This window comes from Mauremys reevesii, linkage group 2 (assembly GCF_016161935.1).
Source record: "Mauremys reevesii isolate NIE-2019 linkage group 2, ASM1616193v1, whole genome shotgun sequence".
NCBI lineage: Eukaryota > Metazoa > Chordata > Testudines > Geoemydidae > Mauremys > Mauremys reevesii.
The window spans coordinates 183419382-183629867 of record NC_052624.1 but is presented as its reverse complement, the minus strand read 5'-3'; the positions used below and the strand labels follow the sequence as shown (position 1 = coordinate 183629867).

The following is a 210486-nucleotide window of genomic DNA, read 5'->3' as shown; positions in this document are numbered from 1 at the left end:
AAGTGATCATGAAATGGTAGAGTTCATGATTCTAAGGACTAGTAGGAGGGAGAACAGCAAAATAAAGATAATGGATTTCAAGAAGACGGACTGTAGCAAACTCAGGGAACTGGTAGGTAAGATTCCATTGCTCAAGCTTTAGCGTCATAACTGAGCCTGCAGTTGGTAAAATGCTCATGATCTCTATAAAACATGATATAGGATGATTATAACTGTTGCTACTGAGGATCTCAAACTCAGACAAACCTTAGTAGGGAGTTCTATTGAAAAACTGATGTGGTGTTTTTGGTGAGGTGAATAGCTCTTTAGAGGTTCAGGCTTCTCCCATGAACAAATGAGCCAGCGAAGTAGCCTAGCAAAATAAACAAACCTACCTTGCTATTTACATTAGGAGGATAATTGATGCTGAATACTGCATTTAACAGAATGTGATATAAACAAGTATTGCACAGAAAAAATATTTCACTGCAGTGTTTTCTGCAGAAATTCAGACTAGGGAGTGTGTTCAAAAATACAAGGGGAGGGGCAAGGACAGATGAGGTGTGAGACTGTTAGGGCAAAGGTGGGCTGTATGGTACCATAGTACAAACTGAAAAATGTTTCATGATCATTTTATTAGATTTAACTCGTGTTTTTAAATCATCACACAAATTAGAGTTGGCTATCCAAGCCTACTATGAAGCGCTATATCTACATCTTTCATGTTGTAATTTTGCACAACTCTGTTAATTAACTTCTCAAATGCAGTGCATTCATTTTTGGTGGCTTCTCATGTGTTAGATACTTCCAGTCCTTCATGATATGCTCATGATCAGGCAGAAGGCGACTTCTTTCAGAACACAACATTCTATTCAATGAGGAAAAAGAACGCTCAACTGTAGCTGTTGTGACTGGAAGTAGAAAGAGATGAATTCCTACTTCCTTCATCCCAAGAAACATAGCACAAAAATTGGGTCGAACCATTAGTGATGATAAAGGAGAAGTTGAAATCAAATCTACATTCATTCATCATATGATATTCCACTCTGTGTTCAAATTCTCTATTCTGTCCTGATCACATGGCAGCCCCATTGCTGGTAGTGCCTCACTCTACTCAACTGTCGGTGTTTTATAAGACAGGCATCTGTAAAAGCTACGTAGAGGTTGATGGAATCCAAAAGTAATAGAGATGTAAGAACTGAGTCAGTGTACTTTACTTTTTGAGCTGGCTTAACAAACACTTCTTGGCCTGGGCTACACTAGCGGGGTGGAGGGTGTCGAACTAAGATATGCAACATCAGTTACGCTATTTGCATAGCTGAAGTCGAAGTATCTTAGTTTGACTTACCTAGCCATCCTCATGGCGGCGAGTTGACCGCCGCGGCTCCCCCGTCAACTCCGCTTACTCCTCCTGCCGAGGTGGAGTACGGGTGTCGATTTGGGGATCAATTTATTGCATCTAGGTGAGATGCGATAAATCGATCCCTGATACATTGAACACTATCCACCAATCCGGCGGGTAGTATAGAAGTACCCTTAGTCTTCTTCATTTAAGTGTCCTAATTAGTCAACTTCTGAACTGAAGTCTTTGCTTCTTCCAGTATGTTTTCAATGGATATCTCTCGGATTGATCAAAGTGTAGCTTCCATTGCTGGACAGAGCTCTATTACTGTTGTAGCAGATGCCTGGATGGCATTGTATAATGACCCAAGTGGTTTCAACAGTAGATTTACAAGAGAGAATGGTGATTGTGTTCTCTGAACTTTGTAGCAAAAGTAGTCCACCAGCCTCACTAATTAGATCCATCCAGTCTCAGTAGATACTTTCCAAAGCCAATAATAATGGTTGCAGTAATTTTAAGACAACAGCCAAGGATCACTCATGAGAAAGCCAGTGGATTTTCCCAGGATGGACTAATTTGAACTTCTGTTCCAATGTATCTTCTATATTTTCCAAGACATTCGGTCCTTTTGGACTCTTGCTGAAAAAGAATATAATGAAGACATTAAATTTATAGCTTTTTAAATGCCTTTTGAAGATTCTGTAGCTTGTACTAGTGCTAGTAGTAGATGACCTCTGCAGTGTGTATTAGAGAGATTAGAGTTACACTTTTCTCTGAGCAAAGCTTATACTCCACTATGTCTTCCAGAGAAGTTTGCAAGCTCCATCAAATACACATGCAGCCATCTGTTTGGGGTTCAATTGACAAGCATTTAACTCTTCTAAGATGTGGGTTGTCAGAGATGCAGACGATGTGTCTCTATAAACTGAATATCTAGAAATTCATCTACTGATCTACCACTGATATCAAGATAACGTAGGCAGTGACTTAATACTTCACACCCATTTCCGTTGGTGCATTCTTCAGTTATGTATGCACATTTTCTGAATGCAGTGAGAGAGTTCTTCACTTTTTCAATTGCTGTCTTTCACTGTTGTACTGCATACTTCTAACCAGTCAGTTGAGTTTCTTGCAGAAAGATAGTGAGCATTTACTGGTCTTGGTTGGAACCAGTGTCCAACTTCCGGATTAACAAATGACAATGCACTTAACATTGGCCTCCAGTCTGTAGTGTGTGGTATCTCTTGCTTAAAGAGAAAGTATAATGTGACAGCCATGTTTGTTCACATAAACTGTGTTGTGTCTCCAGCATTCTTAACAGCCTCATTAAGTACTGTGAAAATTGGCTTTGACAGTGACTGGCTTATAAGGCTTTCTGCATAGTTTGTCAGCATTGGCTTTGCTGATCAGTCTGGCAAACCAAGCTCCTCCACTTTTACTATATAAATCATGGTATGCTCACATCTTGAATACTGTGTGCAGTCCTGGTCGCCCCATCTCAAAAAAGATATATTGGAGTTGGAAAAGGTACAGAGACGGGCAACTAAAATTATTAGGCATATGGAACAGTTTCCATATGAGGAGAGATTAAAAATACTGGGGAACTTTCCGGCTTGGAAAAGAGACTGTTAAGGGGCAGCGCGGGGGAGGGGGGGGGTCTATAAAATCTTGACTGGTGTGGAGAAAGTGAAAAGCTCCCTCACGTAACACAAGAACTAGGGGTCACTCAATGACATTAATCGGCAGCAGATTTAAAACAAACAAAAGGAAATACTTCTTCACACAACATACAGTCAACCTGTGGAACTTTTTGTTGTGAAGGCCAAAACTAGAACAGGATTCAAAAAAGAACTAGGTAAGGTCATGAAGTATATGGCTATCAATGGTTATTAGTCAGGATGGGCAGGGATGCAACACCATGCTGTGGGAGCCTCTGTTTGCCCGAAGTTGGAAGTGGACGACAGGGAATAGATCACTGAATAATTGCCTTGTTCTGTTAATTCCCTTTGAAGCACCTGGCATTGGCCACTGTTGGAAGACAGAGTACTGGGCTAGATGGACCATTTGACCCAATATGGCTGTTCTTATGTAAAAATTAATTATAATAAAAATGATTAGTACAGAAACTCCCAAAACACTAGCCAAAATTGATCACTTGGGCAACACAGCTCTCTCTGCTGGATACCTAGGCAGAGTAGGTGAGTTCATGTAAATACAGTCTGGTTCTGAAGCCTTCCCCCCAACCCTGGCTCATCATTATCTGTCAGGGAAGAGCTCATTCAGACCTTGCTTACAAATCATAATTTTTAAATTATAAGGTTGGTCAACATTGCTGAAACGAATGTGCCAACATTGTCAGAAAAAACAACAGCTGTGTGAGGAAGCTAGTCTTTGTTCATACTTTTCAAACCTATTATACTTTTTCAGGTACAAGTATTTTATCATACATTGTATATGCTTTTAAAGTGTGTATTAATGTTTCAATTTCAATTCAAATTTACAACCAAAGACAAAATTGGTAACACTGTTGTAACTAGCTGACCACTGTGGGGGTGTTGGGGTAATTCAGGGGGGATTTACAGCCCCCTGGGGGGATGGAGGGAAGGTCCGGTTTCACTGAATTAAGTCTCCTGCTGCAGCACCTCAGTAGGTTACATCAAAGAGGAACTGCAGTGACTAGGCATTTGGATGCCTGTGCCTTTAAGAACTCAGCCCTGGGAAGCCCATGCTGAGAGGTAATCTATGGGAGGGGAAATTAAAAAAAAAAAAACCTCTGCTCCTCCCCACCCTATTTTTTTGGCCAAACACTGGTGTCTCAGTCCACTGGGGTAACTGTTACCCCCTCTGCCCCTCTCTGTGCTGGGGGTTTTGCTCTCTGTCACCCTTTGGCAGTGCCTCACCCCTAGGCTTAATTCTGTCTCTTTCCCCTCCCCCCATCCCTGATTTTGCTTTCAGCCCCTATCCTAACCCTGCTTCCAGCTGCTTGACCCCCCCAGCCAGTCAATTTTCACCCCCTGCTCAGACCCTGGCCACCTCCCTCTTCTGATTTCCCCCCTTTGCCCCTTTTGAACACCCATAAAAAGCAGTCAGCAGAATCTTATGGCTAATAAGGGCAGGGTGAAGGGCAATGGCTTCAGCAGATGTTACTGATCATGCTCAGTTTGTATGAACATGCAAAAAAGCCCCTCTGATCAAATAAAAAGGCCCCTCTGCCCACCCACCCTATTTTTTTTTGCCAGACACTGGTGTCTCAGTCCACCAGGGTAACTGTTACCCCCTCTGCCCCTCCCTGTGCCGGGGTTTTACCCTCTGCCACCCTCTGGCAGTGCCTCACCCCTCAGCTTAACTCCATCTCCTCCCGCCCCCCATTCCTGATTTTGCCTTCAGCCTCTATCCTAATCCTGCTTCCAGCTGCTTGACTCTCCTGACCAGTCAATTTTTGACTCCTGGTCACCCCCCCTCCTTCAATTTACCCCCTTTTAGCCTCTGTAAAAAGCAGTCAGCAGAATCTTATGGCTAATAAGGGCAGGGTGAAAGGCAGTGGCTTCAGCAGATGATACTGAGCATGCTCAGTTCATGTGAGCATGCTCACTACACCCTAAATAGCACATTCCTACAGAGAGCAGTTTCCTACACTACACCTGTGCTGTTCCCGGAAGTACTGGAATGTCCTGCGGTCTGGGATCATGTGAGCAGCCACTCTAGTAGCTATTCTGCACTAGCTGTTTAGGTTAATCCACTTCCAATAGCAATTGCTATTCTAGGCTTTTGCTCTGTGTAGACAAGCCTTAACTCTTCAAAAAAAACAAAGTTTCACCTATATCACCTGACTCCAGGAGCTCGGGCTTTACAAAAAAACCAAATCAAATATTGTGATGCTGGCAATGGTGGCAACACTCCTCTACCCTCAGAGTCCACATGAGTTTGATGCTGCTGGAGCAGAGATCTTGGCTTAAGGCTTTGCAAAACGTTACACCAAAACCTCCAATTAGTGCCCCAATGCCACAAAATGGCATGGATTTAACTTGAGATGTTCTGCATTGTCCTGTTAAACGCTTGTGAGTAAAGTTAAGCATTCATATAAGTCTCTGCAAGATCTGGCCAAAGTGACTTTTTCTTTGTGACAGATTTTAAAATGGGACCAACTTTGCTCAAAGTCTTGTGAAACTTTTGACAAACCTGAGCCCCAGTCCTACTGGACTCCATGCAGGTACCAGAAACTGAAAAAAACCCAGCAAACACTTTTACAAGCTGTATTACAAGAGCCCACTCAACTCTTAGTGGAAAACAACCTAACCACCAGTTTTACAAACTTCCTGGGTTATGGGACCTAAACCACAGGAACATACATGCCAGTTGTTGGTGGGAGAAGTGGTAATAAGTTCTATGGTTTCTCACCTCAAGCCTTGTGAAACTTGTAAAAGTGGTATTTATGTTGATTTCAGCTAAAAAGTACCACTTTGTAATATTGTGTTAGTCTTCTATAAAATTTGATGTATGTGCACAAAACAGCTGTATGCCATACTACAAATATTTTTGAATGACCCTTTTTATCATACAGTGATATCTCTATTTAAAATACAGACGTGCAGAAGATCAAGTAATAGAAGTTACCCTCCCATAGTCTAGAAATGCTACAGATTTCAGGAGGGAAAGATCCTGTAGTATAGATTTCTTTTGCTGTGGGTCATAAAAGACATCCACTCTGATGTAAAAGATAAGTGCTGATAATGATTAACATCAAACTGGAAAACGGGGGCATTTCAAATAACCTGACAGTTTAGCCTCTGTGTCAACGACATGCTTGGAAGGAGAGAAATATACTGTAAACTAGATTTCAAAGGTCACAGTAATAGTGCCCCAAGCATTTTCAAAGCCATGATTTATGTGCCGGTATATTAGCAATATGAATGGTTTCAAGGTTTGGTCTGTTCTGCTGATTATAGTTTACAGCCTGTGCCAAAGATGTATGCCGTGTGGTATTTCAACACATATTGAAATAGGTAAGATACATACAAAATATGCATTTTAGCATAATATTTTAAATTGCTTGCAAAGGAAAGTGAATACAGGATTGGATAGAAAATTGGATCAGTGGAAAGTGAAGGACAGTGATCATGCAAATTCCATCTTTCTTAGACTAAATAGCAGATATGAATGTCTGAGTATATATCCTGTCTGGAGCTTGTGCTGTAGCACTAGTTTTCCTGTTTATTTTTATGTTGGGTGTTTAAATCAGTGTGAATTCTTTTAGCTTCTAAAATGTGTGCATCATGTAATTGGAATGTTTATATTTTTGTCTATGGATCTTATACAAAAATGGCCTGGTTTGCAGAAAGAAGAGAAGAATTAGCCTAATGCTTAACTTCAGCAATACTATCATCTTTCTGATCACAGAATATGTGATATTTAAATTACAACTGATTTTCTAGGAAATAATTTATGGCTTATTTATATTTCTAAATGTTCTTTGTTGCTACATGGGTGTCTTAATTATATCAGCTTTCTCCGTTCAAATTGTTTTTAATAATATTGTACATTTTCAAAGCACTGTATATTAACTTCTTTGTAAAATAGGTAGTGAAGTATGATGCTGAATTTGTCATATAAAAATAAAAGTGCCAAAATCTCTGTTGTGCTTTTATTTGAGGTAGGTAAATATCCAGTTAAGCTAATGCCAAATAACATTATGCAACACAGAATCAAGGAGAGACGGGGCAAACTGGGGTGGAGGGCAGGGAAGAGGAATCATAAATATTTTTGTTTGAATTTTTAAATAAATTCATTTTATTGCATCTGCTTTCTGTAAATATTCTACCAAATGGGTTTACTGGCAAGAATATTAATGGAAACGGTGAATTTTAAGTGAATATTGCAGAATGTTCACTCACAACAAATTTTTAATTCATAATTTGTGAGTACTTGCACCAGAAATCCTGACTCTTCGTATTCATCTTAACCAAATAGGGAATAAAAACATAGCATGTGGCCTTTGGCCAATCAAACTTTCAAATTTCGAATATTTGCAATTGTGAACAAGTTACAGACTAATATTATGCACAGAATTTATTCAGGGCCAGGTTGTGCCCTCTTACAGTGTGTAGTACTGTAGGCTGGATCCTGCAAAGACATATGCAGATGCTTAACTTTGTACACCATGAGTAGTCCCATTGAAATTAATAGGACAACTCATAGTGCGTAAAGTTAAGTAGGTGCATACGTCTTTGCAGGATTTAGGGTTAAGGTGCTTACTGTGAATAAGGATGGCAGAATCTGGTCCTCTCTCAGTAATTTGAAATAACAAAACTGAGATAATTCCAATCTGCTTGCAGAAAATTCAGAGACAAAATTTGACAGATTTATTCCAAATTAATCCACTCATTCTAATCAAGGACAAAACTGATATATTTTCCAAATTAAAAAAAGGCTACATTTATTTAACCTATTCATCATGATTACCTGCGTAATGTTCCTTATAATTCGCTATTGGGTCACAATTTTGTCTGAAAATACCACTCATTGGACCCAATCTTTCTCCCACTGAAGTCAAGCCTGTTATCACTGAAGCAAATTGGAGTTCTGCCATTCACTTAAGTGGTGGCAGGACTGGACCCATACCATAGTTAATAAAGATATCCAGTGCTAATGCAGGTAAAGACATTTCATTTCCTAAGCCATTTCTAGTTTACAGATCCATGAGTTACACATTCTAGAAAACAAACCTGGCAGAAATGGAATAGAATTTGATTTCATATAACACCTTTCATGTTCACATTTCTCAAAGGACTTTAAAATTAATTATATAGTCAAAATGTTGACTAAATTTGGTGCAGGTAGCAATGCTTCCTTGCACTCTACTTGCTTGGCCATACAAAAAGATGTGCATGGACAAACATATACATCTGAGTGGAGCTCCATTGAAGTCCATTCCTGAGGCTCTACCATTGTAAAGATCTATTTGCATAGATCAATTTGAAGAATCAATCTATTTGATTAATCGTGTGTATGGAGGAATAGAGGAAATAAATTGCCAATCCAAGAATTCCAGGCACTGGAAATTATATCTCTTCTTTGTTTAAAATATAGAACTAAGAAGTTGGAAAGGCCTATTAAGTCATCTTGTCTACTCCCTTGCTGATGAGAGATTGTTCCCTAAAGTATCTGTGGGTGCTTTGTATACTATAGTTTTAAATGATCCAAATTATATTAATAGTCAAAATGAAACCAGTATTCATAGCAAGAATTGAATAGCTGGTGGGTTTGCAGTTTGAACCAAATCATTTTACAGAGAGAATATATGTAAATAAATTGTCTCCAGGGATTGTCACATTAACACAAGTCAAATGTAATCAAAGTTTGAACAATATTTCACTTTAAAATAGTGATGTCCATTTATTTTATTCTATAGTGTGATGCTTGCCTAGTAAGCACTGCTTGGCAATGTGCATACCTAACTGATCAATGAGTAAACACTGTCTTTACTTTGCTGACTGCAGATTTTTGTTTTTCATGTATGGTAAAAATTAATCAAGTAGTTAAACATTAACAATGGGTCACAGGTTATATCTGATTCAATACCGTAGGGGAACAAAGAAACTTAAATGATATGTCTATAATAAGAATTAATTAAAATTACATTAATTACTTTCAAACTCAAATTCCAAGTAGCCTATCTAGTGGTACCTAGAATTTTGTGGAACATACCATATCAAAGCTGTGTGAATGAGCATTCCATTCCTTAATTGTGATAGTCTGGACTAGGATGTAAGGAGACCCTTTGTTGTGTTACGGTACTAGGCTGGCCAATGCAGCTTGTGGTTTCTGGGAACTGGAGAGCCAAGGAGAACAAGGTCTCAGTCTGTGTCCAAAAGCATCAAAGAAATATCTTTCCATTTATTAAAACCGAGTACCATCTATGAGGAGAGAACATGTCATTTACCACATGGGAAATGTCAAGAGGAGTGATGTGCTGTATGCCAATGCCAGTTGTGTTATAAGTACACTTCAATTCATTCTAGCACCTACATTTTGACAAAAAGAACAGGAGTACTTGTGGCTCCTTAGAGACTAACACATTTATTTGAGCATAAGCTTTTGTGGGCTACAGCCCACTTCTTTCCATTCTATGCGTCCGATGAAGTGGGCTGTAGTCCACAAAATCTTATGCTCAAATAATTTGTTAGTCTCTAAGGTGCCACAAGTACTCCTGTTCTTTTTGTGGATACAGACTAACACAGCTGCTATTCTGAAACCTACATTTTGACAGTACTTCTAACTAAAGCTGGGCGTAGCCACAATACTTTTAAGTTAGTTTTTAATATTATATGTTGTTTTTCAGCACACCGAGCTCTGGAATTTTTCAGTAAACATGAGGGGAATGTTAACTATAGAAAGGTAAGGAAGTATATTATTCCTTAATTGCATATATGTTGTGACAATTTCCTCTGCCCACCTTTTGTTTATTTGTCAATCTTCAGACAGTGAGCTCATCAGATTCACGCCTTTTCTGTGTGGAAAGTGCTTTGCCTATGCTGCACACAACCAGAAATAAAAACATAATAACTACCATTAGGTATACACTGTGTAGTTGTACAGAATTTTTTCTGCTTGTATTCTTGCCAACTGTCTTAAATTAATTAGCATTGCTCTTGAGGTAGATGTCTGGAGGAATTAATCAATGACTCCTGGAATGGAGATTTAACAACAAAAACAAATAACAAACAAGAGTCAAGTTTGTGTTTTCATCAGCCACATGTAATATTACTTCAGATGAGAGAAAAGGTTCATGTAATTATAGCACACTCCTATAGCCTTACCGCAGCCAGAAAAACACTTTAACCATGTGCTTCTCTTTAAGTATGTCTGAGTAATTGCATTGAATGTGTGCATACATACTTGTATGTACAGTAAAAGCTTTGTTATCAGGCATGTTGGGGAAATTGGAATTTTTGATTAACTGGCACCCCCTGTTAACTAAGAGTTATACTTACTGATGGAATACCAATTTTCAAATAATTAGAATACAATAATATGAATAAAGTAGAAAATAGTAAACAGGTACTCACCAATCCAGTAGTAGTACTGCACTACAGAGTGGTTGGTTTCTTGAAGCACTTAGGTGCATTCAAGTAAAGTTTTCTATACAGGTTTCAGAGTAGCAGCTGTGTTAGTCTGTATCCGCAAAAAGAACAGGAGAACTTGTGGCACCTTAGAGACTAACAAATTTATTTCAGCATGAGCTTTCGTGAGCTACAGCTCACTTATTCGGATACAACCAAAGAAGTATCTGAAGAAGTGAGCTGTAGCTCACGAAAACTCATGCTGAAATAAATTTGTTAGTCTCTAAGGTGTCACAAGTTCTCCTGTTCTGTTTTCTATACAGTAGGTTATCTTATGACACTACATATCACTATGGCCAGCACATGACATACACCCAGATCACTAAAAATACACTTAGCACTAAAACTATACTGAACATAATTTAATCTTTCTTTGATGATTCAGAAGGCACTTCAGGATCTTGCAGTGCATCAGGGGCACCATTATCAACATCAGTTATCATTGTAGATGTAGAAGGTTGGGCTGAATCTGTAATGACCCTATGACACACTCTGGAAGCTGCTTTTTTTAATAAATCCCTGATATCAGCTTGTTTACTTGTCTTCTGCCTCTTTTGCATAAGAGTAGAGTGCAGAATGTGCAATTGCATAACCTCCTGGGCAGTATACTAGTTCCGCTTACTAGATTGAAGATTTGTATTGGTAGATATCAGTAATGCTGGTTAATAGAGCTTTCTGGTTGATAACAGTGCCGGATAACACAGCTTTTACTGTAGTGCGTTTAAAGTGCTTTTGGTATCCTTCAGTGCAATATAAATTTTATTATTAAATTTATGGCTGTCAAGCGATTAAAAAAATTAATTGCATGATTAATTGCACGGTTAAACAATAATAGAATACCATTTGTTTAAATATTTTTTGACGTTTTCTACATTTTCAAATATATTGATTTCAGTTACAACACAATACAAAATATATAGTGCTTACTTTTATTTGTTTTTATTACAAATATTTGCACTGTAAAAAAACCAGAACCACCCAAAAAGAAAATCAGCCTGCTGGTGGCATCTGACTCAGATGATGACAATGAACATGCGTCAGTCTGTACTGATTTGGATTGTTATCAAGTAGAACCCATCATCAGCATGGACACATGTCCCCTGGAGTGGTGATTGAAGCATGAAGTGACATGAATTTTTAGCGCATCTGACACATAAATATATTGTGATGCTGGCTACAAAAGTGCCATGCTTTCAGGTGACATTGTAAACAAGAAGCGGGCATCATTATCACCTGCAAATTGTAAACAAACTTGTTTGTCTGAGCGATTGGCTGAACAAGAAGTGGGACTGAATGAACTTGCAGGCTCTAAAGTTTTACATTATTTTTGTTTTTGAGTGCAGTTATGTAACAGAAAAAAAATCTTCATTTGTAAGTTTCACGATAAAGAGATTGCACTACAGAACTTGTATGAGGTGAATTGAAAAATACTATTTCTTTTATCATTTTTACAGTGCAAATTTTTGTAACAAAAAATAATATAAAGTGAACACTTTATATTCTGTGTTGTAATAGAAATCAATATATTTGAAAATGTAGAAAAACATCCCAAAATAGTTAATAAATTTCCATTGGTATTATATTGTTTAACAGTGCGATTAATCACAATTTTTTAATCACAATTTAATTTTTTTGAGTTAATCATGTGAGTTAACTGCGATTAATCAACAGCCCTATTTATATTATTTGGTCTTTTCTCAGAGTATTGGTTTTACTTAAGTGTCTGTCCAATATTTTATTTTTTGTTGTATAATGTGAAGATTTTTGTTTTGTGTGTTTGTTTTTGAAATCGCTACAATATAAACCAGTTAGTTTAGACTCTTTTATTTTCCTGCCCCACCCCTAATCTTGTAAACTGAAGTAATGTATTTGACTATTAGTTTTACTTTGGCAATATCTTGCTGAAGTGTAAATGTTCTCTTTGACTCATTGCACCTTAAGTATTCTGTTGTCGTTAATTGTATTCGGATTTCTTGTTCCCTCATCCTTTCCTCTCCCAGTTGTTACTAAACCACCAGGATGCATTTCAGGCTGGGAGCCTTTATCCTGATGCCTTTTATCCTGTTATCTGCCGGAATGGTAAGAAGAGGGTTTATTATAGTGGAGCTGTAGTTAAAGTTAAGAACAATTTCTGTTTAAAGATAGACTTCTAAATGCTCTAAAATCTGCATGGTTACTCGGATTGCTTTGAAATTTTGGGGCTTCCCAGAGGTCTGGGTAGGGATAGTAATCCACATTTGGGGTTGTTTGAGCAAGGGGTTCCTGAGACACAATCCTCTGAAAGAATCAGCTCTTAAAATTCACAGATTCTAATGACTTTTTGGGCATGCCTGGCTGCTAAAGTTCTCCTGGTGTAATGGGGCACGAAAGGGAGGGTGAGCTGGAAATGGTGGCAGAGGTGTGAGGAGAGACACTGTAATAAGGTGTATTCTGGGCCTGTCTAGTTTTGGCCCGTTGCCCTCTCCAATCAGTCAGGAATGCCTCAGCTTGATGCAACACCAGTGTTCTTTATTTACAGGTGTTTTCCCGCCACCACTTTCCACCTATGTACGAGTTTCGCAGCCAACTTTGCCAAGTGCAGGCCTGGCCAGCAACAGACCAGAAGGCTCCCAGCTCCCTCTGTGCCCAGTCTTTCTCTTCCCCCCAACTCCTCTGGTGTCCTCCCAGCCTTTATAGCCCTGGCTAATGAGGCTGGCAGATGCTGCCCGTTACCAGGCAGATGCAGGGCTATCCAGCCAGCCCCAATCCATTCCCCTAGAGTGGGGCTGGAGTGGCAGGGGCTGATTAAGTGCTTCTCACTCAGCACTCTGTCACAGAAACATACCAGTCTTCTCTTAAGTTAGGTCTACACATCAGTATAACTTACATTGCTCAGGGGAGGGTGAATAATCCACACCCCTGAGAGATGTAAATTACACCAACTAAGCACCAGACTGGACAGTGCTATGCCAGCTGGAGAGCTTCTTCCGCCAACATAGCTGCCACCTCTCACAGAGGTGAAGTTAAGCCGACAGAAGAGCTCTGTCTCATTGACTTCCAGAGTCTTGACCAGAAGCCCTACAGTGGTGCAGCTGCAGTGTAGACATAGCTTATCTCATGACTGTTTGGGGGCCTATTGGAAATAAATTTGAATCTTAATCCCTTTTTTTAGAGAACAAAAGTCCATATAAAAAAATTACTACTACAACTGGCATTACTGGTACCAATAGCTAAGTCTTCCCATGTTTCCAGTTCATCTCCCCTTAAAAACAAAAGGAAAATAGTAGGCAGTGAAATCATCCAGGAGACCCTGTCAGTTTTTTTTACCATTTATACATAAAATCAGGTTCTTTTCATCCATCTTCTTTCTGGATTCTAGAAAATCTATTTGCTCCCTTTCTCCCCCAGTAAAAGAGCTGCACTTGGTTAGAATTCAAAGTTACACTACTAGGCACTGTAAAATTAACTCCCAGAGCATTACATCGGCACACAGAATTTGCTTACCTGGCTCACTATTAGATGAGACCAGATCTGAATTGTCCAAGTCAAAGCGAGGCCAGAGATTGATACTTAGGGTGACCAGATATCCTGATTTTATAGGGACAGTCCCGATATTTGGGGCTTTTTCTTATATAGGCTCCTATTACCCCCCACCCTTTGTCTCTATTTTTCACAATTGCTATCTGGTCACCCTATTGATACTTCAGATGAAGACTTTATCTCCCCACACAAACTGATAATACAGGTCTGTCGCATCTTACGCGCATTTAACATGCACGATTTCAGCTTTACACGGTCGGGGGGGAAAAAAAAGTGTGGGCAATTCCACCAGCGTGAGATGCGAATCTGCTGTTCCCAATAAAATATGTTTTGGGGGACTTGACAGCAACAGCATGTCTTTAGGCGTGTGCTAAGGTTCTCCCCTATAATAACCCTGGAGGGTTGGCAAAAAAAAAACCCCAAAAAACCCCAACAGTTTAAATAGTGTGTATGCCCCAGAGTGAGTGTGAGATGGGAGAAGCAAATCTGCTGTTTCCACTACAGTACTGCTGTTCCCACTACAGTACTCAGTCCCCCTGTGCCTCTCATACTGTGCGCATCTCGCCGCGCTGAGTGAGATTCTACTGTACCTGTACTGTTTAAAGATACTGTACAGTACGTATTTTTCATATAAAATGGCCCCTAAACGCAAGCCACCTACTTCATCTGGTGTTCAGCTGAAGAAACAGCGATGTGTTCCAATGCTGGATGAAAAACTGGCTGTGTTGGACTTATTGAGAGATGGTATGTCCATTGCCAATGTGGTGCGTAAATACGGCCACCACGAATCTAGCATCCGGGCCATCAAGATTCAAGAGAGAGAAATTCGTCAAGCCGTGGCATCAAGTGCTCCAGTAACTGCTAAGGTGATGAGCCAAGTGCATGATAAGACTTTAGTGAAGACTGAAAAGGCATTAAACTTATGGCTGGAAGACATGAACTGTAAACGTGTGCCTATCAATGGCAACATGTTGCGAGAACAGGCTCTTAGCATCTATGCGCTGTTCAAACCTCCTGCCGAAGAGGGACAGCCTTCTGATAAGAAGGAATTCAAAGCCAGCCAAGGTTGGCTTAACAGTTTTAGGAACCGCTTCAACCTCAAAAACATGCAGACTACTGGTGAGGCTGCATCTGCCAATGAGGACGCAGCAAAAGCCTACCCCGAACAATTAAAGAAAATCATAGAGGAAAGGGGCTGTCTTCCAGAACAAGTTTTTAATGCTGACAAGACTGGGCTCTTCTGGAAAAAAATGCCCACCCGCACTTACATTTCGAAATCAGAAAGACAAGCCCCTGGCTTCAAAGCAGCTAAAGACCGTGTGACTGTGTTGCTTTGTGGCGATGCGGCTGGGCATTTAATAAATTCGGGCTTGCTCTACAGGGCTGCAAATCCCTGTGCCCTAAAAGGCAAGAACAAAAATCTCCTGCCTGTGTTCTGGCAATCAAATAAAAAGGCTTAGGTGACGGCTGGAGTATTTCCGGTTTGGTTCCACAAGTGTTTCATTCTGGAGGTCAAGCAGTACCTTGAAGAGAAATGACTTGACTTTAAAGTGTTGCTGATCGTAGACAATGCTCCTGGCCATCCTGCGGCACTCCGGTTTGTGCATAACAACATTGAAGTCATCTTTCTCCCCCGCAATACCACCTCCATCCTCCAACCTCTCGACCAAGCCTTTTTGATTAGCTGTTTCAAGGCCACGTACACGAGGCTTACATTCTCACGGATCCTTACCGCTATGGATGCTGATCCCAATGTTAATGTGATGGAGAGTTGGAAGTCCTTCAACATTGCTGATTGCATCACTTATATTTAACAGGCAGTGGATGCAATCAAGCCTGAAACAGTCAATGCGCGTTGGTGAAACCTATAGGAAGACTGTGTGAAGGGTTTTAAGGGTTTCCTGACCATTGACAAAGAAGTGAAACTCATTGTTCAGGTGGCCAGGCAAGTGGGTGGTGATGGCTTCGTCGACATCCTCGAGGAAGAAATTGAGGAATTAATTGAGGGCCATAGAGAAACATTGACTAACGAAGAGTTAGAGGAACTGATAAAATCATCTACAGAAGACGAAGATGATGATGAACAGGAAGAGCCAGCAACTTGGAATCTTCATAAATTTTCTGAAGTGTTCCAAGCAGCGAAACTCTTGAATGATTTAATTTCTGAATATGATCCTTCTATGCAATGAAGCCTCAAAATCACATGTAGTATTACGGATGATTTGAGACTGTGCTAAGAAATGTTTGAGGAGCTCAAGAGACAACAGCAACAGTTGCCAATCACCATGTTTTTAAAGAAAAAACAACCAGCAGAAGCAGAGCCCACACAATCAACTTCTCAAGCTGAACCAGAGCCAACCACTTCATCTACGACTAGCTCTCCATCACCCAAGCCTGGTCCATCGTCTCCTGGATCGACATCAAGCCCTGTCGACTCAATTATAGTGTTGTCAGGGGAAAAGGAAGACTAATCATTGGAGTGGGTACAGTACAAGACTAGCAAGAATATCCAGGATGACTGGTGACTGTTCAGGTTTACAGTACTGCACTGTACTCTACTGTTTTCATTTTTTATTCTTTCATTCTTCTGCCTCTCTGTTGTTATTAAAATACTATAAAATTATATTTTGCATATGTAGTCTTTATTGTATACTGTATTGTACATTGCTGTATATAATACATAGTACTGTACAGGGTTGTATATACAAAACTGTACTCTATGGGTGATTTAAGGGATTTTCAAGGGTCATTTTGACTATACGTGATTTTATGCACTGACTGTGGAACGTAACTCCAGTGTAAGATGCAACAGACCTGCATACCTAATCTTGTACACAGAGATGATGGCCGTTTCCTTCCAGACCCCTGTGGCAGTCAGCTCATGCATGGGATTTTGATTTGCCTGGATATCCTACTAGCTTGTCTTACCATAAAATCCAGTGCATTCATTTGGCCACCAGCCTCTCTCTTCACTCTGCTAGACTTCTTCCCTTAAGGTGTAATATACTTTTCTGTATCTCACTTACTCATAAACCATGAGGGCAGTGGGGGGCGGGCGGGGTGGAATAAGGCTTTCACATGTTCCCATCAAAAATACGGCAGGTAAATGTAGTATCTGTTTTGACAATATAAAATATGCACAAATGCTTTTCAGTGACTCTTGATACAATAAAATGTTTCAAAAGTAACATTCATTGAATGTGCAATTGAGCAGAAATCTAACGTATGGAGCAGTTCAAATCAAGGTATAATTTTGTTTTTTGATGTTGCAGGAATATTTCATTATGTTTCTGAAGACACTCACTGGGCACCATTTCTCAACACTAGTATCCATTACATCAGGAAGAAGTATCCTCAGCCTTGGGAGGAGGTAGGAAAACCCCTTGAATTTGCATGGACTTCTTAAAGCCTCCACCAACCATCTTTTTCACCTAAACAGTATTGCCAACTTCAAGAGATCAAAAATCATGAGACAGACCCCCCAAAATCACAAGATTAAAAAATAAATTATGTTTTTTAGGTCGGTCTCTTGATATTTGAACTCCCCTGCCCATCCCCAGGGTATGTGCATGTTGTCCACTCTCCGACATGTACTAGATAAGGTGATTTTGGCCCCACTACAAATACTCTCACCCCCACATCTGCTCGTCTCCTGCCCAGCAATTAATCCTGTTCCGTAAACCCCCGTCAGTTCTGTCATCACCACCCCATCAGTTCAGTGCCCCATCCCCATCAACCCCCACTTCCCTCAGTTCACCCTCCCAGCACTCACTCCCATCTGCTCAGAACCCACCATCAATACAGCCCCATCAAGCCCCACCTTCCTCACCTCACCCCTCCAGCTTCCTCCAGGTGATATTTCAGCTCTCCCAGCCTCACCTCTGCTCCTTTTAGGATTCTTTGCCCTCCCCAGGCCTGGTGAGGCTGCAGTGGGGTCCCCTTTCCCACTTCCCAGGCTGTCAGTTGGAGCCTGGTTGTCTGGGGCGGACAGCGATTTCAAAGTAAAATTAAGTCTCACTCATGATCTTGGGATAGAACTCTCAGATGTCAGTGTGACTGGGGTCCCAATGGGGGCCAGCTGAGGTCACTCAGTTAGGGTGAACTGCAAAGAATGGGGCAGATAATCCCCAAAGCTGGTGGGTATTTTTAATACTTAGATTTACCAAGCCAGCACAAAACAGTTTCTTTATTACCTCACTGGCTGCCCAGATACCAACAACACAGTTCCCTTAAAGTACCCCAGCCTCAGGCCTCCATCCAGGTACCCATGTCAAATATGATGAAGATTTCTGAAAATCTTATTTCATCATATAAAAGAAAAGGTATTACTAATCCCAAAGGATCAGAAACATTACCTCCCAGGTTAATGAATATTCTAGATCTTGCCCAAATACATGCTACAGTCAATTCTTATTAACTAAACTCAAATTTATTTAAAAAGAAAAGGGTGAGAGTATGGTTAAAAGATCAATATACATACAGACATGAGTTCAATTCTGGAGGTTCAGATACATAGCAAAGATGGTGAGCTTTGTAGCTGCAAAGAGTTCCTTTAAAATTTAGTTCATAGGTTATAGTCCAATGTCCAATATCATATCCAGGGAGTACCAGCTTAACTGGGATCTCATCCTGCGACTCAAACTTCCCCAGATGAAGCTTAAACAGATCTGAGATAAAAAGGATCAGGACCCAAGGAACTTTTATACAATTTCAGGTCTTCTTTGACAAGTTGGAGTCCTTTGGGGAACAATAGGTAATCAGGGCGTCTTTGAAGTGGGTCCATCATCAGTACTTAGCTATATGAATTAACATAAGACAATCGCCTGTTCCTCCACCATTCACTGATGATTTGCTATACATTTCAAAGAGAGATGAATACAGAGCTATCCCGTGTTTACACTTCATTTAAATGCTAGGATGTTCTTTTTATCTTTGAATTATCAGACTACAGCATAGACACGGGCTGTTGATTACATTGTTGACCACTGTCCATACATATGTAAATACACAAAAACACATGTCTCTCCACATGTCTTTAAGGGTTGAATTTGAATAATTTATTTTGCAGGATGTTTAACCCTTTCTGGCCACGCGTCACAATCAGGGTTGTTGTTTTTTTCCAGCCACGTCTGGATCATATCCTTGGGGGTCATATCCTAGTCCTTGTCCCCTGGAGAGTTTGCCAGTAGAATTTTGCCAGCCTTTGCTCAGGAGAATCCACTAATTGCAACAGCAATTTAAGGCATTTTATAGGTCAGCTCTGAAGTGCATTCCTAAACCTCGGAGGTTTGGGAAGACTTGTGCAGAGGCAGCATTTTCCCTGGCTCTGAACAGTACTGTTCATGTGGACTGTTTAACTTTTATGAGCTGTAAAGTTGTTGAGGGGGAAAATCTCTAAAAGTGATCATGGTTTAGGGAAGACCACTGATTCTTGAAGAAACTCAACCAACACTGCTGAGGAATGTGTTCACAAATAACGTCACAACTTTTTGCCTATGAAAGTTTGAAATAAACTTCTAATTAGACATAAGGTGAGACTTCAAATCATATTGTATTACAAGTTGATATATCTATTCCTAAGTGACAAAGGAATCCCTCTGAAATTATTCAGTGCTCTATTCTTCCACCTTTATGTTGAGTAGTGCTCGCACAGGTACTCCATTGTTTTGTCTATGAGACTACTAGCATAAGTATGGCTAAGTGGGCTCAGTCTTGAAGGATGCCGTCATGCTGAATATTATGTCCCTGATCCAGCATAGCACTGATATGTGTAACTCAAAGCAGATGAGTAGGCCGACTGATGTCAATAAAGTCAAGCATGTAACTCCATAGTCTTGGAACTAATACAGTACTTAATGTTAGGCATGTAATTAAATGCTTTGCAGGATCAGGAACAAAGATCCTAGATCCTTGAAGGTATTTAGGCTCCTAACTGCCAATGAAATCAATGGGAGTTAGGCACCTAAATACCTTTGAGGATCTGGGCCAAAGTTCTCAGCACCTTGCAATATAGAGCCGTTAGTGAGAAGGGTTGCTGAACTGTATCCTTATTAAATGCACTAAGCAGATGAAATGCTAATAACTTTTTTTAAAGATAGTGGGGCTGTAGTAAAGTGATTGGGCATTACTACGTGCATATTCTTGTTGTTTAGACTACAGAGAAACTGGTGGCATTCCTGTTTGGAATTGCCTCACATATGGTGGCAGATGTGAGCTGGCATAACTTGGGCATTGATCAAGGATTTCTCAGGACCATGGGAGAAGTAAGTGTACATCATTTTGTTGGTTAATCATACCTGTAGATATTGGTATTGATAACTTGTATTTACAAATAGGCTTTTAACCCAGGGGAAAAATCTAGGTCTCTGACCTTGGAAAGACTTACACGCACATGCTTAACTTCACACACTGATGTGACAAACATTTTGCAAAACAAAGTTGGCCAAATTTTGGGCCTATCAACTTTAGTGTCACTTTACTTGTCCTTTTCTGTTTGTACCGAAGGATGATCAAAACTGGCTTATTGTAATTGGTTTTATACACGAAATATTCTTTTTTTCCCCAGATTGATTTTCATGGCTCATACTCAGATGCTCATCATACTGGTGATTTTGGTAATTTTTATTTTTACTGATATGAACCAACGAGGTCCCAGTCCCTTTGTGAATACCAGTGTAGTGCATAGTCAAATTATGGGGATGATTCTGCCCCTCCCCTCCCCCGGTATGCTGATCTGACGCTGTACAGGAGTCAGAAATGAGCCGCAAGGACCCTGTCCTGTCTCCCTTCCACCACCCCGCAAACCCTGGTGTAGGACCCATGTGGATGGTGGCTGGGAATGGGAAGGGTGATTGCTAAACTGTTCACCACTGTGTAGAGTCTGGGCTGCAGTGCAGGTGTTGTAAATTAAAGTTGTGCCACTTCTCCCTCCCCACCCCTCCCTATGTCATTTTGGCTCCCCTTGGCAACAGATTCTGGATGGTCAGATTCTGCATAAAATCACCTTTGCCCTCTCACCCTGGTGCTGCAGCTGCTGTGCATCTCTCAGAAGATACGCTGCAGAACCTGCCATTCCTACTTAAAGCCAAAATGTAAGCAGGAGGACTTCAAAGTTAAACCGAGTCACTGCTCTGACTTTAAATATGATAATGCTTTTATCATGTTCTGGAAATGCAGAATGCTTATCCCCTCTCTCTCTTTCAAGTGTACCATCAACATATTCCAAGTCAGAAATATTTACATACCTGAAATGGAACTCTACAGTATTAACACACACAGGAGCCATATGGAGTACTGCCAAGGCCCAGTGATAGATACCTTTTTAAAAAAGAAATTGATGTTTTGTGCTAATATAGTAAAGCTGATTTTTAACCCCTCTCTCTAAATGTAGGAGGTGACGTATTGAGCCAGTTTGAACTTGATTTTAGTTACCTGAAAGCAGACTGGTAAGAGCATTGTGCTTAAGCTGTCAATGTTTTGAAGAAATACTCTCATTAATTTTTGCTGCACACATAACACATAGTGTAGATGCTAATTTCAGGATGTTCTACTACAATAATATTTATTTGTATTATTGTAGCACCAAGTGGCCCCACCTGAGATCGGAAAGTCATTGTGCTAGGCACAGTACACACGCAGAGCAAGAGACAGTCCCTGCCCTGAAGAGCAGCCATAGGGGACGGAGAAAGGAAGTAGTAGTATCTCCATTTTACACATGAGAAAACTGACACACACAGATAAGATATTCACACTGGTCACACAGGAAATCAACAACGACAAAAATAGTTTGCTGGAAAGTCCTAGCTGTTCTTTATATAACTCAATGGCAATATCTTTATAAGGGGATACATCTGTTTAATTTAGCTATTTTTTGGTGTTTTTATGCAAATTCTTACTAGTTTTTGTAGAAATAAAAAATTGTGGTTGTCAGTATTTAAATATTTTTTCATTGCATAATGAATCATAAAGTGGTCCTATTGGTTGTTTTATGTCCCATAAATTGAACATCACTAAGAGAAGATTTGAAATTCATATAAAATGGACACTTGCTTCAGTTAAACATTGTAAATCAAGAGTAATACATCATCATCAAGTACATTTAAAAAACAGTTTTAGACATTTTCTCGTAACTTACAACTTTCAGGTACAATATACTTATTTAACAATTACACTGAAACATTGGTTATGTCATATTTTGTGTGACTAGGGTGAAGTTCATCCCAGTGCAGAAGATCCTTGTCCCTGTATAAGCTCTGTCATAGATCTGCGCTGAAGGTGGGGTAGGAACAATTATGCTAGCTCTGAATAGACTGATCCCAGAAGGGCAAGGGGTAGGCCAGAGGAGAGGACACAACCCAAGACTAGGCATATCTACTAGACAAGAATCTCATGGAGGGACTTATATAAAATGTATTGTGTTTTATTGGATTAAATGGGAAATATTAGTTCTAACACCTCAGTATTTTTTTTAGGTATGTACCAGTCAAAGACCTGCTAGCTATCTATAAGGAATATTATGGCCAAGAAGTAATAACTGAAGGCACAATTATTGACTGCACTTACCTGCTGTTTCTCGAATTGTAAGTCACTGAGTTGTGAACTTCTTATTTCACAAAACATATGGGGAAAAATTATAATAACTTTCATAGTAAATCACTGAACCTGCATCTCTACGTTAGAGATGACCCAAACTCAAACTTCTCTCCCAAACACCCTTGAGCTTTGGGGAAATTTGGAATGAAGGTTTGGATCTGTATCCAAGTTTCACAGTTGTTACATTTTATAAATAGATGAATACAATAGTTGGACTGTATGTCTTAACAACATAAACAGGCCTGTGTTGTGAGGTAACACCAATGTTTTGAAGCATGGCCAAGTTGTGACACTCTAGCAGTAAAACTCTGATCTTCTTCAATGAAGAGCGCAATATAGATGCGTAGCTATAGCTAGCTCACTTGCCCACAGACATTGACACCAATGCAGACACTTCCAGAATACTACAGGTCTGAAGGATAGGTAGGGAAGTTGTCTCTCTTAGCTCAGAGAACCTGAACTGTGGTAATGACTACTTTAGAATATTTTGAGTCTCACAGCTATGTTCATTAATTCAATTATTTACCAACTGGCTATGTCTATACTATCCAACAGTGGCGGCTGCATACAGGGTATATGTAGCCACAATGAAAAGCAAGCTGCATCCATGTGTCAGTGAAAGGCTTTGGCAGTGGAGAAAGGCTTCAGCAGCTCCCCCACTGCCAGAGACTTTCACTGCAGTGAGTAAAGGCTCTGCCAGGAAAAGGCAGGGGGGAAAGAATGAGCCTGCTGCTGCCGAGCCTTTCCCCACTGAGAGTCTCTTCCTGACCTGGGGAAAGGCGTTAGCTGTGGAGAGGCAGTGGGACAGTATACTGCTAAAAATAGCAGTGTAGTTGGGGAGGCATTGCTTTGGCAAGTAGAGAGCCATGTACCTACCCACAGGCTTCAGGTAAATCTTTACTTTATTGGCCTAAGGAGTGCCTCACCATCTACACTGCTATTTATACCTGTGCTGCTGCAGGCAGTGTAGGTGTACCCATAGTTGTGCTGAGTTGCAGAGCAGTGTAGAAGGCACAAATATTAAGAAACGCAATAAAGATCACAATCTCTGATTTTACAGATCTTATTATGATATAGTAACAAACAAGGAAATATCTCAACATTACCATCCTTAAAGTCGGATAAATACTAGGTTATTATATAGGGGTCCACAAAGGCTTTGAAATGGGTTATTTTCATATTATTTGTTAATGAAGTACATTTATCTGAAGATTATTTATTTTTGCAGGCATGGAGAAATGCTTGCTGTTGCCAAGGTAACTTATTTTTTTTCTTGTTAGCAACTAGGTACATATTAACATTAAGATACACTGAACCATTCCACTAATTATACTGTGTTTTGTTTATAGCTTTTCCCATCATATGCTATCAAATCTCCATTTTTGGTGGAGAGGTTCCAGGAGTATTTCCTTGGAGGACTGGATGACATGGCATTTTGGTCAAATAATATTTTTCAGCTAGCAAGCCACATGTTAGAAAATGGGACCAGGTGATATGTTGTTTTATGTGTTAGGCTGCACCTCATATGAGACTACAGTAAAGTCCGATAAATTACCTTTGCTGTATTGAAATTATGAAGTCTGTTTAATTGCTCTCAAGGAAGCAGGCCCAGTCCCAGAATTGGAGCCTGAAACTGAAGACTTTGCTTACTTAGTCAGAATTCAGTGAGAGTAAGGGCCCAATCCAACTCCCAGTGAAGTAAGAAGATTCTCATTGAGTTCAGAGAGTTAGAATGAACCTTAATTGTCTAAGAGTTGCAAGTTCAGACTCGTATTTGGCTGGTATTATTTTCATAGAAAACTTTATCACTATAATATCACTTACACAAATATTTCACCTTTGCCCTGATAGGTTTACAATCTTTGCTGTGGAGAGCAGACCTCAGACAATTGTACTGTTTGTCTATATGAATAATATTGCTGCACGTATATCGGAAAATGGTGTTGGAAACATCAAATCATATAATCTGTTGTGTTGCATGCTTGAAAAATGTCACTTTAATTAAAAACACTTTACCTACCCCAAATCACTTATCTTTACTAGGAGTAGCAGGTTATTAGTGCCAAAGTAAGTTGTTACATAATCACACAGGATATTCTTATGGATTCTAAATAATCCATCAACAACTTAAAAAAATACAAAAGGAATTTCTCAGGAATATAACAATGCCCTAATTTTGTATAAGAAGGGGCTATTGAGGGAGACGACCTCACTTCCCAGAGGAGGAATCTGTATGGATGAAAGTTCTATTTAGTTTAACTTCCATTAGAATAAATAAAAAACTGTGTGTTTTCAATATTTCTTCAGTGGCTGCTTCATACCTGAGAACCCCCTGTTTATAGAGTGCAATGGGGAGCACAAGAACAGCGACATGTAAGTATAATCCTGAAAGCTGCAAAGATTTTACTCTGAAAGAAGAAATGTCCATTTGTGTGGAAATCCAATTACATGGGTAACCTATCGAGGTCCCTCACTTCTCCTTTTTGGAAAAACTCTACTCCAGGGGAGAAATTTCTTCATGTATGAAGAGAGATATTTGTTTGATCTTTCCTTTGGGTGAAACTTAGGCCCTCCCCAATCCAAATAATCTTGTTGCCAGTGGATAGGGTATGAAGTAAGCACTCTGCCCCTCGGGACTGTTGTTCCAGCACCTGGATTGGAGTAGGAGTGCAACATCTGCACACCCATGCATGAGGTCTGGTGGCTCATTGGCCATATGCCTGTCTCTCACACAGCTAACATAAAAAAGTCCTACTGTGCTGGTCTACGTACGTATGGAGTCCAGCTCTGTAGGACACAGGGTGTGTAGTCACCTGCGCACCCATTCCACAGCTAACTTCCTGCTTGTGTTGAGTATGGCCTCTACACTACTGGTGAATTCTCATTGAACTGAAACTGCAATGAGTCAGACCTAAGTACATTAGAGACACAGGAGTTAGTCAAACTTTGATCTTAAGAATTCAGATCATTCCACTAAAATCCACACTCTAAGGGGTATATTTTTTTCCCAAGAATTCATAATTAATCCTGGGAATTACATTCAGGATACATCTAAAATCCATGATCAGATATTCAGTTTAGATAACAAAAAGATTCAGAGTTTTCTCAGCCTGTATATCTGAAGCTTTCATATGTAATTCATTTCAGTTTGCATCTAACTGGTACCGAGGCAATGGAGTGGTATGGGGCAGCACAGCATAGAGAAAGGGTCACAGAGAGATAACAAGTAGCGGGGAGAGAAAAAGAAAATTGATAGAGATAGGGAAGAGAATCAGCAAATAGAAGTAGTGAGAGAAAGCAAGATGGCGGAGGAGTAGGAGTTTCCTTTGGGGGCTGTGCTTCCCATTCATGCATAAACCTCTTCACCCTCACTAGTAAACAAACAACGAATGCCCCATGCACAAACTGAAAAAGACTGGGGATTTTCGCTTGGCAGGTAGATATGGTTATAAATCTCACATTTTGGGGAAGCCTGGAGGTCTGAGAGCTGCCCTACCTTTATCTTATCACTTTGTTGTTTTGGATTTCAAGTGAGAAGAGATTAGCTTTTTATTTTATTTTTTTTCCCTTGGTTGCTTCCAGTCTTAGTCAAGGGAGACAATTAAATGTTCTGTAACCCTAACTTACATTCCTTGCAACTCCATTGACTTCAATAGGGTATAAATTGGAGCAGGATTTGGTCTAATATGTGTATGGCAATGGATTTACTAGTCTGAGGAAAGGCAAGGAGAGTATTTTAGAAATATACTCTAGTAATAACATTAACAAATCATTTATTTGCTTGTATTACTGCTCTAGAGATCATTAATAACTCATAAAAGAATTTGTATGCTTATGGCTTTAAAAGAAAAGAATGTCAATACCCAAGTTCAAGTGACTAGTGTACAATATCACAATTCAAATCCATCTGTAGACAACATAGTTTGAATGTTGTTCTTACACATTTATAGTGTGCCAGTAAAAATAATACTGGTGATGAGGGGAAAACACCTAATGATACTGATGTAATAGGTAACACTAGATTCTCAGCTGCTGTTAACTGGCATAGTTCCACTAATTTCAATGAAGTTAAACTGATGTAACTCAGTAGTGAACCTGGTTCTAAGATCTTTTTATTATAAATTTGGGTAAATGGCCATCTGAATGGCATATGGCATGATCTTCAGCTTTTCTCATGGCATAAAATCTTCAGTCCAGTCATTAAATTGCATTTAATGGGTTTATCTTATTAACGGTCCCCTCAGCAACATTTCTAATTATTACTGCCTCTTTATCTCAACAGAATTAAACAGTCCAAAGAGGAACAGCACAAGAATGTGACTTCTTCACTCACAAAAACAATTGAAAAGAATATAAATTATACGGAGAAAGGAGTTTATTTCAATATGCAATCCTGGGCAACCGTACGTCTTTTTAGATCAATAGTGCAAGGGGAGATAGATGGGCCATGCAAAATTTGGAACTGCCATAAATTGTTTTAGTTCCTCAGTCTGGTACATTGCAGGATGGAAGAGAGTCTCCAGATGGGATGGTAGCATTTTACACGTGTGAACAGACGTTATATTGTTGTATATAATGATATTACAGTATGTCTTTAATATTCATGCTTCATAGCAGCAGCTGGTCACCCTCACGGGTCAAGAAGGAATCCTACTCTTAGTGCAGTAGTACATTCTTGACCAGTTGTGCTTTGGATTTGTTAGGGTTCTGCCTCTATCTGAAGCAGCACTAGGGACCTGATCCAAAGTCCACTGAGTCATATTCGTGGGGGAATGTTGGGTCAGTGCATGTGCATAGAATTCATGTCCCCTGCAGATTTCTTTGCTTCCTCACAGAAAAATGACTTCTGACAGGGAAGCAAAGGGAAGCTGCAAGAGTGGTCCCACGCCCCTCTCCAGCAGCGCAGGCAGGTTGGTTCGGGCACCTGGAGCAGCTGGTTGTAATATAAATCACTGCCAGGGGGAGGCACTTGGCAGTCATGCATGTGAGAGAGAGAGTGAGAGACACACTTTATCCCTCTCACTCACTATTGCAGCATGCTCAATGTGGAAGGGCAGGGCTTCGGGTGTTTCTGAGGAGGTAGGTGGGGGGTGGGCTCCGTCCCCTCAGGCAGAGCAGAATGTAACAGCCTGCCTGCTTAGTGAATTGTTCCCATTGTCTTTGTGAATTCCCCCAGGAATATAAAACAGGAATAAATGTCTTAAGGCTCCTTTACTTTGTGTAAAGGACAGTATGGCCTTATAAATGCTTATGGTGCATTAGTGATTAAAACTGGTCTAAATATTTGGATTGAAAACATTTCCTATCAAAATGTGCTCCATGAACTGTTTGCTACTGACCTTTCTGGAGATGGTCAGTAGCCAATTTAAATTTTGAGTTTGATTCCCCAGCCCTCACTTGCTCTTTAGTTGCCTATAATGTAACCCTGAGCATATGGCTACATATATTTGTTGACTAATAACTAGAAATAAAGGGTCAAACCTAGCTACATTACTATTAGGCAAGGGGTTTGGGGGATTTCCTCCAGTGCTCCCCACTCCTATTCTTCATCCATTATATTGTAGTTTAAATAAATTACCAAAATAATAGAAACCAGTGTGATTATTTTGTGTTATTTTAAAAATAAAATATGCAGAATTTTAAAATAGTGTGAGCAGAATTTTTAATTTTTTGGCACAGAATTCCCCCAGGAGTAACTGAGATCAATGTAAAGACTCCCACTGACCTGCATGGGGTTTGGATCAGGTCCTTATTTGTTCAGAGTTCCTATTGGTAAGGAAAATACACTGTGGGTGATTGTGTATGTTGTATTATTATTCCCATAGTTCTTGAATTACTACTTTCTTTCAGAAATCCCTCCACTTTATTAATAGTGCGTTTGCACAGAATGTCAGGAGAGCGTTTGCAGTCATGCATCAGCAATCCTCTAACCACGTCTCCAAGCCCACAGCCTCATACTTTCTGAAATCACCCTATGCCAGGCTTGGATGGTTGGTGCATATTTCTTTCTCCTTTCCCTCTCTCCTCATTTGTGAATCTTTTAAGCAGCAGTTAAAGTATTAAATCTTTATTCCTTGAAGAGATTTTAAAGATACAGTTGTGGGCCATGTTAACCAGGATGTAAATGCAGTCAGCTGCAGAACAACTTACTTTAGCGTGGCATTCCTGTAAGGTATTGAGATATGGAGCCTTTTTTACTTTGGGGCACTGGTTTACTGCTGACCACATCCATACTGGTTGAAAGTCATGATCAAAGTTTGATCCAAAGCAAAACCCTGGTTCCAGATAACCCCAGTTCTTGGAAATGTTCAGATCTAGATCCAAACTTTGTGGCTAGCCCCTGTCTAATGAACAAGACCAAAACTAAATCTGATTATGTACAAACTTTGGGAAAGCTTGGATCCAGATTTGGGTCTGGATCTGAACAACATAACTTGGGACCATCATTACCATTTAATAGCCTGTGTGACATGAATGGGTTGTCCCAGTTGATACTAATTGGTATTCTTGGTAGCATTTTTAGAAGAGAAATGAAGGACTGAATCAGCATGGAGAATGATACCTACCCTCTCTCCTCTCCTCCATCCTGATTATGGCAGACATGCAATGGAGAAGAGAGATGGAGGAAGTTTGCACTGGTGCTAGTCTTGCTGTATCTGCTCTGGGACAAAAACTGGAGACTTTAGTCTCCAGGGCTGTTAATCTGGCACCCTTCACCAGTATTTAAAAAAAAACAACTAAATAAATGCCAGTTTGTTCTTTCTCTGTCAACCTCTGTGAGTGCCATCAAGTAACTGAGTCTCACCAAACCAAGTCAAATGAACAGATCAGAAATTGAGGCAGAAATCAGGGCAGATGTCATGCTTCTTTGTTTGATGCTGCTTGGTGGTTGCTAAGTGGTACAGTTCAGTAAATAAGAACACTATCTGATGGCAATCCATGCAGATCACAGCAGTGTTAATAGAAGCTGCACCTCAGAGGCTCTAATCTGTTTAGTTCAACAGAATAGGTCTGAGAGTCAATAAGTTTAAATCACTTGGAAAATGGCTTTACAGACTCTTAGTATTAAGAAATTGTGAAAGTGACCAGTTAGCTTTGAAATGTGAATGTTTACATTTGCTGAACCAATGTGGTAATTGATGCTATGCTTTTGTTTTCTCCTTTGGTATACAGGGCAATGGCCTCAGGTGACTTAAACCAAGATGGTTATGAGGATCTAGTGGTTGGAGCACCAGGATACAGCAGATTGGGCCACGTTCAGATAGGACGGGTGTACATAATCTACAGTAATCGGTCAGGTTTGCCTCCAGTAAACATGGATCTGGACACGGAAGCAGATCAAGTGCTGGAGGGTTTTCAGGTGGGGAATCAAGTCACATATTTGTCATTTAAAACAATTTGCCTTTATTTTTTTTTAAAAGGTCAGTGCTCTGTATCCTTCCCTTGACTGATCAGTGGTGCTGTTAATTTTTTTCTCACAAAGAGTTGTTATGGTTTCTGAAATGTCTCCCCTGTAAACCAGGATGTTATGTGCATTTAAAGAAAAACAATCCCTGTTATTATGAAAGATCCTTGTGGCTGAATTAAAGACGATCTGTTTACTCTTCTCTCCACCAGGCAAAGTAACACTAAAACAAACTGGGACCCTTAACTGACACTGAGGTGGAGTCCATCCATGCCCAGGAATCGATACATGGCTACCAGGCCACTGCATAGTTGGGCCGAAAACTGCCTTTTGCTTCTTTTTGCATATGCAGGGCTATTTATCTTAGTTTTTCTATAGTGCCTCTGACTGTAGTAGCTATAATACTGCTTAGGTGTAATAGCTATAATACTGCTATTGCTTAGTAGCTATAATACTGCTTAGGCCATTGGAGGAGCTGGGAACCCCACAACTTATGAATTTGAGTCTTGAGAGCTCAGTACCTATTTCCGCTGGGCTTGGGGAGGGTGAGACACACATTGTTTAAGTGCTATACATGTTTAGGAATCTCCCACGTACCTATTGGAGGTGTTCTTTGTGGATTCACATCTCCTCAGGATACAAAACAGAGCAGGAAGTCATAAATTACTCAGTTTCTATTAGCTGAATGAGGAGTCCTTGTGGCACCTTAGAGACTAACAAATTTATTTGGGCATAAACTTTCGTGGGCTAAAACCCACTTCATCAGATGCATGGAGTGGAAGTCAATAACAGACTTAAAAGTGGCAGTTCTTCAACAAAAAACTTCAAAAACAGACTCCAGCGTGAAACTGCAGAACTGGAATTAATTTGCAAACTGGACACCATCAAATTGGGCCTGAATAAAGACTGGGAGTGGATGAGTCCTTACAAAACCTAATTTTACCATACTATTTTCCCCTACTGTTACTCACATCTTCTTGTCAACTGTTTGAAATGGGCCACCCTCATTACCACTACAAAAGTGATTTTTCCTCCCTTGGTATTCTGCTGTTAATTGAATTGTCTCATTAGACTGACCCCCCACCTGGTAAGGCAACTCCCATCTTTTCATGTACTATGTATAACTATACCTGTACTGTATTTTCCGCTCCATGCATCTGATGAAGTGGGTTCTAGCCCACGAAAGCTTATGTCCAAATAAATTTGTTAGTCTCTAAGGTGCCATGAGGACGCCTTGTGGTTTTTGCTGATACAGACTAACATGGCTACCATTCTGAAATCAGTTTCTATTAGGCTCACTAATAGGGCAGTTTACTAACAATGCAAATGGTTTCTGTGAAATGCTTTGCTGAGATGTGACAGAGGGTGGTGAGTGACTTTGGCTTGAGATTGAACAGTAGGACTAGATGATGATATATTGAGTAATATAAAGATCATGCTTTGTTGTAAGCATCTTACTAAGAAACAGAAAGACACACACACACCCTTTAAGTACAATAGTGTCTAAAGCAAATATGTTTAAGTCCTGAGGTGTCTTCTGCTCTTTTTCTTAACATAAATGTTATTGGTTCACAGACACGATGATAGTAACAGTGGGTGTTCTAAGCATCACCTAAATGATAAACAAAACCTGAGAAGAGGATGTAGCACAAATGTCATAATGAGATTAACAAGCTGAGACCAAACATGTTATGTTTTTTTAAACTCCCCCTCTCTGTCAAAACAGAACAAACCACTCCCACATGTACTCACTTCAGCTATTGGTACTGTACATCTGTACAGGACATTCTGTTTATTCAGCTGCTCTTTTAAGAGTAAATAATACTGACAATCTAAGAACTGTGAGATTTTTTTGGGTCAGTTCTGGATTTCCAGCAGTTTCGTAGGATGTTTGTTCTACAAAAAATTCTTGAGGAGGCAAACACCAAGATTTTGTTTTATTGTTTTTAAATGTTACTTAGCTGCATGAGTGTGACATGTGTCTTCTCAGCCTTCAGGCAGGTTCGGTTCTGCCATAGCAGTACTGGACTTCAATGAGGATGGAGTACCAGACGTAGCGGTGGGAGCACCTTCTGTAGGATCACAGAATCTCACTTATACAGTAAGAGCCCTTTATTTAAAACAACATCTGGTTTGTTTGTTTATGTTCCAAATATCAGCATTAAAGAGAGAATCTCTCACATTACTCAGGGTGAATAAGCTGGCTGCTTGTTGGTGGTTCCCAAACTGGATCTTGTTCTGTAAACGCGGAGGCCTTGTCTACACTACGAGAGATCCATCTAAGTTACGCAACTTCAGCTACATACTTAGATCTTACTGCGGGGTCCACACTATGCTATGTCGATGGGAGACAGAAAAATGCGGACCATATGAATTCTGTGCCCCCACATGGGTGCAGAATCCCCCCCAGGAGAAATATTCATATGGGGTTCAGCCCCTTTTCCTTATCTGAACTTCCATGCCCTACTTACGTTGGAGTTCCCAGTTTCTATAGGTTAATTAACTGGGTATATCATATTCATGAGCATTTACATCAATCAGTTGCCATAATATTACTGCTGTCAAACCTTGTGCGTTTCAGTTAAACATATTATACATATTGCTTAAACATATCTTCTTAAAATATCAGTAACTTACGTGGTTTCTCACTTCACACGTCAACCGACTGACTTTTATTTATTGCTATGTTTCATCTTGTGACTTAAAGTCACTTGCCTGTCAGTTATTTATGTCAAGGCCTTGATTAGTTATGCTAAGCTGTTTTACATTACAGGCCCTAAGCCTGTTGATTCTCTACTTGTGTTACAGCCTCAGTCAATACTTATACTTTACCTATACATACAGCTGGCTACATAGGCCATCTTCACCCACCATTCATAGAGTTGACATACTGCATCAGATCTTTCCTAAAAAGGCGCCTAAGGTGTGGGGCCCTCTTTGGAGTGGGGCCTGATTCCGGGGAATTGAGGGAATCGGCCTAAAGCCGGCCCTGCCTATATTCTTCCAGTCAGTGTCATCTTGCAGTGGGATAATGGCTGCTATGTTTACATGTGGTTTGGTTGCCAGTATTGCTTTCTCAAATTGCCTAATACAAACTACAGCCCAAATTTTCAAACTTGACCGTCTCAATGGAGGCACCTAGATCTATATTTGGGTGCTTAATTAATGGTCTGATTTGTCAGAAATGCCCCGAGCAGCCCCCATTTAAGTCAATGGGTGTTCCAGCTGCTCAGCACTTCTGGAAAATCAGGTGGTGCTTATTTAACTGCCTAAATATGGATTTAAGTGCTTACATTAGGCCTCCAAGTTTGGAAAATTTGATACTACACATCTCTTGTTGCCTACATACAGTCTGTACCATTGCCTTAAGTTACTGTGAACTACACTGCAAGCTGCATGAATGTTTTATTTATATTAACGATATTGCCTATTGTCCTTATCAAGTAACATAATGAAAACTCCCTTATTTGTTGAAAGGAGCATGTTGATTCTTCCCTTCCCCCTCCTCCTTCCTCCCCCCCCCAAATCTAGATGGCTGATCACATTTCGTTCTTAGGTTTGGGGTGGAAGACACAATATCCTGTGTGGGCTCTGATGGTAAGAAAAATGCAGCCTAACTAATGGTCTTCACAGAATTAGTAGTTTCTCTAACTTGTACTGTTAAGTCCATGCTTGGCATTGGTGTATACATTCTCAAAGGTTTCTCCCCCACTGTTTAGGGTGCTGTGTATGTATATCTGGGCACTACAGGAAGAGGCTTGTCACCTTGGCCAAACATTACCATAATTTGCCAGGTACAGTACATTTAGCGGTAAGAAGGACAATCCAAAACTGCAGAATTGGGGACTGAAGGAGGGGGGCAGATCACCGTACCATTTTATTCAGTATTGTCCTATCCTTTCAGGCTGTTGTCTGGGGGATGCATATGAGACAGGCAACCTAATTTTTAGTTACACAGGGACCACAAGGTTATCAGCGACAGTAGAAAGGAAACATGACACAGTTCATATGACATGGAAAGTCAAGTGCAATAACTGCTATTTAGAGCCTTTTTCATAAGGCTTCTGTTAAGATAAGTGGTCTATATTCTGCAGACCTTCAATTGTCCAGGACCAGAGGTTAAATTTTACTACCACATGCTTCAGAACAGTATCCCTGAAGTCAAATGGCAGGAGGAGGCAAAGCGGGGAAACAGTTTGTCCACACTACTATTTTCAAGCCTCCATTACTGGGGATACTGTAGAGATGTTGGCCCAGATCCTCAAAGGTATTTCAACACCTAACTTCTATTGAAATCAGTGGGAGTTAGGTGCCTAAATACCTTTAAGGATCTGGGGCATTGCTATCCCCTTACTACTCACCGTGAGAAAGGATGTCAAAATCAAGCCCGGTAATTGCATTTGTCAGAGGCCACACATTAAAAACAAATGCCTCATTGTACTTCTGCCTTGAGACTTTGTTGAATGGTCATGTCTCTTTGAGTGCATGCACTCCAGGAAATGGACTCCCTATTCTCCAATTATTTTTTTAAAAAAAACCAAACAACTTGGTTACAAGATGGGTGGGTGATTGATCAAAATTCAAAATTAACTCTTTAGAAGAGATCTAAAGTAACATAACAAAGCAAGTAGACAATTACAATGCTGCTTTGCACTTTAAAGTTTTGATTGAGATATTGTCTCTTGCAGCACACATTCTGTAACCTTGGCTGGTCACTGCTGGCTGCTGATATTGATGGGGATGGAAAGTCTGATCTGGTTGTTGGTTCTCCTTATGCACCTGGCGGTGGGAAGCAGAGAGGATTTGTAGTTGCATTTTATTCTCACTTCAACAGGAGTGAAAAAGGTAATATTTACTGAGTCAAACTGACATTTCCATATTTTACGTGGCTATATTTGTGGTTTTAATTTGACACTTTTGTTTTAATTGAATCCTTTGTTACATGAAACCTGAGCAACCTATTAGTTGTCGCAGATTCTTGAAAGGTTTATATGCACTCTGTAATTAAAGAAATAAATACATAAAAATAGGTTTCTAGTATTTATATTGCCTTACCTGGATTTCTACTGTCCCAGCTGAAGAAAATTTAAAATTAATTTATTCCTGTATTTCTGAGTATTTGATGATGGATTAACAAATGTCAGCCTAATAATGCAATAATAGTGTAAGTGCCTTGTATGTTAAGTAAGTAATTTTGCACAGACCTCAGCCTAATTGTATAAATATTAATTCCAAGGTTAGTACACATAATTCCCAACTCAAGGCAAACAGAAGTGTACATCATAAAAATGGGGGTAGGGGAAAACAGTCTCCTAAGAATTTAGGCCCTGGACTTGCAAACACTTGAGCATGTGTATAACTTTACTCAGATGAGTAGTAGTGCCATTAAAGTCAACAGCAAGAGCTGTTTAATGCTTGTTGAAAACTACAGAACTTGGCTGTGAAACAGAAATGAATGTCCGACAGTGTGGAAGGAATGCTTATCAACCAGTGCTGCCAGGTAGTGATGGTAGCCCCTTGCATCAGGAGGGGTCTAACTGGATTTTCTCTCAAATTGGCAAGGGCCTGAGAGTATCACAAGATTATTCATTAGTGACATGCTAAGAGCTCCTTCATGTGGCAAAAGGGGAATGCTGCAAGTGAGCACTGTAACTAAAGGGTATGGGTCAAACTGGATTATTGTAGGATGGGAAGAGACATGAGCTAGAAAAAGAGGTTGAAGCCTAGAGCTGGAGAAAGTCAGTGTGAATATGTAGGGGTGCAAAACTTCATCAGCTGAGGTTTGGTTTTTGCATAATTAAATTTAGATCAGAGTCCCATTGTTTTCAAAACCGGTGTTTGTAGATGGGGAAAGCTTTTAGCTAAATTGGACTAATTTTGACCCATATCTATTTCAAATAAGAATGGAAGCAACTCGGCAATGGTTTTGAATTCACAAAACTTTGTCAGCTGAAGTCTGCGTAAAACCAAAACCCAGGAGTGACTTGAATTAAGATCTCATTTATTTGAACTTTGGATTCAGATAAATGGCTTCAGTTTTATCTCCGTTCTAGTGAAGACGTTTCAGTTCCATTCAAACTGGTTCAATATCTCCTGTATACCTGCCTTTAGAAGTTGAAAGCATCCCATAGGTTGTGTTTGGGTGACTTAGAGCCAAGATTTCACCACAAACACAGCTACTGAGTACTGCTTTGCCACCAAATACAGTGTATTATGAAATTAGTAATCACTGGTATCATACCATGGGAAGAGTAACCCGATCAAAACAAAAGTGTCTATTGCTAGATTGAAATGTGGTATATTCCAGAAACTGATAATCAATGTTCTATCCTTGGTGAACATCCCGACTTAACCTTTGTCTGGTTTGATCCTATCTGTCAGGGCTGCTGTCAGTAGAGGACGCCAACTGGATGGTGAAGGGGGAAAAGAACTATGCCTGGTTTGGATATTCACTTGTTAGTCACCAGCTGAAGAACAAAACCTTACTGCTGATTGGAAGCCCTACCTGGAAGAGCTGTATTGGGTGTGTTTCTCTTTTATTTGGGAGTGGTACATGATCGTAACACAGTTCCTTTCACAACCTGTGTTTTTTTCCTATAGTCTTTAAGATCTGCAGTAGAATAATATTGTTTCAGTAAGTTTACCTGTGGAACTCCACTTTTTGGGGACAATAATAGTCGTATTTAGAGGAAACTTCAGATTAGTACATTCAAAATTTTACCTACCTTCTCTTAACTCTTTTTTCAAAGCAGTTGGTCTTTATTGTAAGTCTTCATCAAAAACAAATTCCTTGGAGTCTTTTTATAATTTTTAAAAATGCCAGCAGAGTGGCAGTCCTAATCCTACAATGGTAATTATAGTAATATGAGGCAAGTAATACCTACAAGCCTCATGACCGGGGCCCCATTGTGCTAAGTGATGTACAAATATAAAGGTGGAAAAGGTCTCTTTTCTGAAAGATCTTACAGTAGAACCTCTGAGTTACGAACACCAGAATTATGAACGGACTAGTCAACCACACACCTCATTTGGAACTGGAAGTACATAATCAGGCAGCAGCATAAACAGCAAATATAGTACAGTGCTGTGTTAAACATAAACTACTAAAAAAAAAGGGAAAGCAGCATTTTTCTTCTGCATAGTAAAGTTTCAAAGCTGAATTAAGTCAATGTTCAGTTGTAAACTTTTGAAAGAACCACCATAATGTTTTGTTTAGAGTTGAGAACTGTGACGGGTTGGATCACGGAAACCCCCTTGGGGCTGCAAACTGATGTGCCAAGATTATTTCTGCTTCTGCTTTCCCTCCCAGCTTGGGACTCCAGCACCCTGTCTTGTTGAGCCAGACATACCACTCTGCTCCAACACAGACCTAGGGTCTGAACCACATGCCCCAAAGCTGCAGACTTAACTGAAAGCAGGTTAAGAAGTGTTCCTGTCTTTAACATGCAGATGCCCAACTCCCCATGGGGCCCAAACCCCCAAATAAATCTGTTTTACCCTGTATTAAGCTATAAAGTAAATTCATAAATTGTCTGCTCTCTATAACACTGATAGAGATATGCACAGCTGTTCCCCCGCCCCCCCCCCCGGTATTAATACATACTCTGGATTAATTAATAAGTAAAAAGTGATTTTATTAAATACAGAAAGTAGAATTTAAGTGGTTCCAAGTAGTAACAGACAAAACAAAGTGAATTACCAAGCAAAATAAAATAAAACACACAAGTCTAAGCCTTGTACAGTAATACAACTGAATACAGATAAAATCTCATCCTCAGAGATGGTTCAATAAGTTTCTTTCACAGACTGGACACCTTCCTAGTCTGGGCACAATCCTTTCCCCTGGTACAGCCCCTTGTTCCAACTCAGGTGGTAGCTAGGGGATTTCTCATGATGGCCGCCCTCTTTGTTCTGTTCCACCCACTTATATATCTTTTGCATAAGGCGGGAATCCTTTGTCCCTCTCTGGGTTCCCACCCCTCCTTCTCAATGGAAAAGCACCGGGTTAAAGATGGATTCCAGTTCAGGTGACATGTCACTGTAAGACTTCATTACTCACTTGCCAGCACACATGGATACAGGAAGACTTACAAGTAAAACAGAGACATCTACAGTCAATGGTCCTGGTTAATGGGAGCCATCAAGATTCCAAACCACCATTAATGGCCTACACTTTGCATAATTACAATAGGACCTCAGAGTTATATTTCATATTACTAGTTTCAGAAAGAAGAGTGATACATTCATACAAATAGAATGATAGCACTCAGTAGATTATAAGCTTTGTAATGATACCTTACAAGAGACCTTTTGCATAAAGCATAGTTTAGTTACATTATATTCACATTCATCAGCATATTTTCATAAAGTCATATAGATTGCAATGTCACAAGAACAACCTCCATTCCTGAGGTGTTCATAACTCTGAGGTTCTACTGTAAGTCTAATTAGAAACAAGAATGCGAATAATTACCAGAACAGCATCTTGCACATAATAAAAGAAAACAATATTCTGCATACAAGCAATGCTGTATGTATCTACAAAATACATTTCAAGTTATTACTTTGACTGAAAATAATATTGTGTGTTCTAGTCTAGGTTGCTACAGCTCACTGGATACCAAACAGAGTGTTGGAAAGGTGTATGGATATAACCCACCAAGCACACTAAGCCGGTTTTCCGTAACTGGAGACATGGTAGGACCTTTTCTTTAGTATGCTGGGAATTTACAGGTATGAACTATGTGAAGCAAAATGGTATTCTGTGCAACTGACATGTTTAACAACCAACAGGACAGGGGCAAACTGGGTTCATCGCTGGCCAGTGGCTTCATGTCTGTGGCTGGAATTCTAAGAGAAGTGTTGGTGGTGGGTGCACCTACCTCTGGTATGTTGCTCTGGAAACTGAAACACTTTAGCTATGCAATATATATGTCTCAAGTGAATGGTAAACTAAGCTAATTACAGCAAGCTATAAAATGGACTTAATAGCCACACTGAATTTATGAGTGCTATCTATGATGCTCTCCCTATGGATACCCTAAAGTGCAGGGTATACTTTGCACAGCCCCATCTGCTAGAACGTCAGATTTGTTTAGGGCAAGATTTTTGTATGGAACAGACTTTTGATAAGTGTACTCTCAACACATTATTTATGTAACTGATTCATTATTAGGCCATAAATTCCCTGGCACCAGTGACAGCATAATTAAATGGTCAAGAGTCACTATATTTAGGAGCACACACTTGATACGTGTTCTTGAACACTGATTTATTTTCAAAGTAGCACTAACATTGTAACTGGAGTAGAAATAATGAAGTATTTGATAGTTTTTTTGTAAAGTCAGTATGTTTCATTTTGTTCATATATTTGTTAATGCCAGTATTGCCTGCTGTTAGTACACTACACGTACTAAGCCTATTCCTGTGAGTGTACACATCTGAGGGTCTAATTCTGTCACCCTGGCTTCTTTCAGACAGCACGTCTAGGATTGTATTTATATCCTCAGTACTGCACCAAGCTGGAACCATTCTGATGTATGACTTGACGGATGGTGCCAAACCTTCTTTGCTCAGCACTTTCAGTGGGGACAGGAGATTCTCTCGCTTTGGAGGAGATGTACACTTAAGTGACCTGGACAATGATGGACTAGGTAAAACAAGGGGATTTAGAGGGTGTGGGTGAAGAGATTTTTACTTTGAGCAAGAGTAGACTTGCCTCCTACATTGTCATATAAACTCAGAACACATCCCACTTTATAGATGGATTTAAACATCTCAAGATGCTTTACAGCAGAAAATCAAACAATTCAGTCAAAAGTCAAGAAAACTTAACTTTATCTTTATACTATGGACAGTTAGTCATTAATGTTCATAGGAATTACTGTATACAGACCAGTGTAAATGCCAGCTCTTGTGTTTTGGTCTAGTACTATTTCATCTTGACATCATATATCCTCTTTTTGTGATTACTTACAGATGAAATTATTGTGACATCTCCTCTGAGAACTGAAGACTTCACATCTGTACTGTTTGGAGGGGAGGCTGGACGTGTGTACATCTACAATGGAAACCAGACCACCTCCGGTCATGTGACAGACAACTGCAAATCATGGACTTCTCCTTGTCCAGAGGATTCGGTAAGAAAACTTACCAGTAAAACCAGGAGACAACAAAATGACAACTAAATAATTATATCTACTGAAAAGAAAACAGTTGACTGGTATCCGGAGTCAAGTTTCAGTAAAAACTCCATCTTGTTGCTTTCATCACACAGCAACTTGCTCAGGTTCTTAAATCTAGGTAATTTGGCCCCTTTTTTGGGTTCATGAACAACCTTGCACAGAGTTCTGCAATGTGGGAGTAAGGCAGTTTTAATGCATGAGGCCTTTAGTCTGCAAGTGAAATACACTCTAAGAAGGTGGTTCTACTAACAGCTTCTCCCCTTCTTTCTTTTGTTTCAGGCACAATATGTACTAATTTCTCCTGAAGTGAGTAACTGGAAAATCAATGGCTGAGAGGGAAAAAAAATACATTCTTTAATTAACGTTCTCAGAGCATAATGAGCAATCTCATTTTACAGGAAAGATCAAGGTTTGGGAGCTCCATCATCACTGTGAAATCTCCAGGAAAGGTGAGAGAAACGAACATCACTCTTGTCTGCCAGCTTATTTCTTGCCAACACTTGTCTGTGTCATTTGCATATATTACTTAGCATGGCACCATTCCTCTGAAGATCCCAAAGTGCTTTACAGAAGCTAATCAAGCTTCCCCATTAAGTCACCCTCTGGGCCAATATTAACCCCATTTTTAGAGTGGTAAAATGAGGCAAAGAGGCCACAGCTGTCTAAATTTTGGCACCTGAAAAGGAATCCACTTAAAAAAACCCCAAACTTGCTCTTAGCAACTTGCCCAAGTCAGTCTGGAAAACGTGTCCACAAGTCAGCTGCAGACTTGACTCAATCACGTATTTTAACCACAAGACTACACTCCAACAGCCCGTTATAAGCAATGTTGAATGCTCATGACATTCTGTAAAATTGGCTACTGGGCAAATGACTATGGTCAGTATATACGCAGTCTTCTATTTTAGTGCTTGTTTCCAGTAGCACTACCCAAAGGCAAGGCCCAGTCCTTGGCCTGATAATCTTGGAGGGCCTTCATTTGCCCCACTCCTCTCTGGATGATGGAAACCACTTCAAGCCAGGGAGTGCTGCAGCACCCTTCTACCCCTAGTTACAGTACTATGCCTGCATCTGTGTGACATGAATGTTTGTTTTTTTCATTTGCCATTACTCTGTACTTTGAGGTTGGTCCAGTGGCTGCTCATATAAATGGACTCCAGGACTTTGGGGTCCTGCCCATTTTCCTCATTGTCAGTAATCATTTGAGGAGATGATTGCTCATCTCTGCAGTGATCCCTGCCCAAATGTTGGTTGACCTCACCCACCAAACAGCCTTTAGGAAAAAGCAGCTGGAATCTTAACTGCTTCCAGCCTAAGAGAAAGGGCCATTTTTCATATAACAAACACCTTATGAAACAAGCACCATTCCTGGCTTTCATTAGAGAAGGCTGGTCTACAAGCAAATGCTTCCCTTTTCTTTTTCAGGCCTGGTCTACACTAGAAAGGGTTTGCTGCCATAGGCATACTGGCTAACCCTTGTAGCAGAGATGCAGCTTATAGTAAGAGTGCTTTTGCCAATATAGCTTATATTAGTTCCCTGAATAAATATGCTATACCAGCAAAAGGACTTTGTTGGTGCAACTATGTCTGTGCTAGGGCTTTTGCAGGGTATAGCTATATTGGTTGGGGGGAGGGGTCCCCTTCCCCTGCCGCTCCTGACATAGCTATGCTGGCAAAGTCTCTTCAGTGATGCAGTTGAATTTTAACTTCTGTTTTGTATCTTTGCAGAGAGAAGTTGTAGTAGCTGCTGAGAGAAGTTCGGTGAAAGCTAGACTTAGTGGAAGGCTTTTTATGTATACCCTTTAAATGTTCTTTTGTTGAGTTTGGGTACATGCCTGTTTTCAGTGGTGGCTTCTCCCAGGATCTATGGCGTTCTCTTTCACGCCTCCCCGTGCCATGCTAACAAACTAGATGCTCAAACAGGATGTAGCTAAAAAGAGGACGGAAGCAGCAGAGAGGGAATTGGGGTTGATTGGAAAAATAAATAGATGGGGAATACTACCTGTCATGGTCCATCCATACAGCTTTAGAGTTGAAAACCAATTAAAAACCTCTATCCATGTAAGTCAGAAGGCTAGATAACCCAGCCACAGACAAAGTAGCATGACGGGAGCCAAAACAACATTATAACCTAGCATCAATTCAACTTATGAGGGAGGCTGGTTCCAGCAGATGTATTTGGCTGTGTAAGGAAAAGCACAGCATGCCTAGTTGATGCAATCACTTAAATACATGCAATATGATGGGGGCTAATTTAGCTAAAACTAATCAGGAAAGAGATCTTGGATAGTTCTCTGAAGACATCCACGCAGTGTGCAGCAGCAGTCAAAAAAGTGAACAGGATATTACTAATCATTAAAAAAGGGATAGAGAATAAGATGGAAAATATCTTATTGCCCTTATATAAATCCATTGTATGCCCACATCTTGAATACTGCATACAAATGTGGTCTCCTCATCTCAAAAAAGTTATACTGGCACAAGAAAGGGTTCAGAGAAGGGCAACTAAAATGATTAGGTGTTTAACGGGTCCCATATGAGGAGAGATTAAAGAGACTAGGACTTTTCAACTTGGAAGAGGAGACTAAAGGGGAATATGACAGAGGTATGTAAAATCATGAGTGGTATGGAGAAAATTAATAAGGAAACGTTATTTACTTGTTCCCATAATATAAAAACTAGGGGCCACCAAATAAAATTAATGGGCAGCAGGTTTAAAACAAATAAAAGGACGTTCTTCACACAGCACACAGTCAACCTGTGGAACTCCTTGCCTGAGGAGGTTGTGAAGGCTAGGACTATAACAGGGTTTAAAAGAGAACTAGATAAATTCATGGAGGTTGAATTAATTAATGGCTATTAGCCAGGATAGGGTAAGGAATGGTGTCTCTAGCCTCTGTTTATCAGAGGGTAGAGATGGATGGCAGGAGAGAGATCACTTAATCATTACCTGTTAGGTTCACTCCCTCTGGGGCACTTGGCATTGGCCACTGCCGGAAGACAGGATACTGGGCTAGATGGACCTTTGGTCTGACCCAGTATGGCCATTCTTATGTTCTTATGTGTACAAACACCTTTAACTCTGCCATTGTATGCCTGCCCAAACTCCTCCTATACACCAGCACCCCCCCGCATGCCCTCTACCTTACATCATGGACATTTCTAATACAGCCAACAAGCTCTCCAATCAGCACCCACTGCTCTCCAGCTCACCCACTTATCATCCAGACACATGAGCAGCTTGAGTCAGATGTGGTGGTCCAGGCACGCTGCAGACAGAGCAGGTACAAAGGGGGTGCATAGGTAACTAAGCTCATCTTTGCCCCACATTTTGCTCCTTGCCTTCCAGCAGCCTTATACTGGTGGCTTACTGCCCCAAAGGGCTAAACCACATCCAAGGACCAACATAGCAGCACCTTGGCTACAAGCTCTATGCCAGCAGCAGGGATAAGGACTTGGCGTAGGACTCTCAACACCACACGTGCAACCCTCTTGTATTAGGGTAATGCTCTCTGGGCTGGATAGATTGGCACTGCAGTGATTGTCTGCCAACGGCATTGCACTAAGTGGTGCTGCTGGACCAGATCATCTGCTGTCTTGTTGCTTTATCCTCCATGGAAAGACAGTTCCTCAGCTTTGCTCCTTATTCCACAACGGTGCATCTTATTTTCCAACTGCAGTCCAGAAACCACCAATCCTGAGGCCGAAATATAATCTACTCCCATCCACCCTCCCCTTCTGCCAGGGACCAGAAATCCCATTGTACTTCCTGTATTCTACTGCCTGAGACAAGCAGGAGACTCCAACTTCGGACAACAGTCCACACATCCATTTTCGTCCCATCTACTCTACACAGTTCAGATAGGAGTACCCCATTCACAGAGCCAGAACAGTATGCTACCTGCCTAGAATGTTACATTGATACTTGGCATTGACTTCACTACAGCTGAAGTTGTGCTGTAAAGGTATGCCTGATAGATGGACGGTGGCAGTTGCAAAGGGTTAGCAGCAGCTGGGTGGTAGAGAGCAGGCCTAGGGCATCCTTAAGGATAGCACTTGCCTGTTGAGAGTCTCAGGGGAGGTATGTGTTAAGGAAGCAGGAGGTCTGCTTCAAGGGGAAGAGAAGGGCAAGGAGCTCAAGGTTGGACTCCACCGTTCCTTATGTTTTTATGTAGAACTCGGTGACTCGGGTAAGCTAAAATCCTGCTCTTATTGTTAATTATATTATGTGTTTGACTCATGAGTAGTGTGGTTTTGAAGGGGTACATTAATGCCGAGCGTGTATCCATATACAATTAAACAACATACTTAAGCAACAGCATATGATCTTGTTGTTTGTGGGTTAGGTCTGCAACCATTGGTGGGTGTATATGTGGGGGAGGGGTCAGAAGTTATGACACAATGATAAACTTTTGTGTGTTACAAGCAAGTAGCAAAGTACTGGAGCATTTTAAACAGTAATCATCCTCTTTGGAAAATATACATAAGGCAAAAATCTTTCCTACTTTCTCAGTGTTTTCAGGAGGCAGTTTTAAAGACTCTTCCAGCTCTTGATAATTCTAGCTTTAAAACAGAAGATTAAAAGCTGAATTTTAGATTTATGCTTTTCTGTTTTTACTACATCATCATTTGCCATGGCATCCATACTGGGCATAATTGTTTTAACCTGCCTAAATAAAGCAATAAACATCAGAGCTAGCAAGAACCAGCTAGCTGGACAGCATAAATGAAGAGATGGGGTGGGAGGGAGAAGAGGAGAAAGTACTTAAACAAGGACTCTGTGGAGATAAATAGGAAGAGAGCATGTTGTGCTGCACGTTTCAACCAGCAACTGTTTGGAATTTGTTCTGATAAAATAGGAAAAGAAAATGACACCCACCCTTTAAAATGCTCTCTGGATAAGTGATGGAAATCGAGGAGTAGCTGGAGAACTAGAAGGCATCAGGGTGGGTGAGCTGAACGCAGTGCACTTTCCCTCCCATAGGTCATTATTTTACCTTTTTCCTTATTGACTCTTGCTCTTAACACCTTCCCTGTTAGGATCCCAAGCCATCCTGCACTTGCCACTTTTGAAAGGACATCCCAGTCATCAACAAGCCTGATAGAAGTAGTCAGGTGGAGGAGAGCCCAAGTGATTGTAGGAGGCAGACTGACAAGCTGGGGATTGCCTTATTTACGTTCTTCACCCTCAGCCCTAGAAAACACTAGGCTTTTTTCGGTCAATTGTGTTGTAAAGAAAATGAGTGAAGTTTATCCAAGCTGAACAGACTCCTCTTACTGTTAAGTCAGCAAAACCAAAGAGGTCAATTTGCCAAACACAAGGATAAAACCGGTTGGCATTTTATTTGTGAGTCCTGGGTATTATAAACAAAGTGCAGCTTTGTCAACTACACTTAATGCAAACTCTTAATCAGTTGATAGTGGGGTTCATGGGTCTGGTTCAGTGGCAATTTCACTCAAAACCTTATCAACCACCACAGGCTTCAGTTTCTCACTTCTGAGCTCAGAATTCTGTTACCACACCTACATTTTGCAGTGTGAATGAGCCTGGTGTTAAACGTCCAATGGTTTTCTGGACTTAGGTAACTCCCATGACATAGATGCAGCCCTGTAAAAGAACTAGTGGTCTTATTTTAAATGCTTTTAATATACATAAAAGTCAATTAAGTACAGATGAAAGGAGTCAAAATAATGCCCTGTAGCTGCAAGGAAAATACAGCTGGGGAAGCAACAATGCAAGTTTTTCCAATAGCCCTGTCAATGTATTTCAAAACCCTGGCCTGAAGGGATCATTTCCTGAGTCAGAACCTCAGTATCCATACCCATTCACTCCTTGCCCTCTCTGGGTATGCCAACATTAGTTCTCAACTGTTACATATTGTGAACAGTTTCCCCACTAGGAGCTGGATCAAGACCAAAACACTTCCTAAAGGTCATTTGACAACCAATAGATGGTAATGACTTGGCCACTGGGGATTTCAACTGCCATCCAATCCCCTACTATCTAGTAGAATACAGAGAAAGAACAGTGCATTATCCTGTAAGATGCTATGCTTTGGAAGTGTAAGGATACACAAAGTTAAATCAGTTAGTTGATAATCATTAGATGCCACACAGGATTTTACTTTGGAAAGACCACAGGCTTGCAGAAGTATAACAATTTCTGAACTCTCTCGTTTCCATTTTCTGTTCACCTGAGCACTTAATTACGCTTTTGCTGCTACAATAAATTTTTCAGCCTGTCAGGTGGGCAGTGGTTTACACAATGTTTAAGTTGCTGGCTAAAGAGCTACCTTACTGTACTTGGCACAGGTGTAAGTGTGCCCATTCTGATCTAGAAGGGTTTTACAGTCACTCTGCACAGTGGGGTAAGGCCCTCAGGAGATGCAAATAGCAGGTGGGTGGAAGTAGCAGGTATTTAACTCTTCCACCATCGCAGGAATCAAATCAGCACTTCTTTGATAGTTATGTAACTTTGCTACTACCTCCCATTCCCCTGACCTGCAGACAGATTTCACCCCACATTTGCCCCTAATCTCATCCACCATGTGTAGTAATGAAACCAGCTGCAAGACAACTGCAGTATGCTTCATGATCCCGGCCATCTATGTCTTCAGAAAGAGATAAAAGAAAACAAGTCAGGTGAGGAAAAAAGTCTGACTTTTCTTTTTCAAATGGGAATTGGATCAGGCCCTAAGGTAAGTTCTTACTAATCGAATAAGGAAGTGTTATACTACACGTGTAAATACATCTAGTCAGTTACAACTGAAAGGGCAGTGGTTGCATGCTTGAAACGTGCATCTGCTACCAGTCTGAAAGGGCCTGCTGTTCTGATTTTAAAAACCCATTTGGGCCTGATTAGTCTTTGAACAGGTGAGCACTGGACATTCAAAACTTGTTTATTTTTCATGTAACAGAAACAAAGCAGTTTTCTGTATTTGTTGGTCTGGCTGTGCCGGTCTAGTGCTCTGCAAGAAATGTGAGTTTGATTCCAGCTTCTGGTATCCTATTCTCTAGAGAGTGAATGCAACCTTGAAAAACTAAAAAGGAAAAAAAACAACAACCCTACATTAAAAAAAAAAGCCTAAAGTTTGGCTCTTAACTCCAGCTATCAGCTCCTGAATGAGTAGCCTGATTTTCAAAAAATCAAACCAGTTCCTATTGAGGTATAGCAGTTTTTGTTTTTAATGTTAGTCTCTATCTTTAGCTCTACTGCCCTAGGCTGAAATCTTGTCAACGGCTAACTAATGAAGGCTGGGCCTGAGCAGTCCTTGGATGGAAGACCTCAAACTGTGCGAGCCTCAAATTGCAAACTGTGCATCATGCTGTAGTCTAGCGAAATCCTCTAGTGTAACACATGAGGAAAAAAATTAAGGATCCTATGGGAATCTTCTCTCTGCATTTACTGACTTTTGTGCCATTAAAAAATCAACTTTAAAAACATTTTTGTGCATAAGATATAGATTGACATTCTATGAGTTTAAAAATTCTTAATTTTTACTATAGGGAAAACAGTTGTGCAAGTGTGTGTACAGTTCTCCATGTAACAAAAAAAGCCAGTTGCTTTCTCCGGTTCTATCGATTTGTCAGCGTGCTTCTGCTTGACATAAAGGCTTCTGTTTTAAGGTCATTTTTTACTTCAGTCCTTCCAGCTGTTGGATGAGTTTTTTTCAGCAACGTGGGCACCTAGGCAAGTCACATAATAGCGAATGATTTTTTTTTTTTTTTTTTTATAAATAAAGGGTGGGGTGGGGTGGAGCATACAAGTGCCGGCCAGTTCTCAGGAAGCCTCCTTTGAAGTGTCATCAAGCTTTGAAAAAAGCTATGAAAGTCAGCACAAAGGATTCTGGAGTGCATCTGAGGAGGAACAGCTGGGTCAGGCTGCCCCCCTGGCACCAGGCCCCAGCACAAGTGCCACCCTCTCTTTTTCTTTGCTCGAGTCTAGTCTTTTGTTCTTGTTCCCCACCCAGCTCCCCCAGTGATCTTTGCTATCCAGGACTTGTTTGTTTATAGCTCCCCCTCTCCAGCACCAAGCTACCTCTGGGTGAGGGGAAGGGACGAGTGGGTGGGATGGGGAGAGTGGAACAGCAGCATGGCTGAGTTGAGTGCCATAGAAGCAGAGGAAGGATGGTTGCAGCCATGTACATGTGAGCCACTCCTGTTACCAGTTACACTAAGGGTAGTTTTCAAGGGATTGCCTGCCTCGTCACTTCTGGCAGCAGCAAATACTTGCAGCGTGAAGCAGGGCATCTTAGGTGTCACAACTTTCCTTTGCCCTGTCCTGTGCTCTCCCTAAGCCTGCTTACGGAAGCCTACCCTACCACCCTCCCAAGTTGGGGGACATGGATTTCACCAATTACTTCCATAAAAGTGGAAGTTGTGTCCCGTCCACCCCTCCTTGATCACATCCATTACAAATTCGATAGTACACACTGAACACAGGAAGTAGCAGTGGTACTGTGCACACAGAACGCAGTGGACCTCTTTAGCCAGCCATACGTACTTGGGGAGGTAGTGAAGGTTCTAGATGCCGTCCAAGGAATGAAAGCAAACGCCGCCAGATAAGGCCGCTTCCCAAAAACATAATCCCGGTCACCAGCCAAAATGCTCTGTGGTCCTAGCAATGGAAAAAAATAGCCATTAATCATGCCGCTCTTTCTGTGGAAGAAGGGTCCTCAGCGGATTCCCTCCCACATCTCTAATTTAAAACCCCTCTCCATCCCCTCCAAAGGCTCCACAGTATGGTGGACTTCCTTGGCTGGGGAAGGTTGGCTAAGATTCTGGGTTATTGCAAGGCAAAGTGATCCACTTGATACACCATCATTTCCAGAGCACTGGTGTGCTGGTCTCTGGACTTTAGTGTTCCTCACTACCACACTAGCCCATGCACGGTTCCTTTCGAAGATAGCTCTTGTTTTTACCAAGAATTTAGAGATCTCCCCCCAACCTCATTTTTTTTTGTGCGAAGGTGGCGATGAGGGAAGGAAGGGGAAAGAAGAAATCTCTTCCTTTTTAAGGTAATGCATGTAAGTGTGATAGCTACCTGCAATCTAAGTGTAATTATTTAATTTACAGTGGAGTCATGGCTCCACCATGAAGTCTAGAAAATTATTTAACTGAGTTACACCTTTGCATATAAAAGTGACTCTAATACAAACTCCAAGACCTTTCAGAAGTATGAATGGCTGAACATTACCATGCCTATTGTCAGCCACCATGCCCAAGTACAGTATTTTCCTCCTGGAATATTACTCTTCCTGATCATCCGGAAGAATGTCCTACAGCAGAGTCATAACTGAACAAGCCATGAACTAATTCACGACAAAAGAAAGTCATTGCACTAAAGCTGGAATCAGTGGGCCCAATTCTCTCACTTTACACCAGTATAAAACTGGAGTCTTATCAGTGAAGAGTGTTATACTTAACAGAAAACCTGGGTTGTCTGTCAGTAGTTATAAAATCAATTCTAAAGCAGCAGTGGTTCTCACCTCTTCAAAGGAGGATTCCAAGTTCATACCAAAGGCTACTCCAATCAGTCCAAAAAGAGAGAGAGAAAAAGTCCCCATGGTCAGCTGTAAGTTCAGTCTCATCATCACATTACGGTGGCTGAAGAAGGGAGAAAGATTTAGGAGATGAACACAGATGATGTTTACTTGCATCCTGCATAAAACTTTATTACTAGACAGCACTACATCAGAACAAATTGACAGAGCAACTCACACCGGTATTAGGCAACACAGAAACAAGAGCTAGTATGTCAAGTGATTTTTCTCCAAAGAGATGTTTTGAAACTGCAGCAGCAATGCACCTCTCAGGAAGCAGACTCTGCTTTGCAATCAGCAGGATCTATGACATCTGGTCACACCTGTTGTAAGTATGTGTGTAAAGTAACAGTAAAAGTTTATGGAAACTTACATTTTGTTTTCTTACCATTAACTATAGGAATTTATAAATGATGATTTAAAAGAAACATTTACTGTTACCTTGCAAGTATACTTACAAAGAAGCAGAGGGTCAGAAAATGCTGTGGACAGTAAAGCAGAGTCTACTTTGGGGCATTCCACATCCACCTCTTCTCAACTCTTGCTGGCCTCCAGATGGAGTGTCCACTCCGAATGCTTCTTGAGGTAACTCCCCACTTAAGGAGGAGGAGAGAATATCATACACTGCTTTTCAACAGTAGCTTATATGATACCCTTCAAGATGTTAAGACTATAAATTATTTTTAAATACAGAAAACTGAAGAAGTTGATTAGTGCGTAATAACAAATTTCAGCCTTTTTATTTACAATAGTTTAGTCTTAATAAAGCTAAATATTTGATGCAAACTAAGCTGATTACTGTACCATCATGCTTAGTGCAGATGCAACATTTATTGGATAGCAGAAGATGTGACCCAGGAAAACCAGGGGCATGTTCTGGAAGGCAGACACCAACACTTAAGCGCAACCTACATTTAAGAGTCAATTCAAGTTTCAGTTTTGCTGCATTACATAGCAATTCTTCACAAAGCAGCTATATTTTCCCCATGAACATCTGGGTATTTCTTTTAACTATTACCTCCCCAGAACCACAAGGAATGAGCGCCTCCAAGTCTTGGTTCCCAATGTCTGCTCTCAGACTCGAATTCAAAAAAGGGTAAACCAGCACCAATTTCTGCAAAGCTTCTGGCAGTATAACAAGTAGTATGTGTCATAAGGATAGTTAACCTGTCCAGGTTGATGAAGATGATACTTTCGGAATCATCAATCAATACTCTGAGTTCACGTGCTTCATTAGCGAGATCTTCGGCTTGTCTGTAATAATTCTCCAGCAGCAGCTCCATTTCCTCTGCATGGTCAATTCCAGACATGCTCTCCTCACTGTGAGCAACAATTTATATTTTCTAGTTACGGATCAGCAATGTACTTAACAACATGTTTACATGTTCTGAAGCATGGGCCCAGAATGAAGTGATAAGGGAAAAACTCTGCATGAGTCCTGTTTGACAACAATGCAGCAAAATCCAGTTAGGCACATGGGGAACTTCTGCTGTTACAAAGAGTGTAATCAAAAAAAAGGTACGTGCTTTTCCAATGTCTATTAGCTGAAGAGCAAAAAAAGTCAGTTACTTTGGTCAGTAAAATGGGTAACATTTGCCATGCTATAAACATGCAGAGGCAATGTATAAATATTAGTGTCCCAGCATCACATTGTGACATTTTTAAGAGAGATTGTTAATTTTCTGGTGCCCTCAAACGTGGAAGTTGACAGTGATGCTGTTAACACTCCCTTCTGTTCCCCCATACAGTGAGGGCTAAGTTGTATACATAATATTGAAATCTACTTGGCACTTACATGTGTTTTTTAGGTGCACATCGACAATAACTGAAGCATTTTAGTTGAAGCATTTTGTGGACAGAGGAACTGATGACAGCAGCGTAACAGTCAGTATGTGAAACTGCTGGCACTATCCCCCTTCCTGAAGTTTGAGAGATCTCAGTCCTACTGGATGAATCATAGGTGCCTGGTAGCATCCACAAGGCCCAGAGCACCTAGCCAGTCACCTGCTCTACAACAGGCATACAAGTTTCCGGAGTTAACTTTTTGGATCTTTCTTTTGACTAGGCAAACAGTGAGGTCTCCGAGAGCCACGACAGCCCTCTTGTATTTTTAAGACATCAGTAATGCTGCTAACACTATGCTCACACTGCAATGGGATACAACACCTTTTAAAAAGAGGTAAAGCATTATGGTTTAAAAACATTGTATAGATCTTTTTTTTGAGGGGAGGGGAGAGAAACAATCTAATCTGGTATTCAGGTTGTCTTTGGACAAGACACATTTTAAAAAGTGTTCTGGATTACCCAACTTTACTTACAATACTTGTGGATCTGTCCATTTAGTTAGACAGAGCTCTTCTATTAATTCCTCTTCATCTAAGATTTTCAGGATTGTTTCTTTGAAAACTTTAAGATCTGTTTCTAATTCTGACAAACTAAAGGAAAAACAAACAGGCATAAACAATCAGGCAATCCCATTTGCATTACTGTAGAGAGGTAATATTTTCATTTCCCCTGGATCTTGCTGGAATGAGTCACTGGGGAAGAGTTTCTTAGAAAATTTAAATCCCCATTTTGCATTTAGCCATGGTACTGGTCCATTCTGGGACCAACTGCCCCAAAATCACCAAAACCTTAACGGAAAAGGATTTAGCGGTGTATTCTGGGCATATTTCAAGGGTTCGTGAGCACTTGGAGAAACAAGTAATTTGATTCAGACAATTGTATCATCTGTTGTATTGACACACAGCATAGCCCAATAAGTTCACGTGTACTCAAATGGTTTGAAGAGTGGTTTCAGCTCCTGATTTTACATTACAATGAACATATTAAATTGCCTAGTACTAATTTTTTGGCATTATACACAGTTTTAGAAGGTAGACTAAAAATCCCAAAGTGGGATTTCATTTTTTTCCAACTAGATAGTTCATACATTTGAATTTACAATGACAAATTGCATAACTCAAAAGTAGTTTTCTAGGAAATGTATATTGTACACAATTTTCTGAAGTTCAGCTATGCTCCCCATTGCTTACTCTTATTTACCTCTTGCCATTTTGTAGCAAAATGTGTAGTTTACTTCTATCCACAGACAGTAGCTTGGGATCCACTAGAGCTTCCAGCGTCTCAACGATCTGAGGTTGCAAAACGTTAAGTCTCCCTTGCAGATTGCTGATCTAGATAATAACATGATCCTTCATAAGAATTAAAATAATCCTTTTAGAAGGGTTTGGGCAACTGACTCCTCACACCGAACACAGAATTCACTGTTACACTCAGGTATGCAATCTACTTTTTCAATACATAGGAGCTATCTGGAATACAGCTAACATTAACAAGATAAAGTTTACCCACTGCAATAGTTTTTTAACAAAATTTTACATAAAACTGAAACATCATGCCAACTACTGAATAAACGTGGTATGAGGTTCATGTGTCTGAAATCTGGTCAACCTTAAGTGGTGTCACATTTCCATTAACATTCATAATCTTTAAGGCCAGAAGGGACTATCATAATCATCTAGTCCAGGGAGTCTCTCAACAATTTTTTTGGTGGCCTCAAAGTGCGGCTGCCAGTAATTCTTGCTGGTGGTCGCTCTGACAATTTTTCCTAAAATATTTAATTAACTTTATGAAAAACAAATAAATATGCACCTATACATATCCAAATCATTGTAATTTATAGGGTATTTTTTCAGACTCAATAATAAAAATACTGTACAGTTGTCTCTATTCTTTACTGGACCTAAGCAGAACAGAAACACAAAAAAAGTGGTTTTGCACATTCTTGTCTTTTTTTTGTTGTCATTTCTTTTGCTTTTTTAAAAAGATTTGCTACCTAGTAAGTCTGCTGCTGTGAACAGTGGTATTTGGATGTTTGTTAATATCACTTTTCACACCAGACTTACTAACTAGCTGGGAGAGCATGAAAAGTGATATTAACAAACACAAATATCAATTTTCACAGCAGACTTACTGTCTCCTGGCTTGCCAGGACTGAAAGTCCTGGATGGGGAGGTGGGTAGGCAGGGAATGGGGGCCAGAGGCGATGCAGGCGGGTGGTGAGCCCAGGGCTAGCACCTGCTGCAGTGTTCAGGGCTAGAGCCAAATGTTCCCTCTAATTGTTTACATCTCTGTGGAATGAATTTTGTTATTTGCCCCAATATGGAGTTGGGGTGGGGCCGAGGGCTGGAGTGCACGGGGGAGGGCTCTGACTGAGGGTCTGGGCTCTGGGGTGGGGCCGAGGATGAGAGGTTTGGGGTGCAGGAAAGGGCTCAGAGCTAGGGCAGTGGGTTGGGGTCTGTGTGGGGGGGTGCAGGCTCTGGGGTGAGGCGGCATCAGAGGTTTGGGGTGCAGGCTGCCCGGGGCTGTGGCAGGGAGGCGCCTCTCCCGGACCAGGCAGCTCTCTCGGCACAGCAGCCCGGGGGTGGGGGACAGTGCCTCTCCCCACCGGGGCAGCTCCGGGGCTGGGGCCTGGGGAAGAGATGCCTTTCCCTGGCTGGGGCGGGGCCGCAGGAGAGGTGCCTCTCTCCACCTGTGCAGCCCTTGATAGCCTGCTGCACAGCTTAGAGGGAGCTTAGGCGAAAGCCCAAAGTCCCACAATTGGAGCCTGCCGCCCGCCATCCCAAGGCTGAAGTCCGAGCCCCACAGCCCCTGGGAAATCACTGGCTGTCTGCTCTTCATGGATCCGGGGGGGGACAGGATCCAACCTCTGCTGATGGCCCCGGGGGACAGGCCACTGCTTTGCCCCCCCACCCAGTCACTGCCCAGGAGGCTGTGGCCACAAGAAAAGCCATTGGTGATCGCATTCGAGAAATGCTGATCTAGTCTGACCTACTGCATAATACAGGCCAGAGAACCTCCCCCAGTAATTTCGACATCAAAACGTAATTTTATGTTTCAGCATATATCTGTCAATCTTGATTTAAAAACTCCAAGCGATGAAGAATCCATTGTGCCCCTTGGTAAGTTCTTTCAATAGTTAATTCTCCTCACTGCTAAATGTTTGCCTAGATCCCGCATAACCAAAACAAACAACAACAAAAACCACCAAGCCCAAAGCAAACCCAAAATATTTCTAGAATAGAAAATTATACTGTCATTCCCATGAAACAACGTTTTCAAAAGTAGCTAAAGTAACCAGAAGCTCACCCAATATTGCAGTATTGCTTCTATGGCTCTAAATTCAAAGGGCAAGGAATATGTAACTAGCTGCCCGTCTCCAGACAGCTGAGACGCAAGTTCTTGGAACAGCCAGTGCTCCATATTTAAACTGCGATAATCTAGTATCAGAAGAAACTCTGGTGTTACCACAGCCTTCAAAAACTGAAAAAGAGAATGCAGTTAGGCAGCCAGCTAATACTTTATGAAGGTTTCTAATTTTCTCATTGACACTTAATGCATTTCAGAATTCGGTTTTCTATAAAACCACTTCCCATAAGGGGACTGTTATGATAATCTTTGTTTTTTATTTACCTAGATTTTTATGCCACACTCGTGTCCAGGGTACCCAAGTGTCTATCTTCCACTGTCATTCCCCCCGCAACCCCTGAAGTATATGGACTGGACTGACATTGGAAGCACTTCCTTTAGTGTACTCGAAGAGGCCTCTGGTGTTACTGGAGGACAGGAAGAAAGAAAGATTCTCCAAATTTTTTTAGCTGTGCTCATCCTGTGCCTCTAAAAATTCTCATCATGCCCACAAAGGGAAAATTTTTGGCCCTCCTGAATAGGGACGGCCATTCTACAAAAGACAAGGAGCTCATTATTATGAAGTGCAACATGAAGTGCTTCTGCTTGCTAGATATTCAGTGCCAGAGTTATCTGTAAGGACAGATGGATAATAATATATGCAAGGCCACAGATAGCCAGTATTAAAAGGGCCCTGGATCTCACTAGAACATGACTGAATTGGCAACTGAGACATAGTTCAAGTGTATTTTAACATCTATTGACACCTATAAAGAGATTTAAGACCCACTGAAGTTAATGAAAATAAAAATATCACTTTACCTCCATTCTAATGATAATCCTGTTGTTTCTAGTTGCAATGCTCATTAGATGCTGAAATCTTAGATCTCGAGCTTGAAGACCCAGTTCCTGGTACAATTCTGTTTTCTTTCTTTCTACCAAGAAGACATTTAAAAAGAAAAATGTTATCTGGGAAAAATAACATGTTTTATAAATTATGGATTAGTTTGTTTTGCAGTTTTAGAAAGAAACTAACTCGATAGTACTTCCCGCCTTGATCATCCAATATAATTCTGTCTAACACAGCAAAATAGTCATAACTTGGGTGGAAGAGAACTCCCTTTGTGGGATAGCTCAGTGGTTTGGGCATTGGCCTGCTAAACCCAGGGTTGTGAGTTCAATCCTTGAGGGGGCCACTTAGGGATCTGGGGCAAAAATTGGTCCTGCCTAGTGAAGGCAGGGGGCTGGACTCGATGACCTTTCAAGGTCCCTTCCAGTTCTAGGAGATTGGTATATCTCCAATTATTTATTTATTTTATTTTTATTTAATAAAGAAAAGTCTAAAAGTAACCAAAATAACAGGCAAAGACAGTAAGTTTCATGTTAGAACACTTTAGCAAAGCTCATGTCAAGCACGTGTCATGTCACAAAGGTATCCCAAGAAGGAAAAATATACTGGTGGTGGACTGGGACAAAGAGGAAAAGGATGAAAGCAAAACAGAACCACACGAGATGTTAGTCATATTGCTTAATGCACTATCGGAAGGTGCTCAGATTCTACTCTGATGAATGTGGTGTAAGAGTTTGTGTAGAATAGACGAATAAAACCAAGGGAAATGCTGCAACACCGACAGTTATCTAAACCCAGAAAAGCTTCTTGAATTGAACCAGTATAAATTTCCACTTAGAAAATTCTATATTGCACAAAAGAGCAAATAGGAAAAGAAAATGAAAACTCTACCTACCAAAAGAGGTAATATTTCCTTCCTTGTCAAATTTCATCTAAAGGGGGGAAAAAGAGAAAAAAGAAAACACGGAAGTAGGTATTTTGTTCTAAAAAAGCTGCTATAACATACAGGAAAGGAGTTGTGTGAAATTGCTTATATTTGCTTTGAATTCTAGTGGGGGTGAATCAGTCCACTTATTAAGGAGGGGCAAGTTATGCTATTCTGTCGTCTCTGCTAATACTTCTCAGGTAATTATGAACGCCTTAGACAACGTATTTCAGGTCATTTGAACATGTTGATGCTACACATGGTACCTGGAAAGCAGCACCTATTAAAATATTTTTCAGACATACACCAATTAAGTTCATAACTATATCTTTGGCTCGCACTGATATCTACTTCCCAGGAAGAATTTTTTTTTAAACAGAGAATGAAATTTTTGTGTTGGCACAAGAGGAGCTCTTTACATTTTGTGTTTCAAATTTTGTTGTTTCATCTTGTGTTGTTTTAACTGAACAATTTACAAGGCAAAGCGCAACAAAAGTGGGGGGCTATTCACTCCCTGATTTTTGAATGGTATTTACTGTGTAATTCCACTATGTGTAAGTGAAGGAATAGATAGCATGCTAATGTAACAAAGCAAGGAATAATTTGTTTCTAACACCTTATTTACTTTTCATTTATATTCCAAGGCATTAACATAACGAGTATTTTCTGTAAACTTAAAGTCATTTTATTGGAAAAACTGCAAGAATTGATTTGATCAAAGCTTTTGCACTCTTGCTTTGAGATATGTAGCTTATTCAAGAGCTATTCATAATTTTTTTTTTTTTTTTTAAAGCTAGTAGCAGTATATAAGAGGAAACAACTATGTGGTTCTCATTGTAGCATCAGGCCTGTACGTGTACCAATGCTCTCAACTGTCTGCTTTCATGTGGGATCACATCATCTTCTCTCAGCTGCAAACCTACAAAAAGATATTCTTCCTTCAACCACTGGCTGTCCTGCATTGCAGCTACCACATTCCATGACATTAATACAGTGGTCCCCAACGCAGTGCTTGCGGGGCATTTATGTGCGCCTGCCTACTGACAAGGGAGCACTTTCGCCGGACAACCAGCAAAATGCAGCAATGCCAAGAAGCAGGGGCGGCTCTAGGATTTCCGCCGCCCCAAGCAGGGCGGCACGCCACGGGGGGCGCTCTAGCGGTCGCCGGTCCCGCGGCTCCGGTGGACCTCCCGCAGACGTGGCTGTGGAGGGTCCGCTGGTCCTGCGGCTCTGGTGAACCTCCCGCAGGCATGCCTGCGGATGCTCCACCGGAGCCGTGGGACCAGCGGCCCCTCCGCAGGCATGTCTGCGGGAGGTCTACCGGAGCCGCCTGCCGCCCTCCCGCTGGGACGCCGCCCCAAGCGCGCGCTTGGCGCGCTGGGGTCTAGAGCCGGCCCTGCCAAGAAGTGTCGCCGCCAAAATGCCGCTGCTTCTCGGCGGCATTTCGGCAGCAACGCTTCTCAATGATGCCGGTTCTTGGCGGTATTTTGGCAGCTGGGCGCCCGCCACACTCTTCTGGGAACATGAATATACTATTGCAACAGAAAGGTTGGGGACCACTGCGTTAATGAGAAAAAAAGGCAAAAATAGTGTATTTTTAATAGCGAAAGCATGTATTTTACAAAAATTCTTCAACAGTTAAACTGTGTCTTCATGATTAAATTGTGAGTTAACAAGAATTATCTTCTCATAAAAAAAAGCATCCTGGTATTTTGCTAGCACATTATAATACTCCTGTTGCAAATATATCGTCATAAACATAACTTTCCTTCAAATCAGGGTTTTTAAAACAGTTATTTAGTAATAGCCACACATTATGAACACATCATGGACAACGACCAGTTCTGTCAAATAATAGTTTGAGAAAAACACAGGCTGATTAGCTTGGAAAAATTGTCCTTTGTTGAAACCTTTCAATACACTTACCACTGCAAACACAGGGACTACGCTGGCTAAGGTGGCTTGAGAGGCCTCTGTCGCTGAGTGTCGACCCAGTTCATCTGCAGAAAGACACACGGCAGTTATAATTTTCTATTACCAGCACACGGTCTTTTGATAAATACATACTTTTTTCTTCTCTTGCACACTAGGTGGAAAACTGTCATAAGGAACCCAGTTAAATACAATTTCGCTTAAAAAAAACCCCAAACAACCCAGCTGATTTAAGAGGCATCGTCAACTTAAATTCTAATATAAATAAAATTCCTTGAGCCAACGTTTGTGGCTTTACGACCGTTTTCTTATTCAGAATGTTTCTCCTCATTGTTGTGTGAAAGACCCATACAAACAGGAGAAACTAACTATACCTAAAGTACCATCAAGTCTGCAAAGTAAACACATTTCCTTTCCACCTGTTTGTGGTAATCTTGTTTTACTTGCAACAATAATAGGTAAAAAAATAGAAATTAGATTAAATTGGAGTATCCTTTAAGAACACAAAGCAGCTGCAATAAAGAATAACACTCCAGTCCTACAAGGAGCTCTGTGTAGCTCTACAAGTCTACCTGCATGAAGTTGACTGTAGGGACTGGGGCCTACATTTGTTGAGCAAATGAGTTATTAGTGCACTATGGTAATGAATAATACCTAGTTCTTAGATAGTGCTTTTCAACAGTAGATCACAGTGCTTTACAAAGCAGGTCAGTATCATTATGCCATTTTACAGATAAGAAAATGGAGGCACGGAGAAGCAAAGTGACTTGTCCAAGGTCACCCAGTAGGCCTGTGGCAGAGTAGGGTATAAAATGGAGGTCTCCTGTGCCAGGCCAATGGTCTATCTGCTAGGCCACTTCCCCTCCTTACCTAACAGAAAGGCCTTGCAAACATTCACATGCTTTGTGCATAGTAGTCCCACTGACTTCAGCGAGACTACCCTGTGTTTAAATGTAAAAAGTGAAAAGAACAGGAGTACTTGTGGCACCTTAGAGACTTACAAATTTGTTAGTCTCTAAGGTGCCACAAGTACTCTTGTTCTTTCTGCGGATACAGACTAACATGGCTGCTACTCTGAAACCTGTAAAAAGTGAGTAAGTGTTTGCAGGATGGAAGGCCTTAATCCGTGTTTCATACTGCATGGGCTGCTGGTAAATGACTGACAGGCTCAGCCAGAACTTCAAAGGAGCAGTGTGTCCATTTTCTTAGTTAGCTGTTAATTATGTAGACATAAACCTATTTGTGGTTTAGTTGGATGTTACTGGAAAAGGAGTTTGGAAATTACAGCAATGGCCGTAATCCTGCCATTGACTGTGTGGGGGACACCCCTATGCCTTAATTGTCCCCACTACACAGCTCCCAAGCAGTCAATTGCAGGATCAGGTCCACTATTTACAATTAGGCACCTAAATAAAAGCAGCCTACTTTTCAAAGAAGCCGAGCACCCACAACTCCAAAATTCAGGCCATTTATTTAAGGTTTAGGCACAGAGAGATGAAATTGTGGCCTAATACTTCAGGAAGATATAAAAAAAGGTTGTAAGTGCCAAATGAATTCAGAAACTAACTAGTGTCCTGATTTTATAGGGGCAGTCCTGATATTTGGGGCTTTGTCTTATATAGGTACCTATTCCCCCCACCCCCATCTTGATTTTTCCACACTTGCTATCTGGTCCCCCTAAAACACACACTGATAGACTTATAACTACCTACCTACTCCCTGGCCCCATTTCCAGGCCTGAACAGGGTGGAACAATAACTGTGCACCCCACAGGGTAACCAGATAGCAAGTGTGAAAAATCGGGATGGGGGGTGGACGGTAATAGCGGCCTATATAAGACAAAGCCCCAACTATCAGGACACCTGGTCACCCTAGGAAGTGGAGACCCGTGCCCGTGGGTTTAAGGCTTGCTCAGTGGGGTGGGCGCTTGGCTGCAGGATTAGCGCCGCTGTGGGTTTAGAAAAGCCTCTCCCCGCGGCGGGGCCAGTCCCTGCCCTGCAGCCAGCTCTCCCTACGCCGGAGCAGCCGAGTCCCGGGGCGAGGAGTAGGAAAAACGCCCAGGGGAGGCACCGGGGGTGACGTGAGGGTAACTCAAAAGGTGGGGCTTTCGCTCCGGAGCCGATCCGCCTCCCCCCGGCCGGGCAGCCACCAGGGCCGGCCGGGCCGTGTGCGGTGCCCCCCGCCCGGGGCACGACTTACTTGCCCAGCGCCACGGCTGCCCGCGGGGAGCTGCGGCCCCCCGCCGCGGCCCGCGCTGCCCAGGCCCGGGCGCGGCGCAGCAGGGCCCCCCGCCGCCGCCGCTCAGCCGCCGCGCCCCCCACGCTGCTGCTGCGGCGAGCAGGCGGCGGCAGCTCCCCCGCCCGTAGCGGCCCGGCGAGGCGGGGAGGAGCCAGCGGCGGAACATGGGCCGGCTCTGTGGGGGGCTCCCGGCCGCTTGCAGGCCCCAGCGGCGCCCGCCCGGTTGCACACACGCGGGAGCCGGGCAGAGGCGGAGCAGGGGGCGGGGTCTGGTGCTGCAGAGCCCCGGCCGCGGGCGGAGGCAGCCCGCTGGCTCGCAATGCCGAGCCCGAGGTGCCCGGGCGGGCGCCCCACTGCCTGCCCTTCTCCGCGCCGATCATTCACTGCTCCATAGCCCCGGGCAGCACCCTCGGGCCTGGCCGCCCCGCAAGGTAAGGGGCTGACTGGAGCCCTTGGGCCAGGCGCGGAGAAGCTGAATGACCCGCACAAGGTCACACGGTGAGAGTTAATGGCCCCGCTGGGCGGGAGAGAACCCACCTGTTCGCATCTCGCTCTTGTGCCCTCTCCAGTAGGACTGGGATGGGGGAAGCACCTGACAATGACATGGGATGTTCTTAATTTTTTCCCCGTTTGAGTTCAGCACAGCTCTTTTGCTCTAACCAAACATCTCGTAAGCATATCAACCGAATACATTTTGAACATACATCTAAGCACCAAGATGAACCGGTCAATTGAGGCTTAAGTTAAATTAGGATTTAGCTGCAGTTGAAAGTTAGGAAGGATTAGATTAAGGTGTGAATTTAAAGCTGTTCCTGAGTGAGTCCACCTGTGGGCACACTAACAGCTGAACAGGAACAACTCTGTGTGGAGAGGCCCTCAGCATCCTACCCCTCCACTCCCATCACCAAATACTGCTTTTTAAATATTCTGTTGTGTACAAAGGTCTAATGAAAATACTGCAAAGGAATTACCTTTATTTCATCTGTACTCAAACCACATACACCTCTACCCCAATATAACGCTGTCCTCGGGAGCCAAAAAATCTTACTGCGTTATATCAAACTTGCTTTGATCTGCTGGAGTGCGCAGCCCCCCCCACCCCCGAGCACTGCTTTACCGCATTCTATCCGAATTTGTGTTATATTGAGTCCTGTTATATCAGGGTAGAGGTGTAGTTTTGAATTAATGAAATGCTCCTGCCCAAACCAGACCCTTTGGCAATGTTGCACTTAGAAATTCCTGTACTATAGTATTCAATGGAGAAAGTGGAGCCAAGCTGGAAACTTAGATTACTAATTAAATATGAGCCTCAGTTGACCGGCTGCTGCTTATGGTTATTATACTATATTTCTTAGAAGCAAAAACTGCAAAAAATATCCTGAGCTGTGATCCCCTTAGGAACTGTGGCCTTTGTTCAGCAAGGGTGCCTACGCATGTGCTTAATTTTAAGCATATGCTTAGTTGCTTAAGTGTTATCCTGAATAGAGATGGACATAAGGACATGCATTAAGTGCTTTACTGAATCAGGACCAAATTTTCATCTCAATTGAGTTACGTTAAACTTACACAGGTGTAACGGAGAGCAGAATTTGGCGCCAGCCAGCTCCCAGTTCTCCTGCTACCGCCCCTTTTTGAAGACATTTATGGTGGTATGTAGGGGTAAGAAACATAACAAATCAAAATGATAATGTTTTACAGTCACTATGCACAAGTGTAAATGACTTCACAAGGTGCATGGCCATGATGAAGCAGGTTCACAGTCTTCAGTTCCTATATAGTGATTCTTCAGTTCCTATATACTGAAGTCAAGGGAGTTATTCCAGCTTGAACTCAAATGCATTTGAAAGCAGAATTTGGCTGCTGGTTTAAGGCTTGATCCAAAGCCCACTGAAACAAATGCCAGTCTTTTAGTCTTAATTTTGTTGGGTCACAGTAGGTGGCAGTATGTACAACAGTACTGAATTTAATAATCTTGGATGCCAAGGATACTTTAACAAAACAAAACATGGCAATACCAGGCACTGTAGAAGATAACGCAAGAGAGTGGGAAAGTAAGTTAACATGCACCATTTCTTGGAAGTGACTGCTACTCATGTAGGATCTATAGAGAAGCACCTGAATAAGTAGAATGAAAACACTGGGGGAGTATTTAAAGAGTTTATATTGGAAATTATATTTAGCAAATTTGAAAGAAATCCTTAGCAATTATAAAAGGAAAGCTTATTTTCTTTAATTTGCATGAGGACAAAAGGGAAAAATGTCGGGTTTGTTTTTCTTTTATCCATCCATTCCCCTGGATGTTTTCATAATAAATAACAATAGACTGTCAGAACTAAAATCAACAGCAAAAATATCATTAGTCCACATGATTTCATATAAAATATTTGCTTATCACAGTTATATTAATTGTAAGATCCATATGTCTCACCAATGACTCCAGCATCTCCTTCTCCTAATACCTATGGAAAAAGACAAGCTTTACAGAGTGTCTACAACAGGGGTGGCCAACCTGAGCCTGAGAAGGAGCCAGAATTTACCAGTGAACATTGCCAAAGAGCAACAGCCCCCCATCTCAAGCCCACCGGCAGCCCTGCCAATCAGTGCCTCCCATTCCCTTCCCACGCCTCCTGCCTGCCGCAATCAGCTGTTTTGCAGTGCACAGGAGGCTCTGGTGGGGAGGGAGGAGGAGCGAGGGCATGGCATGCTTGGGGGAAGGAGCAGGGGCCTTGGGGTAAGGGCTGGAGTGGTGGCAGGACCTGAGGCAGAGCAGGGGGTTGAGCAGTGAGCACCCCACAGCACACTGGAAAGTTGGAATCTGTAGCTCCAGCCTCTGAGTCAGCGCCTGTGCAAGGAGACTCATATTAACCTCTGAAGAGCCGCATGTGGCTCTGGAGCCACAGGTTGGCCACCCCTTGTCTACAAGGTTAACAAATCTTGGTTCTGGTAGACCAAGTAAATCTAGAGTCATGGAGAATGCTTAGCATCTCTCTCTCCTTTGAGGCCCAGATCTTGCAACTTGTTCCATGCTGGTGGACTCTGGCACTCATGAGGTACCCCATTATCTTGAATGGGTTCTCCATGGGCACAGAGGTCATCCCACAAAGAATGAATTGAAGAATCAGGCCTAAAGAGGGGTAGACATAGCTCAAGCACCTACACTGATTACAACTATGGCAGTCTTGCCTGGAGAGGTGTCTTTTCAGATAAACAGGACACATTTATAGCTTTAGGGTGAAGCCAACACCTTAAACTCAACAATAGCCAGTTGAGCATTGTTGTAATGTGTAATATAATGATGTAATGAAATGTTGCTGTGTAATAGAGATATATGGAGCCTTGATACTTTCAAGATAGGCATGAACTGTCAGCTTAGCTTACTGATGTGCTGATTACAGCTTCTTTTTTAGTATTCAGAACTGAATGCAGACCTGTGAGGTGGTGTGCATCTAGGGCAGTGGTTCTCAAAGCCGGTCTGCTGCTCGTTCAGGGAAAGCTCCTGGCGGGTCAGGCCGGTTTGTTTACCTGCCGTGTCCGCAGGTTCGGCCGATTGTGGCTCCCACTGGCCGCGGTTTGCTGCTCCAGGCCAATGGGGGCTGCAGAAAGCGGCGCGGGCCGAGAGATGTGCTGGCTGCTCTTCCCGCAGCCCCCATTGGCCTGGAGCGACGAACCACAGCCAGTGGGAGCTGCGATCAGCCAAACCTGCAGATGCAGCAGGTTAAGAGCCCGGCCCGCCAGGGGCTTTCCCTGAACAAGTGATGGACTGGCTTTGAGAACCACTGATCTAGGTCAATGGTTATGCATTTGGGCAGGTCTATTGTATTGGTTTTTTAAAAAAATTGAATGCACCATATTCTATCAAATAAGGAAAGGGTCCAGCTCAAAGCTGCCCCCCAAATATAATAAATATGGTTGCCTTTAGCTTGCAAGATGAGGGCCTAATGGACGAGCACAGAATTCATGCCCTGCAAGGAAATAGCCATAGAGAGAGAGAGAGAGAATCTGTAGAAAATTAAAAACACATAAAATTCACATTTAATTGAGACTTGCTTCTGTTATGTGAAAAAATCAGAAACTACTGACTGCCTCAGAAGCCTTGATCAAATTGGCTCCCTTTCCGTTGGTGCTACTCCTCAGAACTGGATGAAAGAGGGTTTTTTTCATCTTCTTTCCCACCTAAGCTGTCCATCTGGGGTTTTTGCCTAAAAGTTTATGAAGTTTCTCCTGCTTATTCCCTCGGGTATCTCTCAGAAGTCTTGAGTGCACTAAAAAAACCCCATGTTGCTGACAAGTGGAATCAGCAACAGGTATGGCTTAAACTACAACATTTCAATGAGGATTTTTGGGAAAAAATCATAGAATATCAGGGTTGGAAGGGACCTCAGGAAGTCATCTAGTCCAACCCCCTGCTCAAAGCAGGATCAATCCTCAGACAGATTTTTGCCCCAGATCCCTAAATGGTCCCCTCAGGGGTTGTGCTCATAACCCTGGGTTTAGCATGCTAATGCTCAAACCACTGAGATTCCCTCCCCCCCAAATAGTTGATATGTGTTTACAAAATTAATTATATTTTAAATGGCGTTTTTGGTTTGGGAATTGTATAAGTGAGTGAAATCACTGTGGCGTAGATTTTAAAATTTACAACTGCATCAGTGTTTTATTTCTTCCAATTAGTGTGAGTGAGTCAAAGTGCCTCATAATATATACTTCAAACTGTCAATGAAGGCAGTCCAATTACTGCAGAATTGCAGCTGTACATAACCGGCTGATATTCCTCAGACTGATTTTTAGATACATTGCGCAGAGCAGTGTGAGTCTAAGATTGTGGGTGTTCCATTTAGCAAAATCAAGTGCACTGAAATTAAATTCTCTTCTGTTGGAAACTTTACACTAACCCTCTCAGTACATTTTGTTGTTGTTCATTTTCATTATTAGGACCAAGCTCAGAGTTGATGTAAGAGCATACTGTGCACTGACTTGACTTGTTTGTCTTGTATTAATTGATTTACACCCTTTGAATCAAGACTGAATGGCTTTTACAACCTGATTTATCCTATACAACTTGCTACTGTCTGACAAACATGTCATAGTTAAATGACAGTAATGTAAAATTTAGATTCCCATCATTCATAAGAACATAAGAACAGCTATACTGGGTCAGACCAAAGGTCCATATAGTCCAGTGGCCAATAGTCCATCCGACAGTGGCCAATTCCAGGTGCCCCAGAGGGAATGAACAGAACAGGTTATCATCAAGTGATCCATCCCCTGTCACCCATTCCCAGCTTCTGGCAAACGGAGGCTAGGGACACCATCCCTGCCCATCCTGGTGAATAGCCATTGATGGACCTATCCTCCATGAATTTATCTAGTTCTTTTCTGAACCCTGTTATAGTCTTGGCCTTCACAACATCCTCTGGCAAAGAGTTCAACCAGTTGATTGTGCATTGTGTGAAGAAATACTTTGTTTTATTTGTTTTAAACCTGCTGCCCGTTAATTTCATTTGGTGACCCCTAGTTTTTGTGTTACAAGACGGAGTAAATAACACTTCCTTCTTTACTTTCTTCACATCAGTCATAATTTTATAGACCTCTGTTATCTCTTTTTCAAGCTGAAAAGTCCCAATTTTATTAAACTCCTTGTATGGAAGCTGGTCCATACCCCTAATCATTTTGTTGCTCTTTTCTGAACCTTTTCCAATTCCAATACAGTAACTCCTTACTTAAAGTCATCCTGGTTAACATTGTTTTGTTAGTAGGTTGCTGATCTATTAGAGAACATACTTGTTTAAAGTCACGCAATGTTCTGTTGTAAGGTTGTTTGGCTCGCCCCTCTGCTCCCACCCACCTGGCGCTTCTGCTGGGGAGCAGGATTGGAGCACGGGGACTTTCCCCACTCCGCCCACACGGCGTTCCAGTTGAGGAGCCGGCAAGTCCTCACTTCCCAGCAGGAGTGCCGGGTGGGCGAAATGGGGCAAGCCCCCGACCCTGCTACGTCCCTGCCTCAACCAAGCTTCACAATCATCATTGGTGAGTATAGTATAGTATTAAATTGTTTGTTTAAAATATTTAAAACTTATACTGTATAATGTCCTTTGGTGAAAAAAATTTGCCTGGAACCTAACCCCCCCCATTTACATTAATTCTTATGGGGAAATTGAATTAGTTTAATATCATTTCGCTTAAAGTAGCATTTTTTCAGGAACATAACTACAGTGTTAAGCTAGGAGTTACTGTATATATTTTTTTGAGATGTGGTGACCACATCTGCATGCAGTATTCAAGATGTGGGCGTACCATGGATTTATATTGAAGCAATATGATATTTTCTGTCTTATTATCTATTCCTTTCTTAATGATTCCCAACATTCAATAATTGTTTCACAGTGCACACAAGTATGCCATGGTGCATCCAATTATTTTTTCAAATACACCGCTACCTTGATATAACGCCACCCGATATAACACGAATTTGGATATTACACAGTAAAGTAGTGCTCCGGGGGTGCGGGGCTGCGCATGCTGGTGGATCAAAGCAAGTTCAGTATAACACGGTTTCACCTATAACGCGGTAAGATTTTTTTGGCCCCCAAGGACAGCGTTATATTGAGGTAGAGGTGTATTATTTATCCAAAAAGGATGATCTGTTCTGTGTTTATCTTCATTATGCACATGGGGACAGATTCTATCCTCCGTTAGAAAACTGGGTGTACATCAGTATTTAGCTGATGAAGAAAAACTATTTATATATAAATATAAAAATGTTTTTGGATGTTTTTCTGCATTTATATATTGATTTCAATTACAATGCAGAATATTATTTTTTATTACAAATATTGGCACTGTAAAAAGTTGAGGCATGAATGTTTAGCATATCTGGCATGTAAATACCTTGCAACGCTGGCTACAACAGTGCCATGCAAACTCCTGTTTTCACTTTCAGGTAAGATTGCAAATAAGTAGCAAGAAGCATTATCTCCTGTAAATGTAAACAAGCTTGTTTGTCTTAGCAATTGGCTGAGCAAGAAGTGGGACTGCGTGGACTTGTAGGATCTAAAGTTTTACGCTATTTTGTTTTTGAGTGCAGTTATGTAAAAAAATAAAATTCTACATTTGTAAGTTGCACTTTCATGATAAAGAGATTGCACTATAGTGCTTGTATGAGGTGAATTAAAAATGCTATTTCTTATGTTTATCTTTTTTACAGTGCAAATATTTGTAATAAAAATAATATAAAGTGAGCACTGTGCACTTTGTATTCTGTGTTATAATTGAAATCAATATATTTGAAAATGTAGAAAAACATCCAAAATATATATAATACATTTAAATTGGTATTCTGTTATTGTATAACAGTGCAATTAGAACTGTGAGCAGGGCTGCGGCCTGGAGTGGGGCCGCAGCTGGAAATGGGGGCCCCGCTGGGCTTGGGACGAGGCCACAGCTGGGAGTGGGACTGCGGTCGGAACCAGAGCTGCAGCTGGGGCCGCAGTTAGGGGCTAGGGGCCACGGCCAGACCTGGAGGCTGCAGCCAAGAACGGGCCTGTGGTTGGAAGAGGGGCCAGCCGGGAGTGGAGCCGCTGTCGGGGCTGCAGCCGGGAGTGGGCCTGCAGTTGGGGCGAGGGCCGCGGCTGGGAGTCAGTTTGGGGCTGGGGGCTGCAGTTGGAAGCGGGATTGGTGCTGCAGCTGAGGCCGCGCTTGGGGCTAGGGGCTGCAGCCTGGAGAAGGCATGTGATCGGAGCTGGGTCCTGGAGCAGGGTCATTGTCAGGCCAGAACTGCAGCTGGGGCCATGGCCGGGAGTGGGGCCGGGAGCTGGTGGCTGAGGCTGGGGCCAGAGTGGAGCTGGAGGCAGAGCAGGGCTGGGTGGTGCTCCCTCCCTGGGTCCTGCTGTGCCCCCCCTCCCTGGTGCACACCTCACAGTTTAGGAACCACTGGCCTATGGACTGCAGCAGTGCCCAGGATCTCTGCAACACATCCATAACATGTCTCACCTCCCCCAGCTACCACGGTCATGCTTGGTATGCCAGGATTTGTGATGGAAGGCAGGCTTATACAGGTCTCTCGCAACTTACGTGCATTTAACATGCGCAATTTCAACTTTACGTGTACGGCCGGAGTCGGGGGGGCATGGCCTCAAGCGTCGGGGGCGTGGCTTCAAGATTTAAAGGTCCTGGGGCACCAGCTATGGCTGGGAGTCCCAGGGCCTTTAAGTCACCCAGGGGGCTCCCAGCTGCAGAGGTGGCTGGTAGCCCCTGTGGCGAACTAAAGGGCCCAAGGCTCCAGCCACCATGGAGCTCCGGGCTCTTTAAATGCCAGCCCCAGCCCGGCTGCCAAAGCTGCAGGCGGGATTTAAAGGGCTCCTCCGGGCTCCCCACCGCGGCGGGAAGCCCGGCGGAGCCCTTTAAATCCCGCCCACAGCTCCGGCGGCGGGGCCGGGGGCGGCAGTTAAAGGGTGGCAGGGAGCCCGGTGGAGTCCTTTAAATGCCCCCCCGGCCCCGCCGCCGGAGCTGCGGGCAGGGTTTAAAGGGCTTGGGGATATAATTTTGACTATACGCGGTTTTCACTTTATGCGATAACCACGGAACGGAACCCCCACGTAAGATAAGACTTGCCTGTAGTTGGCTTCCGCAGAGCCTGCACTGGGAAATCTCCTCCATACTGGGCCCCTTTATGCAGCTCTGGTTCCTTTATCTGATGTAAGGAGGCTGGAGTAGATGAGCATCTTGTCCCTTATGTCAACTGTGCCAGCTGGGATATTCCCTGCAGAAAGGGTATTCTTGGGACTGTTTCTGCTCCTCCATTTTGCCAGTGCATTGTAAAACGATATTGTGTGACTGTGAGAATTGGGCCTAAGGTCAACACAGATGGCTGAATCTGGCACTGAATAGCTGACAAACTGGTTGACAGATTATACCTCATTGCCTGACTCTGAGACAGTATCAAGGTCATCACCCTTTTGCCTTTTACACACAAAATACTAATGCTTTATACATGTTTTTTCATATCTGGGTGAACTATCTGATTACCAGAGAGCACTGGATAGGAGGACAGTAATATTACTATGCAGTTTTCCCCTTTATAAATTAGATCAGAAGTTGCAAATGAGTGGAGGATATAACTGTTAACCAATAACAATAGTATGTCTGACATCACTCAGCCTGAAATTACTCTCTTATAATGGTTAACTGCCTTCCTGGCAATTCACAGCAGGGGGTGATTTTTCCTTCATAAAAAGTTGAGATAAAAAGCAAGAGAAAAATTCCTGTATGTTTTGATCATCATGTGTGTTGAAATCAGTTTAGAAAATGATGATTATATTGAACAATCTCGGGGTGTGAAGGAACGGAGCCATTTTGATCTTGCAACAATCAATGGGAAAAACAAGCCAAAAAAGAAATTAGATGAAATATAATATATTTTCTGTTAATCTCTGTCAGACTTTACAGTTCCTACTAGCCAGGGTTTGTGGAAGGTCCAGTAGGGTCAAAGTCTTAACTGGCTTATACAGTGTTTCATTGTGCAGTGGTCTGGATAGAGCAACACATAGTGTTAAAAAATGTAGTAGAAAATCATGCATTGCTAGCACACGCTATTTTCAAGATACAAATTTTGCTATTTGTCATCAAAATGTGTCCAAATATATCAAAGCATTTGCTTTCATTGAGTAAGTCCATGAGACATTTAAATTTGTTTTTCTTTTTATACATTTGAGTAATCAGAGCATAAAACATTCTTATTATAAAACATCTTATATTCTGATTGGATAACGCAAAGATGTCCATGAAGAATTTTAGCAAATTTTGTACACACCAGAAATCATCTTTGATTAAAAACAAGAAAGGGAAATTTCATTCCAAAGGGTCATTTATTTATGAAAAGTTATAAGTAATTTAAGATGAATGTGCCACATTGCTGCTGTATTAAAGTCTGATATTAGACCCACTGAAGTCTGTGGGAGTCTTTCTGTTATCTTTAGTGGAAGTTGAATTGGATTCTTAATATGTATGTTATATACGTCACTGTTTTGTGTTGAATTATATTATTTGTCAAAAGTACTCAAAATTAACTGGCCTGATTTTAAATTTGTCTGTAAACCATGAATAGTTTGTGTTAGGTTGGTTTTTCTCAATACCTTCTATAGATTGTTTCTGCAAACTTTATTGGCCCTAGGATATCCACAGACTTTATTAGGCTATTATTCATGGAGTGTTTTGAATTCAATCCTGGTTCAGATGGACAGGCTACGTTGGGCAAGTCACACGGTTTCTTCTGTGTTTCTGATTGGCTGATGTTATCCCACAGGAGGTCAGTCTCCAGCTCAACAGAAGCCATTTCGATTCTTAGAGGATCCAAGTTACTTCTCGCAGTGGAATGGGTTATTTCTGGTGTTTAGGGCAACTGTGTCCTAGTGCAGGAGTGGTTAGAAAGCTCCACACTTTTAGGGAACATGATCTACCCAAAGTGAATTCACTTTGCAGGAATGAGCTTACTCCTGCCTTACTTGATCATTGTAGGAGTGGACTTACACTTTGTGTTATCAACAGACCTTGCCCATTCAGGCAGTAGAAGGACCATAGAAGGCAAAAAAAGCAACAACACTATTTGTATAATTTAATTGGAAAGACTTACATAGCCATATGGAGAGCATCCCTCTACGAAATACGTGATTACATGTATTGCTGATCTAGGCAACAACCCAACACACACTCTGATTTTTTAATCTCTATATTCAGAGAACTTGGTCCCAGCCATACTGATATCTTGATTATGGCCCAGTCATGCTTTTGAATTCAAATGAGGAATAAGCAGCAAAAAGATACAAAGATCCAATCCAGTTGTCGTGAATGTTCTTAATAATTGAAGACCAGGAAAGGAAAAAAATCAGAAAATATATATTATATAAATACAGAATGGGTTTCAGTGTATCAGTTGCTTTATACATAGACTGTCCGTGTCATATAAAGAGAAACCATCAGATGCCAGTAACAAACAAAAAGACAAACGTTGGCACCAAATAAATATAGCCCTAATTAAGAACTCACAGATCAGAGTCGGTAAAAAACAAACAAACCAAAACCCCCACTTTTGTTAATCGTTCATACCCCAGGAGCACCTCACCCCATTCTTCATTTGTTGTGGCTTGTCCTTGCTTCTGTGCTGCATCAGTGGAGTTTTTAGTGAATCTGGTCTTAAAGGAGTCCAATAAAAGTCTATTTTATTCTTGAGAGTGAGTAAACTAATCCCTATAAAAAAGGAGTCCAGGAAGAGATGCCAAGTGCAAAATGAAGGGGCTGTTTTTCAGATGTTTCTTATTCCAGCAAAGTCTTTCCCCACTATATAGATTTTTTTTAAAAGAGAGAGCCAAGTCTCCATGGTGAAGGGAATTTCCTTTGCCCCTTTTAAAGTCTAACAATAGTGCTTAGCAATTATATGGCACTTTGTATCTTTGAATCACTGTACAAACTCTAAGGCCCAATCCTTACCTAGGAAAGTAGTTCCAATAACGTCAGGAGAATTGCTTGTGCAAGTAAAGGCTGCAGAACTGATTACTAACTAGTGAATCCTCCCATCATTATTACTATTTTATTTATTTATTTGTATTACCATGGCACCTAGTCCTGGACCAGGAACCCAAAGCATTGAAGATATGCTGAGGACCAAGCACTTCTTCTTTTGAAATGTGTCCTCCCAGCAATATTTTATGTAACTGAGTGTCTCTTATTTTGAAGATTCTGTGCAAACAATTAAGGGATGTATCTCAAAACAGAATAGGCATTTTAACATGATCTCCTTGTAGAACAAACAAGAGGAATCAGTAAAGGCCTTTCTTATCAGAACTGTAACAGTAAGTAAAGAATAATAGCACCAATGAGAAGATAGTGCTTCATGAGTTGCTGCATCCATCCACAGTTCTAAGGCACTCAACGCCGTTGCTTCTAGACACTGGAGGTCAGATCCTGGCCCCACTGAGATCAGTGGGAGTTTTGTCTTTGATTTCAATGGAGGCAGGATTTCACCCCAGATACAGGAGTAAGCATTACATCACACCAGAATATTTGAAGGTAGATTGTCTGAATAAGTTTGAAGCACATTAACAAGTAAAATGCAGTCTGAGGTTTCCCTTGTGCAATGTATCTTGGGTATTTGAACTATTATTCACAATGGCAGAAATACTTTAATTCAAAAGAATTTCCCTAGTATGGATAACATTCAAAAAGAGGGATGGATGAATGGATAGATAGATCGGCTCTTGTGTGCGGATATGTGGGGAGGGAAGAAGGAGCCTTCACCCTCTCTTGTACACCTTGTATGATGAGAGGGGACACTCACAGTCTCTGCTCCTGGGGGGTCCGTTACAGAGGAGAAAATATTGTTTATTTAAATAACAAGAAGATAATAATGAAGACCATAAACTCAGTACTGATCTGCTGTAATGCAGCATGGCTGTATTCTCTGTCTCAGTCTCTACAATTGCTTCCTGTTGCTGTGTAGACATAGTCCATGAGAGTTGATGGGAATTGTGGCATTGCATAGTGTCCTGCCAGAGGTGTGGTGACTTTAAACTTCTCCCTGAAGTTTAGCCCTTAGAGTTCATCTCCTTCCTCCCCAGCTGCCTCAAATGCACACAAGCTCTCTTCCCCCTCTCCCCTCTTTTGGGTTCTCACAAGCTTTCCTCCACCCCTTCAGTCTCACACGGGTTCCCTCCCCCCTGGGGGCTGCAGCAGTGCTCTTTTCTTTCTCTGCAGTGGATCGATGCTCCCCCTGCTCTGGAGCTACCTGGGTCACTATGGAAACTGTGGCAAATAACAACATTCTCCCCCTGCCCCCAGGAGAAGCTCCTTGAGCAACAGCAAGAACCAACTGCCTCGGCTGGTGCCTCCTTCTCTCCCCACCCTCGGGAGCATGAGACACACACTCAGCAACAGTGTCCAGCGTGCAGCAGTGTGATGTGCCAGGTGGCTCAGAGCTGAGTGCTAGGTGGAGAGAGAGAGAGAGAGAGAGAGAGAGAGAGAGAGAGAGTGTGTGTGTGTGTGTGTGTGTCTGTGTGTGTCTGTGTCTGTGTCTGTGTGTAGGGCCTCCCCCAGGCCAGGTGCCGCTCCCATTCCTCACCTCCCCTGTTTCTCTTCCCTCTGCCAGGCTTTTGGTGTTTGAATGATGCACCTACCGCTGATCACAGGGGGGCCTAAGGGGTCCATTCTTCCTGCGCTCCTAAGAGGTGCTAACTGCTTCCATGTAATGAAGTTGATACAGAGATAGGCAAATGAAACACACCAGATAACTTATTCAGCAAGTTTTCTGCGATTTATCTAAAACATTTCCGCCCTCCCCATTACAGAGGGTCTGGTGAATAATTCTGAAATAGTCACAAATTTCATGCAATTTTTTCCAAATAAAATATTTGTGACTCAGCCCCCTCCCTTCCCCTCCTTTTCTCATTACTCGCCCAGCTCTGAGTTGGTTGGTGTGTGTAGGCTTAATCTGTCTGGTTTGTTGCAGTCTGGCAGCCGTCCTCACTTGGCTGGGTTTGTTTCTTTCCTCTTTTTTTTTCTTTTGAGGTGGGAAGGGGAGGGAAGAAGAAGCAGGATAAAGTTTCCTGAGCAACAGAGTAAAACCACTTGTGAAACAAGAGAGCTGCAAGTGCAAAGTGAAGCTGTGAAGATCCAGCAGGACTATGGGTTCCTTACTATGCTCAGTCACTTTTTCTCCTCCTTTAGATCTGTATATATGTTTTTTTGGGTATGGCTTAGTGTAATCTGTGTTAGCCACACCAGGCTCCAGGGAGCAGCAAGAATCGGTTGCCTAGCAGAGGTTGCTCTTGAAGGGCTGAACAGAATTGTACTGGAAACCTTAGGGAGGCTCCCATCCCTCCCTGGTTGCTTTCGAGAGGGATTTGCCTATTGGAGGTGGTCCTTGGTGCAGGTACTGTGTGCATGTGTGTACACAGTTCATGCATCACAGGTATTTGACAGTGTGTGAGAGAGAGGAATATTCTTGTTGAATAAACAGGTGCAGACGGTGCCTGGAGGGCAGCACTGACTGTCTGGCTGCAGCAACAGCAGTGAGAGAAGGTGAACATGAGTAGCCCCACCACGAAGCCGACCTGCCTGTCACAGCCGATGGTGAAGAGTGTGCTGGTGTATCGCAACGGGGACCCGTTCTTCCCGGGGCACCGGGTAGTCATCCATGAGAAGAAGGTGTCCAACTTCGAGGTCTTCCTGAAAGAGGTGACAGGTGGGGTGAAGGCGCCTTTTGGGGCTGTGCGTAGCATCTACACCCCCCATGGCGGGCATCGCGTCCGTCAGCTGGAGCAGCTCCAGAGTGGAGAGCACTACGTGGCTGGTGGCAGGGAGGCCTTCAAGAAACTCAAGTGAGTGATGAATGAAAAAAAATAATTAGAAAATGTAATGAAACATTCACATCTAAACCTTTATTATTTGTATCACGGCAGCGCCGTGGAGCCCCGGTCATGGACTAGGTTCCCACTGTGCCAGGCGCTGTACAAATACAGAACAGAAAGACAGTCTCTGCCCCAAAGAGTTTAAAATCTAAGTAAATATGACAGGAAATTTAATACAGCTTTGTGGGGTTGGGGGGAGAGTGCCCTCTTTAAGGCTTAACATAGAATTAGCATTCTAGTATCTCTGCTCGGTACTTTACAAAAATAAAAGGAACAGTCCCTAACACCAAGAGATACACTATCTTTGCAGCATAATGTATTATTTTCACTGCATGGTAACTGCCTGCATTTGGGAGAAATATGTGGTGCTCAGTAATATTTGGGGAAGCAGCTCTGGAAGAGCAGAGTGCAGAAGTGTGTATGGTAGAGTTGAATGAGCCTTGCAGATTAGACCTTCCAAACAATTTTGTTTCTTGCTTGTTTTTTTAAATGTTTAAAATATTCTGCTCATTCCAGGTAGGTACATGGCTCTCTGTATAACCTAGTAGCTGAATACCTCCTGTTATTTAAAGGACGACAGTATTTTTGCTCTCTCCATGCTCTGCCCTGCCACCAAAAAGCAGGCTTAGCGTTGTTGGTTTTTTTGTTAACGAATGGTTATGAGAATATTGTGGGAAAGCCTTGGCAAAGTGGTGGGCTTATTGTTCTTATTTCTTCTGACAGTGAGTTCCATACTTTTGGGCTTTTTAACAGAGGTGACACATAACTGTAGATATTGGTGGACCCCCCCCCCAATTTAAAGGTTCTGGTGTGAACCCTGTCTGCAGTGATGATGCGGGGTGGGGGGGGGAGCAAGCCGCATGGCCTCACAGTCACGAGCTGTGCCTTCTTCAGTGCAATCCCTCCCCCGCCTTCGGCAGGTAGCTCGGCTGTCCAGAGTGGGATGAGCCCCTGTGCCCTGTTTCTGCCCCTCCTCTCAGCTCCTGCAGCCATGGGCACGTTCAGGAGGCCGCTCTACCAGGCTGCTGCTGCTGTCTGTGCGGAAGGGCAGGCGGTGTCAGGAGTCACCTCCAGCCCAGGATGGCATCACTGTGCACTGGCAGGGGAGGGAAGGAGCCAGGCTGCACTGGACACCCCTCACCACTCTCTCCCTTGGCTGGGGTTTGGTGTCATTGCCTCCTCCTCCCCTCTGCCAGATCCCAACCACCCCTGCAGGTTCCTGAGGGCCCCACAGTGCACAAGGCCTCCTTAACCCCTTCCTGCCTGCACTGCAGCCAGGGGAGAGGAAGTGGCTGGGTTGTATTGGTGGCCAGCAGCAGCCTGGAGGTGTTAGCCGCCTTTGGTGCTGTGCGAGCGGGAAGGGACAGGAACTGCGGTCAGCTGCAATGGGGGGAGTGAGGAAGAGATGAGCTCTGCAAAGATATGGGCCGGGGCAGCTCCTGGGCAAGTAGGGTGACCAGATAGCAAGTGTGAAAAATTTGAATGGCGGTAATAGGAGCCTATATAAGACAAAGCCCTGAGTATCAGAACTGTCCCTGTAATCGGGACATCTGATCATCTTACGGGCATGACAAAGGGAACGAGGGCAGCAGCCCTCACTAGATGGTTCTGACATTCTGGTGTGAATCCTAGCAGAAATCTGGGGGAGGGGGAGCATGTGAACAACTGGGACTGGGAAAGGAATTGTGCTTTCAATAATTGCAGAATTATATATTTAAGGTCAAGTGTTTAGACCCCAGAACTTACTCCTGAGGGAATTCTGCACCAAAACAAAAATTCTGCACACAATATTTTAAAATTATGCACATTTTATTTGTCAATAAATAAATGTGGAGGCTCCAGCATGGCAGTGGGGAGCACAGGCACTAGCTGGATGGAGGTGGGGCATTGCCCTGCAGCCCCCCACCCCCCGGACACTGACTCAGTGGTGAGGCTGCACCTGACCCTGACACAGTGCAAGAGCCAGGCCTGCCCCAGAAATACCCCAGGTCCCTGCCCCTCTATGCCAGGCACACCAGGTATGGGCAGGCAGGCTCAGCCCGGCAGAATCCAAGTGTGGAGGAGCTTAGTGTGGGGGGATCCAGGTGTGGGGTGAGAGGGTTCTGGGTGGACAATCTGAGTGCAGGCGGCTCAGTGGGGAGGATCTGGATGTACAGGGGCTTGTTGGGGGGTTAGGGTGCAGGTCCAGGTGGTTTGCTGGGGTGGTCCAGGTGCAGGGAGGTGTGGGGCTCATCAGGTTGTGGGTTTGAGTGCAAGGGGCTTAGTGGGGGTAGCCTGGGTGTAGGGGTAGAGGTCTGGATGCGGGGTGGGAGCTTGGTGGGGGGTTGTCTGAGTGCAGGGAGGGCTCCAGATTCAGGGGGTGAGGCTTGGCAGGTGGAGGTTCAGGTGTGGGGGGCTCTGTGGGGTGGTTCTGGGTGTGGAGGGGGGTGAGGCTCAGCAGCGGGGTCTGGGTATGGGCGGGTCTGGATGAACGGGGGTTGGGCGGACGGAGGAGCAGCTCCCTGTACAGAAACCCCTCCTCGCGCAACTGAGGAGCGATGGGGGCAGGAAGCTGGGGGTATTTGCGGTGCTTCCTGCAGCTGGGAGAGGTTTCTGGGGATGTGTCTGATCTGGCCCAGGCTGCTTCTTGCAGGAGAAGAGGCAGTCCTGTCCTCCTCCACCCCCAGCCCAGCTGGGACTAGCAGCTGAGCCTGACATAGGGTAGGAGCCACAGGTCTGAGCATCCCCAGTGATGATGTACCTCTCTGCCGGCTGCTCTGAGTGCCCGAAAAACACGCCCATGCTGCTGGGGAGTGGTGCGTGACCACTTTTGCGGCTTCCCTTTGCTTCGCCGTTGAAAATCATTTTTCTGTGGGGAAGCAAAGAAATCTGTGGGAGACATGAATTCTGCACATACGCAGTGGTGCAGAGTTCCTCCAGTAATATGCCATCTTCATGTCTGTTTCTTCTGATAGTATCCATTCTTTTTTAAAATGGTGCAATAGATATAGATTGGGATTTTCAAAAGCACTCAGCATTGGCCTAATTTTTTTTCCTATTGAAGTCAATGAGAATTTTGCCACTGTCTTCACTGAAAGCAGGATTAGGCCATTGCTGAGCACTTTTGAAAAATCCCACTCTACTGTAAAGCCACTATCCAAGAAGAGGAAAAGTTCCTAATTATATAAAATTACTTTTCTAAACATACCAGACCTGATCCTCTACTGCCTTCCAGCTTGTGTAGTCATTTACAACTGTGCTAAGTGAATGTATGTTGTGCGTGTACGTAAGTATAGAGCAGGGGTAGGCAATCTACGGCACATGTGCCAAAGGTGGCACGCGAGCTGATTTTCAGTGGCACTCACACTGCCCAGGTCCTGGCCACTGGTCTGGGGGCTCTGCATTTTAATTTAATTTTAAATAAAGCTTCTTAAACATTTTAAAAACCTTATTTACTTTACATACAACAATAGTTTAGTTATATATTATAGACTTATAGAAAGAGACCTTCTAACAATGTTAAAATATATTACTGGCACGCGAAACCTTAAGTTAGAGTGAATAAATGAAGACTCAGCACACCACTTCTGAAAGGTTGCCGACCCCAGGTATAGAGCTTGATTTTAAGGCTTGTCCACACAGAGATTAATAGTGAGTGGCAAGCTGGGATGCAAAGCTATAGCACTGTAGCCTATCGCACACTAAATAGCTGTATGCACCCACCAGGGGCGGCTCTAGGAATCCCGCCGCCCCAAGCAGGGCGGTGCGCCGTGGGGCGCGCTCTGGCGGTCGCCGGTCCCGCGGCTCTGGGGGACCTCTTGCAGACGTGGCTGCGGAGGTTCCGCTGGTCCCGCGGCTCCGGTGGAGCATCCGCTGGCATGCCTGCGGGAGGTCCACCCGAGCTGCGGGACCAGCGAACCCTCCTCAGTCATGCCTGTGGGAGGTCCACTGGTCCTGCGGCTCCGGTGGACCTCCCGCAGGCATGACTGCGGAAGGTCCGCCGGAGCTGCCTGCCGCCCTGCCGGCAAAATGCCGCCCCAAGCGCGCGCTTGGCGCGCTGGGGTCTGGAGCCGGCCCTGGCACCCACTAAAAGTTCTGTAGTGCAGTAGCAGGAGGCACACTGCAACTTAGTGCATGGTCGATTAGTGCACTGTGGATTCTGTGCACTAACTTGCCATGTGGACAAGCCTGTAGTGCTTTGGCGATTTGTTCTTGGCCTTTGACACTTTTTCTTGTGAGGTATCTATTCCTTACGACACCTTTGTCTTTTTTAGCCTTATAAATTTTAGGTGTCCCCATCCCCCCCATATTAAGCCTTGGCATCTTTATACCTGGAGAAGCCTCAGCAGTTGGGCACTTTACTTTGGAACCTTGACCCTTATCCTGAAGAGTCTCTGCATTTTCATCTCTGATGTTTCAGTGTTTTGCCTTGGTGTTGGATGTGTTGCCTTGAAGCCTTGTTGTATCTTGATACTCTAGCACTCTGAAGACTTCAGTTCAATACTCTAGAGCCTTGGTGCTTTGGCACCATTATTTCCAGGTTAATGGTGTTTTTTCATTGCAACGTTATTTTTATTCAGGACTCCTTAATTTGAAATTTTGCCACAAGAAGTTTTTTGACTCACAGACACATCAGATCCCAGCTGCTGACCACAAGAGCAATAGTGCTTCTGGGAGACTGCTTGCATCCTGGATTCCCAGCAGAAATGCATGGGAGATGCGTATCAAACTCTGCTCATCTACCAATACTTTTGTGACTGCTTTCAAGAAAATCTGTTGAGGAGACCCTCTACTGAACTCAGCTCACCTGCAGATGCATGTGGAACTCCCAGCAGAAAATGTCACTGGGCAGACCCCTCCCTGCACTGAGTGATGATTGCCTGCAGATGCATGTTTGTCTTCCAACTGGAAACCCCTGTATTGAACACTGATCAGCTGCCAATGAATCTGATGCTCCTGGCAAAGACAGCTTAAAGGAGACACTTTAACTCCAGCCATCTGCCAGTTCATCTTTAACTTCTGCAGGAAGTGCCAAAATGAAGCACTGTGTTGAGATACAACTACCCACTGCAGCATCCTGGGCTCCAGCACATGCACCATTGCACGTTCCTGCACAGAGTTACAGCCAAAATCGCTGTGCATTCTCAGCTCCTGGTGCCTGGCACACATGGGAGACCTATATTTTTCTTAGTTTTTCAGTGTATAACTATATAGGCAGAGTTAAGTTAGTTAGGATGCTTTGTTCAAGGAGTCCAACCCCAAGTTCCTAAGCATGAGGTGGTTTTTTTTTTTTAACTCTAATTTTCTTGAAAGGCAATATACAGTCAAACAACCAATGCGTACTGCAGTTCAAACGTCACCTTATCTAAGTTTTTTTGCATGGGAATATAGGTTTTAATTTGGGCTGTCAATTAATTGCAGTTAACTCACACGATTAACTCAAAATGAATTGCTATTAATTGCACTTATAACAATAGAATACCAATTGAAAAATATTAAATATTTTTGGATGTTTTTCTACATTTTCAATATTGATTTCAATTACAACACAGAATACAAAGTGCACAGTGCTCACTTTATATTTTTTTTATTACAAATATATGCACTGTAAAAATGATAAACAAAAGAAATAGTATTTTTCAATTCACCTCATACAAGTACTGAAGTTCAGGGGGGAGGGGTAGGTCAGTGGTTTGAGCATTGGCCTGCTAAACCAGGGATTGTGAGTTCAATTCTTGAGGGGGCCATTTAGGGATCTAGGGCAAAAATCTGTCTGGGGCTTGGTCCTGCTTTGAGTAGGGGGTTGGACTAGCTGATCTCCTGAGGTCCCTTCCAACCCTGATATTCTATCTCTTTATCATGAAAGTGTAGCTTGCAAGTGCAGGGTTTTTTTGGTTACATAACTGCATTCAAAAAACAAAACAGTGTAAAACTTAGAGCCTACAAGTCCACTCAGTCCCACTTCTTATTCTGCCAGTTGCTAAAACAAACAAGTTTGTTTACATTGATGGGAGATACTGCTGCCTGCTTCTTATTTACAATGTCACCTGAAAGTGAGAACAAGCGTTCGTATGGCAATTTTGTAGCTGGTGTTGCAAGGTATTTACATGCCAGATATGCTAAACATTCATATGTCCCTTCCATGTTTCGGCCGCCATTCCAGAAGACATGCTTCCATGCTGATGATGCTCGTTAAAAAAAAAAGCATCAATTAAATTTGGGACTGTACTCCTTGGGGGGAAAATTGTATGTCTCCTGCTCTGTTTTATCTGCATTCTGCCATAGATTTCAAGTTATAGCAGTCTCGGATGATGACCCAGCACATGTTGTTCATTTTAAGAACACTTTCACTGCAGATTTGACAAAATGCAAAGAAGTGACTGATGTGAGATTTCTAAAAATAGCTACAGCACCTGACGCAAGGTTTCAGAATCTGAAGTGCCATCCGAAATCTGAGAGGGACAAGATGTGGAGGATGCTTTTAGAAGTCTTAGAAGAGCAGCACATGCAGAAACTATAGAACCCGAACCACCAAAAAAAATAAAAACAAAACAAAACAAAAATTAACCTTCTGCTAGGGGCATCTGACTCAGATGATGAAAATGAACATGCGTCAGTCCACACTGCTTCGTTAACAAGCAGAACCCATCATCAGCATGGAAGCATGTCCTCTGGAATGGTGGTTGAAGCATGAAGGGACATATGAATCTTTAGTGCATCTGGCATGTAAATACCTTGCAATGTCAGCTACAACAGTGCCATGCGAATGCCTGTTCTCACTTTCAGGTGACATTGTAAACAAGAAGCGGGCAGCATTATCTCCTGCAAATTGCAACCAATCTTGTTTGTCTGAGTGATTTGCTGACCAAGAAGTAGGACTGAGTGGACTTGTAGGCTCTAAAGTTTTACATTGTTTTATTTTTGAATGCAGTTTTTTGTGTACATAATTATACATTTGTAAGTTCAACTTTCATGATAAAGAGACTGCACTACATACTTGTATGAGGTGAATTGAAAAATAATTTATTTTTGTTTTTTACATTGCAAATATTTGTAATAAAAAATAAAGTGAGCACTGTACACTTTGTATTCTGTGTTTAATCAAAATTAATATAATAGAATCATAGAATATCAGGGTTGCCAGGGACCTCAGGAGGTCATCTAGTCCAACCCCTTGCTAGAATCCCCGGCCGGGAGCTCAAAGGCCTGGCAGGACGGTCCCGTGGGCCGGATGTTGCCCACGGACGATAGTTTGCTCACCTCTGTACTAGAGGCTGATCAGAAAGATGGAATCCTTGAGCAGGGGCCAGAATTAGCACCCTGACAGGAATCCTAGCACAACACCTATACCTCTAATCTATTTACTGCCCCTAATCACAGTAGTAACTCAGCCTCTTCCTAAGAACTGAATTAGTGAGGGGCTGTGCTTTTTACCAGGACTGGGTTCCTGACTTTAGCTGGTACAAAAGACGGAGGAGGAGTTATTGGTCTCTGACTTGTAGGCATCTGGTAAACTTTTTAATTAGAAACCTGAATTAAGAGCACTTTATGCTATTGTGGCATGGTTTCTTTTCAGTGCTGCAAGTGGTCAGTTTGTTTCAGTATAAAACTTTGGTTATAATTATATAAGTGAAAACTCTCTACATCTTATTTTACTCATGCTAATTTAATTAAATATAAGAATAAATATTTGTTGTTGAGATTAAATGCAGCTATAAGTAACCTATACCATTCTTTTCTCTTCCCCAAGCTATTTGGACATAGGAGAGGCAAAGAAAAAGCCTGCAGAAGTCAATAATGAGGTAATGAGACTCAACTATTTTAAAAAAAATCTAACATTAATACTAGTGTCATCTCTACATTTCTTATTGAAAATTTTGGTTTGTGTTTTGGTATCTCATGTTCAGAAATGGTCAAAACCAAGTTCTTCAACATTATGAAGATGTTATTGATGTGACCGTTAGCCCCATCCACACTTCCCACATTTTAATTCTGACTGTGATGAACTGATTGTCTTCCTTTCAGCTCTGACAGCTGGCAGGTCTAGCAATAAAATAAAGCATCAGTAAAAACATTTTATTGCTGTCATCATTAGATCTGATTAGAAACCAAAACTTTTTGTCTGGAAGATTTCTCAGGTCTATAATGGAATTTCTGGTCAAAACCAAAGAGAGACCAAGAGAATGAAACCAAATTCCAAAACCTTTGGTGTTTTTTGTTTGTTTTGTTGTTGTTTGCAAAGCAGAATTCTCATTTTCTGGAGAGCCCTACAGTCCTACACTGACCTCTACGGCTTATGTCAGAGACATGTGACTGCTGGGAATAGGCATTTGAACCTAACAAGGAAATGAAACAAACTCCAAGAGGAATCAGTAAAGGTCTTTTGACAGGTTGGATCACAGAACCCCCCTTGGGAGCTGCCAACTGATGTGCCAGGACTACCTCTGCTCCTGTTTTCCCTGTAAGCCCAGGACTCCAGCGCCCTGTCTTGCTGAGCCAGACACTTCCGTCTGCTCCAACAAAGACCCAGGGTCTGAATTACTTGCCCCAAAGCTGCAGGTTTACCTGAAAACAGCTCATAGAACTGTGCTTGTCTTTAACACCCAGATGCCCAACTCTTAACGGGGTCTAAACCCACATAAATCCGTTTTACCCTTTATAAAGCTTATGCAGGGTAAACTCATAAATTGTTCGCCTGTCTAACACTGATAGAGAGATATACACAGCTGTTTGTCCCCCTCCAGGTATTAATACATACTCTGAGTTAATTAATAAGTAAAAAGTGATTTTATTAAATACAGAAAGTAGGATTTAAGTGGTTCCAAGTAGTAACAAGCAGAACAAAGTAAGTCACCAAGCAAAATAAAATAAAATGCGCAAATCTATGTCTAATCAAACTAAATACAGATAGGATCCTCACCAGTTCCAGAATACTCCCTTTTACAGACTAATCTCCTTTTAGCCTGGGTCCAGCAATCACTCATCCCCTCCCTGTAGTTACTGTCCTTTGTTCTAGTTTCCCTCAAGTATCCTGGGGGGTGGAGAGGCTCCTTCTTTAGCCAGCTGAAGACAAAATGGAGGAGTCTCCCAGGGGTTTGAATAGACTTTCTCCTGTGGGTAGAGACCCCCTGCTCACCCTGTGTAGAATCCAGTCACAAAATGAAGATACGGAATCACATGGGCAAGTCACATGCCCATGCATGACTCAGGACTTGCAGGTAGCAGCCATTACCCATATGCTACCTTGGACATCCTCAGGTAGACCTCTTATGTGGATTGGAGTCTTCTAAGTTCTTTTGTCTGTTAAGTGCTTCCTGATTGAGAACTTAACTTGCACATTTCTTTCCAAGAAGTGACCAAATGTTCTAACTAAGGCTACTTAGAAATCAAGCAATTATACAGCCAGTGTTCATAACTTTGAACACACAAATGGTGCCTGCATACAACTAGGATGAACGTAACCAGTAGATCATAACCTTTACACAGATATGTTACATGGCATATGTAGCAAAACCCTATTCTAGTTATATCATACATACATTTATTAGCACCCCCCCATAAAGCCTTATGGGGTACACTGTCGCAGGTCTTTCTTATCAAACCTGTAGCAGAAAGTAAAGAATAATTGCATCAGTGAGAAAATAGTGTTGCTTCACCAGTTTTTATATCTATCTGCATTTCTAATGCACACAGCACCTTTGCTTCTAGGCACTAGATGTCAACTCCTGGCCCCACTGAAGTCAGTGGGAGTTTTGCCATTGACTTCAATGGAGCCAGGATTTCACCCTAGATACAGGAGTAAGCATTACATCACACCAGAATATGCCCTAAAATGAACCTAATGCTTCTCCCTTTTTTGAGCTTCCTACTCACCTGGTTCCAGTCTGCAAAGGCTGTTACACTACTCCACTACTGGGAAAAGCCCTGCTTAAAGGGGGTGTATCTTGCACCGGCCTTAAGAGTAGAGAAACTTGTAATCATTCCAATATCCAGTGGTAGTGTATTTCATGGCCAAGGGCCATCCCCAGACTAGCTATGGCTACACTACAGCACTTGCAGCTGCGCCACTGTAGTTCTGCTACTGCAGACGCTCTAAGCTGACAGGAGAGAACTTTCCCATCAATTTAATTACTCCAGCCCCCATGAGCGGCTGGTAGCTGAGTCAGCAGGAGAAGCTCTTCCACCGACATAGCGCTGTCCACACCAGTGCTTAGGATGGTGTAACTAATGTCACTCGGAGGGGTGGCTTATTCATACCTGTGAGTGAGTGAGTGAGTTATACTGACTTAAACTGTAGTATATACATAGCCTAAGAAGGGCATCTTTAGGCACCTTTTCAGTGATGTACAATGGGAATTAGGCATGCAATGCTTTCAGTAATTAACAGGAGTCGTACATCACAGTGAAAATGTATTTACAGAGAAAATTTCAAATTACTTTCTCTGATCCAGCAATGCATAGCTCACCTTTGAGATGTGGGAGGAATTCTTCTTTATTCCTTGCAGTGCCCTAATGTAAATATGGCATCAGATAGACGCTTAACTGTTTTGAAAAACAATTTCAGTTCACATTACTCTGCATCATTGTGTTATGTGTGCGAGTTGGAGATTAAGACAAGTGCACCAGTGGATAAGTGCATAAGCCTTTTACCCTTTAAGAAGAATTTTACATTCTGACTTGGATCACAACTGAGAATCAGTGGGATGGCTTCATCATAGTTTCCATTTGTCCACCTTACCAAACCACAAACAAGTCAACTAATTTCAGCCAGATTTACAGACTTTGCCCAGAAGAGACCCTTCACTGGAATAATAAAGATATTGCAGGTTAGGAACGGGCTTCATTGACAAATGGTGTGGGAAAGCTTGCACAGTCCATGTTTGCACTGTGGCAACGTCTTTCTTGTGCAAAGTTACTAAGAGTTATGTATGCACCTGAGGGACACAGTATAGGCCCTCGGCATACGTCAAGTCAGTATTTAATTTCATTTTTTTATTTTAAAATTGCTTCACTCTCCGTTTTGCTGTGTAAAGGTGCGATGGGGTAGACTAAGCCCAGAAACCCCTTGCTGGATGCCTCAGGGTCCTGCCACACCCATCCCAGGAAAGGAGCAGTAGACCTAAGTCCTCTGAGTGGCCTAGAGAGACTGTGAAAGCCTAACCAATCAGAGGGTTGCAGGCTAGTATAAAAGGAGCTGCAGTGCAGCCCAGAGTCAGTTCCTTGCTAGAGCCAGAGGAGTACAACTGGTGCTCCTGGCTGACCATGGACAGCTCAGTACTGGCAGTGACCAGGGGAGCAAGAAGGAACTTCTGGAGGGCTGCTGGGACTGAATACAAGACTTCAGCCCTACAGAAAGGGTGACACATCGGTGAAGGCTGGGGCTGCAGGGAAGTGGTCCATTAAAGGGACGTGGCAGCATGTGGCTGCTATTCTTAGGGTCCCTGGGCCAGGACCTGGAGTAGTGGGGGGGCAGGTCTCCCCCACATAGGTCACTGGAAAGTGGCCTACAATTGTACAGCAATAAATCCCCAGAAGGGGAACTGAACAGTTAAGAGGCCCAGCTGGAGAGCTGGGGCCTGAAGAGACCAAGAGGGTGAAACCATTGCCTCCGGGGAGGAAACCCTGGGGATATGGGCCAAGACTGTTTAAAGACTGCAGACATACCCAACCAGAAAGGATGCTCATGAGTGCCACTCCATTACATTAAGACTAACAAATAACAGAGAAAAAGAACTAACTGACTGTACAGGGAGATCGTGAAAATACTTTCCTATAAAGGGCTGCTCAATGTGCAGTGTAAGTAAACTGAAAAAATATTGCATATATAGTACTACTAGATGTTACTTGTAGTAATAATAGGTAAAAGACTCACAGATTTTTACATACAACATTTATAATAGTTTTTTAGCAGACAGAATGTGTCACATTTTACATCCTTTGGATAATGAAGAATATCACAGCATCACTCCAAATGTCCGTCGGGTGCTAATACTGCTCAACTTTGAGGATCTCTCATTATTAAGTGTCTGTTACCCCAGGTTACATACATTAAACCCCTATTTGCACTGCTAAGAGTGCTTTATACTTGTGAAAGGATAGTTCTTGGGATTGATGCTCTTCATCAGTCAGGAGTTGTAAAAAGAAATGTCACTGAGATATAAAGAAAATAGTTATTTCTATATCCGAGTGACATGGACTCTCATCCCACAGGATCATACCATTGCAAAACACACTAGGTTCTGCACAATATTGAAAGTGGTAAAGACTGATTAAACCAAATAATCTGTAAATGTTCAGCCAGGGATATGAAGAGCAGCTACATGGCACCAACTGTTTTTAATGCATTAACATTTCATTTCAGAAAATCTCCTTTAAAGAGTTACTGCCAAAAACTTTAATCTCCAGATTTATTTGTGTAAAATAGCTTTTTGATGAAGCAAGTCCTGTTTTACTTTTTGCTAATATACCACTTCATTGTTATGGAATTAAAAATAAACCATACATTTTGGGAGGAGGTAGGGGACCAAAACCAATATTTTATTTTTATTCTCCCTGTTTGCTATGCATTTTTATTCCTAGCACTGTGTGGGAATTTTTGATGCTGTTCCACAAAGATGCTTTGGTATGATAAGGCATTAATTTAAATAGAATTTCATAAATAAAACCGTCCTAGTTTGTTTCATTTAAAAAAATCAGTACTTGCCTAGGGGAAAGGGACAAAATTGGTAAGGAAAGATATTTATGGCTCAGCTCCTGCAAATGCACTCATCAGAGCCTACCTTTTCAGTTTTCTGAGAGCTTAAGAGAGGAAGCTATTTTATATTTTGTTTAATTAATTAATTGTATTCCACTAGAGCACCCATCCAGATCAGGGCTGCCTAGTGCTAAATGTTGACCAAGGAGCTTACAGGTGCTTCACAAGCAGCTCTTGGCTAACATCAAGGTAAGGGAAGCTCTTTTTCTAAAGGCAACTGCCACTGCCTTGCCTCTTCTTGTTGTGCTGAGGAGGGTGAGAAAACATCTGCCCTCCCCATCAGTTCTGCCTCTTCCTAAGCCGCCTTAGAAAGAAGATGGAACTGGTCAGGCACCCTTATCCCTCAGCACAAAAGAAACACAAGAACGGCCATACTGGGTCTGACCAGTGGTCCATGTAGTCCAGTATCTTGCCTGCTCCAAGTGGGCAATACCAAAGCTTCAGGGGAAGTGTACAGAACAGGGAGGGCAGTTGGAGTGCCCCAAGCCTGTCTTCTCTTCTTGGCTTTTGGTAGTCAAGGGTTTAGGGTAGCCCCTAAGCATGGGGTTAAATTCCTGACCATCTTGGCTAATAGCCAAGGAGGTATCCTCCATGAATTTATTTAGTTCTTTTTTGAACCCAGTTATACTTTTGGCCATCCCAACATCCCATGGCAATGAGTTCCGCAGATTAACATACTTCCTCTTGTTTACTTTGTATTAAATCTGCTGCCTATTAATTTCATTGAGTGATCCATGGTTTTTGTATTGTGGGAAGGGGAAAATAACACTTCTCTATTGATTTTTTTTCCCACACTAGTCATGATTTTATAGACCTCTATCATATCCTCCCCTTAGTTGTCCCTTTTCTAAACAGAACAGCCCTAATCTTTTTAGTCTCTCCTCATATGGAAGCTGCTCTATATTTTGGATCTTCTTTGTTGCCCTCCTCCTAACCTTTTCCAGTTCCACTATATCCTTTTTGAGATGGGGTGACTAAAAGTGGACACAGTATTCGAAGTGTGAGTGCACTCTGGATTTATATAGTGGCATTATGATATTTTCTGTCTTATTTTCTATTCCTTTCGTAATAGTTCCTAACATTCTCCTAGCCTTTTTGATCTCTGCTGTGTAATGAGTGGAAGTTTTCAGAGAACTATCCAAAGTGACACCAAGATCTCTTTCTTGAGTGGTAACAGCTAATTTAGAATACATCATTATATATGTGTAATTGGGATTATTTTTTCTAACGTTCATTACTTTGCACTAATCAGTATTGAATTTCATCTGCCATTTTGTTGCCCAGTCACCCACTTTTGTGAGACCCCTCTGTAACTCTTTGCAGTCAGCCTTGAGCCATGTCTACACTACCACTTATGTCAGCAAAACTTGTCGCTCAGGGGTGTGAAAAAACACCCCGCTGAGCGACATAAATTACGCCAGCATAAGTAGTAGTGTGCACTGCGCTGTGTCAGCAGGAGAGTGCTCATTGGGGATGATTGACACGGCTTTCTCTTTAGAACTAAATTCAGTTTTTTAAAATAGACCAGAAACATGACAGTATTTCCTGTTGTATCCTTGCTGTGACAAGGAATTTTCCAAATTTCCAGTTGATGAATTTTGTTGGTAAAAATTTGGTGAAAATGACAGGGCAAGAAGTTTTTTATGTGGATCAGGATTCCTATTCATGCACCAACTGCTGTCTCCCTCCTTCTCCTTCCCCACCATTTTCTCATTTATCCCGATAGATAAATAACAAGACATCTGCCATATCCCAGCATTGTGGTAGCTCCTCTGTGCTTAAGGGTGAAGCTAGCTTCCTATCAAAAATCAAATCACATAACATTATGTAACAATGTTACATAACATCCCTTAATTTCCCCAGTAACAAGGCAGACCCCCAGAATTGTCACATGGAGGTTTTTCTGAGAAGTTTTGCAAAAAAAAGTCTGAAGAACAGTTTTATGGCATCAGATTCTCAACAGTATTAGCTAGACTCAGTAGTGGAGGTGAAGGAGAATGCAAAGGAGCCAGCTGTGGCTCCGTGATTCTGGGGCAAATTGTATGCCAGGCTCAGAGCTGCTGTAAATTACACTGGCAGGCCCCTTATGGGCTTTTATTCCAACACAGACAAAATATATCTTCATTCCTGTTACTGCTGTACTGATGGGAAAAACACTGTAGTGTAAAAACATTTTACCTTGACTCAAGCTACAACCCTGATGCAACATATTTCCCAGGTCTCTTTCTGTCCTCCAGTTCTTTTGGCAGTAGAATTCATTTTGAAGGAATACATTCCTTTTGTAGTTAAAATGATCTACAGTACAGGTGTATCTCAAATGAGGTGTTAAACTGTCTAATCTCTGGAGGGAAAGTGAGTCAACATAGTTACCGTTTGATTATTATGAATAAAGCCTAATTGTTTGTAATGAACAAACAGGGCAATCATCAAGTGATCCATTCCCATACCTGTCATCCCATCTCAGGCCTGGTCTACACTGGGGGAGGGAGGGATCGACCTAAGATACGCAACTTCAGTTATGAGAATAGCATAGACTTCAGCGTATTCTCGTAGCTGAAGTTGATGTATTTTAGTTCGACATACCTCGCGTCCTCACGGCGCGGGGTCAATTGCCGCGGCTCCCTTGTTGACTTTGCTACTGCCTCTCACCGAGCTGGAGTTCAGCAGTCAACGGGAGAGGGATCGGGGATCGATTTATCGTGTCTACACTACCTGCGATAAATTGATCTCCGATAGATTGATCGCTACCTGCCGATCCGGCGGGTAGTGTAGACGTACCCTCAGCTTCTGGCAGGGATACCCAGAGCATGGGGTTGCATCCCTGACCACCTTGATGGACCTATCCTCCATGAACATATCTAATTCTTTTTTGAACCCAGTTATACTTTTGGCCTTCATAACATCCTCAGGCAACGAATTCCACAGGCTGACTGTGTGTTTTGTGAAGAAGTGCTTCCTTATTTTTTTTTTTAAGCCTGCTGCCTATTAATTTCATTGGGTGACCCCTGGTTCTTTTGTTATGTGAAGGGGTAAATAACACTCCCTATTCACTTTTTCCACACCATTCATGCTTTTATAGACTTCTATCATATTCCTCCTCAGTCATCTCTTTTCTAGCATGAATAGTCCCCGTTGTTTTAATCTCTCCTCATATGGAAGTTGTTCCATACCCCTAATCATTTTTGTTGCCTTTGTACCTTTTTAAATTATGATATATCGTTTTTGAGATGGGGTGACCAGAGCTGCATGCAGTATTTGCAACTCCTATAGGTGACAGTTTCTTTTAAGCTTTATTTGATTCTGAAAAATACACTCAATTGAAAAAGAAAAGATATTTTATGGAGGACAGAGATTTGAACATACTGAAGTAAATATCATGTTACTGTGAAAACAGAGAGTCACAAGCCCTTATTTGAATGAGAGTATGTACTATAATATTAAAGAACCAGTTTGCTGTTACTGAGAAGTGCAAATGAAGATTATAAGTGTTCTTATGGAATGACATCTATTATCGAGAGTTTTTAGGTGGTCTTAAAAGTGTTAAGGCCCATTACTGATCATATTGTTATATTTGTCCTTAAAAGCTAATAGACAGATTTTTTTCTAAACAGCAACAACCTTCAGTTGTCTGATCAGTTTTTGACATGGATTTCTGGAACAAGGTGACCACATGGCAAGCTGTGAGACTGTTTATTATTATCATTATTATTTGTATTATAATAGCATTTTTTTGTTGTGTGTATTTTAAAAAGACTTTTACAGGCACATAAGAAAATGGCATGTCAATATATACTGGAGCATAGAGAGAGAGGTACACAAACTCGTATTTTAGGGTTTGTGTATGGCGTAGGCAGATGTGTAGTAGGTTGGGGAAGAATCTTTCTGCCCAGGTATTATTATGTGGGTGGATGGATGGGCATGTCCTATCTGGGTGAGGTAATGTGGTTTTAATTCCGGGCTGTTACCATTTGTCCTTGTCTCTTATATGTTAAAAGTAGAGTACTGGCTAGAGCCCAGTGATCTTCAAACAATCCCTAGGATTTTCAGATTCTGTCAGGGATTTATTTCATCCCTTTAATTTCTTGTATTTCATAGACTCATAGTTTTAAAGACTGGAAAGGACCATCTAGTCTGATCTCCGGCACATCACACACCATAGAACCTCACCCACTCACACATCTGATAGGCCCATAACCTCTGGCTGAGTTAGTGAAGTCCTCAGATCTTGATTTAAAGACTTCAAGTTACAGAGAATCCACCATTTACTCCAGTTCAAACTGACAAGTGACCCGTGCCCCATGCTGCACAGCTCAGTTGTAGGTTCTCGTTTTGTCAGCCATAGTATAATGATGCATTTACTTTCAGTAGCTGTTAATATTTTGAGCAAGTATCGTTCTTTGTCATTATGGATATTTGGAGGTGTGTCCATTAGGACATAATAGTTTGAGTTTTTGATTGAAATATATGTCAAAAGATTTCTTTGAGCTTTCACGTGTGTGACCAGAATGTGTGGGTCTGTGAGCAGGTCCAGAAGGTGTGTGTGTGGTGGCCAATATGCCCACATCTTCTCCAGCAGAGGTTAGTAATTGCTAGAGTGTAAAAGAAGCATTTTATATCTTTCCACTGGAATTTTCTCCAAAGCACAGTGAGGAGGTATGTGTATAGGTATTCTGGAGGATGTCTGCCATTCCCTGTCATATCCTGGATTTCTGCTTCCCGTTTTTCATTGATATGTTGTGACTTAATTATTTCTGAATCACTAAGGGTTACATAACGTTTGACAATTAATTCTCTGGATCTACCTGTCTGAGCCTTTTTGGTGCCTCTTTCAGAATAGACAGAAGTGATAGTACAATATGTCTTCCTGGTCTGCACTGGTCTGTAAGTAGTGTTTGTAACTGGATGAATTTGTAATCATTTGATTTTGGGAGCTGATGTTGGGAGCTCAATTTCTCATATGATTAATTCCTTAATGCTGGGTAGACTTTTTGTTATGACATATCGTGTAAATCAGAGGCAGGCAACCTACAGCACATGTGCCAAAGGCGGCACGCGAGCTGATTTTCAGTGGCCCTCACACTGCTCGGTCCTGGCCACCGGTCCGGGGGGCTCTGCATTTTAATTTAATTTTAAATGAAGCTTCTTAAACATCTTAAAAACCTTATTTACTCTACATACAACAATAGTTTAGTTATATATTATAGACTTATAGAAAGAGACCTTCTAACAACGTTAAAATGTATTACTGGCACACGAAACCTTAAATTAGAGTGAATAAACTCCACTTCTGAAAGGTTGCCGACTCCTGGTGTAAATCAGTATGAAAAATACTTGTAATAAATTCCAGTATTCATGCTTTTTGTACTTATTGGAAGTTTTGTATTTTGGGTTACCTGACAAATAGTTCCTACACCTAACCACTGAGAAAAAGTTGCTGTTACGTAGACACTGTGAGTGGACTGTTGATTTAGTTCTTAGATTTTTAGCCATTGATCACTGAAAATTAATTCCCATTTCTTCAGTAAAGGAAAAATATTGTGAGGGACTTCTGAAAACAGCTGAGAAATGGTTGAATTATCCCATTTTTCAGTGCTCTCAAAATGCAGCTGAAGATGGGATTGGCTTTGCCAGGCCAAACTAATCCTCACGGAAGTAAAATTTTCCTGATTTTTTAGCAATAAGCAATCACAGCTCCTGTTATAAAAATAGCATACACAAAATATTGCTGTATGCTTGGAAGCAGTTTAATTGTTTGCATGATGTCCATTCATACTGCCATACAAATATGCCAGATAAGACCCTGTAAGTGTTCTTTATTGCTCCACATCTTAAAAACTTGATTTCTTTCGCAATTTGCTTCAGGGGCTGAGTATGGAATTCCTCATATTCTGAAGCGGGATATAATTAACTGTATTAAAAACGTTGCTGCTGATATAACATACAGTATGAAATTGTCAAAATATAGGGTACAGATGCCAAAGTTTTGATTTAGCTTTCTATCCATGATCGTGTAGAGCTTGCAAACGAAACATTTGATATGTTTCTTAAACCTCTGGAGCAACATCTTTACAAGTTAAATTTTGCATGACATTGTTTGGTAGTTAGTATCCTGGTAACGTAATTAGCACAACAAGACATACAAACATAGTTACTATTCCGAGTGTTCATAATCAAACTAATACCAGTAGGAATCAGTATGGAATTGACCAGACGGTATCTTTTGGTTTGTACGTACTGCTAATTGGGATTATGTATTTTGGAACGCTAATCATTCAGTTGCCATGTGCATTAGCAGTGTATATGGAAGAGATTATCTTAATTTTTATAATTCCATGTACCTTTGTAATGAGCTTATTTACGGACTGGTCCAGAGCCCTCTGAAGTCAACGGAAAGACTCCCACTGACTTAAATGGGCTTTGGATCAAGCCCATGGAGATTTTAGGTTTTGTATTGGGTTTAACATAAGGGTAGCTAAGTAGTCTCTCCTAGGTAACTAATGTGGCTGATGTTTTCAAGGAAGCGAACTATACTTTCATTTTTTTGGGTCCAGTTCTGCAGTCTTTAATGAGGTACAATTCCAGTTGCTGCATGTAAGTATAAATACTGGCATTTTCTGTAAGCAGCATTGCCTTCACCAAGTGTTCAAAAATCACAAATCAGGTCAAAAAAAAAAAAAGGATTAAAAATCAAGAAATTTTCAAAATAATACTTTAAAAAAAATTTGCTTTCTTGTTTTTGAACCATTATGGTCCACATCTTCAAGCTTTTCTCTGCAGCCTTGGGGGGCAAAGACCTTTTATTTTATCTTAAATGAAGCTCAAACCTGAGAGCGTCAGAGGTGAAAAGGGTGATACAGCAAATACGCTGTGTAGAAAGCACCCCCAGTCTGTCTGTTCATTTTGAATGAGGAGAAAAATCTGAGTGAAGTTGCTGAGCCCCTTCTGTCCCTTCCTCATAACAGACGCTCCCCATGTATTTAGTTTCTGATGAGGTTTCTCCAAGTGATTATCTAGATTATTATTTAAGCACTGACAGTGAACTTGATGCTGGACAAGACAGAGACATGAAATCAGATCTTCAGCTGATGTAAATCAGTATAACTATGTTGAAGCCAGTGAAGCTACCCTGGTTTATGCCAGCTGAAGATCTGGCCCGTAATCTCTGCCTTGAGGCGTTTACAGTGATACATGTTGAATATAATAGAATTTTCCCTCCAGAACTTGCATACATGGGGCCAGATACGCACACATAGGCAGAAAGGGTACAAACGACAATGCTCTTCTATTGATATAGGCAGCTGCTGTGGAGTAAGATTTACTCTGGAGGTGAGCGGGAGCCTTCTTATGGTTTTCAATGGAAGAGGGCAGCTTTAAATGCTTGTGGGGGCTCTCTAGGAGCTTGTAAGAGGCTGCCTGGAAGATTTGCTGAATCAGCAAATACATATTGGCCTGGCACTGCCTCTTTCCTGCTCAGTTATGCTCAATAGGGATTGTGCTGGTTGACGGGAGAGAAGATTGTGTGTAAGCTGCCAAATGCCAGACTGTCCGTGGAAGCTGAGAGAACCCAGTTAATATGGCCCGTGGATGTTAAGTGTGTCTTTGTAGAGCTAGCAGCTCCAGACATCTCTAGGAGTACTTTATTTCCACACCAATAGAGGTAGGCCTCTAGCTAAAGAGAAAGAAATTGGCCAGGTCCACTGGTACACTGTGGTTGCTTTGCACCATCCAGTGATGTAATACAGCCATAAACCTAGTTTATTTGGTCGGTCACTGCTTTGGGTCAGTGGAATGGTACAGAACATTTAGAACATGCTGGTGAATCTGGTCCTATATTTTTAAGAAGCATATATAAAGAACACCAGTAATAAAAATCTTATTTATGTGGTGGATAAAATTGTTTCATATGCTGTGATAGCTTTTAAAATAAAATAAAGGTGACATTTATCTTTTTTTCTTTGCTTTTGACCATTGAACCGTGAACCTACTTTCATTTGCATCACAAGCTTTGAACATCCAGGATGATGTATGTTAATTGGGTTTCGGTTCTTTTGACCCCAGCTCTGCCCTTAGGGAAAGCAAACATTTGTTCTCAATTTTCCTGGGGTTAACAAACTGGCCTTTGTAACAAACTGGCCAAGCTATGGCTCATTATATGAGCTGATAAGTTTGGTATGCAACACTGTGTTGAAATCTTTCAAATTTCAAAAGGTTTAGCTATATAGTAACATGAGTAATGTGACAGATGCTAGTTTTGCCATAGACGTATTGTAATACTTACTGCAGTAGCAGTGGGCCAGATCCTTTGCTGGTGTAAATTGGAATAGCGCTATTAACTTTAATGAAGCTACACTGATTTACACCAGCTGAGAATGTGGCCCAAAGAATGGCTTTATACATACATGCGGGTATGTGAGGGAAGGCTTGAAGCTGTTCAGGTGAGCCCCTTTGCTAGGGTGTTTGTTTTGAACAGGACAAGGCAGCAGACCAGTTTAGTCATGTCATATTTTAGCGAGAGATTAAATGAATTCCATCAGCGTTGCAATCAGTGCAGGTGCCTCCAGACTTTCATCCTTTGGCATGGATTTCAGATCGCAGATGTGCAGTCAAGTTTGTTGCTTTCTGGAAGGAGAAGACAAGCTAAGAAGAATGCTTTCATTCTATTTTTAACTCTCCTCAAGGTGACGAAAGTTGCCTAGATTTTAGTCTCAATCAGTCTTCCTAATGTACCAGACTCAGTTCCCCTCTTCCCCTCACAGTAATCCATTGCTTCTCATGTCTGTTTAAATATTGGCGTGTGCCACCACAGAATACGATGGTAATAGTATGTAATTTTCAAGTATTAAGAGCTTAATTCTGCAAAGTGTTGAGCACCTTCTGCAAAGTCCTGTATACGCTCAGCCCAGTAGAAGTTTAAGTACTTTGCTAGACTGGGGCCTAAGTTTCTTATTTGTAACTAGACTGACCTCTCTTTGTGTGGGAAAGGGGAGAAGAGAAGGAGGAAAGTGAAGTCATATAATGTACCATTCATAGATTCTAAAACTATAAGTATGGTAATCAACAAAAAAGCTTACATGTTAATTAGCACAAAGAGAAATATACCATTTGCTACATCTTTGGTTTTATGGCTCTGGCTGTGAGAGGCGCAGTTTGTAGCAAGCATAGTTCTAATCCCAGAGTAAACAGGGTCTTCTGTTGATTCAAATGTCACTCTTAGGTACTTTTTTCTTTACCTGTTAATGGTTAATACACTCATGAAAGTCTTGGAATGTGTCTGAGAGTCCCAAGCCAATATAGCCTGTGCCCCTGCAGTGTTGCTGAAAGTCTTCATAGCAGAAACTGTACTCAATTGTGATTTCAGCTTGCGCCATTGAATTGCATACTGCTCGGGTTGCCTGAACAATGTGGTGCTATTGCAGACTTCACTTTCACAAGTGGTGCTCAACCCAGTGTTGTCAATTTCTCATTTTCATGAGCAATAAATTGATGGTTTACATAGTTCTAATGCTAATGTTAAACTAATGCTTCAATCTCTCACCTTCAAGAGCACAAGATCACTCTCTGTTAAAACTTAAAAACCAAAATAGACTTAGAAAGTGTTTTATGCTTAATTTTTGTTTGACAGATAGAAACTTATGTTTATTATAGATAATTTGATTGTATATATGAGTTAATTATTTAATTGCTAAACATATTGTGTGTTTTTTTTTCTGCCAACAGTTAACAGTGGAAGATGTAAGTACAAGTATTAGCGAGCAGTGTGTGTATGTGTATATTGTTGCCAAATTTTATGAATATTTAACTAATACCTGTAAGGACTATAGTATAAGGATAAATAATGTATAGAATGTTTGTTATAGAATGACAATAATTTTTATTTATCATGCTTTTATTAGAAGTTTAATGCACATGCTGGTTGGGATTTTCAAAGGGGCTTAAGGGAGTTAGGAACCCTACTCCATTGAAATTAATGGGATTTAGGTGCTTCCTCACATAGAAATCCCAGCCTTAGTACCCTAGGTTTTGCTATGAGCTTCAGTCATGCTGCAAAAAGTGAGGATGAAAGTTTGGCTTAAATATACACACTTTAGAGGCCTCAGAATCATTGTTCTGTGAATGCTTCAATTTCAGAAGCCATGACCACCTGGGGCTGTGATCTCATCAGATTTCAGAAGCTAAGCTGAGTTGGGTTTAGTTAGTAGTTGTATGGGAGACCTCCAAGAAAATCTCAGTGTGCTATAGAAAGTCATTCTGCTGATTTAGTAGTAGTACTCTTCTGACTGAGTCAGTAATGAACAAATATGGCATTAGAGGGAACAGAACAGCAGTGTTGGAGATGCCATCTTTTTAGATGAAATAACATAGACATCCATGATGGTTGTAAGCGTTAGAGATACCATGCTGTATTTCACAAGACTACTGGGGTCGGTTCCTATAGACTGACAAATTCTAATTTAAGTAATAACATAAAATTGCCCCTGAAGTTTAAGTTGGATAGAGTGCTCTTCGCTTTCTTTCTTAAAATTGTACAGTCCTGCTGCGTGCTATCATGTAACACGATAAACTGGGACCTCACACAAATAAGAACATATTACCTAGTCAGTTTTCACCAGGTGGTAGGTGGAAACTGCCTTGAAATGGCCCATTTGAAAGAAATTGAAGGAGCTTGGATATGAAAGCATAAGAGGGCCAGATTCTCATGGAAGTCAATAATACTGTGCTGATTAAAGTGAAATTAAACTACCGTACATTAGAGGATTTAGGTTCTAGTGTTGCTGGCTTCTTAACATAAGTGCAAATATTTACCCAAGGCTTCACTTGGGTTAATATGTAACTTGGTAGCCCCAGAGGGGTCAGACTATTCCAGACACCATGCCATTGTGGTCTCTCCTACAAAGGAAATACGAGCACATCAATGTATGCTTTAAACAAACACTGAGCCAGATATTCAGCTGGTGTAAATTGGCATAGCTCCATTGACTTCAATGGAATTGCATTGTTTTAAACCAGCTGAGCACCCAGCCTCTTATTTAGGGCGACCAGACAGCAAGTGTGAAAAATCAGGACGGGGTGGTGGTGGGGGGAATAGGAGCTATATAAGAAAAAGACCCAAAAATCGGGACTGTCCCTATAAAATCGGGACATCTGGTCACCCTACTCTTATTTAGGTGTTTTGTGTATTTAAAATATATTGCTCTCTTAGAAAATACAGCTCTTTTCATACCTAGAGATGGCTTAGCAATAGCTAGGCCGAAGTCGGTCTAATGTGTGAACTGATAGCTGTTAGGGAAATGTGAAACAGAAAACCACATTTCTCTCATTTACACATTGCTTATGAGGCTTTATATGTCTGTAATGCTATAAACACTGTGCTTTGTTTAAAATGGTAGCACTGTAGTGAGCATGCTTATGTGACTACATATTTACTGACTTGAAAACTTCTGGTGTGCAAAACTCAGGTGCAGAACTCCACAGTGTTTCAACTAGTGTTTCTTTTTGCGGTTTATTCTTTTCTCCTATCTTTCTCCTGTACCTATTCCACATATCCAGAGAAAGATTGTGCTTGGTCTTTGGGCATGTGCACAGTGTGGAGATGGGTGCAAAGAGTGTTTCTTGCCTTTTGCCACCTGAACCAGGGTCAGGCATAATTGTAGTGGTGACCTTGAAGGGGTAGCCACCCCAAAGAGGGTAGGGGAAGACCTGCCCCTGCCAGACCTGCCAATGCAGCATAACTGTCTACATAAGGGTGAGAGAGAATCCTAGGAGCAATGCAGCCGGTCTGTTCCCATTGTACAGTGGGGAATGCCAAAGGGACGTCCTATAGAGCAGTGCAGTTCTGTTGTGCCCCCAAAAAGGTCCAGTGCTTGTTAGACACAATCTGGGACATCGTGTTCAGTATTGTCAATTACTAAAGCTTCTACTACGGCAAATATTTATGTGCCATTAGAGTGAGTTAATGTTGCTCTGGAAACCTTAACATTTTCCACTTTCTGATTTTTGTGTGTGGACTTAAACTGGCAACCTTTAATGTTGTGCTAATGTAGCTTTTTTGCCTTTAATATAAGGCACGTTTGGTTTTAACAAACGTGCAGAACCGTGTAGGGTTTTATTTTGTTCTTACTTGTGCCACTTTTGGAGTAAAAAGGAAAAATATAATGGCTTTACCCAAACTGTTCCCATCTTGCATTCCCTAATGATTTGCTCATTTAAAAATGGGGCGATCTTGTTTTCTAGATAGACGAGGGAAGGCTGCTGGGAATAAAATGACTTTGTTTAGAGGGTAACCCAAAAGACAGACTTGCAGGCTGAAGCCAGAGTGTCTATTATTGGCAGAAATACAAACCTTTCAATAATAAATGAGCCGTTAGCAGCTGTAATACTGTATCTGTCCTCAGGGGCCAAGTGCAACAACATAGTGGCCTACTGAGGAACTTGGCTAGAAATTTATGGTTTCATCAGCTTGCAGAAACAACTACAGTAATTAATTGGACACACCAGGGAATAACCTAAATGGCTTTTCTTTGTGATTAGAGAGCACTTCTTTAACTAGCTCTCCCATGAAGTGTGGGTCACTGAAGTCTGGGTGGAACAAAGTATATTGAAGAATGTAGTTTTGGTAGGTTATTTAATGTTTGCAGTATATATATGATGTTAATGGGCCCAATCATATAGTTCTTGCCTGCAGAAACTTTCATTAAGGTAGACGGGAGGCTGTGAGTGCATGTCAGATGCAGGAGTCAGCCCTGAAAATGTTGAACAGCCATTAGAAAAGGTGTGTAGGTGTTACATGATGGGAAGGGTTTGGTGTGATGAGGGAAAACAAGCTGATGGAAGTGGATACACCCAGTTTTTTGTTTCTTAAAATCTAAATAATAAATATATGTTCTTAAATAGTTTCCGCTTTTTTAGCAAGTGAATAGGCTACACCTGTGCTTAGCTTGCGTCTCATCATAAGTAGTAGTAACTGTTCAAAGCATTCACTAATAAGTTTTTGAAGCTTTTAAAGTTAAATCTTTAAACTTGACACATGAAATGTTAGCCACTCAGCTCTCATTAATGGTCAAGGAATTGTGCTGCTAGAGCCTTGAAAGTCCAGTTGGGATTGTAACCTTGGGGAAATGTTTTTGAAGTTGGTTACAAATTTGCACCTGCAAAATGGGTGTGCACGCACACAGTTCTCATTTATGTTCAGAAATAGGGTAAATGTATAATTACCCCACTGTTAGAAAGTCAAAAGGCTCATAGGTGCAATGCCTAGGGCCTTTGAAAAAATGACCTCTAAAGTCCATTGAAAGGAAGCAGTCTATAAAGATTTTTTTTTAAATATACTCTCTTCAGAAAGCTTAATTACTTTCTGTGCTGTTTTTTGTACCTTTGTAGTTTTGAACGTCTAGCTGAAGGTCAAATGGGATCACTGGGTTAATTTAATTAAAAAGAAAGAAGAAACTTTCATATGCATCCATGTTTTGGGATGTAGAGGCAGTGGACAGCCAATACCAAAAGTGAATGATTTCATAATATAAGGCCAGAGAACTACACATCGGAAAGTCTGTTCATGCTGATGTGCCTGGGGGAGGTAGCCTCTTCTGGGAAGTAGTATGGATTAGTGGATAGAGCACTGGACTGGCACTCAGGAGACTTGGATTCTGTTCCTGGCTCTGTCAGAGGTTACTGGATGGTGTTGGGCAAATCACTTCACCTATCTGTGCCTCAGTTTGTAAAATGGGGATAATGACACAGCCCTCCTTTATAAAGCGCTTTGAGGAATATTGATGAGAAGTTCTATATAAAAGTATTATTATTATTTTATTATGTTTGAAAAGTGGTTGCGTCTGCATCTGCTTCTTCTGGTGCTTTTGAAGATTCTTGAAATGCATTTCTTGCTGGCCTTGTGTTCAATGCGGGAAATCTGTTCCAGAATCTAAAAGGAAATATAACGAGTAGGGTGTTGAAGGGCCACATTACTGGGGAAGAAGGAGGGAAATCCTACAAAAAAGCCCCTTCGTGTGGAACATCTTTCTCTATTCCCCAGCACCCAGGGATGTTGCTGGTTAGGATAGTTAGTAGTGACCTAAGGATCAGGTTTGGAGAATCTGGAACCAAAGGATCAAATCAGTCTTTAGGTAGACAAGTACTGTTAAGTACTGAAGCCAGTCTGTAATATGCTGTAGATTGGACTGACAGCCCCAGCATTGGTTGGGAGTGGAATATGCTCTGCATCAGTTGTTCTTTGAACACAGCCCAAGATCTGGGTCTAAATATTCAGACTAGTGAATATTAAAGTATGATTATTGTCAGCCTAGCCCTCAGCAGCATGCTTTTCAAAATGTTTCCTTGCTTCTTGGCTTTGAAGCTCTTTGCTACACTGGTTACATTGGTAAATGATCCTTTGACACTGACAGCAGCTACAGGAACATCTTCAAAATATTCCCAATTTGGCTCCCTTTTGCAATCTGGAGACATGGCAAATTTCCCTCCTCCGCCAAAAGCCTAGTATGGTAAAAGACTGATATAGTAACACTGTAAAAATGAACCTTAAAATGTTTTTCTTTAAAACTGACACCAAAAATTACCAAGATCCTTCATAATTTGGCAGCCTCTACAAAATCTCTGTGCTCCAACTATGCCAATTACAAACAATGTCACAACAATCGTTGTCTCTCCCTGCCCAGGCTAGTAATGTAGAATCTTCTGAGTGCCAGGATTTCCCAAAGTCCCAGGGTCTAATTTAAAGCCCATTGAAGTTCATGGGAAGGTTTCTATTAGGGTTTCTACCTCTAAGGTACAAAAAACCATGACATCTGGGAGCATCCTGAGCCCATAAAACTGGACAGCTAGCAGTGTACCCTGAACACCGTTACAGATTTCCCAGGACAGCTATCTCAAAAAAGGGACAACCCTGGGAAAACTGGGACATGTGGCAACCCTTGTTCTCACTGACTTCAGTGGGATTTAGAGCAGACATTAAGGCACACACTGGTTTACAGACAGATAGTACAGACGAACAAAACAGACTTCAAAGAGATATCCTCGACCACCTCAGTAAATGGCTTTAGTGAAGAGGAGATCCACAGGAGTTCCAGGAATCCAACTCCCAGCCCGCTCCAGGCACTTCTGGAGTCTAGGGCTGCACTAACCTCCTCAGCCATTCCATCTGTTCCCCTGCTGAGAGTATAGCCAAAAGCTTCCTGCACACTGGGGCTCAGCTAGTTCCCACAGATTGCAGCTACCCTGTGCCAAAGGAATGCCGGCCCATCTCGTGGAATCCCAAAATCCTGCCAGACCTGAGCAGAGGGCCTGCTTTGCTTGAGTGGACAGGGAGTATGTTTGATCCTGAAAATGCACAGTTAGTAGTGAGTTTAGTACTCACTACTGTGAACTACTTCAGTGGGCCTGCTCACGGTAGTAAGCGCTAATCTCAGTAGTGTTGGCAGGATCTGCCCCTTGACCAATAGTCATCTGACAGTCCCAGGCTACAACATCTCTTTAATTCGGTTCCATTAATAGTATTAAATAAAGTAGATTGTAGGCTGAACGGGACCTGTCATGAATCTACTGTGCTTAATATTTGCATGGCTATTTAATGTATAGCATTTTAGTATAGTCTATTATATGGTATTAAACTTTTTTTTGCCATGTAAGTGACTACAATAGGGGGCTGTAGAGTCTAATTTGTTTTTAAGTCTCATCTCTGTTTTTAATCGATTTTAATTTTTAAAATTGCTTTCATTTTTTAAACCTATTTTTATACCCCCTGCTTTTGGTGCTTAGTTACTACAATGCCAGCTCTAAGTCCATTTTTACCATACATATTTGCCTTTTATATTATAGCTCACTTGAAATGTTACCAATGGTAAATGTTGCCACTCTTCTTTGATGGTAGTTACTGTGTAAACCAGGGGAGTTTCTTTAGGGGGTTGCCACACGCCCCCACCAACTGAATTCTTTGACATGCATCACTGCCAAAGGGGGGAAAAATCATCATGTTGGAAAAAAAGATAGAAGATTGGAATCCAGAAAGACGTCATAAATAGGTTTTATGCAAAAATATATTCAGTGACTGTAAATAAATTTGGAACTTTAGGCACAACAACAGAATAATACTGTTTAAGAACACCACAGTGAAAAGGAAAAACTAAAACGTTCAACCCTGACTTATGCTCTGTTAAGGGCAGGCATTCCTGCCCACATTCCATTCTTCTGTTGTGTACAGATAAGTCATTTCATGCACATATGAAGTGGGGGGAACGCTATTCTAACTGGGCAGCATTTTGCAGTCTGTTAAATTCTACCTCAGCCTCTCCCATTCTCCCACGCCAAAGTAGCATCAATTACTGCAGACAGTTTGAGGTCATTTACACTGCTTACTCCTCCAAGGCGTGGACATGCCCCTCTAGGGTAGTGGTTCTGAAACTTTTTTGATTGGGCTCCCCTTCTTCGTGTCTGTAGTCATTTACACATCCGTCCCTGGCCCAGTACACATACACCACCCACCATTTGTCACAGCAGCCTGAGCGCCCCATTGAACCCTTATTTCTGGTGAAGGATTGGGGTGGGGGAGCAAGGGAGCCCACATGGCAGAGCTCTGGCTGTCCCCTTTATCCCTGCCTCTCAGGTGTGCATAGCCCTTCTGCATGAGCCCCAGCAACCGGGGGCTGACAACCAGAGCTCATATCAACAACAATAAATAAAGCACACAGCTTGCGCCTCCCTTGGGAGGCCTGCTGCCCCATAGTTTGAAAACCACTGCTTTAGGAAATTTCTGGGGCAGTCGTGGTTGTGATGAGCAGTTAGTGTCAAATGGGCTGAAGGGGGCAGGAAGTTTTTGAAGGAGAGTGGTCTTTGCACAGATTTCCCCATCTGAGGTGCATCCCAAGAGTTCTGCAGGTTTGGGAAATGGAATCTTTGAGCCCTCAGACCCCTGCTATGGAGAGGCAAATCCTGCCTCCCTTTCCCCACCCCCAGTGCAAAAAATCAAAGGATTACACATGCTTAGAATCTCTCAAGAAATGACCCTTGGTAACTAGCATCCCAAGTCTCGTTCCTTTCACAGCAAAACATGCAATTCTAAGCAATGGGCTACCTGAAAATTTGCAGAGATTGAGTGACAGTACTGAACTGGTAGATTAAACATAGAGTCAATAATTTCTGAGTTCTAATTGTAGCTCTACTATTGACTAATTTGGCTGACAAAGGTACCTGTATACATAGAACATACAAATATACAATGTCAATGAAGCACACATTATATGGATTAAAAACTGGCTAACTGATAGATCTCAAAAAGTGATTGTAAATGGGGAATCATCATCCATAGGGGGTGCTTCTGGTGAGGTTCCTTCCTCAAGGGTCTGTACGTGGCCTCATGCTATTTAAAATCTTTATCAATAACCTGGAGGAAAATATAAAATCATAGCTGGTAAAGTTTGCAGATGACACAGTAATTGGTGCAGTGGTAATGGTATGGCCAAGTCAGTTCTACAGAATTATCTGTGTTGCTTGGTAAAGTGGGCTTACTTGAACAATTTGTGTTTTAGTACAGCCAAATGCAAGGTCATACATCTGGGAACAAAGGGTGTAGGTCACATATATAGGATAATGGGACTGTATTTTGGAAAGTAGTGACTGTGAAAGCAATTTGCGGATCAGAATCAGTAATTATCTGCCATAAGCTCTGTTGTGATAATTGGGCCTACACATTTATCTTAATCATGAGAGCAACTGTAAAAGCTGTGAGATAGTTTATAAAGTGCCACAATAACCTACAACAACAAATGTTGATGTGGAAAAGGTGCAAAAGCGAGGCAGACTGAATTAGCCTAAACCAAAAGGCCACTGTTATAACTAAAGGACTGTGTTAAGATTATGCCTGGAAAAGAAGAAAAGTGGAACCAGAAATCAATCAACCAAAATTGGTGTGTCAAAAATTAGGTCTAATTGGTGGACAAAATAATGAGGGGATGGGACTTTCCACCCATCACTCCCTTTTGGGATCCTTAAAAAGAGACTTTGGGGGGAAATATGGATGGATGGGTGGAGGTGAAGCAGAGGGCCTACCGTGACACTGGGTGACTGAGAGGGAAGAGGAGGAGAAGAGTGAATTTTACCATCATGACTGCCACTCCCACTTTCTCCTGGGACCATGTACTTCTTCGTCCTAATCCTGAGAGATGTTCTGACCAGAGTAGGCCAGAGAGAGGTACCAGATGACATTGCCACCTCCACCAGCTCCGACTAAATCCCGAACACAACCTGGGATATGAGATTTTTGTCACCTCCCTGCTCCCCCATCCCACGTATTCTTTTTCTTCCCTGCCTTATTTCTTCTCTTTTACTATCTCTCTCCTTTTGCCTTCTGTCTAATAAGTCTGGCTTAGCCAGCCAAGACTGCATATTTCACAACTTGCTTTAAGTCTGTGAATAGACAGATTTCAGAGTGGTAGCCATGTTAGTTTGTATCAGCAAAAAGAACAAGGAGTACTTGTGGCACTTCATCGGATGCATGCAGTGGAAAATACAGTAGGAAGATATATATTTACAGAGAACATGAAAAAATGGGTGTTGCCATACCAACTCTGAGTTCTCCTGCTGATAATAGCCCACCTTAATTGATTAGTCTCATGCATGCATCTGATGAAGTGGGTTTTAGCCCACGAAAACTTATGCCCAAATAAATTTGTTAGTCTCTAAGGTGCCACAAGTACTCTTCGTTCTTTTTTGCAAATAGAAAGAGGCAGCTAAAAGCAATGCTGTAAATGACTTGATGCTGGTACAATTTGCCAGGTCTGAGAAGTGGCTGATAAGACCGTGTGCCATGCCCGGGTTTCTCCAGCAGTGAGATTGCAAGTGAGAGTCAACATCAGAGACAGATGCTGGATTTTTTATCTTTACTCTTCTTTTCTTTACCGTCTTGTAGGTGTCTTGTTTTGCCTTTTAGGAAATGGGATCGGACTTGAAATGGGCTGGAGCTGTTGTTAAACTAACTGCTTTTCTTCTCCCCAAAAGGACAGTTATTACCATCTTTAATATTATCTAATAGACTGTCAAACAAGGTTCCCCCCTCCCTCCCCCAAAGGCTCTCTACAGTTAAAGTGATAGGGAATGAGGGATGCTTAAATGAAAACCTTACTTAACATTTCAAACGCTATAACTGTTCTTCCTTCTTTTTTGTATTTTTAATAAAGGTTTTATAAAATATAATAAACAAGATTTTTAACGGTATGTTTGCCATAGTACGAAAGCAGACTGAAGTCTCTGTATACCAAACCCAGAACCTTGTTTAAAACTGCTTCGTGTTGGACAGTTACAGCATCATGATAAAACCTTTGACTTGGGCCCATTTATTCACCCTGAATACATTCATCAGTGTGATGTGGTGATTGAGAGCAAATATGATCTTTGGATGTCTAAGGGGAATATCAAGTAGAAGCAGGGAGATGTATAATATATACTGCCTTAATGAGACCATTTCTGGAATACTGTCTCCAATATTCCACTTTGGAAAACCTGCCTTACTGGGAGAGACAAAATAGCTTATTCTAGTTTATCCAAGAGAAGGTTAAGAGGTGACTTGATCACATTTTTTTAAATACTTGTGCGGGAAGAACATTTCTGATAGAGAAGGATCTTTAATTTGGCAGACAAATACATAACAAGAGCCAATGACTGGAAGGTGAAGCTAGAGAAACTCAGAGTAAAAACAAGATGCACATTTTAAAGTCAGGGTAACTAGCAATTGGAACAATTTACCTAGCTGTGTGGTGGATTCTCCATCTCTGGAAGTCTTTAAATCAATACTGGATGTCTTTCTAAAAGATATGTGGTAGATAAACCAGAAAATTAGGGGGGAGGCAGTTCTAGATTTGATTTTGAGAAATAGGAAGGAACTGGTTGAGAATTTGAAAGTGGAAGGCAACTTGGGTAAAAGTGATTATGAATGGTAGAGTTCATGATTCTAAGGAATGGTAGGAGGGAGAACAGCATAATAAATACAATGGATTTCAAGAAGTCAGACTTTAGCAATCTCAGGGAGTTGGTAGGTAAAATCCCATGGAAGCAAGTCTAAGGGGAAAAACAATTGAAGACAGTTGGCAGTTTTTCAAAGAGACATTATTAAGGGCACAAGAGCAAACTATTCCACTGTGTAGGAAAGATAGGCAGTATGGAAAGAGACCACCGTGGCTTAACAAGGAGATTTTCAATGATCTAAAACCCAAAAAAGAGTCCTACAAAAAGTGGAAACTCGGTCAAATGACAAAGGATGAATATAAACAAATAACACAAGTACGTAGGGATAAAATTAGAAAGGCCAAGGCACAAAACGAGATCAAACTAGCTAGAGACATAAAGGATAACAAGAAAACAGTCTATAAATACATTAGAAGCAAGAGGAAGACCAAGGACAGACTAGGCCCGGTACTCAATGTGGGGGGAAAGACAATAACAGAAAATGTGGAAATGGCAGAGGTGCTTAATGACGTCTTTGTTTTGGTTTTCACCAAGAAGGTTGGTGGCGATTGGACGTCTAACATACTGAATGCCAGTGAAAATGAGGTAGGATCAGAGTCTAAAATAGGGAAAGAATAAGTAAAAAATTACTTAAACAAGTTAGATGTCTTCAAGTCACCAGGGCCTGATGAAATGCATGCTAGAATAGTCAAGGAGCTGACTGAGGAGATATCTGAGCCATTAGCAATTATCTTTGAAAAGTCATGGAAGACATGGACGATGGGAGACATTCCAGAAGACTGGAAGATGGCAAATATAATGCCCATATATAAAAAGGGAAATAAGGACAACCTGGGGAATTACAGACCAGTCAGCTTAACTTCTGTACCCAGAAAGATAATGGAGCAAATAATTAAGAAATCAGTTTGCAAACACCTAGAAAATAATGAGGTGATAAGTAACAGTCAGCATGGATTTGTCAAGAATAAATCATGTCAAACCAACCTGATAGCTTTCTTTGATAGGGTAACAAGCCTTGTGGATAGGGGAGAAGCAGTAGATGTGGTATATCTTGATTTTAGTAAGGCTTTTGATACTGTCTCACATGACCTTCTCATAAACAAACTAGGGAAATGCAACCTAGATGGAGCTACAATAAGGTGGGTGCATAACTGGTTGGGAAATCATTCCCAGAGAGTAGTTATCAGTGGTTCACAGTCATGGTGGAAGGGCGTAACAAGTGGGGTCCCACAGGGATCGGTTCTGGGTCCGGTTCTGTTCAATATCGTCATCAATGATTTAGATAATGGCATAGAGAGTACACTTATAAAGGTTGCGGACGACAGCATGCTGGGAGGGGTTGCAAGTGCTTTGGACAATAGGATTAAAATTCAAAATGACCTGGACAAACTGGAGAAATAGTCTGAAGTAAATAAGATGAAATTCAATAAGGACAAATGCAAAGTACTCCTCTTAGGAAGGAACAATCAGTTGCACACCTACAAAACGGGAAATGTGCCTAGGAAAGAGTACTGTGGAAAGGGATCTGGGGGTCATAGTGGATCACAAGCTAAATATGATGTGTAACACTGTTGCAAAAAAAGGAAACATCATTCTGGGATGTAAGCAAGACACGAGAAGTAATTCTTCTGCTCTACTCCATGCTGATTAGGCCTCACCTGGAGTATTGTGTCCAGTTCTGGGTGCCACATTTCAGGAAAGATGTGGACAAATTGGAGAAAGTGCAGAGAAGAGCAACAAAAATGATTAAAGGTCTAGAAAACATGACCTATGAGGGAAGATTGAAAAAAAATTGGTTTGTTTAGTCTGGAGAAGAGAAGACTGAGAGGGGACATGATAACAGTTTTCAAGTACATAAAAGGCTGTTACAAGGAGGACAGAGGAAAAATTGTTCTTAACCTCGGAGGATAGGACAAGAAGCAATGGGCTTAAATTGCAGCAAGGGTAGTTTAGGTTGGACATTAGGAAAAACTTCCTGTCAGAGTGGTTAAGCACTGGGATAAATTGCCTAGGGAGGTTGTGGAATCTCCATCATTGGGGATTTTTAAGAGCAGGTTGGACAAACACCTGTCAGGGATGATCTAGATAATACTTAGTCCTGCCTTGAGTGCAGGGGACTGGACTATTTGACCTCTTGAGGTCCCTTCCTGTTCTATGATTCTAAATATTGTCTTGATGCAGGGATAACTGGATGAGGTTATCTGGCCTATGTTATGCAGGACATCAGACTAGATGGTCATAATAATCTCTCCTGACCCTAAAATTTGTGACTATCTGGCAGGTCCCTTAACCTCTTTGTCAGTTTTCCAAACTACAAGACAGATGATAATACTTACAGGGTGTTTTCAGGTTGAATAAATTTGTTTGTTTGTAAAGCCATTTGAAGATATAAATGTTGAAATGAGGCTTATTAATTAAGTTGATGCAACTTTTTATGTGGACGGGGACTGATAAAGCTTATAAGGGACTAAAGCATGGGCTATTTTTCATCCTACGATTGGGCATGTAACTTGCGCTAACTATATAAGTGTTGCAAAGCATGTTTCTATTTGTGAGTATGGTGTGTTGAATCCTTCAAACCTGTGACCCTTTCTTGGGGTATTGTGAGATTGTAAATACATTTTCCTTTATTTTTGGATGTTTGTTTGGGATTTTGTCAGCCCACCTGGCTCAATGATTTGTGAATTATAGTAGATTAAATGTCTTCCCTTTAGTTGGTTTTTTTGGGGGGTGGGGGAAGAAGATGTGTTTACCTTTTATGTGTTTATTTTTTTACTTGAAAATTTGAAAGAATGTGATGAATGCCATCTGGAAGCCTAGCTTGATAGAATTGGATAACTTTCTATTAAATATTAATGTCATGACTACTGAGCACTCTGAACACTGTGTTTATTAAAAAGAGAGGCAGTATGGTCTAGTAATTAATGCCAGTGTCCGGGGATCAGTTAGCCTGTGTTCTATTCTGAATGCCACAAACTTCTACCTGAGTAAGTCATTTAACCTTCGTGTGCCTTTTCCCATCTGTAAAATGAGGCTCGTACTTACCCTCTTTTGTAAAGTGCTTTGATAATAAAAGAGCTGGATGAAAAGGGCTGTATAAGAACAAAATATTTATTAAACTCTAAGGCCTAGAGGCACTTAGCTATTGTACTGAATTGAAGCTGCAGGTTTGACTTTCCGAACCAGTAGGCATGAACTATGAGAACTAAGACAGAAACACTGTCAGAAGTCAGGGGTGAAGTTTGGGAGGTTGACCCTTGTGTGACTCAACAGCGCTTACTGGCAAGTCAGTAATGGCATCTGCCGAGCTCTGAATGTCAGTGCAGGTTTTGTGGCGACATAACTCCTGCATATTGGGAGGGATAGAGGAAAGCTTTATAAGGGGGCGGGAAGGAAGGTCTTCATGAAGGCAAAAGGTTAAGGTCCAAATTTTATAACCTAATATAATTCCCCCAAGAAGGGCCCCAGCCATTATAGTATGCTGTTGTACCCCAGAGAGTACTTAGTGCCAGATGGCAGTAGTGTGAAGTTAAACTTACTGCTGGAAAAAGAGGAGTGAGGTAAAAATAAAATGAAATACATTTTTTAAAAAGTCCTGTCCTAAGATAAAGACAGAATAAATGACTTTATACTTTTGTCCTTCCAGGTGAAACCAGTTACCCACAGTAGAATCAATGTGTCAGCACGGTTTCGAAAACCACTTCAAGAGCCATGCACTATTTTGTAAGTAGGATTTTCAGTTAAGGGAGGTAATCCACCATCCTCTTTTTCTTGTTTATATTGAGTTTTATTTAAACACAACTACACATTATTTAACTTTCCTTTATTCTTTCAGTCTGATTGCTAATGGAGACCTTATAAATCCAGCAGTGCGCCTCTTCATCCCTAGAAAAACACTAAATCAATGGGATCATGTTCTTGAAATGGTAACAGAAAAAGTAACCCTCCGAAGTGGAGCTGTGCACAGGTATGGGGAAGTTGTATATTTATAACATATACTTTACATATTAACATATCTTTAAATCTCTATAAATAGAGCTGGTTGGGGACTGAATTTCTGTTCCATAGGAAATTCTGACATCTTGAAAAAAATTGTTCCTAATCAGAATGAAAATCTGAAATTTTGCATTTCCACTTAAATGAAAGTTCCAAAAAAGTGAGTCAGTACAGTTGAAATGTTTTGTTTTGGCTTTATAGTTTTGACAAATATAATTTTAAATATAATATATAAGGACAATACAACGTTAACATTAATATTTAATGTAACTATAAAAACAAAACAAAAACAATAAAGTCAAAATATAATGTTTTAACATTATTGAAATGAAATGTTTTGACTTCTGTCATGAAGCATTTTATCAAAATTTACATGTTCCCACAAAATATTTCAATTATAAAAACCCTACATTTTTCAATGGGAAACTGGCCCATCTAATTTCTTTCAACCAGCTCTATCCACAGCCCACCATTTTCTGATGACTTGGGCCCAGCAGTATGCTCAGAAAGTCAACCAGCTCAATTTCTGTCCGACCAAGGTGGGAAGTTGGTTCCAAAGTTATACAAGCATCTCAGCTCATCTCGGTTGACACAGTATTGATTAGAGGAGAGATGATCTCTCAGGTAGGTAGGTCCCAAATCATTTAGGGCTTTAAAATCAGCCCCTTTAATTGTACTTGGAAATTATTTGGGAGCCAGTTCAAGTCCTTGAGCACAGATTAAATGTGCTCTCTTTGGGAAACACTGAAGTAAGCGGGCTGCCAAATCCTGCACTAACAAAATTTGTGGCCTTCCAGTACATCCCCATGTAGGGCATGTTACAGTAATCCACTTTGCAGATGGGAAAGGCATGGTTAACTTAGGTAAGGTCTGCATCCGAGAGAAAAGATCACAGCCCTGTACCAGTGAAGCACTCTTTGCAACTGATGCTTACTAAGCTATTCTGGAGCAGGTGGGAGTCAGTAAGACCCTCGGGTTGTAAAACTGTGGGTACGTCTACACTACGGGATTATTCCGATTTTACATAAACCGGTTTAGTAAAACAGATTGTATAAAATCGAGTGCACGCGGCCACACTAAGCACATTAATTCAGTGGTGTGCGTCCACGGTCCGAGGCTAGCATCGATTTCTGGAGCGTTGCACTGTGGGTAGCTATTCCGTAGCTATCCCATAGTTCCCGCAGTCTCCCCCGCCCCTTGGAATTCTGGGTTGAGATCCCAGTGCCTGATGGGGCAAAAATCATTGTCGCGGGTGGTTCTGGGTAAATGTCGTCAGTCACTCCTTCCTCTGGGAAAGCAACGACAGACAATCATTTCGCGCCCTTTTTCCCTGGATTGCCCTGGCAGACGCCATTAGCATGGCAACCACGGAGCCTGTTTTGCCTTTTGTCACTGTCACCGTATGGGTACTAGATGCCGCTGACAGAGGCGATTCAGCAGTGCTATGCAGCAGCATTCATTTGCTTTTGCATTATAGCAGAGATGGTTATCAGCCGTTCTGTACCATCTACCATGCCATTGTAAATTGGCAATGAGATGACGGTTACCAGTCCTTCTGTGCTGTACCATCTGCTGCTGTCATAGGTGCCCCTGGCTGAGATCGGCCGGGGGCGCAAAAGACAAAAATGGGAATGACTCCCCGAGGCAATCCCTCCTTTATGGTACCTAAAAATAGAATCAGTCCTGCCTAGAATATGGGGCAAGTGTACTAGAGAACCAGTGTATCAGAGAACCAGAGAGCACAGCTGCTCCATGTCAGATCCCGCAGAAATGATGAGCTGCATGCCATTCACAGGGGGTGCCCCTGCAACAACCCCACCTGTTGATTCCCTCCTCCCCTAGCCTTCCTGGGCTACCGTTGCAGTGTCCCCCCATTTGTGTGATGAAGTAATAAAGAATGCAGGAATAAGAAACAGTGACTTGTTACTGAGATAAAATGAGGGGAAGGCAGCCTCCAGCTGCTATGATAGTCCAGACAGGACATTAAGCAGTGTGGGGGAGAGGAGCCCAGCATCCCGCTGCTATGATAGTCCAGGCAGTACAGAATCTTTTCTTTACACATGAAGGGCAGGGGCTGATGGAGCTCAGCCCCCTGTTGCTATGATGAAGATGGTTACCAGCCGTTCTGTACCATCTACTGGGAATGATCAGGAGTTTTTTACCCAGGCGCCCCCAGCCGACCTCACCGGAGGCCAGCCAGGAGCACTCACGGGCTGATGAGGACGGATACCAGTCCTATTGTACTGCACCATCTGCCACAAGCTGATGATGACGATGGATATCAGCCATATTGTACCATCAGCCACCAAGGGGGGGGGGGCGAGGATGCTGCCGTTGCCTGCCCATACAGCGATCACATCCGTATGGTCCATGCTGGAGCTCTTTTTGGATTTTGATTTCGGACTGCATCGCCACCCGTGCTGATCGGAGCTCCACGCTGGGCAAACAGGAAATGATATTCAAAAGTTCGCGGGGCTTTTCCTGTCTACCTGGCCACTGCATCCGAGTTCAGATTGCTGTCCAGAGCGGTCAGTGGTGCACTGTGGGATACTGCCTGGAGGCCAATACCGTCGATTTGCGGCCACACTAACCCTAATCCAATATGGTAATACCGATATTAGCGCTACTCCTCTCGTTAGGGAGGAAACCGGTTTAAAGAGCCCTTTATATCGATATAAAGGGCCTCTTAGTGTGGACGGGTGTGGTGTTAAATCGGTTTAACGCTCCTAAAACCGGTTTAAACGCATAGTGTAGACCAGGCCTGTATAACCCTCCCTCTTCCCACCCCCGCTCCACTCCTGCCCCACCTCTTCCCGCCCAGTTCCACTCCCTCCCTTGAGCATGCTGTGTCCTCACTCCTCTCCCCTCCTCCCCAAATCCTCCTGCACGCTGCGAAACAGTTGATCACGGCGGGTGGGAGGCATGGGGAGGGAGGGGGAGGCGCTGATCTGTAGGGCCCATCGGTGGGCAGGAGGTGCTGGGGGTGGGGTGGGGGAGAGCTGATGGGGGGGCTGCCGGTGGCTGCTCAGCATCCACGGAGTTGGTGTCTATGCATGGCATTTGAACCATTCAGTGTTTTCCTTTTCTGGTTTCCTATTAACTTAGTTTTCATATTCTGTTCCTTAAAATGCTAGGAATACATATTAAATAAGTTAGTAAAGTGATCATTGTTCCTTAATAAGTTACAAATTAATTGCTGTGGTTTATAGTCACTATGTTGTCATCCTGTGAGACCACTGATGCCAGAAAGATATAACTTCTTATTAAACAAGAAAAAACAGAATTACAAGAATGACACTACATGTGTGGTGTTTGTTTTTCTTTTCCGCATCATTAACAACATAGCTGCCAAGTTTTGTGGTTTCATGCATGACATTTATCAAGTCACTGATTCTCCTGCCAAGCTCCCCAAGAGTGGGGGCAGGCGCAGGAAGGATGGGGAATTACAAACAAATACATGTAGAGCAGTAGAAGGAGGGGAGTCTATGAGCGAGGTAGATGGGAGCCTATCGGCAGTACCTTGAATCAGGTATTGCCAGGTCCCTGATGTAAACGACTTCGTGCCTCCTAATGCTGGGGGGAGGAGCCCAATCTAAGGGGGAGGACACAGGACTTCCCCATGTGTCGCCCTTGCCCAGCAGCCCCTCCTGCCCTGAGCCCAACCTGGGGCCACCACGCTCTCCCCAACCCACCAGAGTTACCTGCACGAGGGGAGACGACTGTGTCCCTCTCCTGCTGCGCCTGCCCCTTGGCACATTCTGCCTGTTAGGGTGACCAGATATCCTGAATTTATAGGGACAGTCCCGATTTTTGGGTCTTTGTCCTATATAGGCTCCTATTATCCCCCCCCAATCCTGATTTTTCACATTTGCTGTCTGGTCAGCCTAGCCCCTGTCCCCAGCAGCCGGGCCTGGGCAGGGGGTGCGGCCCACTGCCGCTGTCTCCCCAGCCGGGCTCTTGCAGGCTGCCACCGTGCTGTGCAGACCAGTGACCTGGAGTGGGGTGTGTGGGAAGTGGCTGTGGGCCTGCCTTGTCTGCTCCCCACCTGGGCCCGGCTGCCAGGGACAGGGGCCGAGTGTGCTGGGGGACAGGTGCAGTGGGAAAAGGACACAGCCCCTCTCTCTCCATCCAGCAGGCCAAGCAAAAATCTGGGAGGGGGCCACTTGACCCCCCAAGTCGCCCCATACATCGCCTATGCCTGAGGGGTATGTGGTACCTATGGGAGGTACAGGGTGCCTGGAGGTGATGGGCAAGGTGTGGCATCGGGGGTGTATGCCAGGACGGGTGAGTTGGTTGGGGGAGTTGGTGATGATGTGGGGTGTGTCTAGGCAAGGTGAGAGAAGAGGGAGGTGGTAATTGGGAGCCTGAAGCAGCTTGATGGGTGGGCAAGGTTGTGGAAGGCAAGGAGCCTAGGCACCAGCCTTTCACATTGTGTCCCTGCCATCACCTCTGCTCCTGGCTCCCCATTTCTGGCTCAGATGCAGGAAGGGTAGCAGAGAGCGAGGCTCCTTGCAGAGTAGCCACCACAGCATCCCCCAGAAGGAATCACTGCAGGGGATCTCTGATGCCTAACAGGGATAACATGAGAAACCAGCTTTGTGCAGGTATGACTGGGTGGATGGGGAAAAAGCTGTAGGCATGAATGTCACACAACATATGTGATACTTGGCAGGTCTGTAATAATTTTTTTTAATGAAGTTCCATTGTTAAAGCAGCAAAGAGTCCTGTGGCACCTTATAGACTAACAGACGTATTGGAGCATGAGCTTTTGTGGGTGAATACCCACTTCGTCGGATGCATGTGGGTATTCACCTAAGAAAGCTCAAGCTCCAATACGTCTGTTAGTCTATAAGGTGCCACAGGACTCTTTGCTGCTTTTACAGATCCAGACTAACACGGCTACCCCTCTGATACTTCCTTTGTTAAATGCATTGTTATTGTTTTCACTTTAAACAGCTGATTATGTTTAATTCAATTATTAGGCTTTATTATTATTAGTGAGAAACTTAGCTAGAGGCTGCCAGATATTTGTTATTAAGGTTTTCAGGTGGTTCATTAGGCTGACAACATTGAAAAAGAACAACAAAAATGGCATTTAAAGCAGAAAAGTATACATTAGACAAAGTTAAAGATCTATTTAATACACCCATATCCACACCCATTGACATTTAGATGGCAGAATTCTATTTCCTAAGCTACATTAATTTTCCTGTTTTCCAGGGTTCTCCAAACAATGTGTGGTCTAACAAACACAATGAGGTGAATTCAGAAATGAGTTTCCTTATTGATTTTAGGTTTCCTTGTCTTTGTGGGCTTGTTTGCTCATTAATGTTGTTTCATCATTACTGGTTGCTTTTATGTGGCAATGAAGCATAAGTGTTTTTTTCAAGTGCTGCCATTACCTTGAAATGTTTGTATTTAAAAATAACCACTAAGTATACTTCGTAGTAGTGGAAGTGCATTTGGGATGACGTACTAGATATGCAAGAAAACAGCAAAGTTTAAAAGCTGAGATTGATGTTAATATAAAATAAGAACAAAAACGTTGCCTCTGTTAGTATACAATTTATAGCACCTAGAAAACTGAGGAACTTCCACATCTGGGGGATTAATGATGCATTATGGGTTACAAAAATATGTCAGAGTGTTTTTGCAAATTGTGCTTTTTTAATTTTATTTCATGCAAGATTAAACCAAGTGTATGTCTGGCCTCAAAGGGCAATGGATTCATCTGCCTAATACTGACATCAGAAGTTAGTGTAAAAAGTAGCTTTTTCTCTTTTATAAAATACAGAATTTTCTGACTTAGATCAGCTCTGTCATCTTGCACATATCTGTATATATCAGTTGGGAAAAAAGCTTGTTGAGGTGGACTTGTTGAAAAATTAATATTTGTGTCTGTGTAGTGTGCATCCATTTGCTGTACGTGCACTTTGTGGATAACATGCACACACCCTCTAGAAGGCTTCTTAAATAAAGATGTTTGAATGTTAAAGTTAATTATGTAAACATTCTCCTGTTGTTGAATTGTGGAACATGCTGCACAGGGTAGAACCTGTTTAGTATAGAGGGATTCCCTCCACCCCCTTGTGATCTTTCTTGTATAAAATCAGAGATTTGGAAATGAGGTGATTCTGACAGAAGAGAAATAGAAATCCCCAAGCAACAAGTTTCTTCCTTCACCCTCAGTAAATGCATGTGTACACACAATAGTCTGTTACTCCATATACCGAGATTATTATGGTAAAGATCCCTCTGGTACAACACAGACATTAGCTCTTGGTATTTGAATTGTTTTATACATACTGTTCCTTGCTATAATGTAGCGGTTCTAAAACTTTAGCAACCCAAGGACCCCCACTTTGATTTAAAAATTTTTGGGGACCCACCCAAGGCCCCCCGTGCAGCCCTTGCCCTGCCCCCTTCTCCGAGGCCATGCCCCTTCCCTGCCCCTTCTCTGAGGCCCCGGCCCCACTCACTCTATCCCCCCCTCCCTCTGTCACGCGCTCTCCCCCACCTTCACTCACTTTCACCAAGCTAGTGTAGGGGGTTGGGGTGCAGGCTGTGGACCCTGGGAGGGACTCTGGGACTTCAGGCGGCTCCAGAAAGTGACTGACACATCTCTCTGGCAGCAGTTCCTAGGCGTGGGGCTCGGGGTTTCCATGCACTGCCCATGTCCGCAGGCACCGCCCCCACAGCTCCCATTGGCCGCAGTTCCCAGCCAATGAGAGCTGCGGAGTCGGCGCCTGGGTACTGGGCAGTGCAGGGCAGGAAGGAAGCCTGCCTTAGCCCTGCTGTGCCTCCAGACTTTAGCATTCAGGAGGCACTGGGAGAGAGGGGGAGGAGTTGATCAATGGGGCCTGCAGAGCCCCAGGGCATGCTTGGGGACCTCGAAGTGTCCCCAGTTTGAGAAATGCTATTATAATGTAATAGTTACCTATTAATATATTAACAATACCCCCACAACAAAAAAAGCCCAATCCAGCATAGATACCCTGTGTGAATAAAAGTACTATGCATAATTATGTTCACACTTGAAATGAATAGAAGATGGATTCTGAATCTTGGGGTGATGACCTACTTGCCTTTTCCATATAGCTGGATGGGAAGTGAATCTTGATATGGAAAAGAGGGTCCTGGAATGAAAAAGGTTGAGAGCCAGTGGAACAGATCACATGTAGCTCTAGAGAATAAAGTTTCTGTGAGTACAAAAATCCAGTAGTTCTTATACTTATTCCAGTTACTGGATAGAGGGTCTCTATCTGTCTCCCAATAATTCTCGTTTCATTAGCTGACACAGTTCACCCATGACAATGAGAGATCAATCCCAAATTAGATTTCTCTGCTCACCTGCTTGGATCCCAAGTACCATGCGGCTTGATCCAAGTTGTGATGTGGATGGTTAGTTTGATATTTCTTTCCTTGTATTTGATTCTTTGGGGGTATAGTGGTATTTGTATGACAACTGTTATAGCTCTGCTTTTGAAGTCCAGTAAATTAAGGGTGAAAAGAATCAGTCATGATTTTTAAGTGGATAGGTTACACTAGCTTTTCAATTCACTTAGGAAATCTAATTGAAACTGCAATTAATGTTTTGCCAGGCTTTATACTTTAGATGGAAAACTTGTTCAGAGTGGGTCAGATCTGGAGAATGGGCAGTTCTATGTTGCAGTGGGCAGAGACAAGTTTAAGAAGTTGCCTTATGGTGATCTACTGTTTAGCAAATCTACAATAAGAAGACCTCAGGGGTAAGCTCTCTTTATACACGTGTGTGTGTGTGTGTGTGTGTGTGTGTGTGTGTGTGTGTGTGTGTGTGTGTGTGTGTGTGTGTGTGTGTGTGTGTGTGTGTGTATTTTCATACTACTAGTGTCCTTGTGTGTTAATCATTGTGTTTACAAACCAAACACAAAATCATTATTTGAGACACACAAAATGTAACACAGAAGCAGACCTGTATTTATATTTTTGAAAAACCTGTGTTCATGCCCATAAGAAAGAAAAGGGGACAAAGAATATTACTAGAGAGAGGAAGGAAACTGAGAGGAAGGGAGGATGTGTTTCTCTCATAAAAGTACCATTAAAGTGAGAGATTATGTTCCACAACATGAACACCGTGAGAGAGATTCTCTGGCTCAGCCCTCCCCATCCAGATTTTTCCTCTACTGCTGTTTATCCACATAGCTCTATGGTCTTCAATGGAACTATGCTGATTTATAGTGGCTGAGGCCCACTATATTTTGTATGGTGTGTGGAGCTGCATTCTTTCAAAAGGTGCTGTAAGCCAGTTCTATGACCAGGTGTGGAGCGTGACCTTCCTTAAAGGTATTCTTCCCCCACCCCCCCCCACACACACTGTTTCCCAGTTACACACTCTTCCAGCCCTTCCCCTGACTACCTGTGCAAGGAGAAAAGGGAGCTGAGCTGGAGTTAACCATTTGTTCACCAGGGACCAGACAATGCCCCTGTCACATGAGTATTCTTTTAGGGACTAATCCTATGAACACTGTGGGGCTTGGTGCAAAACTACCATTAGTAGTCCCATGGAGTAGTCCCATAGTAATAAGCACTACACTGGTAATGTTCGCAAGATTGAGCTCATAATGGGTATCTGATGGATCACTGTAATTTAAAAATTGGACCAATCTTTTAAATTCTTTAGAAAAATTTGGGCCCAATTCTCTCACTTTCTCTGGTGTAGATCAGGAATAATTCCACTGATGTGCCAGTGAGAAACTGATGTGAGATAAAAATTTCTCTCCTATTTTGCAAATTAACTCCAGTGCAATACATACTGACTTTTGTGAACTGTATACAGAGCGAATTAGTAACACAAAGTAGTCTGGGAAAAACATTTTTGAGGCACGAATGGAAAGGTAGTGCAAAGCATAGCCTAAGGTTATGTCTATGCTACGAGCTAGGAGTGTGATTTCCCCTGTTTGTGTACATATACTTGCGCTAGTTCTCATCGAGCTAGCGTGAGTATAAATAGCAGCGTAGTTGTGGTAGCATGGGTAGTGGTAGTGGAGGCACTGCTGAGCTGTGCCAAGTACATACCCACTAAGAAGAGCTAGCAGAAATATGTGTACACGAGCAAGGGAATAGCATCCCTAGCTCATTGTGCAGATAGAATTGCACCCCTAGCTCACTGTGTAGATATAGCCTAAGGGATATTGAGGTAGATCCTCAGCTGGTATAAATCGGCATTGCTCCACTGAAGTCAGTGGAGATACTTTGAATTATAGGCGCTGGGGGGATCTTGCACAGATTAACAGAATACCTCCTCACATTTTTCAGCATATAAAATATACCAGTGATTCTCAACCTTTCAAGACTACTGTACCCCTTTCAGGAGTCTGATTTGTCTTGTGTACCCCCAAGTTTCACCTCACTTAAAAACTACTTGCTTACAAAATCAGACATAAAAATACAAAAGTGTCACAGTACACTATTACTGAAAAATTGCTCACTTTCTCATTTTACTGTATAATTATAAAATAAATCAATTGGAATATTAATATTGTACTTATATTTCCGTGTATAGTAAATAGAGCAGTATAAACAAGCCATTGTCTGTATGAAATTTTAGTCTGTACTGACTTTGCTAGTGCTTTTTATGTAGCCCGTTGTAAAACTAGGCAAATATCTAGATAAGTTGATGTACTCCCTAGAAGATCTCTGCATACCCCCAGGACAGCTCGTACCCCTGGTTGAGAACCACTGAAGTATACATTATGGGAATTACAATACATTTATTTGCATAAGATAAGGATTAGGCATTTAAATGCAACCTGGCAAATAGGAATTTGACATCAGTATCAGTGGGATTTCTTAGTAAAATAGTAGATTGGATAAAATAATTAACTACATTGCCATAGTTAGGAAAACAAACCATTGTTTATTATAATAAAGGCACATATAGCATTTACATTATAGACCATGTTCAGACTCCTAAGGTATTATTTGTTTCTGCAGTTCCAAAGCCTCTTCACTGCCTCCTGTTGTGGGATCCCGAAAATCTAAAGGGAGTGTAAGTAGCAAATGTAACAATAAAAGATTTTTGCTGCTAACTCTGCTTAATTCCAACAGATGGGAAGTCACTGTCCTTTGGGTTTCAATTAAATGTGTGATAATAAAACCCAGAGCCACCTGGAGGTATGTTTATCACTGCTTGAAGAATATGGAACTATTCACGTGTCAATTAGACAAAAGAAATATCAGAAAATATTGTTGCTGTAATGGTCTCTTTATTTTATACAACATCTCTGAAACACAGCCAAAGACCAACTGTTGCTTTGAGATATTTCTCATAATTCTGGAACTTTAGGGTACAGATGTGGGGACCTGCATGGACACTTCTAAGCTTAATTACTAGCTTAGATCTGGTAACACTGCCACCATCCAGAAATTTCAGTGTCTGGATCACTTTCTGTCCCCTCAAAACCTTCCCCTCCCTGGGCAGCCTTGAGAGGCTTTTTCTCCAAGTTCCTGGTGAACACAGATCCAACCCCTTGGATCTTAACACAAGGAGAATTTAACCATCCCCCCTCGCTTCCCCCACCAATTCCTGGTGAGTCCAGATCCAATCCTCTTGGATCTTAACACAAGGAAAAAATCAATCAGGTACTTAAAAAGAAAGCTTTTAATTAAAGAAAGAAAGGTAAAAATTATCTCTGTAAAATCAGGATGGAAAATACTTTACAGGGTAATCAGATTCATATAGCCCAGAGGAACCCCCTCTAGCCTTAGGTTCAAAGTTACAGCAAACAGAGGTAAAATCCTCTCAGCAAAAAGGAACATTTACAAGTTGAGAAAACAAAAATAAGACTAACATGCCTTGCCTGGCTATTACTTACAAGTTTGAAACATGAGAGACTGATTCAGAAAGATTTGGAGAGCCTGGATTGATGTCTGGTCCCTCTTAGTCCCAAGAGCGAACAACCCCCAAAACAAAGAGCACAAACAAAAGACTTCCCTCCACCAAGATTTGAAAGTATCTTGTCCCCTTATTGGTCCTCTGGTCAGGTGTCAGCCAGGTTTACTGAGCTTCTTAACCCTTTACAGGTAAAAGAGACATTAACCCTTAACTATCTGTTTATGACAACTATCCTTGTAAGTTTTGACTCTTTTTTTAATTCAGTTTATGCATCTAAGGAAAATACACAATCAAGACTTCATACGAAGGCCAGTGAGAGTCTTTTCATGGTCTTCAATGGGCTTTGAATCAGGCTGTAAAAGAGTTGCCTATCCTATGCTCTAGGAATCCTTCACAACCTGATTCTCTACTGCCTTACACCCTGTAAGCCATTTACACATCAAACTCATAGACTTTAAGCCTCGAAGGGACCATCATGATCACCTAGTCTGACCTACACACCTGTGCAGAGTGGGTATAAAATGCTGCCAGATCAGAATGGTAGTATTTTATTCTCTGCTTGCATTCACTGTGCACAGAGGTAAATGACCACAGAAGTTGAAGGGAGTGGAAAAATCAGGCCCACAGTCTATAAGTATATACTCTGTAGTCTGTCCCACCCACCCCACTGCCCCTAGAACTCCCCTTCCCCTGCAAAAAAAAAAAAAAACAACAACTAACGGAACACAAAGAAAATATGAAACTATTGAGGAAAAAAAAAGCCTCCACTCAATTTGGTTTAAAGTCAATAGAAGATACAAACATCAGTATCAAGTGCAGTTTCCTTGTTTTGGTCACTGTATGTGAATTTCAGCATTCTAGCATTTTTTTTTATTAGTCTCATTTAACCATGACAAGTCTGGAAAAAAGCGAGAAGCTAACGAGAATAATGGCTAACATTCAGAATTATCTGCTTTATGGTTGTATCCCATGTAGAGAAGTAACGCAGACAAGATGAAAAAACGCACAATTGACACACTGATGCATAGTAGACATTTTAATATCTGTAGACTTTTTAGGAATGTGCAGTATTGATATTAACTATCTGGGGCAAGATTCTCAGCTAGTGTAAATCACTGGAATTCCATTGGCCTTAATGGGCACGTACGGTTTTACTGCTGTTGCTGATTTGGACCAGCACTCTGCTATGTTATGAATTTTGGAATTTGTAGGCACTGAAAGGAAAGATGAAATGTGGCTATATCCTTATTCTTCAATAAACAAAAAAACCATCTTTAAATGAAACGAGGTGACGTTTCTATTGGCTAAATAAAAATCAGAAGAACCACAATGAACATGTTTTATTAAAAAATGCCAGTGTGCATAATACGTACAGGATTTTGTTTAAAGCAAAGGTTATTGTAGTGAAGTCAGTCCCGAGACCTTAGTTTAAAGATAGGTATTTCCTCTCAACTTCAGCAGAGGGGGAAAAACGGGCTGTCCTTGTCTATTCTGCTCACGTTGGCACTTTGTAGAATTACAGGGCCCTCTAGTGTTCAAGAATTAAATAGTTTGAATTGTTCAAACAGCTGCACCCAGTGAAAGTACCAAGTGGAATTTACTTGTCATTTGTGATTTAACTAAATAGCATAATAGGTGTCTGAAATATGTAATCTACGCTGCATACATATTTATGATACAACTTTTATAAAAATTATTGTGAACTGGTTTAAACTAAGGAAAAAACATGTGGAAGTCACATTTTTTTCAAGCTAAAGATTGTGTTAAATTTAAATGTGGTCAATTAAAGAGAAAAAGTGCATGCTGCTTAATTAGAGAAAATTCTTAGGTTGACACAACTCCAAATGAAGTCAATGGGAGCTGTGAAGGACTGGGTTCCTATGAAAATCAGCTTCTAGATATCCTTTTAATATGCATTATTGTGTCATTTTGCCTTCCTTCAAGGATGACTTTCAAATATGTCTTCTGAATTTGCCATAGTAAGTCTCCATAAAGAGACATGGGTCCAGATCCACTGCTCAGTTTTTAGATGCAAAATGGGGAAGTGATTCAGAAGCAGCAGGTGGCTGGCCTCTTTCAGGGTGTCTACAATGAAGAACATCAGTGCAAATGCCAGATATCTGCCAGTGCCTCTGCCATCTGCTGTTGATACTTAGGAGAACAACATACAAATGTAGTTTTGGTCATGTGATCAATTATTTACCAGTCACATTGGTTATGAACATCCAATGACTTTGTATATGCATATGCATGTATTAATTCACATTAATGAATCTTGTATCAAAGAAGGCATGCCTGATTTTCCTCAGGGAATTCACAGCATTAATTGAGTTAAATGAACTGACTTTTTTTTCTTTGAGTTGACAACAGGTTGATGAAAGGTTATGGTTTCTTGGATTATTTTAGATAGCATCTAAAAGCACTGGTAGCTAATGAATATAGCTGTTTGTATATTTGTTGTCTGTATAAACTATGACTTAGGTAGCTTACAGTGAAACTTAAAAAAAATCTATCTTATATTCACCAATGAAAATTCTGAATTATTTTTCTTAGGGAAATGATCGCCAATCTAAATCGACTGTTGGCTCCCATGACACAGGAGACATGGTGTCATCTCCTCAGCCTCCAAAGAGAAAGGAAAAGAGAGAACAGACTCAAGAGAAGATTAGTTTTTCTAACAAACCCACAAAAGTGAAGCAAAATATAAGAGCAACAACTTATATCCTTCAAGATAATGGTGAGTACTTAGGTGGAGTATAACATCATGTAGGTTCCTGAACACTCAGGGCCAGATTCCGGTGAAAATTTGGAATTACACATTGGTGTAAATCATAATGAGGTCATCAGATTTTCAGTGTACTTTGTCTGCCATATTAATTTCCAGATCAAATCATCACATATCAAATGTATCTGTATGCAGCATTCACAGCCTCCGCCCAATTTATAAAAGACAGACTAACTTGGTATATGCCATATATAATGTAAGCAAAATAACTTACGGTTGCCCAACCTTTTATGCTTTTGGTACAGGCATAACCAATGGAAAAACACCATCAGAATCCCTTTGTCATTGTTCTGCACTGAATAAAAAAAAAATTTAAAAAAAAGCTGGCCTGCTCCAAGGACATTACAATGTCCCAGAGGATCCCATGCTGGCTGCTTGGTTCTGATAAAACAAAATGATTTAGACCTAGAGGGAATAGAACAAATGTAGAACTCCAATTAGCCAATAGCTGCAGAGACTAATCACACTTCAGACTTGCTGGAGGCAACTTCTGATTTGCTTCCCCACTGTGTCATGGCAGCAATTTAGAAATTTAATAATAAATGTTCTCTTTGGGAAATTGCTTTCTTCCCGTTACGGTGTAAGAATTTATTTTATAGCTAGAAGAATATCCACTCTGGACAGATGTTGCTGAGACATTAGTGTGCTATTTTTTTCTTATTAATAATGGTTCAAAAATTGTTAACATGGAGCAATTAATATCTGTCAGCAAAAATAAATTACACTTTTCATAACTTCTGATGTTTCCCCAAACTGTTGTTTTAAATGTGCTATAATTATGCATCATGCTTTATAACTTTCACATATTGGATCCAATAATGCATCTGCAAAGGTTTGTGATTTACAGGATTGTGATTTACAAATTGTACTTCCTGCTTCTGAGGTGTAGATTTGAAAATTGGCATTGAAAGATCAATGAAACCCTTTATTCTGAATCACTTTGTAGTATAATGGTATCTTTCTTAGAAGAAGGTTGTAGAATTGCTGCTTTATTTTTGTTGTGAATCTAATGTCCTTGAATTGTAGTACCGATGTTACTATAGGTTGACATCATTATCCAGCTATTTATGGGTCATGTTCAAACTATGTTTGTGTCTTGACAAAGAGAGAATTTTCTTATTATACTAAAAGTGACCAAGAGCAATTTTACTGTCTGCCTCCTAGAACTGGCCGTCTTCACAGGTTCCCTTTCTTGAAATTGCCTCTGCAAATTCCTCTCTTAAAAGCTATATGCCATGACTTGCAATCTGGCAGCTTGGTTTAACTGATAGAGGGTAGTCACCCTTGAATGCACCATTCTGAAATTCCAGCTGAAGTTATCAAAGGCTCTGCTTCCTACCTGTTCTCAGGTCCTGGCTTTTCACTGCTAAAGGAGTTTCTTAAACAATTCTCTTATCCCTGATTATGTCATTTAGTTTAATACTACTAGTTATTCAGTAGATAGTAGTTAAAGTGGTTAAATTAGATGATGATAAAGATTTAATTATGGTTGAGGCTACGATTATGTCACGGAGGTCGCAGAAGTCACGGAATCCGTGACTTCCAGCGACCGCCGTGACATTGGGGGCCCTGCAGCTGACCAGCTTATGTGTGATGTGAAAAACTGCTATCTGACTGAATGTGCTACTTAGGGTGTACTGAGCATGCTCACACAAACAGCAGGGGACCCTCCTCCCTCCCCAATTTCTCATGGACATTTTTAGTAAAAGTCAGAGACAGGTCATGGCTTCTGTGAATTTTTGTTTATTGCCCGTGACCTGTCCCTGACTTTTACTAAAAATATCCATGACAAAATCGTAGCCTTAATTGTGGTAGATCTGGAGAAGACTTGAAGCACGGCACTTAATGAAATAGTGTCTGCCACAGACTAAGATGTTAAGAACCTGGAACGCCCTGCGGAAGGGTATATCTTGCAAGGAGTCTCTTACTTTTGTAGTTTTTGCCCTTGGTGTTAAAAGCAAGAAGAGAAGCCATGCTCTTGGAGAAGGCTTTGTCTGTTTGGCTTACAGTTTTTAAGGGCTCAGAGACCTCTAATTCAAAATCCTCAGATCAGTCTCCAAGAATACAGGAATTATCTTCTGTTCAGACAGTTCCATCCTGGTTAACTTGAGGCCTTGGTACCTTTTTCTTCTCCTTAGAAAAGAAGCACTCAGTGGTGTTGAGAGACTCTGATGCAGTTGTCTTAAAGCAGCTCTCAAAATCCACGTGTTCTGATCCACTCTCCTGTTCAGGGGCGGCTCTAGCTTTTTTGCTGCCCCAAGCACGGCAGTCAGGCTGCCTTCAGCAGCTTGCCTGTGAGAGGTCCCCGGTCCCACGGATTTGGCGGCTTGCCTGCGGGAGGTCCCCAGTCCCGCGGCTTTGGCGGCTTGCCTACGGGAGGTCCACCGGTCCCGCAGCTTTGGCGTACCCGCCACCAAATTGCCGCTGAATCTGCGAGACCGGCGGATCTCCCGCAGGCGTGCCACCAAAGGCAGCCTGACTGCCTCTCTTGCAGGGACTGGCAGGGCGCCCCTCGCGGCTTGCCGCCCCATGCACGTGCTTGGAACGCTGGTGCCTGGAGCCGCTGCTGCTCCTGTTTGGTGTATTGAACCTGAACCTCTGGGACGAAATGTTCCTGGTTCCAAGTTAAGGAGTCAGTGTACACAGTCTTCTCTGATCCATGTAACTCTGACCCCGTGATTTGATAGTGTCAGTTTGTTTGGAGTGAGGATTTTCATAAGTAAAGGTTCTGGTTCTGAAGACACTTCTTTAGGTGGGTTCCTGAATTCACGTAGACACCATTGTAAGAAAGATAAGGTATAAAACAAAACCTTAGTTAAGCAACTGCTTAACTGATTATCTGTACAACCTTTCTTAGGGTTCTTTTAATTTCGATTGCTTAACTAAAGAAAAAGGAGTTGAGAGTTGAATGTAGTTTTATACAGTTTATTAAATATCCTTAATAATAGCAACTAACAGCATAGGATACAACAGGAATCGGCAACCTTTGGCCGATCGCGTCTCCCACTGGCCGCAGTTCTCTTCCCGCAGCCCCTATTGGCCTGGAGCGGCGAACTGCGGCCAGTGGGAGCCACGATCGGCCAAACCTGCGGACATGGCAGGTAAACAAACTGGCCTGGCCCACCAGTGTGCCAGAGGTTGCCAATCCCTGGGATACAAGAATGAAAAAATAGTATTGGACTCTGGTTTGGCTAACAGACTAGAAAACTGGCCAAGATAACCATTCAGATTTTCAGAATCAAATCACATGACCACAAAAGAAAATAACAATGATACTCAATTACTATCTTGGGAAGGTGACTTTGTTTGGATTTTTGAATAAGAGTCCCTCAAAATAGGGCCTCACTTCTGCTAATTGGTTATCAGCTCCAGTTTGCTAACAAAAGAGTAAGAACAATCCAAAGCTAGATCACAAGACAATTTAATCAATTATTTACATGCCAATTACCAAGGTCTCCTTCCCAATGGATCTATAGTAGTCAACCTTTTTAACCTATTTTCCAATTAATTATACTAGCCCCAGGATCTGATTAACTATCTAGAATAAATTACTACATTTATGACAGACTATATAGACTGAGTGCAGTTCAAGAAGTTTGCACACTTGGTTTCATTTATGTATGTATACATCTAGAACTAGAAAGGCAGTATGAAATCATTAACTGTGGTAGACACACATCCATATACAGTGTTCTACAATCTTAGTTAACAACACTAACTTGTTCAGTTTGAAGGCTACTTTACAATACTCTTGATTGGCACCTGTTACAAAACAAAGACACACACAGTAACTCTATGATAGTCTTTAAATCCATGGTACACTCACATTTGGAATACTGCGTACAGATGTGGCCGCCCCATCTCAAAAAAGATATATTGGCATTGGAAAAGGTTCAGGAAAGGGCAACAAAAATGATTAGGGCTATGGAATCGCTTCCTTATGAGGCGCGACTAATAAGACTGGGACTTTTCAGCTTGGAAAAGAGACGATTAAGGGGGGTGTGGTGGTGCGACGACTCAACGCTGCTTTCATGTAAGATTTCCCTGCCTGGTGACTTGCATCAGCCAAAGAGAAGGGCGAGCTCTGAAGGAGCTGAGCTTCCTATATTGAGGAGAGGGCAGGTCTTTCTCTAATTTTAGATGAAGGAGGGAGGACTGTGCTTCCCTCTCTGTTCCCCTTACTTTAACCCTAGTGTGAAGGCACACAAGGCCAAGTGTGAAGACAGATAAGTCCAAGGCTTTGCTGGTGGTAGGGGACTGGGAGGACGGAGATGTGCCTGTCTGTAGGTTGGGCTTAGCTGGGCCCTGAAGGCAGCTGCTGTGGGAAATGACTGCAACTGAGCTCCTGCAGCTAGGTCTGCCCTGCAGGTAGCTGCTGATGGAGGCACACATGAAGCCACTGATGCCCAGCCTCCAGATCGTTCTCCCCCTGCCTGCTGGCTGTCTTGACTCTGTCCTTATAGGTCATGCAGACTGCAGGACAATTTGAGATGGCAAGCCACACCTCAAAAACTGGCCCATGTGCAAAATGATCCATAAAATGCAGGCTTCAGAAAAGACCTGTGCAGGGTAAAAATGACTCACCAACACTTTTTCAAAAATATCCTGTTATTTCTTTTTCATGCTGAAATTAAAATCTAATATTTAATTAAATAATAACAAACGTTATGATCAGACACACAGCTTGCAGACAGTAGTGCCATTCAGAGTTCAAACTGAATCCTTTCTAATAGCCATTACAGTAAAGATGGGACTTTGCCTGTGGTTAAATGACACTAGATAGCCCACACTGAAAGTACAGTAGTGCTGTGCTAACAGAAAAAGCAGTGTCTAAGGTCCCCTTCCTAGAAACCTCTGCACTTGCATGGGTCCCCATTGACTTGCTGGAATGGATCCTAAGACTGTAAAAACATTTCTCTTTCTGGTGAGTCTTTGGTTAAGGACTGTTCAGAAGCAGTTGTAGACTTCCCTCTTGCCACCAGCCATGGAATTATGTTTTATTTACTGAATGCTCTGATAGTTGTTCAACCGGATCAAATGAAAGAATAGCCAGGAAGCAGCTGCATGATTCTCATCATGTGACTGCTATTTCAAAATAATTTCTAGTCATGTCATGTATTTTAACAAGGACTGTGTTATTATTCCATTATATATTTTTACACTTATTTTTCAATTAAGCTTAACTCTACTTTTTAATTAGAAGATTCAGATTTCATTTTGGCCACTTCATGATGCTATGGCTTCTTTTCTTCAGCTTTTCTTGGTACTTGTCCCACATCTCGACGTATGATCTTTTCTGCTGTCAAGAGCAGTCAGATAGAATGCCAGCATTACTAGATTTTGATTTAAGATCAGCTGCTAGTTATGGTCCCAGACATATAATTTTATTTGAGGAGCTGATGGCAGGTATTCTTTCAATTAGAAGGTTTGCATTGTTAACTCTTGGAAGGTAGTAGTCCCACCATGGCATTTTTCTAAATAAAAGGTTGTTCTTGTCACATAGAAGTTGCTTTGACATTACACAGGATTCTGAGCAGATGTTTTGTAGTAAGATTTTCTTCTGTGTGTCCTTTTTATTTTCTTGTAATGATTGTAATGATCATAAAAGTGCCTGAGAGCCCTGTAAACTTAGAGGCCTCTATGCAATCCACAGAAAAGGTACAGCAGCGACTGCAGCACCGCATGTGCTTAAACCAAGTTCTGGGGCACCTGTCTCTGTCAGAGAGAGGTTAATTCAGTTTCCCTGCCCACTCATTTCCTAGATCCTCTGACAATGTAATAGTCTGGCAGTGTTTCTTTGAAAAGCCCCGTCCTGTTACCAGGAGTTGATCCTGTTGGGAAAAAGTTCAGTGGACTTCAGTGGACTACTGACTTACTGAGGCAGGTGCCTCGTTTTCCAATTTAAATATAAGGGAAGTAGAAGAACCACTCTAGAGAGACCAAATCTTAGAAGTCTTGAGGCAGGAAGCTTGGGTGACAGCAGCAACGGTCACCACCAAACTTGGGGAGAAGGCTGAAGCCAAACGTTGTTATTGGCAACTACTTTATTAATAAAACTAAACTCCAGGAAAGGGGTGACTTTTTGACCATACACTGTATGTAGCTTTTGTTTTAAAGCAGGTTAGGAAAGGTATCTGCTCACATGCTGATTTCAGAGAAATGCTCCCATATTATCTGAAAAATAAAGAAAATCCTCTTTTCCCACAGAGGCATAAAATACACAATCAAACTTAGAGGACACTGTGGCAGTACTTAGAGAAGATAGCATTACCTATACTACAGCTGCATAGTAAACATTGCAATGTATATTTAATTTAGACTCGGTGCATTCATTTTGTTGCATGTCCTCTAAATAAATCCTTCACAGTACTGCTTGAGATGCTGATGGTATGAACATGGCACATCAAAACATATTTTTGACATCTTATAATGAATTAATTTGCTATACACAATTTAATCTATTGTGTCATCAAAATGAAAATGTAAATGTATAAGATGGCCTGCGGCATATAACAAATATTAGCTTGCAGTCATATTTGAAATTAAGTGTGATGATGTATTCAGTGAATATTTTCCCTGGATAAAATAGTGGCTTTCAGAGAGATAGAAATTACTTGGAGTTACAGATACAATTATTTAGCTAAGTTTGAAAAATTCTGTTTCTCGTCATGGGAGGGGGAGTCATTTAAAAAAAATAAGTGTGATGAAAATATTTCTGCTGGAGTGTATACTTGAGCAGCATACTAATTTGTTTCCATTGTATAACACATTATTCCAATGTAACACAATATGCCAAGTCATGGCCAAAGCCCAGATGATAATGTAGCTCTTTTCATAGAAATGAAAGGCAGGCTTCTTCTTGGAAATTCAAATGTACCAGGAAACAAAAATCCTTTAAAATAAAGTGTAATAAATTGTACTCATAACATTTTTAGCATGCAACCATTTGTACATGCGATTCAGGTTGCTGGTACAATTGCTGGTACAATTTGGGAGAGCTTCTGACAATCAGAATTCTCTAAAAGATGAAATATAGAACATTATGATATGATTATCATAGTGTTTTATACAAATTCTTATAGACTAATAGTGATAATCTGGTAAAACCAAGACAAACCTTGATCCATACTCGAGAGCAGATATAAGCTCTTCTGCTCCATTATGTACCTTTTGCCATTACATGTAATGGGCCTGATTCACTGGTGCTCTGCATGTTTTATATTCATTTATACCAGTTCAAAGTAGGGTGACCAGATGTCTGGTTTTTTACCAGAACACCCGGTCAAAAAGGGACCCTGGCAGCTGCGGTCAGCACCGCCGATCGGGCCATTAAAAGTCTGGTTGGCGGTGCTGCAAAGCTAAGGCAGGCTAGTCCCTACCTGTCCTGGCTCCGCACTGCGCCCTGGAAGCGACCAGCAGGTCCGGCTCCTAGGTGGGGGGGCCACAGGGTTCTGTGTGCTGCCCCCGCCCCGAGCACTGGCTCCGCACTCCCATTGGCTGGGTACCAGCAGAGGCGGTGCCTGCGGGTGAGAGCAGTGTGCAGACAGAGGCGCCTGCCACACCTCTACCTAGGAGCCGGGCTTGCTGACTGCGTCCAGGGCACAGCACGGAGTCAGGGCAGGCAGGAAGCCTACCTTAGCCCCCCTGCTGCGCCACTGACTGGGAGCTGCCAGAGTTAAGCCTGCCCCCCAACCCACTGCCCCATACCTGAGCCCGCCCCCAAACCCAGAGATGCCTCCCGCACCCTGAACCCCTCATCCCCAGCCCCACCCCAGAGCCTGCACCCCCAGGCTGAGCCCTCACCCCCTCCTGAACCCCAACCTCGTGCCCCAGCCCAGAGCCCCCTTCCACACCCTGAACTCCTCTGCCCACCTCCGAGCCTGGAGCCCCCTCCTATACCCCAAACCCCTCATCCCCAGCCCTATCCCAGAGCCCACACCTCCAGCTGGAGCCTTCACCCCCTCCCGAACTCCAACTCCTTGCCCGAGCCCGGAGCCCCCTCCTGCACACTGAACCCCTCATTTCTGGCCCCATCTAGAGCCCGCAGCCCCAGTTAGAGCCCTCACCCCCTCCCACACCGCAGCCCCCTGCCCCAGCCCAGTGAAAGTGAGTGAGGGTGGGGGGAGAGTGAGCTACCGAGGGAGGGGGAATGTAGTGAGCAAGGGGCAGAGCCTTGGGAAAGGGGCGGGGCTAGGGTGTTCAGTTTTGTGGGATTAGAAAGTTGGCAACCCTAGTTCAAAGTAAGGGTAAAACACGATTTGATTTCAATAGGCCTTTGTGCGGGCTCTGGGGCCTACACAGGATTAGGGCCTATTAACACAATACTAACAACAAGCAATAGGCAATTGCACCGTAAAAGCTGTAAGTAGTAAATTACCATAAATTCTATGGCATCTTAATCTGAATATATGACGTATCTTTCCTAGTCTCCAATTGCTTATCTGTGTTTCTGTGCACTGAAAGTGTTCATAGAAAATATTCTGGTGTTTTGTTTGCTAAAGAACTAAATTAAAATCCATTGTGGCTGTTCTATCACGGAGTCTTTCAGGGCTCTGTTTTTATTACAAGGGTTTGCAGAAAGGTTTTAGATTTACTGGGGTAATGTCTGCACCCAGCTTGTAAATAGTTAAATAGGGTCTAACCAACATGGTTGCTGCAAAGGAAAAATGTGTCTCACTAATCTGCTAGAATTCTTTGGAAGTGTCAGTGTGGTAATAGGTACAGATAAATAGGGATGCTGATAAAGTAGTAGATAAAGGAGAATTGGTTTATAAATTCAAAAGGCCTCTGAGAAGATCCCTCAGGGTATGTGTCTACACTGCAGCTGGCAGTGTGTCTTGCAGCCCATAGACAGACGCTTGTGAGCTCTGTGTGAGCTACTGTGCTAAAGTTAGCAGTGTAACATAGTGCAGGCAGCGGTGTGGGCTAGCTGCCAGAGTATGAGCTTGAGCTCAGGTGGCTAGCCTGTGCTGCTGCCCATGGTGCAACGTCCACACTGCTGTTTTTATTGCGTTACCTGGAGCGAAGCAAGTGTGTGTTGTCTCTCCCGGCTGGAGGCACGCTCCCCGCTGCAGCATAGACATACCCTCAGAAGAGGCTGTGATAGACTGACAGTATCCTGTAATATGAACAAATTTTATGGACTTAAGATAAACCTTATGGAGTTAGGGTTAATACCTTTGGGGTCCATTGTATTAAAAATGTAATTGTGTATGTGTTATTGTGGGGTGTGTACTTTCTCTAGTAGGAGGGGGATGCTGATGTACTTCCTCTGTCATCTGTCCTTTGAAGCCATCCCCCTTGCAAGGTGGATACTCTAGGGACCAACAGACAAAGAAAGGATTTTTGGATAAAAATAGTTTGGTTTTAAACTGGCTCAAGGCCTTCTTCCTGATCCAGCAAAAGGACAATACCTCTGGTCCACAGAGGACCCCAGTCCTTATGGAAGGATTGGAAAGACATGTCCTACTGAGGCCCCATAAGACTGGGTGCTAGTTCTGAGCTGAGGCTGTGATGAACTTGTGACCCACAAAAGAAACCTCTTGGGTGGGGTTTTGAAGGACTGTTCCTGCCAGAGCCCCAGTTAGAGTTGGGGTGATCTCTGGTAAGCTTTTTAGCTTGTGTGTAGGTTCTTTATTGTTTTAAAAATGTTTTCTCCATAGTGCTTTTACCTTATAAATCGGCTTGCATAAGATATGCTGTGTGGGTAACTTAGAATTGTAGCAATTCCAGCTATCTGTCTCTGAAGAGAAAGCAAGTAGGTGTGCTTGGGCGGCCTGTCTCTGCGGGGAATAACACTGTGCAGCTGGGAAATATGCCAGTCAGAAGGGAGTGAGATGTGGTTTTTGTCTCAAGAAAGGTGACAGGTGGGGAGCTGGAAGTTGAGAGCTGGTGCCCTTGCTGGACCACTGAGGGGGAAATACAGGTGCAGTTGCTCTGAACTGTAACAAAGTCTACTGAAAAAACGAAGTAATCATGAGGTGAGAGGCAAACTATTGTCATGTATCAAAAACTGGCAGAGACAGGATTGAATGGTCAGTTTTCATCATGGCAGAAGTTAACAGCAGAATATTAGTTCTGATGTTCATTAATATATTTATTAATGATTTGGAAAGGGGGATGAGCAGTCAGGTTGCAACATTTGCAGATGATGAAGTTTTTTAGGTTAGTCAAGTGAAGAGAAGTCTGTAAGGAACATCAGAGGGACCTAACCAAGGGAAGTGCATGGGCAATGTAATGGTAGGTGAAGTTCAGTATTGATACAAAGTGATGCAGATTGGTGGGAAAAGGTTGTGCAACTCATACCTTACAGAATTCTAAGTTAACTGTATCAGCTCAGGACGGATACCTGGGAATCACTGTACGCAGCTCAATAGAGACCTCTTTTCATTGTGCACCTGTGGTCAAAAAAGCAAGTCATATTTTAGGATGCATAGGGAGCAGGATGGAGAATAATATGGAAAATATTATGTCATTATGTAAGTCAGTGGTATGACCTGGTTTTGCTGGTATACTGTGTGCACTACCGGTCACCCCATATCAGAAAGGATATTATAGATTTAGAGGCGGTTCCAAGAAGGAAAAAGAATGTGATTAGGGACATGGAAAAATACATATGAAGAGACTGAAAAATTTGGGATTGTTTACCTTAGAAAAGAGGGGACATGATAAAAGTATATACAATAATGAATGGTGTGGAGAAGATAGATTAGGTACTTTTGTTCCCCCAGTCTTATAACACAAGAACAAAGGGATATTGAGTGAAAATTAAAAGTAGCAAATTCAAAATTAATAAAGGGAAATGCTTTCTTTTACACGAGCGTGGAACTCTCTGCCATTGGATTTTGTTGGGGCCAAAAATTTAGCAAGTTTCGAAAATGGATCAGACATTGATATGGATAATAAGAATATCCAGAGTTATAATAGTTAATGCTAACAAATGGTTAATGCTAACAAATTTTGGAAGGTATATAAAACATCATTTTTCAGAGCATAAACCAGTCCCTAACTGTTAGGGATTAGGATGTGAGCGTCATGGGGGCAGATTATTCCACATCAGCATACTGAGGGACTTCTTGCATCTTCCTCTAAGCCTTAAGGCATCTGGTGCTGACCTCAGTCAGAGACAAGATATTGGACTAGCTGGACTATGAATCTGACCCAGTAAAGCAGTTTCTATGTTCCTATTTACACACTGACTTTCTGAATAATATAGACTTTTATTTTAAATAGCTTTAATTGGCAATTTTAAGCAGTAGGTGGTGAAATGTTCATTTTATTTCTGACAGGAAAAAAATGTAACAGTTCTCAAATGGCATGGGCAGAAGTGAATTAAGTTATTTTCCCCCCAATATCTCTAAAATGAGGCTTTTACTGCCTGCAGTGTAATAGTTTTCTTTTGCCATGTAAATGCAGTATCAGTCTGGTTTGCTATAGAAATGTTTTCCTAATGCCTTTTTTTGTGCTTTTCATGCTGTGAAGCAACTGATAGGTGTTCTCGTGAAAGGTAAATTGTAGGAAATTCATATTTATAGGGATTCTGGCAGTAACTTAGGAGAACAGATGTTTGCAGTGCAGCATGCATTTGTTAGTGAAGAATATTGGTAAATCGATAGCCTTTTTGAGGTTGAATGGGACAGTGAAATAAAAAGTAGTCTTTTTTTACCCCCTTCTGGTTTACCTCAAATCAATTATTTAACTTGTATTAGTCTCCGGAGATATTGCTCCCAGAGTGGGAATTGTAAATCAATTTAAACACACTGATGAATCAAACTTTTTTAAACAGGTACTTTGATAGTCTTTTTGTGCTAAAATGTGATTTAAAAAAATAAATTACATTATAGGACTCTTATCCTGAAGGAAACTTCCAAATATATTAAGTCAAATTCTGCCTTTTGTGCACTGGAAGTGGGAGATGATACTGGGTTGGAAGGAAGAGATGGATTTATTGAATGCACGGGTCAGTGCATGAACATCCCTACAGCCCATTTCTGCCAGGGTATCTGGCCTGTGTTTCATGCTCATCCCCACATTTTTTCCACCAGTGACCAAATTGGCTTATCAAATTATGCTTTCTGTCAGTTTATAGCTGGAATAAGGAGCTGGTGGCACATAACATGGCCACTTACATCAGCACACCTGAGCACTGAGAAGTCTGTGGTGAAAGGGGCTATGCACGGAAGGTTTTCACAGGAGGAAGTATGGGAAGCTACAGGGGGAGGAGGGCAGTGAGGGCCAGTGTCGGGTGTGTGTGTGTCTGTGTGCGAGGGTTACCAGTGTAAAGGCCCAGTTTAGTAAAGCAATCAAGCATGTGTTTAAACCCATTCCTATTCAGGATAGCACATAAGCACATGATTATCTTTTTAAATGGGACATCAATGGGACTCTGCCTTTGTCTGCCCACACAGGTTGTACCAATGTAACGACATCGATTTAAGACGACCTTATACTGATTTTAGCTTAAATTGATAAAAAATAAACTTGTTAAATCAGCACCAGACACTCCTAAATTGATTTAAGTGTCCCTACACGAGAGATGCACTGATTTAATTAAATCAATTTCTAAACCACTTTAGCGTAGTTGGTACAATTTCTATATGTGGACAAGACTTGAAGTGCATGTTTGCTTAAAGTTAAACATGTGATTAAATGCTGTCATGAATAGGCCCTGATCCTACAATCACACACATGCTTAGATTGTCTTCGGTGAAACTGATTGCATGCTTAAAGTTAAACATGTGAATACAAGTTTGGAGGATCAGGACCTAATATATTGTGTCTTCAGAGATTAAATTTTATTCCAAAACTGAAATATATAAATTACCACACAGGTCATCTGGAAAACATGGAGCTTCATTCAGTGCTGTTATTTAATATTTAATGGCAATTTTCTCACATATGCCACTCTCTGCGTCATCATTAAACAGTGTGGAATAAACAGTTCATATTTGATATAAAACAATTTGTAACCTCTACTCTTGGAATGAAAGTCAATAAATCCAAGAAAGTATATCATCCTTGAGCACATCAATTGTTTGTGTTTGGGATGTCTTTCACAGAGACTTTTCAGCTTCATATCAGTTATTCAGCATATATTTGAGTATATGTTCTGTGTGTGTGTGTTTAGTACATTAAACGGAAAAAATCTATTAATGCAAATGTTGAAGTTATAGCACAGTTGAGATAAAATATAAACCAAGAAATAAAAGCTCTAGTTCCTACAGCAACATTAACTTGGACATATTTTATATATGTATTATTTCCTATTCCTGTTTTGCGGGTTAAAAATATAGTTTATATATGTTTCTGTCCATTATAAAATGTATACTCCGAAATATACAAGATGTACATATAGGTGATTTAATATTGCTGCAGAAACTTTTGCATATCCTGTCATTTTATATTGACGAAAGCTTAAATGGTTGCATTAATTTGGTAGTCTTCTGCATTTAATTTCTTTCTTTTTTTAAAATAAATAATTTAAAAAATGTGACTGTGGTTAATAAAGTTGGCATTTAGATAGCCTTAACTAGACTAGAGTTCACATCTCACTGAGATGAATCTGATTGGTGTGTGTGGGGTAGAATTCACACCTCATTGAGGGGCCCCGGATAGCCCAGAGTTGGGCTCCCAATCCTGAAGTTGCTACCATTTGCTTGGAGAGAGAATTTTTTTTACATGCAGCAGTAATTGACAGTACTTACAGTATTCCCTATAATCAAACCAGGAAATACAACAAATATATAGCTGCTATGAGCAGTAAATATTTTTTATGGCACCATCTATATTAGCTGACCATTGCTAAATGCAGCAAAAAATGGCCCCGAAGGCCCTAAGTTATGAGATCTGCAACAGTTCACACCTGTAGTTCTCTTCTGTGCCTGATATTAAGGCAGGATATTCTTGTGTACTTGTGGGTAGGTTTTTGTTTGCCTTTTGTTTTAATTATTGTTTTTGTTTTTTCTGTAGTACTAAACGCAATGGTATCTGAGTTCGCCAGGATTATAATGAATTTAGCCTCACAACTTCTTTCTCTAGTTCTCTTTCCATCCATTTAACTACTTTTTAATGTCTTCTTATCCCCTCCTTACTGTCCATCCTGTTCTGTTCTCTTCTAACCTCTCCATTCCTCCCCCGTTTTCTGTGATCCACGATTTTCAATCCACTTGCTCTCTCACTTTCCATTGCCTCTCTCCATACCCTTCCTTGCTCTCTGTTCTCTCCTCCTCTCATTAGGACTAGGATGCAATGCAAAAGATCATCCAGCTCTGTCACAGACTTCTTGTGTGACTTTGGGGAAGTCATTTAACTTCCATACCTTGGTTTTCCCATTTTATAATACCATGGCAGAAGCATGTGAATAAAAATACTCATCTCATATCAGCATTGAGAGAGTCAGTTCACTGTTTGCAGAGCACTTTGAGGTCCTTAGATGGAAAGTATTATAGAAGTGCAAAGTGTTGCTTTTGTTTTTCTGCTTTTCCTTATTCCATGGTTCCCTCACCATACTCATCTCCTCTGTGGTGCTGTATTCTCTCTGGCTCCTATTCCTCTTGCAATCACCACAGTCTCTCTTCCAGTCTCTGATGGAGAAGGTGTCTTCTGGCAGCTCCCAGAGAATCAGTCCTACTTGTTCAGCAGGTCTGATTTAGAATTTCAGAGTCTGTTCATTTTGCACCTTTTATTGTCTGCACAGAGTAGAGCACCCAACTGAGAAATGCTCCCCATTGTGCCTCTTAATGTGGGAGTCAAGGCCTGCTTGGAGTTGCTGAGCAAAAGGAAGGGCTGAGCAGACGGGTTTTTTGTGTGAGCTAGCATATCTGAGCAGTGCACCCATAGAGTGGGCAGCAGTTTAGCATAGCAGCTTTCTCTGTTAGATGGGCAGATAAATAAATATTTGTCTGGTGAACTAGGCCAGGGGGTAAAAAATGAAGGAGGCATGTAGTAACCACTTCCTGAAAAACGCTGGGCAATAATTCCCATGGGCTTTCCCTAACAGCTAGGAGGGGATCCTCTTTGATCAGCGTCCCTTTCCTTTTGTACTTAGCCCATGTTACAGGCAGGGGACCCGTTAACCCTTTACAGACTGCAGCACCTTTGCCTTGCCAAAAGGTTGTGCTAGGCATTTAAATAGGCCACACTACCAGGAAAACTTAGTAGCTAAAAAATTGTTTGAGTTTTTACACCTTATTAAAGTCATATTTCTTGTCTCTGTAGTTGCTTTTAGTGAAACATAGCTCTCCAGTCATGACAGGAATGTGAAATATAACTTATTTTATGAGTTAGACGTTATTATTTTGGCCAGATTAGTAAAATATATGTCTAAATGCTCCTTCAAAAGCTCTAACTGTGGTTTTGATGTTTTGATTTGTGGATTATGATTTTTTAAAGCAAAAAGTAATTTACGTGCAATTACTAGATAGTTATATTAAAAGTGTGACAAGAACTCACAAGAACAAAGAATATTGGGTTTTTTTTCTTTTAAGTATTCATTACAAGTTAATGCAAAGGCTTTTCAATGACTGAAGGACAAGAATCTTTAACTCAGTTACAAAAAACCCGATCCGGTGTACACTGGTCTGCATTGCATTTTAAAATACAGTGTCTCTAGGGTCACTGTTTAAAGATATTTAGATTTGTTTTCATTTACTCTGCTCTGACAGTGAAGAGGAGCTTTATCCTGCCAAAATAGTGTAAATAAGGGCCGCGTGTAACTGAGAATTGGGCAAAATTAACAATAGTGTAATGGGTTCCTTTTCAAGGGGGACTATTTTTCACTCTTCATGTTTTATTGTTATAAGTTCTTTGTTACTGAAAAACCTGCGTTAAACAAAAATCCAATTACCATTCAAATTGGTGACTTTCTTTGAAAGCTCTTCAGTCTGGAATCTGACTGTTGCTGTCTGTGACATCATTCTATGCAATTCCAATTCCCCTAGCTGGATGCTGTGCTTTCGGAGATCAGAAAAGCCCTTCCACTAATACCATCTCTCTGAGCCCCAGTCTCCTACCCTATGGTGAGATAGGAACTCCTGCTGCAGGGTCCTGCAGTTGTGGTGTGAGCAGCAGGATTGGAGTGGCTCATAAGGTACTGAAGTGACTACAGAGGGACCCAGGGCCATTTTGTGACAGGCTTCTTTCAATCCTGGTAACTCATGGGACCCTTCGCCAGATGGATAGAAGGCTTAATATGATGCAGCTCCCCTGCTAAGTAGACATCAGATAAGCAGCATGTCTCATGGCAGGCGGTGGAGCCAAGGCACAGATCTGGAGGAGCATGAGTTCAGGTAAATGGACTCCGTGTTCCTGCTTTCCTTCCAGCTTCTCTCTGCCTTTGTGATCTGCCTCAATTCTGTGTTTGAGCAATTTAAGATTGGAGGGGTGAGCAGGCCACTTTCTGACTCTCTATCCCCCAGTCCACAAGCTCTATGCTGTAGTGACTCTAAGACAGATAGCTAGCCTGTTCCTCCTCCAGCAGGATCTCTGTTAGATGATTGGTGCCCTGTCCCCTTTCCCCAGTGTTGCAGTCAGCCACAATGTTGGGGAGGGTCCCAAGCATCATAGTTTGAACTAGGGTTGCCACTAGTTAGACTGGTTTCTAATGGATCTGGGTGGTTTTAGTACTGCCTTCCTGGTTAAAAGATGTAATGTGCCATTTTCTCCCTACTTGGGATACATTAGAGAAGTGGTTCCCAAATGTTGTACTAACGTGACCCACCAACTGCAATTTCTTATTTTGAAACCCTAATCCTGCCCTAGTGCAGAGGGATTGGCGAATGAACCTGCCCCACATTCTCCTTGCAGTGGTGGGTCCTGTCCTGTGGAGCTGGGCCTGGCTCTCCACTCCAGGCATTGCTATCTGGCATATGAGGTCACAGCACCACTCAGATTTGGTGGCTGGGACAAACCTGAGTGGCACTGAGAGTCCATGTGAAATGATTCTCTCAAACATTTTAGTAATAATTAGCTATAGTTAGCAGTAGGACCGTTTTTTTTGGTGGGGTCAGTGGCCAGTGGATGAGTTTTCTGTGTCTTGGAGGTGGCAATCCTTGTCTGGAGGCATTCTTCCACTTTAATTTCCTTAGTACCTACCAAATTCATCTCAAAGCAGAGGCCAGGGGAAGCAGCCTCTTGCCAGTTGGCTGTCAGTCCCAGGGTACTGGAAAACCCAGAGTAAGAAGATGAATGCTCCTTAGAGATTGAGTCTTCAACACCACTGAGGAAATGGTATACTCCATCCTGGATTTCCCCCAGGATATCTACCAAGAACAAAAGCCCTCTAGAAGAGGCTGTTTATGTGGGAAGAACCCTTTGGCTGTTTCTTTTCCTACAAGGACATCTAAGAAAGTGTCAATGAATCCTGTGATGTGCTAGATTCTCATCCTATCCTAATGAACCACCTGCTCAAGAAGCATAGGAAACCCCAGGTCTCTCATGGATATAGACACGGAGTTAACTCCTCACTTGAAGATACCTGCTCTCACATAGAGGAGGGAATTTTCTCTGAAAGATCCTTTTGACAGGAAGCTGGAATCCAAAAGAAAGCATGAAATGAACACAACAACTATTTTGGTGGATTCAGCCAGAACGTTATGCTCTGAAAAGACTCCTTTCAACTTCAGTGTTCTTTGGAGCAGTTCCTATAGCAATTTAGCAGCAGGCTGTGGATCAGGATTCTTACTGGGTCACAAGTAGGTGAAGGAAGCCTGTTCTAGCCTCCACTTCATTTCCAACTACATGAATGATGTCCCCTTGGAAGTAGTCACCTGGATACTTATAAACAGGCTCAAGAGAGGAGAATCCTCTTAAGGCTACAGTTCCAGGAGATTCAGACCAAGCAGACGCTCATAGCTACTCCTGTTAAAGGTGAGACGTTTTCTGGGGAAGCTTTGCATCAAGCTCTTCAGAGCCTCCGTGATGAAATGAAGCCCAAGAAGCTGATCATCTTTCCTGTGCCAGGATCATCCAGTCCCTCCGATTCTCATTTAAGTATTGGTAGAGGTCATAGGCCCCAAAGTCCGACTGGGCAAGAGTCCTGAGGAATAGACCTGAGGCAGCAGGAGTGCACAATGCTGGTGAAAGAGAGTTTTTAATGTCAGGGAAGCAAGGCCCATCCCTGCTTCCAGTGAGAGGAAATCTCTATTTCCTGTAAGCAGTGAGGGCAGATTACCAAAGATAGCTGGGTGCTATCTATGATCTCATTCAGATATTTGTGGATTTATAGTCTTTTCCAAATTCCCACTGATTTGTGCCATCTCCCATCTCCTTTGTTGAGAAAGTGGATAAGGAAAAGTTATTTACTTATTCCCATAATACAAGAACTAGGGGCCACCAAATGAAATTAATAGGCAGCAGGTTTAAAACAAATAAAAGGAAGTTCTTCTTCACACAGCGCACAGTCAACTTGTGGAACTCCTTACCTGAGGAGGTTGTGAAGGCTAGGACTATAACAATGTTTAAAAGGGGACTGGATAAATTCATGGTGGCTAAGTCCATAAATGGCTATTAGCCAGGATGGGTAAGAATGGTGTCCCTAGCCTCTGTTCGTCAGAGGATGGAGATGGATGGCAGGAGAGAGATCACTTGATCATTGCCTGTTAGATTCACTCCCTCAGGGGCACCTGGCATTGGCCACTGTCGGTAGACAGATACTGGGCTAGATGGACCTTTGGTCTAACCCAGTATGGCCTTTCTTATGTTCTTATGTTCTTATCTCTTATCAGGCAGAGAAGCAAGAAACAGTGTGGCTGGCCCTATAGCAGAACCATCTTCAGGTGCCAATCAAGGATTGCTTTGCAGGGGTCTGTGCTCTGTTGTTTGTGATGACAAAAAGCTTGGGGGGAGGGTTATGATTTTCTGCATCCAGTCTTAAATTTGAAGAGGTTTAATTCTAGTGTCAATATGCCAGTCACCCTGGACAATTATGCCTGTGATGGGACCTGGAGAATTCCTAACGTCCATAGCTTGAGCAGTCACCTTCCTGCATATTGCCATCTCTCTACCTGAATATGTCCACTGGGAAGCAAACATAGCCTGTTTTGCCATTGGGACCTCGCTGTCATGTATACTTTGTACAAGATAGGTGATGGGCATGCTGCTAGCAGCTGAGATTCCTGTACCAGATGTAGACTGGCTACAGAGCCTCCTTCTCAGAGAGATATACCAGAGATGTGAACTGCCAGGAATGGCTGATGTGAGCTTCATTTAAATATGTTACACATGGTGCCTAGTAGCTGAACAGTATAATACAGTTTAGCACACCATTACACCAGGGTCTAGTCACCAGATTCATGAGAGTAGACAAGAATCTCTCTTCTAGGTCTATTGTTGGATTTTAAAAATATTTTTGCATAAACTCTTCATAAGTTTAGGGTCCTATTTGGATGGGTGACTTTCGGTTGAGATGGCCATGTTGTTGGTCATTTCCGCTGTGTGGAGGATGAGAGAACTAGCAGTTCTTTTCTTGTAGGTTCTTTCCTGATCTTACTTCAGGTCAAAGTACCCATCTACTTGGTACCTAGTTTTCCTCCAAAGTTAACTCTAGTTCTTATAGAGATCAGTCCACTGATCTCCCTTGAGTTGTCCTCCTACCCCTCTTCTAAAGAGTTCTTAGAAAAATAGTTTGAATGACTCAGACTATCGCATGTCTCCAAGAAAGTCACTGTTCCTTGGTTGTGCTGTTCAAAATATTTTTTTTAAAGGGCGGGAGCTGGAGAGAGACCTTCCACTCAATCATAGTAAAGAGGCTGCCAATAAGAAAACCTATGTTTTAGAATTACATCCTTGCTTTATTTGTATTGTATTGTACTGTAAATAAATACAGGGTTTCACATTTCACTTATAATGAACAGAATGGACAGCAGTTATAGATTTACAAATTACAAATATATCTACTTTTAACAGCATATTTGAAAATAGCACCACATTTGCTCATCTGCCACATCTTGGGTAGTGTTCCTCCTGATTTTTGTTTCCTATGTACAGTGCTTTAAGAGTCTTCATATTTTAATGTGCTATATACATTAGAAGTTGCTATTGGTTTCATTTTAATTTGGACCAAATAAACTATACACAGAATTGAAATGTGCACTCTTTGGAGTATGCTGAAGTGGATAAAAACTAAATATTCTTTGGAGACAATGTGTTTTTGCTCCACAAGCTTAGAATCTGCTCTTCTGTTTGAGTACATAAGTGCCAAATGTTTGAAGGACGTTGATTCCAGGATTTAATTAATCAAGAATTATGTCCATATCAGGGCCGGCTCTAGGCGCAACTGCCACCCCCGGAATGCTGCCTCTGCAATTGTGCCACCCCAAGCACGTGCTTGGTTTGCTGGTGCCTATAGTCAGCCCTGGTCCATATAATATTTAAAGGTTTAACCTAAATCTTCCAGCACAGTTCAGACTGCAAAGTTAGCCATACATTATTTTTGAATTTGCTTTTTTTTTTAAATGCACATACTAGAAACAGTGTTTCACCTGTATGCCATACGTATCATAACCCATGCATGTCACAATCCCATAAAATCAAGATGATTGAAGAATTACTTATTTTTTTATGTTTAAATCCCTTCATGTTTATGACAAATCTGGTAGACTGCAAGCTAGCATTTCAGTTTTTCTAACCTATTAGACATAATAATGATATGATTGGATTTGTGTTACAATGGTAATAGCATAAGCAATACTGAACATGTTTTTTCTTACAGTGGCTGCAACTGGAAATGTCAGTGAGGTTTAGAGCCGTAGATTACTGCAGCTGTGCCTCAGCAATAATTGGGTTTATTAAAGTGATACCAAAAACATGTGTTGTTGAGATATCTCCTCCATCCATGGTTGTGTTAGATATTTTACCACACTGTTTATTTGGTTGGCACCTATTGTGCAAATAGTCGGTTAGCCCATTTCTAGACAGTAAAATCCTACTTTAGCCTTAGGAAATAAGAGCCAATTTAAAATACTTCAGTTATATGATCTGATTGGAAAATGAAAAGAACTGTGCAAGCTGTTCAGGTCTATATCCCTCACATTTATGTTGTTCAGTGCCAACTTGGTGAGCAATCTTTCATCCCATAAAACCATCTTTAAAAGGCCAAAGCACACTCTTTATTGTGTTAGGCTTCATCATCACCTTCAGAGGCATCCATTTCCTCATAGCCCAGTTAAATTCTGAAACATTAGAAAAAGGATACCAGTCTCATCCCGATAGGAATTATTCAGAGCATTTTGCATTAGTGTGTCATGAGGAGACCTCCAAAATGCTGGCATCGAGGGGCTAGTTAAAATAAAAATATGCAAAACCCATCTCTTTTAAAAGCCAGATGTTTGAGACATCCATGTGATCCTAATAAAATTGATGAAAGCTCCATTGAAACCAATTCATTAATACAAGCTCAATATCATACCTAGAAGATTATTTTCTGATGCCATATTTAGTAGATTGTAGCATCAGTGCAGAGTTTTTGTAGGGTGTGATAGTTTAGTATAATCTTCTAGTACTATTTACTGATGTTCGACCTTCTGAATCATCCTCTCTATTGAGCACCTAACTCATATTTATGCCTTTGAAAATCTCCCCCTAAAATAAACTCCTTGTCACATATTACACATATCTGTGGTGGCTTCCCACACATATTTTGCAAGTATCTACTCTAAAATACCATTCAGTGACAAAAACCAACCAGCATATAAGGTGTTGGGTCCCCCTAGAGAGGTGATCTGTCTTACTGTCACGTTATTTTTTGCCTTTCATAATCACTAGTGGCTCTTATAGATTTTTCTTTAGCAACTACAGGAATTTAATTTCAAAATCAGAAGCTGAGTACATTTGAACTATCATTGATTATAAAACAGAAACCACAATCTCAATTTTTTCCCTCAAGAATGAAAGTGATTCCTTCAGCCTGAGACCTTAGTGAATTTTATTTTGTGAGGATTAGGAGTTCGATTAAAAAAGAAAGTGAGAGCTGGTGGGTATTAGATCAATACTGTGTAGGCATACAGTATGCATCATCTTTCATTTGTAGTTCCATAAACACATCTCTTCCATAAAAGTGCATTTTATTTTCACTCTTCATTAAGAATGAGTGCCACTAATACCAAGAGAATGTTAATTTAGCATATGTAAACATTGGGATAATTGAGTGCATGGCTGATATTCAGAGTTAAAAATGTTAATGACCATGTTTACACAATGTTGACTCTTAGTTCTCTAAAAATCTGTAGTTCAAACATAGTAATATGACCAGCTCATTGAGAAGTTACCATGCATGTGAAACTATGCTAAAGGAAGGGAAGCATTGACAATAACTCAGTAAAGAAGAAAGTCATGTTTGTTTATTTATTGATTTATTGTTCGTGAGAGAGAAACCATAATCATATTTATTTGCAGAGATTTTCCTGGACTTACAACTGATGAAGGAAATAAGATCATTGTTTTACAATTAGTCTATATCACAATGCTTCATTAGTAGCAGTCATGTGACACTGAATATAGTCTTACAGCTGCCACAAACCTCACCACCTTCCGTTCCTAGTGCAAGGCACACTTTTTCAACTTTGCCTTCTCTAATATAAACATAGAAACGTACATAAAAAAGTAAAACTCTCCCTATCAAAACAAAACACTGCACTGTACACACATTTCTGCCTGGGGGAGAGAATGAGAGAACAAACCACGTGTGACAGATTAGTCACATTGCTTAATGCAGTACTGGAAGACACTCAGATACTCCAGTGATGAATGCAGAATAAGACCCTATATAGAGTAAAATAGAATATAAGTTGCAGTGTTTCATCTGGTCCTGTACAAAAGTTTTGCCATTATGAGAGATGAGTTACATTAGGGATCTACGAGAGTGATGTATTTTAAAACTGAAAAGAAGTCAAAACAGATCTAGACTAAACGGGTGATACTTTATTATTGTAACATACACATAGTCTTTAATGGTCTATAACTGTCAATTGAGCAATAAATGAATAAATTAGATACCTAGACGCAGAGAGAGAAAATAAATATGGGGAATATTCAAAGAAGATGGGGGGAAAAACAAGCCCCAAAATATCACACCCATTCTTTTTTGTAAGAGCGAACTGTAAGATAAATAACGTGATCCTTTCAGAACGAACTACTGCATACAAGTGAAACACCCTTTTCTCTGCTCTAGCATTCACTGCATTCCTATCAATAAAGGAGACTGCTTCATACAAGGTCAGCCTTCTGGAAGCAGCTTTTGCAATTTCCATTGAGATAGTCTGTTGTCAGCAATCTATAGCTGAGTGAATTCTTATTAGGAATTCAGTACATTCTGAAGCAAGCAACTAAATGTTTAAAAGCTTGATCCTGTCGACCACATTAGCATGAGATGAAGAAAAGTATTTTTCATATTCAGGTTTCCTGCCGCCAATTTCTGTTTAATTCCTTCTCTCTTCATACATAATGAACTACCACCAAACCCATTTAAAGGAAAAATCATGGATCTTCCACCACAATGCAGCCTGGAGATTTTTTCAAAAAGAAAATTGTCATAGACAAGCATAAACTCATATGTCCTCTCCATCCCTCATAGCAATCTATGAGATTTAATGAGCCACAGATTTTTTACATTTTGTTTTTCATTTGACTTAGCAGTTTGAGGCAGAGTCTCGTAATACACATTAATATTTTTATAGTCATATTAACTTTCTTGCTTACGTACAGAGCTTACAGTTAATAAATGTCTCTGATTTCCGTAAAATATTCAGGGCAGGCCATTGTTACAATGACTTTCTTTTTTCCCTATTGCTAAACTTCAATCAGTTTCAAATCTGAAATGCATTAAATGGCTGGGTATAATGTTATGATTTGTGCTACAATAATTTTTTTATAGTTAGGGCTGGTTAGGAAAGGAGCTTATACAAGAGGCATTAATTGCTGTGCTTAATTATTTAAAATATATAGATTTCTTACTGGTTATTTGAATGTGTAACTCATTTACCATTTAATACATTCATGTAAAGTTCTTGTTTAGCAAAGCGTACAAATGGATTCCAGTCAGGCTAAACTGAAATACTGAACCGCATCGAACAGGAAAGGGTCTCAGCATTTCAGCTCTTCCAAATATGCAGTTCCTGTGGTTCTTTCTACAGGATAAAGGTGTCCCCATTTATTAAATGGTGTATCTGCACAGGATTATGAACATTGTTTAGACAGTGGAAAAATATCCTTGGTGAATTATGTCTCTCAGAATATTTTGAGATATCTATAGTTTTTCTACCACATTTGTTATTAATTTATCTACATTTCCCTCTTTGGGTTTAGTTGGCAGCCCAAAGCAGTTGGAGTGTCTCTGTGGGGTAGTTGAGGGTTCCCCTTGTCAGGTGGTGCAAAGCCAGCATAACCAGCAGAGTGCAGGGAGGGACAGGGTAGACTCTCTGACAGGTCCTGGGCTACTGTGGCTGCTGGCTGCAGGCAGTGTGATTTGGAGCAGTCCTGAAACTCCCGTAAGTTTCCCTGGTGTTCATTTCAGCTCCAGCTGGCTGAGGATCAAGGTTGTGGAAAGATACATTCACGTCCCTCCCCACCACCACCTTTGCTTCTCATCTGCACTGAGTGTACACTTGTCTTGCCTGATGGTTGAGCCCCACTGAATTTTATGAAATATATATAACCAAGTGCAGTATCATTCTAATATCTGATATGTCCTTTAATGGGAACTAGTCATTGTAGGGGGATAGACATGATCTAATGTGTCTTTTTCTTCAATAGCAGTGATCCTGGGCCCTATGGCAGTGGTTCTCAGCCAGGGGTGTGCCTACCTTTGCAGGTCTTCCTTGTGGTACATCAACTCATCTAGATATTTGCCTAGTTTTACAACAGGCAACATAAAAAGCATTAGTACAAACTAAAATTTCATACAGACAATGGCCTGTTTATACTGCTCTATATATTATATCAGTGTTTCTCAATCTGGAGGCTGCAATTCATTTTATTAGTATATGATAAAAATGAGAAAGGAAGCAATTTTTCAGTAGTAGTGTGCTGTGTCACTTTTGTATTTTTATGTCTGATTTTGTAAGCAAATAGATTTTAAGTGAGGTGAAACTTGGGGTAGGCAAGACAAATCAGGCTCCTGAAACAGGTACAGTCTGGAAAGGCTGGAAACCACTGTCCTATGGGTCTGGTTTTCAGATGTACTGAGTGCCACAACTCCTCCGAAGTTTTTACACTACCTTTTTAAAAAAAACAATCTAAAATGTCCCTTTGTTGCAACGAGTCTGGTAGCTATGGTGGTAGTGCTACTATAGACCAGTCATCAAGAGGTCTGGCAGCTTTGGATGGGATCAAGCCCATTCGATCCAGCAGATTCTTCAGCTCATGGGGAGAATTACAACTTTCATAGATATGGTTCCCTTGGCCAGAAACAGAGTTCAAGTTGTGCCAGAACACTTGGGAATGCCATTACAGCACTTTTAACAGCATTGTGGTACTTGTGGAACCATCACTTACGAGTGTGTCAGAGGGTAGCTGACCCTCTGAAGGGGTCAGAGGCCCAGCGTACCTCACACAGGCTCCACAAGAGAGATAGGGACAGCTCAGGTTCACCTGGGAGTAGTTAAATCACTTGAGTAATTGGTGGCATTTAATTAGGCAGGGAAGCACCTGAGCATGATAAAAGGCTAAGGACCTCCATTAGAGAGAGAGAGAGACTTCAGAAGAGAAAGGAAGCTCCAGCAGATTGGAGCTCCCAGAGAGCCTGAACCAGACAAAAGCTGTGCTGTTAGAAGAGAGAGAGAGAGACAGCGCACTTCAATTAAGTGGAACCTGTGCTCCCAGTGTAAGGAAATGGAGGTAGATGGAATCTGAGCCAAACAGAAACTATGCTTCTAGGGCAGAGAGCCTAAAGGGGGATCTTGGAAATAGAAAGCTCTCTGGTGAGCCTACTAGGGCAGGGAGCCTGGAAAAAATGCTCCAAGGGAGCAGAGAATTCACAATGGGCAGAGAGGCCAGAGAGCCCTGCCTGATGTTTGGAACAGCCTTTTGAGAGACCTCCACGTACCTGGACGACAGAGGAAAACTCCATCCAGACAGCATCAGGAGTTCTGAGGCAACAGCAACCAGACAGAGCTCCTGGACAGAGGCAAATACTAAATTCAAGACAAATGACAAACCAGGAAGCTGAGGTAGAAAGGTGTTGTGTATGTCTGTGTGAGGTTGTTCAGTTAAAGACTTTCTGGTAAATAAGAGACCCTCCATGGAGGGCGCTCTCTAATATCTGAAACTGGTCTGGGCTTGTTTACACCCCAGGTGGAGGGAGATCAAGGCAGGACGCTGTGTGGTGCTGTGATTGACCAGAGGGATGTGTGCTGGGGTGACCTCCCATACCTTCACAGAGTGATAGTGCCAAAAGTGTGTACTGGCACTTCTTTTTTTAGGACTGGAGCACTGGACAGGAACATGTACATCCTCTTTCTGCATCTTCTGTTGGCTCAGTGGAAACTGAGGGACAGTGACCTACAAGCAAGGATCCTTCTGTCTCCAGAGGCCAGACAATGTGTGTTTTGGTTGGAAGACTGTGTGCCAGAAGAGAGGGATGTTATTGCAGGACCTGTAAGGAATAACGTTTACACTAAATACCAGCCTCTGAGATTGGGAGTGACTCTGTAGTTCAAGAAACCTGGTCCAAGCAAGTGAAGTTACTTCATCAGTCTACTTATGGGACAGCCCTTCAGGAAAGCTCTGAGTTGAGAAGGTCACCCAACTGGCCTTCAAGAAACAAATATTATATCTCCCAATTGATCTAGACAACATGATTGTAGTCTCTTACATCAACAAGCAAAGGAGCACCAGGAGCACAAGGCTAGCTCAAGAAGCAGCAGCACTAAAGAACTGGGTGAAACAGCACCCTCTGCCAATTAAGATCAGTCGCTTAACTGCTAAGCTAACCTAGCAGATGTTATATGGGAATGGGAGCTCAGGCTAGCAATTTTTCTGTTGGTGTGGAAATTATGGGTCACTCTATATGAATCTAGAAGACCCACCTGAGGTATTATGTCTAAGTTGTACTTTCAGAGGTGAATCAATTTAGTTTGGAAGTACCTGCTAAGGAAGCTGTCGCCTGGGGTTAGAAGGCGGATTGCAAGACCGGAGAGCTAAGCACAAATCCTTTGGTGGCAAAGCTACTTGTATCTAGGCAATGAGATGGAGCAGCCCTTTCCAGCTAGTGATCCCCCTACGCAGAAAATTTATTTTTCACTCTCTAACTGTGGTTTGCTTTTTATATTATACTCTCTCCACAAGCCATGCTATCACAGTTGAGATCAACAGAGACGCTTGCACAGAAGCCCAGTTGGTATAAATAAGACTGCTGAAAGGACGTTCTCTGTGAGGGCCATACTTCTTTGAAATTTGCTCCTTGCCACACCTTGGTCCGTAAAGGGTCTGAATCTGATGACCTTCAGGGCATGCTGCAAACTTGTCTTACACCCCACCTCTCCAGGCACTTGACAATGGAGCTGAATAGTAAGGGTGGTGACTTGTTAGAGAAGAAGGGTGGTTTTCGTTTTTTATTTACTTGGGTTGCTGGTTACGGGCCATATTGAATGGCATTGCTGCACTTGAGTTAGGTTGGAATGTTGTTTTGCATAGGGGCACTTTTAGGTTGTGTCAAAGGTGCCTTTAGTGTATCAATAGGCAGCCTTCTGTAGAGTGTGTGTGCATGTGCACATCTAAAACTTTTATTCTCTAACACTTTTTCCTTTCTAACTGATATTTGTACCTGACATACTCCACTTTTTTTTTTTTATTTACTGGTTAATGATGTAGGTACCTATACACACTTTAAATTTCTCCAGTATATCTATTGGATTTCACTCAATATTTATTGATGTATTCTCTTAACTTGGTGTGCCCTAGTTTATGCCTGCCTAGTTAAAATCTCTCATTACTACAAGCATGCTTTTTACACACAAGTTTTTTATTTCAGTCCATTATCACAGCACCTCTGTACTTGTGCTTCACTAGTGCACACGCTGCTACTACATGATCAGGGGAAATTCTTCCTACATGTGATATCAATGCTCAGTGCTGGTACAATCAGCACTTAGATATCCATTTCTGATATACCCATCAGTCTTGCGTAGCTCATCAGAAAGTTGCAGAGCAACCTTTCCCCATTGGTTTTTAGTGCTGGTACCCATCATTCTTCAAGTGCTTGTTCATGTCCATTCAGTGCTACATGTGTGCGCACCGTGTGCACTGTTGCCGGAGTTTTTTCCCTTAGTGCTATCTCTTGAGCCGGCTCTAGCACCCTGTGGAGCTGTGCGCATATGTACCGGTATAAGGGGTGCAACCAGCCCGCACCCTCTCAGTTCCTTCATACTGCCTGGGATTGTTGCTGGAATGACCCTTTTTTGTTCTGACAAATCTGTTGGGACTTCAGACCACGAAGCCACCATGGTATCAGCGAACTCATGGTGCCATCAACCCTGGAACCTCTCTCTTCTGGTCCCTCCAACCTCATGGGGCACCTACCAGCTCTGGTGTCTGGAAGCAGGAGGGAACAGGGTGCATCAGGTGCCTTCTCAGCACCAGGCCTCCTGGCATCATCCAGGGGAAAGCCCCACATGATCCCAGCATCCCAATCCCTGGCATGCCACTATTCCCCATAATTCTGGCACCATATAGAGGCAGAAGCAGGTACTGCTCCACCATGGTTGCCAAGAGAAGAATCCTCTTCGGAGTCTGAAAGGGAACCCTATGTACCGCCAAAAGCCCACCATCAGTACCCAGCCTACGCCCCCTTGAGCTTCAGTGCCAGTCCCCCAGCAGGTACCTGGCTAGCGGGTCACTGGCCGATGCAGTGGCCCTACTGGAATCCCTGGGGGTTTCTCCCAGTACCAGGGCCTTCCTTCCACTTGGTGGTCTCTGAGATACGGGCTACTGCTCCTTCCTGCTCAGCACTGGATCCCGATTCTGGTACCGACCCCAGTGCCGAAGTCCAAGAGATGCCTCTAGGAGATATAGTCGAGGAAAAGGAAGGAACCCCTCCTCTGGTGCAAGCCTCCTCCTCATCCTCCCCAGATGATGCTGTTGCAGGTCCCAGCCCAAGATGATTTCAGGGCCCTTCAGGACCTACTGAAGCAGGTTGCTTCAAACGTGGGCATGGAGATTGAGGAGCTCAAAGAAACATCATACAGCCTTATTGATATCTTGGCTGCAGCAACTCCATCCAAGGTGGCCCTGCCCATCAATGAGGTGGTGATGGGGCCAGTCAAGGCCCTGTGGCAAACCTCTTCTTCTCTGACCCCCACTTCAAAGAGGGCAGAGAAAGTATTACGTGCCAGTAAAGCGGATTTGATTACCTGTACTTGCTCCCCTACCCCGCTCTGGGGGTCCCTGATGGTGCCTGCAGTGAACTTCAAGCCCCAGCAGCCTCTCTTTCTGTGCGAGACTCTCTATTCATCTCGAGGCATCTCATCGCCTGGGAACCTGGAACATATTGGCGGATTACCTCAGCAGGTCCTTCTCCTGTCACCACGAGTTGTCTCTTCACCTGGAGGTTGTCAGTATCATCTTCCAAAAGTGGGGCCTCCCTAGGTGGACCTGTTTGCCACCAGGCAGAACAGAAAATGCCATTAGTTCTGTTCGCTGCTTGGGCACGGCCCGGGCTCCCTCTCGGATGCCTTCCTGCTCTTGTGGGCAGACCACCTACCAAGGGCGCCAGAGCCCTACCAAAAGTGTGGGGGCTGGGGCCGTCCGCCTCCCCAGGCCCTGGCCAAGCTGGAAGCCGGAGCAGGGCTGGGGAAGGGCCTGAAAGCAGCCGTCTACCCAACCTCCCCTTGGCTCCCCACCCAGGGCAGGTGGAGGGACCCAAGCCCCCCACAGCTGCGCATGCAACTCTCCCCGACCCGGCTCTGGCTGTGGGGTGGGGGTAGGGGCTCAGCTCTGCAGCCCGGCCATGGTAAGAGCCATGCGGGGAGCTGTGGTGGACCTTCCACCTGCCCTGGGTGGAGGGCCCAAGCAGCCCCTGGCCTGTGTCCCTGCTCCCCGGGCACCCTGCTCAGGGCAGGTGGAGGGTCTGTGCTGTGGCTCCTCACAGCTGCCTGCACGGCTCTTACCGTGGCTGGGCTGCGGCTCTGAGGCTTCCCCCCCTCCCCACCTGGCCAGAGCTAGGTCGGGGAAAGGCACGCACGCAGCTGTGGGGAGTCTGTGCGGAGTTGTAGACCCTCCACCTGCTGTTGGCCAGATGGGGACATGGGCCAGGGGCTGCTCTCAGCCGCCCTGTACCCCGGGCAGGTGGAGGGTCAGCCACAGCTGCCCGAGTTCCCCGGCTGGGCTCCATGCTGGCCTGCCCCAGGGGTGGGGCCTTGGGGAGAAGAGGAGGAGGGGAAGGGGGCAGGGTCCACCCCTGCGAAAAGTAGACATGCCAGGCCCCCTACTTTCTAAAAGTGGGAGGACCCTGGCTCCCCCCGCCCCCAATTCCAATGCCACTTCTGCCTACTGTATGCCTTTCCTCTGATCCTCTTGGTTCACAAGGTTCTTCTGAAAATCAAATGGGACAAGACAAGAATTATCCTGATAGCACCAGCGTGACCACGCCAGCATTGATTTGGCCCAATTCTGGATCTCTCGGTGGCAGCTCCACTCTGCCCAGACTTGATTTCACAAGACCACAGCTGGTTGCGTCACCCAAACCTTGCCTCCCTGCACCTAACTGCATGGATGCTGCATAGCTGAACCCTGAAGAACAGGCCTGCTTGGAACAGGTTTGACAGGTCTTTCTAGGTAGTAGAAAGTCTTCCACCAGGGCTACCTACTTGGCCAAGTGGAAACATTTCACTTGGTGGGCCTCCGAACGGGATCTCTCTCCATCTCTATCGTCTCTTCAGTCTATCTTGGACTGTTTGCTCCACCTAAAGCACCAGGGTCTGGCACTCTCATCTATTAAGGTTCATTTGGTAGACATCTCAGCCTTCCTCTCCCCAGAGAATGGCAGATCAGTGTTCTCCCATGAAATGACAGTCCAGTTTCCCAAGGTGTTGGAAAGACTCTAGCCTCAGGTTCGCAAACCGACCCACCCCCCACGGGACTTAAACCTGGTCCTGTCGAGACGTATGGGCCCTCCTTCAAGCTGTTAACATCATGCTTCCTACTACTTCTCTCCTGGAAGGTCGCCTTCCTGGTGGCGATCACCTCGGCCAGAAGGGTCACTCAGATCAAGGCCCTTATGTCAGAATCACCTTACACATTGCTCTTCAAGGACAAGGTTCAACTGCGCCCCCATCCAGCTTCCTGCCAAGGCTGATGGCACAATTCCACAACAAGGTCATTTTGCTACCTGTCTTCTTCCCAAAAGCTCTGAGGAATGACGGCTTCATACGTTGGACATTAAGTGGGCCCTTGCCTTTTGTATTGAGAGGACTAAGCCCTTCTGGAAATCCACACATCTCTTTGTGGCAATAGCAAAAAGGATGTGAGGGCTACCTGTGTCAACCCAAAAAATTTCTCGTCCTGGATAACTGCCTGTATTCAGGCTTGCTATGAGCAGGCGAACATCCCACCTCCAGCCATCGTGACCATTCATTCCACAAGAGCCCAGGCTCCATCAGCAGCATTCCTCACACAGGTACCAATCCAGGACATCTGCAGAGCCCCCAACCTGGTTGTTAGTTCATAGCTTCACGTCCCACTACACCATCACCCAACAGACCCAAGATAGGGGCAATGGATTCTTCCTAAAAGTGTGTGGTGTGTGGGGTGGGGTGGGGACGGACACAAGGTCTCTCGGGCCCCTTCACCTGCCCCGGGTGGGGAGACCTGAGAGCAGCTCCCGGCCTGTGTCTCCACCCCCCAGGTCTACCACCTAGGGCCGGTGGAGGGTCCATAGCTTTCCACTGTTGCCCATGAGGATGTTACCCTGACCTGGCTCCAGCTTCCAGCCTAGCCTGGAGGTGGGTCCTCAGAGGCCAAAGAGCCACACCTGGGCCACGGTAAGAGCTGCCTGGGCAGCTGTGGGGAGTCACGGACCCTATATCTGCCCTGGATGGGTGGCCCGAGTGGCGGGGACACAGGCTGGGGGCTGCTTTCCTCCCCCCTGCCCTGGGCAGGTGGAGGGCCTGCAGCTCCCCATAGCTCCTCGGGCCAGGTTCCAGCTTTGGGGAGGAAGAGGAGGCACAGGGGGCCATGATGAAAAGTGGATGAGCCAGGCCCGTCCACTTTCAAAAGTGGGAGGGCCCCCCCCTATTCTGGCACCCCTGGCCCAAGACAATGCCAGTTTTGGGAGAAGAGTGTTGCAGTCTGCACATTCATGAACTTTGAGCCCACTTCCTGGGGTCCTGCTTGTGAGTCACCCAGCCTGGGATGGACATGAGCAAGCACTCGAAGAATTAAAAACAGTTACCTGCCTTTCAAAACTCTCTTTCTTTGACATGTGTTGGTCCTGTCCATTCCTTGACCCACTCTCCTCCCCCTCTGTCAGAGTTACTGGCAAGAAGGAACTGAGATGGCATAGGGCTGTTGGTGCTTCTTATATCGGTGCATACACCTGCAGCTCCAGTGGGGGCCAGAGCCGGCCCAACAGATACCACTAAGGGAAAAATCTCTGGCAACAGTGCATGTGGCGTGCACACACCTAGCATGGAATGGACATGAGCAACACATCTCGAAGAACAACAGTTATGAAAGGTAAGTAACTGTTCTTTCTGTTTTTTAAACCCTTATTACTCTTTGAGGTTACAAACTACACCTGTCATTCTAGTTTTTCCTTCCCAGTTTTCTGGTACAAAAAATGTGCCTGGCTAAGGCATTTGGAAGTTACTTGCAGAGTACAATAACAAATGAATCAAATCAAATAAAAACAAATAAAACTGATGTAAACTAGAATAAGGTTGGGAATCGACTATCTGCTGGTGGACCTATTAGTCTTGCCTACCTGAAACAACCCTGGTCCTGGGCAGGCTCTCTGTGGCTTCCCAGTGCCCTTGCAAAACAGAACTGTAGAGTTTCTTCTATTGTTCAGGCTATGTATGGGGAACTGGAGTTGATTCCCCTGGTTATCTTCGTAAATCCTAAATTGTAATATCACCGCTACAATAACTCACCACATTTATTTGTTGTTCTAAGCTTGTGCTGTTTTTCTTAGCACTGGAAATTTTATTAGCTCATTTATCATGAGCTAATATAATAATTTTGAATCTATATGCATATTCTATTGTTTATATGTAATGTGATAGCTCTGTGTTGTGAAGATCAGGTTCACATCTGAGTTTCCCCAGAGTTGAGGGGAGTTCAGATCCAGGGTGTTTGTTCAGATCTATCTCTCCTTTTCCTTCCTCCCCTACATAATGTAGCGTGTGTATAACTGTAATTAGAAACAAAGGAAACAAAATTGAACATAATGAGACACTTAAAATCCATTAAAAGGTCTGCACTGGAAATGGTATGTGAGCTTTGAAAGCTATTCTTAGAAGCAGATTTTAGGTGCAGTTCAGTTGTTGCTCCACACAGTGTCACAATTGGTCTTTACGTCTACTCAGTATTTCTTTCTGGTTGTAGATGAAGGTATTTACAAAGCTGGTGAAAAACGGTCTGAAACGTGGGGGGCAGCGGAAATCCAGGAAGATGAAGACACTCAGGTAGAGGTTCCAGTAGATCAGGTAATCTTTAAGCTTTGAACAAATGACTAATGTGGAAAACAAATCTTGTGTTTTTCTTTTGTCGCTTCCCTTGATGGCTGCTGCATTTTTTTTTACAGGGTTCATTTGTAACATTCATTGGTACAGCATTGTATGCAAGGTTGCACTGCTTTTGAATACATTCCCTTTTCTTGAATGCTTTCTGAGTCCCGGTTATTTGTTCCTGTCAGGAGATGAGCCTGTCCAGCATGTTCCCTTGTGGCCCTGCTTGCACATGTTTTCTTCACCAATTACCAGACTTAGGTTGGTTCAAAAACCAACCCCCACACCTCTTTGTGGGGTCTGATTTAGTAAATCTTTCTGTAAAAGGTGACTTACTTTGTTAATTACCCAGGTCACCCCACTCTGGGTCCCTATAAGAGTCCAAGTCAGTTCTTCATCATGGTTCAGAAGACAACCCCGCCCCTGACTGTCTTTAACCCCCTTAAAAACCTTAATGGGCCAAATCACATGGTGGGATGGGTTGACCCACTAGGCACCACTGCCCTTAAGAGGGCACACCACCCCATCATAGTTTCCTATGTGTCAGTGCAAAGTCCTTGCACTTCCAAAATCTACTCAAATACCCCCTGAGTCTTCAGACAATGTTTACTTTAAAAAGAAGCCCCTGTCCTGAGGTGAAGTGAAGCGTACAGTATTGTTTCCAGTAACCATGCCCCCACACCTCTTATTTGCTCCTTGTCTACATTGGAAAGGGTTTGCCAGCAGAGCTGTACTGGTAGAGTTTTACAAGCTACCCCACTAGTGGAGAAGCAGCTGATACTGGAAAGGGGTTCTTTTGCTGGCATAGCTTAAGCTAGTTCCCAAAGGGAATAAGCTGTACCAGCAAAAAAGAGTTTTAAAGTGTAGCCCATCCCTCAAGATGCCTAGAAAACTTCAGTAGTTTACTAAGACTGAGGAAGGGTGAGTAAAGGGGATCTGCTGGTGTCCACCCACCCACCCCGGAAAGCTTCTTGGGAAGTACCTGCCATTTGGTACCATCTGGTATATTTCAAAAGACAAAACAATCACTCCTGTGTAATATTTTGACATTCAACTTTTTTTTAACCTTAATTTATATCTCCCTTGCATTTGTTCTTCCTCCTTTCCCTTCCTTAGCTCTACTTTTCTTTCTCTTGCATGTCTTGGGTATCCTTTTTCTCTTCCTTCTTCTTCTTCATTTTTACCTGCATTGTGTTCTCTTCCTCATGTTTTCAGTCTCTCTCCCCTCCCCCTTTCTTAAGCCCTCAACTCTCCCACTATTACTCTTTCTTAATATAACACTTCAATCCTTCCCTAAACTCCCAAATCTACTCCTCTGGCTCACCCACAAAAACTACAGAGGTTGTTCTACGTTACAGCGATCTTGATTAAGACACCTATGGACCACTAGCCCAGTCTGTCCAGACCACGGTATGTTCTAGCCATAACCCTTTTCGCCATAATGCTGAAGAAAGGCTGTATTGGGCTGTTCCAGCCTTATGCCAGCAGGTGGAGCCCTGCTCTGTCAGAAGGATTCCTTTAAAATTTTTTATTAAAGTAAATGTTTGAAATGAAATATACACAGGTTGAGAGGGAAGGTACTGTACATCTGGGGTCAGGCTTGGGTTATGGGGGGTTACAGATATCGTTTGCAAGGATGAAAAGGTACATACATATCGCATAACCGGTGTAAACTCAGATTGGGGTGCAAGGATTTTTAAAGTGTCAGTGGATAAGTGGGCTTGGGTACGCCACCCATGGAATGAATAAGGAGTCCAAGTCAGTATCGGTGGAGCAGATAGGTACATGGGTGGGGTGCGTCTCTTGGTTCATCAGGGAAGGAAGTGGGTTATTTCCCTGGTCGGCTGTCTCGATTACTCGGTGTGGTATTGGCGGTGTCCTGTGATGTGTTCCGTATAAATGTCTTTGGACCACCTGATGGTGTCAGACACCATGAGCTGTCTCATGAGCCATGCAGCGTTTTCCAAACTGTGTTCCGCGGAACACTGGTGTTCCACATGATGTGAATAGGTGTTCCGTGAAAGACTCTTGCACTTGATTTTTGTACTACTTTATACACAATTTCAAGTTAGAAATTGTTAGTTCAAGTTATTTTAAATTTGCATTGTTGCTTTGTTTTATATAGGGGCGGCTCCAGGCCCCAGCACGCCAAGCGCAAGCTTGGGGCGGCATGCCGCGGGGGGCGCTTTGCCGGTCCCTGGGAGGGCGGCAGGCGGCTCCGGTGGACCTCCGGCAGGCGTGCCTGCGGAGGGTCCGCTGGTCCCGCGGCTCCGGTGGAGCATCCGCAGGCACGCCTGCAGAAGGTCCACCGGAGCCGCGGGACCGGCGGACCCTCCGCAGGCACGTCTGTGGGAGGTCCACCGGAGCCGCGGGACCGGCGACCGGCAGAGCGCCCCCCGCGGCGTGTCGCCGTGCTTGGGGCAGTGAAATGGCTAGAGCCGCCCCTGGTTTTATAAAATAAAATATATTTGAGCATAAATAACACAATTTTTTACTTGAAAACCAAACGACTACAAAATAATATTGTAAGTGTTCCGTAACAGGCTAAAAAGTGTTCCGTGGCCAAAAAATGTTTGGGAAACGCTGCCTTGGTGCATAGGTCCACCTGGGTTCTGGTCCCGCTGTGCCAGTGGAGCAGTGTAAAGGGGCTAGACCACTGCCCAGAATCAGGGCCAGGATTCTTGCAGTCTTGTACCACATTAGATTGCCTCTGAGTGGCAAAATAGGCTCATGTCTATTTGATTTTGATAAATCTGTACACACAGTGCTGGAACTGAAGTGGCCAACATGATATTTAGTTGTCCCACTGTTTCCTCAGTAGAGTTGTATGAAATTGGCAGAGCTTGTTATGTTTTATAGGCACTATTTCCTTTTACCTAGTTTGGAAAAGAGAGGTATCCACCTCATTTTGTTTTTTTAAAAGTAAAATTTTATGTCTTGAGCCAGCTCTTCAATTAAGTAGATCTTTATGTCCCTGAGGTAGAGAATAGACCTGGCCAAACTCTTTGCTGCAAACATATCCCTTTCCTGTTTATGAATTGCTCATGAGCCAGTCCTGATTTACTTCTCATGTGTGTATAAGTATTTGCCAAAAGTGTGGACAAATAGTTTTTAGTAGGGCTGTCAAGCGATTAAAAAACTTAATTGCGATTAATCATGCTGTTAAACAATAATAGAATACTATTTATATAAATATTAGGATGTTTTCCACATTTTTAAATATATTGATTTAAATTACAACACAGAATACGAAGTGTACTGTGTTCACTTTGTATTTATTTTTATTATAAATATTTGTACAGCAAATAAAAGAAATAGTATTTTTCAGTTCCCCTAATACAAGTACTGTAGTGAATCTCTTTATCATAAAAGTTGAACTTACAAATGTAGAATTATGTACAAAAAAACCTGCATTCAAAAATAAAACTGTAAAGCTTTAGAGCCCACAAGTCCACTCAGTCCTACTTTTTGTTCAGCCAATCACTGAGACAAACAAGTTTGTTTACATTTACAGGAGATAATGCTGCCCACTTATTGTTTACAAGGTTACCTGAAAATGAGAACAGGCATTCTCATGGCACTGTTGTAGCCGGCGTTGCAAGATATTTACATGCCAGATGCGCTAAAGATTCATATGTCCCTTCATGCTTCAACCACCATTTCAGAGGACATGCATCCACGCTGATGATGGGTTCTGCTCGATAATGATCCAAAGCAGTGCAGACTGACACATGTTCATTTTCATCATTTGAGTCAGATGTCACCGGCAGAAGATTGATTTTCTTTTTTGGTGGTTCAGGTTCTGTAGTTTCCGCATCGGAGTGTTGCTCTTTTAAGACTTCTGAAAGCATGCTCCACCCCGATCAGATTTTGGAAGGCACTTCAGATGCTTAAATTTTGGGTCGAGTGCTGTAGCTATTTTTAGAAATCGCACATTGGTACCTTCTTTGTGTTTTATCAGATTTTCAGTGAAAGTGTTCTTAAAACGAACAACATGTGTGGGGTCTTCTTCCGAGACCATATATAACACAAAATATATGGCAGAATATGAGTAAAACAGAGCAGAGGACATACAATTCTCCCCGAGGAAGTTCAGTCACAAATTTAATTAATTTAATTTTTTTTTAATGAGCGTCATCAGCATGGAAGCATGTTCTCTGGAATGGTGGGGAAAGCATGAAGGGGCATATGAATGTTTAGAATATCTGGCACGTAAATACCTTGCAATTCCAGCTACAAAAGTGCCATGCAAACGTCTGTTCTTACTTTCAGCTGACATTGTAAATAAGAAGCGGGCAGCATTATTTCCCGTAAATGTAAACCAAGTTGTTTCTTTTAGCGATTGGCTGAACAAGAAGTAGGACTGAGTGGACCTGTAGGTTCTAAAGTTTTACATTGTTTTGGTTTTGAATGTAGTTACGTTAAAAAATGTACATTTGTAAGCTGCTCTTTCATGATAAAGAGATTGTACTACGGTACTGGTAAGATGAATTGAAAAATCCAATTTCTTTTGTTTATCATTTGTACAGTGCAAATATTTGTAATAAAAATAATATAAAGTGAGTACTGTACATTTTGTACCTATGTTGTAATTGAAATCAATATATTTGAAAATGTAGAAAAATGTCCAAAATATTTAATAAATTTCAATTGGTATTCTACTGTTTAATAGTGCGATTAAAACTGCGATTAATCACGATTAATTTTTTTGTTAATTGTGTGAGTTAACTGTGATTAATCAACAGCCATAGTTTTTAGCATATGGGACTGCTTGTCTTTGATATGTTTGCCCTTCTTTGATTAGCCACCTAACATAGTATTTCTAATCTTTGCTGGAGAATAATGAATAACATTGACTTGGTAGAAGTTTCAGACTAACAATGATCTCTGCAGGTTTTGGGAGTCAACCATTTTTAATAATATCTGATTGTCATCTCAATGCCCAAGAATAATGATTAGTATGAACCTACAAACAGTAGTGGAGTGAAATCAAACCACTTATTAACACATATATTTGTGAATATTGTTATCATTATGTAACCAGCTCTGCCAGAAAGCCTGGTCTGGTTGTCCTTTTTTGTGCTTACTTATCTAGAGGCTAATTTTCTAAATTTTGTTTGACTCAGATAAAAGAACACTAGGCCTTTTGATTAATTCTCAAACACAGTGTACGAAAAGGTAAAGGTGTTCTGGGGAAGATAAATGTTATACAGTGTAGTAATTTCAGTCTAGGCATTGCTAATATATCAAAATACCTAGCTGCCACAGAAAATACTAAGTTTCACAGTAGCAGCCGTGTTAGTCTGTATCCGCAAAAAGAACTGGAGTACTTGTGAGTATTTGCTTCAGGTTGGGGGGCTGTCTATAAGCAAGGACTGGCCTGTCTCCCAAGATCTGTGAGAGTGATGGATTGTCCTTCAGGATAGCTTGTAGATCCTTGATGATGCGCTGGAGAGGTTTTAGATGGGGGCTGAAGGTGATGGCTAGTGGCATTCTGTTACTTCCTTTGTTGGGTCTGTCCTGTAGTACTCTTCTGGGTGACTTCTGGGTACTCTTCTGGCTCTGTCAGTCTGTTTCTTCACTTCAGCATGTGGGTATTGTAGTTTTAAGAATGCTTGATAGAGATCTTGTAGGTGTTTGTCTCTGTCTGAGGGGGTTGGAGCAAATGCAATTGTATCATCACTCTATCGCTCTCACAGATCTTGGGAGACAGGCCAGTCCTTGCTTACAGACAGCCCCCCAACCTGAAGCAAATACTCACCAGCAACCACACACCACACAACAAAAACACTAACCCAGTAACCTATCCTTGCAACAAAGCCCGTTGCCAACTCTGTCCACATATCTATTCAGGGGACACCATCATAGGACCTAATCACATCAGCCACACTATCAGAGGCTCGTTCACCTGCACATCTACCAATGTGATATATGCCATCATGTGCCAGCAATGTCCCTCTGCCATGTACATTGGCCAAACTGGACAGTCTCTACGTAAAAGAATAAATGGACACAAATCAGATGTCAAGAATTACAACATTCAAAAACCAGTCAGAGAACACTTCAGTCTCCTTGGTCACTCGATTACAGACCTAAAAGTTGTAATATTACAACAAAAAAACTTCAAAAACAGACTCCAACGAGAGACTGATGAATTGGAATTAATTTGCAAAATGGACACCATTAAATTAGGCTTGAATAAAGACTGGGAGTGGATCGGTCATTACACAAAGTAAAACTATTTCCCCATGTTTATTTCCCCCCTGTACTGTTCCTCACAACTTCTTGTCAACTGCTGCAAATGGACCATTTTGATTACCACTACAAAAAGTTTTTTTCTCTCCTGCTGGTAATAGGTCACCTTAACTGATCACTCTCGTTAGAGTGTGTATGGTAACACCCATTATTTCATGTTCTCTGTGTGTATATATATATATATCTTCCTACCGTATTTTCCACCTCATGCATCCGATGAAGTGGGCTGTAGCCCACGAAAGCTTATGCTCAAATACATTTGTTAGTCTCTAAGGTGCCACAAGTACTCCTGTTCTTTTTGTAGAATATACTAAGAACAGCATCGTTTCTATCAGAAAAAGGACCAGACTCGCCACACCTCCTTTGTTTTGTGCTGCTTCTGTAAGTGGGGTCACTCCTGGTGATTTTCTGGTGGAAGCATTGCTGGACTATCCTGCTGCCATTGTTACTGAGGGAAGGTCTCTGAGAGGCATGAATTCTATATTATGCTCTAAAAGTAGCAAGAGTTTGGTTCATCCTGCTCTCTGATGTAAGGAATTCCACAGCTAAGGTCCTTCCACTGAAAGTACCCTGCCACAGCCTCGAGAGTTTCACCTGGGCCACCATCAGTCTCCCTGTTAATTGTAAGTATCATTGTTGAGAGCGAAGCAGCCTTTGTGATAGGTAGGCCTCTGTGGATACTACTGTTAGGATAGAACAACACCTCATGTCCCGTCTAGTTCATCTGTGTTTCTTGTGGCAGCCTGAATTATCCTGTCTTGATCTTGGCTTGCTAATAGTAAATTAGTGAGATCATCAGTCCATTTACTGACCTCCACAGAGGCTTCCTGTGGGCATTTTGTAGTGTTTGACAGCAATGCATTCAGTCATCAGGAACTGTCTTGTTCTAATATTCATGTTGAATTTATTCCTTGTGAAAGGTGCCAACTTGACAGCACTGAAGATTGAAGTCTTACTTATCCCTGGTACAGCACAAGCAGCAGCTCTGCAAGCTTTTGCATACAGCCCTGCCAGTGTGCCTCAGCACAACCTGATGGGGCCCTTCTTTAGGGATGAGAGAATAGGTTATTCTCCATTGCCAGTTTAGCACTTGGTCTGTCTGCTGAGGTTGCCAGCAAGTGTTAATCGTAATGGTGACTTTTGTCACACAAGGAACCTGTTTGAGACCACTAATCTCATTTTGCAAAGGTCACTGTACAGCCATCAAATGCCAACACCTTTCAGACACTACCCAACTTGGGCTGGAAATTGGCATCACATTTGATAACTAGTATCCTTTCCCCCACTCCCTTCCCCTGCGCACATACACTACCCATGAAGAATCTTCTGATTCCATACTTTCAAAGGAAAAAGCCCAGAATTCACACTCCCCACTCTTTGTCTCTGATCGAGAAGCTCAAATGTCAGTGGATGTATTTGTAACTTTAAAACAATATGTATATTTTCTTAGGGCCCAATATTACAAGGGACTAGGTGCATCTCAGACCCCAATGCTCCCAAACTGAGGCATTCAGCACCACTTGGAAGCACTTATCACCTTGCAGGGTTAGACCCTTATTGATCATCTTCAACAGTTTTAAACTTTGTGCTGGAAAGCTTTTCTGTTCACCTTGTCTGCTGCACAGTTGCCTTATGTACCAGGAATATAGGACAAAATGCACCACCAGTACTGTCCTTTATACGTAGGACGCTACTATATATGTGCCAACTTTTCATTAGAATGCTGGCACTTCAGATAACGCCGCCATGTTCTCCAGCCACCAGAAATGAAGGGTTAAGATGCTGTTTACTTGAGCCTTCTTCTCTGTTTTACCATTTATAGCATACAGTTGAACAAATGCCAGATTAGCCATTGACTAAATGTAGTGTGATATCAGCTGGATGCATGCTTATATACTGTGCTGCAAAATGTTGACTTCCAGCTGAGTGCATTAAAATGGCTGCCTTTATTTTACTGTAGGCTAGATGCCAGTGGTAATTGAAAATCAAGTAGGAAAAAACAGTGTTTTCCTTAAATGGCACATCTCTGTTTTACATTCGATAAAAGATTGAGGTTCCAAATTGCGGTTCCAAATACAAAATGCATGGTGGCTTTGTGTGGAATACAAGCTTTCTCCAGCTTCACACTTCTCTGTTTGCATCACTGTGCCAGTGTCAGTGGGAGTTGGGGACATGCTATGAAATCAGTTGGACAAAGCGGTGGGAAAAACAGTTTCTCAGTGATGGGGTACAAAATAGGGGCTTTGTCAGGTAAACTTGAAATACTATCTAATGTGTGGACACGAGGGTGGTGTTTTAAATGTCCCTATTACTATTAACTTTTTCTGACAGAAGAGTTTAGATAAGCCCTCTTCATATTTTAATGCTGCTATTATTTAATATATTTAAAACATACTAGTACAATGTTTTGTTAAAAACAGTAAAGGGAAACTTGCCTATTTTTTTTCCTTTCCATAAGCAGAAAGAATCTGGCTCTTCTGTCTGTCTCCCACACTGGACTCTTAGGCCTGGTCTACACTAAGGGGGGGGGGTCGAACTAGGGTACGCAAGTTCAGCTAAGCAAATAGCGTAGCTGAACTCGAAGTACCCTAGTTCGACTGACTTACCCATCCAGACGCGGCGGGGTCGAACTCCGCGGCTCCAAGGTCGACTCCGCCACCGCCGTTCGCGGTGGTGGAGTTCCGGAGTCGACCGGAGCGCGCGGGGAGTTCGAACTATCGCGTCTTGATTACACGCGATAGTTCGAACTCCGAGAAGTCGAACTCACCGCGTCGACCCGGATGGTGAGTATAGACCTACCCTTAGAGGAGGTAAAACAGTGGGAACTAGGCAGTATATCAAATTAGCTGTTATAGTGTCCCAAGATAGGAACCAGGAGATGCTGCCAGTTACTCTTCCGTGTTCTCGTAAATTAGGCAGTGTCCCCAGCAAGTGCCTCCAGACCCAGTTTTAAGCCAGGAAGTGGAAGTAGAAGCTGGGGACCAGATACTCAAATGTATTTAGGTGCTGAACTCCTATTGAAATCAATGGGTCTTAGATGCCTAAATACCTCTGAGGATATGGGCCTGGGAAACTCCACTTTCACTTTAAAAATAATATAAAAAATCTGATTGGGAGGTTACAGTTTTTTGGTAGTTCCTATGTATAAAATGTGGTAGCGGTGATACAGACACTGGCTTAATTTAAATGTAAATAATGGGGAACACATCCAAAAGATTTCCCTCTTTGTGCACTTTGTTCTCCCCTGCTCCTCCCATGTCATCCCTTTTCCTTTGCACGTCGTTGTAAAGATTTCATGATGTGGCTATGTTGGATGCTCACAGAGTTGGAATCTTTGCTACCCAACCAACCTGCTTTGTAAATACAGATTTGGCTTTTAATTAATGCTCTCTTGATGCCACCAATGACTTTACATTTCCTGGAGATGTGATGGGACCTGAAAGTATTAACTCACTGAAGTATCGCTTATGTAGTCAGAGTATGTCATAAGTAATAGAAGCATTGCACCTTTCATTCACTGTTTTAGATATAAAGCAGAAGTTTTGGGATGAAGACCTGAATTTCACCCCAGTGAACAGTATGCAAAATTTCTCTCCCCGTTGCCAAAGGCAAAAAGAGTTACGTTTGCACTGATTCAGTCTTAAAGCAAGTTGGCAGTTCAGAGACATTCCTCGATTATAAAGGCCAGACCTTTTCATGAGAAAAAATTTCATATTACATCAGTTCCTATAATGAGCAAGCTTCTCAAAATGGTATTTAGAAAGATTACAGGCAAGAGATCATGCACGAGCCTCAAAATTCATTAGAACAAGCGATGATGTGTTCATATAAAAAACACCATTTCGATCTTCTGTTTACTGATTACTGGATAGGTCAGTAGCTAATAAAGGGTTCTTTCTTCTCTTGCTGTTTTTTTTTTTTTTTCAGATCCATTGACTTATCCCCTCAGGACGTGTGAGAGAGAGAGAGAGAAAACATGTAACTGTCTTTTGGTTGGTTGCTGCTTAGAAAGAGAACAGATTTTCTTTTGGCTCAGGTGGTAGAGGCCTGTGATTTTTTTTTTAAGCTGTTTGACAAGGATTCCAGCCCTGGATTTATGGGTGCATGTGATTTTATTATTGAGAGGTGGTAATTTCTCCAAAGTTAAGATTGCAACTACAGTCCTATTATAAAATTTATTTTGATTTCCCCTTTCTAGTGTGCCCCGAAGCCCCTCCCCAAATCCTCAGACTTTAAAATTTTTAGGTTTAATTTTCATTGCCTGTTGAATACTTTTTGAAAACTGTATGATTAATGTCAAACAAATATTTGTTGAGACTTCAAAATTGCTCCTTTTGAATTGTTTGCTAGCTTTCTTACGTTTCATTGTCCCTATGTCTGCCCAATAAATCACATTGATTCACAAAATCTGAAATGTAGATGTTTTAACACTGACTCAGTCACTAATTAAAACAGACATGATTCTCTGTCAGTGAAACAGATGGAGGAAAAAATGTCGTTGACTTGTGTACTAGCGTGGCTACTTCTCAAACATGAAGAACTCCAAGATCTGGTAAAATGATTCTTCCTCCATTCTTTCACCAAAATAGCCTATTGGCTTAGGGGGGATGTGCAGAGATCCATTTTCCATGTAACTGAGGAAGAGAGTTTGAAAGCCTGATTTTTTGCAGTGGTACTGTGCACCACTGCTCTTACTGACTGCAATTGGACTTGTGGGTGCTGAGCATTTATGAAAATCCACCCCTAAATGCTTAGATACTGACATCAGTATAACAAAATAATATATAAAAACACACCAAATGGCTCAGCGTTTCAAGTTATTGGCTTCATGATGGTAAACACATATTTTTATACTGAGTAATAACAGCATACTTATTATGTGGGAAGTGTAAGACTAAGTCCTTAATGTTCATTTCCTTGCTTTTAAGTGCTTGGGTTTTGTAAGTGATGTTGTCACTTAGCAACCCTAACTGGATTTGGAACAAAGTGTTTTTGCTTTTGGAATATATGCAACATATCTATAAAGCACTATTCATTGGGTAATAGTAGTTATATTTTAAAGATAGTTGTTGTCTCAAAGCTAAGTGAGCCTGATGTTGTATTCATGAGATCTGCATGCCATGTTATTTATGACCATTAAGATTTTGTTGCCTACTTCATTGTCTGTGACCATTGTCTGAGTAAACATTTGGAAATGGTTTCAGTAAAGCAAAATTACAGTTGACATTAAAATGGATTCTACTTGGTATTTAAAAATGTATTTTTCCCATATAAAATATCTACCTTGAAAAGAATTTCTATGATGTTGGTCTCTGTAATATATTAATAGCAGCCATGCACTAACCAACTGATTGGAAGTAAAATGCCTCACTGTAGAAAGTCTTCGTGATGTATTGCTTTTTGGAATTTTGATGGCACTTGGTAACCATAGCTCTTAATGAATAGTAGCATAATGAGTGCAATTAGAATACTCCTCCTTTTTAAGCTCCTTTGCCAACATTCCAAATACTACCAAGCAATCATATTTCTTGTATGTGAACTGAAATTTACTCCTGCTCTACATTAAGCTGCTGTTAGACCACCATGGGCCTGATCCGTAAACCAGAGGCCAGATCTTCAGCCAGTGTAAATTGACATAGCACCATTAACGTCCAGGGGTGGCTCTAGCAATTTCGCCGCCCCAAGCACGGCGGCACGCCGCGGGGGGCGCGCTGGCGGTCGCCGGTCCCGCGGCTCCGGGGGACCTCTTGCAGACGTGCCTGCAGAGGGTCCGCTGGTCCCTCAGCTCCGGTGGATCTCCCGCAGGCATGACTGCGGAAGGTCCGCCAGAGCCGCTTGCCGACCTCCCGGCAAAATGCCGCCCCAAGCGTGCGCTTGGCGCTCCGGGGTCTGGAGCCAGCCCTGGCTCTAATTCTCACCCGAAGAGACTACCTCAATGAGCTAGAGGGTAGTTGTCTCCCTGCGTGTTCAATCTTTGACCTTTGCTGAAACTGCCAACAAGGGTGCCGGTTGTGCCAGTGTTATTTTGTGATGTGGACACCTGTCCACGGGGAAGACAACACCAGCAAACTAAGGACCTGCTCCAGAGCCCATTAAACTCTGTTGAAAGACTCCCATTGACTTTAATGGGCTTTGGATCAGGGCCTGATCCTGCCTGCATTCCCACATGTGTTAAAGTTTACTAATTTGCTGATGTTGGCTCAGTTTGGAGAACCACTGCATCTGATGGCTGATCTGTCTGGGGGAAAAAGCAGTGTGCATTGGTCGGTCATTAATCCAGATAAAACTAACTCCCTGGCCATTGCCATCAAGCAGCCTACAGCTCCAGATTACAACCAGCTAACCAGAGAGTGGTGAAACACTGCTATGAGTTACCTAGGGAGGTGGTGGAATCTCCTTCCTTAGAGGTTTTTAAGGTCGGGCTTGACAAAGCCCTGGCTGGGATCATTTAGTTGGGGATTGGTCCTGCTTTGAGTAGGGGGTTGGACTAGATGACCTCCTGAGGTCCCTTCCAACCCTGATATTCTATGATACACTACATAGGATTTGAATCAAGCAGTGTCTCACCCTGTTAGTACAAGCAGGTTAGGTTTTGCATACACAGGCAGGAATCCTTTTTCCAGCCTGGGACCAGCATTTCCCCAATTCAGTCTTTTTCTAAGGTGTTTTCAGGTTTTCTGTTGTGAGGGGAGACCCATTGGTGATGTCCTGTTCCCCTTTTATAGCTTCTTCCATAGGGCGGGAATCCCTTTGTTCCAAGCCAAGTTCCCAGCCCAGTTTGTGGAAAAAATACAGGTACCAAAAAGGAGTTCAGTATAATGTGATTTAGTGACAAGCCCTTGCATGCTCCGATGAGTCATGGCAGCCATTATCGATAGGCTGACTGAAGCGTCCCCAGGTCAGGACAAGCCTTTTCCATGGCCCATTGTCTTTGTTGATGGACCATTCAACTTGAATAGCCCATTCATGATGTGCTGGCTAGCCTGAATTCAAACAAACTTTTGGGTGTTACCCAGGAGCAAACACATTTGAAATACAAATACATAGTCAATATTCATAACTCCAGATACAAAAATGATACATTCTTACAAATAGGATAATCATTTTCAGCGTGCATGCATCCAACGAAGTGGGTATTCACCCATTAAAGCTCATGCTCCAATACATCTGTTAGTCTATAAGGTGCCACAGGACTCTTTGCTGCTTTTACATATATTGTACAAGATGCAACATAATTATATCATAATCATACCATAATCATATTACTATGGTGAATATGTGGTGTAGAGTGTCACAACCTGCCCTTAGTAAATTGAGAGTGTTTGTTTAAATGAAGAATTTGTTTGATATGTACAAAATTATATTTTGTTGATGCCAAAATAACACTTAAAACAGTGGGACCAGATTTTTCCAAAGTTCTCAATACTAACAATTGGAGCCAGGGTTTTCAGAAGAACTCCGCTCCTGTGTAGGCACCTAAATTGACTTTTTAGAAGTTCATAGCACCCAGTAGCTCCCACCATTCTAAGTGTGAGTGGTTGGGTGCTGGGCACTTCTGAAAATTGGGCCCATTGGTTTTCAAATTTGGAGCATGTGAATTGGAAGTAGATTTCTTATGAAATGTTGAAAATGTAGGTAAATGAATGCTCTCTATTAAACATAATGTTTTCCCCACTTACAGTTGTGCAGTATAGTGGTTACCATAACCAGATCTGCCAGCAGTTGGGGACAGGCTATATGTACCTCTGTTTTCAGGTTCTCTGGGGCATCTGCAGTAGGTAGATCTCATCTGTTCAGAGGCCCTGTCCCTCCACAAGGGCTCTGGGACTCCTGTCCACCTCCTTATCTCCTTAATGGAAGTGGAGCCATGGAAGAGGTAGCACAGCCAAGGGCTGTTTTTGTTTCCTCAGTAATCTCTACAGGCTGAGGAGATGGTGATGTGTATGCTTCCTAGCCCCTGCCTGTCTCACTCACTGTTCCTTCTCACCATGCAAATCCCAATCCTCAGCCCTCTAGAATGGGGAATATGGGATTGTGGAGTGGTTGATCTCTCATAGATTCCCACCCCCACAATACCTTCTGCCATCTTCCTCATGGTGTGAACAAACTGGACTTTCCCCCTTCTTCCCCCAGTTGATCTCTGTGGCATTGTCTAGCCCAGGCGTTCTCAAACTGGGGGTCAGGACCTCTCGGGCTCACGAGGTTATTACATGGGGGGGGGTCACGAACTGTCAGCCTCCACCCCAAACCCCGCTTTGCCTCCAGCATTTATAATGGTGTTAAATATGTAAAAAAGTGTTTTTAATTTATAAGGGGGGGTCACACACAGAGGCTTGCTATGTGAAAAGGGTCACCAGTACAAAAGTTTGAGAACCACTGGTCTAGCCCTTAGTTAGAGAGAAGCGGCTGGGACACATGATTCTTGGGCTGATAATATATTTAGACCATTTATATCCATTATATCCATCTAATATATATAGACCATTTATATAAATAACTTCCTTGTAAAATATTACAGCTATCCCTTTACGATGATGCAATTATGACTTACGGGTCCACCATATTACCACATTGCTTGGGATGTTTTGATTAAAGATGTTTGAAAATGACATAACTCTGCTCTTGCTTTCATCAGAGGCCAGCAGAAACAGTAGATGAGGAAGAAAATGAAGAAGAGGGAAATGATGGAGACATGAATGGAGATCAGGGAGAGGAAATGGGGGAGGCCGCTAATGGAAATGTTCTCCATAATGAGATAGAAGAAAATGAAGAGAAAATAAATGAGAATTATGAAGAAGAGCAAGAAGAAGAGAATCTTGGACAGCTGGAGGAAGAGGGGCCTTTCCGCTTAAATGGTGAAACTAATGAAGAAAATGGTGAGGAAATGGAGCAGTTTAATGACCACAATGATCTTCATCCTGAAGAAGAGACAAAAGCACCAGAGGACTTTGACAATCAAAGCCAGGTAACAGCTTATTCTTTCGATATTTTGTTAAAAAAGAAAAAGATATTGCCTCATTCATTCCAGCACTAGCTCTCTGTACTGCAAATGTAGTCCAGCTCAGCCACGATGAGGTCCTTGGAGTTTCAGCTTGCAGGAAAGCTATTTCCCCTCATTTACAGCCCCTCTCATCTTCTGGCTACAACTGCAGAATTCTTTCTCCAACTGGCAAAGAATGTATTTGTTACTCCATCACTCTGGCAGGTCTTTGTCCTGCCTTTGTGGATAGGCAGGGTACTAGAAATACAAGACTCCTGCACTCTCAAGAAGAGCAGTGTGATTGTATATTTCATTCTTCACTTCCTCTGTCAGACATATCAGGGGGACAGTGGGATGCGCACAAGCATGTCTACAGGTTTATGAAACCAGTGCCTTGTTTGTTTGGCTGACTTGCCCTGCACGAAGGTTGCATTTAATAAGTGTTGCTGCCCTCATTTCATGGAAGTCTTACTGATTTATTTAATATTTATATTTTCAGATAGAAAAGGACGATTAAAATAAACAAGAATCTTAAAGGCAGGGGATTTCTCTTCATGGGATTTTAAAACAAAAGCCTTGTCCCTTCGGACAAGGGGGGTATGCCACAAATTTAGGAAGAGGTGCCTGATGCTGTATCCTCCATTTGCTGGTAGGAGAGGGTCTTCGACAGGAGGAAATGGAATCAGAAATGTCTGTGTCACGTGTGAACTACCCCAAGTGTTCGGTAACCTGAGCAGTGGATAGATTTCCTGAGATTACACGGTGCGTGGGTCGTAAATTTAACATGGCACTCCCTGACTGGATTCCCCATTGTCAGGGATAGGACAACTGGGGCCAGCTCTCTGATTGCATACCATTAGAAGTGAAAGTTCCTGTACCTCCCATGATGCTCAGGATAGTCTCTGCCATACTTCTAAATTTGGGATTGATTCTGAGCCATTTGTATGATACACAAGGACATTTTCAAATAAAGGTTACCAGACAGTTATGCAACAACATTCTCATCAGAAGTAGGATTTACTATGTTCTGAGTTGATATGTTGATGGAATGCTTTTGGGAACAGTGTGGAGACTACGAGAGGGTTTATGTCACAAAGTGAGACTACATCTTTGGGAGGCTTAATTTAGAAGGGATGTTTTCTCAGATGGGAGTATAAACAGGAAAAATATTTTAATTTGAGCAAAGGTTCTGCTATTTTCACCTTTTTTCCTACTTATCCATACCTGATGGGAGGACCCCATGTATAAGCTACCCAAGAATGTTATATTGGTGACTAGCTCGTATGTATTTTTTCACTAGAAGAATTCTTAGTAGAAATTCTAGTGTGGCCTACTTAATTATATATTTGTTGACATGCAATGTATGCAAAATATCGATTCTTGGTTCCTTTTTTTCTCTAGATTGACTCTCATCTGGAAAAAGCATCAAATCCAAGAGTAACTATCACCAGCCCACAAGAAAGTGAAAAAAATGACCAAACCAATGAGTATGCTGCTGTAGCATAGACTTTTTAAAAAGTAGATTAGCAGAAAATGAAGGATTGTAATATTTGGCATTTAAAGCATGTTGTTATCTGTGATTGATAATTTATAATGTGAAGATACAGTTGAGTACCACCTATTGAGTCTTGAAATGATAATGCCGTATGGATTGACAGAGATAATGAACATCCTATTAAAAGGAAGATTGAATTATTTTCACAATACATGGCTTACTGATGAGATTTTAGGGGGGAAATGTAAGGGTTTTTGTTTAGAAATACTATAAATAAGTGAGCTATTCCTTCTTTGGTATCAGATGATAGTTCTAGAATCAACCCCATGTGTTAGTCTTCCAATGTGCTCCAAAAAAGCATTTGTTAGACAGCAGAGTTTTTTAGCAATTTTGTTTAGAAAAGAATATTTTTGTGACTTCTAATGGAAAAATGTATAATGTTTTTCTTAGAATAATAAACAGCTAGAAATATGAGGTATACTTAATTTCCAGGCTTTTAATTTAGAGGTAATGGGCCAGATTCTCCTCTTGGTGGAGTTCACCCACATAAATCTGGAGTCGAGAATCTATTCTGATTAGATGTTTAAAACTGAATAGTGGCTTTCCAGTAAAGCAGCAGCATTAGTGGTGGTTCTGTTAATAAAAAGCACATATATAGCACCATGAATAGAGTGGGGGAGATAGTGAGACTTCAGTACTGCAACCTGATCCATGTACTCAAATCCCTGCTGCTGCAGAAAGACCCACTGACTTCAGTAGAACTCTGCACAGATGTAGGAAGTCTGCATGCACATAGAACTGTTTGCAGGATTTGGGCTATAGAGTAGAATTGGGCAACTTTTTTCAGACACAATTTATTTGCCAAAAAATGCAGTTTTGCTTGACCACAAACTAGTCCAGAATCTGGCATGAATTTGCTGAATAGTTTCAGCCAAATTTTTTTTTTGGCTGACTGAGGGCCATTCACAAAATGGCTGGAGGAGGTGATGTTGACTAGAGCACTTACCTGTGACGTGGGAGGCCTGTCTTCAATTCCTGCCTCTGCCTGTTGTGGAGCAGGGATTTGAAATTAGTCTCCCACATCGTAGGAGGATGCCTGAGCCACTGGGCTGCAGGTTATAAGAGAACAAACACCACCGCTTCCTCCTCTAGCTCTTCTGTGTACATAGCCCTTCATTTCCTTTGTTTCCAAAAGTGACTAGTGGAAACTAGGGCTGTCGATTAATCGCAGTTAATTCACACGATTAACTCAAAAAACTTAATCGCAATTAATCACAGTTTTAATCACACTGTTATACAATAGAATACCAGTTGAAATGTATTAAATTTTTTGGATGTTTCTCTACGTTTTCATATATATTGTATTCTGTGTTGTAATTGAAATCAAAGTGTGTATTATTTTTCATGACAAATATTTGCACTTTAAAAATGATAAACAAAAGAAATAGTATTTTTCAGTTCACCTCATACAAGTATTGTAGTACAATCTCTTTGTCATGAAAGTGCAACTAACAAATGTAGGGTTTTTTTGTACATAACTGCACTCAAAAACAAAATAAAGTATAACTTCAGCGCCTACAAGTCCACTCAGTCCTACTTCTTGTTCAGCCAATTGCTAAGACAAACAAGTTTGTTCACATTTACAGGAAATAATGCTGCCCTCTTCTTATTTACAATGTCACCAGAAAGTGAGAACAGGCATTTGCATGGTACTTTTGTAGCTGGCATTGCAAGGTATTTATGTGCCAAATATGCTAAACATTCGTATGCCCCTCCATGCTTTCCCCACCATTCCAGAGGACATGTTTCCATGCTGATGACACTTGTTAAAAAAATGCATTAATTAAATTTGTGACACAATTCTCCCCCAAGGAGTTCAATGTCCCCTGCTCTGTTTTACCCGCACTCTGCCATATATTTCATGTTATAGCAGTCTCGGATGATGACCCAGCACATGTTGTTCATTTTAAGAACACTTTCACTGCAGATTTCAAAAAATGCAAAGAAGATACCAATGTGAGATTTCTAAAAATAGCTATAGCACTTGATCCAAAGTTTAAGAATCTGAAGTTCCTTCCAAAATCTGAGAGGGACGAGGTGTGGAGCGTGCTGTCAGAAGCCTTAAAAGAGCAACATTGTGATGTGGAAACTACAGAACCCAAACCACCAAAAAAGAAAATCAACCTTCTGCTGGTGGGATCTGACTCAGATAATAAAAATGAACATGTGTCTATCCACACTGCTTTGGATTGTTATTGAGCAGAACCCATCATCAGCATGGATGCATGTCCCCTAAACTGGTGGTTGAAGCAATAAGGGACATATGAATCTTTAGCTCATCTGACATGTAAATATCTTGTGGCACCAGCTACAACAGTGCCATGACAACGCCGGTTCTCACTTTTGGGTGACATTGTAAACAAGAAGCGGGCAGCTTCTGCAAATGTAAACTCCTGAAAATGTAAACAAACTTGTTTGTCTGAGCAATTGGCTGAACAGGAAGTAGGACTGAGTGGACTTGCAGGCTTTGAAATTTTACATTGTTTTATTTTTGAATGCAGTTTTTTTGTACATAGTTCTACATTTGTAAGTTCAACTTTCATGATAAAGAGATTGCACTACAGTACTTGTATTAGGTGAATTGAAAAATACTATTTCTTTTATTTTTTACAGTGCAAATACTTGTAATAAAAATAAATATAAAGTGAGTACTGTACAATTTGTATTCTATGTTGTAATTGAAATCAATATATTTGAAAATGTAGAAAACATCCAAAATATTTAAATAAATTGTATTCTGTTATTGTTTAACGGTGTGATTAATTGTGCAATTAATCACGATTCATTTTTTAATCGCACAATTAATTATGATTAATTTTTTTAATTGCTTGACAGCCCTAGTGGAAACAAAACAAAATTTCTGTCAACTTTTGATTTACCTGAGGTCTTCATCAGTTTCGGTTTGGCTTGAACTGAATCCTTTTTCTTTGAACTGCCAGCAAAACAAAAAATCAGTTATTCACCCAGCTTTACTATACGGTAAGACAACTTCATTCAAATATAAACCCATAAGATAATATGTTCACTTTTCAAAACTGGGAAAGTTTATCCAGTCACAATGTTAAATTTTAACTATTTACAACAAATATTAAGAAATTTTAAATCTCTGTAGTAGATTAATAGATTAATGGAAGAAAATTTAACTTCTGTTTTAGTTTTGATTGCAGCTGATTCATCAGCCAATGAGAAAGTAATTTATAAATGAAAACACTGGCCCAGATCCTCCGCTACCATAACTCAGTTTACCTCAACCGATGTCAACGGAGCCATCTCTGTTTACACCATTTGATGATCTGGCCCATTAGATTTTTTTGCACAAAACTCTGCTATAAATGCTCTATGTTTTAATCCTGAGCATAGTTCTTAAAGTTTAAAAATGTTACTTTACTGGTCGTAGTAAGATGGTTCCAGATAAGCTGAGGTTTCATTTGCACTGGTGCGTAAGAGTATCATCCAGAATATTGGTTGTCTTCATTACATGGATTCCCACTGTCTTTATTTCCTTTCTAAACTTCAACAGATAGTGCCACTATGTTGCAAGTCATAGAAATGAAAATTTCTCTGATCTTAACCATATTTTAGCTAACTATAGATATGTGATGGAGGTTTCTTGATTTTGATTTTGAGGTTGTTGTTGTTGTTTTTTTGTTAATGCTAGCAAATTACTAGTAAACACTCACTTTTTGTGGTTATCATGCAGTTAATTTTTTAAAGTTCATTCTAAGCCGCTGAAACAAACTTTAAAAAACATGTAAAAAAGCATTCACAGTAATTGAAAACCACCTAAACTGCTATATTTTCTCTAGCATATATTTTGATATTTTACCCCAATGGAAAAGTAATGTTTGTTGACCCTCCAATATATCTCACAGTATTAGCAATATAGATATATAAAAGGTGACATTAAAAACCAGAGGAACTAAGTCTGTACATGTTGCTAGAACTCAAAGATAAACTTTTATAACGTTTAGATTTGGGTGTGGTTTATTGAACTGGGCTGGACAAAGCACTGGGGAATATTCCTGTTGGGAACAATTCTGCACTCGGGTCCCCAATCCAACAACGCCCTTACTATGTGCTTAAGACCACCCTTATTCAGCAAAGCACAATGGCACGTCCTTAAGTGCTTTGCTGAAGTCCCAATGACTTCAGTGGGACATAAGCACATGTTTAAAGTTAAGCACGTGCTTAAATTATTTTATTTACATTTTAAGCAATGGTAAAAAAGACCTGTAGAAGAGCTCTAGGCATCCTGACAATTAATCTTCCAGTAGTTAAACAGGAGCAAATTAACTAAATTCAACCAGTGTATCAGCTACCAAAAAACATCTGTATCTTCTCTGGGTACATATGCTCAACTTTCTGTAAAAACCCTAGCAAATAAATGGCTGTTGTAGCACGCTTTGCTCAGTCAGAATTTCATCATTTCTATGCCTAGTTAGTATTAAGCACATGCCTAAGTGCTTTGCTGAATTGGGAACTAGGGCACTGTTCATGGGCCTGTTGTACCTATGTTGAGCCCCACAGAAGTCAGTGGGATCCATGTGGTGCGGAGGTGCACCTCTTGTTACAGGATTAGGGTCTAGATGACCTAATAGGTACTTTCCATCTTCAGTACCTGTGATTTTGCCTAGCATCAACAAATAGACAGCAAACATGAAAACTTTAAAGGGACAGATACAACTTGAAAAACATATTTGTGTGAAAACTTTGTATCTAACAGTAAGTACATGGAGATCCCAATAATATTTTCTCTTTTTTCTAGTTCGTTTATTTTGTGTATTTGGCAGCACGCTGTATAGTCAGTGGCATTGTTTCCCTGTACAGTCAGTGCCTCCCTTGCTTAAAAGATGTTTATATACATCAGTGGGAGAACATAAACCTTCATGTTTTTTCAGTTTTTTTTTTATTTCATGACATGCTATTTAAAGAGTTAAACTGAATTTTGTTTTCAAATTAGTCAGTTTTAAAAAGTTCAAGTTGATAGTATATAGTTAACTCTTATGTAAGATTATTTCATTTATTGTCTGACAGCAGGCAATTTTCATTCATTCGTATAAATTTCTATCTGTTGCTCACCTACAAAACATCTAAGCATACATTTCTTCAGGATAGCAAATAAGACTCTTTATAAAATAAAAATATAGGCATTTTCAGTATGTCATCTCCTGCAATGATATATAGTATCATTCAGAACATGAATGTTGTACCAAGTACTCTTTAATTTGCGGAGAAAGGATAAGCATAGTCTTTAACAGGTAGTTCTGATGACATCACAGTAAAAATGAAAGTGATAGATTTTATATCACTGAATCCTTGAGTGTGTGGCCTTATTAAGAGTTTTCCCTTTAAAATATTCAGTGGTGTAGGGATAACAGAAGTGGCTAAACTAAATTCCATGGTCCCCAAATGAGAATTGGGGAAACTCTGTTTACCCTTGACCACACTACTGAAGATATTTCCTTTGGACACCAACATTTAGCTATCACTGATCACTTTTGAAAATCGTAGCTATTAGGAAAGGAGGCATCTCATTAGTGTGCTTATAAATGCACAGGTCAGGACAGGACTTTATTTATTTTCTGCACAATTGGCATTCAACAAATAATAGCTTTAGCTGTTCACCAGGGATAGCCCAGGAAATTTTCAAATCAACGGTGCCTTCCTAATCTGTACACATTCTAGGCCAGGGGTTGGCAACCTTTCAAAAGTGGTGTGCCGAGTCTTCATTTATTCACTCTAATTTAAGGTTTCGCGTGCCAGTAATACATTTGAACATTTTTAGAAGGTCTCTTTCTGTAAGTCTATAATATATAACTAAACTATTGTTGTATAAAGTAAATAAGGTTTTTAAGATGTTTAAGAAGCTTCATTTAAAATTAAATTAAAATGCAGAGTCCCCTGGACCGGTGGCCAGGACCCAGGCAGTGTGAGTGCCACTGAAAATCAGTTCGCGTGCTGCCTTTGGCACACGTGCCATAGGTTGCCTACCCCTGTTCTAGTCAGTTAAAGGAGGAGATGAAGCCACCAGTGCAGCAAAGGATTTAAGCATGTACTTAAGTCCCATGGAACTGCAGCATGCACTCAAAGTTAAGCATATGCCTAAGTGTTATGATGAATCGGGTCTAAATAAAGTAAGTTCATATAAGGAAATGGAAATGCCTCCCCAATTTCAGTAGATGAAAGTGAAGACAATTAAAAAAAAATCCAATATAAAATAAAGCTAAATAAATATTTCTTGTCTTGTTAGCAGAAAAGAAATACCCCCCCAAAATGGCAGTCTGTACAAAATACTGACAAAGAGTGTCGGCCATGGGTATCTTAATGTTTGGCTCAAACACCCATTAAGATGGCCTTTAAAAGTAGTCAGATACTAAATAAAGTAGCTTGAGACATTTTATTATAATTATTTTACTATAAAAGTTACTTATGTCATACACCAAACAGCAGTCTAGTGCACAGGAGGATTGGTGATATCCTGCTAGTGGCTGACTAAGAACTCCACACACCGGTAGCCTGTGCTAAATATCACGTTTTTATTACTCATCTTCTCCCCAGCATGTCTGATTGTAGGCTGTTTTGGCATAGGGCTGTCACTTGCGGTGTTTGTACAGCTGCTAGAACAATGGGTGAGGACTCTGGGCACTACTGCAATATAACTGTTAAATAATCACAAGAGGAGCAATTAAATAGGAATACTGTTCATAGATATACCATTCTGGGTGGTTGAAATACCTCTATGTAGCCTGTAGCCAAACAAAGCACTCTAGAGATGCCAGTATACAGTAAAACCATTCACCTGTTTATGGGTTATTGTTTATGGGCATATCAGTGTATGCATCAAATTATGTACAGGTGTATACATAATGTGTGATCAAAGCTTTCTGTTACTTTGTTAATCGAAGGTAAGATGCTTCTGGTTTCAACCGCTGTTTCCTTATACTTAGTACTGGTTCTAATGGTATTTCCCATTATATCTTACCTACTGAAAAGGGATTATATATATATTTAAAGTTTTAAGCACATGCTTCAGTGCTTTGCTGGATTGAGATCAGAACTCTTGAAAAATTGAGCCCCGAATCCAAAGGAAGAGAACAGCCTAGACCTGGCAGAGAAGCTGTCAATGGATGAGGAGCTCAGAAAGAGATGGAAAATTCTGGGAGATAATTAAAGCCTTTACAGCTATAGGGTGTAGCTCTTTTAAACTGATTGAAGCCAACTCTTGGCATATCCTGTACGGTCGTTGTTATGGCAGAGCTCCAGTGCTTATTTTGTGGCAGGGCTGAGCCCTGGCACCTCTAGGCTTGGCATTTCATAGCCCTGGCACATCTGGGCTTGCTGCATCAGTTATGAATGTAAAAAAATTGCTTGAGCCCCAGCACCTCTTTCATTACAAATTAAGCACTGCAGAGCTCCCCACTGGTTTCAGATCAGTGGTATGGTGTGGCCTTGTCACAGGCCCAAGAACTCCTTCCCTCGTTTTACTCTTAGGCCTTAATATTGCAACAGTTCACTCACATGCTTAACTGGGCACACTGGGTAGCCCCCTGGAAGTCAGTGCAAAAAGTTAAGAAGGTGCTTAATGGGCCCCAGGCCTTAATTTTCATCAGTTGTCCTTTGGTGTATGCTTGCAGGGATGTGGAGTATGCTTGGATCAGTTGTTTAAATTACTTCAGTAAGTGTAAAATAATCACAGGGGTTTAATGTGAGCTTTCCTCTTTTCTAAAGAGAGAGGCTCCAACCCCCTATATATTTTTTTTATTTAGCAGGCATTAAATAAAATATACTTTGCAAAACAAATATATAAATCAAATATTATATTGTAAAATGGCAGAATGCTTTTGTTAACAGAAAACACCTATTTATTTATAAAGAGAATTCTATGCCTTCATTAAGTTGTGTGTGGGTTTTTTTTCCCTTATCCTGTTGTAGACCCAACATTCTGAGGGAAACCAGAGGTACATGAGGCAACCTGGAAGCATGAAATTTGCTCAAGAGTTTGACTTCTTGAAGTCTATCATATTTTAACAGCTCAATGAAATACATCTGAAAGTTGCCTGAATATAAACAAAGGGGTGAACCCTGATACATTGAAGTCAATGGGATAGTTTGCATGTGTCATGGTTCATAAGATTGAACCCTATTTGGGGTAAAGATTTGAAGACTGGAAATATATGAAGAGTACCAAAATTGACAAGGAGGTCATAGGTCATATCAGCAAATTGAGAAATAGTTATCTTTCCAGTGACCTTTGACACTAATAGTTGAGGAGTTCCAGTCTGACTCTGCAATCCTTCAGAATCGATTCACATTGTCATGACTTTGAGACACAGAGATCAGAGGTCAAGCCAAAGGCTTTCAAAATTCTAAGGACAATTACATTTCCTAAGACACATGGCATGACTTTCAACTCTTCATAGCATAGGTGGATTTTTTGCAGTTCTCCAAAGCTACATAATATACAATATAAGAGCACTTCAGTTTCACATGTGAAAATAAGCATTATTCCTCTTTCAGAAACAATTCCCCTTCGTTGAAATAAAAAGTGTTGGAATTTAATACTTTCACCTGTGTGTAGAAAATGTACTAGGGTAGATCAGGACAGGATACTAAAACAACACTCACTACACTTCTAAAAAAAAAAGGGTTAATAAACACCTTTTTTTCCTGTATAAAAGTGAGTAATTTAAAAAAACAGACAAACCCATGTTAAATGACTATGACCTAGTCAGAGGACCTGGTTACAACACCACTGTCTGGTGTTCCAGCATGTGGAACAAAATCAAATCTGTAATGTGATAGGTTCTGACTCTGCCAATATGTGCTTCTTGGGGATACTGAAAAGAGCCCAAGGGACGTTCACCTTGGCAGCAAACAAAGTGTTTAACACTTGCCCACCTCCAGCCTCAGGAGGAACGCCTCACCAAAAGGAGAGAAGGGAGAGCAGTACTTTCACCAGCCCTAGCCAAGCAATAGCTGTCTGAGGGCCAGCAGAGAAGACTTCACCTTCATGAAGAAATTCTTCTTTTGCATTTGTTCTAAGTGAGAATACGTGGTCCCAGAGCAAGTGCCAGCAAAACTTATTAAGTAGAAAGAACTCAACTCCCAAACATGCGCACTCCATTGTCCATGGCCACTAGACTGAAATATCGGGCTTATTTAAAAAGCCTACGTCTGCACTCCTCTGGCTGTCAGCTAGCACCCCTCTTTTAGCTTCCACTGTGCTGACTCTGGGTTTCATAGCAGCTGCAACTAGTTCTGCTCCACTATCCATGACACTTATTAAAAGAAGGTCAAAATCTGTGGGGTCACAGAAGTTCAAGCAGGGAATGTGGAGCTCCCGAAAAAGACATAGTGAGTAGGAGCAGCAGCTTCCAAAGGAGTTCTGAGAGCTGGCATAGGCAAACACTCCAATTCCAACCTGGCCCCTTTCCATCAGAATAGATGCTCCAGGTGATATCAGGCTGGAAGCATCTAATCTAGAATCTAATTCTTAGCCAAATTATTTGAGATATGTTACTCTAACTCATAGGCAGTGTTTAAGTAAGACATTCCCTCTTTATTTGCAAAAAATCCACCAGTGTAATAAAATGTTTGTTATGGAAAAACTAGGCCATTTAAAAATTTGCAATATTTGCAGCAGTTTTTTTCCTTGTATTTGATTCTCTCTTTGCATTTATGTTACAAATACAAATAAATTGGTGTTGAGTTCATTTGGAAAAGAACGCCTTCTTATAAATTACCTGACAGTTAAACTGAGCCTCCATGTGCTTAGTATATTAATATACTAATCTCTCTCCCAAATCAAACCTGAAAATGAAGACACAGATGGCTGTTTACACAGGCATCTGAGAGACCCATAAGAAACACTAGTAATCTCAAATGTCTGAAATGTGAGATTACCATAGGCGCACACAGTGCATTCCCATTTGTGTCAATGTCACCAAGAGACAAGCTGTACCACAAGAGCAAACTAGCAGAACCAAAACATAATTATCTCAAGCAGTATGTGGCCTTCTAAAGAACCCCTGAAGAGGATGTACGCGATCAATGTGCCATGGCTCTTAGCTACTAATGAAGTGGGAGGAGTAGAGAGATCCTTCAAGCCTTGCCCCTGGAGATCAAGGGCATCGTATTCTATCATAGTCGATGTAACACACTGACTGCGAGATGGTAAGTTTACCTGGCATCCTGGTACATAATGTCAGGGTGACCTGCTAACATTGAGTGGCCCTACACCCTAATACCTTCATTTTATTAAAATTGCTGCTTTGGCTATTAGCCTACTGATGAAGAAAAGCTCTTAAAATACTTACAGCTTAGATTCTTGAAATCTGCTATAGGCTTTCTCTCCTTTACATTGCCCAGGATAAAGGCATACACTGCTGCCTTTCTGCAGCTTCTTAGGCCAAACAGTCATGAAGTGGTAGGGTCCATCCTCTTGATCTCTTATCACTGCTATTTCCACAAATAGCCATTTGTTTGCAAAAGCACAATTATAAATGTCATGTTGGGGCTGCTCCATAAATTCTCAATGAATCTGCTGACGTTCAGATGAGGACGAGGGCATTTTATCCCCCCTGTCTTTAGCCAGTGAGTCACCACAGTGGGAATGAAAGGCAGATAAAGGGGTTAATAGAGCCTGCAGGGAGAAAACACAGATGCTGCAGTGAAGTCACTGTGTGATGCAGTAGGGAAAACAGGCCCAACCATCATGTGTGTGTTCATCCAAATTAACACAATAAAAGCAACCAATCAAACTGCAAAATTTGATTTCCTCCATGCAGATTGCAGCATGAATACACTTATGGTAAAGGAGGTCTTGTAATTCTAACTCTAAGAAGGATAGAATAAAAAATGAAAATAGTCAAATATGCATAAGAATTTGATAGAAGGCAATTGGGTGGGAAGCAGGAAGGGCAGGGAATATTTCTTCTGTTAAGATGGCCCTTACCTGTAGATATTGTAGATATTCCATTCTACTTGTGAACGTGATGTTATCCAGTCCTTGGGCTGGGAAGTGTTCCATCGACCCAGGAAGGCTGAATCCAAGGCCCATACTTGGGCAGAAGAGGGGCAGTGTCAGACATTGATGGGGTTCATGATGGGGACTATAGAGCTCGAGGAAGTAGTGGTAGCGTGGAAAGCAGTAAGAATTGTGTTTAGCTATTTGGGATCCTTTGTTTGCTATGGGATTTATGGATGGAATTTGGATTAGATCCCTAGCTCAAGTGGTAGCCATTATCCCCATGTGGACTAACCACAGTGGAGGGAAGAAATGCTTGTTTCACAACTCTTTGCCCATTAGCCGTGGAATGTTGAGACTCTGGAATCCTGTGTTTAAAACATGGATTACACTTAAAAGTTCTATTGGCATAGCTATGTGGCTCAGGGCTGTAGGAAAAAACCCCATCTCTGACCTATATAGCTATACCTACAGAGCCCTCACTGTCGAGACAGCTATGTTGACAGATGAGGGCTTCTGTCAACGCGGCTAAGATTGGGGGAGGTGGTGTTCCTGTAGGTGGAGGCTGCATCTACACTAGGGGGCTGTGCTAGCATGGCTATGTCTGTATGGGCTCCATAGTGTAGACATAGCCTAATGCCAGGTTTTGGAAGTGAGTGCGCTCTAGTGGTTCTAGACCGTTCTGCCCTTGCTCTCATAACCTGTCCCTCTCTTCTCCTGTTCCCCGCCAGAGCTCCTGTCCATTCTGTCTTTTTTCCTATTTCTACCCCCCTTCACAGCTCCTATCATTCTCAGCCTACCCCTCTGAACCACTCCTCAATGTCCTGTGCTCCTCAACCCTTTGTATTAGTCATGCTGTTTCCTCTTTTCCTTTCACACTGCCTGAATGCCATTCAGAGCACAGGACCGACTATTTATCTGTGCCCATTCCAGTGCTTGGAGCCACCGCAGGCCAGGGCCGCCCAGAGGATACAGGGGGCCTGGGGTCTTCGTCGTCGGGGGGCCCCTGCTTCGGCAGCAATTCGGCGGCGGGGGGTCCTTCCGCTCTGGGACCCGCCGCCAAAGTGCTCCAAAGACCCGCGGTGGGTGTCTCCCGCAGCCGAATTACCGCCGAAGCGCAGGGTCTTTGGCGCCAGGTCCTGCTTTGGCGGTAATTCAGTGGCGGGGGGTCCTTCCACTCTGGGACCCGCTGCTGAAGTGCCCTGAAGACCCGCTGTGGGTGTCTCCCGCAGCCGAATTACTGCCAAAGAGCGGGGTCTTCGGCGGTGAGGGGCCCCTGCTTCGGTGACAATTCGGCGGCGGGGGGTCCGTCCGCTCCGGGACCTGCTGCCGAAGTGCCCCGAAGACCTGCGGCGGGGGCCCCCTGCTGTCGAATTACTGCTGAAGCACGGGGTCTTTGGCAGCGGGTCCTGCTTCGGCGGTAATTTGGTGGCGAGGGGTCTGGGAAATATGGTAGAATGCTCAATATTTGTACTAACCCATCTTGAACGGAGCTCATTGCCTGCTGATCACCTCTCCTCCCATTCAAAAATGTTAGAAGATGATAAAAGTGCATGTTTAAAAACATTCTGTGTCCATGCAGCTATTGTGGGAAAAACTATAATTCATTTGAAAGTTGGATTTTCATTCTGATCTCAAGTGTAATCACAAAAGGTTAGTGGAGAGATAGGAGTAGCTAATAGATATTAGAACCATCATTTTAATCTCCTGTAGTGAGCTATATTATAAGACCTGAAATGTCACATTTTCACTATTCACAATCTTTAATTAAACTTCACATTGAAAAAGTTAGTATCCTGTCTCCCTGCTGCCCACACACTAACAACCTGACAGCAGTGAAGGGACGGCATAGTAAACAAGCCTCCTTCTGACATGAAAAGAACTAGATAAAGACTTATGCTGCTGTTCTACCTCTTGGCTATAATGCATAGAATAAAGAACAAGCAACTGTGATTGATGTGTTTTGGTGGTGTTTATCACACACCATATGAGTGTAACCCCCAAGGAGATGACATAGAATCTTGGGACTCTGCCTTGGCTCCCCCTCCCTTCTCCCTGAGCTGCCAGCAGACAGACTCAGAGTCTGCCCAGCAACCAATAGGGAGTGATAGGCCCTCCCAGGGAGAAGCCATTTTGGGAGTCTGGAGCCAGCCAGGGCCAGGGCAGGACTGGCTCTGTGGGGAGCTGGTGAGTCCCAGGCCTGCAGGCAGGGTTCCCCCTGAGAACTGGCTTCCAGGGACCTGACAGCTGGGTTTTTCCTTCCCCACTGATGATTCCCAATTTGTAGTGTTTGCTGGGAAACTTCCCCAGCCAGGCTGGGTTCGCCCTCCAGCTCCCTAGGTGAGACTAGTCACCACATGGTCAGCGCTGCTAGTCCAGGGCTGCTGCCTGCGGAGTGTGTGACTGGAGGCTGGGATAGGAGGCTACAGTTTGGATGTTAGGGTAGTTGTATAACCTACACCTTGAGCCCTGCACCCCTTTGTGGTGTGGGGAAATCCTGGGACTAACGCAGCCTGATTCCTGCCTGAGGAGGATCCCTGCCAGCAGACAGCAGCCAACCTGCAGTGACTGAGGAGTCCAGCGTCATCTTCGAACCTGAGGATCATTCATGGAGTTTGTGTGTGCACCAGCTTTTAGTTAGTTGGGGAATTTGTTTTGGGGACCCCCTACTCCCTGAACTGTGTCCTCAAGCCAGGGAGTGAGGGTTTGAGGATTTTATAACCTGCTGCATATTACACCTGTGGAGGGATTCATCACCTCCTCCCACTTGTGAGTCCTTTGGGCTGTACTGAACCCAGTCAGCCACACTGCTAAACCACTGCACAGAAGAATTGTATAGGTCATCAAGGGCCCCAGCAAAGTACGCGTACCAACAGGACACAAATTTTACACTTGTTACATCAAGTCACGGGTATTTTCAGTGTGGGCACCGGTGACCCTAAAAATAGTTTCACCCTGTTATGTTGTATTTGTCTCCTGTATAATATAATGATTGTGTTGAATATAGTTTTATGTGTTTGTGTTATTTCTTGGAAGTCTCCAACTATCTGGCAAGTAAGTGGGGATTACTCTGTAGGTAGAATTTTCCACCCAAGCTGCCCTGGTGACCCTGCCACGAAGGAATGAGGGAGGTGGAGGCACCGCCAAATAATTTCATAGGAAAAAAAGAAAAATGATACACCCTGCCGAGTGGGTGGCGGGATCCAAAAGAACCCAGACCTGTCCATCAAAACCTGTAAGCGGATTGGCATTAAAGGAGGTAACCAGGTGGAGAGGGGCGCTACATGAGCAATCATCAGAACTCTCCCCTCCCACCCCCATGAAACACTTGCAGTCTTTGCTTGTTTTATATAATCATAGAAACACACAGCTGGAAGGGACCTCAAGAGGTCTTCTAGTCCAGCCCCCTGTGCTGAGGCAGCACCAAGTATACCTAGATAATCCCTGACAGGTGTTTGTGACCTGTTCTTAAAAACCTAACAACAAAGATTCCCCAATCTCCCTGGAAGCCTATTCCAGGGCTTAACATTCCTTATAGTTAAAGTTTTTTTTCCCAATATTAATTTAAATCTCCCTTGCTGCAGATTAAGCCCATTATTTCTCATCTTACCTTTCGTGGACATGGAGAATTGTTAAACTTCTCTTTATAGCATAACATATATGAAGACTCAGTCGTCTTTTTCAAGAGTAAACAAACTGTTCCTCATAGGTCAGATTTTCTAAATATTTTATCTTTGCTCTCCTCTGGATTCTTCTCAGTTTGACCACATCTTTCTTTAAGTGTAGCACCCAAAACTGCATCTGTACATACATTTGATTCCTGCCCTTGTGTCCCACACCCATTACCCACTCATCCTCTCCTCTCCTTCCTGTGAACTCCACTCTTGTTTTGAACATGGGTTGCTATGTGCTTTTGCACTCCAAGTTGTGAGTGCCAATAAATTGCCAGTTATACACAGAATTTTATTCTGTTTCAGTGTGTGTAATTTCTTGTTTGTGATGGTATCATCATTGTCCATCTTTCATAGCATTGGTCCTTAGGCATTTCAAATACGTGTTGCTATGGTAATCTACCTGGCTGTGTCTGGCTGAAATGTTTCTTAGCATCATCAAGTACAATTTTCTTACTTCTATCACCATTCATAACAATTATTCCAGTTTCAACTCAAAGAAAACCCCCAAAACCCTCCTTCTGGTTTCTGCACTTCCAAAGTCCATGAAAGGCTTTGCAGATCCAGAACTTTTGAATGAGCAAAGCATGGAGCACAGCCACCTCCAGACTTAATCTGGATAGCCAGAGTTTTCCATCCTGAATCTGATTCAATGTCATTGTCACCAATTTCCACACTATGCATTGAAACTGGCAATGCGCTTCATGCACAAAAGGCATCAACACAAACAGGTTCACTTGTGCTATGCAGCTAAGTGACTTCATTTGCGATTCATCCTTGAAACTGATATTTTATGTTTCGAAAGGAAAATAGTTACTTGAAAGGACACACCACAAAATTCATGTTTGGCTTGTTCATATAATTTTACTGAATCCATTCAAAAAATAAAAGGAACTATAAGGTGGAATGTATTGTCAGAGAATACAAAGGTCACATCATTCTTTATACATCTTTAATTTAAATCCATAGATTAAGAGGATGAGCTATCTACCTCATATGAGAACAAAATTAAGTTTCTTTAATGAAAGGACAAATGTATTCAGGTAAGCAGCCAGACAAATGTATTCAGGTTAAGGAGAGCTTACTCTACTATCTATAAAAATAGAACAACATTTTAAATTTTCTTTAGATAAATACTTTAAGGTCAACTAATGGGATTATGTAGAGACAGGACCCAGCAGGCTAGGAATTTCATTTTAAACCAGTGGTTTCCATCCTTTTTACCCCCAAGATCATTTTTTTTAATCTAAGGACAACTCGGGATCTACCCTGCCCCTTCCCCAAAGCCCCGCCCTGCTCACTCCATCCCCCCCCCTTCCCTCTCACTCACTCTCCCCAACCCTCACTCACTTTCACCAGGCTGGGGCAGGGGGTTGGGATTTGGGAGGGGATGTGGGCTCTGGGCTGGGGCTGAGGGGTTCGCGGTGTGAGAGGGGGCTCTGAGCTGAGCCAGCTGCAGGGGGTTGGGGTGCAGGAGGGTGTGAAGGGTCCAAACTCTAGGAGGGAGGGAAGGGGTGCAGGTTCCAGGAGGAGTTTAGGTGCAGGAGGGGGCTCCGGGCTGGGGCAGTGTGTTGGGGTGCAGGAGGGGGTACAGGGTGCTGGCTCTGGGAGGGGGGGTCAGGGATGGGGCAGGGGGTTGGGGTGTAGGAAGGGGTTTGGCATGCAGGACGGGGTATGGGGTGCTGGCTCCGGGAGGGGGCTCGGGATGGGGGTTGGGGTGTGGCCTCCCGCCGGGCAGAACTTGCCTCCGGTGGCTCCCAGTCAGCAGTGGGCACAGCAAAGCTAAGGCAGGCTCCATGCCTACCCTCCCCCCATGCTGCTCCCAGAAGGGGCCAATGTGCTCCTGCAGCCCCTGGGGTGGGGAGGGTGGAGGGCATGTGGCTCCGTGCCCTGCCCTTCTCTGCAAGCACCGCCCCCCACAGCTCTCCCAGCTAATGGGAGCTGAGAGTGTGGTGCTCGCAGTCAGGATCAGCGCACATGGAGGGAGACCCCTGCCCTTCCACCCCTGGGGCCACAGGGCTGCAGTGGCCGCTTCCAGGAGTGGTGTGGAGGCAGAGTAGCCGTAGGCAGCCACACTGCGCTGCCACCAGAAATCGTGATCAACTGGGAGATCCTCTAGGATAGACCAATTGATCGTGATCGACCGGTTGGTAACCACTGCTTTAAACCATAGTTTAATTCCCATCCTGCCAAGGCCCAAATGTGTGTTAGGAGTTTTAAGAACGTTTGGCAAAGACTCATGATGAGGGACACCACACCAAACAACCAATGGGGAAATGTGGAGTTCTTTTTCTTAATTAAAATAGGATGTTTCATAATCTTGCTTATTTTGCATTTGTTCTTAATAAAATTTGGTGATTTTAAAAAGGAGGGATGGTGACAAATTTGGGCCTAAAATTATGTTTGTTTCCCATATGGAAACGCTGAATTGCCTTAATCAAAATCGGGGCAGCACAGTTTCTTCTGTGTGAGAGACCTAGAATGTGTATATGTACACTCTTCTTTTTATAGAGACTATTGAAAACGACAGGACTACAAACACGGGTAAAGAGGGCAGGATATTACCCCATGTACAGCAGGACTGGAAAGTGAAAGAACACCAAGTCTAAAAAAAGTTTTAAAAACTACCATAGCTAAAAAAAGAACACACCACATTAACTTTAAACAGAGCATAATTTTGGATGGCCATGATACAATTGGTATAATAATGCCCATTTTTCTCAAATGACACAGAAACTGGTAAGAAGTTAAAAATCTTTTTTTCCCCCTCCAGTGTTGTTGTAACCGTGTTGGTAGGTTGACCTAGATCAACATAGGTGAACACTTGTTTACACAGTTCATATATTTGAACATGTAAATACATTATTCAAAGCACTGATCACCTAAACTTCCCTCATTTGCCAACATCTAAATTCTGCTAGATAAGGTTTCCAATCACTTCTCCTCTTACAGAGCAGAGTTCTTGAAGCTGTACTGTAAACACAAATTCATATGCTCACAAAGGCTGATCTTTTCAAATTAAATGATGTATAAATTAAAAAGAAAAATGTCAGGTTTCTGATAAAGGTTGGACGTTTTGAACTTTGGACAAAGTGACAGGTATCTTCGATTCTCCTGGTGCTGGTGCTTTTGTGACTGGGTGTGCATGGGCTTTTATGTCTGCTATTCTCTCTTTAAACCTTTGCTGAAGGTACTTTTCTTCTTTGGAGTAGCTTTTAGCAAAAGCAGACATCAACAGGCATGCTGCCATTGTGGTCCCACCAATACAAAATAAGATCGCTCCTGCCAGCTTACATATATCAAGGGCTCTGTTAAACTGAATGGCATGGTTATCCACAACAACAAAATCTTCTTCCTCAAGGGCTTCGATTTTCGGTGGCACAAGAAAACCTACTACAAGAACTGTTAACCCGATCAGCATAAAAACCACCCCAGAGATGAGTCCGACCTGGAAAACAAACAAGGTTAAAAATGAATGTGGCCTCATTTAACATTTTCATTGTCTACACAAATATTTGTCAATCCTACCAGGAAGCAGACATTGTCTTCTGAGCCCTGATTCATAGAATTCAAATATGTGGATGAATTGCCATGTTGGAATTGTTTCTACAACTGATCTTTGTTTAAATCAACATACATATGGGAGTTTCCAAGAAAAAGAAATAAGCATGTGTAGAGGCTGTAAGCATGTATCATCACTGGATGATTACCCGTTCTGTTCATTCCCTGTAAAACACCTGGTATTGGCCACTGTCCGAAGACAGGATACTGGGCTAGATGGACCATTGGTCTGACCCAGTATGGGCATTTTTATGTTCTTAACCTATTACTGCTACTAGGTGACAAAGCTCCTTCTTTAGCGCAGGTAGTGGAGGTCTGAGCTTTGGAATTGAAAGTCCTGGATTCAAACCCTGCTGATGACCCATTACATATGACCACTTCCTGTTTTCTGTCCATGAAATGTTTTATCTTGCAGAGGTTAAAAGGATGGTGTGGTAGAAGTAAGTCACAACGTTACATTTCCTGCCCAGTTTAAATAATAAGTGCAAAGCTTGATTTCCACAGTATCCCTAACATTTTAGTAAACCAAGCCCGTATTGTTCCCTGGTAGTTTGATCATACACCCACCTATGCTTTTATGAATGTCAATGAAAGCTATGCGTGAATGTGTTGAGAGAGTCATTTCTCTATACTTTTACAAATTACAGCTAAGATTTCAAAAGTGACTTGATTTTGTGTGTTATTTTTTGATGCCCAATGGGATATATATGTTAAAAGGGCCTCATTTTTAAAGGGTGGATGCTCAGTAATTACTGAAAACTGGGCCTGTACCAAATAATAGTTTCCGTAGAGTGGTGAGCTGTACCTTCCAGAATGCAGAGCTCCACCTGCTAGGTGACCTCTGGATCTGAAAATCATCCTCATGCTCCCAAATTGAAGCTGTGCAGTCCTCATAAAATTGATGCAGATAGGATCGAACTCCATAGCGTTGATAACTTCCCTCCGTGCCACTCTGCGCTTGCTTGGAGCTGCAGATATCTGCATACGAGCTCATCCTTCTCACCTGCAATGAGAGATTTCATACAAGACAGACTCAATCAAAATGGGCTGCAAATAATCCCTTGATATGAGCTCCAGAAAGAGAAGAAGCCCTGTGGAGTTCTCTCCATCCCACACTCCCAAACTAAGGGCTCAATCCTGCTAAGTGCTGAGCACTCCTGGCAGGTGTGGGGGCCCTCAACTCCTATTGAAGTCAGTAAGTGCTGAAAGCCCTTGACACCTGGCAGGATTATACCCTAAAGATAGATCTGTGAACACTCAACAAAGTTGTTTTTTACATGTAGCGTTTCCAGTTCCATAATTCATGATGGAATATCATTTAATTTTATGTAAATTTAAAGAGACATTGCATGACTGCAGGGCTGAGTGCCTCGATCTCTGATACAAATGCCATTACTATTAGTCATGTTAGGCATTGCTTGCTAGCTTTATCTGCTAATTTGGAACATTTCACAAACTCTTCTCAATGGCTTTGTTTTTTCTTAAGCCTGTAAAACAGAGACATAACTGTGGGATTATATATAATTGTGACCTAAATAGCCACGGGGGACCTGGTCATGAAGACTAGCCTTAAAATTAGTTTTTCTGAATAAAAATACACTCAAGGATGGAACATTTGTTCTACTATCTACAAATCAGAAAATGAAAATTATTACAAACTAACAAGCCTATTTTAATTTACCAGATGCAGATAGTAAATTTGTGAGGTAAAGCCTGGCCCCATTGACTACAAAAGGGTTAGGATTTCACGCACTGTGAAAAGTAAATGCAGTGTTCTAAATTCTTTCCATTGTAATAAAGTATTAGTAAAACAAAGATTTTCTGTTTTAAATATCCAGGGCCTGACTCTGACCTCACTTATACAGGTATAACTCCACTGAATTCAGCAGTTACAGTAGTGTAAAATAAGTGCAAGTGAAATCAATCAGGCCTTTTGAAAATGAGTATGCCACTTTAATATTCATCTGTAGATGAGTATTTTAGAAGTATTATAATGCCTTTGTTATGGATTTAGTAGGATTATATGAACCAAAAGGTATGAGTGAGACCTAACATCAGCTTCAAGTAACACACCTAACTTCTTAAAACAGTGCGATGCAAGCATACCTAACCTGTTTGTTTTAACAAGGTTCTCCCACTCCAACCCCCTTTTCTTGCATTTTATAGGCTTCTAGCCCCTATCCTCTTCAGTAACTAGTGCAATATCCCAAATGCACATGATTTCACTCACTATAGAATACTAGCTCCCTCTGTGTTAAATGAGATGGACAAATACTGCATCACTCACTGAAATTATGTAAAAATCTGGAGCATGCTAATTAAAAACAATGGCAGAATTCGGCTCTTGGTAGGTACAGAAATTGGCATCGCTATGACACTAAGCCTGTAATCCACTGGTTGCTTTCATCCCTGGTTGTTTTCATGGCTCAGTGTTGAGGAATCTTATGCACTTTTCTCTGATAGTAGTAGCTTTTCTAGTCCCTAGGTATTAATGTATTCCTGCCATTAGTCTCGTAAGAATTTGTGTGGAAAGGCCTCAAAGCATTCTGATATATCAAGGCCAAATGGATCAAATCCAGTATCCAGGAGGCCTGCAAGCATGTGGAAGTTCTTTGTCCAATGAGATTTGGAGCCCACTCCATGACCACCTCCTGCACTGGAGAGTGGAGGTGCTGGTGAACAAGCTTTGCAAAGCTGCCGCCCAGCGTTCCTCTGTTAAGCATCTGGACGTCTGCAGATGCAGCCCTTGACTTCAGAGTGCTTAGAGCAGCACTTCTTTGAGAAGCTCTCCCTGTAGGGAGTGGGATGGGAGTCCAAAGATTCCCATTCTCTTTTTTTTCCCCTTCAGCCTCAAGACTCTTATTCTTCCTCCCTAGGGTGTTTCCTCACAGACCAAGCCAAAGAAATAATATTCTCATTTTTCTTACTGATTTGCTTTCTGTTGATTGGTTGAGATGGCACAGACTCCCAGCCTAATGGTCTTCAACAAGAGACTCCCCTTAGTTAGAGAGGGAGGTAGATGTCTTTAAATCAGACATAATAAAGCTGGAGGCAGCCCCCAGAAAGCAAGACAATTGTATATGATTATTGGTCATTATCCTGCCTATCTGATTCAAGAGAGAACCATACAGCTGCAATGTGTAGACTGAAACACAGAAAATAAATTAGCTGGTACATGGGTACATGCCTTTCTCTGGTGATAGAGTTGCATGGATATCAAGATGTCGTCTTACAAATCTTTTGGGCAACTGCAAAGCATTACTAGACAGGCATTGCAAATAGGATAATTTTTTCATGCAACGCACTGTCAACCTCTGGAACTCCTTGCCAGAGAGTGTTGGGAAGGATAATACTATAACAGGGTTCAAAAGGGAGCTAGATAGATTCATGGAAGATAGGTCCATCAATGGCTATTAGCCAGGATGGGCAGGAATAAGTTAATGGTAGAATCCAAAATGGACCCAGGGAATCATGGCCTCTAATCCTCTGCACTTGACTGTGTACTGCACTAGACTATAAAGTGGCTGTATGAATTACCATAGCTTCCTTATCTGCACAGCCCTTTCATAACTAGATTCATACAGTCATATCTTCCTTCAAAGATATGACACAATAATATCTTATAATATACCTCAAACTGCCTTGCAATGAGGGGTAAGCATTATTATCCCCAATTATCAGATGTGGACAATTGAGGTACACGCAAATTATTATGAGGCTTAATTAGTGTTTGTAAAGTGTCTTGAGATCACTTGAGGGTGTGCCAAAAAAAAAAAGAGGTGCACACACACAAATTAGGGGATTGACTAAGGTCAATATAGAGCATCACTGGCAGAGCAGGAAACAGATTGCCAACCCTCCCATACCAAATAATCTCCTGACTCCCAGTCAAGTCCCATATGTCACAGGACAAAACTGTCTCCTCATATAAACTGTACGTGTGAGTCTCCACTGACTTGCAACTTGTACAATCATTTTTAACTTGTGCATAGTGAGATCAGAATGGAAGTATTTTACTCGCACTTTACACAGATGTAAAGGACAACACAAGGTCAGTGGTAGGGGAGAATGAGGCCTAATGGGTCAGTTTGACTAATGTATCTGGCTGCTTTGTTTTGCTCTGGTCATGCACAGCAGTCTCCCGGGGAAGTTAAGCTAGGTCGATACTTGCTTTGCATTAGCAGAATCATGCAAAGCAACTGGAGCATATAAGTGATTCTGGCCCAATATCTCCAGTGATCTTCATTCTCCTCTGTAATTTACTGTAGTTAATTCAAGAAAACATAAGGTAATATGGCACAGATTGACTAATTTGTAAAGATCAGCATAAATTAACTATGCACCACATTTAAAAAAAAGTACTGTCTAGTTATTTTGCACTAACCACATTGTGTATCAGGAGATATGTTGTAAATTCTAATTCCTCACTGTGGGATTAACCCATGATAACCACACAACCTGCGATTACTTATTTTATATGTAGATTGTTTTCTATACTAAAACAAGTTTAGAGTGAAATCTAGAATGCTAATAGTTGCATTTGATTATTTAGGAGTTAAAATGTAGATACGTGTATCACAGAATAAAGGTTAGCAGACAAAAAAAGAAAATTTTAGTCACAAGAGTGGAGCATAGTGTTACTGTTGTGACAAACTAGTTCATCAAATCATGATCTTAGAATGAAAAGAAATAAACATCTGATTCAATTTAGCCAGTGCTACTGGATGCTTTCCTGAACACCTTTATAACCCCTGCCACACACACACACTCCCCCTAACCACTGCTCAAACACACAAACAAATAAGCTGGTACATGTGGGCAAATCTATCCTGGTCTCTGGTTCTTCATGTAGAGATACTATCAGTTCCTAGACAGAGGAAGCAGAGGTTTTCAGTCCCCAGTGGTGATTTGGAGTGGTGTAGTCTGTCTTCTGAGCTTCAACATGAATGTGGCTCTTGCTATATGAGAATGAGGCAGCGGAATTGAACAGAATGCTGAAGGGAGGTGAGGTAAAGGAGTCCACAATAAATATGTGGGGGGAGTGTTCAAAGGCACCCATTTGTACCAGATCAATATAAATGACAGCTACTGTGTTGGGGTGTTGAATGTATTGGCATAGGCTTCACTTTTGTGCATGTGGGTATGAAGGGACAGATCCTTAAAGGTACTTGGGCACCTCACTCCCATTGACTTCACTGGGAGTGAGGTGCCTAAATACCATGAAGGATTTGGGCCTAAAAGCCCATGCTTGGGGATCTTTTGCCCAAAAGTGGGGTAAACATTGTTACCCTATATCAGTGTTTTGGTCTGATCTTAGAGCTTGTATAAAGCCAAGGGACAGCTGTTCATCTTTAGAACTTTTCACAGCATAACAGCGGACCAGTGTAATCATGATCAATCTCTACAAATATAGAGAAGTTACAATCAGAACTTCAGAACATGCAGCTGCAGTGTAGCAATCCCCTAGCAACTTTATTCCCCAGGTAAAGACTATCCTGTGTTTATTTTGTGCTTTATTACACTGCACTGATACAGCAGGTGAGGGGGTAGGAGGGTGGTGATCAGTTTTGTGACTAGATGGTTGAAACATTGAGCATATTTCAGGAGAAACTACTGAATGAATTTTAAAACTGCTTCATGCTAAATTAATTGTTTTAAGTATTAAATGTTTACCTTTAAGAAAACTGAATTTGAAAGCTATGCTAAACAGAAGAAAATAGAAATGTGATGTTGCTCTCTGAGCACATGCACATGCATGACCATGACCCTGCAAATGTAAAACACAAATTAAAATGGGTTCTTACGTTTTAAGTCCTCCTCCTCCTCCTGATGTTAAACACTCTGACCTTTCTGTTTAAAGGCTCATCTTTCCAATCTTTACCTACAGGAAAAAGAGACCCCCCCTAGAAATAGTGAATTCTGGAGTAAATAACATAGATATTGGATAATAATTAATGGGATAATCTTGATGCTTACAAAATCTAATATCCATACCTAATGTTCCCTTAGGATAGAGACCAAAGCAAGGCAGACTGGGCCTGATCCAAAGTTCATTGAAATCAGTGGGAGTCTTTCCATTGACTTTAGTGGGATTTGCATCATGCCTTTTATGTACAGGCCTCTTTTCTTGTTGAGGAGTCAATTGTGAGCTCTGTCACACAGCCATACAGAGGGGAATGTGGACATAAGGCACCCCATTAATTTCCTGCCTGGGCTACACCCTTTTGTGCTCAGGGGATTGAACAGCTGCTATTCCCCAGTCTGTGCAGATGGGTGGAGCCTGACTTCAGCCAAGGCAGCAAGCACAAAGGAGGAAGTAAACTACACCAGGGAGAGAAATGGCACGAATTACTTCCCTTAGTCAAGAAGGGGGAAGCAAAGACCGTATTGTGACCATCTGAGGCCCCGGGTCTGCTTTGAGATCAGTGCAACTAGGCAGTACTCTTTACTAAGGGCTCATGGTAATGCCACAGTCTCACACTTAGTGCATCACAACTTTTAAATAATGCTTCTTGCAACAGGTTAAATCTATTTTATCCTGGTGAGTAACTACAATATGATGCACCATACTGGAAATGAAAGTAATCATGATTTCAAGTTTTCTATACTTACATGCCTGTAGGAACAAGGAAAGAAGGCTATTTTTTACTTTTTCTTTGTTAAACAAGGTCAATGGCATCCCCCCAGAAAAACGTCCGAGGTACTTACTGTATAGTATAGCTCCTGTGAATATCTGTTGCAAAAGGAACTGAAACCTCTCCCCCCATTCTAATCACATCAACAATCCCCACTCATTACCCTTCCTCTGCCCCAGGAAGGCAGGTTAGCCCTTCTTTAAAGAGATTTTTTATATTTCAGTTACTAGAGTTCTTTCTCCTCCTTCTATAATTATATTCACTAAGGTATCAGCAGAATCTCAGAGATGGCTGAGGCTTAGTTTTATTTTGATCAGCCGATACACATTCCAGCTGCAGAAAGCCCTCCGACAACGGAGAAGACCATATTTTCCTCTTCAGGCTAATCTACAGAAAACATAAATGACGCCTGAATTACTGCTTGTTTTTGGAGCAGGGAGAGGAGTTAATCTGCCCGTGCCACCGATGGCACCAACAAGGAGGGAAAGCAGTGCAACCCCCACAGCAACTGGTTTCCTTGCACGCTTCGGCTCTGCAGGAGGAAGTGGCCTTCAGTGCCCTTCACTGCTGCCTGGAGCGCGCTCTCCATGGTGCTGAAACCCAGCAGCGACTCCCAGTAGGCGAGCCGGCCTCACCGAGACTTGCTGTCAAGCGCTTGCAAAGCATCTAGCGAAGCAGCCGGCTCCCGGGGGGCAGGGGGGAGAGTGTGTGTGTGTGTGTGTGTGTGTAATATTTACCGACGCACCCTTCCCCCAGCCAGACCAATACGGTCTGCTCCCAAAGGCCAAAATATGAAACGAAAACGCCCTCGGCTTGCCCTGCACCGTAGCCGGCGCGGTCTCCCAGCTGCGGAACCAACACAGGATCCCCTTTCCCCCTGCAGGGCTGCCGTGGCGCCGGGGGGTTAGCAAGCACGCGGAAGCGTTTTGCAGCTCCCCTCTCTCTGGGGGCAGGGCTCGGCAGGGAGAAGGGGCTAATCTGGAAGTTCAATACCGTCCTGTGAAAGCCAGCGGCAGGAGCTGCTGTCTGACCCGCCGGTTCCTAGCCCGGAAACGTGCCGCCTCCCCAGCGGCTCGTGGGGGGGCTCAGCTCAGCCTCCCCCCTTGTAAAACTGCCAGAGGCAAGTGCGTCCGCACAAGCCCGGCCCCGCAGCCCCCGGACACGGAGGAGCCCCCCTCCCGGCCGGCCCCGCAGCCCTGCCCGCGCTCGGCGCTGGTTACCTGAGCCTCCCTGCTGCCGGCTGAGCAAGTGCAGCGGCGCTAGCTGCAGATCTCTCGCGCGGCTCCCATCCCGGCTCTGAGCCGCTCGCGCCGCGCTCACACACCGCGTCTCGTGTCCCCTCCCTCCCGCCGAGCCCGGCTCGCCCTGGGCCTGCGCACTCCGCCGCCGCCGCTCCCGGGCGCTGCCGCGGCGCAGGGGGCGGAGCGAGCCCCCTCACCCCCCCGCCGATTGCCCCACAGGCGCTGTAACTTCCTTTCCCATTGTTCACAGCGCCTCACAAACCCCAAAGCCCCGCCCCCTGGTGGGGGGCACTGGGGGCCCTGAGCCAGAGGTTCCCCCTTCTCCCGTGCAGAAGGATCACAGGTCATGGGCTTGAACACAAGATGTCTGGCTTTGGCTAGGGTCTGAAAGGTGCTTCCCAGGCCTGGAGAAGAGGGGCTGCTCTCCTGCTGCCTGGAGCCCTCGCTGACAAACTCTGTCACTCAGTATCTTGTGCCACCAGCCAGCTGCTGGGGCTGAGTGGGAAATGCAAGATCAGGGGCCTCCTCCCTGGTGGACTGGGAATCAGCAGACCTGAGTTCCAATCCTGTCTTCTGTGCCTACCCCACTGTGTGATGTTGGCCCAGTCACTTCCCTTTTGTGCACCTATTTCACTTCCTTTGTCCCACCGGTTTTCTTAGACTGTAAAATCTCCAGGGCCAGGACTAGCTCTCACTATCTTATAGTTTATAGCCTGCCTACAACAATGGGGTCCCCGGGGAGGGGGGATATCTAGGCACTGCTGCAATATAAATAATAAATGATTAAGTTGATTATCTGTCCATCTCATTGTCAACTTATGGTGTGTTAAACCCAAGGGAATCCACGCTCAGCAACACCCAAGCTTGCAGGGCTGCTTCCATATTGTGAACAAGAGGAAATTGTATCATGTGTCTTTATAATAATGATCCCAGACCAATGGTACCTCATGTATACAGGGCATTGGGGCATCTGTGTGTGTGTTTAAATATGAATCACAACTTGCTATAGATTTGCTGTGCATGAATCCTGTGTAGTAGTAAGGCATTCTTCTCCACCACCCCTGTGGCACATGCAGTCAAGGCCTGATAGGAGGCAAAGCTGCAGCAATCTGTACTGGGATTTCGGCTACTGGATTCACCATCCAAGCCACAGGTTGCAATGACTGTAGAGTGCCCCTCCCCCCCAGTGGTGTGTCAGGGAAGCACTGTGTGCTAGGACTGGCTCTGGTGGTAGGTTCTTGCTCATTCTCTCAGGGTCTGCTGGCTGGGGTTGGGTGGTTCACTGCTGCACTGAAAGCAGCAGAGCTGCTGGAGGGAGGCCTTGCCCTGCAATGAAGGTGGAGATGCTGCTGAAGGAGGCTTCATCAGGCAGGTTAAGAGGAGGCAGCAGTGGAGAGGGGGAATGTGACAAGAGGGAGAAGAGGTGGTGGTTCCCATGAAGGAGGTCCAGGCAGTCCCAGGACTGGCCCAGCTAAGCAAGGGCCCTAGCCAGCATAGGAAGGCAACTTTCCTGTGGCTGATCCTCCCTTTCTCTAGGGGTGGGGGTGGTGCCATAGGGGTAAGTGGCTATGATTTTTATTGTCTGCTACACCCCACTTGCCCCAAAGTTCACCAGCTGCTATTACCTCAGACGTAGGACTTATTAGTGTCATAGTGGCAATGAATTTGTCAGGGGCAACTAATTAGAATCCTAGTCTGGATTTCATGTCTTCAGGTTGGTTGGCAGATAATTTCTGTAGAATGGCATTGACAAAACAAAGGAGAACAGTAGTGTGCCAGTTCACCACCTGTACAGCACCTTTCATGCCTCATAATCCTTTTTGGCCTCTGCTTGCTCCCTCCATCAGTGCAAATAGCACCAGTCCATTGATTTCGGTGGCATGACACCAGTTTACACCTGCCGAAGATCTTGTCCCTGGTGTTTCTGTTGGTCTGTCACCATGTGGTGTGGATGGGAAAGCAGTCTCTGGTTTAAATAGAGGTACTGCTGTCTCAGCCTCAATGTGCAAGGTCTATGTTCTTTAGTCCTGTCTGAGAATGTACCATCTGCACTTAAAACACAAATGTAATATTTTAAAAGTGCTGTAACTTGATGCCTTAAAACATTTTTCTAAAACACTAGAAGGGCAGCATCATTGTGGTTCCTAAATTACATTGCAGATCTCTTTCTGACTCTCCAAGGTAAGAATCCAACTAATGGAGAAGCCATCCTGAAATAACTATCTTACCGATAAGGAGAAAAGGAATGAGGCTGTGAAAGTGTGGGAAGCTTTGCACCTGTGACCCCTAAACTATTTGGATTCACCCCAGTAAGAAGTGGATTCTCTGACAGCAAAAGGATTTCAGGAGAGGAAATCTGGGGGCATTAAGTAATTTAGTGAATGAGCTGTTAGAGAGGAAGCATTAAAACCCATGGGTAGCCAGGGATTTTAAAAATGTGCCATAATTAAGATACAACTAACCATTCCTCTGGGGAAAAATGAGAATGTAAAGAAAAAGAACAGACAATATAGTGTCACAAAAGACTGCTAAAGGATCTGAGGTTTATAAAAGCCCATCTATACTAAAACGGGAGAAGGGGGGAGTAGTCAACTAAACAAGAATGCAGAGCGTGAGCCAAAGCTTTTAGGAAAAATATCAGGACACTAAAACAGAATGAATTAATGCCAGCCAAGGGGAAAGCAGGAAGATTTTATAAATATTTAAGCACTTTTAATAAATGAGAAATAAGATGAGATTAATGATGAGTTTAAAATAGCTGGGACACCAAACTCCTTTTCTAAAAATCTGTCTTAGAAAAGAAAGAGAAAAGAAGTTTGGATAGTTCGGAAATAAGGAATTCCTTGTTAAAATAGCTATTGATTACATGTGAGTAAGGGAATGAGCATTTGAATGTATAAAAATGAGCTGGCCTAGATGTCTTGAGTTGCGAATTAGTCTGATGCCTTTCATGGTTACATTGAAGACAACAGGCTACATGAAGAACAAAGTGCTACTTGGTGTGAGGAATGGTATCACAATCTGACTGTAACTGTGTGGGACTCACCCCTGCGGTGCCTCCTGCTGGTCTCTTCCAGGAATTAGCTCTCCAGGCTTGGAGTGCCCTCTGCAGGCCAGTATCCCGCTGCCACTTGGCCCCTGTGTCCCTCCCTGGACTCTGGTGCCCCTTTATCTGGGGTGCTGCCCCCTGGCAGTAACCCCTTTTTCTCAGGGTCTCCCCTCCCCAGGGAACCCCCACCCCCTATCCCCACCTCGCCTCAGTCATACACTACTGCCAGTCACCAACTCACCCCCATGCCCTGGGGCAGATTGCAATGTCAGCTACTCCTCATAGGCAAGTTTGGGTCTGGACCTGCTGCCTCTCTCTACAACCCAGTGCCTCTATGGTTCCTTGGACAAGGCTCTGCAGCCTGGAGAGTTGCCAGCCTGGAGCTCCCCAGCCCCTCTGGCCTTTCCCCAGCCCTGCCTCACTCTAGGCCAGGGGTCGGCAACCTCTTGCACGCGGCTTGCCAAAGTAAGCACCCTGGCGGGCTGGGCCAGTTTGTTTACCTGCCGTGTCGGCAGGTTCAGCCGATTGCAGCTCCCACTGGCCACGGTTCACCATCCCAGGCCAATGGGGGTGGCAGGAAGCAGCACAGGCCAAGGGATGTGCTGGCTGCAGCTTCCCACCACCCCGCAGCCAGTAGGAGCCGCAATCAGCTGAACCTGCCAACACAGCAAGTAAACAAACTGGCCCGGCCCGCCAGGGTGCTTACCCTAGCAAGCCGCGTACCAGAGGTTGCTGACCCCTGCTCTAGGCACCCTGAGCATCCCAGCAGTCAGGGTTTTTTGTTTCCTCCCCCCCTTCCAGCAAGAGACAGTGTCTGCTTCCCTGGCCTTGATAGGGCCAGCTGGGCCTGATTGGGGTGTGGCACAGCTGTGGCTACTTCCCCAATCAGCCCAGGTTTTAAGCCCCTCCAGGTAGGAGCCAGTGACCATCCCGCTACACTGACCCTAAGAGAATTACCTAATTAAATTTCTGCTGATGATTATTTGTGAAAAATCATGGCAATCTGGGAAGGTGGCAAATAGAAGAGAAACAAATAGAGTACTAATCTTCAAAATAAGAGAAGAAGAAAGTTCCTGGTTATTTGTCCTGTAAGTCTAAAATCTGACTTTCATTCACTACCAACCTTTCTGGACCTAGGAATTAAGGATGTTCTATTCCATTCCCAACCTTATGAGTCATCTAGTCCTCTATAAATAAGTACATATGCTACTTTCACAAAAGAAGCTATTTCTGCTCATTCACTTTATTGACAAAAGGGAATAAATAGAAGAAAATATGAAATACCTGTGACTGCACATCAACAATCATAATGTCACTATATAAATACATAGTATGCCCACACCTTGAATATTGCATGCAGTTCTGGTCATCCCTCCTCAAAAAAGATATATTAGAAATGGCAAAGGTACAGAGAAGGTCTACAAAAATGATTAGGAGGTATGGAACAGCTTCCATATGAGGAGAGATTAAAAAGACTGGGACTTTTCAGTTTGGAAGAGACAGCTAAGAGGGTGTAGTGGGGCAGTTGACCCACTTTGGCAGAAGAGGGGTTAATAGCAGCCCTTGGAGTGGCTGTGCAGAACCCAGCCAATCAGAGAAGGGCAGAAAGACAGCCAGTCAGGACCAGGCTTGGCCCTATATAAAGGCTGCAAAGCAGAAGAGATGGGAGCCTCTCCCTGATAAGCAAGGGAGGAGGACTGGCTCTCAGTGATAGCAGCTTAGATAGAGTAGTGTTGGGCAGGCTTAGAGGAGCAGAGGGAAAGCTGCAGCCTGATACCTGTCAGGGTAATGCCCCTGAAAGAAAGGGCTGAGAAGGTGTAAGGGCCCAAAGAGAAGTGGCCCAGGGAGCATGAGCAGTTGAGGGGAGAGAAAACAGGCAGGACATGGCTGCTGCCAGAGAATCCCTGGGCCAGGACCCAGAGTAGTGGGTGGGCCTGGGTCCTCCTTCCCCCTTCCACTGCACCTGGTGTGGAGGAGTGTAGCTGATACAGACTGCAACTTGCTCTGAGGTGAGGGGCTAGACTTTCAGTTGTAGTTGGCCACTGAGGCAGGTGCAAGCCAAAGGACTGCCGTTACCCCTGGAAGGGAAGAGAACTGAGTGGGGCACAGGCAGAGGGCTGTGTCCAGAAGAGGACATTGCAAGTTAGGGAGCAATGTGGGTCTCAGACAGCATAACTGAGCAGGCAATGGGCGGGACACCATGTGCAGCAGGCGCTCTGCAGCTAGGACAGAGCTAATCCTCAGAGTGACCAGCAGGAGGTGATGTGGGGGTGAGTCTGCAACCTGTTGCAGAGGGTTTAAGATACAAGTCTATAAAATCATGAATGGTGTGGAGAAAGTGAATTAGGAATGTAATTAACCTGTTCACATAACACAAGAACTAGGGTTCACCCAATGAAATTAATAGGCTGTAGGTTTAAAACAAACAAAAGGAAATACTTCTTCACACAATGCATCATCAATGTGTGGAACTCATTGCTGGGGATATTGTGAATATCAAAACTATCACTGGATTCAAAAAAGAATTAGGTCAGTTCATGGAGGATAGGTCCATCAATAGCTATTAGCCAAGACAGAGCACAGGGTTGCATCCCTGACCGAGTGTTTCGAAGCCTCTGACTGCCAGATCCTGTGACTGAGTGACAGGGATGGATCTCTTGATGATTGTCCTGTTCTGTTCATTCTTTTTAAAGCACCTGACATTGGCCATGTTTGGTAGACTGGATATTGGCTAGCTGGGCCATTGGTCTGTCCCATTATGGCCATTCTTATATCACTAGCAGTACTAATTTGTTTTCTGACACATGAATAACACTCAGTGAACCAAGACAGCTATTGGTATTGTATCAAATGGGAGAATTAGGTATAAACACAAAATCAGCTATTATTATTAAACTAAGGTACATACAAGGTCAATTTCAGCTCTCAGTAACACCAGTATAATTCAGAAGCAACTCCACTGAAGTCCACATCTTTTCTGTTTACAAAGTGAACTCAGTGGAGTACACCACTGTAAAACTAATGTGAGATGAGAACCAAACCCATGGTCTGATTCATGATATGACTTAAGGAAGCTGATTGCTATACAAAATACTTTATAATGCCAAGCCTTTCCTGGCTTCAGCTTTAACTGAGCATTGAGGTTTAGGCCTTGGTTACACTGGGGATTTCACCCATCAGCAGTGTAGCTGTACAGATGCATACCCCTACTATAAACAGGCTACAATTATCATCACTTCAATTTTCCCTTGCTTGAAACTGGAGTAAACTACACCAGTGCAACTTGCAGCTTATAGCATTTTTGCCTGTCTACACAAGGGATTTGCCCCGGCCACCAATATTTGTACTGGGGTAAATCCCAAGTGTAGTCAAGGCTTTAGAAATCTACAGGCAGTATTTTCCCTGCAGCTACTGCTGCTAGATCCACTGGCATTTGCTGTTTTGGCATTTGCAAGCCTGTCTCTGGTATTGAGAGGTGATGGGATTGCAACTGCTGGCTTGGTGAATGCAGCTTATTAATTTCTGTGAACCTATGTTCCTTCTTGTGTTCAATAAGCATCATCATCAGGTCCTGAAAACACCTTTCTCTCTTAAGCAAGAGGCTGCAATTGGTATGAAATTCATGTTCACTGAGTTGCAGATGTCTGTCAGTATTTGCTGCTTAATGACAATGGCAAGCTTCCAATGACCATTAGCCCATTTCAGCAGGCACACCAGGGATGAGCAGTTCTGCCATAATATTTTTGGCACTGATGTTTGATTTTCTGTTGAGCCTTGCTCTCTAGGTGAAGGTGAATGTAGAAATACATTTGGCCCGTAATAGTCCAGCTTTCTGAAAAATTCCAGCATGTTCTCAGAGGGTTCCTTTACAAAAGAAAAATGAACTGAAATGCTTTAAGTTCTCAAATACCTAACAGAATATGGGCTACATTTTGATTAGTCTGACACAGAGGTAGTTTGGTGTAGGGTTCAGCTCCCTTTGTGCATCTGTGTAGGACTCCAAGCACTCTCTGAGCTCTGAGTCCTCCCACATCCATTTCCCCAGCTGAAATTGAGAGGCTTCCCCACACAAACAGGGGAGAAGCAGCAGAAATTGATCAGAACTGGTAGGCAGTTATACAGAAAGCTTCTCCCCATCCCCTGCAACCAGAAATGAGAGCTCTACCCTCCCGCAAAGTGGAGAGTTATTTAGACCCAGTGGAGGCAGGGTGGCTATGCAGGAGACCTCCACCACTACAGTCCCACCCACTGGAACGGAATACTCCTAAGTAGGGGAGAAAAGTTTGATTTTCTTTTCAATATTTTGAGGATGTTTTTTGATTGATCATTCTGGCCTCTACCTCCCTCATTCCCTGCTCCTTGGCCATGGTGAGGGAGTAGGTTTTGGAGGAAGAAGAAATGTAGGTGGATAAAATGGACACTGCCAACCTTGCTGAGCATGAGGAAGGGGCCAGGGGGAATAGATAAAACAAAGCAAAACAACAACCTAGAACTAAGAAGTGGACCTAACAACTTGGATCACTTTGCTTATCTGTCACTCTTCCTTTCCAATCCTTTGTGTCTTTATCTCTTTGGATCACAAGGTCTTCAAGGTGTATGTGTGTGTGTGTTTTGGGGGTGGGGGGACGGACTATCTTTTACTATGTGCTTGTAGAGACCTCAGCACAATGGAGTCCTAAATCTGACTGGGGCTTTCTAGGTGCTGTTATGATATTAAATAACAATAGCTTGAGCTGGCTACCATGCTGATAAGTATTCTACAGTCCACCTGAAAGGGGCTTGGGCTAACCAGGAAGGTCACCTGACAGAGGGGACTGGACATTGAGAAAGGACAAAGCCTGTCTGCATTGCTCTCTGTCATTGATCAGGAAATAAAGGCAAGGCAGAAGGAATGAAAGAGGAGGGCTTCCTGAACAGCTGTTGACCAAATCCCAAAGGATTCTTGGCCTGGAGAGGAACCAGCAGCAGGGAGTTGAGTGCAGGTTTTATTATTTTTCCATAGATCTGTTTATAGCTTGTGCTTGCTGTGAGTAAAGAGTGATCTGTTTAAAATTTATTTTGCAAAGTCTGTGTGTTCCTGCTTCAACTATCAGGTGTCCCTGAAGGGTTAAACATAAGCCAGAGGACCCATGAGGGTGTCCTTGACTGACAGTGGTGTCTTGGGGTGGGGGGAGGGAAGTCAACACTGGGCCTGGGGGACTAATGCAGTTGAACCACAGGGTTCCATTCCCTAGAAGTGCTACAAGAGTCTGTTCCCAGAAAGTTGAGCCTGAGAGGCCAGAGACTGTGGCTGAAGCCTGCTGAGCCCCAACGGAGATCAAAAGCATGCCCAATCCGAGCCCAGCAGCCTGTTGA

At 42.4% G+C, this 210486-nt stretch overlaps 4 protein-coding genes across 22 annotated transcripts; 2 read left to right on the top strand and 2 right to left on the bottom strand.

Moving 5' to 3' along the window:
• The first annotated feature begins 6031 nt into the window (after window positions 1-6031).
• GPLD1 (glycosylphosphatidylinositol specific phospholipase D1) lies at window positions 6032-42450 on the top strand. 3 transcript variants are annotated; one of them, XM_039521327.1, is made up of 25 exons: window positions 6032-6324; window positions 9660-9715; window positions 12441-12519; window positions 17232-17329; window positions 20112-20222; window positions 20525-20573; window positions 21350-21404; window positions 22431-22538; window positions 23780-23807; window positions 23901-24040; window positions 24859-24924; window positions 26834-26954; window positions 28402-28541; window positions 29725-29911; window positions 31947-32057; window positions 33676-33750; window positions 34645-34801; window positions 36338-36479; window positions 38551-38653; window positions 38750-38843; window positions 39433-39609; window positions 39935-40095; window positions 40420-40446; window positions 40539-40589; window positions 41869-42450. In XM_039521327.1, the coding sequence occupies exons 1-25, from the start codon at window positions 6207-6209 to the stop codon at window positions 41944-41946; spliced, it is 2532 nt and encodes an 843-aa protein (XP_039377261.1). In that variant the 5' UTR covers window positions 6032-6206; the 3' UTR covers window positions 41947-42450. The 3 variants fall into 3 exon arrangements, with proteins under 3 accessions (XP_039377261.1, XP_039377262.1, XP_039377260.1); XM_039521328.1 differs by lacking the exon at window positions 33676-33750; XM_039521326.1 differs by lacking the exon at window positions 41869-42450 and having other exon boundaries at window positions 40539-40670.
• Window positions 42451-44559: 2109 nt separating this feature from the next.
• On the bottom strand, window positions 44560-61509 carry MRS2 (magnesium transporter MRS2). 3 transcript variants are annotated; one of them, XM_039523821.1, is made up of 11 exons: window positions 61355-61509; window positions 58574-58647; window positions 56618-56654; window positions 55695-55807; window positions 54834-55007; window positions 52728-52858; window positions 52001-52117; window positions 50850-51002; window positions 49629-49746; window positions 48644-48757; window positions 44560-47826 (listed from the first exon to the last, which is right to left on the bottom strand). In XM_039523821.1, the coding sequence occupies exons 1-11, from the start codon at window positions 61362-61364 to the stop codon at window positions 47716-47718; spliced, it is 1152 nt and encodes a 383-aa protein (XP_039379755.1). In that variant the 5' UTR covers window positions 61365-61509; the 3' UTR covers window positions 44560-47715. The 3 variants fall into 3 exon arrangements, with proteins under 3 accessions (XP_039379755.1, XP_039379757.1, XP_039379754.1); XM_039523820.1 differs by lacking the exon at window positions 61355-61509 and adding an exon at window positions 60779-61117 and having other exon boundaries at window positions 45444-47826; XM_039523823.1 differs by lacking the exon at window positions 61355-61509 and having other exon boundaries at window positions 55695-55803.
• Window positions 61179-184567, top strand: DCDC2 (doublecortin domain containing 2). Of its 14 annotated transcripts, none has more exons than XR_005593895.1 (14): window positions 73642-73771; window positions 74823-75183; window positions 82943-82994; window positions 97664-97678; window positions 111558-111634; window positions 111747-111878; window positions 119509-119655; window positions 121880-121934; window positions 125334-125517; window positions 159097-159197; window positions 174109-174438; window positions 175855-175940; window positions 178844-178987; window positions 183941-184567. XR_005593895.1 is itself a non-coding variant. In XM_039523815.1 (14 exons), exons 2-14 carry the CDS (start codon window positions 74891-74893, stop codon window positions 183952-183954), a joined length of 1581 nt encoding a protein of 526 aa, XP_039379749.1. In that variant the 5' UTR covers window positions 73642-73771; window positions 74823-74890; the 3' UTR covers window positions 183955-184567. The 14 variants fall into 14 exon arrangements, 11 of the variants coding, with proteins under 11 accessions (XP_039379746.1, XP_039379745.1, XP_039379749.1 ...); XR_005593897.1 differs by lacking the exon at window positions 178844-178987 and adding an exon at window positions 175107-175215 and having other exon boundaries at window positions 183941-183958; XM_039523815.1 differs by having other exon boundaries at window positions 178893-178987.
• Window positions 184568-192295: 7728 nt separating this feature from the next.
• NRSN1 (neurensin 1) lies at window positions 192296-202191 on the bottom strand. Of its 2 annotated transcripts, XM_039525378.1 has the most exons (4): window positions 202062-202191; window positions 200011-200087; window positions 195012-195209; window positions 192297-194093 (listed from the first exon to the last, which is right to left on the bottom strand). In XM_039525378.1, exons 3-4 carry the CDS (start codon window positions 195198-195200, stop codon window positions 193695-193697), a joined length of 588 nt encoding a protein of 195 aa, XP_039381312.1. In that variant the 5' UTR covers window positions 195201-195209; window positions 200011-200087; window positions 202062-202191; the 3' UTR covers window positions 192297-193694. The 2 variants fall into 2 exon arrangements, with proteins under 2 accessions (XP_039381313.1, XP_039381312.1); XM_039525379.1 differs by lacking the exon at window positions 200011-200087 and having other exon boundaries at window positions 192296-194093.
• Between the last annotated feature and the right edge of the window lie 8295 nt (window positions 202192-210486).

What these genes read in the sequence shown, in the direction of transcription:
- GPLD1 (XM_039521326.1), top strand. Translation starts at nt 6,207, where the DNA reads ATGTGCCGGTATATTAGCAATATGAATGGTTTCAAGGTTTGGTCTGTT. An exon ending in TTCTCAGGACCATGGGAGAA is followed by an intron (nt 20,223 to 20,524) that starts GTAAGTGTACAT and finishes TTTTTTCCCCAG; the next exon opens with ATTGATTTTCATGGCTCATA. An exon ending in CTCCTTGTCCAGAGGATTCG is followed by an intron (nt 40,096 to 40,419) that starts GTAAGAAAACTT and finishes CTTTTGTTTCAG; the next exon opens with GCACAATATGTACTAATTTC.
- MRS2 (XM_039523820.1), bottom strand. Translation starts at nt 60,983, where the DNA reads ATGTTCCGCCGCTGGCTCCTCCCCGCCTCGCCGGGCCGCTACGGGCGG. An exon ending in TAGTCCCTGTGTTTGCAGTG is followed by an intron (nt 56,655 to 58,573) that starts GTAAGTGTATTG and finishes TCCCCCCTTTAG; the next exon opens with ATGAAATTTGACAAGGAAGG. An exon ending in AGGAAATATTACCTCTTTTG is followed by an intron (nt 55,808 to 56,617) that starts GTAGGTAGAGTT and finishes TCTTCTTGGTAG; the next exon opens with AAAGAAAGAAAACAGAATTG.
- NRSN1 (XM_039525379.1), bottom strand. Translation starts at nt 195,200, where the DNA reads ATGAGCTCGTATGCAGATATCTGCAGCTCCAAGCAAGCGCAGAGTGGC. An exon ending in GGAGCTCTGCATTCTGGAAG is followed by an intron (nt 194,094 to 195,011) that starts GTACAGCTCACC and finishes TTTGTTTTCCAG; the next exon opens with GTCGGACTCATCTCTGGGGT.
- DCDC2 (XM_039523812.1), top strand. Translation starts at nt 74,891, where the DNA reads ATGAGTAGCCCCACCACGAAGCCGACCTGCCTGTCACAGCCGATGGTG. An exon ending in CCCGAAAATCTAAAGGGAGT is followed by an intron (nt 121,935 to 125,333) that starts GTAAGTAGCAAA and finishes TATTTTTCTTAG; the next exon opens with GGAAATGATCGCCAATCTAA. An exon ending in TTATATCCTTCAAGATAATG is followed by an intron (nt 125,518 to 159,096) that starts GTGAGTACTTAG and finishes TTCTGGTTGTAG; the next exon opens with ATGAAGGTATTTACAAAGCT.